General features: G+C 45.0%; 2 protein-coding genes across 2 annotated transcripts; both read right to left on the reverse strand.

The window, feature by feature from the left end:
• Positions 1-17,439: 17,439 nt before the first annotated feature.
• On the reverse strand, positions 17,440-69,680 carry LOC309550162 (von Willebrand factor A domain-containing protein 5A-like). Its single transcript, XM_082250594.1, has 20 exons — positions 69,513-69,680; positions 67,315-67,375; positions 60,428-60,630; positions 56,501-56,723; positions 53,807-53,976; positions 51,856-51,970; positions 51,496-51,665; positions 41,363-41,451; positions 36,353-36,497; positions 33,691-33,770; positions 33,173-33,287; positions 31,468-31,626; positions 30,220-30,320; positions 29,283-29,485; positions 29,080-29,160; positions 27,228-27,275; positions 25,250-25,333; positions 22,810-22,955; positions 22,005-22,131; positions 17,440-17,543 (listed from the first exon to the last, which is right to left on the reverse strand). The coding sequence occupies exons 2-20, from the start codon at positions 67,373-67,375 to the stop codon at positions 17,464-17,466; spliced, it is 2,400 nt and encodes a 799-aa protein (XP_082106720.1). The 5' UTR covers positions 69,513-69,680; the 3' UTR covers positions 17,440-17,463.
• Positions 69,681-92,383: 22,703 nt separating this feature from the next.
• On the reverse strand, positions 92,384-143,140 carry LOC309550172 (von Willebrand factor A domain-containing protein 5A-like; the record flags this gene model as incomplete). The annotated part of the gene is made up of 19 exons (XM_082250600.1): positions 92,384-92,506; positions 100,973-101,099; positions 106,979-107,124; positions 108,585-108,650; positions 110,208-110,564; positions 111,656-111,751; positions 111,868-112,070; positions 115,066-115,166; positions 117,066-117,224; positions 117,945-118,059; positions 118,240-118,319; positions 119,993-120,137; positions 124,921-125,009; positions 126,689-126,858; positions 127,744-127,858; positions 130,587-130,756; positions 134,066-134,285; positions 138,092-138,283; positions 143,069-143,140. The coding sequence occupies 19 exons, from the start codon at positions 143,138-143,140 to the stop codon at positions 92,427-92,429; spliced, it is 2,703 nt and encodes a 900-aa protein (XP_082106726.1). The 3' UTR covers positions 92,384-92,426.
• Between the last annotated feature and the right edge of the window lie 145,218 nt (positions 143,141-288,358).

Raw genomic sequence — 288,358 nt, forward strand, 5'->3', positions numbered from 1 at the left:
AGTATCAGAACTCCATAGAGGGGTGGGTGCTGTGTTCGTCAATGAGCTCAGAGAAATTGATTTTACAGCAAGTACAAAAATCCAATTTTCTCCTTCGTTCATCGACTAACACAGCGCTCCATTAATCATAACTACAGGGAGGTCCAAAAGCAGTGCCAAAACGAAAAATGAGGGGGTTGGGAAAGTAGCTCAAGGCTAAACATAAGAGCCCTTCACCAGGAAACAGGAGCCTTAACCGGCTCACCGGAGTCCTTATCTGGAAAATAAAAGTTTAAGGAAAAAACACCCCTCAAGAGGGAACAGCCCCTCTTACACAGCAGCCTGCAAAACTTTGCGGCCAAAAGAAACATCCAAAGTTGCATAAAAGATGCCAAAATATCTACCTTATAGAATTTTGTGAAGGTATGCACTGACAACCAAGTGGCCGCCTTGCAAATTGCGATATTGATGCCTGATGATGGAAGGCCCAAGAAGCACTCAGCACCTGAGTAGAATGTGCAGTGACAGGGAAAGGTGGAACCTGACCCTTAATGGAATAGGCCAGAGTCACCGTCTGTCTGATCCATATTCAGATGGTAGCCGAAGAAGCGGCCAGCCCTTTTCTTGGTCCGTCCGTAACCACAAAAAGCGAGTCTGACCTCCGAAAGGACTCAGTAACTGCCAGATACACCCACATCCCATGAGCCACATCCGAGGTATGCAAAGCAAATTCCTTGGGGATGAGCCAGCTTGGGACACAAGGAAGGCAACACAATGTCCTCATTTAAATAGAAGTCAGACAATATTGGGCAGGAACGATGGACAGGGATGAAGAACCACTTTATCCCTTTGGACTACCAAATAGGGACTGCGACATGATAATGCCACCAATTCCGATACCCTGCAGGCAAAGGTAATAGCCACCAAGAATGTCACCTTCTGGGATTATGTAGGCAAGGGAATGTCCCAAATATTCTCAAATGGAGGTTTCTGGAGAACTAAAAATACTAAATTTAAATCCCATGGCGGCAAAAGACAGTACAGGTGGAGCCACATGTTGAACCCCCTGAATGAAGGTACAAACTAAAAGTGCGTGGATAGGGGTTACTGAAAGAAGATTGCCAGGGCAGACACCTGGCCCTTGATGGTACTCAAAGCCAACTTCTGATCAACAGCCTTAAGAAAGGTTAGGATCCGAGCCACAGAAAAGAATCGAGGATGAGCACCAATCGACTCACACCAAGAAATGTAAGCTTTCCACGTACGATGGTATATCTTGCTTGAAGACTATTTCCTCACCTTCACTATAGTAGGGATCACTGATCCAGACAGACCTCTATCCCTCAGTACCTGACTTTCACCATGGACGCCATCCCTGTTCATATGTCCCGGGCGCAGAAAGAGGAAACTGAGGCAGAAGAGGCGGAGCTTCCCCATCCCCACAAGGCTTCAGTCGTCTCAAGTGCTTCCCGGACTAAGGGAAAATGGCCCCCGTGACATTGGGCTACACAAACATGGCCACCAGCTGGTAACTAGCCGGACTAAGGGAAAATGGCCACTATCAGCTACAAAAACTGAAGCATGCTGCCAGGATCTTCCCTGCGTCCTCTGCACTGTTGCACCCTCTGCAAGGGGACCCCCCCCGAAGGTAGAACAAGGACACACATTAAGGGGGAGACTCCGCTGCGCACTCTGCAATGAGACCCCTGTGCACTATACCCACACTGCAAACAGTAGGGATTCCAGACAGAATCCTCGCCACCTAAGTAGGGGAACTGTCGGCCAAGGGATCATTTTATTCTATAGGGCCTCCAAAAAAAAAAATTATAATATATATATATATATATATATATATATATATATACTCACACACACACACACACACATTATATATACATATACATATATATATATATATATATATATATATATATATACACACACACACACACACACACACATATACATACACACAGTATCTCACAAGAAAGAGTGCACCCCTCACATTTTTTGTAAATATTTTATAAATCCTTTCATGTGACAACACTGAAGAAATGACACTTTGCTACAATGTAAAGTAATGAGTGTACAGCTTATATAACAGTGTAAATTTACTGTCCCCTCAAAACACCACCACACAGCCATTCATGTCTAAACCGCTGGCAACAAAAGTGAGTACACCCCCCAAGTAAAAATGTGTGAATTGGGCCCAAAGGGTCAACATTTTGTATGGCCATCATTATTTCCAGCACTGCCTTAACCCTCTTGGGCATGGAGTTCATCAGAGCTTCACAGGTTGCCACTGAAGTCCTCTTCCACTCCTCCATGACGACATCACGGAGCTGGTGGATGTTTGAGACCTTTTGTATGAAGATGCTCAATAGGGTTTAGGTCTGGAGACATGCTTGGTCAGTCCATCACCTTTACCCTCAACTTCTTTAGCAAGGCAGTGGTAGTCTTGGAGGTGTTTGGAGCCGTTATGTTGGAATACTGCCCTGCAGCCCAGTCTCTGAAGGGAGGGGATCATGCTCTGCTTCAGTATGTCACAGTACATGGTGGCATTCATGGCTCCCTCAATGAACTGTAGCTCCCCAGTGCCGGCAGCACTCATGCAGCCCCAGATCATGACACTCCCACCACCATGCTTGACTGTAGGCAAGACACACTTGTCTTTGTACTCCTCACCTGGTTGCCACCACACACGCTTGACACAATCCAAACCAAAAAAGTTTCTTGGTCTCATCAGACCACAGGACATGGTTCCAGTAATCCATGTCCTTAGTCTGCTTGTCTTCAGCAAACTGTTTGCGGCTATCTTTGGAAGAGGCTTTCTTCTGGGACAACAGCCATGTAGACCATTTTAATGCAGTGTGCGTCGTGGGGCCTTAGCACTGACAGGCTGACCCCCCCCACCCCTTCAACCACTGCAGCAATGCTGGAAGTACTCCTACGTCTATTTCTCAAAGACAACCTCTGGCTAGGACGCCAAGCACATGTACTCAACTACTTTGGTCGACCATGACCAGGTCTGTTCTGATTGTAACCTGTCCTGTTAAACCGCTGTATGGTCTTGGCCACCGTGCTGCAGCTCAGTTGAAGGGTCTTGGCAATCTTCTTATAGCCTAGGCCATCTTTATGTACAGCAACAATTTTTTTCAGATCCTCAAGAGTTCTTTGCCATGAGGTGCCATAATAAGCTTCCAGTGACCAGTATGAGAGAGTGAGAGCGATATCAAAATTGAACACACCTGCTCCCCATTCACACCTGAGAACTTGTAACACTAACGAGTCAAAAGGGACCTGGGGAGGGAAAATGGCTAATTGGGCACAATTCTGACATTTTCACTTAGGGGTGTACTCATTTTGTTGCCAGCGGTTTAGACATTAATGGCTGTGTGTTGAGTTATTTTGTTATACAAGCTGTACACTCACTACTTTACATTGTGGCAAAGTGTAATTTCTTCACTGTTGTCACATGAAAATATATAATAAAATATTTACAAAAATATGAGGGGGTGTACTCATTTGTGAATATATACAGCTGCAAGAAAAAGTATGTGAACCCTTTGGAATGATATGGATTTCTGCACAAATTGGTCATGAAATGTGATCTGATCATCATCAGAGTCATAATAGACAATCACAGTCCGCTTAAACTAATAACACGCAAAGCCTGAAATGTTGCCATGTTTTTATTGAACACACCATGTAAACATTCACAGTGCAGGTGGAAAAAGTATGTGAACCCCTAGACTAATGACATCTCCAAGAGCTAATTGGAGTGAGATGTCAGCCAACTGGAGTCCAATCAATGAGATGAGATTGGAGGTGTTAGTTACAGCTGCCCTGCCCTATAAAAAACACACACCAGTTCTGGGTTTGCTTTTCACAAGAAGCATTGCCTGATGTGAATGATGCCTCGCACAAAAGAGCTCTCAGAAGACCTACGATTAAGAATTGTTGACTTGCATAAAGCTGGAAAGGGTTATAAAAGTATCTCCAAAAGCCTCGCTGTTCATCAGTCCACGGTAAGACAAATTGTCTATAAATGGAGAGAGTTCAGCACTGCTGCTACTCTCCCTAGGAGTGGCCGTCCTGTAAAGATGACTGCAAGAGCACAGCGCAGACTGCTCAATGAGGTGAAGAAGAATCCTAGAGTGTCAGCTAAAGACTTACAAAAGTCACTGGCAAATGCTAACATCCCTGTTAGCGAATCTACAATACGTAAAACACTAAACAAAAATGGATTTCATGGGAGGATACTACAGAGGAAGCCACTGCTGTCCAAACAAAACATTGCTGCACGTTTACAGTTTGCACAAGAGCACCTGGATGTTCCACAGCAGTATTGGCAAAATATTCTGTGGACAGATGAAACCAAAGTTGAGTTGTTTTGGAAGAAACACACAACACTATGTGTGGCAAAAAAGAGGCACAGCACACCAACATCAAAACCTCATCCCAACTGTGAAGTATGTTGGTGGGAGCATCATGATTTGGGGCTGCTTTGCTGCGTCAGTGCCTGGACGGATTGCTATTATTGAAGGAAAAATTAATTCCCAAGTTTATAAAGACATTTTGGAGGAGAACTTAAGGCCATCTGTCTACCAGCTGAAGCTCAGCAGAAGATGGGTGTTGCACAGGACAATGACCCAAAGCATAGAAGTAAATCAATAACAGAATGGCTTAAAGAGAAGAAAATACGCCTTCTGAAGTGGCCCAGTCAGAGTCCTGACCTCAACCCGATTGAGATGCTGTGGCATGACCTCAAGAAAGCGATTCACAACAGACATCCAAAGAATATTGCTGAACTGAAACAGTTCTGTAAAGAGGAATGGTCAAGAATCACTGCCGACTGTTGCGCACGTCTGATCTGCAATTACAGGAAACGTTTGGTTGAAGTTATTGCTGCCAAAGGAGGTTCAACGAGTTATTAAATCCAAGGGTTCACATACTTTTTCCACCTGCACTGTGAATGTTTACATAGTGTGTTCAATAAAAACATGGCAACATTCCATTCTTTGTATGTTATTAGTTTAAGCAGACTGTGAGCCCCTGTTCACACTGGGGCGACCCGTCAGGCAACCTGGTCGCCTGACAGGTCGCCGTAGGTCGCCTTCCATAGAGAAGCTGTGGACCCGTTCTAATAGGAGCGACACAAGTCGCTCCGACTTAGAAAAAGGGTCCGGAGCTTCTTTGGGGCGACCCGGAGCGACCTGCATAGACTTCAATGTTATGAAGTCCGTGCCGGCCGCTCCGAGGTCGCGGTGCGAGGAGCGCGCCGCGACCTATAAGGTCGCCTCGGCAAGTAGCGTCGCCCCAGTGTGAACGGGGCCTGATTGTCTATTGTTGTGACTTAGTTGATGATCAGATTACATTTTATGACCAATTTGTGCAGAAATCCATATCATTACAAAGGGTTCACATACTTTGTCTTGCTTTTCTTGCAGCTGTGCATATATATACATTTTATATATATATATATATATATATATATACATATACATATACACACACACACAGTGCCTTGCGGAAGTATTCCGCCCCCTTGAACATTCAACCTTTTGCCACATTTCAGGCTTCAAACAAAGATATAAAACTATTTTTTTGTGAAGAAACAACAAGTGGGACACAATCATGAAGTGGAACGAAATTTATTGGATATTTCAAACTTTTTTAACAAATAAACTGAAAAATTGGGTGTGCAAAATTATTCAGCCCCCTTAAGTTAATACTTTGTAGTGCCACCTTTTGCTGTGATTACAGCTGTAAGTCGCTTGGGGTATGTCTCTATCAGTTTTGCACATCGAGAGACTGAAGTTTTTGCCCATTCCTCCTTGCAAAACAGCTCGAGCTCAGTTGGATGGAGAGCGTTTGTGATCAGCAGTTTTCACTTCTTTTCACAGATTCTCGATTGGATTCAGGTCTGGACTTTGACTTGGCCATTCGAACACCTGGATATGTTTATTTGTGAACCATTCCATTGTAGATTTTGCTTTATGTTTTGGATTATTGTCTTGTTGGAAGACAAATCTCCGTCCCAGACTCAGGTCTTTTTGCAGACTCCATCAGGTTTTCTTCCAGAATGGTCCTGTATTTGGCTCCATCCATCTTCCTATCAATTTTAACCATCTTCCCTGTCCCTGCTGAAGAAAAGCAGGCCCAAACCATGATGCTGCCACCACCATGTGTGACAGTGGGGATGGTGTGTTCAGGGTGATGAGCTGTGTTGCTTTTACGCCAAACATAACGTTTTGCATTGTTGCCAAAAACTTTGATTTTGGTTTAATCTGACCAGAGCCCCTTCTTCCACATGTTTGGTGTCTCCCAGGTGGCTTGTGGCAAACTTTAAACAACACTTTTTATGGATATCTTTAAGAAATGGCTTTCTTCTTGCCACTCTTCCATAAAGGCCAGATTTGTGCAGTATACGACTGATTGTTGTCCTATGGACAGTCTCCCACCTCAGCTGTAGATCTCTGCAGTTCATCCAGAGTGATCATGGGCCTCTTGGCTGCATCTCTGATCAGTCTTCTCCTTGTATGAGCTGAAAGTTTAGAGGGACAGCCAGGTCTTCGTAGATTTGCAGTGGTCTGATACTCCTTCCATTTCAATATTATCGCTTGCACAGTGCTCCTTGGGATGTTTAAAGCTTGGGAAATCTTTTTCTATCCAAATCCGGCTTTAAACTTCTCCACAACAGTATCTCGGACCTGCCTGGTGTGTTCCTTGTTCTTCATTATGCTCTCTACGCTTTAAACAGACCTCTGTGACTATCACAGTGCAGGTGCATTTATACGGAGACTTGATTACACACAGGTGAATTCTATTTATCATCATTAGTCATTTAGGTCAACATTGGATCATTCAGAGATCCTCACTGAACTTCTGGAGAGAGTTTGCTGCACTGAAAGTAAAGGCGCTGAATAATTTTGCACAGCCAATTTTTCAGTTTTATTTGTTAAAGTTTGAAATATCCAATAAATTTCATTCCACTTCATGATTGTGTCGCACTTGTTGTTGATTCTTTTAAAAAAAAAAAAAAATATACAGTTTTATCTCTATGTTTGAAGCCTGAAATGTGGCAAAAGGTTGAAAAGTGCAAGGGGGCCAAATACTTTTGCAATGCACTGTAATATAATTTTTTTTTTTTTATTATAATATTTCTTCCCCTCCTACGGACCACAATGATAGAGCACTGTTCCTCCCACCAACACTGGGGCACTGTTCTTTCCACTGACACAAACGATGGGGCATTGTTCCTCCCACTGACACCTACGATGGGGCACTGTTCTTCCACCTAAAAACAACACTGGGGCACTATTCCTCCCACCGGCACCAAGAATGGGGTGCTATTCCTTCTCCTATGGACTAGAGGTACCATATTTTCTCTTACGTCCTCTGACAGACGCAGCCTCTTCCAAGTTTCATCACTATTGGGTAATGGCGCCCTCTACAGGAGCAGGCTAGGTAGTGAAACTTCATTAAAAAATGGATTTTTGTAAAATCTTACCGTAAAATCCTTTTCTCTTAGCTCATCGACAGACGTAGTCCTCGGTGATACACCACCTTCGGGTTATGTTACCTCCGCAGGAGCAGGACTAGACAGGAAATTAAAAAGCTCTGGCCACACCCTAGGGGCAGTCCCAGAGGGTATATCCTCTCTCTCTCTGCCTCAGCAAATCAGTTATGTGAAAAAGCAGTGCTTAGAGAATTTAACCCAACCCAACTCCAAAACAGAGGGGCGGGGACTACGTCTGTCGATGAGCTAAGAGAAAAGGATTTTACGGTAAGATTTTACAAAAATCCATTTTTCTCTAGCGCTCATCGACAGACGTAGTCCTCGGTGATACACCACCTTCGGGACGTCCCAGAGCAGTATCACAACTGAGGGGTGGGAAAATGGAAATCAAATCCAAATCTAGAAGGCCCAACCGGTGCCAACTAGAAGTTTACAATGCTCATCCTTAATGATGAGACTCAACCAAAAAAAAAGAGAAAACAATTTTTTTTTTTTTTTTTTCAAACAGAAAAAAACCCTCGAGGTAGACCACCGGTCTCCTCAAATTGCGGCCTGCAAAACCTTGCGGCCAAATGAGGCATCCGCCGATGCCGTCACATCAATTTTATAGAATTTTGTAAAGGTATGTACCGACGACCAGGTGGCCGCCTTACATACCTGGACCACCGACGCCTGATGGCGAAAGGCCCAGGAAGTACTGAGCGCTCGAGTGGAGTGCGCCCTAACAGGGAACGGAGGACTCTGACCCTTAATAGAATAAGCCTGTACCACCGTTTGTCTAATCCATTTGGCAATGGTCGCGGCAGATGCAGGCAAACCCTTTCTGGGGCCATCCGTGATCACAAAAAGTGAATCCGTCTTACGGAATGATTCCGTAGCTTTCAGGTATACCCTGATTGCCCGAACCACATCTAAGGAATGCAACGCATGTTCCCGATGATGCTTGGGCTGAGGACACAAGGAAGGTAGTACAATATCTTCATTCAGATGAAAATCTGAAACCACCTTGGGAAGAAAAGATGGCTTAGGATGAAGTACTACCTTATCCCTATGAATCACTAGGTATGGTGACTGGCATGATAATGCAGCCAGTTCTGACACCCTGCGAGCAGAAGTAATAGCCACCAAGAAGGCCACCTTCTGGGATAGAGTAAGCAAGGGAATCTCCCTGATGTTTTCAAAAGGAGGTTTCTGTAGAACCGACAAAACCAAATTAAGATCCCAGGGCGGTAAGGGCGCGCGGACTGGAGGAGCCAGGTGCCGCACCCCCTGGATGAAATTCCGCACCAAGGATTTGGTAGCTAAAGGCTTCTGAAAGAAGATTGCTAATGCTGAAACTTGACCCTTGATGGTGCTCAAGGCTAGCTTCTGCTCAACCCCTTGTTGCAAAAAAGCCAATATTCGAGTCACCGAATAGGTACGTGGAGGAAATCCTAAAGATTCGCACCACGCAATATAAGTCTTCCATGTGTGATAATAGACTTTGCTGGAAGTCGCTTTCCTTGCTTTAATAAGGGTAGGAATGACTGAAGTAGACAAACCTCTGTCCTTCAGTACTTGGGTCTCAATGGCCAGGCCATTAAAACCAGCGACTGTAAAGCACGAAGGTAAATTGGTCCTTGAGACCACAGACACTCCCTGAGACGAAGTTCCCACGGAACGTCTGCGACTAACATGTCCAAGTCGGCCAAGCCGGCTTGAGGAGGCCAGCCTAGAATTTCTAGGACCACTGGCGCTGATTGGATCTGAACCAGGCGTCCCTAGAGCTATCTGGCCCCGACCATCCGAGAAAGTCTGGTCGTTTTCTAAAAGGTAAAGGAAAAGATCTTTTCAGGGAACGGTAACTACCGCTTCCTGTGGTACTTAAATGTTGGAAGGGAAGAATCGCACCGGTAGTAGTGGTTGATGCTCGATCTAATGTCCTGAATACCGGTGAAAACGTCCCCCCACCCTGAAACCGGGTGGGGGCGCACCTTCAGGCTGTGTACTCCTTTGCTTCGGGTTTGGCTGGGTTGGTCCCCTTCTTGAACCCTCCTGGATGAGTCTTGCCTTTCCCGCTAGTACCAGCCGGGCGCCCTTTATGGGCGGTAAAGAAAGGTCCTCGCTTGTTGCGAGGTCCCTTAGCTTTTGCAGCCTGTGGCAAAAAAGTGCTCTTGCCCCCAGTGGCATCCTTAATGATTTCATCTAGGTTGGCTCCAAATAGACGATTCCCCTGAAAGGGGAGATTGGTCAAGGTCTTTTTGGAACCTAGGTCAGCTGACCAGCATTTTAACCACAGCACACGTCTGAGGATCACTGCTAACTTAGATGCATGACCTAATAGGGGAGTAGTGTCCAAGGCTGCGTCACAGATAAACCGTAGCCCTTGTATGATCTGTTCCATCAAATCAGATGTCTCCTGGGGAATATCTTTTCCCCTAAGATCTTGGCGTACCATCTTCGCCCATTCCGTAAGTGTCTGGGAAACTAGACCAATAACGATTACTGGTCTAAATGCTGACCCTATCAGAGAAAAGATAGTGCGGGACTCCGCTTCTATCTTTCGATCCACCGGATCCTTAAAGGACGAAGTGTCCTCCACTGGAATAACCGTGGCTTTATTCAGCCTGGAAATAGGCGGATCCACGACTGGTGGTACCGTCCATTTCTTAATGATGGATTCCTCAAACGGATAGCGTCTAGCAATACGCTTGGAAATAGTAAAGGTACGTTTAGAATGCTCCCATTCTCCTTTAATCTGATTACCAAAACATTTAGGTACAGGAAAAGCCTTCGCCGTCTTGATGGGCTTATTAGTCCCAAAAGGCCTCTCTGTTTCAGTTGCCTCTGCCGGTAAAGCCTCAAGTTTTAAGGTTTCTTGCACTGCCACAACTAGTGCGTCCACCAATGCTTCTTCCTGAATTATAGCAAGAGAAGAAGCGTCCTCCTCACTGTCTGAGGGGGCTTTACCTGGGATAACAGCCCTTGCAGAGGAACCTGCAACTGCCGTGACCATCTCTGAATCTGAGTCAGAGGTGTCAGATGGTATAGGGGTAGGCGGGGGTCGCTTCCTTGACCCCCGTCCCTGACAGGCCGCCTCCACCCGAGCCACCATAGACTCCAAAATTGCTGTAAATGACTCTATACTCTGTGCACCGGCGGGTCCCGAGGCCCCCTCGAGGGAAACAGGTGGGGGAATATGTGTGGCAGGGTCCATAATAACTCCAGTTACTTCCTGGATAATATAATTCAAAAGTAAAGAAAAAAACTTTTTTTTTTTTTTTTTTTCTTCTTTCTGACCCCCAGCGCCACAAAAAAGCCCCTTAGTGTTACCTGCTTAGGGATCCCTATCGATCGAGAGAGAGAGAGATAGACCCCCAGGCTCACAACTTGATGCTCAGAGTTAAACTGCAACAGCTTACAGCGCTGTCTTGACAAACAGGAAGTCTTTTGGCTGGCTGCCCAGGAAGAAAGGAGGCGGCTCCGCCCCTCTGCACGCCTTCCGGCGCCTCCCCCAAGCTCCACGAGGTGTAGGATCACCTCAAACATGGCCGCCCCCATGCTGGAGACACGAGGCTACGCCAAAATGGCGGCTCGTGCGATCCTGCAAGAAAAAATGGCGGCGGCCTGCTGAATGTCGGTGTGCTGCACACAACACTGTCTCTGCCTGGGGATATGGCGTGGTTGGCGGTATCGGCCCCTGGCGGACCGCATGGCCGTTCGGGAGGCCTGCTAATAGCTGGAGATCTGATTTGGAAGGCAGTCTACATGTCCGTGGCTTCTGACTGGTAGGTAGCTTATACTTACCCATAAGATTCCCAGAATGCCACAGATTACATCTTTTAAACATGTATACAATAGATTGTTAGCTCCCAAACCAAGCCTCCTGGCTTTTTGTACACAAAAAAATCACACTCAAAGTAGGAGGATCTGTGACATGTTATAGGATAGAAAGGACTCTTTCTTACCATACCGAGAGGGGCCCGCGTTCACCACAAAACCCGTCAGAGGGAAAGGGGGAACATACTACTCACCATACCGGAACCAGGCGGGCACCAACTCCTGACAGTACCCCTCTCCACCGGGGCGGGAGGGCTGTCGACCGATACGAACGCCGTGACTCATGGTCTTTGGCGTTTCAGCGAGACGTTTAACTCGCGGGTTCAGTCCTTTTAATGGGACTTTGTCGCGGCCGACCCAGCGCGGAGCTATGGCCTGCACGCGCTCGTAGGCTGAACTGGGGTGACCACCGGATCTCAACATCCAGCCCGTCGCCCAGTTCAGCTTTCTTGCTTGAAGATCTCACAGGAACACTGGAGAAAAAGCTGTCTAAAAAAAAATCCTTTAAGAAAAAATTCTTGCCAGGACCTAAGATCCCAGCAAGGTGTCTAGGTCCTTACTCCTAACTAGACAGAAAATAACTGATTTGCTGAGGCAGAGAGAGAGAGGATATACCCTCTGGGACTGCCCCTAGGGTGTGGCCAGAGCTTTTTAATTTCCTGTCTAGTCCTGCTCCTGCGGAGGTAACATAACCCGAAGGTGGTGTATCACCGAGGACTACGTCTGTCGATGAGCGCTAGAGAAAAAAGCTTTAACTCGACACACCTTTAGGGGCTGTCCTTCCAGACATTACATTTTAGACACTTAGAGCTTACTAATCAATCAGTTTCTTGCTGCCTAGCTCAGGAGTAGGACCTAGGATACCCTGCTGGGACTCCGGTCTCAGTTTTTTTTTTTTGAAAAATGTTTTATTCACTCTCCATCGCTAGACAGGGGGATCCTCCTGGAGAACTACAAGCGACAGCCGGGCTGGGCTTTGCACTGGATAATCTAGATCCTTATGGTACCGCAGCCTGGCCTACGAGCATACGTAGGTTGTGGTGCACCCAGTCCTCACCCCGACGGATGGGGACGAGCCTGCAGAGAACCTCTTCGCCAGGACGCATCAACTTGGAACGCCCTGAGTTGCAGCATCCCCTCTTGGCTGACAGCACCCCCACTCAGGGTGGGAGGCGAGCTGTATTGGAACAGTGCCCATGGTATGGTGAGTGATGCTACCCCCCCATGTCCCTGGGACAGTATTCTGGGAGGGGGGGTGATATGGGCCCACTCCTGGGGATGTCAGAGCTGTGGTCTCTGTGGCCCCCCTGGCCGGTCTGGACGGATCCTGCCTCCCTGCTCCTTGTCCGGACACTCAAGTGGCATCCACTGTGTGGGTGGGGGATCCTACCTTGTCCTGGGGGGCTTCCTGTAGTGGATTCCCACGGTGGCCAGGGTTCCTGGGCTCCTGACAGTCGGCGCCGTTTTCGGCCGCCATTTTGGGTGAGGGCAGGCCTGGCTGTATCAGTGCAAGGAGAGCAGCCATTTTTTGCATTGACATGTGCTTTTGGCACCATCTTGGATGTGGGCAGTCACATTGTGAGGGCGACAGCCATTTTTCCCTATACTTTCTATTGGCATCCATGTTTGTGCTGAGGGCGCTGTTCGGGCTCTAATGGTTTTGGTCACTTCCTCCAGTCATCTTTCCCTTGCTGCAGAAGAAGCGTGAAGGGCAGTTCTCTCTCTCTCATTGCTTTATCAGTTTATCTGGTTATATAGAAGGGGGACTCCCAGCAGCAGCGCAGGATCAGTGTGGACCGCAATCGTCAATTTAAAAGGGCCAGCGCTCCTTTTTTTGTATTTTGCCAAAATGGAGTCCCAGAGTGACAATTTCCCCACTGATCTCCTTTGTGCATCTGGGACTTCAGGATCACCTTCCCTAGCTTCTTTATCTGTAGCCATTGAAACTTTGGCATCCAAAGTTGATCTTATAATGTCACAAGGTAATGTTCAAAACACGGCCGATGCCCTCTCAGTCTTCTGATCAGATCCTGACCTGGTTGCCACGGACACTGCCCTTCCTGAGGGAACCCTGTCTGCACACTCAGACTCTGAGGAGTCGTCGTCCTCCACTGCAGCACGGGAATACGCTTTGGTTGAAGCACTTGTTCGCCACGTTAAGGTGAATTCGAACATTGATGAGGAGCCCACCCTGTCAGGTAAGCAGGTTTCCTTCAGGTCCCGCAAAAGCCCAGAAGTTGGGTCAGGTTTTCCCCTGCCCCAAGGAGTTTCACGCTATCGTGAACGAACAGTGGCATCGCGTTAAGCACATGCTGGCGGTGCCTAAGCATTTTCAACGCGGTTACCCCTTTGCGGACCCCGTTTCCAATCACTGGACAGTCACCTAAAGTGGACCACACTGTTTCCAGGTTGAATAAATCCACGGTGGTTCCCGTGGTGGATTCCCCAGGGTGTAAAGACCCGATGGATAGGCGCATGGAGTCACTTTCCCGCCACATGCACTTGGTGGCGGGCTCACTCCGCAAGCCGGTGTTCGCTTCCGTGCTGGTCTCTCAGACGGTTATGGCATGGATTAAGGTGCTTAGGCGCAACTTGGTGGCCAGGTCGGTTCCCCCGCATCTCGATGAGCTCACGGACCAAATGGCCCAGACCATGGTGTATCTGTGACGCGGCCCTGGACAAGGCTCCCCCGGTCGCAAGATTGTCTGCGGTGGGAATTGCACTCCGCCGCATGGTGTGGCCAATCCATGAAGGGTAAATCACCCCGCACGCAACGGGTCCTTCCTTCAAGGCTCATCATGGGCCCTTTCGTGCCTCAGGAAAAAAGGAAATCCTTCAAGGCCTCCAGGGGATTGCCCTTTAGTCTAGCTTCGGCTCCCAAGGTCTTCACCAAGGTTTTGGCCCTGGTGCTGGCTCTGCTGCACTAGAAGGGGATTGTGGTCCTCAAGTTCTCGACAATTTCGTGTTGAGGGCGAGCTTGTGCCACTGACGGGCGATTTGGCGGTTACGGTGCAGACGCTCCAGGAGTTCGTGTGAACTTTGAGAAGTCGGCACTGACTTCATCAGTACGTTTGTAATATCTGGGAATGGTCCTAGACTCCACTCCAGCGAAGGGGGCAGATCCAGGGACAACGATCTCTCCTCCCTGCGGACCTGCATGAGGTCCCCGAGGCTGATGGTTTCAGCTTTTGAGGCGATCCAGTTTCACACAAGGACTCTGCAAGCAGAGATCCTTGCCAAATGGAACAGGGATCCCCAGGCCTTGGACGGGATGGTGTGTTTGAGCAGTCTCACAAGGACGAAACTTTCATGTGGCTTCTGACACCCACTCTGGGCAAGTCCTTTCTGCCCTTCCTTTTCTGAAAAACTGGCAGGTGGACTGAGTCATCAGTCCTTGGATCAGGGGGGAATGGTCCCTGCATCCGGGAGGTGTTTCAGCTCTTATGTGCCCAGTGGGGGACTCCGGACGTGGATCTGTTGGCATCTCGTCTCAACAAAAAGGTGGAAAGGTTCGTGGCTCGTGGCCAGAGCTCAAGTTCCTCTAGCAGATGGTGGTGCCTTGGCGCCTGTATCAGCTGAGTTATGCCTTAACCCGATTCAACTGTTGTCCATCATCCTCCGCAGGTTAGCGTTGGAACAGGTACAAATGATCCTGGTGCCCCCAGACTGGCCTCATGGTCTTGGTACGCAGACCTCGTCAAGATGGTCGTCGAGCCTCCCTGGCAGCTACTTCAGAGAAGATCTGTGGTCTCAAGGGCTGATCTTCCACCCTGATTTACTGTCTCTGGCTTTAACGGCATGGCAGTTGAAGGCCAGGTGTTGAGAGACAGGTCTCTCTGATGCTGTTATTCCTACCTTGCTGAGGGCTCGGAAGGCTACCTCAAGAAGATTTATCATTGTACCTGGAAGGCTTACATTGCCTGGTGTGAGTCGCAAGGGTTGCATCCTCGCTCCTTTTCGGTGGACAGGGTCCTAGCTTTCTTGCAGAAAGGTGTGGAACCACATTTGGCGTTGGGCACAATTAAGGGTCAGGTGTCAGCCTTAGCCATTTTCTTCCAGCGTCCCTTGGCAACCAATTCCCCGAGTCGCACCTTTATTCAAGGGCTGCGTCATCTGGCTCCCCTGCGGAGGGCCCCTTTGCCTACGTGGGATGTAAATATGGTTTTGTCCGTTTTGCAATGACCTCCTTTTGAAAGGATCAGAGAATTATCTTTGCCTGTGTTGTCCCAGAAAGTTGCTTTTCTGGTGGCTGAATTGGCGGCATTGTCCTGCCGTTTGCCTTATCTGGTCGTTCGTAGGGATAAGGTTGTTCTGCGACCCAACCAGTCTTTTCTCCCTAGGGTGGTGTCTGCCTTCCACCTCAATGAAGATATTGTTTTGCCTTGTGCGAAGCCCAAGCATCCAAGGGAATTTGCCTTGCATTCGTTGAAAGTGGTTCGGGTAATCGGGGTTTCCCTGTCGGCCACGGAATCCTTTAGGAAGTCTGATACCCTATTTGGTCGAGGGACCACGGAAGGGTTCGGCTGCGTCCGCTGCAACCATTTCTAAATGGATCAGACAAGACTATTGTTAAGACCCATTCACTCAGGGGTCAGGTTCCTCCTTTCCCTGTGAGGGCACATTCTATTGAAGCCGTGAATGCCTCTTGGGCTTTTCACCATCAGGCTTCTGTGGCTCAGGTGTGTAAGGCGGCGACCTGTTGTCTGCACAATTTTACAAAATTCTACAAGATTGACGTGATGGCATCCTCGGATGCTTCTTTTGGCTGAAAAATTTTGAGCACTGCGGTTTGTTGAAGAGACATGTTTTCTCTTCTTGTGGCGAATTTGTTGTTCTGGGGTTTGCTCCTGTTGGCCACGTTTTGTTCTGGCCTTGTTGGCACATAACCGTTGTTTGCGTCTTTTCCCACCCCTCACACCTGCACTGCTTTGGGACATCCCAATAGTGATAAAACCTGGAAGAGGCTGCGTCTGTCAGAGGACGCAAGAGAAAATAGAAGAACTTACCGTAAAATTCTTTTCTCCGAGTCCTTTGAGAGACGCAGCCCCCACCCCTCTATTTTGGGGTTGTTTGTCTTCCTGTACCGCTTTCTACGAAACTGATTAGTAAGCTCTAAGTGTCTGAGGGTAATGTCTGGAAGGACAGCCCCTAAAGGTGTCTAGTTAAAGCTTTTTTAATGAAGTTTCACTACCTAGCCTGCTCCTGCAGAGGGTGCCATTACCCAATAGTGATGAAACTTGGAAGAGGCAGCGTCTGTCAGAGGACTCCGAAAATATTTTTACGGTAATTTCTTAAAAAAAATTATATTTTTTGCTCCCACCCACCAAAGTCAGACATGGTTTACAACCACTGATACTGGGACCATTTTCTACTCAACTAGATGCAGTCCAACGCTCCTAAAGTTTCAGGGAAACTGGCCCTTTAGTCCAGGAGTCTCCAAACTTTTTGAACAGAGTACAAGAATCAGGGACCCAGACTGGCCACCCAGGCAGAGGCACCTCTGCTTCCTGCATTTTTGGTCCCTTGGCCACAGTGTTGGGGCCAGAAGCAGCAGAAAAAGTGAGGTCTTGCTGGACTCACAGGTACTAGAGGCCACCCTTTTAACCCATTTGCCCCAGAAAAACTCAAAATTTCTAGGTTTTGGAAACCCTTGATAAAACCATTTTATTGGTGGTCAGTTGGAAAAACACTTTGCATTGGTGGGCAGTCGTAAAAAATGCCCCCACCCCACTTAGAGTAATGGTCAAAATGCCACCCTTACAGACAGCTAAAAAGATCACTGGCATCGTGCAACTGGCCCAGCCAAGTGGGTGTTTGACCCAGAATTAGAAGATACCATCCAATGGGAGGTTATTCAGTCACAGCTCAAGGGACGCCTAGCAACCTCTGAAGGATCCCTGGTTGAGAAGGATTGAGGTAGGCACTTTGTGCTTTTTTCCCCCCTTTAGGCAGTTTGGCTGCAGGGGGACCTCGAGTCATTGCTGGCTTGAAGCCAGCCGTGGAAAAACTAAAATCATGACAGATAACAATGACAGTCTTAAGACTAGGATTTCAGTCATAGAACATAAGTAAAAAGGAAGACACAGGCCAAAATCCTCAGTAACACTGCTTTTATTATTACACAAGACTTCGCCAGCTACAAATCAGAGACCAAAAACTGCAACATCCACTGATGACTTCAAAAACTCGTTTCCAGCTTTGACCATCTCTGCAAGGGAGGAACCTGAGAAGACAAAAAAAAAAAAAAAGTGACTTTCCCCCGTAGGATTACAAATGGTCTTTTTAGGAATTAACAGCGACATTCCATAAACCAAAAGCGGTGCCTTCTCCATGATGGAAGCAAGAACATGCTTTAAAGTACTGTATTTATCGGCGTATAACACGCACCTAAATTTTATCAGGAAAAAAAGCTGAAGTTTAAAACAAACAGCTTTGAACTCAGAACATTTTTTTTAATCAAATGCAGTCTCACCAGTGCCCACCAATGCAGCCTCGCCAGCGCAGTGCCCACCAATGCAGCCTCGCCAGCGACACTATCCAAATCCATTTTTAATAAAAAGGCTAGAAAGCAGCGCCGAAAAGGTAGAAGGGGGCGGGCAAGGCCGAGGAGAAGGGAGGACGAGCTATTGCAGTCATCGGAAGTCCCGGCACCTATGATAGACGTCACACCACACGGCTCGGCATAGGAGGTGGGACTTCCGATGAAAGCTCATCATTCCTTCTCCTCGGACCGGCCCACCACCTTCTACCTCTCGGCGCTGCTTCCTGGGCTTTTTTTCTTATATTGGCGTGTAACACGCACTGCTGCTTTTTCCTCCATTTTCAGGAGGAAAAAAGTGTGTGTTATACGCCGAAAAATACGGTACATCCAAGACCCATTTGGATGGCATTTTGATTGCTCTGTATACATTTTTCCCCCCACTGAATTCAGTTTTCTCCTTTTCCCCCAGGCACTTCCTGTCTACACCAAATCACTCCAGCATTTGATGCAAATGGGATTGATCGCCTAATAAAGCTGGCCATAGATGGAGCAATTTGGTTTCCTACAACCAGTGTTGATGGGAGAATACCTTTTACGGAGTTATTGTGGGAGGGAGGGGTGGGTGACACAGGAAGCTGCAAAAGTTAAGAACTTGCCTTTCATTTGCCCACCATTCCGGAAGCAAAAAAAAAAAAAAAGTATATGGTACAGTCATGTAAGGGCAACAAGGGACCTAGCTGGTGCTCGTTGATTGGCTCAATGCAGTCACATGGAGAACCTGCCTGTGTGTAAGCTGTGGCGCACACAGCTTCCTTTATCCCAACAACTTGTACAGGGCCACAACAGTCTTTGTTTAAAGGAACCTCTTCGTTTTTAGATAGTTGCACAATAAAAAAAAAAAAAAAAAAAGTGAACCATTGCTTTGCACTAGGGGTAGACCAATACCGATATTTTGGTCCCTACATATCCCTGATATGGGCCGATATGTACATTTAAAGTTTTGAAAAATAAGACAATTTGACACAAATCTGGTACTGAACATGTTAATTTTTGTTTAATGCTTAATGGCTGGCACCCTGTGGTGGCTGGCTGGCTGGTACAGGGTCTGGATGTGGCTGGCACAGGGCCTGTGGATGTGGCTGGCTGGCACAGGGCTGCTGTGGGTGGGTGTATGGCTGTAATACACTCCCGTGAGACTAGTCCGACTCCAGAAGAGGGAGGCGGCCTAAGAAGGCAGAATGAGGTCACAAAAATATCAGCCAGTTTCGGGGCCGATACATCAGGGAAAGTGCATATCGGCCTTGCCGAGTCGGTCTATCCCTAATTTGCACACCTAAATACATAATGGAAACATACATACTATTGTGAAAAGTATTGGGACATCGGCCTTTCCACGCACAGAAAAAGAAGATCCCCGCAGGTTTAAGTCATAATGTGCTAATATGCACTGCATACTAGCACATTATGACAGACTTACCTGTACACAGAGCTCTCCAGCTCAACTCTTTCATGGCTCCCCGACACCATCTTCACCTAGTCTCTCTGGGTTCATTCTGACACAGAGCTTTAAGGATATGGCACGGGTATGCTGTCCCATCAGAGCACATGGGCCAGTGACATCACTGGCTGCAGGCTGTGTGAATATCTTCTATACCGTGCAAGTTTAGGAGATTAACTATACCAACAGGTAAATCTTATTATAGGCTTACCTGTAGGTAAAGTTACAAAGTGGACTTTGCTTTCACTTTTAAAAAAAATGGTAATCAATGCACATTGGAGAAATTGGCAACTAGGGGGGCATGCGTGTTGGTGAGGTCCATACAATTATGTTCATGCTTGAGTTAGGTGTTCAGGTTGTGGGCCCATTGCTTCACTACCAGGGGTCAGTCAGTCAGTCTTCAGCCAACTCCCGGTCCCCACTCAATGCTGCCACTCTCCTTTGTCCACACCTGCCAGGGTTCCTACTGAGAAGAGTTCTTTCCCAAGACACAGGAAAGATCTCTAGTGTCCAAACTAGGATCAGCCGTTTCCAGAGACATGGACTACACCTCTCAGAATGGGCCAGACCACTGTCTTGTGAATGTACATCACAACATGCGCTGTAGGTGGTCTACCACCATTATGATGGAAAAGGTTGACCTTGCACCTCGGCTCGGACACCTGTGACTGCATGGCTGCTCTAGGACCAGAGTCATATCACCCCCTGCAACTCTGCTGAAAGTTCAGGACATGAGTGTAAGAGCCAGAGGTGGGGGACTCAAGTCACATGACTTGACTTAAGTCAGCAGTTTGAGGACTTGAGACTTGCTTGACTAAAATTAATAAAAGACTCTACTTGACTTTGACTTGGTATTCATGACTTGAGACTTGACTTTGACTTGAGACATTTGACTTGAAATTACTTTTTAAGTTATTAAATATTTGCATTTTCTCAAGATGTGTTAAAGCAAAATGAATGTGCCTGTTATGTTTCTGACACCACAGTCACTTAAAACACCTCAGTGTGTTTTGATTTTTAGAACACTGGCTGTTTAACAATGGAAATACTTAAAAGCGGAGTTACAGCCTCTGAAAGTATTTTTCAATAAAAATACCCCCGGGACAGTCAGGGCTAGTGCATTCCACAATAGATAGCCTCTGATCTGTCCCGGGTCGCACTTACCTTTTAGGAGAAATACTTACCTTGAAAATGTCTTTGTCCAGCGCTGCCATCTCAGGTGTAGGCAGTCCTCTTCGGTCCCACAATGCACTGCACCGGCCCCACTGTCACTTCTGGGGCAGGAGTGCCATCCCTGCACAGCTTCTGGGCATGCCCAGAAGCTGTTTAGCAGGGAATGAGGCGCCGCACCTGAAGTGACGAGCGGGGCCGGTGCAGGCGCATTGATTCCTGGAAGCGATGACGTTCAGCTCCCAGGAATCAATGCAAGGAGGAAGTGATGGCACGGGCCGCAGAGGGAGGAAGAGGAAGATAGACAAGTATATTTTCTTCAATAACATGCAAAAAAAAAAAAAAAAAAAAAAGAAAAAAACACTGAGACAACTTGACACTGAGCAAGCGGATGGCCCAAAGTGCATTTTGAGGCCGGAACTCCGCTTTAACATGTTTTTAGTGACTGTGGTGTTGAAACATTACCGGATGAAGGATTTTGAGCTGTTTGGGCATTCAAAGTGTTTCTTTAATATGCCACGAAAAAAAAGAACTAAGCAGTTTTGTTAATGTTGAAAATTAACAAAACCTTTCCTGACCATTGACTTAACTGATTTAAAAAGGTGAAAATTGGGGTAGATCAGAATTTTGACTTGATTTGTGACTTGACTTGCTTGACTTCTAGCAGGGACTCGACTTGCTTGCTTTTCGCTACAGTAACTTGGGACTTGCTTGAGACTTGAAGGTTAAGACTTGAGACTTGCACATGTGTGACTTACTCCAATGTCTGGTAAGAGCTATTACATTTACCTACTGACAGACCTCTAGAACAGGAGATTTCCTGAGCTAAAGGGCACAGTTTGCTTGTACTACCAACTGCATTGCATGGAGTGATTTAGATTAAAGGTAACATTTCAGTGACCGGTCTGGTGGGCTGAACCACAATTTGGCTGCAAGAGCTCTCTAGCACATGTTCTGGTCTTGTATTTGCCTACTGCATTATAATATTGCATTGGCAGTTTTCCAAATATATATTTGTGACCAAAGTATGTGACCACTGCTCTAAAGGAATACGATCAGGTGTTTGAGATTGATATATATATATATATATATATATATATATATATATATATATATATATATATATATATATATATATATATATATATATATATATATATATATATAAGTCATGTAAGGGCAACAAGTGACCAAGTTGGTGCTCGGTGATTGGCTCAATGCAGTCACAAGGAGAAATTGCCTGTGTGTAAGCTGTGGCGCTTCTATATTTATTATAAAAAAAATATTTTTTTTTAGATAATTACGCTTTTCAAAACTTTTGATATATTTGGAGAAGGTCCTTTTATATTCCAGTATGGCTGCGTCCCCATGTACGAGACATGATTTGACCAGTTTGGTGTGGAGGAACTGTAGTGGCCTACAAAGCCCCCAACTTCAACCCTACCAACGTATTTGGGATGAATTGGAAGGCAAAATTGTCTTCGATTGGGCTTCCCATTTAACATTCTGCTTGGTTCCCACTGTGGTAAGCTTACCCGCACTGTCCTTGACCCAGGAGACCGCTTTTCCCTCCAGAAGCTCCCATTCATCTCTCTGGTCAAAACAGGAAGCATGAAGCCAGATAACCGCTAGGACAGTTGCCCACACCGATCCCCCTACATTCTGCAAAAGGAAGAAGATAGTTTTCTTACAACACTGTAGATTGCAACCTATATGCCACCTAAATTATACGAGAACAGCATAAGAAAACAAATATCACTTCACTAGGACAACCATGTGTGGTTTGGTAAATACAACAACTAGCCATAAAACAGGGATCCTCAAACTACGGCCCTCCAGCTGTTGCAGAACTACACATCCCATGAGGCATTGTAAAACTCTGACATTCACAGACATGACCAGGCATGATGGGAATTGTAGTGCCTGAACAACTGGAGGGCCATAATTTGAAGACCCCTGCCATAAAAAAAAAAAAAAAAAAAAAAAAAAACTATCAGAGGTGCCTTTATATGAAGCCAACACGGCCTAGGTGGTATTTCAGTCTTGTTACTTCCACAGGCCCTCCACCCATCATGCCCATTTGCCCAAATGAGAACCAACAAAGCAAAAAACACTAAACAGATGCATACAATATGGATAAATGGCTCCATTTTTAGGGTATATCTGGTTTATAAACCAGAGGCTCTGGGTGGACAGTTGGATAAATGGCTCCATTTGGTTTATAGACCAGATACATCCTAACCGTTCACAACTTCTACAGTAGGAGTCAGCCAGAGAGCCTGAAGCATGAGGAAAATTTGCCCCCCCCCCCCCTATTCTTTTGCAGCATTTATACATTACCGAAACAGGAGAACTCTCTGCAAAATTTTCAGATATTCCTAGAATGGTGGCAAATTCAGAGCTTGCTTCCCAGGAGCCGTCTGCTTTCTGGAGAGCTATAAGTCTGTACAGGGCAGGAGTCTCCACTGTCACAGGAGTAACCAGTTCTGTGCGAAAAATGTAAAAAAAAAAAATAATAAAATATCAAAAATGGAGATAACCCCGATGCTTCTTCACCAAGCAAGATTATATAGCAGAATTTATAGCAGCTAAAAGAGCATTATGTAAGGGTATGGGCCAATAATTTCATAGCATTACCGCTTGGCAACAACAATTTTTCTTATAATTTTTGGAAGGATTGGGAACCCCCCCGGGAACCCCCCCCCCCCCCCGTATCAACTTTCCCACCAGTCCCAGAGACAGGAAATGAGAGCGTGGGCGTCTGCAAGTGCCCCCCCCCTCCCTGGAATCTCAACTTCCCTTTAAAGTGGTTCAGCCACTTTACTACCCTGTCTGGTCTGTTTAATAATCCAGAGTGCCCGTGCCCCTGTGTATGGGTTTTAAAAAAATAAAAAAAAAAAAAAAAACTGTTCTTTGCCAGTTTTTAGAGTGCCGATCCCTGTTAATGGAGCCGCCGGCTCTCTTCTCTCCCCATCTGACAGCTGCCTGCAGTGGGCGGGGCCAGGGATTCCCCACTGCCATCAGTCGGGAAAGGAGGAGGAGACACCGAGAGGAGGAGAGAGGTGGCAGGTCACATGAGCGGAGATTGGCACACTGAAAACTGGTAAAGAAATGCTTTTTATAAAAAAGACAGGGGCACACAGGATTATTAAACAGACTGTAGACAGGATATGAAACTTTAAGATGAAACTAAAGCAGCAGGAGGGGAGGGGGTGGGCACTGACACAGTAGCAGACAGGCAGGGAGGGGGTTAAAGAGGACAGGAGGGCTTCGGGTGACGGAGGCATGTAGACTGATCACGGTGTCGGGCTCAGCAGCCATGGTATACTGTGGTCAGTTTACAGAGGGGAGGGTATAGCCAGGTAGGATCAGCCAGGTATTTTTGGTGATAGAAGGGGCCAATTAACACAGCACAAGCACCGTGCTGTATAGCATGCTTTAGGGAAACAAGATCAATATTTGTTTTTATTAGGTTAAACGCACGCTTTAAAAATAAATTGTCGTTTCCCCTTAAGAAATAAATACTCCCGAGTCGCGGTGGCAGACGGCGTCTTGATGACATTGTTGAAAAGGGGCGGAGCATTGGGTGACCTTAAAATGCATTTCTTGCACATGATTGTTCCAGATTGCTGATGTAGCACCCTCCTAGGTAGGTGCTAGGTGGATAAAAGCTTAGCAGCTCCATCTGCTTATCAGGGGAGCCCGATTGTTAGTTTTGCCTGTTGCATGTGCGATTCATTTGGTCTGAAGGAGTGTCCTCACTGTATCCAATAGGGGAGCCTGTTGGACAGTGGAGTAAACCCATCCAGTGACGCACAGGCTTTGTAACTGTCCCAGTGGGTTGGCACCGAGAGTGGTGCATCCTGGGATAGATTATAAAAGCCAAGGGCACATGTGACAGAGGGTCTTTTGGCAGGAAGCCAGGTCCCAGAAGGAGGGTTGACAGTCTCTCCTTCTGTATGCTGAGGAAGGTGGTCACAGGCAGTCGGCCTAGTGAACCAGTGGTGTGGTGTGGCTGAACCCAGAGGTCCAGTGAAGCTGACTGTGGAGGTGAAGGCAGAGCAACTCTGGAAAAACAGTGTTCGCGAGTACAGGGGAGCTTGCCAAAGGGTCTGCCCAGGAAGGGGATCACTCCAGTGGCTAGAGTCAGCGGAAGGGTAGCAGAGAGGCAGTAATAAAGGTGGTGCCAAATTGAATATTCTCAGGGTTAAACAGCAACAGTCTAGTTATCTTCACTTCTGTGGCAAGGTGAAGCAGCGGCCTTGCCGCACACTACAGATCGTTGACCTTAAAGTTTGTGCATAGTTCATAGTTGGAGTATCCCCACTCATCCCTTCTCTTATCCCAGTTCTAAATAAAACACAAAAACCAAATCCCCTGGACTGATTATTGTCTGAGCCAAGAACTGTTATTACCATTTATCTACCGTCAGTTGCTAATTGTAACCCAGGGGGACCCAAGAAAGTGTAATTCTCAGCAGCTCTTTAGGTGGCAGTGCTACACTCCAGAACTTTGTAAATGAGCAAAAGCTCTGTTGGAAGTCAACAGATCTTTCGCTTATTTACTAAGCTCTGGAGCAACTGCCTTTAATAAACCTACCCCAAAGAATTCATAGAAGAATGTGCCATCACCCTTTGGCAGGTCAAGGCACTCTGTAGTAAATGTCACAGAACACAGGCACAGCTCCATTACAAACTGGTACATTATGGATACATAGAAGTAAAAAAAAAAACAAAAAAATAATACATTTGTCTTAAGTGTTGTGAATACTCTGCATTACCTTGTGGGATGCCATCTGGTAGCCGCCGGAAGGAGAGGTCTCCTGCCAGATTGGGCGCATTGTCCAAGTCACCCTGGCCAATGTCTGCACAGATACAATTAAGAGCTGTAATATTAAAATTGAGGACTGCCCCCACAGAGCCAACCACTTACTAAAGTCTCAAATTATATTTGCTCTGCCAAAGCCTGTTCCCCAAAAGACATCATACAGTATTGTTAAGTGTAAGGCACATTCATACATATCCATTCAGGAGCAGACTGTGCAGCTACACAAGTGTCCTCTAGAATGGTGGTAACCACCCAATACCCACCACAAGGACGACACAGACCTTTCTTGTGGGACCCAACTAAGGTCTGGACTGGTTTGCCTGGTCAGGCCAGGGGCTGGGAAGGTGGAAAGCTTGCAGGTTCTCTCCCTCCTAAAAACAATGACCCAATGGTGCCATAGAATTTACTTTGGGGTGATAAAATGAGTCACTGGCACACGGTCAGTGGGCCACATGGTTTTTCAAACTGCTGACTACCAGGGCAGACCTTCTGGCCAACTCAGAATTCATATCAAGCTGTACAAAAGGTCTCACACTTAGCACACTATATTATCCATTTTCCAAGAACCTTTAATTCCACAGAAAGATCAAATTACAGGTTCTTTGGTTCCCAACCAAGGCTCCCCCCCCCCATCCCAAACAAGGCTCCCCCCCCCACACACACACACACACACTTAAGACTCTTAGACAAGGGATCCCTAATCAAGTCACAGAACACACATGACTCAGGCAGGCCCAAAGGTAGCCATTATAAAGCACATGTTTGTTCTGTATACTCGCTTGCCAACCAGCGACTTACCCAAACGCTGGACTTCAAGTGGTAATGATGGGATGATGCCTGCCAGGTACCCCCTTTTTTTTTAGAGCCGGCTGTCCACTCTTAAGAAATCCTAGCAACTAACAAGCTGCTGGATTGCTTTTTCTAGCAACGGAAGGGGACGCCCCCCCCCCCCCCCCCCCGTTTCTCAGTGTGCATCTTCCTTGGGCTAACCCGTCCCACCAAGACCCAAGCAACTAGCTGGCCAATCTGCCAGCTGGTTGAAGAACTGAACAAAGCCTGGATTGCCTTTTGGCTATGGTAACCCAGAAGCGATGGCCTGACATCACTTCTGGTTTACCTGGATGTCAACTGCGACATGTAAAAAAGTAACACACACACACACACACACACACACACACACTATCTTGGCGTTTCAAATGCTTTTAAGGGCAGAGAAGGGATGGGGGGGGGGGGTCCTTAGAGACAGATTTCCCCATAAAGAGTACCGGTCACAACAATGTTTACATTTCTTGCGACCGTAAATAAAAAAAAAAAAAGATCAAAATAAAAAACTAATAGCAATATAAAGATAAAAAAGTAAAATAAAATTAGATAGGAAATAAAGTTTCTCCATGCTAGCGCACAAAGGCAAACACACGTGTTAGTCCCGAATGCAAGCAATTCGATCGTCCCACACATGTGAGGCATCACCACAAATGTCAGATCATGGGCAGTAACTCTAGCATTAGCCCTCCTGTGCAAATCTAAAGTGGTAACCTGTGAAGGCTTTAAAGCATCACCTAGGATAGTAAATTGTACATACTTTGTTGCTATTGCACGTGTGCAATTTTAAAGCGCAAGATATTTGGTATCCATTTACTCGGCATAACCTCTATATTTAAACAAAAAATTGTGTTATATTGTGTTTTTTTGCATTATAAATTCCAAAAAGTTAAATATTTCCCCCAAAAAATTGTGAAAATACCATGGGACAAAAAAATAAATAAATAAATAAAATAAAAAAAATTGTGAACCCCCACCAGCTTTTTCTCTAGGGCATCTGCTTTAAAAATATGTTTGGAGGTTCCAAGTTTTTTCTAGCAAAAAATACCATTACATGTAAACAAAAAGGTGCCAGAGTAGGCCTGGAGCACAAGTGGATCCTCTACTACCTTGTGGAACTCCATTTGATCGAGACTCAACGAGGTCTGCCCCAACAGCTGGAAGAAGATTAACACATTGTTAAAGTCTTCCCGCACCTGCGTTTAGCTGCTAAAAAAAAAAAAAAAAAAAAAAAAAAAAAAAAAGGTGCTACTGCACAGATATATCTATTCAAGGACAGCATTCAGATAAATATAATGATTAAATAAGTGAAATCACATTGCCTGATGTTGCAGGTTTATGATGAAATGCGTTGGGTGGGGCTTCCACAAAAACGTGGACTTCGGATAGCTTAGAAGTCAACACTTGATAAATGCAGTGCGTAGACTTAAAAATGCACAGAGGAGAGCAGATTTATTGTTGATCACCTTTGCACGAGTGTCCTTAGTGACATTTTAATGAGCACAAGAGCACTTTGTTCATGTGGATAATATTGTGAATTCACTAATGTTAATTTTTATATGCGCACTGCCCTTACCCTTTGTGATTCTGTTTGTCACTGTTCTCTATTCTACGCAGGGGAGAGAGTTGTGTGCATGCGTTTTGTAGGGAAAACCCTTTAATTTCCAATGGGCCCTCAACGCGCCCACCCATCTAAAAAGCACATTCCCCATAATGCAATGCATCCATCGACACCACCATAAAAACAGTCAACACATCCATTTAGGATGAATAAGCATTGCTATTTTTACAGCACATGAGCCCCTAAGGCACAGGTGTCAAACAAGGCCCGCGGGCAGAATCAGGCCCGCCAGGCTATTTCATGTGGCCCTTGTACCCAGGGCTTTTTTTCCAGCTGGAATGTGGTGGAACTCTGGCTTGTCACCTCCTGTTTTTGCAGATCCCGGCCTACCCTGCATGCAATCACGGCGGGGCACAGCAGTGCTTAGAGAATAGAGAGTAGAGAATAGAGAGAGAGAGAGCCACCTACGCTGCTGGGGAGGTACTAGAGCCAGGCCGATGAGATGCAAGGAGGCTTTTTGAGGGGTGAGGGGGGGGGGGGGGAACTCTGTACTCCGCATGCCCCGTACTTATCTCTGCATTCTGTACGTAGCGCGCCCATAAAACCTGCACTCTGTATGTAATACACTCCTCAACCCTGCAGTCTGTACACAGTGCACCACTGAACTCTGCAATGTGTATGTTGTGCACTTGTAAACTCTACTCTGTACACTGCGTACTCCTAGGTATCCAAGTAGATACATAGTCTTACAAATACAACCGGCCCTTGAGGACAACCCTAACGCGGATGTGGCCCACACTTAAAATTGGAGTTCGACACCCCTGCCCTAAGGTGTCAATGCACTGTTAAAGTGGTAATAGGGCCCCACTTTTATGGGTAAAGATTCCAATACTTTTGAGCCGCATGGGCTAATGCTACATATATTTTAGTGGCCCCGACACTAGTGATCAGTCACTAAACCGGTGACAGAGCGTTAGCTTCTCTGCTGCTGCAGAGACTGACTGGTAATGCCCCATACACACGTGCAGATTATCTGCAGACTTTTGTCTGCAGACTTACCTTTTCTATGTAGTGCAAGGGCCTGCCGGATTGCATACAAATTGAAAGTGTTTAGGTTTGACCTCATATTATATGGTTTTGGTAAGTTTGCAGAAAAAAGTCTGCAGATAATCTGCACGTGTGTACGGGGCATCAGTGATCCCTGTCCAGCACTATGGAATAGGTCAGAGCTATATAAAATCACCACACCCACGACAAAAACCAACCCCACCATCAGTGTGAGCTCCTCTGGTGAAGAGACTGATGTCACTGGCTCTGACCTCTACAGCAATTCTGAACATGTTGGAGATGCATGTTCCTAAGTCACCATTTGATATAGATTTTCTAGATTTTGAACTCACCGGCCAACTGAATGATGGGAAGCGGAGCCAACATCGGTGCTGGGCCAGCATAGCAATAAACCGGTTGAGGACAGGCCATGGCTGCAACAAAAAGTAAATTCATAATGCTATGAATTCTGGACAACACCATGGGCACACAACAGAGCTTTAAATCCAAAACACACAAAAAATCATGTACATTCACATTCGTTTTAAAAACATACCAACTGGAGGCAACAACCTCTGCACAGGAGGACCCTCCACACGTGTCTTGGTGTCCTTGTTGACAGCTACATAGGCTGTGAGAGAGGAGACAACACCAGACTGCAGACTGGTGTCCAAGATCTTCTTCTTCGCTTCTTCAGACTCTTCTTCAGATTCCAGGAAAGAAATCAGATTTTTGGCAGCCAGTCTGTGGATGGTTGGCCTGAGGACAGAGGGGACACACAGAAGGCTTAACCCCCTTACCACTCAGCCACACCCTAAACAGGGTCCTTCCACCCAGGGGAAGGGAAGTACCGCCTGATCTGCCCATGAGGTGCGAAAAGGGGTAGAACCACACTGACTGAAAATGCTCTCTGCTCTGTATTGTCATACTGGATGTCCCTGACCCAGTGACAACTGTCTTAGCAAAAATTATTGTCACTGGGACAGGATATAAATGTTACCTCCACATTCAGAAAGGCTTCTTCAGAGTCAGAGCTGTGAAAATGTAGAATAGACTCCCTCAAAATCTAGTTCTGGCTAGCTCCGTAGATTTTTTTTTTTATTTTTGTCTCAACAAAGAGCTGGATGCATTACTAAATATAACTGGATATGAGTATTTAGAGGTTACCACCACCAGGGAATATTCGATTGTCCCCCAGGGGATTAGGAAGGTTTCCAAGGTCCCCCCCCCCCTCCCGCCCATCTGGAGCAAATTGGACCACAGTTTTTTCCCTTACTCTGGATGCGCTGGGTGTGGTATTGTGTAAATGGAGGCTTTCAATCTCTTCCTAATTTTTTCTATTGGCTGAACTAGATGGATTTGTATTTTCAACCCGACTTGCTTCCTACACAAAAAGGGATTTTCAAATGAACCTAATAAAGGATTCCAGCCCTGTCACCTTTATCAATGTCTCTGGATTGACTACCTCTCTATGTTGCCCCTGGATTGATTACCTCTCTACATTGCTCATCTTCAGAGAAAACTGCAGTTCATTGGTTAAAATTTCATCTTTGTAATTGTATTGTAGAGAGACCTTGACTTCCTTCTCCTCCAGCTGAAAGAAAATAAATAGGACAATGGTACTTATGTAAAGTATTAGATATTTTCTACTCTATGCCAGTGGTTCTCAATTCCGGTCCTCGGGACCCACTAACAGGCCAGATTTTAAGTATTACCTTGGGGGATGCAGACTAGAATACTGCAATCACTGAGCAGCAAATTAGATCACCTGTGATGTAATTTAGTTATCTTGCAAACCTGGCCTGTTGGTGGGTCCCGAGGACCGGAGTTGGGAACCACTGCTCTATGCCACTGGATTTTCTGAACGTAAAGCTTCATTTCAGGTACAAACTACATTCCTCAATAGCCACAATGGAAATAAATTCACTGTGCCCCAAATGCTTTTGCAAACCCATGGCCATTATTTGATCCATGGCATTGCCTAATTATTGCCAGTGGCCATATTTGAGCAGAAATGCCACTGCAATCCTGTCACTTAAGTGGCATCACCAGTGACCTAAGTGGTTCCTAGGGACGTGGTGGGTTTAAACCCTCACAGCTGGGTTTGGGTTTTTGGCTCCAACAGGGGGAAAATGTTTGGGTATTCATCTCAATACCAGAACAGCAAAAGTGCAGTCTGAACCTTTGGCTCATCCTTACCCTTCAATCCTCAGGATTGGCTTCCTGATAGGATCAGCAGGGAGCATCGATAGTTTCAAAAAAAGGTGCCCATCTAAAAAAACTATTAGATGGGCACCTTAAAGACCACAACATACAGGGGTATACAATGTACGGTTAACAGCAAACACACACACATAGGTTGAACTGGATGAACTGATGTCTTTTTTCAAACCTCACTAACTATGTAACTATGACAGTGGTGGACCTTGCCTGGTCAATGTGTCACTCAGCATGGGTGCTTGCAGACTCCCAACATGACAGAATGTGACAGGAAAATGTAGAAGCAGTTAGGGAGACCGTTGCCTCCCCCCCATAATAGGAAGTGCCTCTTCAGAAACCTTTGGGCAGGGTCACCATGGATTTTTTTTTTATACAAATTTAAAATACTTAATTGGAAACCTTTTGAAAAAGTCAACATTTTGCAGCCCATAAAGGATTTTATATAGACTGGATTGATATATATTTTTTTAATTGAATTTGAAATCTTGAGAAAAAAAAAAAAAAAAAAGTACAACAGTCACCTTTCCCTTGAACTGGACGTAGACTATGGACCTCTGACCCTGAAAGATGACAGTGGGGGCCTGGGACACCAAATTCTGCTCCACATCAGGAGGAAGGGTCCAGTTTAGGGAAATTTCCTTTATGGTTGGTTGTAAGGCACATTTCAGAGCTTTCAGAACCTGAAGGAGAAAGGAAGCAGGAGGTAAACATACAAGGCATTCCTACACTGGAATTTAATAGTAGAGGTTAGGTTCAGAAATTTGGTTTGTATTATAAAGCAGACTAATGGTAGTCAGAGCAGGATTTCTCAACCAGGGTTCCATGGAACTCTAGGGTTCTTCCAAAGGTTTCCAGGGGTTTTCCCTGAGCAGTTTCTGCCTCTTAGATAGCTAAAAAGATCAATGTCAGTGGGAACTATCTGTAAGGGGTAATTCTCCCAATAAATCACAAGTGTAAGGAGCATTCTTCCCACTGACTATCACACTAATGTATTCTGACTTTTTAGATATAGCAAATTTTAGCAGGGATTTCCTGAGAACAGAAAGTTATTTCAAGAGTTTCTTGGTTGAAGGTTGTAAAAAGGTTGCATTGGAGGGTTGTTGGCCTCTGGCAACTGGTCTGACAATTGATCTATAAAAAATGCGTACTCTTGTTTCCAATTCTAGGCCTTCATAGACCATCATGCTGAGCTACCAAGAACAAGCATGTTTTGTTGGACCAGAGTCAATTTTAGTAATCTGTAAAACAAAATTATACCCAAATATGAATTGAACCAATAAAAGAATTTGTAGATTTATAACTATCCGAATCACAGCCTCTCAAACTTTAAGTCAGAGGAACTGTCAAGATATGTAAAGAGTCCCCTTTAATATACTAAAGAATATATTCTTAAATGTTTAGAACTCTAGTTGGTATTTATTAGCTGTGTCCCAGTTGTGTTCCAGATGGTATGAAATGTTCTGCCAAAGATATAAGATTCCCAGAAAGAAATGTTTATGAAAACAAGCCCCTTATTACCATAAAATGTTATTTTCCCTAACATATTCAATCTTTTTTAATTGTCAGACTAACCTGTCACTACGCCCTTGCTGGGTCAAAATGACCCGATGTGTAATTGGGATTTTCCACAAGGAATGTATTGTCATCCGCCTAGACTGTATTATGAAATCTTGTGAAACCTTGTGTAATCTGTAACTTGGGCTTGTGCCCGTTTATGTACTATAAAAGCTGTAACCAAAATGTAATCTGGGTCACATCTTTTGGAAGATGTGGACCCGCTGTATGGCGTATATTCTGAGTAAACCTATGGAGACTAAAGCAAACCTGATTGGCGTAGATGTCCGTTATTTCAACTTAACAGAACCCTTAAAATGTTTCAGTCTCAGGTAACCCTTGCTAAAAATGACTACAGGTACATTAGTGTGATGGTCAAGGAGAAGAATTGCATTACCATGTGGTCGATGGCAATAATCCTCAGTTAAAATGGTCATTGGTTTCAGTGGCAACAAGAAATTGCACCTTGCTCAAAGGAGCCCCTAGCTAAATCTAGATGAACTCTGGATGAGATGGGGGAAGATCTTTGACCCCATGAAATGCATTGGATGGTCAAGTTAAACATACATTCATTACAAAAGAAAGTAATTTGGACCCTTAGACCTTTTGTTTGTTGTGCTCAATCTTTGCACACATGAACATTTGAGTATCAAAGTTAAAAAAAAAACGCACTTTTGGCTGCAGACGATCTTTTCCGGTAATGAAGTCATAGTTGCCGCTTGCTACCCGGGCCATGCCTTTAATAAGAGCAGTGGAGGCTCCTTCACCAATCCCAAAGGTGAAACACCTGCAATTGTAAATAAAACAAACTGTGAAAGGAATGATTGCATTCATCGCAAGGATATTACCCATAGCATGTCATTTTAAATCAGGGGTCTCCAAATTGCAGCCAGAGGGCTGGATGTGACCCTTTGCTAGCCGATGGGGCACCCCTCCTCCCACTGACCACCAACTTCGAGGCCATGTTTATTCTCACTGATGCTTGTCTGGAGACATTTTCTACCCCCCTGCTGGCTACAATTCATCCCCCCTAAAGTCTGAAGGATAGCAAACCAGCCCTTTGTTTGAAAAGTGTTGAGACCCCCCATTTTAAACAGAATCAAACTGACTACTTCAAACAAAATTAAGTCTGCCAGTGGACTTTGAATAGGACACAGTATCCCTACATAGACAAGATGACAGAAAGTTACCGGTGATTGTGTGCATTTCTCTGGACCTCCGCTATCACTTGCTGCGTGTTCCCAACTTCTCCATCTGTGAAGACGAAGACCTGGAGAAAGACCACCCAATATTTAGGACAAATGCTACTGAAGTCATCTCATCAAAAACCTTCAGAACCACAAACTTCCAGAAATCTAGCCCTTGGAAAAAAAAAAAAAAAAAATACCCCGAAGGGTGAATGGATAAAATAATTGAAATAGGCATGATGTTGGATGGACAGTTGGATAAATGGTTCTAGATTTAGGATGTACCTGGTCTATAAAACCAGAGGCTCTGGATGGACAGTTGGATGAGTGACTATTTATGTAGCGGGTGCCCCCACTTCCTGCTGCCAGGAATCACACAGGAGAGACGCCTGTTGGCTCCAGGGGGGCCCATGTGCATCTCAAGGCTTTCCTGAGGACATAAGGTAGGTAAACTTAAGCTGAATACACACTACACAACTTTTGTTGCTAGATTTCCTTTAGATTTACCTTCAACTATGTAGTGCAAGGGCCTGCCTGATTGCATACAAATTGAAAGTGTTTAGATTTGACCTCATATTATATATTTTCGTAAATCTAAAGGAAAAAAGTCTAAAGACAATTATATAGTGTGTATGGCCCAATACACCCTGCTGCACAGTCACAGTATCCATCTGGCTTACCAGGATACTACCAGCACACTGTGCATCACTTTGTCTGCCGAAATACATTTGATTTTTTTTTTTTTCCTGATTTTTACTGTTCTAGAACTGAGTTTTGTTAGCTTTAACTACTGGGTCACCTGCTTCTTGTTTGATTATGAAAAGTCTCCCAGTAAAGATACTTGCTGGCTCACCATAGATGGTGTCCATTTATTGCTGTGTTTGCATTTACACAGTTTGCTAGGTGTGCCAGAGGTGCTGGTACTGTTCTTACGGTTGAGAGGCAGAGTACAGAACCAAACATACTGAAGCAGCTACTCAAGCAGCTCCTCTGGAGGTAGCGCTACATTTTGGAAGTGTCTAGGATACAAAAACCAGAGGCTCTGGGATTGAAAGGAGCGTGTATAAATGATATGTACAGTATCTCAAAAAAAAAAAAAAAAAAGTACACCCCACATTTTTAAAATTTATTATATCTTTTCATGTGACTACATTGTAGCAAAGTGTAATTTCTTCAGTGTTATGGAGTGTACAGCTTGTAAAACCGTGTAAATTTGCTGTCCCCTCAAACAAACACAGCCATTAATGTCTAAACCACTGAGTATACCCCTAAGTGAAAATACCCCTAAGTGAAAATATCCAAATTGGGCCCAGTTAGCCATTTTCCCATCCCAGTGTCATGTGACTCGTTAGGGTTACAAGGTCTCAAGTGTGAATGGGGAGCAGGTGTGTTATCGCTCTAACACTGGTCACTGGAAGTTCAACATGGCGAAGAACTGAGGCTATGAAAAAAAAAAAAAAAAAAAAAAAAAAAAAAAGAAGAACTGTTGCTCTAAATAAAGATGGCCTTGGCTATAAGAAGATTGCCAAGACCCTGAAACTGAGCTGCAGCGCAGTGGCCAAGACCATACATCGGTTTAACAGGACAGGTTCCACTTAAAACAGGCCTCGCTATGGTTGACCAAAAGTTGAGTGCACGTGCTCCACGTCATAGCCACAGGTTGTCTTTGGGAAATAGACGTATGAGTGCTGCCAGCATTGCTGCAGAGGTTGAACGGGTTGGGGGGGGGGGGGGTGGGGGTCAGCCTGTCAGTGCTCAGACCATACGCCACACACTGCATCAAATTGGTCTGCATGGCTGTCATCCCAGAAGGAAGCCTCTTCTAAAGATGGTGCAAAAGAAAGCCCGCAAACAGTGTGCTCAAGACAAGCAGACCAAGGACATGGATTACTGGAACCATGTCCTGTGGTCTAATGAGAGCTAGATGAACCTGTTTGGTTCAGATGGTGTCAAGCGTGTGTGGCGGTAACCAGGTGAGACGTACAAAGACCAAGTGTGTCTTGCCTACAGTCAAGCATGGTGGTGGGAGTGTCATGGTCTGGGGCTGCATGAGTGCTGCCGACACTAGGGAGCTACAGTTCATTGAGGGAACCATGAATGCCAACAAAGGAGACCTCTGCCTTGCTAAAAAAGTGGAGGGTAGAGAAGATTGACTAACCAAGCATACCTAAACCCTATTGAGCATCCTCAAATGGAAGGTGGAGGAGCGCAAGGTCTCCAACATCCACCAGCTCTGTGATGTTGTCATGGAGGAGTGGAAGAGGACTCCAGTGGCAACCTGTGAAGCTCTGGTGAACTCCATGCCCAAGAGGGTTAAGGCAGTGCTGGAAAAGAATGGTGGCCCCCCCACAAAATATTGACACTTGGGCCCAAATTGGACATTTTCATTTAGGGATGTACTCGCTTTTGTTTCCAGCGGTTTAGACATTAATAGCTGTGTGTTGAGTTATTTTGAGGGAACAGCAAATTTACACTGTTATACAAGCTGTACACTCACTACTTTACATTGTAGCAAAGTGTACAAAAGGGGTGTACTCACTTTTGTGAGATACTGTATTACTAATGTTAAACAAGAACAAAACCCTTAAAAAGTTTATTTGATGGACGTACACATGCAAAACCTAAATGCGATACCCGTTTTGTTTTCATTTCTGAATCATCTTACTTGTCTCGGGTGTTGGGGTCTTCCTGCTGTTTTGTAGATTTTCTGTAGGGGCTCCAGGATCTCCGTTCCTCCCAAGTCTGCTGACATCTGGTTCACCTTCTCAACTGCTGCCTCCAGAGTCTCCTGTGTGTACTCCATGCTTTCCCTGTAAAACATCTGGATTTTTTATACAAGTCTACAAATAGACTAACTTTCACAAATAATGGAAGAAAAAGTAACTTCTGTGGACTGGAAAAGAACAGCATATAGGGATACAATGGAGGAAGGTGGAAGATCTTACAATCTATTGGGGGTAAAAATCTATTGGAGAATACAGAAGGTAGAAGAGCTTACACTTTTGGGTAAAATGGAGAAAAAAAAAAAAAAAAAAGGAGGAAAAAAAAAAAAAAAAAAACAGGTGGAAGAGCCTACAATCCATTAGGATGTTAAAGAGGATGCAGAAGGCAAATAAGCTTACAATGTATTCAGATATATGGAGGATGCAGAAGGTGGAAGAGCTTACAGTTTATTAGGGCAGTAACCTCTAATCTGTGACCCTTTGCATTACTTTATCCAGCCCTTGGGGTATTGTTCCTCCCACTGATATGAGCAACTATTTCTCCCACTTACACCAATTGTGGGGCACTATTCCACCTACAACACCATCTATGGGGCACTGTTCCCTCACTGACATAAGGACATTTTCTAGTTCTACTGCCCACAGTCTATCCCCTAAAGTTGGAAAGACAGTAAAGAGGTCCTTCTTATAACGTTTGGAGACCCCTGTATTGGGGTAAAGGGGATAAAAAGAGGAAAAGCTTACCATATAAAATGGGGGTACAAGAGGATGTAGGGGAGCTTACAATTTATTAAGGAAGGCCCTACTGATCCGGTGGCTTTCATGACTTCAGTCACTGACTTAGAACAAGTAAGCTGGTAAGGATGCAGGTTTGCTTTTGGTTGTTTAATCATGGTGAGCAATTATTCCTTTTGTACTCCCTTGTTCTTCCATTCTTAGTAGAAAAGGATTCTACAGCCATAGTTTACCTAGATCATCCAAGTCTTGTGGTATTTTAGGGCACATGGTCACTGGAACAGAATTGGTATGCAATGAATACACTGGGCACTATATGGCTAATAGTTGACACTTGACCCATCACACCTACATATACAGTACGAGATGGTTGGACATCCCATTCCAAAACCATGGCTACTAATATGGAGTTGCCTCCCTTTGTAGCAATATTGGCCAGTGTTCATCTGGAAGGACATCCACAAAAAAAAAAAAAAAGTCTGGAAACGCGTGTCCATTTAGCCATACATGCATAGGTGTGCGCAGCCTATTGCATTAGGGTGTGCACCTCAAAGCTCAAACACATAATGTTGCATGTGTAAATATAATGACGGTGTCAGTAGGGCAGTGGATGGTGTCAGTAGTTTATTTTATATATTATTTTTACAAATTTTTAGGGTGTTTTGGTGAAATATCAGGGGTTTAATCAGGGGGAATATGTGCCACACAGGGTGATTAGGGTGTGCCCAGGCACAGCCCTATGCATACATGACCTAGGAGGTTAGATACTAATTTTGGATGAGAAGACCTGGCTTGCAATTAGTGTTTCAGTTTACTGCAAAGGTATTCAGTAGGGTTTAGGTCAGAGCTCTGAATACCACGTGAGCTCATCTACACCAGGAGTCTCCAATCTACAACCATCCAGGTGTTGCAAAACTACACGTCGCATGAAGCATTGTAAAACTCATACAGTCATGACTAGGAATTGTAGTTCCTGAACTGAGGAGCCATAGTTGAGACCCCTGCTCTACACCAAACTAGTGCAACCATGTCTTTATGGAGCAAAGGTGTTCAGTAGGGTTGAGGTAAGGGCCTTGTGCAGCACTCAAGTTCCTCAACCCCAAATTAGCTAAACCACATCTTCATTGTTTGAAGCTTATTGAGAGAATGATTTGTACAGAGGCACAACCATGCTGGGAAAAAAAAAAAAAAAAACGAGGGGGGGGGGGGGGGATCTTCCCACACTGTGGTCAAAGTTAATTTGACAAATTGGACATTTAATGTTACAGCATACAAAGACATTTTAGGTAAAGAGGTTGTGAAGACCACATACAATGCAAGCATTTAATAGAGCCCTCTTTGAATTTTATGAAAACTTGCATTGATCAGCTTTAAAAAGCTTCAGGTCACGTGAGGGCTCTTCCTTCCTGAGCAATTCATGGACCTGCAGATAGGCATATTTATATTGGGGGCTTCACAACATAACCGAAGAGACGCTTGCCAATGAGCACCCACATTTCCATAGTGATGCAACGCAATCGGACCCGGTGGCCTTATGGCAAGGGGCATGGTTTTGAATGGACCATGGAAGCTACAGGCATGCTATGTGCTTGCACAGCGTGCCTGCATCTCCAAACAGGACTACGTAAACTGCCCACGCTAGCATGGATCCACTTCCATGCTTCGCATGGTCAGTTTAATACTAGGAATAGGGGAACCGGCAGGATCAATCAGTAATACAAGGTCACTCTAAAGACAAATGCTATTAACTTTAAAAAAAAAAAAAAAAAGGGGGGACAGCTACATGCATTTTCATAACACATGCAATACGTGGAGAAGTACCATGCCAAGGCAACACACCAAGGCAAAAACGCATGCACGCCACAATGTATGGCAATGATCTTAGGTTGCGTTCTACAAAGCCTAAAATAGCAACTATGTTAAGGCACTGCAAAATAATATTTGGGCCTCCATTGTACCTTTCACTGGAAACCTCTCTAGGTGGAGGAGGGTCTACATACCTTTGGCTTTGTAGTATACATCTTTAGAAGCTTGTTGAGCCACCACTCCCTCTTTTGTGTTCTCTCCAGTTTTGCAAGTGCCAATGTATCCCCAGGTGTTATGCTTTGTTATTTTTCATGACGTGACAGATTCAAGAACACCATTTGGGTGACAGTGTCTGTATTATAAATAACATTGGCAAGTTTCCAGAGGGAGGGGAGCAATTTAAAAAACTCTGGCCGAGGCTCAATTTTTGGTTATATCTAGCACAGATTGTGTAGATAAGTAATTTCTCCCACATACACCCTTACACATACACATTGTACAATCAGAAATTAGTTCATCTCACAGTATTGCCAAAAACCACCCTAAATATGCAAACCCAACTTTTCATATTCCTGATATGTGGCTGCTGTACCATGTAAGTTTTTTTTTTTTTTTTTTTAATGGTCTCCTGTTTTGTATGGCTTCCTTTGTGTGAAATCCCTGGTGTTCCTGCCAGTCCCTCTGCTTTCCTATTACAAACCAACCACACTAGGCATGAGAGCACAGTGTGGTCAGTTCTATAGCTGTGCTGAGAATTCAGCCTGCCCTCCAATGAGACTTGTTCTGACCCCCCCCCCCCCGCACAGCCTATCACTGAAAAAAGACAGCGCGCGCGCAAAAGACCACGCAAGAGAGAAAGAGAAAGAGAAAGGAGAGAAGGGAGGATCTCTAATATTTTATTATCTATACACAAATGTTATGCCTTTCATTTCCATTTTTAACCACTTTACCTCCGCCCACAGTAATATTACTGCGGCAGAGTGGCTCGTTATCGTCTGACGACATAGTACTACGTCGTCAGACACTCCCTCTTCTGGGCGGCGCTTGCGCGCCGCCGGAGGCTCGCTCCCGCTGTTTTCATTCACAGCGGGAGTCGGGCCAGGGGAGGAGCAGCGGCGATCGCCGCTGCTCTGCCCCGATCGCCGGGGATCTAGTGTGGAGATCCGCCCGCCTGTGTAAACACAAGCGGGCGGATCTCCATAGTGACAGATCGGAGTGTTCAGCATAGCTGGACATCCGATCTGTCCATGACTCACTGACTCACTCAATCACCTCCCCCTACACATGTCAGTAAGCACCAGGCATACATTAACCCCTCCCTCCGCATCTTTCCCTTTGTTAGTAAACGCAATAACTTTTGCGCAAACCAATCAAAATACGTTTATTGCGATTTTTTTTTACCAAACATAGGTAGCAGAAAACAAATTGGCCAAAAATCTTTTTTGGGGGGGAATTTCATATAAAAAAAATGTTAAAAATATTATTTTTTCAAAATAAACGCTTTTTTTTTGTTTATAGCGCAAAAAGTAAAAAATCGCACAGGTGATCAAATACCACCAAAAGAAAGCTCTGTTTGTGGGAAAAAAAGGACGTAAATTTCGTTTGGGTACGGCGTCGCACGACCGCGCAATTGTCAGTTGAAGTCGCACAGCGCCGAATCGCAAAAAGTGGCCTGGACGGAAGACAGCAAAATCCTCCGGTGGTAAAGTGGTTAAACTGAATGGGTTGTTTTACAAGGTGATACATTTACATAAACGTTTAGGCTACGTTCACATGTGGGCGTAGCGGATCACGGGCAGAATCACCGCGATTCTGCACGCGATCTGGAATCATTGCAAATTGCGGGACGCCTGTGCGATGCCCGTGATTTGCAATGGCACCCCAAACGCGGTGCGATGTTGCAGCGATTTCCGCCTGTTGCGCGATGTTACCGCGATTCGGCAGGGCAGAAATCGTGGCAACATCGCACAGCGTTTGGGGTGCCATTGCAAACAAGGGCAACGCACAGGCGTCCCGCGATTTGCAATGATTCCAGATCGCGGGCAGAATCGGGGCCTGATCCGCTACGCCCAACGTAGCCTAAAGAAATGTGAACGTAGCCTAAAGAATTCCAGGTCTGCATATTTTTACATCGTTACCATGGTCCAGCTCTCCTGTGCTGCCCTAGAGCAGTGGTCCTCAACTCCGGTCCTCAGGGCCTACTAACAGGCCAGATTTTAAGTATTACCTTGGGGAGATGCAGACTAGAGTACTGCAATCACTGAGCAGCAAATGATATCACCTGGGATGTATTTCAGTTATCTTGCAAATCTGGCCTGTTAGTGGGCCCTGTAGGCCAGGGTTGAGAACCACTGCCCTAGAGGGCAATTTTGGAGGTTCCCTTTTACACCACAGGTTACGGTTATACTTACAGAAAGAAAGACTCGAACGTGGAGCCAAAGCCGTAGATGTTGAAGTAACATCCAAGGGGTAAACTCTTCAATAGAAGAACCAACGTCTCCTGGAGGGATGATAGTTAAAAAACAGAGCTTTAGGTTTATAAAATACCATACAACCATGGGGAAGGCCAAAAATGCTCTAGTGTTCGATGAGTTAGGTAGGAACCCAGTCCATTTCAATCCCTGCTATCTGGGGCTATATTAAAAAATATGTACCTGTCCTTTTAGTCCTGGTGACCGCTGATTTGTCATATTGCAAGTGAGGGAAAATCTGCAACAAATAAATGAACAGGGGGTCCTAGTCCTCCCAAGGAAAAAAAAAAACCCAAAGGCCCCTTTTACACAGGGCAGACTTAGTTTTTGATTGGTCCAAAGTTCTCCTGCCAATCAGAGCAGACATGGATAGAGTAGGCTCTGTGGGTGGCCAGGAGTAAAAATGACTTTGCTGCCAGTTTACATCCAGTTGCCAGTGCCTTCTGCTCTCAATTGCCTAGACGGAGAGGGGGAGGGAGGGGGAATGGAATAGATCCCTGGCTCACTGAGCCGATTTCTGACATTTGTTGTTTACAATCAGTAATCAGTATCTTTTTTTCTAGAAAATTACTTAGAACCCCCAAACTTTTTTTTTTTAGCAGAGACCCTAGAGAATAAAATGGAGATCGTTGCAATAATATGTCACCATATTAGCGCAGCGGTCTTACACAAATATTTGGGGGGGGGAACAAACACTTTAAAATTAAAATAAAAGTATAAGAAAACAGTAAAGTTGCTCAATTTTTTTGTAGAATGTGAAAGATGTTACGCCAAGTAAATTGATACCAAACATGTCCTGCTCCAAAATTGCGCACGCTCATGGAATAGCACCAAATTCAGGCATTTAAAAAATCTCCATAGGAGACACTTCATTTTTACAGGTTACCCGTTTGGAGTTACAGAGGACGTCTTGTGCAAGAATTATTGCTCTCGCTATAACTATCGCGGCAATACCTCACGTTTGGTTTGAACACCGTTTACATATACAACGGTGCTCTTTAAAAAAAAAATTTTCTTATTTTCCTTTCTATTTTTACACTGTCCCTTTATAAAAAAAAAAAGAAAAAAAAATGTTCGATCACTTATTTCTATTACAATTAAAATTGGCCATTGGGCGGAAGTGACGTTTAACGTCGCTCTGGTGCTCCAGGGGCATAGAGTAGAGTGATGACCATCTTGCCCTCACTCGGCTTCCTGCCCATCACTGCACAGGTGATCGGATCTTTTTTTTTGCTGCTACCGACTGCTCCAGTAAGCAGGAAAAACGACCGGGAAGCTGCAGAAGGGGGTGGGCAGCTCTCCCACCGCCCATAAAAAAAAAAAAAGTGATCCCATGACAAATCCACTGCCGGGACTACTTATTTGAAAGAGGATCGCCTGCTGAAAATAAATAAATGTAGCACTACTCCCATGGGAGCTGCTGAGTTTGGGTTCCCCTGGGTTACCATTAGCAACAGCAGAACATGGACATATTTCCAAGTGTTTTTACCTCAAGACAAGGACCAGTCCAGTTTCTTTGGTTTTTATGTTTTATTAGGAACTTGGATAGGAGAAGGGATGAGTGGGATACTCCAAATGAACTGAACTATGCACAATAGGCAGGGACGATCCGGAAAATTTCTGATTAACGCTGGTTATCGCCAAGTTGAGCTAGTCATGGCTAGGCCGCTGATTCACTTTGCCCTTGGCTGTGAAGAGTCCTTAAAGGTTTCTGAGGTAGCTAATCTTTAAGGTAGACTATTACTGCGACTTCAGGACCCTTCCTGGCACCCCCTTTACACCCTAATCTTCAGGACTTGACAACTTGGCACCCCTTACCATATCACTCTGGGTAACTGGCTCCTTGATCACGCTGGAGTGGTCCCCTGGGCAGATTGAGTACTCACGATACTGCTTTTCCACAAGTAGTCTGCCCAGCAGCTTCAATTGGTCAGCACATCTCAACCCCTGGTCCCTAGGCTGACTGCTTGGACCACCTTCCTCACTTCAGCAGGAGGAGAAACAACCGTCCACCTCCTCCTGGGACTTTGCTCCCGCCAAAAGACAGACACCGTCACAAGCCCTCCCCGGATTTATTCCCAATCCCAGGATGCATTGCAGCAATGCTCACCCACTGGGACAGTCAAACCCTGGTGTGGTATTGGCTAGGTTTCCTCCACTGTTCAACAAGGTCCCTCATTGGGGAGACTCCCCAGACTCAACAGGTCACACCTGAAAGCATGTGTGAAAGAAAAGTGCGCTGATCAGTGATATGCTGCTCCCAGAAAAAATGTAATTAAATGTGTAATGAAGTGGTGCGCTATATCTAGATAACTGTGCAATAATTTGCAACCAATAAATATACACCTTCAAAAATTATGGTGCAATGTGTACAATATACAATATTGTATAAAGAAAAAAGTCCCAAGACACCAACGTGTCGATATTAGACAATCTTCAGTGATGTGATAAGTGACAGATTGTGTTGAAAACAAATGGTGACTTGAATTCCCTCCACCTGTTGGAATTCCTCCTTACCGGACGGAATAAAGTAAGTGCTCTCCTTAGCAAAATTAAACGATCCCAGTGCTCTATAAACAAACAATGGTGATCCCCACCGTGCGTTCAAAGTGGCCCGCTGGGCTTCTTACCAGATGGATAGAGATAACATGCGTTGTTATACTCCTCTCAAACGAGTGTGTCTCTATATCCAGTTGGTATTGACGGCCTCTGATGGATATGGATACCAGATACTACTACGCTGCTCTCAGGCGAATCAGACCTTGTATGCAGATGGCACTGACAGCCGCTTATTCAAAGCGTTAGGAAAGATCGTTGCATTCCGGTATAACATGTAAAAAGAATACTACTATAGTGCATTACCCTTATAGGTGTACTTTATTAAAATATATTGCACTTACATGATATCAGAAAAAACTTCGCATTGGTATTGTGGAGCGATGAGGGATTCCTGTATAGCTTGGGTCCGGCTGCAGCCCGGGTCCCGAGCGACGTGGTGACGGCACGCCTCCTGTCTGACGCGTTTCCGCCTATTGGCTATCTTCAGAGAAAGGAGGTTCTCGCGCGCCGTCACTTCCGTCCTATTTATTCTAAAAGAAGCCGCGTCACTTCCGGTGTCAGCAGAGGAGGCGCCGGAAGTCGATCGCGGATCTTACGGCTTCAGTTTTCTAATGTATTGCACATAATAATGGTCCGATATCGGGGTGGCCTCCTATATCCAATTCAGATTAGGATAACCTATTTACGGCACTGCAATACTCTACAGCATCTCGTGCCCCTGCTATTTCCTGTGTTGGCTCCTCCCCGTCGGCCGCTCTCATTAATAAGTGTATTATCGAATAAAAACCTTAAAGGGGTATATTCCTAAATTAGGTTAAAATGTCCCTAAAATAAAAACTCTTAATTTAAAATTATTTTAAAATATAAAATTTATGTGCAATTCCGACAGTGCCACCAGAAGTATTCTGTGGATACTTTTATGGTGACGCTAATCGAATTCCCATTAGGATGTATTAAAAAACTGAAACCTTGATTCCAGCATATGTAACATCTTAAATACAATCAATCTTAAAATTAGATCATATGTTCATATTAAAATTATACATCTGTTAAAAACATGAACCTGCATATAAATGTGTATTCATTACACATTTAATTACATTTTTTCTGGGAGCAGCATATCACTGATCAGCGCACTTTTCTTTCACACATATTTCACTCACTTTTCAAGTAGCGGCAGATCATTATGGATATCTTTGAATATTACAGCACACGTAAACTTTTAGTAGAAGACATCTTTACTAAAACCACCCATGAAACCACAGACCTAAGAGGAATTTTTATGAGACTGAAAAATGTAATGATATCTGAATTACATGCCTCCTGGGACATAGCGTTTCTCGAGAAATATGTCCAGGAGAAAATGGTCCCTAGGAGTCTGAGGTGGAATCTATACCCAGACCAAGGAGATCCAGACCTCAAAGAGTGGTTCCATTTTTTTAATGGAGCAGGTATGGGCCTACTAAACTTCCTCATTGATAGGAAAAGAAAGAAGGTTTTAAAACTAAACAAAGAAATATTAGAAATAAAGGAGAAACTTATACCGTCCATGCAGGAGGAAGCATACAAGGTATACAACCAAGAACTTAGGGAGATACTAGCTATGGAAGACGAAGAACAAAAAGCCAAAAAAAGAAAAAAATACCTGAGGGACTTGGAAGATTACCAGGTTTCAAAGGTATTTAAATGGCAATTAAACCTCATAGTGGAAGAGGAAAATAACATGGAAATTCAAGACTCACCAGGAGAAGGGACCTCCCAGAAGAGTTCAGAACCGTTTGGTTTCAAAGAACCTAAGGATGTACCCAGAAAAGAGGTGAAAATACGAGAGCCCCCCAAGAGAGATGCCGAACAACAAGGGCAAAGAGGATTTGATAAATTCAAACCCTTGAGAGACATGAGTTCAGTTCAGAACGTAAGACAGCAGAATGGGGGAGATAGTAATAATAATAAGAAAGAAAGAGAGAGACCTCCTAGACGTGACTCCTATAGGAGTAAACAGGAATACCGAAGGAATTCGAGGGAGAGACAGCCCAGAAGATCGAGATCGCGATCACCAAGAAGAGTCTCAATGGACTATATGGGGAACTACAATGATTCTCCCCACACGCCTCGGGTCTATTCTCAATATACTCAAAATAGATTCGAACCCTTACAACATAATGGATATGAAGAAAGGGAAGAGGTTTTTGAACCTCCACAGACTAGAACACCCAAAACAACTAATAAGAAGAGTTTTTTAGGACAGGGCCAAAAGAAGGCCAAAAAAAGAAGAAAATAACCAGAGGATGTAGAGGGGGTTCAAAGAAAAGAACTAAGAGTTATGAAACCCAAGGGATTTTCAACCTCAGTAAGGTAGATCTCTCTGATTCGGAAAAACATACACTGAGCAAAGGGTTGAAATACGCCCCTAAGAAACCCTTAAATAAATTCGAAACATTTGTGGACATCCACAAATATGTGAGGAAGCTCAATGTAAAGAGACATTTTTTGTCAAAAGCTGGGGAGAGGAATTACGTCTCCTATCAAACCTCCACGATTATCCCTTCAGGCTTGAAGAATGCCTCACTATTCAACCCTCCAGGAGTCCCAAGTCATCATGTTACTGTATTCAGGGACCTTGTGCTTAAAGAACTGGAGGAGAAAGAGTTGGAATTCAAGCCTCAAGGAGATCTACAAAAGGGCATCAAATCCCTATGTGAGAAGAAGAATCTTGTGATTAGGCCAGCAGATAAAGGTGGGGGGATCGTGCTACTGAATAAGGATGATTACATCCAGGAAATGGATCGACTGGTAGCAGATACAACCACATATGAGATCTTGAGAAGTGATCCCACATTCACATATAAGAAGAAGCTGGAAAAACTTATACACAAGGGTTTTGATATGGGGATTTTAAATGAGAAGGAAAAAGAATACCTTGTCCCAGTTTCACCTAGAATTCCAACTATCTACTACCTCCCAAAGGTCCACAAAAGTCTGGAGAATCCACCTGGGAGGCCCATAGTTAGTGGAATTGAATCCATAACTTCGAGGATAGGAAAGTATGTTGACTACTTTTTGCAGCCGTTAGTGCAAGAGACACCTGCCTTCCTCAAAGACACGTCCCAATGCATCAAGGATATAACAGAAATTGAAGTTAAAGGCGATGCATTGCTGGTCACGGCTGACGTAACATCATTGTACACCATTATACCGCATGAAATGGGTTACGAAGCTGTATGTACATTCCTTGATGCTAACCAAGAAATTCCATTTAAACAAAAGCAGTTCATCTTGGATCTCCTAATTTTTGGGATGGATCACAACTACTTTTATTATAACCAGAATTTCTACCGCCAGAGAACAGGGGTGGCCATGGGGGCAAAATTTGCCCCCAGCTTGGCCAACCTGTTCATGGCCCTTTGGGAAGACCGAAATATTTTTACCAATCGTGTCAAAGAACTGGTTATTTGGAGGAGGTATATAGACGACACACTGCTTGTATGGCAAGGGGACGAAACATCATTGAAAAAAATTTTATGGATAACCTAAATTGTAATAATTGGGGTATCAGGTTCACCTACCAATACAGCAATACCTCTATCAACTTCCTAGACTTGGTGATCTATCGAAAAAATTCGGGCTTTGCTACCCGATCCTTCTTTAAACCAACCGATCGTAATGGCTTCATCGCCATAGACAGCTGCCATCACCCTAAATGGCTTAGCTCGGTGCCTAGAAGCCAGTTTAGGAGGATCAGAAGGAATTGTACTGCACAGGAAGACTTTCAGCAACAAGTAGGAACTCTGAGGCAGAGGTTCGTTGAAAAAGGGTATGACACCTCCGAATTGGACAGAGAGATTGTAAACGTTACCCCTATGGAACAGAAGAACCTTGTGGAACCAAAATGCAAAACCAAATCCACTTCCCCTCACTTTGAGTATGCATTTACTACAAAATTTTCCTGCAATTATAAATGGCTCAATTATGTTTTTAAGAAATACTGGGGTGTCCTGCAAGAGGATAAAGTCTTGGGACCCGTTATACCGACTCAACCCAAGATAATCTTCAGAAAAGCGACAAATCTGAAAGATCTGATAGCTAGGAACCCAGTAGAAAGGCCATTAACAACAGAGATATTTCCAAATATGAAGGGCTTCTATCCTTGCAAAAGGTGTCGCATATGTTTAGAAGCCACTACTGTGAGAACAAACAAATTCAGTTCCTCTGTAACAGGGAAGGAATACCCTATTAGAGAGTTCATTACATGTGACACTAAAGGGGTTATTTACCTACTCCAATGCGAGTGCAACCTACAGTATGTAGGGAGAACAATAAGAACAGCTGGCATTCGCGTTGGAGAACATCTAACCAATATCCATAATGGATTCCCAGGGCACAGTGTTTCTCAACACTATGCCACATGCCATAATAAGGATTCCAAGAAACTAAAAATTACAGTGATAGAGAAACATGTCCCGCACTGGAGAGGTAGCAACCTACAGAGGTCTATTTCGAGACGTGAGACCTTTTGGATTTATGAGCTGAAGTGTTACAGACCGAAAGGCCACAACATAGACTGGGATATTAATTCTCACATCAACAATAGTTAACATACATATTGCTAGTATATACTCCCTCATATCACCCATGGGCATGGTACATCTTCATATATGTTCAATACACATTTATATGCAGGTTCATGTTTTTAACAGATGTATAATTTTAATATGAACATATGATCTAATTTTAAGATTGATTGTATTTAAGATGTTACATATGCTGGAATCAAGGTTTCAGTTTTTTAATACATCCTAATGGGAATTCGATTAGCGTCACCATAAAAGTATCCACAGAATACTTCTGGTGGCACTGTCGGAATTGCACATAAATTTTATATTTTAAAATAATTTTAAATTAAGAGTTTTTATTTTAGGGACATTTTAACCTAATTTAGGAATATACCCCTTTAAGGTTTTTATTCGATAATACACTTATTAATGAGAGCGGCCGACGGGGAGGAGCCAACACAGGAAATAGCAGGGGCACGAGATGCTGTAGAGTATTGCAGTGCCGTAAATAGGTTATCCTAATCTGAATTGGATATAGGAGGCCACCCCGATATCGGACCATTATTATGTGCAATACATTAGAAAACTGAAGCCGTAAGATCCGCGATCGACTTCCGGCGCCTCCTCTGCTGACACCGGAAGCGACGCGGCTTCTTTTAGAATAAATAGGACGGAAGTGACGGCGCGCGAGAACCTCCTTTCTCTGAAGATAGCCAATAGGCGGAAACGCGTCAGACAGGAGGCGTGCCGTCACCACGTCGCTCGGGACCCGGGCTGCAGCCGGACCCAAGCTATACAGGAATCCCTCATCGCTCCACAATACCAATGCGAAGTTTTTTCTGATATCATGTAAGTGCAATATATTTTAATAAAGTACACCTATAAGGGTAATGCACTATAGCAGTATTCTTTTTACATGTTATACCGGAATGCAACGATCTTTCCTAACGCTTTGAATAAGCGGCTGTCAGTGCCATCTGCATACAAGGTCTGATTCGCCTGAGAGCAGCGTAGTAGTATCTGGTATCCATATCCATCAGAGGCCGTCAATACCAACTGGATATAGAGACACACTCGTTTGAGAGGAGTATAACAACGCATGTTATCTCTATCCATCTGGTAAGAAGCCCAGCGGGCCACTTTGAACGCACGGTGGGGATCACCATTGTTTGTTTATAGAGCACTGGGATCGTTTAATTTTGCTAAGGAGAGCACTTACTTTATTCCGTCCGGTAAGGAGGAATTCCAACAGGTGGAGGGAATTCAAGTCACCATTTGTTTTCAACACCATCTGTCACTTATCACATCACTGAAGATTGTCTAATATCGACACGTTGGTGTCTTGGGACTTTTTTCTTTATACAATATTGTATATTGTACACATTGCACCATAATTTTTGAAGGTGTATATTTATTGGTTGCAAATTATTGCACAGTTATCTAGATATAGCGCACCACTTCATTACACACACCTGAAAGCATGCAACAGGCTAACAAATCAGGACCTCATGATAAGCATAACAGGGCAACACACATGCCTAGCACCTACTTGGGAGGGTGCAACATAATTACCATGGTTCTGGCAGTTAACTTCTGCCATAAACCCAGTACAGAACAATCATATTACAGTGGGTGGTCCGGAAGTTCATTTTTTTGTGAACCGCAGGTAGGTCAGTTTACACCCACCTGTCCATAGGAGTAATGGACCTTTCAATCAGGTCTGCTTGAAAAACCCGACAGGCAGACCCGATCAGAACAAACACGTGAAAGTGGCCTAAGAGTTCCAGGATTCATCTCACTGATCCAAACAGCATTATGTATTGACAGACCTGGAGTCACCAGGCATTATACTTTTCCACACAGGTGGATCTTTAAGACAGGACTTAAAATGTCCACAACCAGGGTAGGGAGCAGTGGCATCACTAAGGTTGGTGTCATCTGGTGCAGTAAAGCATGGAGTCATCCCACATCCTGCTAGCCTGCCACATTGCTCTGTCCTGCTACTGTGGAATGACAGCAGGACAGGCAGTAGAGCACTGAGCAGGGACTACTATGGAGGAATCTTGCCTAGGGTCTAGTCAAGTTTGCCCTCCATCACTGTGAGCCCTCTCACCAGTCAACCCTCTGCCACCATCTTCTCCACTTTTTACTTTAGCCATTGGGCAGCAGTGTGGGGCTACAGCCACGTCTTTTATTGTGTGAATGAACTACAAGCCCCGACATCCTTTGCGGATGCCCACTTGTAGTTCTTAATCAGCTACCACTCAGCTGTGAAGCGCTGTGGTAGTTCATGGATTTATCCTGTCAGTATCTGCTTGCCCATACAGAATTTAAGGGCACCGAAACTGAATCGCAGGAGACCTGCATGGCACAAAAATTATTTACTGCAAAAAAACTTGGATTTTTTTGTTTTGGCAAAGTGAACTTCTCCTTCAAAATCAGCCAGGCACCACCACTTCAAAATCAGCCAGGCACCACCACTTCAAAAGATACCAGGACACCAAAAGAAAAAGAAAAAACACCCCACCAAAAAATAGAAAGGCAGTTTCCTTCAAAAAAAATAAAAAAATGGGACCAATCAAAAAAACCCCTAATCGTTTTTTTTTTTTTTTTTTTTTTTTTTTTTTTTAACACGTTAAGGAATGCTAAAAAGTGGTCTCTCAACCAATATTGGATCCCATCAAGGACACCCCCCCCCCCCATTACAAAATGCATGTGAATTTAACCTCAAAAAACGTAAACAATCCAAGAAAAAAATAAAAATCCTACGAAAAGCACAAAGATAAGAAAAGTAAGATGAATTTGAAGACAAGGTTGCATAATAAGGAATAGAACATGATCATGAAGCTGGAATTTAAAGAACAGTTCTGATTGGACAAGGATGGTTGACCCCGTCTACTTCCCTGCAGTGATTCCCAAGCCCATACTGCTTAAGTTACAAAAAAGGCGCTGTACACTGACCTTAGCACTCTGGATGCGCATTGGGGCGTTCGGCTCAGAGTTCATCGGACATTCCATACTGCCGGACCGGTCCACCACAAATATGAACTCTCCACACTTGGACTGTTCCTGGGTCTCGGGAAAGCTGGGGTAGAAATTCAACATGGCGATGGGATATGCCATGAAAGAGCCTTAACAGGAGAGAGAGTTATCAACACATCAGAAATACTTCCTGCACAACCAAAGAGCAAGTGAGAAGGACAAAGAAAAGCTTTTTAGATTTCCATTTAGCTCGCCCCCCCCCCCCTCTCCCCACATGGGAAGATCTTGCTCATTACCATGCTATAAAACCCCTGTCTGATTCAAAACTGATCAACTGACCTTCTGCAGCATCTGGAAGACCAGACTCCAGCATGACGCTGGGCTTGTTTACTTCATTGTAGTAGACCAGAATTTCTACATCTCGATCAAATTTATGGCCTTCAGCCAATGACACCTATAGGAATATGGAAAGATGCATTTTTACACACTTATGGATAGTCTCGCTAAACACAATCTGCAAACATACACACAAAAGGACAAAGTTGCGATGATTCCCAAAGGGGCCACTGAATAGAATGGGTTCTCCTACATATCCTGTGGCTACCTGTTCTACATCTGGATCCAACCGCTCACCAACAAACCTGACAATCAAGACCCCAGCCTCCAGGGTCTTTACCATTTAATGCAGGTTTGCAAACTTGAGTTATAGGGTGGAGGATTAAAAAAAAAAAAAAAAAAATATAGGGCATATAATGAATTAGCAGTGGGCGCTATGAGAAAGACCACTTGTTGGGTAGGTGCAGCGTGGTGTGGCATATGAGAAAGACCACTTGTTGGGTAGGTGCAGCGTGGTGTGGCAGCAGTATTCACACAGGAGGCCCTACATGCAGTAACTGGTGTATTGAAGAACTCACAAACAGTACAATAGTCCAGAGGGGAGCTCCCCTGACCAGGAACTTGCAGTCAATGCAGCAGAGAGTCAGCCGTAGGAGGCACCAAATGAAGACAGCACTTACCAAGGGAAGTGGAATGCAGCCCAGCCAGTCCAACCCAAGAAGGTGGCGGTGCAGACGTAGGCCCTGCCTCCCCCCCCCCCCCTACTCCTCTAGAATCTTTCCCTACCACTACCTGACAGGTGGGTGTGCTCTCCCTACACTAGCCACTTAAATGCATGCCAAAACCTGGGGGCAGGCACGTAAAAGACTCTGCATGACCCAAAATGGCCACCAAGTCACCTAAATGCAGCGTAGCCAACTGGAACGCTGCTCCAAGGAACCTCATCTTCAGCCTAGCTCCAAATTAGTTCCTAGGGCCCTTAGCACATGGCTCATGTTGAGCTAAGCCCCAGACAATTCTCCAGACAGATCCTCTTTCAGGGAGAAGTCCCAGGAGAGATAGATCCGTAAAGGCGTTCCCAAAGGTTTATTATCTCCCTAGACAAGGGATCTCCAAACTTTTGAGCATGGACACCTCTATTAAAACTGTTACAGGCGGAATTTATTTTTTTTATTTTTTTTAAGTCCATTCTAAAACAGAATCCTGATTACATGTTCCCAATCAGAGCCACCCCCCCCCATCAGAGCCCCCATTAGTGGGTCCCAATAACCCCCCCCCCCCCCCCATTTGGGTCTCCATCAGAGTCCTCCCTCCACCTTACATTGATGTCCCCATCAGAGGTCCCTCTAACACAGCAAGACTTACAGCTTGGCAGCACATGAGCTGGAACAGGTTTGAAAGGAGGAAATTACGTACTCCTGTGATTAATGGGGCAAGCATGGCATTGGTTTCTAGGGCACTGGCAGAAGCAGAAACCCATAAGCAGCGTCTGTTGACCTGAATCCTCAATCATTGTACATTAAGGATACCGCACTGACCCTAGCTGAGGGCCAGATGTTGCCCACAGGCAGTAGTTGAGACCCTTGCCCTAGAGAATTCCTCAGCAGCATCAGGAATTGTCAAATAAGAGTATAAGCTAGATAAATGGTTCATGACCCCACCTTTATGATAGCTTCAGGTTGTGATACAGAGTATCTGGGAGTATACGGCTACCTTCTAACTCAAGGCACATGCAGAGGGTTGAGGTCACATGAAGCCCCGTCTGGTCCCGGGCATTAGCAAATGCTTATACCGGAGAGTCCAGAGGAAGAAGTAGTAAAAGAAAAAAACCAGGTGAGTCAGCCCCACCCACAAAAGATAATGCACAGGATAGGGTTGCTAAAATGTAAAAAAAAAAAAAACTGAATAGTTAATAGGAATAATAAGTGCACATCAGAAATAACTGGTCGCTCACCTTGGCCTCAGTCTTGTCCTCATTGGTGTACTGGATTGGAGTGATGTTGCATGGACTCTCGATCTTGTTAATGCCGTAGGTAGATTGGAATTGGGCTGCCAGGCTTAGCGTGTACGGGAGATCACTTATCGGCACATTGGGGAGGGTAGCTGTAATGCTTTCCTTTTCACCTTAGGAGGAAATGTAATGAAACACAAGTAGTAATGGGTATATGGTCCCAAATAATTACTTACATCCTCCATTATGAATCATTGGCTTTGCTGACCAGACTTACGATATTCCCTTACTGTGATGTGTGAACCTAGTGCTGTCTAAATTGGAAAATTTAGGCAATCCTACTTGTTTTTCCACTTCATAAAGTAATCTCTACTACAAATGCAATTAGAAAAAAAAAAAAAAAAAAGAAATCGAGAATGAAAATAACGTTTTTTTTTTTTAAACTGCCACTGGTACATTGTGCCAACAAGATGAATTAAATTAGTCCTTTAAGGCACCATTCTTCTCTCATCTTGTGCCAGTAGTGACCTTCAAGTGCTGTGTTCCCCTCACCAACTCTCAGTGAATGCGTCGCCTGTGAGGGGATGGATAATCCTCAGAACTCTGGATGGATGGTTCGCTCTTTCCCATGCTCTACCAGTATAAACAGGTCTAAAGTGTGTTTTTCAACCAAGCGCTCACTTCAAAGGGGAAGACTGGCGTGCTGCTCTCCTCAGGCAGGGAACTCCAAAATCGGGTACATGAAAGAAAGGAAAGGAGGCGCAACCACCTAGTGCATTACCCGTGGTACTGTATAAAATATTTAATAAAAAAATGTGTGTTTTAATGGAAGCACAAGGAAAAATCCATAGTCTGATTCAGTTTTACCATAACCATATTTGTCTCCAAACACGGAAAGGTTTCTTCACCGTTAAGAGCTGTGAAAATGTGGAATAGACTCCCTCCAGAGGTGGTTCTGGCCAGCTTACTGAATTTTTTTATTTTTAAAAAAAAACAAGGTATGGATTCTTTCCCAAGTGAAAATATAAATGGGTACTAATATTTATAGGTAAGGTTGATCAAGGTAATATCCGATTGGCTCTCTGGGGATCAGGAAGGAATTTTTTTCCCCTGCTGTAACAAATCGGATCATGCTTTGCTGGGGTTTTTCGCCTTCCTCTGGATCAACTGCGGGTATAGGATTGTAGGGCTGAGTTTTCTTTACTGTTTTTTGTTTATTGGTTGAGCCAGATGGTCTTGTGCCTTTTTTCAACCAACTATACCTATGTATTTAACCATGTAAACCAGGGTGTCCAAACTATGGCCCTCCAGCTGTTCAGGAACTACAATTCCCATCATGCTTAGTTATGTCTGTGAATGTCAGATTTACAATGCCTCATGGGACGTTTAGTTTCGCAACAGCTGGAGGGCCGTTGTTTAGACACCTCTGATGTAAACCTATTGATACCAAACCATACAATAAAGAAAAAATGTTGAATGATGTAGCACCCTTCTTTCAGGTGCTAGGTAAAAACATTGGGTGTCTTTCCCACTTATCAGGGAGCAGGATTTCTAGTTAGGCCTGTTACATGTGTCCATGTGTGATTCACTTGGTCTGAGGGATTGTCCCCACTGTATCCAATAGGGGAGCCTGCTGGACAGTGGAGGAAATCCAGCCAGTGACAGGCTTTTGTGACAGTCCCAGTGGGATGGCACAGCCACAGTGCATCCTGGAATTGATCATAAAAGCCAAGGACACATGCAACAGGGTGTTTTGGGGTGGGAAGCAGAGTCCCAGGAGGAGGGCGACGGCTGTCTCTCCTCCTGTCAAAGAGTGGAAAGCGGTCACGGGCGGTCAGCCTAGTGGACCAGAGTGTGGAACTGAACTGTGAGGTCAAAGAGAAACTGACAGTGGAGCATTGGTAGAGGTCCCTGTGAAAAACAGTGTCCGTGAGTACCAGGGGTCTGCCCAGGAAGGGAACCACTCAGTGGACAAGGATCAACACACAGTGGGATAGAAAGGGAGTGCCAAGTTAGACCCTGAAGAGAAGCTAAAGTACAGTTCATCAGTTAAATCTTCACCTCACTGGCAAAGTGAAGCAGCGGCCTTGCCGCATCCTCTGCAGATAGTTGTCCTCAAGTTGCGCATCCCACAATAAAAAAAAAAAAAAAAAACACAAAACCAAATCCCCTGAACTGTTCATTGACTGAGCCAAGTGTAAAGTGAGGATTATTTTACCGACTGTTGCTATGGGTAACCCAGGGGAATCCACTCACAAGCTCCCATGGGGGCAGTGCTACAATAAGAATATATAGTCCCAAACAAATAGTCTACATCCAGTATGCGATTTCAAAATTTAAACAATCAAAAAAATTGTCCAAAGAAAAAAGGATTTATTAACGATCCAGCAATGCTTATAGGTTCCACAGGAACTTCTCTGTATGGGTATCAATAGGATTATACAAAATTTGAGGCAAGAGCACCATTTATATACAAATACGAAACAGGTCATCCTTTTCACATCTGAAAATCATGTAGCGTTTCTATTTTTTTTTTTGTCCATCCCCTGTACATCCGAACATACAAAGTATATCCGCTTAGAAGGGATTCAAGTCAATAATGCGAGACTTTACTGGATGCATTTCAAAACGCAATTGCCCCGTAAGAATCCTGGTAGACTCCTCTCACCTTTAAGCTTCACAGAAATAGGCACCTACCTTTAGGGCTGTATCGGGGGTTGAGCACAGCTGGTAAAACGAAACGCACAGCTCCATCTGCCTCCACTGACAACTCCCGCACGTAATTTAGGGTAACCTCAGCCTCCTGACCAGGTGGAAGATTCCCAACGCTGACACTGAATATGTCCCCGGAACTCTCATCTTCCTCCAGAAGGAAGGCCTGTTGACCCTGGCTGATGGCCTCATCGTAGGTTTCTTTAGCCTGAAGAGCAATAATGGCAAATGTTATGAGTGAAAGCCTCATGGATTCTGCTTATTTTCCCTTCTGCGTTGTAAAAACCAGAAAAGCCTTAAGTCCTGGATCTTATGCCAATATTAACCACTTGCCTACTGGACACTTCTCACCTCCCCCCCCCCCCCCCCAGCCAAATTTTCAGTCTTCATCACGGTCACACTTTTGAACAATTGCGTGGTTATGCAACACCGTGCCCATATTACATTTTTGTCATTTTCTTTTTTTTAGACCAATCCAGCTTCAAAAATAAAAAAAAAAAAAAAAAAAAAAAAAAGGACATTTCGAAAGTAATTTTTCCTTCTGCACTGATGATCATTAGGCATGATCAACGGTTCGGGTCAACCATCAGTTCGACCCGAACATTGGGTGTTGGAAATTCAGCCGAATTCCGAACTTTTTGCAGTAAAAGTTCGGAATTCGGCCACCAGAACCGCCCAAAATGCAATGGAACAGGAACTGGGCTTTAAAAGCCTGTGATTGGCCCAGAAACATCAGTAAAAGCCAATTGAGGGGGCAGTATATAACATAGCCCTGCCAAACCTCTAGCACTAATACAGAGGCTGTGGAATACAGTGGAAGCATTTGTTACTCCTGCTGCTTGTAAAGCTCCAGTGTCATTTTGCAATTATTAGTGTGAGGAAAGGGATATGCAGTGTAGTTAGGATACTATATACCACTATAGTTAGATTCAAAAATCTAGTTTTTGTAGGGATAGCTTTAAGTGTCAGGGTGACCGTAGTGTAGTTTAGGGTGACCCCACTATGCAGATTCTGGGTTAGGGACATACATACAGAAGTTAAAAAAAAAAAAAAAAACACCCAAAAAAATGCCTGAAACAAAAAACGCCCAGGTGTCAAAGGAGCGCAACACCATCCCTGTGCTACTGAAATTCTAAGAAAAATGATCTGTTTTTCTGGTTCTGGACATGCTACAGAGACGAAACTTCACAGGTACACTTTTTAGACCCCCCAGACACTAAATCCATAGGAAATCTTTTTTTTTCAATGATTTTTTCAATAATTGGCCCTCTATCAAAAACAATTTTTAAGAACTTTTTTTGTCCCGATTCATAGTTCCTGGGGCATGACCCAGAACCATAGGCACTTTTTTAGGGGCATTTATTGGGTTTTAGGGCTTCAAAATTGTGTTTTCTGATTACCGAAGTTCGGGTCCCATTGATTTCAATGGGGTTCTGGAATCCAAACTTTTCGGGAAATTCGGGTGTTCTGGTCGAACCAAACATGTCAAAAGTTCAATCATTCCTAATGATCATTGTAAATGTCCCCCGTCACAAGATAGCCAGTTATTGGCTTTCCTTACACTGACAGTGCTGAGGAAAGTAAACAAATGCTGGCTATCAGCATTTCCATGGGATGAGCTGTGATTGGACACAGCTGATCACATGGCAATTGGTCCTTTACCTCGATCTGTGATCAGCTGTTTCGATCCCAGAGCATGCATGATGTGCACCCCAAGAGCACACAGAGGGGTGGGGTTCTGGGAGGACGTCAATAGACGCCCTCTCAGAACTGGATGACCATGCTGTAGTTGTCTTGGCTATAGCGCAGTCGGCAAGTGGTTAATTGAAAAACAGACATCAGGCTAAGTACAGCAAAGATATGCTGAAAACGCCAAACGTTTATGGACACCGGACCATCACTACTATGACGTCTTAATGACTTCCTAATCCAAAATCATGGCCATTGCTCTGGAGCTGGTTCGCAATTTTCGGCTGTAATAGCTTTCCCTTTTCTGGGAAGTCTTTCTAAAAGATTTCGGAGGGCATCTGTAGGAATGTAAGGAAAATGGGCATCATTTATGCCCTTATTTTCCCCATGGGGTAGTTAACAGGGCAGTTTCTTTATTGAGTTAGTTTTAGGCCTATGGATTAATTTAAGTAGGTGCTAGGTATAGGCTGAGGTAGGCCTGGGTCATAGAGGGCTTTTGAACTTTTGACCTGGCCCTCCTGAGTCTATTTTCCCGCTCATTGTAGGTCTGTAGCTAGGGAGATTTTGAACTGAGGGGTTTTTCCCGCCCAATACCTAGCCCTGTATCTGGGGAGATTGTGGGTTAGTCAGCTTCCCGCTCAATTTTGAGGTCTTAGAGCCATAAACCGGCCGGTTCTGGTTCAGAACTGGGCTATTTAAGGGGGCTCATTGCCGCCTTTTTTTCAGTCATCGCTAAGAAGACCAAGAAGATTGAACCTCAACTTCCCCCCCCCCCCTCCCTTGGATGTCGCGGCTAAATTTATTATTTGAGAGTCACCTTTGTTTTTGCAAAGGGGGACAATATGTTTATATGATATGGATAAAGTTTTGATGATGTGTCATTTAATGGCACCCGGATCTTGGTGATCGGGTGGCTCACAGTGTTTCATATTTGTTATATTTTAAATATTTATTTATGTTTTATTACAAATAATAAATGGCCGCGACCTAAAAAAATTTTTTATTCCAACAAAAGAAAGGTGTGGTGTCAATTATTTGTTAGTATAAGTATAAGTTAAGGGTGATCCTGGATACTACCCCATGGCTCACAATTGGGTTCCAATTGATTCCAAAGGTGTTCAGTTGGATTTAGGTCAGGGCTCTGTGCAGGCCACCCAAGTTCCTCCACCACATCAAACCATGTCTTTATGGAACTTACTTTACACAGGGGCACAACAAGCTGGAGAAGAAAATTACTTCCCATAACTTAACCACAAGGTTAGAAGAGCACAACTGACTAAATAGTCTTTGGATACTGTAGTGTTAACAGTACCCTTCAATGGACTAGGGACTCAATTTGGACGTGAGGTCCATTTACTCTCAGCCCTATAGGTAGTTGTGATGGTCAGGTGACCACAAACATTTGAAACAAATAAAATTCCCATTTCAATTTGCTAACCATTTGGCCATACAGCGTATGGAGAGGTTCTGAAGGAAGGCAACGTAATTATAATTGTTAAGTAGAAGGAAGGTCACACACAACTAAAAGTTAAAAAACGTGCTTGTATGTCCACAAGTAGTATCTTAACACAATCCAACCTTAACAACCTTAACAGTGTGATGCCTGCCTAAGACAACAGCTTCAGCCATGTCCACTCTTCACTCAAGTATCATGACATGCTCTTCATCCTACAGGAAACTATTTTGTGCCATTAATGGACCAGATGGTAGTCTGACCTCAGTCAAATTGACCCCAAACCTCACCTGCCCAGAGGTTTAATTACTAAGACGTCATGGACATGTAGTCCTGAGAATTAATCAAATTGTTTTTGTGGTGCCCACAGTGCTGCCTCTTCTCTGGACCACAACTGCTGAAATGTGTGAGGGGTACAGTTAGGACCACGATCATTTTAATTGAGTACCTTGGATCAGTTTAATACCAGTTAGGTACCGTCACCTTCTTCCATACATATGCAAAAGGTTGACTTTTGCAAGGATAGTCAAAAGCCGTCTTGCCCCCTTCCTGCCTCCAGGAGCATTCTACTGATCATTGAGGCAGACCAAGTTTCTGGACCAATAGGGAACTGCAGGAAGGGACAGGCCATTCCTACAACTACTCTTGTAGAGGTCAAGATCTGCGACATTGGGATTGCATAAAATAGACTGAAGGTTAGGAGGTTGTTCGGCACTTTACTGATATTTCCTGGATAGCAGTTTTACACCCCTAGCAATGTGTCCCAGTACCTGCTTCTTCTCCTGGAGGTTGGCTACAATCTTCTTCCCCTCTATGGTGGCCTCAAAGCTGTAGACGGCCGAGTCTTCATCCATGGGGAAGACAAAGATGGCTTCCACTGCATTCTCCTCCTTGTTCTTATACTTGAGAGTTGCTGATACATCCGCCACAAAGCCTTTCACCTTGACGTCAACCCAGATCCCCTGCAGAGGAACTGAACACACACAGAAGCACATGCATTTACTTCAAATATACTGTGCTACCAAATCTTGACAGCATAGCAGCATCCAGTCTGTAGTTGCAACACTGTTGCAAGTCTAAATGTTGGCTAAAAAAATAAACAAAAAATAAAAAAAAAAAAAACACAACATTGAGACTCGGTCCACACTAGCGCGACTGTCGCGCCTGACAAGTTGCACTCCCTCGCGGTCCATTGACTGCTACAGGACCGGTTCTAATAGGAGCGGCACAAGTCGCTCTGACTTAGAAAAGGGGCCTGTACTACTTCGGGGCAACCTCGGAGCGACTTGCATAGACTTCCATTATGTGAAGTCCATGCAAGTCGCTCCGAAGTCGTGGTGCATGGGAATGCACAAGTCGCCCCCAAAGTAGTACAGAGTTGTGTGCCCCAGTGTGAATCGACTCATGGTTCAAAACAGCGAAGCCACTAACTTTTTTTTAACTCTCCCTCTCCAACAAGTGCATTACCCCCTTAAATCCTATATAGCAGTGGTCCTTAACTCCGGTCCTCGGGGCCCACTAACAGGCCAGGTTTGCAAGATAACTAAATTACATCACAGGTGATCACAATTTGCTGCTCAGTGATTGCAGTATTCTAGTCTGCATCTCCCCAAGGTAATACTTAAAATCTGGCCTGTTAGTGGGCCCCAAGGGCCGGAGTTGAGGACCACTGCTATATAGGACCTAGGACTCGAACCCCTGAGGCATTGACAGACCAACTCCATTATGCGAGGGGACAAGGGTATTCTTGACATACACCCATGCAAGGTTGCATGTTGGGTTACCACAACCTTGCCAAAAATGTGAGTTACCATGTTTATTTCTTAGATCTAAACCAGCACTCATAATTTATATGCACACTACACTTTAAGGGCTCTCCTGCATCGCCTTTTATCCAGTGGACACCTCAGGTTGTTCTATGGACCCCTTACTTTGCCCCTTCTTCACCTTGCAGTCTTTTGCTACCATAAGAAGAAGAATCCACCCAAGAATGATTTCAGGCATTCCTTAGATTACAAATCCTCTCCTAAGAGCACTAACTAGAGGATAAGGCCCCACCGCCGGCAAACATTATACCGGTCCTACTGGCCAGTGGTGTAGTTAGGGATTAGCACTATAAGATAGGCCACGTCGCTATTAGCGTTCACCTTAATGGTGGTGAGATTAAAGTGATTGTAAAATCTTTTTTCTATTCACATAACATGTTCTACTTCCCTCCTTGGTGCAGTGGTTTTGTACAGGGCAACATGGATCCTCCTCTAACTTTACAACCACTTTAACTTATTATTGCTACTGCATCAGCCAATAGCATTGCCCTCTATATTAGGCCTAGTGTTTTCTGGCCAAGTCCTTCAGACAATTTAAGGGAACCAATATTTTTGGTACTGGGCTGCTAATTACTTGGGTATTTTATACCAGTTAGCATTATGGTGATAAGATCAGTGTTACCATGGTTTCTTTTTGAAGTCTTGTCCCTGCCCCAACTGAACCCTTTGCATTGTTACTAGTGTGTTGGTGAATTAGCACGTCAGTTAAAGCGGTTGTAAACCCGTACATATACCCAGTGAAGGGACTAGGTTTAGGTGATATACAAGTTGCACCTGCTTATCTGCAGCCTTCTCTTCTCTACATCCATTCAAAGTGCTGAATGTTTAACGCTAGTCTTTTTTTTTTTTTTCTGTAAGCTAAAAGGGGGGGGGGGGGGCGCAGAGAGCTGAAGTTACTCTGCAGAGCTCAGTGAGGGGAGCACAAAGCTGATTGGAGGGGAGGGGAGGGAGGGAAGGGGCACCCCCCCCCACACCCTTTCACACAGCAGCAGAGCTGATGCTGTTAATTAGCTGGAGACCCCTCCAGTCACCATTTTTCTCTTGGTGTCAGGAACATTTGTCAGAAGTGACTCATGCTGATAGAAGGAAGCAGCAAATAGAAATTACACTTTGTGCTCTGGAATGAGACAAGTACACTATAGAGGGATATGCTTTAAATTTCATGGCTGAGGTTTACACCCACTTTAAAGGGCAGGTCACCATTAGGAAGCCCTGGAGAACCCAGAGAGTTGGTGCTACACATGTGGCAGGAGTAAGGGTAAATCTCCCTAATCCTTAAGCATTGTATCCAAACATAATTAAAACCAAAGAGGTTGAACATAGACTTTCTTTACATAAAAGATTAATATGGTGACATTCAGTACCAAGTTCCTTCATCTTGGAAGAACATTATAGAGAAGGGACTAATCTAGATAGTCCCTGTAACTGAACCACCGACCCACACTGTTTGGGTCTTCCATCAGTATACGGCCTCCTTGCAGTCATGAACATATATAGATGTTCCAGCCACCCTACATACAAGCTTAACTTGTCAGGCTAGTTTTGTATGTGTCTAAAAAAATCAACTCCTTTATTGAACAAGAAGCAGCCTTTTATACACTTAAGTACAGTAGTATGTCGGTCACTACATGAAGAATGACCTCCAATATTTACCCCAAACATCACACAATGGTTAGATAAAGAGGTACAGCTGACTCATAGCTAATCCCATCTACAGTGCCTTGCAAACGTATTCATTAACATGCTAATTAACTCAGCACACTTAAACCAGACTGACGGCAACAAGGCTAAAACTAAATACAATACACATTTATTGGAAGTGCAAACACATTAAATCAGCCTAATTACGAGGTGTGGAAGACAGGTGATTGAGCTGATATTCGCATCTGCTAGGAGTCTGACTGCGTGAAGCCTTATTGGCAATAGGCAGCTAGGCCTAGAGTCCCAGAGTCTTCATATATTCTTCGAGGTATATAGTTGACAAATATTGCTGTCCCACTTGAAGCAATCCAAACCATTAATATCTGTCTTTCACTCCCAGTGACAGTGGGTACTGTCACAGGCCCTAAAAAAAAGGGGGCTAGGTTTCTCCTAGAGGGAAAGATAAATTGGGCAAAGTCCAGAGCCAGGAAAAGGAGTGGGCAGGAGGGGAGGCTGCCCTCGGCACTGTGGTGTCATGTGAAGTGGGGAGGTGCAGTGAGAAGATTTTGGGGGGGGGGGGGGGGGATTTGTGTTGGAACTGGTAATTTGGGGAGAGGCAGGGGGTAAAAATTGCTGTAGGAGAGGACATTTGGGAGGGTGTGCTAGGTGTGGTGATTTAGGGGGATCTGTGTTAAGATTGTGCTAGGAGGGGGGAATTGGGGGCTTTGTGCTATAGGAGGTTATGTGGTGGGGGGGGGGGGGATTATGCTAGAATGGGACTTTTGGGGGGGGGGTAATTTGTGCTGGAAGGGGGTATTTGTACATGAAGGAGAAATTTTAGGGGTAGAGTATTTAGGGAGGGGATGTGTCATTTGTTCTGGGGGGGGGGGGGGGGGATTATTTTTTTTTGATAAAACATTTTATTGAGAATTAGCACAGAATACAGAAACTGTAACATTGTGGACATCGCCAGAAAAGGAGCAAACAAACCCTGTAAATAATGCATGGCCATGTAGAACACATGAACATTATTGAGGCACTCTTTATGTAAATAATGAGGTGAAGAATCAAATAAACAAGTAAATCATAAATAAACAAAAAAGGTTAACCCAGCATTATTTGAAGGCCAAGGCATTGAAAACATACTGAATGAGACGGTAACCCTAGTCTGGATCCCGACACCCCCAACGGGGAGGCAGTTGTGCCGGAAGCCAGAAAGAGGTCACCATTCAGTATGGGGAATCATAACAAAAAAATAGGAAAATGGCCGGGAACCATCACAAGTTACCTATAGAGAGGCAAGCTGAAATTTTGGGTTAAACAAAGAATGCCGGGGGCAAGAATAAAGAGGGGGGCGGGGGGGATTTCAACAGCAGGGTGGAATTTGTACTTGGGGGGGGGGGGGGGATTTATTTAGGGGAGTAATCATGCAGATTAGTGCTTTTTTTTGGGGGGGGATTTTTTCTGACAGAATGCTCATATACCTTGGGGGGAAGCAGTTTGGCATGTCCCCCCCCCCCCCCGGGGGTCTAGATTACACTGTTCCGAGACTGGGCAAGTGTTTTCCCAATCTCCCTGTCCCGAGACTGGGCAAGTGTTTTCCCAATCTCCCTGTCCCGAGACTGGGCAAGTGTTTTCCCAATCTCCCTGTCCCGAGACTGGGCAAGTGTTTTCCCAATCTCCCTGTCCCGAGACTGGGCAAGTGTTTTCCCAATCTCCCTGTCCCGAGACTGGGCAAGTGTTTTCCCAATCTCCCTGTCCCGAGACTGGGCAAGTGTTTTCCCAATCTCCCTGTCTCCAATCTCCCTGTCCCGAGACTGGGCAAGTGTTTTCCCAATCTCCCTGTCTCCAATCTCCCTGTCTCCAATCTCCCTGTCCCGAGACTGGGCAAGTGTTTTCCCAATCTCCCTGTCCCGAGACTGGGCAAGTGTTTTCCCAATCTCCCTGTCCCGAGACTGGGCAAGTGTTTTCCCAATCTCCCTGTCTCCAATCTCCCTGTCCCGAGACTGGGCAAGTGTTTTCCCAATCTCCCTGTCTCCAATCTCCCTGTCTCCAATCTCCCTGTCTCCAATCTCCCTGTCTCCAATCTCCCTGTCCCGAGACTGGGCAAGTGTTTTCCCAATCTCCCTGTCCCGAGACTGGGCAAGTGTTTTCCCAATCTCCCTGTCTCCAATCTCCCTGTCCCGAGACTGGGCAAGTGTTTTCCCAATCTCCCTGTCCCGAGACTGGGCAAGTGTTTTCCCAATCTCCCTGTCCCGAGACTGGGCAAGTGTTTTCTGATCTCCCTGACAGTTTTATTTCACATTAGTTGTGGGAATGCCAAAAAAAAATAAATAAAATAAATTCTGTTTCCTGCCCATCTAAAACAATGCATTTAGAATAGTTTTAATTTGCATTTCTCAGCATAGTAAAGAACATCCACAAAAGGCACACTACATTCCCAATAAATGGATTTGATCCTAAAACATATTTAGAATGAAGACTTATTTGTATAAGTCTTCATTCTAAATAAGTCTTCATTCTAAATAAGTCTTCATTCTAAATAAGTCTTCATTCTAAATAAGTCTTCATTCTAAATAAGTCTTCATTCTAAATAAGTCTTCATTCTAAATAAGTCTTCATTCTAAATAAGTCTTCATTCTAAATAAGTCTTCATTCTAAATAAGTCTTCATTCTAAATAAGTCTTCATTCTAAATAAGTCTTCATTCTAAATAAGTCTTCATTCTAAATAAGTCTTCATTCTAAATAAGTCTTCATTCTAAATAAGTCTTCATTCTAAATAAGTCTTCATTCTAAATAAGTCTTCATTCTAAATAAGTCTTCATTCTAAATAAGTCTTCATTCTAAATAAGTCTTCATTCTAAATAAGTCTTCATTCTAAATAAGTCTTCATTCTAAATAAGTCTTCATTCTAAATAAGTCTTCATTCTAAATAAGTCTTCATTCTAAATAAGTCTTCATTCTAAATAAGTCTTCATTCTAAATAAGTCTTCATTCTAAATAAGTCTTCATTCTAAATAAGTCTTCATTCTAAATAAGTCTTCATTCTAAATAAGTCTTCATTCTAAATAAGTCTTCATTCTAAATAAGTCTTCATTCTAAATAAGTCTGCATTCTAAATAAGTCTGCATTCTAAATAAGTCTGCATTCTAAATAAGTCTGCATTCTAAATAAGTCTGCATTCTAAATAAGTCTGCATTCTAAATAAGTCTGCATTCTAAATAAGTCTGCATTCTAAATAAGTCTGCATTCTAAATAAGTCTGCATTCTAAATAAGTCTGCATTCTAAATAAGTCTGCATTCTAAATAAGTCTGCATTCTAAATAAGTCTGCATTCTAAATAAGTCTGCATTCTAAATAAGTCTGCATTCTAAATAAGTCTGCATTCTAAATAAGTCTGCATTCTAAATAAGTCTGCATTCTAAATAAGTCTGCATTCTAAATAAGTCTGCATTCTAAATAAGTCTGCATTCTAAATAAGTCTGCATTCTAAATAAGTCTGCATTCTAAATAAGTCTGCATTCTAAATAAGTCTGCATTCTAAATAAGTCTGCATTCTAAATAAGTCTGCATTCTAAATAAGTCTGCATTCTAAATAAGTCTGCATTCTAAATAAGTCTGCATTCTAAATAAGTCTGCATTCTAAATAAGTCTTCATTCTAAATAAGTCTTCATTCTAAATAAGTCTTCATTCTAAATAAGTCTTCATTCTAAATAAGTCTTCATTCTAAATAAGTCTTCATTCTAAATAAGTCTTCATTCTAAATAAGTCTTCATTCTAAATAAGTCTTCATTCTAAATAAGTCTTCATTCTAAATAAGTCTTCATTCTAAATAAGTCTTCATTCTAAATAAGTCTTCATTCTAAATAAGTCTTCATTCTAAATAAGTCTTCATTCTAAATAAGTCTTCATTCTAAATAAGTCTTCATTCTAAATAAGTCTTCATTCTAAATAAGTCTTCATTCTAAATAAGTCTTCATTCTAAATAAGTCTTCATTCTAAATAAGTCTTCATTCCATTGCAGTGTCCTCCTCTGCCTACATAATTCACACCATACCAAAGTTCACATTTTGTCCCCTATAGACTGTTCGTTGCAGGTCATCACATGTATATGCAGAATGTGAGCTCATGGGTGCAGCCCGTCCTGAAGGAAAAGTTGGGAACAAGGAAGAGAGACAAAGGACTTACTAGGCAGCTTCTGGCTTGTTAGGAGTCCGCAGCATTGCGAGCATGGCAAGCTTTCAGACATCTGCAATAGAAAGAAAAAACATTTCTTAATCTACAATACTTTAAAGACTTTAAAGACTGAAACTTAATAAAAGTGTGTGTAAACGGGGGGGGGGGGGGGGGTTAGATCCTCAGTCAGGCTTTTATTGCCCCCACATTTGTACCGGCGACCAGTGGGACAAGGTCATCTAGAGCACAGGGCCCCCTCTATCCCTCAAATTTCCTCTCCAAAAGTACTCATCCTCTCCCCCCCAGCAACAATTCATCCCCAATCCCCTCCCCCCCAGCAACAATTCATCCCCAATCCCCTCCTCATATTGCAAATACCCCGCCAATCGTTCCTACTGCACAAATTCTCTCCATCCTCCCTCCCAGCACAAATCCCCCTAAAATCACTACTCCTACCACACCCCCCCCCCCCCCATTTCCCTACCTGAAAAAAAATAAAAAATTCTCCCCCAAACAAATTTCCCCTCCCAAGCTCCCTCCCCCCTCCCCGGATACCACAGTGCCCAGGGCAGTCGCTTCTCCTGCTCACCCCTTGTCCCAGCCTTACCGGTGATCATTGTCAATGAGATGGATGGAAAGGGATGAGAAAAGTCAATATATTACAGTTGTAATGAGAGCAAGGAGGGAGGAGAAAATTGATTTGGGGGAGGGGGGGGAAGACACCTGTTCTGGGGGCAAAGGTCTACAAACGAGTGGGGTGAAAAGTAACAGTCCATTGATTCTACCTCTAACCTTTTCGAGTATAGATTTAGTTTCTATTCCCCCGAAAACATGTGTAACCCTGCAATTTTGGGCCTGTAGAGAACAAAAAAACCATCATATTTTCTAAAAGGGAGTTACGAGCACTAGGATCATCGGTTTGAATTCCAACCATGGGACTATTGCCTGGAGTCTGCATGTTCTCCCTGTGTGGGTTTCCTCCGGGTTCTTCAGTTTCCTCCCACACTCCATAGACATGCTGGGAGATTAATTGGAGTCTGTCTAAATTGGCCCCAATATGTATGAATGTGAGTTAGGGTCCTTTCACACGGGCTGTTCGCCCGTTGGACTCCGTTTTGCTCAGCGGGGGATCGATCCACCGATCCCCGCTGAGCAGGTGGATGACAGCTCCGCCTCCAATTGCTTTGCAGAGACGAACCGGTCAGATCACCATTGTCCTCTATGGGAGATCGGATGAGAATGGACCGCCTGTCCATTTTCATCCGATCCTCCAGATGGATGGAAAATAGGGTTTCTATCTGTGAAATTCACAGACAGGATCGGATAGCAGCGGACATGTCACCTCTGACATCCGCTGCTCCATAGGGATGAATGGAGCATCCGATCAGGACCGCCTGAAAAAACGGACTGGGACCGGATCGGAAAGCCCGTGTGAAAGAGGCCTTAGGGCACATTAGACTGTAAGCTTGTTGACAGCAGGGACTGATGAGAATGTAGGAGATGTGCAAATTGATGGTGCTACAATATCGTGCTATATCTACCTGTAATTAATAAAATAAATAAGAGTTGAAGTGCCAGTTCACATTCTGCATAGTCGCAGCGTTCCTGCATCGCATCCCTGGCAGTTCACACTGCCATATGCGATACGCTGGGGGAGGGTAAATTAAAAAGTTGACACCCCCAGATCAGATCACATATCGCAGTGCGATTTGAAAGTCTGCACAGAAATCGGATCGCACCAGTGTGAACCACCATGCGATCCGATTCTGCTGCAGACCAAAATAAAAGGGTCCTGTGCGAGTTAGGTGCGAATTCAGCCATACAAACCGTATGGCTGGATTAGCACCGCATAGAGATCGCATGTGATTTTAGGTAGCAGCGCGCTCTGAATCATATGCGATCTCTGATCGCACAAATGCGAACAGGCACTCAGAGTTGTAGTGGGCAAGCAAATGGGGAAACATCACAAATGCATCGCAACTGCATGCAAGGAATGGGGCTGTGGAGTATTGGTGCATCGTCTGCAGGGTTAAAGCAGACATATCACCTCATTGTGCCTCTGAAAAGTGCTCAAAACACAGATCACTTTTCAGAGGCGCTTCTCCTTACTGGATGGGATTGAGCACAGCAAAGCCTGTGACCTCCATGCAATGCTCCCTGTCTGTTATGTGCAGCAGCTGTAACCCCAGACTCAGCCCCCCTGGACGTACCGTGTGTGCGGCAGATGGTGGTCAGGAGGGTCCCCTACAAGCGATGGCGGGTCTCTGAGATGTCTGCAGTGTACAGGAATGGAAAAGGAGACTCCAGCCTGCAGGAGATCTTATAGATCACTGGGTGTGTCCGGCATGCAGCAATCACACAGCATGGCTTAAAGGGACACACCATGACTTTCATGTGTATGGGAGGAGGGCAGTGCTGGAGTGTTCACAGCTGCAGCTTCACCCAGCACAGTCCAAGCACAGTCCCAGCACAGTCCCAGCACAGTCCCAGCACAAGAACAAGGGAATGATGTCCTATGGCTTCAATTCACCGCAAGTGCTGTAAAAAAAAAAAAATACAAAAAAAAAAATACAAAAAAAAAAAAAAAGGTAGGGCTTGTTGCATTTTTGTGCCTCATAGCGTGTTCTGATGTGCTATAACACCCCGCAATCTGCTGCAGCAAATACGACATAAATACACCGGAAACAAAAAAAAAAGAACAAGCACTGCTCTACGTTTTGACAATGCATTACAGTGCATGTTCACAATCCACACAAAGCATGCGCACATTATGAACACGTTAACCACTTAAGCCCCGGAAGATTTGGCTGCTCAAAGACCAGGGCCCTATTTTGCGATTCGGCAGTGGGGTGCTGGGGGGGCCAGCCGCACGGGCGCAAAATCTGGGGGGGGGGGGCGCATTCTAGACATCTCATGTCTCCCGCAAGTCGCGGGAGTCTCCCGATTTCCGCCCTGAGCTCACGGACACCCGCAAGTGGTCAGGTAGGTATGTGTAGTGGTCAGGTAGGTCAGTGTAGGTGTCTGTGTAGTGATCTAGTAGATTTGTGTAGGGGGCGCAAATTACTTACCTTGCCCCGGGCGCTGACAGCCCACGCTACGCCACTGCGATTCGGCACAGCGTGAATTTAACAGACAATTGCGCGGTCGTGCGACGCTGTACCCAAATGAAATTTACGTCCTTTTTTTCCCCCCACAAACAGAGCTTTCTTTTGGTGGCATTTGATCACCTGTGCGATTTTTATTTTTTGCGCTATAAACAATTTAAAAAAAAAATAACAATATTTTTCACATTTTTTTATATGAAATTCTCAAAAAAAAATGTAAAAATCAAAATTTTTTAACATTTTAGGCCAATTTGTTTTCTGCTACATATTTTTGGTAAAAAAAAAATCGCAATAAGCGGATTTTGATTGGTTTGCGCAAAAGTTATTGCGTTTACAAACTACGGGAAAGATTTATGTAATTTTTATTGTTTTTTTTATTAACTAGTAATGGCGGCAATCTGCGATTTTTTTTTGTTTTTTGCGGGACTGCGACATTGCGGCGGACAGATCCGACCCCTAACTGACATTTTTGACACTTTTGGGGGGACCAGTGACATTACTACAGTAATCAGTGCTATAAATATGCACTGTTACTGTAAAAATGACACTGGCAGGGAAGGGGTTAACAGTATGGGTGATCAAGGGGTTAATTGTGTCCCTAGGGGCGTGATTGTAACTGTCAAGGGGCGTGGCTTGTGATGTAACCACAGAGACATACGATCCTATATAGCAGGATCGTATGATCTCTGCATTTACATCAGGGAGGATGACAGGCGGCTTTGTTTACATCAGCCGCCTGCCTTTCTCCCTCTCCAGCGGGAGATCGCGAGTGGCCGGCGGACATTGGAGCCGCTGGTCACTAGCGCGGGGATGTCAGGGAAAGAGTGGGGGCGGGAGCACGCCTCCGGCGGCGCGCGCGCGCCCCCTATTGACTTGGAATTATAACGGAAGTGTGTAATGTTATACTTGCGGCGGTTACATAAAAACAGTACAGCTGCAACATCAATCATCTCCTCTCCTCTCCCTGTCACTTCCCTGATGTCGGCTAGTAAATGTAAAAGCGGCGGCGGGTGTATGAGATGTAAATGACGGAGATGTCGGCTCCGTGATCCGCTTTTATATTTATTAGCCGAGAGCAGGGAAGTGACAGGGGAAGGAGCGGAGATGATTTATGTTGCAGAGGAGCTGTTTTAATGTAATGGCAGCAAGTGTAACTACCGTGAGAAATCCATACCCTCCGTAGGTGCACCGGAAGTGACGAGGGTATGGTTTTCTCACGGGTATGATTTTTTTCACGGAACACCGGTTCACATTAGTGCGATCACAGAGATCGCATATGATTCGGAGCGCACTGCTCCTAAAATTACATGCGATCTCTGTGCGGTGCAAATTTAGCCATACAGTTTGTATGGCTGAATTCGCACCGCAATCGCACTAAACGCGCACATGGCCCTTTTTTTTATCCGCAGCAGAATCACTAGTGCGATCCCATTCTGTGCGCACTGTTAGATCGCACTGCAATATGCGATCTCAACTGGGAGTGTCGTTAACTTTTAATTGACACCCCCTGCGTATCGCATATGGCAGTGTGAACTGCCAGGGGTGCGGATGCGATGCGGGAACGCGCTGTATTTTCGCAGCGTTCCCGCATCGCAGAAGTGTGAACCAGGACTCAAGGCTACGTTTACATGCGGGCGTAGCGGATCACGGGCAGAATCACCGCGATTCTGCCCACGGTCCAGAAATCATTGCAAATCGCAGGGACGCCTGTGCGATGCCCGTGATTTTACAATGGCACCCCAAACGCTGCTGTGTGATGTTGCCGCGATTTCCGCCCGCCGAATCGCAGGTAACATCACGCAAACAGAATCGCGGGACGCATGACGCCCAAAAGAAGCTCTTGTACCTTTTTTTGGGGCGTCATGCATCCCGCGATTCTATTTGCGCGATGTTAACTGCGATTCGGCGGGCGGAAATCGCGGCAACATCGCACAGCGTTTGGGGTGCCATTGCAAAATCATGGACATCGCACAGGCGTCCCTGCTATTTGCAATGATATCCGGATCGCGGGCAGAATTGCGGTGATAATGTCCGTGATCCGCTGTGCCCACATGTGAACGTAGCCTTAAGGACAAGCGAAGCAAAGATATTTTCCTGCAACAATGATTCATTTTTTGTAATCCTTAGACAATAAAATGTAACAAAACTAAACAAAATTCATTTTTTTTTTTCTTTGAGCAGTGTTAGTTTAACCACTTCCCAGCCATATAACTTACATATGCAGCGGCAAGGTGGCTCTGCTGTGCCAGATCACTTACCTAGTACCTGATCCTTCATTTCTGGGTGGGGGGGGGGGGGGGGGGCGCATGATTATATACAGCGGGAGCCAGGGGCATGGCTATCATCACAGCCAGATACACAGAAGTTACATATTCCATTCTCATTATGTAGGCGATTGCAGTTCTACTAGTTATTTAACGGCTTCCAGTTATACTGCGGCAGGGCGGCCCCTCCTGCGTGAACCGACGTAGCTCTACTTTGGGGACGAGCACGCGCCACCGGAGGCGAGCTCCCGCCCCCGCCCCCCACTTATCAGTGGGAACTCCGATGCACGGGGCAGGTGGCTGCGATTGCTGCCTGACACCCGCGATCGTTCCCCGCTGAGAGAGAAGAACGGCCGGCTGTTGTAAACACAGCTGACCATTCTTCTCTCTGGAATGATCACAGAGCTCCTGTGATCCTTCTATATAGGAACACAGGTCTCTATGATCATTTCACAAGCCACGCCCCCATACAGTTAGAAAACACTCCCCTAGGTACACATTTAACCCCTTGATCGCCCACAGTGTTAACCCCTTCCCTGCCAGTGTCATTATTACAGTGACAGTACATATTTTTAGCACTGATTACTGTAGTAATGTCACTGCCCCCCCCCCCCCCCCAAAAGTGTCAAAAATGTTAGTCAGGGGTCTGATCTGTCCGCTGCAATTTCGCAGTCCCGCAAAAAAAATCGCTGGTCGCCACCATTACTAGTAAAAAAAAAACAATAAAAATGACATAAATCTTTCCCGTAGTTAATAGACGCGATAACTTTCGCGCAAACAACTCAAAATACGCTTATTGTGATTTTTTTTACCGCAAAATATGTAGCAAAATACAAACTGGCCTAAAATGTAAAAAAAAATAACGTTTTGTATTGTCAGATATTCATTTGACCGTTTGATGTTTATCATAGGCTTTGATTAACAAAATTCTACCCTCATATGTCATTTATATCTTTGTTACACTACTTTTTTTTTGTATTATTGTACAACGTTCTGTATGATTTTGTTCTGTGTATCCTCTTTAACCACTTGCCGACCGCCGCACGACTATTTACGTCAGCAGTCAGCCCCTCACAGGCAAAGTGACGTAGATCTAAGTCGCTAGCCTGTGAGGGTCTAGGAACGAAGCGCACGCCCCCGGAGGCACGCTCCCGCTCTCGCGTGGTCACGGACCCCCCCGCGTGTGACCGGCGGATGCAGAGGGAGAAAGGCAGGCGGCTGATGTAAACAAGCCGCCTGTCATTCTCCCCTGTGTAAGAATAGTGATCATACGGTTCTACTATGTAGGACCATTGATCATTGTTCCTACACCTCAAGCCACAGCCAATCACAGTTAGAATCACGCCCCTAGGGACACACACAGCCCCTCCCTCTCAAAAAAAGTTAACCCCTTCACTGCCAGTGTAATTTTACAGTAACAGTGCATATGTATAGCACTGATTACTGTAGAAATGTCACTGGTAACCCCAAAAGTGTCAAAAATGTCAGTCAAGGGTCCGATCTGTCCGCCGCAATTTCACAGTCACCCAAAAAAAAAATCGCAGATCGCCGCCATTACTCGTTAAAAAAAAAAACAACAAAAATGACAAAAATCTTTCCCTTTGTTAGTAAACGCGATAACTTTTGCGCAAACCAATCAAAATACCCTTTTTGCGATTTTTTTTTTACCAAACATATGTAGCATAAAACAAATTGGCCAAAAATGTTAACAAATTTTAATTTTTACATTTTTTGGGGGGAATTTCATATAAAAAAATGTGAAAATATTGTTATTTTTGCAAAATTGTCGCTTTTTTTTTTTTTTATTATAGCGCATGATCAAAAAATTGCACAGGTGATCAAATACCACCAAAAGAAAGCTCTCTTTGTGGGAAAAAAAGGACGGCAAATTCGTTTAGGTACAGCATCGCACAACCGCGCAATTGTCCGTTAAAGTCACGCAGTGCCGAATCGCAAAATAGGCCCTGGTCAGGAAGGGGGTAAAATCGTCCGGGGCTTAAGTGGTTAACTCATTAAAGCACTTTATTGTGAAAAAAAAAAATAGTTTTTTACATTAAAAAAAAATTATAATTTCATTTCAAAATGCTAAAAAGGTTTACAATGATCTTATTTTACATTTTTTTTAAATTATCTATTACAATGTTAATTAATTACTTTTTTTCTTTACAGGACAGGGAAGCCTGCAGCGCTCTGGGAGGGGGGGGGGGGCACAGTGAAAGGTGAGCACACAGGAAGAGGGGGGGGGCACAGTGAATGGTGAGCACACAGGAAGAAGGGGGGGGGGGTCAGGAGCAGGCAGAACAGGGAGGGTGATCGGTGTCGGAGAAGTAATTACAGGAATGATGCCCTGTGTCTTTGTCTCTCCCTGCAGTAGCTGAAAGCTGTCAGGAGGCGGAGAAACTGGCTTTCAGCTGCTGCAGAGAGCCACACAAATCTTCCTTCTGTAATTGCCCCTCCGCCTGACCGCACCGATTCCCCATGCTGTTGGGGCCCCCCTGTGTGCCCAGGCCCCCTACAGGAGGGCCCTGTCTCCCATCCTTGCCCCACTGAGGATGAGACAGAGGTTGCTAAGGGACAGGAGGGACATGAGTGCCTGTGGGTGTTGATTGCAGAACCTGCAGCAAGGAATGCAACTCCGAGGAGACTGTGGAACCAGAGAAGCAGGAACAGCAGGCATTTTCAGAGGATAGGTCCAGATTAAAGGGGCACTCCGCTTATGGTGATGCTTCTGGATAGGCAGCTTGTCAGGATTCCGGAGGCTGGAACATACAGCAGTGTATGGGGCTGGTGCAGCAGACAGCCAGGCAAGCACTAGAGTAGTACCCATAGCCGGGATCAGAGGCAGGAACAGAGTCTCAGGGGAAGCCGGGGCCATCAACAGGCGGGCAGCGAGGAAAAACAAAAAAAGGAGGTGTGGGACTTTAGAGGTGCTAACTTTTACCAAATAATAACTTTGACATGAAGCAAAAAGTAAAAATATCTCATATTTATTACATAAAAAAAAGTATGCAAAAACACACAAATCCATAAAATCAAGAATATATCATTGTATCCCCATACGACATTATGGAGCTGGAAAGAAAGTTTAGAAATTATATGCGCTCTTATTTCGACATGTTTCGCCAATATAGGCTTCTTCAGGAAATACGCAATATCTTCCAACTCTCTGAACTAGAAAAAGTATATGTACAGTATACGCAAGTAAATGAAACTTGTACATTGAAAAACAACAAAGAAGGAAAATAGAAGAAGAAAAAAACAAATGAAAGTAACCACCATGCATCCGAATCTCCCCCATCACCACAATGACATGGGTATATATGCAAATATATGTTTGAGCAAAATACCTGATGTTGAGGAAACCCCCCCCCCCCCCCCCCGATGTATATGATAGAGAGTCTGTTGGCATGAATTCAACCTGCCCAAATTAAGAAAGCCAAAGGCAGGTGCCGAATCCCCCGAATCTCCCGCAGAGAGGAGCACAAAGACCCAAAGCACAAAGGTGGGCAGCGAGGTACCAAGTCACGTGCAGAGCAAAAGTCAGGAACGGAGCCGGGTCAAAGGTTAACAGAAAGCCTGAAGCGGAATCCAAGGTCAGGTCAAGAACATGGAAAGGGGCTAAGTCGCGCTACTAAGTGCTGATTTGATAAGTAACCATCAAACAAGACACAATGATTGATAGACCAAAAAGTCCTCTATGATGTAAACGTGTTATCCAAATGACAGATACAGTCCAAATTCCAGATTTCAGGGTCAGATGATGATATCGAAATTCACATAATCTCCTTACCAGAAAAAGGAATAGAGTTCGCCCAAAAAACTCAAACGGAGTTGAATCAACCTCAGATGGATGTACTCAGATTCGCCTCTCATCAATCGATGGCAGTCATACATGGGAAAAGAAAATAGACTCCATAGCGTAATACTGTTAGGTGCTCATGAATCACCCTGGAAAGTGCACACCATCACCAGAGCCAAGTAACCAAGAGAGTGGAGCACAGACCCCCTGAGTACTAAATGCTTACCAGATGAATGATGTTTAGGGTGAGACAGAGAAAGGAGAAAGGTAGCACACTGAAGACCTTGTCCAACACCACTACCGCTTACCAGACTCCAATGGGTTAACAGCCAAACAGACCCATAAGCGATCCCTCAGGCAACCGGTGAAGATCACTCCAGACCAGAATCTCATGGGTTAACAGCCAAACAGTCCTAACCACGATCCTTTAGGCAACCGATGAAGCTCACTCCAGAACTCGCTCGAATGTTATCCCCCAAAGTAGTGATATGCAAGACAAAGGCACTACATAGTGCATTACCACCACACTTTATTAAATAACAAGTAGACAGCAACTTACAGACAAACAATGTATTCACAGCAAGGATTAGGCAAGCCGCCGGCCGGTCGGCTTCTCCGCCCGTCCTATCCAATAGCGTCCGCACAAGCAGGTGACGTCAGCACGCCGCGACCGACGCACGTTTCGTCAAATGTGACGTTGTCAAGGTCAAGAACATGTCAGGTCAGCAATGCAAATAAGAATGAGCTCCCTGTAAATAGCCCATCTAGCACCAAAAGTAATTGTGTGTGTGCACGTGCACATGCATGTGTGCGCCTGTTAGCAATTCTTCTGGAAATATCCTGCGCATGCGCATATCTATGCGCCAGACGTCTCACAGGGATTCCCTGACAGATACAGTATATATATACTGTTGGAAGAATGGGCTGAGTCAGGAATCTTTCACTAAATGTAGCCGTAGAGATATATATATATATATATATGTGTGAACCTAGAAATGTAGATAGAAGTTATACTTTATGTAAATCCCAGTAGTTAGAGTGATGCTTTATGATGAACCTATTTCTAGTGATAGAGGCCCCCATCCCCCTCGCATGCATGAAAGGAGAGTTGGTGTGTCTTTTGTTCCTACAGAAAAAACCTTGAGAGATAACGAAGCAGGATGCTACATTCCAAGACCAATATCCAGAACCCGCTAAAGGATGGGACAGTTGAAGTAACCGTTACTTTGCCAGATGAAGGAGTGGACATTGATTGGATGAAATATGCTATTACACTTTAGATCAGCCCAGAACACACCTATACCTCATAAATATTCATCACTATAAAAAGTGCAAAACCTATTGTCTGGGTAGATTTTTATGCATGAGACAGGCTGCTTTACATATAGTTACATAGTAGGTGAGGTTGAATAAAGACAATAGTCCATCCAGTTCAACCTGTGTAGGTGTGTGTGGCTGTAATCATCTCACATAACCCTGAATGTTCTGATCCTTGAGATGTAAGTCTAAGAGTCTTTTGAAAGCCACCATACTTCCCACAGAAACCACCACTTGTGGTAGAGAATTCCACAATCTTGTAGCCCTAACAGTAAAGAACCCCCCACGTTGCCTGAGGTTAAAACGCTTCTCCTCTAATTGCATTGTATGCCCCCGAGTCCTCATGCAATCCCTTCGACTGAACAGCTTTTTTTCTAAGTTGAGATCCCCATTGAGATATTTAAAAATTGCTATCATGTCCCCCCTCAGGCATCTCTTCTCCAGGGAGAACAAATCTAGCGATTGCAGACGCTCTTCATAATCAAGGTCCTCCAATCCCCTAATTAGTTTAGTTGCCCTTCTCTGGACTCTCTCCAGCTCCAACACATCCCTCCTGAGGACTGGCGACCAGAACTGGACAGAATACTCCAGATGTGGTCGGACCAGAGTTTTATAAAGTGGAAGGATTATAGTCTTATCTCTGGAATACATCCCTTTCTTTATGCATGCTAATATTCCGCTAGCTTTGGCAGCTGCCGCTTGACATTGCATGCTGTTGCCTAGTCTATCATCAACCAAGACTCCCAGATCCTTCTTCATTTTTGATTCCCCCAAGGGTTCCCCTCCCAACGTGTAATGTGCTTTTATGTTTTTAGTTCCCAAGTGCAAAACCTTACACTTCTCCACATTAAACCTCATTTGCCAAGTTGTTGCCCACTCTGTAATTTTGTCCAGGTCATTCTGTAGGATATCTGCTTCATGCTGTGCAGTTTTTGCCCTGCCCAATTTTGTGTCATCTGCAAAAACTGATAACGAACTACTGATCCCGTCCTCAATGCTTTTTATGAATAAATTGAACAAGGTTGGTCCCAGGACTGAGCCTTGGGGGACCCCGCTTACCACCTCAGACCAGTCTGAGTATGCGCTGTTTATTACCACCCTTTGGACACGCCCTTTTAGCCAGTTCCGTATCCAAGAGCAAACCCTGCTGTCGATACCTGCAGACCTTATTTTATAAATTAAGCGCTTATGGGGAACTGTATCAAACGCCTTAGCGAAATCTAGGTACACCACATCCACTGGTCTCCCCCTATCTAGCTCACAGCTCACCTCCTCGTAGAATGCTAATAGATTGGTTTGACAAGAACGCCCATTTGTAAACCCGTGCTGGTTATTACTGATGACTCTGTTGTCTTTAGCAAACTCTACGATATAGTCCCTTATCATCCCCTCCAGAAGTTTACATACTATCGATGTCAAACTGACAGGCCTATAATTTCCCGGTATATGCCTCTGACCCTTTTTGGTACATCTCCTGTCCTAATACTGTCCGCAAAGATCAGGAACAGTGGTCTGGATATAACCTTACTGAGTTCCTTGAGTACTCTCGGATGTACGCCATCTGGGCCTGGTGATTTGTTTGTGTTAAGTTTATCCAGCCTTTCCCTGATTTCACCCTCTGTTAGCCATAGTGGCAAGTCCTGTATATTACTACTAATCATACAGTCATGGTCAGTGTACCCCTCCGTTTCCTGTGTAAAGACTGACGAGAAAAAAGCATTCAGCACGGTTGCTTTGTCAGTGTCCTCTGTAACCATCCTCCCATCATCGTTAATTATGTGTGCAATATGCTCTGCCCTAGTTTTTTTGCTGTTGATATACTTAAAGAATTTCTTTGGGTTTTTTTTTACTATCCTCCGCTATTTGTCTCTCCAAGTCTATTTTAGCCATCTTGATTTCGTGTTTACACTTCTTATTTGCCTCCTTGTATTGGTCGAAAGCCAATATTGTGCCTTCCGATTTATATTTCCTGAAGGCCAATTTTTTTCCCCTAATAAGATTTTTAACGCTACAGTTTAGCCAGCCAGGTTTGGCCTTGTCTCTTCTAAATTTATTTCCCATAGGAATGCACTGCGAGATGCCTTTGCTTAATATGTTCCTAAAGCATTCCCATTTTTCCTCTGTGGTCAGGGATCCCAGGGTTTGGTCCCAGTTTACCCTTTCCATCAATGAGTACAATTTTGGAAAGTCTGCCCTTCTGAAGTTAAGGGTTCTTATGTTCCCCACTTGCCTTGTTATATTGTTATTTACACTAAATGTGATCATCCTGTGATCGCTAGAGCCCAGGTTGTCCTGGACTCCAACCTCCTTTGACTGAACTCTGTATATATCTCCATGCGCATGTAAATAAATGAATTCCTCTTGTTTTCCAAAATCACCGGATCTGAGTTTTTCCTACATATACCTTTTAAAATATAATGATTTTTCCCATGAAATATCCTTCAGCCCACTATGTGGAACGTCGCAATAAAGGTAGAAAATATATGGTGGATGTTAGAGACCTTGCGCTCCTCCACCTTCCGTTTGAGGATGCCCCACAAATGCTCAATAGGGTTCAGGTCTGGAGACATACTTGGCCAATCCATCACCTTTACCTTCAGCTTCTTTAGCAAGGCAGTGGTCATCTTGGAGGTGAGTCTGGGGTTATTATCTTGTTGGAATACTGCCCTGCGGCCCAGTCTCCGAAGGGGGGGGATCATACTCTGCTTCAGTATGTCACAGTACATGTTGGCATTCATGGTTCCCTCAATGAACTGTAGCTCCCCAGTGCTGGCAGCACTCATGCAGCCCCAGACCATGACACTCCCACCACCATGCTTGACTGTAGGCAAGACACACTTGTCTTTGTACTCCTCACCTGGTTGCCGCCACACACGCTTGACACCATCTGAACCAAATACGTTTATCTTAGTCTCATCAGACCACAGGACATGGTTCCAGTAATCGATGTCCTTAGTCTGCTTGTCTTCAGCAAACTGTTTGCAGACTTTCTTGTGCATCATCTTCAGAAGAGGCTTCCTTCTAAGACGGCAGCCATGCTGAGCAATTTGATGCAGTGTACGGCGTATGGTCTGAGCACTGACAGGCCGACCCCCCCCCCCCCCCCTTCAACCTCTGCAGCAATGCTGGCAGCACTCATACATCTATTTCCCAAAGACAACCTCTGGATATGACGCTGAGAACATGCACTCAACTCCTTTGGTCGACCATGGCGAGTCCTGTTCTGAGTGGAACCTGTCCTGTTAAACTGCTGTATGGTCTTGGCCACTGTGCTGATGCTCAATTTTAGCGTCTTGGCAAACTTCTTATAGCCTTGGCAATCTTTATTTAGAGCAACAATTTATTTTTTCAGATCCTCAGAGAGTTCTTTGCCATGAGGTGCCATGTTGAACTGCCAGTGACCAGTATGAGAGAGTGAGAGTGATAACACCACATTTAACACACCTGCTCCCCATTCACACCTGAGACCTTGTAAAACTAATGAGTCACATGGTACTGGGCAGGCAAAATTGGATGATTGGGTACAATTTGGATATTTTCACTTAGGGGTGTACTCACTTTTCTTGCCAGCGGTTTAGACATTAATGGCTGTGTGTTGAGTTATTTTGAGGGGACAGCAAATTTACACTGTTATACAAGCTGTACACTCACTACTTTACATTGTAGCAAAGTGTCATTTCTTCAGTGTTGTCACATGAAAAGATATAATCAAATATTTACAAAAATGTGAGGGGTGTACTCACTTTTGTGAGATACTGTAAATACCGTACTGGTGACCCAAGCATAGGGAAAAAACTTTTCAGTGAAATGGAATTTAAAAAGACATGTGGCCATTCACTAAAATTAGAAGAGAAGCGGTTGAATCTTAAACTGTATAAAGGGTTCTTTACTGTCAGAACGGTAAGGATGTGGAATTCTCTTCCACATGCAGTGGTATCAGCAGGGAGCATCGATAGTTAAAAAAAATTATGAGATGGGCACCTTAACGACCAAAACATACAGGGGTATACGATGTACTGTTAAGTGCAAGCGCACGCACACACACACAGATCATAGGTTGAACTGGATGGACTGGTGTCTTTTTTCAACCTCACTAACTATGTAACTATGACGTTTGCAGTGATACCGCACATGCATGGTGCAATTGCTGTTTACATACAAGAGACCGATGCTAGTGTTTGCCTTTGCACGCAAGCACGGGGGACAGGGGTGCTTTCATTTTTTTTTACACTCTTCCTTTCTTTTTCTCTTTTTTTTAAATCACTTTTATAGTGTAACTATCCCCTATGATAGCAATAGGCATTGAAAGGTACTCTTTTTTATATTTGGGGTCCATTAGACTCTAGATCTCTCCTCTTAAAGCATCTGACCACAACAAGATCCATGTGATAAGATGCTTTCCCAATTTAAAAATTGCTGTTTATATGCTCATAGCTTCTGGTTTTTTAGACTCTATGATCAGCTGACAGAACTACCGGCTGCATTCTCGGGTTACCCAGTGGTTGACCGCTGGCTGAAAAAAACAATACCAAGATGATGCCTAAATCTGTAGGCATCATCCCAGTATAACTACTCAAAGTCCAGCGACATACCAGTACATTGCTGGTCCTTGCTGGGCATATATTGTAATATTCTTTTTTTTCATGCAGCCTGTGGGTTGAACAAAAAAGAGAACCTAACAGATTCCTCCATTCACATTGTTCGATGTGGATGAAGAAATCTCTGCCAGAAACTGTGTGGTATGCCCACCATTAGACCTCCCAGCCTACACTCATTTCTGATGATGGGCATACATGCAATGTTCTTTTTTTTCCGTTCAGCTCATGAGCTGGTTGAAAAAAAAAAAGAACATAACAGATTCCTCGATTCCCATTGATCAATATGGATGAGAAAATCTCTGCCAAGAAAAATGTAAAAATATATATGGCGAAGCATAGGGGAGATCTGCCCTGTGTGTCCACCCCATCCCCTACGCTTGGCCATATATGCTCTTTTTTTTAACTTCTGTGGTGAAATCACCTCCTACAGCGCTGCAATCATTGATTTACGTATATGCTGAGAGCAAACTCTGTTGCTGTCAGAATAAACAGATCAGTGCTGCATCTGATGGGCATACCTGCAAAGCATAACAATGGTTAACAATAAAACACAGTAACAATAAAACATTACAATATAGCAGTATAGTATACAGTACAGTAAAACAGTAGAATGGCATACCTGCAAAGCAAACAATGGTTAACAATGGGAAACACAGTAACAATAAAACATTACAGTATAGCAGTATATTTTAAAGTACTGTAAAAAAGTAAGAACAGAAAGTTAACTCAATAAAATGACAACTAATTTTTTGCTTTTCTTATTTTTTTACACTTTTTTTGTAACTGTAAAAAAACTTTGAACGTTCCAGGTTAGGGTCTCTAAAAATGTAATAGCCATCTAATATCTTTCGAGACCCTGTGTGAATGTGTGCCCCAGACTGTGCCGTGCTGTACCCTATACTAATATTTCACTAGTGTGTGGTAGTGGTGGAAACAGTCCCCGATGCAGAGACTACGTTGGCCAGGACAGGAGGGACAAAAATAGCGGGTGTCACGCCTATATCCACGTTTGCTACAGACACGACATCTTCTTTTGGGTGCTCTTTGGGTCAGGGTACCAGGGAGGACATCCGGAAAATGCCTCTCATGCAGCTGCTCATTGCATCTGGATTGGCAAATTGGGCCACGGCACCTTCTGGAAACAAAAGGGATGTGATGATCTTGAATTTTAGGAAGGATCCTTTCTGATGCTTTGTATGGTACATAAACGTTCAGCAGAGCCAGTTGGAATAAGTATACAGACACTTTTTTGTACCAGCGTTTGGCCTTACGGGCAATTAAGTACTGCGCCATCATCTAGTTGTTGAATTCCACCCCTCCCATGTTAAGGTTGTAGTTGTGGACACAGAGGGCTTCTCAACATCACCAGTCACCATTGCAGTTTTGACTGTCCTATCTGCGTGCATGGAAGACAAAATGAAAAACGTTCCGTTTGTCCTTCCACCTCATTACAAGCAATCCATTACTTTTCAAGTAGGCTTACCCCCCTAAGTGGGGCATTTACAAAAATTGGGGGAAGCCTTGGCGATTATGTCGCACGGTGCCACATGCGCCAATTACAAATTCAAAGAGGTGTCTAAAAAGTGGCACGCTTGTGTAATAATTGTCCACGTATAAATGGTTCCCCTTTCCGAATAACGGTGACACCAAGTCCCAAACAACCTTTCCACTGCTCCCCATGTAGACTGGGCAGTTGGGGGGCTCCACATTGCTATCTTTTCCCTCGTAAATTCAGAAACTACATGTATAGCCTGTTGACCTGTCATAGAGCTTATACATTTTGACCCCATATCTGGCAAGCTTGCTGGGGAAAAACTCTTTGAAAGCCAGGTGGCCAGAAAAGTTATCAGGGACTCATCAACGCAGACAGCTTGTTGGGGCGTATACAAGGCTACAAACTTCTGGTTGAAGTGATATACGAGGGGCCAAATATTGTGGAGCCGGTCAGATCCAGGGTCACCACGAGGACGACAGAGTTCATTGTCGTTGAAGTGCATAAACCCCAAGATTTGCTCGTATCTAGTCCTGGCCATTTTTTATGTTAATTTTATTAACCATTAATATTTAAATATTTAAAAAAAAAAAAAAACATTTTATTTGTAAAGACCTTTGCAAAGTTTTGTACCAAAATCAGAATTTTGGTGTGATTGTTTCGGCCACATCTTGACTTTGCAATTCAGTTCTGGTCACCAGTCCTCAGGAAGGATATCCTTGAACTGGAGAGAAAGACAACAAAGCTAATAAGGAGCTGAAGGACCTCAGTTATTAGGAATGACTACAAACATTAAAGAGGATGAAAACCCAACATTTCATATTCCTGATATGTGACTGCTGTACCATGTACTTGTATGAAAAAAATCTCCCGTTCTCTTTGTATTTCTTCCTTTGTGTGAAATCCCTGGTGATCCTGGCAGTCCCTCTGCTTTTCTATTAAAAACTGACTAAACTAGGCATGAAAGAACAGCGTGGTCAGTTCTCTAGCTGTGTAGGAACTGTGCTGCTGTTTATCCTCTCACTGCAATCTGAGCTCCTTATGCAGCTGAGAATAGAGGGTATGTGACCACCTCTAAAAAAAAAAAAAAAAAAGGGTTCTTTACTATTAGAGTGTTAAGAATGTGTAACTCCTTTCCACAGTTGGTGGAGTCAGTGAGGAGTGTAAATAAATTCAGAAAACGTTCAGATGTTTTGCTAAGTGAGCGCATTGTATGGGGATTTTGAAAGCAGTAGTCACACACACAGGTTGAATTGGTATACCCTATACAGTTCTATTCTGCTGGTGTTGGGTTCCAGCCCACATGGCCAACACGGAAATTAAATCCATATCTTGCCTACAGTTAGTGGGATTCTGGTCCAGGATCTACGGCCTACTCTCAACACTTTTTCATGTACCCTTCCATAAGGACGCCTGGCATGCACTTCTCCACTGCCCCCTCCCAAGCCTCTTCTCAACAAAAACCGCCACTAAGAGTGCCATTGCCAGAGCATGGAGGAGGCCCTCAGTTGGGTTTGCGGAGGTGAAGAGCATTCTGACTGCCCTTATATTGCACGAGAAGATGACCAGTATACTTCATGACTCTCATGCTAAGTTCCTCAAGGTGTGGAATCCTTGTTGGTCTTTTACTTTCCCCACTCTGACCCCAGGCAGCTTGGGTATTCTGGACTTCGTTAGTATACCATCTAACCCACAGGCTTCACTCTTTCTTCCTGCCTAAGCCTACATCTTCTTTTTGTATTCTTGTCTTGACCATCTCTTTTTCTCCCCCTGCCTAGCTCTTTCCTGCTTCCTTTATTCTACTTGGTTCTCACCCTTGCTCCTCCTTCACGCTACCTCACCCTCTGCTTCCCTATCCCTCCCTATTCCACCCTCCCCACCCCTCTTTTTTTTCCCCTTCCCTCTTCCCCCTCTCCTCCACCGTGGTAGGACAATCCCTCCCATGCTGTCCCACCATGTCTTAGGCCCCTGTGTCCAGTTACTCGGTACCACCTCTGACACTTGTGGCGGATGCTTCTACTAATTGCTTTAAAACATTGGAAACATATGGAGCACTGCCCCCTAGAGGGCTGCTGGTTAGAAAACTTTCTGGATTCCCCTGGGTTACCCTTAGCAACTGATAGCAGAAAACTAGTACTTTAAGTCCTTGGCTCAGTCAATGATCAGGCCAGGGTATGTTGTTTTGTAGTTTTAGAAGGGATGATTGAGATACTCCAACTAGCAACTATTCACAGTATTGAGGACATCTGACTTGAGAATGCGGCAAGGCCGCTGCTCCACTCTGCCACTGAAGTGAAGGTAATAAAAGTGTTCCTGTGTGTAATTATCTTCAGGGTTCTAACTTGGCACCCCCTTTCTCTCTCACTGTGAAGCTGACACCTACACTCTGGAGTGGTCCCCTTCCTAGGCAGACCCCTGGGCAAGCTCCTCTGTACTCGCGGACACTGTTTTTCCAGATTCAGTTCAGCCCCAACTCATCTAGTCAGCTTCTCCTGGACCTCTGGGTTCAGTCCCACTCACTGGTTCACTAGGCCGACTGCCTGTGACCACCATCCACTACTACAGAAGAGGAGACAGCCGTCACCCTCCTTCTGGGACCTGGCTTCCCACCCAAAGACCCCCTGCCTCATGTGCCCTTGGCTTTTATACCCTATCCCATGACGCACCACTCTCTCTGCCAAACCCATGGGATAATATCAAAGCCTGTGTGTCATTGGCTGGGTATCATCCACTGTCCAATGTACCTCTCCATTGGATACAGTGGGGACACACCTTCAGCCCACATGAATCACACATTGGACACATGGAGCAGGCTTAACTAGTAGATCCAGCTCCCGGATAAGCAGGGAGCACAGATGCTTTACCTACTGCTTTTCTGTTAAGCAGAGAAAGCCAACAACTATACCTACTACCTAGCACCTGACTAGGAGGGTGCTACACATATTTTGTTTGTTTTCACAAGTAATTTGAGGTTTGTTCCCCTGCGCGGGATCATTTTGCCTTCTTTCTCCTCAAGCCTGTAATTTGGCTTTGTTTAACCCTATAAAAACTATTGTATCAGAATTTTGTGTAACACATCTATTTTATATAGATGTGTTAGACACAGAGTGATATATTTCAAGCATTTCTTTTTTTAATTTTGATGATTATGGCTTACAGCTAGTGACACCCCAAAATTCAGAATCTCAGAAAACTAGAATATTACATAAGACCAATAAAAAAAAAAAAAAAAGGATTTTTAATACAGAAATGTTGGCTTACTGAAAAGTCTGTCCATGTACAGAATAATATACACTCAATACTTGGTTGGGGCTCCTTTTGCATGAATTACTGCATCAATGTGGCACGGCATGGAGGTGATCAGCCTGTGGCACTGCTGAGGCGCTATGGAAGCCCAGGTTGCTTTGATAGCTGCCTTCAACCCATCTTCATTGTTGGGTCCGATATCTCATCTTCCTTTTGACAATACCCCACAGATTCTCACTGAGGTTTAGGTCAGGCCAATTTGCTGGTCAATCAAGCACAGTGATACCATGATCATGTGACCAGGTATTGGTAGTTTTGGCAGTGTGGGCGGTGCCAAGTCCTGATGAAAAATGAAATCAGCATCTCCATAAAGCTGGTCAGCAGAGGGAAGCATGAAGTTCTCTAGAATTTCCTGTTAGAGGGCTGTGTTGACTTTGGACTTGATAAAACACAGTGGACCAACACCAGCAGATGACATGGCTCCCCAAATCATCACTGAATGTGGAAACTTCACACTGAACCTCATGCAACTTGGATTCTGTGCCTCTCCACTCTTCCTCCAGACTCTGGGACTTTGATTTCCAAATTAAATGCTAAATTTTCCAGTCAGTGATGATTTGGGGAGCCATGTCATCTGCTGGTGTTTGTTCACTTTGTTTTATCAAGTCCAAAGTCAATTTGATTCATTTTTAAAAATGATAGCGCTGCATTTTGTTATTTTAATTAGAGATCTACTCAGCCAAATTATCTACGGTCCCTGCAAACAGCACTCTTTTCATTCCTAGAGCCGTGCGCTCAGCAAAGGGATTTAAATGCAAAAGAGTCCAACATGATGAAGTCCTCTAAATCCATTCATCATGTGTACCCTTCTTGAACCTTGGCGTGTTTTGTGCATTTCTTCCAGATGTGAGCAGTAATCCAGTGCGAGACTTCCTCTAACCTCTTTACAACCACCCGCCGCAAATATACTGCGACAGGCAGCCGCTCCCAGGCAAATCGCCATACATGTACGGCGCTCCCTCTCAGGAGACTAGGGTGCAAGCACGTGCCCTCAGCGGCACTCTTCCGCCCCCGCGGGTAAGCCATCAGCGGGTAAGCCGATGCAGCGGGCAGGCGGTTCCGATTGCCGCCTGACACCTGCGATCGTTCCCCGCCGAGAGAGAACGGTCAGTAGTGATGGACAAACATCGGCCGGGGCGGTTCGCGAACGTCAGCCGCAAATTTTCTCAAAAGTCTGTGAACCGCAAGTTCGCGGCAGGCCCCATTGACTTTAATGGGAGGCAAACTTTAAAAAGCTTTAGGTAATATTTGCAGCTACAAAAGATGTACTAGCTGTGCACAAACAGTCCCAACACATGGACAATGTCATAACAGAAGTATTGCAATTGGAAAAGTTGCCCTAAATTTTTTTTTTTTTTCATAAATCAGCCAGAACTGACAGCAGCCGGTAAATACATGTCTAATACATATAGGGTCCATGCACACGTCTGTAAAATGGGTCCGCATCCGTTCCACAATTTGGCGGAACCTTTACAGACCCATTGTTTTTCATTTCCAGCCTGAAAAATGAGGCATTCACAGGATAAAGAAGTAAAATGGCGCTGCCTGTAATAAATAAAATATGTGTGGAAGAGGATAAGTTTGTTTCACTGGATTAGGTAAAGTGCTATTGTGCGTATATAAATAAACACTATAAATAAATGCATAAATATGGTAAAATGGTGAAGTGCAAACGTGACAAAGATATTCTGGTTTAAAAGCAGAATAAAATAATGCTCAGTGAATCTAAAAGTGATAAGTGCAATAAATAGATAGATAAAATATCGATAAACTGTTCCAGCGAAAGAAGTATCAAGTAGTGATAATCTTAAATAATGGTGCCAGATAAAAATCTGAAAAAATTATTTAGCTATAAAAAAAAATGAATTAACTATAAAAAAAAAAAAAAAATACAGAAAACTTAAATTAAATATCAACAATCCAAAAATATGTGATAAACAGTCCGTAAAGTGCTACAAAATGAAAACAGTGCTTCGGTAACTTTGATGGGTGATATTCAAAGTGGTCCGAGTGCTAGGTGAAAGAGCGTTGCACCCCTCCAACAGCGGCGCACTGTTCTACTTGGAATTTCCTTTACTTGTTCTGTGTAAGTCTTGACACTCATTTGCAGCACACACATTCCTTGACTCAATATTGAAGGCAGGCAAAGAAAATTCACAGGAGTCCAGCAATGATAGTGCTAATATTTCTGACACTGGTCTGCCCCACACTACCTTCAAATTAACCAATATACTGTACTTGGGACTCAGAATAGTTCCCAATTCAGGCTTGACAGGTAAATGCACTGGAACTGCTCCAAACAAAATGTGGTGAATGAACCACCTTTCTCCTGCGCTCAGAAAACGAGGCTTCCAACGCTTTTTCCTACTGGACTTTATAAATGGCGTCTCGGATGGCTTAGGTCTTGCTGCCCTAAAGGACTGGGGCAGTCCCTACACAACCCCATGGACCTCTAGATCTTCATTGATACCCCTAGGTGCTAGAGATCCTAGGGTAAAAATCCAATAGGATTCCCTCCTGCATAGTTTCTGAAACCTCACCCGTCATCTAGGTCCCTGCTAATTTCTTCGATGCCAAAGACTTTCAGCCCAGTGGGATCCCCGTTATGAAACATACAGAGGAGACGTGGTACGGAATAGTTGTTTCGTTCTCTACGGCCTTCCTTGATTTTTTTTTATTTATTATGCTACACTTATGTTCCCCAAATCTCACTCCAAGAGCCCATTCAGACAGGGGCGACACGACTTGCTGGGGCGATCTGTGAAGTCATATAATTGAAGTCAATGCAAGTCGCCTCCAGGTCGCCCCAAAGTAGTACAGGACCCTTTTTCCAAGTCGGAGCGACTTGTGTCGCTCCTTTTAGAACGGTCCTGTGCTAATCAATGGCAGGCGACCGACCGCGACTTTTCAGGCTACCAAGTCACGCTAGTGTGAATGGACCCTTAGAGGGCGTATGGTGCGTCCAACATATAGTAAACCACACGGGCAGATCAGTCCATAGACTACATAGTTGGTTCCACAAATTATGAAACGCTTGATTGTGTAGCTATGACCATCGGAAACCTACTACTTTTTTCCGGTGCCACATGAAGGGGCAGGTGCTGCAATTCGATACCACATCTATAATTGGAGTGCTATGATCCAATACAGCAACTAGCCAATATATCCACTTTGGATTTGGGTATGGATCACCATTATACTGCCCAGGACCTAGAAAGGTAGGCAGTGGCTATTCGGCTTGCAAATGGCCATTCACGCTGAACAAAGGACACTGGTGTTTATATATCCCTTTACACCTGTATTCTTATTAAAGAATATTTGGTCTAGATTTATATCTACTATTGTATTATATTTACATCCAAAATTGTATTTGCAGTTGTATTTATGCTCTTGTTTTTATTTATATGTATTATTGGTTTGTATATGGAAAAAGGAATTATGTACTATATGGATTAGATGAACCCACCCTGCTAGAGGATGATTGGCAGTGGGACGAGTTCCAGCACCACTGCCACGCCCCAGAGGGAGGAGCTCTGTAGACCACATGGATGGTCTTTGGGCCCTTGCACTGGTATTTAAACCTGTGAGTAAATCATGCCACAGTGGCTCTGAGGAAGAGGCGTATGTCTCGAAACGCGTCAGCCGTCATCCTAATGAGACTATGGACACCTGTATGGACTACTTCTGATACTCAAGTGCATGAGTTTGTTGCGATTGATTTTCACCTGCGCTTGTGAGTAGCCATTTTTAGATTTCAACTAATAAAGCCTGCATTGAGGATAATGCGCTAGGTCGGTGCGCCCTTTTTTTGTGTTTTTGTTTGCAAAATTCACTGGAACCTCTTGCATAAAATGGCTGCCAAGGTACTAGAGCAGTGGTCGCCCTTTGCTTGCTTTTGTCCTGACCTTGGGTCACTGTTCCCAGCACAGGCACTACTCCCACTAACACCAACAAGAGGCACCTTTCCATCCACTGACAACAATGGGGCATAGTTCATCCTACAGATAAACAAAATGGACACCAGCCCTCCCACCTACACCAATGATGGGGCATTATTCCTCCTCTTACTTACCAGTCACAGTCACTCTTACTCCCAATGACCACCAAGCCCTAGACATTTTTAGTACCCATTGGCCACAGGCTGGCTCTAAAGTCTGAGGGACAGTAAACCTTTGTTTAGAAAGTTTTGGAGACCCTTGAACTAGAATACAAGAGTCAGGGGCACAGACTGGCCACCCAGTCAAAGGCATTTCTGCTTCTCATATTTGTGGTCCCTTAGCCAGTGTTGGGCCAGAAGTAGCAGAGAAACATAATTTAGGACAGGAATTCTTGAAATAGTTTTCAGATCTTGGGAATCTCTGCCTAAACCAATTAATTGGAAGTCAGTTGAAAAGCGCCTTACATTTAGTCACAAGAATGCCCAACTTGCAGTGATGATCAAAATGCCACTCTTACAGACAGCTATGAAGAGGACTGCTGCCATGCAGCTGGCTCTGCCAAGTGGTGTTGGACCTAGAACTAGGAAGATGACTGCTGCCATGCAGCTGGCTCTGCCAAGTGGTGTTGGACCCAGAACTAGGAAGAGGACTGCTGCCATGCAGCTGGCTCTGCCAAGTGGTGTTGGACCCAAAACTAGGAAGATGACTGCTACCATGCAGCTAGCTCTGCCAAGTGGTGTTGGACCCAGAACTAGGAAGAGGACTGCTGCCATGCAGCTGGCTCTGCCAAGTGGTGTTGGACCCAGAACTAGGAAGAGGACTGCTGCCATGCAGCTGGCTCTGCCAAGTGGTGTTGGACCCAGAACTAGGAAGAGGACTGCTGCCATGCAGCTGGCTCTGCCAAGTGGTGTTGGACCCAGAACTAGGAAGATGACTGCTACCATGCAGCTAGCTCTGCCAAGTGGTGTTGGACCCAGAACTAGGAAAGCACCATCAAATTGGAGGTTTATCAGCCACAACTCAAGGGACCCCTAGCAACCTTGGAAGGAACCCCAGTTGAGAATGGCTGATTTAGACACTTTGTTCTTTGTGATTTTTTTCTGAAGGCTGTTTGGTGGCAGGAGGAACTCAAGTCAGTTTCTGACTTGAATCCAGTCCTGGAAATAAAACAAAAATCATGACAGATAAGTGGTGACTTTTCTAAAACTAAAATTCCAGTTTAGCATAACCCTAACAAGAAATAGATGGAGACTTATATCCTCTGTACCACAGCTTTTATTATACACGAGACTTCTCCAGCTACAAATCAGAGACCAAATACTGCAACATCCACCGATGACTTTAGAAACTCGTTCCCGGCTTTGACCACCTCTGCCAGGGAGGAACCTGGGAAGGCAAAAATTTAAGGTTTTATTTTTCTCCCCACAGTTTTATCATTTAGAAATTAACCATATACATTCACTAAAAATCACATCTGCCTTCTCCATGCTGGGCACAGGAATATGCTCAGCTTTTTAAAAAAATACATCTAAATATAAATTGAATGGCATTTAGATGGCTCTGTGCCCTATAAACTTCAGTGCCCCAATTACTCATTGTTTTCAGAAAAGCTCACTTTTCACCTAGCCACGTCCTGAGATCCTACATGAGATCACACCAGCATTGGCTGCACATAGATTTACTTTGAGTGACAAAGGTGGACCATGCCTCAGCAACGTGACTGACAACACAGGATCACAATTGGGAAACCATTGTCACCCATAAACAGGAAGTCCTGTCTGAACAAGGATTTGTTAGGTTGGGATTTCAATGCAAAAATGTAACACATTTTGCCTATATGAGAGTTTAGGGATTGGGTTTAGATCTACCTTCATGCCATTTTTCCTAACAGCACATATTTTACTTTCTTTTGCTCCCTCACCATTACTAGAGATACTAGAGACTGAACATTCATTAAGGACAACAAGTGACCAAGCTGGTACTCGATTGGACCAATGCTGTTACATGGATAACTTTGCTGTGTGTAAACCTGACAGGAGCAGCTCTCACACTAGATTACCAAAAGTATTGGGACACCTGCCTTTACACACATCAATTTTAAATGGCATCCCAGTCTTAGTCCGTAGGGTTTAATATGGAGTTCAAACATTCCCATAGACACTCCTAAACCTTGTGGACAGCCTTCCCAGAAGAGTTGAAGCTGTTATAGCTGCAAAGGGTGGGCCAACTCAATATTGAACCCTACAGAGTAAGACTGGGATGCCATTAAAGTTCATGTGTGTAAAGGCAGGCATCCTAATACTTTTGGTAATATGATGGTTTACTTCATGGGGCAATTATTCAAAAAAATACCTAAACCCATTGTGAAAATATACAAGAATGGTTTCACACTAAAAGAATTGTAAAACAGTGCCCATGGTTGTACTGTATATTTTAGAATGGCAACACCAAGTCCTAGAAATTAGTACTAACAGCAAGTGAAGTGCACAATGGAGAAGGTGGTGATGAGCAGGGTCATGTTTGTTGTTGGGGGTCCACACAAATATCTTCAGGTTTGTGTTCTCTGGTCAGGTCACATGATGCTCTGATGCATTGCATTAGCGCTTCTGCCAAGTTCCACATCATACTATGCTGATGCTAGGTCCTAAAGCTGCATGGCCAAGGGCCCGTCAACCTTCAGTGCAATCCGTCCCCACTCAGTGCTGCCACTCCAACATTGTTCCCACAGCCAGGCTGTAATTGCCACCTATGAGGACCCTACTGGAAATGGTTTCAAAGACATAGAAGCTTCTCTAGAATTCAGAATGGGATAAGCGGTTCTCAGACATTGACTGTACTTCTCAGAAGGTTCCAAACTACTGTCTTTTGGACATGTGCATCCAAACATGCGCCTTAGAATGTCTGCTGAATGATGAGAAAAAAAAAAAAAAAAAGTCACAGCACACTGAACACCTTTGGCAGTCGGATGCTTTAGGACCACCGAGTCACAATGCCCCTTGCCATTCTGCTGAAGTCCAGGAGGAAGAGGTATACAACATTTGCATTAAAGGCCAAGTCCATCTTTTTTCCCCAGAACTCCAGCTTCCATATGTACCAATATACCATTAATGTACCTCTTGTTGCATTAAAAAATACACCTTTCTCTAGGTTCTAGGACAGGCATTACCTCAGCCTCCAGTGTCCTATTAAAAACCTACACTACCCATCCTGAATTTGGGATGGGAAAGGGATTAGTAGTTCACTAGCTGATGTCATTGCACACCCAGCACCAGCCCTTCCCCTACAAGAGATTGCTCCTACTTCTTTAGTTTAATAATTTTCCAATGCAAATCATTGTTCTCCCTAAATACACAGCCATCAATTTTTGTTTCTACCTTACCTCCATGCATAGATTGTTCATTTGGCAGAGTGTGCAGGAGCAGAGCAATCCCATAATATTCTTGGGGAACCTTGGTATTTGTTAGAGGAATGGGTTTGTCATGTCCATATTAAAAATTAACAGAACCAATTGTGAGCAAAAAGAAATTTCATCAAGCACCCCTCACGGACTAAAGACAAACCAGTAACGTAAAAAATAAAATTGTAATTTTATTGTTATACAAAAAAAAAAAAAACAACAAAACAAAAAAAAAAAAAACAAACAAACACATGCATTGGTGGTGATCCAATACAAAGTAAAGGCAGGTGCATATTGACAAAGGAAATGCGACCATCTAATTGTGCCATAGATTCTGTTATCGTGTGTGAAGACCCCTGACATGTTTTGACTTTTAGAGCCCATTCACACTAGCGCGACTTGTGAGGCAACTTGTGTTGCCCCAGGTCGCTTGACATAACAAAAGCAATGTTAATCAATCAGTGCCGTCTTAATTGGCACTACTGAAGTCGCTCCGACTTCAGAAAAGGGTCCTGTACTACTTTGAGGCGACCTGTCCTATACTTCAATGGGAGTCACCTCCTTATCTTAATTGAAGCGACTTGTTATCAGACTTTCCAGGAAGAAGAAAGAGATTAGCCAGGCATTCCCCACATTGCAGCCATGCCTATAACGGAATATATTTATATATATATATATATATATATATAAAATAAATAATGGTATATATATTCCATTATCTTTGCTTGGTCTTTGTGAGTGGCACTGGTGGACACTGATTCGTGGACACTGATTGGCAATGAGGAAATTAGTAAAAAAACAGAAGGGGAATTAGGTCACAACACATCATATTCTGATTGGCCAAACACAAAGTCCTCTGTCATATAAGTCCTGCAAAATAATTCACAAGTCGTGGTAAAGTCGCGGTAAATCGCAGGAAAATCACGGTAAAATCGCGGTAAAAAGTCGCTCCGACATGGGGCGAATTATGGTTGTGGCAGTGTGAACCGGCTCTCAATGTAGCGTCCTTCAGAGGAGATACATTAGATAATATCTACTAGGATATTAATATAGCCTATTCGTAACATATTTAAAATAATTGTGTTATATAAAAACAATTGTTACTAATAGGCTATATTTATATCCTAGTAGATATTATCTAATGTATCGCCTCTGAAGGACGCTACATTAAAGTCTGAAACAGGTCAGGCGTTTTTACACACACACACACACACAGAATCTATAGCACAATTAGAAGGTCGCATTTTCTCTGTCAATATGCACCTGCCCGTATTTTGTATTGGATCACCAATGCATGCTTTTATATATTCAATCTTTTCTACTTTAATATGGTTATATACCAATAAAATTAAAATTTTTACTTTACGGGTTTGTCTTTAGTCCATGAGGGGTGATTGATGCAATTTTTTGCTCACAATTGGAGCAATCACATAACAGCCTATATGGAGCAGAGCTGTAGTATTGAAAACAGAAATGTGCCCCTGGACATCTGTTCACCACACGCTATACAATCTGATTTGCACAATCTCCTTTAGATCTTCCATCAACTATGTAGTGCAAGGGCCTGCCTGACTGGATAGATGGGTGTATCCTCTGATTATAGTTTTGGTAAATCTAGTAAAGGGCAATCATACAGAGATTATATAGTGTATGGGCCGTGGAGCTAGTCCCAGAGCCAGTATGGAAGAGGTTAATTGCAAGTGTGTGGCAAGGAAGAGGAGTATCAACCGTGCAGTCGGTGGCGGGATGCTGCTCTTGCCGAGCAAGAAAGGGCAGCTGGCTTTAGGCAACAAAAGTGCAGTGGAGGCCTTAGTGCAATTAAGGTGGGCAGATGTATGTCTAGCAAGTAACATACTCCGCTTTGCAGCTACCTCCAAAATATTTGCAGCGCAGCAGCATGGCAGGGGAAGAGTTACAGCATTGCGTGGGAAAGCACGCCAAGAGCAGGACTGCTCAAGGGCAGGAGTGATCGCCCAACATGGTGAATGGAAGGAGGCAGCGGGACCGACTGGCCAATCCAGAGAGGCCCAGGGGACCCTATTAATATTCCCTCCTCCGGGCGTGGCTGTGCGGGAGACCCGTGTAAATGGAGACATGTCGTTCACCAGAGGAGCGAAGGGTGTTCCTACTATTGCTGCCACCATGGGCGAAAACCCTGCCGAGCAGAGCCGAGAGCAGATCTACTAGCCCAATCCCCTGCTAGTTTGGAATACCGGTATCCAGATGGTACTGGGCGGCGGACTGACGCTGTGCTCCGGAGGCCGGGAGTTCCTTGTAGTGGTATGTCCCCAATGTGCCACTGTTACTCTGAGGGTGCAGGCGTGGGTCCAATGTGGGCAATGTGGTGATTTGCTGCTCAGGGCAGAGAAGAGCGAGGGCCATCCCAAGAAGCTTACAGTGATGTGGGATACAGGCCTCACTCAGGAGGTGACGGGGAACGAGTCCAATTTCCTCTGTGGTGCAGGAAGAGGGGTATTCAGGCTGATGATGCAGATGGAGACCTTGCCAACAGTCGGTGGGCTCACACTCTGCGGGGAGGGAGTTCGGTTGCAGAGCTCCATAGGGAGAGGTTCCATGTCCACACAAACAGTTGGGACCTGGCCAGAAGTGCCGCTGGTCAGGGCCATAACGGATTCCGCCCCTATAAATATCCCCCAGCCTGTGCAGACAGAAATTACCCAATTGTCTTCTTACAACACCAGTAGTGAGGGCGAGAGTTGCCCGGTCAGAGTGACTTCCCTGTCTGTCATTGCAAAATATGGGTCCCTGGAGGAAGCTATTGAAGACTGAGGAAATAGAGTGGGAATGGGGATCAGAGACTGATCACAGCTCCCCAGGTCCTGAAATTGGTGTACCTTTTGATCAGGAGGCCATTGAAAAGAGGGGAATTGACCAAGAAGCTAGGATTCTGCGAGGCCTATGTTACCAGGGTCCTGGATCTCACCCCACCAGGGAATATTGCCAGGGCCTGGGATCAGAACATTGCCTATGAGGAGATGATCCAGAGGGTGCAGCACACCCCATTTTCTCCACCAGGGAGAGGTAACCAGAGAACCCTTCCTTGGTTATCCAGAATGCAGTGCTGGATGCAAAAAAAGGTTGCCTTGGAGTATGGCTATGACTACCCCTATGCTCCAAGGGAGGTCATGCTGCTAGTGGAGAAATTCAGGGACTGGGGGTGCGACAGGCTTATCTGGGACTATCTTTGTCCCCAAGCCATATCGGGACTCCCCAGCGGAAGGATTAAAAGAAAAGTTTAGCAAAGTGAAAGCTCGATGGCTGTACGGGCGCTCCATCTATATTGATAGGGAGGAGGTCCGCCGCCCAGATGGCTCAAGACATGCTTGGTCCATCCGGGTCAGGAATGAGAACGGAGAATATGTCCAAGTGCCTCATCCCGAGTACTACATTTAAAAGTAAGACTCTTCAGTACCTCACCAAAAGTGGGAGAAGTTCAGAAATACTTAAGACCAAGAAAATTTGTGTGGCCGGCCAGCTGGCCACCACAACTGACCAAGGAGATTTTGTTGAAAAATATAATGCTGACTTTGAATTGCATCTGTTGAATTGAAATAGACCCCTTTGGGCCAGCAGGCCAGGGTCTTTGGAAGAGAAAGTCAAATGTTGCATTGTTAGACCTTTTTGGGCCATCGGGTCCGGGTCTTTGGAGAAGTTAATTCTTGTGTGCTAGATCCTTTGGGAAATCGGGCCGGGATCTGTTGTGGATTACAAATGGCTGCGTGGGACTTCATCCCCAGTCCGTACAGAAGAAGAAATTGCTGCAAAGTTCGTGAGTGGTCAAGAACTTGGTGTGGAGTGCCCTGCTGGACCCCTGTGATGTTTCCCTGACTCAGTAGGACTGTGGGTCATGATAGACTGACCTGCCCTGTTTCCTCCTGAAGTGCTCAAAGAGACAGCAGAGGGCGCTGTGTTTCACTTCAAACAAGAAGGACTGTCTAGACAGTGTTAGGGGACAAGCTTCTTCAAGTTAAAGGAGGACCCCGGCGTGTCAAGACCCTGGATGGCCGAGGCAGTCAGAAGGAGTGGAAAGGTCGCCCTTGTATTTTTGAAGGGGGTCTTTCCATTCAACTGTTCAGCTAGTTAGATATGTGATGTGATTCTTATGTGATGAGACTGAGTAACTTTGCTTCCCTTTCTCTATACAGGTGGGATCACCTTAGAGTTAGACAGTCAGGAAGTTGCACTGTAAATTTCTTTGTTGCTCCCCAACGAGTTTATTTGATGGGGGGTGCATCCGTTTTCATGCACCTTAAACTATCATATGTACATCAGATTGTAAATATATATTTTTTCATGCCAATTTGTAAATTTGTTTTTCCCCTTTCCCCAGGTTAGTGGGATACTCCTGATTTTTGGCAGAGTTTTGATAGGAGGCAGCTGCCTCAGAGGGACCTGATTCATTTGGTGTGGGGTGAGTGTAGCACCCTACCGGTAGGTGCTAGGTAAAGGTATAGTGGGCACTGTCTGCCTAACAGCAGGGCTGTAATTTAATAGTCAGGGTGTCATGGTTTCCAGGTGTGCCTGCTGAAAGGGGGGGGGGGGGGGTTCTTCCCACTGGCTCCTGTGAGAGGCTTCTCATAGGGCGGTGGAGGAAACCCAATCAGGGGGCACAACCAGGCTTGTAACTACCCCAGGAGGCAGATTGTGCTGCAAAAGGATTCTGGGAGTGGGTATAAGTTTGGGGGGTGGCACATGACACAATGTCTTTGGCGGGAGCAGAGTCCCAGGAAGAGGGTGCAGCTTTCTCTCCTCCTGTTTGAGGAAGGTGGATGTCTCGGGATGTTGCCCGAGTGTCCATAGTGTGCTGAGTGAGCTGAGGGGATCCGGTGTACCGAGAGCCTGCGGAAAGAGAGGGGTCCAGTCCCAGGAAAGCGTACAAAAAGGTTGCGAGTACTGAGGATTGCCCCTGGGGGACTGCCTGAAGTTAGAGGGGACCACTTCGGAAGAGGTTCTGGGATCCATTGCCAGCTAGCGGTAAAGGGGGTACCTAGGTTGAGGACCCTAAATAGTTTAAGTTCAAAGGGGGCACCTGCAGTTTGGGCCCTGAATTGTATAGAGCGTGCCAGTTAAAGCGACAGCTATACAGAACTCTACTACATACTACCTCAAGCTTTGCCAGGCGGGGAAAAGTACAACAGTGTCAGGAGTTCTACAGTTCACAGTCCTGGATCTTCTGGACTATAAGTCGAGGATTCAGCACTTTTGTTCTACAGAGTGTTCTCAGTGTCAATGAGCGTTGGCTGGCATCGAGGAAGCGCCCATGGGCATTTTGGAAGTAAAGTCCAAATTGTAATTAATTAAGCCTCAAAGGAGTTTCCCACTCATTCCCTTCTCCTATCCCCAAATTCAAATAAAAACCACAAACCAAGATGCCGGAGTTGTTGCTGCTTCAGTTGTCACACCCAGGGTCTCAGCTCACATGGGCTGGAGAGGATTCCGGTTTCTAATGGTAGACCCACATCAGGCCACAGGCCTGGAAACCTTGCTACATAAAGCTGAATTTCATCGTCTACAGGAAATTATGGAATCAGAAAGTGTTTAAAATCTCAAATAGGTGAAAACTAAAACCCTTAATGTGCTTTATCTCTCGCTTGCCTTGTCCATTAAGGATGGCTTGAGCAGAAAAAGACATTACAAAAGGCTATTATGGAAAGTGAAAGTATGCCTGAAAAAAGGTGAACTTAGCCTTTAAATACCAGAAGGCTGTTCTAGAGCAGGAGATTCCAGAGCTAATGGGCACAATTTGCTTGGGTCTACCAACTGCATTGTATGGTACGATTTAAATTCGGGACAACATTTCAGTAACCAGCCTGGTGGGCTTAAACACAATCTAGCTTCAAGATCTTCTAGTGCATTTTCTGGCCATGTACTTGCCCCTGCAATCTATTATTGCCTTAGTAGTTTTCAAAGTATATAAATACACTTACAAAAAGTATTGTACAAAAAATACAATACACTACAAATTTGTGGCCACTGCCCCAAATTATTTTGTTCAGGTGTTTACAGTGAAGGATACATTTAAAAGATCCTACAAAGACATACTGAACAATTCTGCTCTTCCAGCCTTGTGGTAAGTTTGGAGAAGGCACTTTTTGGTTCCATCATGACTAACAGACCAGCACCGTAAAAAACATTGTTTGGACAGTTTGGTGTGGAGGAACTTGGAGTAGCTTTTACAGAACCAGACCTCAACCCTACTTAACACTTTTGGGATGAACTGGAAGGCCAACTGTTTTTGATTGGTAGTATCTCTGAATGTACAGTTGGATAAATGGCTATTTTGGATGTATCTGGTCTATAAACCAGGGGTTCTGATGTACAGTTGCCCTGACCTACACCCTACCAAACACCTTTGGGATGAATTGGAAGGCCAATTGCCTTCCATTGGTCTTCCTGTCTAACATCGTATTCTGTTCCCACAGTGGTTATCTTACCTGCACTGGTCCTGACCCAGGAGACAGCTTTCCCCTCTAGCAGCTCCCACTCGTCTCTCTGATCCAGACAGGAAGAATGAAGCCAGATCACCGCCAGGACCGTCACCCACAGTGAAACATCCACGTTCTGCAAAAGGAAGAACATTATGGTCTTACAAAACTCTGGATGGAAAAATGGATTTTTGTAAAATCTTACCGTAAAATCCTTTTCTCTTAAGCTCATTGACAGACGTAGTCCTCGTTGATTAATAACTCAGGTTATGCTGCCCTCTACAGGAGTAGGACTAGACAGGAAAGAAAACGTTCTGGCCACACCCTAGGGGCAGTCCCAGAGGGTATATCCTCTCACTTCCTGCTACAGCAAATCAGTTATGTCACAAAGCAGTGTTTAGAGAATTTAACCCAACCCAACTCCAAAAACAGAGGGGCGGGTACTACGTCTGTCAATGAGCTTAAGAGAAAAGGATTTTACAGTAAGATTTTACAAAAATCCATTTTTCTCTGTCGCCCATTGACAGACGTAGTCCTCGTTGATTAACAACAACTCGGGACGTCCCAAAGCAGTACCACAAATGAGGGGTGGGCTAACAGAAATCAAAATCCAGAAGGCCCAACCGGAGCCAACCAGAAGCATCAAGGACTCATCGAGCAAAAGAGGAGACCCAAGTGAAAAACCCAACAAACCCTTGAGATAGACCAACAGTCTCCTCCGATTGCGGCCTGCAGAACCTTGCAGCCAAAAGAGGCATCTGATGATGCCATCACATCAACTTTATAAAAAGATGTAAAGGTATGAACCGACGATCAAGTCATCGCCTTGAAAACCTGGATCGCTGACGCCTGATGGCGGAAGACCCAGGAAACACTAGGCGCCCGAGTAGAGTGCGCCTTAACAGGGAACGGAGGATTCCGACCTTTAATAGAATAAGCCTGTACCGTCTGACTGGTCCATCTAGATATGTTTGCGGCAGACACAGGCAACCCCCTTCTAGGACTATCCGTGATCACAAAAAGTGAGTTCGTCTTACGAACCAAGTTCGTAGTAGTCAAGTGTACCCTGATTGTCTGAACCCCATCCAAGGAGTGTAATCCCAAGGATGGCTAGTCTTAGGATGCGGGGAAGGTAACAATATCTTTATTCAGATGAAAACTCTGAAAACCACTTTAGGAAGGAAGGATGGATTCGGAAGAAGAACCACCTTATCCCCATGAACCACCAGATATGGGGAACGACAAGATAATGCGGCCAGTTCTGACACCCTGCGTGCAGAAGTAATGGCCACCAAGAAGGCCACCTTCTGGGATAATGTAAGCAAGGGAATCTCCCTAATATCTTCAAAGAGAAGTTTCTGAAGAACCGACCACACTAAATTAAGATCCCAGGCGGTAAGAGTGCATGCACTGGTGGAGCCAGATGTCGCACCCCCTGGATAAAATTCCGCACCAAGGAATGATTAGCCAAAAGTTTCTGAAAGATTGCTAACGCTGAAACCTGACCCTTGATGTGCTCAAGGACAGTTTCTGCTCAACACCTTGTTGCAGACAGACCAAGATTCGGGTCACCGAATAGGTATGTGGGGGAAACCCAAGAGATTCACACCACGCAATATAAGACTTCCATGTGCTGGAAGTCGCTTTCCTTGCTTTAACTAGAGGTAGGAATAACTGAAGCTGACACTCCCTTGTCCTTCAGTACCTGGGTCTCAATGGCCAGGCCATTAAGCCAGCGATAGTAAAACAAGATGGAAGATCGGTCCCCGAGACCGCAAATCCTCCCTGAGAGGAAGTCTCCAAGGAGCGTCCGCGACTAGCCTCACCAAGTCGGCGTACCAGGCTCAACGAAGTCAGTCCGGAATTTCCAGAATAACTGGAATTCCCTCCACCTCTATCCTGCGAAGAAGCTCCCGCAGTAACTTGAGAGGATGGAAGGCATGCCGTAGCTGATACTGCCCCCACGGGGCGATCAGCGTTTCTGCTGCATCCGCTAGAGGATCGCGGGTGCGAGCTACAAACCTCCGCACCTTCCTGTTGAGCCAAGGTGCCAACAGATCCACATCCGGGGTGCCCCAATGAAGGGACAGCTAGTGAAAAAAAACTCTGGATGAAGAGGCCATACCCCTTGATCCAGAATCTGATGGCTGAAATAATCTGCCTGCCGATTTCCCACCCCCGGAGTGAACACTGCGGGGAGATCCGGAACAACCCGTTCCGTCCAATGAAAGATGCTAGTCGTTTCAATGGCCACCAGGACACTCCAAGTGCCCCTTTCTTGACATAAGTCATGACCATGGCATAGTGCGATTGGATCCGAATCGGGCTGCTCTAGAGTTGCTCGGTCCAGTAAATCAGACAAAATCTGATCGCTCTTAGTTCCAATACCCTATTGGTAGCCTGGATGCTATCGGAAGGAATGACTTCCCCTGGTTGAGCATCGGAGACTTCCTGGTCCGCTCGCTCAACCGGATCCGATTGTCCAGGAAATCGGAATTCTGATTCCATTAGAAAAAAATCTCCTTCAGGAGAATTCGGGTACGAGACTGGGTATACGGTACTGCCTCTAAGAAGGCCACCATCAGTCCCAGCCAATTGATGGACAGCAACATCCGAATCGTTGACTGAACCTTCTGGAGTTTCTCCGCAAGGAGAAACTTTCTTGCCCAGGATGTATCCAACATTAGGCCCAGATAGTTCAGTCTCCTGGTGGGAACCAGGGATGATCTTTGGGAAAGCGAAGAAAACGCTGATGTCCTGCGATGATGGGGATATAAGGATAGGCATCCTAAATGTCTATGGACGCCAGGAAATCCCCCTGATGCAGGGAGGCCACCACTGTTCGGATGGACTCCATCTTTCCCCAAGTCCAGAAATTGGACGCACCTTGCCCTCTTTCCTGGACATTGTGAACAGGTTTGAATAGAACCCCTGAAACCGTTCAATGTTAGAAGGGAAGAATCGCACCGGTGAAAGTGATCGAGACTCGATCCTGTATCCTGACCGTATGACCTTCCTTTAAAGAGGGATTCCTCAAACGGATAGCGCCTAGCCATGCGTTTGGAAATAACAGGGGTTCGTTTCAAAACGACCCCATTTGGGTAAAGGAAAATCCTTCGCCGTTTTGGTAGGTTACCAAGTACCAAAAAGGAATCTCAGTCTCAGCTACCTCTGCCGGTGTAACCTCAAGACTAAAGGTTTCCCGGACGGACACAACTAGTGCATCCACCACTCGTGCTATGGCGGAGGCAGAAACGTTCTCTTCACTGCTGAGGAGACATTACCTGAGACAACAGCCCCATAAGAGGGACCTGCAGCTGCATTGACCAGCTCCGAATCCGTATCTGAAGTATCAGATAAAAAATGAGGGTAGGCGGGGGTCAATTCTTGACCCCCGTCCCTGACAGGCCACCTCCACCCGGGATACCAAAGACTCCAAAACTGCTGAAAATGCATTAAAAACAAGTGGGGTACTGGAGGGTCCTGCGGCCACCTTGAGGGGATCAGGTGGGGATACCTATGCGGCAGAGTCAATGATTATACAAGACATTTGCCAGCGACCCAAAAAAAAAAAAAAATGACAAAGTAAAAAAATTTTTTTTTTTTTTGTAATCCCCCAGCGTAACAGCGCCCCTCAGAGTTACCTGCCTTTTTGGACCCCACAGAGAGAGAGAGACCCCAAGGCTCATCCCTGATGCACAGAAGTTTTCTATCAGCTTGCTCAGTGCTGTCCTGTTACAGACAGGAAGTCTTTGGCCCTTTTTCCTGGCTAAAGGAGGCAGCTCCGCCCCTTAACACGCCTTCCGGCGCCTCCCCCTGGCTCCACGAGGTGTTGGTCACCTCAAACATGGCCGCCCCCATGCTGGAGACACGAGGCTACGCCAATATGGCGGCCTCGTGCGATCTGCCAGACAATGGCGGCGGCCTGTACAGGATTCAATGTTCGCCTGAGGGAGTATCTCGGCCCCACAACCTTCACCCTGATGGTGATAAGCCTGGCTGGGGGTACCGGACCCTGGCGGGCCGCATGCGGTCCGTGGGCCGTCGGAAGGCAGCTTTCTGCCCTTGCTGGAGGAATGGCGATCTGGACTACAGTGATTCAGGCATAGGCATCGCCCTGTGAACGCCTCTGACAGGCAAGATACCTCTTGCTTCATTAGTAATGCCCATTCTAGTACTGCCACTGACTTCAGTCACTTTTACAGTTTTAAAAAGACATTAGATAGTCAGCTCCAAACCAAGCCTCCTGGTTTCTGTTCACAAAAAAAATCACACTCAAATTGGGGGATCTGTGACCTGTTATAGGATAGAGGGGAGACCCATCCTACCATTCCAGAGAGGGGCCCGCATTCACCACAAACCCGTCAGGGGGAAAGGGGGAACATACTACTCACCATACCGGAACCAGGCGGGCGCCACTCCTGACAGAACCCCTCTCCACCGGGGTGGGGGGGCTGTCGACCAGTACGGACGCCGTGACTCTTGGTCATTGGCGTTCAAGCGAGACGTTTAACGCAGGGTCAGTCCCCGTCCAGTGGGACTATGTCGCGGACGACCCAGCGCGGAGCTATGGCCTGCACGCGCTCGTAGGCTGAACTGGGGTGACCACTGGATCTCAACATCCAGCCCGTCGCCCAGTTACAGCTTGCTTGAAGATCTCACAGGAACACTGGAGAAAAAAAGCTGTCTAAAAAAAAAAAAAAAAATCTTAAGAAAAAAATCCTGCCAGGACCGAAGATCCTAGCAAGGCATCTAGGTCCTTACTCCTAACTAGACAGAAAAAAAACTGATTTGCTGTAGCAGGAAGTGAGAGGATATACCCTCTGGGACTGCCCCTAGGGTGTGGCCAGAACGTTTTCTTTCCTGTCTAGTCCTACTCCTGTAGAGGGCAGCATAACCTGAGTTGTTAATCAACGAGGACTACGTCTGTCAATGAGCGACAGAGAAACCTCTATTCCCCATAAAAATATACAACCACTTAACAGGGTTGACTGTTCAAACCAGAACTTGCCATAAAAAGATCACATGTTCCTTTATAAGAACCCAAGCCAACTGGACTGATTTTTCAGTCTTGTTGCTTCTCCAGGCCCCCTCTACAGAAATGCCATTACAGTATGTCCAAATCCCAAAATGAGAGCCAATAAAGCAGAAACATCTGCATACAATTTTGCTAAGCTGCTCTATTTAGTCTACCTGTGTAGAAAGGCAGAAAGTGAAACTACACCAAAGGACGTCACACTACAGGGTTTGTTCAACGTAATAGGTTTCCAGACAATAGTCCCTGCTCTAGGCAATGTCCCTGTAATGCATTTTGCTCTGATTGGGCTTATTCATAAGAGAGTCTAATACGTCCATTCAGGGTGAAATGCATCAGAGGAGCATAGCTTAGAGCAGGGACTTTACCTGAAAGCCTGTTACATAAAACCTTTGATGTGACATCCCTTGGTGCAGCTTCATTTTCTGCCTTGCTATTCACGTTTAGTGGGACGAGCTCTCCGAAGCGGGCACCTGGGGAAGCAAAGGACAGAAGAATTCTGCACAGTGCTTGGAACAGTTCTGTTTTGCCTTCAACTTCTGGAAGTATAGTGTGATAAATGGCTCTATATTTAGGATGCATCTAGTCTATAAAGCTAGGCTCTAGATGGGCAGTTGGATAAATGGTTCTATATTTAGGATGTATCTGGTCTATAAAATCGAGGCTCTAGATGGGCAGTTGGGTAAATGGTTCTATATTTAGAATGTATCTGGTCTCTAAACCAAAAAACCCTGGATGGACAGTTGGATAAATGGTTCTATATTTAGGATGTATCTGGTCTATAAACCAGAGGCTCTTTATGTACAGGTAGACAAACAGCTCTATATTTAGGCTATATCTGGGCTCTAAACCAAAAGTACAAGCTCTACAGTAGGTATCAGCCAGAGACAGCCTGAGGCATAAGATAGATTTGGAAGCAACAGATAGAATCTAAGTCCTTTATAAAATTGCCACATTGGGTTGCATCATTTATACTTTACCGATACAGGACAGCTCTCTGTAAAATTTTCAGGTATTCCCAAAATAGTGGCAAATTCAGAGCTTGCTTCCCAGGAGCCGTCCGCTTTCTGGAGAGCGATTAGTCTGTACAGGGCAGGAGTTTCTATTAGTGCAACAGGAATGTTCTCTGTGGAAAAAGTAAAAATCAGAATTCAGAATGCAATATCCTCTGGTGCTTTCGGTCAAGAAGAGATTGTATAATAACCTAAAAAGCATTAAATAAGGATTTGGGACAAAAACTGCTAGTGTTCTTTCTAGACAATTTCCTTTACTTTTTGTATCAAGTCGTTAAGGGTTGGAATTTGATTCCACTCCATCTCTCCCATTTATGGTTTTAGCAGGAATCCACCAAGAGCTGGAAATTAAGGGTTTCCTTGGGGGTAAAAGGTTGAGAAAAGCTAGCTAGAGGTTCAGCAGATGCCCCTTTTCTGTAGGAGAATTTTAAATTGCTTTTCAGTAGAGGAATTCTGGGTTTCTTTTGGCCCACCTCTTCACCACCTTATACTAGCTCATTGGTCCTCAACTCTCCCCTGTAGAAGCCACTGATTCAATGCAAAACACTGATTGTGGCCAACAAACCGAAACAGCTGTATGCCGTTTTCAGTCCCTAGCCACTATACCAAAAATCAATGGAGTTCTAGACCCATGCGAATACCTTCTGTTCTAAAAAGAAAAAGCTTCAGCTGTTCTTAGCCATGTTCGGTGGAGGCCTTTGTTCTTTTGATCACACCATAACCGGTCAGGATTTGCAACCAACAAAGCCTAACTTTTCTCCATAGGGCATACCCAAAAACAGCTGTAATTCTGTTTGGAGGAAATGGCCAACATTAGGCTATATCTGTCCTGTAAACCAATTCTAAATGAAGACCATAATTTTTTAATAAAAAAAACCCAAACTAAAAACCTGGTTTTATAGCGTGCTCTTCCAGGAGGCGGCTTCTCATGTCGAGAAAGACCGGTATCCCCATTTTACAGTGGAGGTACTGGCTTGGGAGTATTCTGCCTGGTGTAAAGGGAGTTCTAATGCATTCCTCTCTATAATGGTGGGATTGACCTAGTGCCCACTACAATAAGGACACCAAGACCTTCCTTGGAATTCTGAGGGGACCAAGGACCTCCACATCCTGATAGAGGAAAGGTGTCATCAGGCCAGGGGCTAGGAAGGATAAAAGCTTGTGGTGCTTGTCCCTCCTGAAGATCTACCAAGTGATGCCAGAGAATTAACTTTGGGTTTGGATCCCCAGTGGGAGTCACTGGTGAAAGGTCGATTTACCACACCAAAGCTAACCATAAGGTCTACCCTAGGAGGAAATGGTTTGAAGAATTTATATCCAGCAGTAAGGCCTGCAATGTCTCACATTTGGCGTGTATTACCTATTTTGCAAGTAATTAACATCACAGAAAGATCAAGTGTAGGTTCTTTGGTCTCTGACCTTTGGGGGGGGTAATCTATAACTTTCAGCTTGATTTATCCATCCCCCTCATAGTTAGGGTTCTAACAGCCACAGAACACAGACATGGCTCTTGCAGACTAGTTCATAAGCAGCTACCATAAAAACACAGGAGGTGTTCCTTATAGTCCATTACCTTGTGGGACTGCAGTGAGGTCTTCTGGCAGATTAGGCACATTGTTGACATCTTCCTTGCTGAAGGCTGCACAGAGACAATTATGAACTGTCAAGTTGAAATAGATGACTATCCACACAGAGCCTGACACTTACTGAAACTCTCAGGCTGGGTTCACACTGAATTCAGAACGTCACGAAGCAGGGGGTCCGATGTGTCCGTGCGCATAATTTCAGGTCCGAATTGGGTCCAAATTTGGACTCGAAACGGACCAAAAGATGCACAGGACTTTTCTGAAAGCCAACATGGAGCTGTATGAATCGGCTCCATTGAGAGCCGGGCTGTCTGCTGTCATGCGATTTGGATGCAGAGAAACCCACATCCAATTCGCAACAGTGTGAACCCAGCCTTAAAGTATATGTTCTCTTCCAAAGCCTGTTCCACAGAACATACAGTATTGAAAATACAAAAAGGGAGCATGCACCATTTTTGCAGACACTGGAGCTGTATGAGGGCCCTTTGGGATTAAAAAGGGACCCATCCCCCCCCCTTTCAGATATATATATATATATATATATATATATATATATATATATATATATATATATATATATATATATATATATATATATATAAGATATAGAGATATAGAACTATCGATTTAAACATTTACATCAGTCCATGCCCTCAAGGAACTTGCAATCTAAGGTCCCCAACTCATATTTACACATATATTAGTGTCAATTTAGACAGGAGCCAATTAACCTACCAGCATGCATTTGGAGTGTGGGAGGAAACCCACAGGCACAGGGGGAACATGCAGACTCCAGGCAGGTAGTGCTGTGGTTGGGATTCAAACCAACAACCCTATTGCTGCCAGACAAGTGCACACCACTTAGCCACTGTGCTGCCAGGTTCATATGGGTGCTGGGAACCTTCCCACTGTCATGAAGACCTTGCCTTAGGCCCATGCCATCTAGCTGTCAAGTGACATACACATTACTGTGAAAATGTTTTGGGTAGGTGTGAAAAAAAAAAAAAATCTGTAAAATTAAGAATTCTTTCAGAAGTGCACTTGATTACGTTTTTTTTTTTTTTTTTAATTGATTTTTTTTTTTTTTTTTTTAAATGGATAGGAATGAACAGAAGGGAAATCCAAATCAAAATTTGGTGCGACCACCTTTGCCTTCAAAACACCATCAATTCTTCTAGGTAGACTTGCACACACTCAGCAGGTAGGTTGTTCCAAACATCCTTGAGAACTAAGCACAGATCTTCTGTGGATGTAGGCTGCCTCAAATTCTTTGATCTCGTCATGTATTCGGAGACAGACTCCATGAGATCAAGGCTCACTGGGGACCAAGCCATCACTTCTAGGACTCTTTTTTACACTGAAGATATTTCTGACACTGGCTGTGTGTTTGGGGTCAGTCACACGCCTCCCTGATGGTATGCAATTATGGATAACGATCTGTTAGTATTTCTCAGTATTTCTCAGCATTGAGGACTCCATTGATCCTGACCAAATCTCCAACACCATTTGCAGAAATGCAGTCCCAAACTTGCAAAGATCCTCCACCATGCTTCACTATTGCCTGCAGACACTCCTTGTACCACTCTCCAGCCCTTCGCTACTCATTGTACCACTCTCCAGCCCTTCGCTACTCATTGTAGCACTCTCCAGCCCTTCGCTACTCATTGTACCACTCTCCAGACCTTCGCTACTCATTGTACCACTCTCCAGACCTTCGCTACTCATTGTACCACTCTCCAGACCTTCGCTACTCATTGTACCACTCTCCAGACCTTCGCTACTCATTGTACCACTCTCCAGACCTTCGCTACTCATTGTACCACTCTCCACCCCTTCGCTACTCATTGTACCACTCTCCAGACCTTCGCTACTCATTGTACCCCTCTCCACCCCTTCGCTACTCATTGTACCACTCTCCACCCCTTCGCTACTCATTGTACCACTCTCCACCAACAATATACCTCCTGCTACAGCCAAAAATATCTAATTTTTACTCAGTCCGGAGCACCTGCTGCCATTTTTCTGCACCCCAGTTCCTGTGTTTTCATGCATAGTGGAGTCTATTCTCCTTGTTTTAATGTCAAAGGTATGGCTTTTTGGCCACAATTCTTCCATGAAGACCACTTCTAGCCAGACTTCTCCGGAGAGTAGATGGGTCCCACTAGTTTCCTCCAGTTGTGCTGATGGCACTGCTGGACATCTTACGAGGTCAAAGCAAATAAACCTGATACAAGTCTCATTCTGCATTAAGTTTCCTTGGCCAACTACTGCGTCTACGGTCCTCAACATTGCCCAGTTCTTTGGGCTGCTTCAAAAAAGCTTTATGAATGAAAGCTCGTTTGAAGCCAAAAAGAGTATTCCCATCAAATATTGATTTGATTTAGATTTCTTCCATTTGGTCACTTTGCAAGAGCACACAAACGCATACACCCATCGACACTAGATTATTCAATGCATCATTTAAGATCATTAGCGTGGCTCTTTTACAGCACATGAGTCCTTCAGATGTGAAGGGACCATTAAAGCGATAACAACCTCAACACTCAAGATATGATGGCACTTTGTGGGTTTCCCTGTTTGAGCCTCATAGGCAAACAACACATAATTTTAGTGTTCCTGACACTGGTGACTGATCACTTCACCAGATCACTAAACGGGTCACAATGTAAGCTTCTCTGATACAGAGACTGATATGACTGGCTCAGTGTTCTCTGTACAACACTATGGATGCCAGAAATAATGAAATAAAAACAAATGAATTATAATAAAATAAAAACTGCATGATTGTGGTGGCACAGAGTGCAAGCACTTCTGGTGTAGAGACGGAGGTGACTGGGTCAGTGATGTCTGTAGAGTAGTTCTAAACATATTTGGAGGTATATGTTCATGAAAGTCACAATTTGATGTGTATTTTCTAGATTTTTTTTTTTTTTTTTTTTTTTAAATCAAGAAAAGCTTTGAGAAAACTCACACCATAACAATAATACGTTCAGGAAACATCAACCGTATTAAAACATGAAGTAACCCACAACGTGCATTTTCTAGATGTTTAACTTACCAGCAGACTCAGCAGTGGGAACCATTGCTACCATGTCAGCCATTGGCATTGGGGCAGCATAGCAACGCACTGGTACAGGCATAAAACAGGCCATGGCTGCAAACACAAAGTACATTCATTATGCTGTGAGTGCTAAACACCATGGCACATGGCAGAGCTATAAATTAAATAGGAAAAACAATGTACACTCATAAAATTGGTTTAAAACATACCAACTGGAGGCATGAATCTCTGCACAGGAGGACCTTCTACACGTGTCTTGGTGTCCTTGTTGACGGCTACATAGGCTGTGAGAGAGGAGACAACACCAGACTGCAGACTGGTCTCCAAGATCTTCTTCTTCACTTCTTCAGACTCTTCTTCAGATTCCAGGAAAGAAATCAGATTTTTGGCGGCCAGTCTGTGGATGGTCAGCCTGAGAACAGAGGGGATACAAAGGAGAGCTAAGAATTCACCCCTTACCACCCAGCCATTTTTTGAACTGGTTATTTTCCCTGGTGGTGTGGGAAAGACTGCACATGACCACTGATTGGCTGTCATGCAATTGATGGTCCCGCTAGGTCACAGTCATTACTAGAGGCTGAAAGCTGCCCATGGCGGCTCAGTCACTGTGCTGGGGGATTAGGTGGGCCCTGAAACCCATCCAACATGTATTACATGGATGGCAAGAGGTTAAAGGAGATCTAAACCCAAGAACAAAAATAAAATACAGCTTACCAGATGTTTAGTTAAAATTTCAGGCCAAGTACATTGCTAGAAATTACAGAGTTTGGGTTTGAATAAAGTGGTGCAGCAGACTGCATAAAATATATATGTTGCATATACTAACAAAAATCGTTAAACATTTGCATGCATGTGCTATCCCTAAAATCAACTTTTTGTTTAAAATATTTAAGTGGGGAGTTTTTTTTTTATCTTAATGCATCAAGATAAAAAAAACCTTGTGTGCAGCAGACCCCCTAATATTTACCTGAGCCCCATCTAGATCCAGCAATGTTTCACAAGAGGTTTGGCTGTCTGAGACCCTCCCTCATCCCCTGACAGAAGCGGGAGCCAATGGTCAAACTCAAGCGAGCCAATGAGGAGAGAGGGGACAAGGTCAGGCCATGGCTCCGTGTCTTAATGGATACACAAACAGCTCAGCAGTACCCCAAAGCAAGCCGCTTGCTGTGGGGGCATGAAGCACCGGAGGGGGACCCGAGAAGAGGATCGGGGCTGCTCTGTGCTAAACCACTCCAGAGCAGGGAAGTAAACCATCCATAGATATTGCTGTATTCAATGGGAATACAAATATCATGCGTCTATAAAAAAAGTATATCAAACTGTTACAATACACCATAAATCGATGAATATATCTAAATCACAAATTCCAACCTGGCAGATGAGAGCATGGGTGTCACTGTCTATACAGCCCTGGCCAATTAGGAGAGCAGCCCCAAGTAGGGTTGCCACCTGTCCAGGATTAACCTAGACAGTCCAGGTTTTGAATCATGTGTCCAGTTTTCAGTCCACCTGAAACCTGGACACATTATTCAGACAGGAATGTGGCTCAGAGCAGGGCTTGGCAGGAGGAGGGCACTATGTGCACCGTATTACTATTCTCTTTGGAGAGCCCAAAGGTGTCCCAGGTCTGTTACAATCCTACAATGTAAACAGACTAAATGCACTGTATGCCACTAAAGTGTTAGGGTTTGGCTTTAAGAAAAAGTGGCAACCCCAGTCCCAAGGCATTCTTGATTAACTATATCTGAAAAGCACATGGGCTCTCTGTCAGTCTTCCTCTACAGAGGTCCAGGAGGGGAGAAGGCTGTGGCATCTCCCCAGCACGGGCTGCCATGTGGCCTCAGATGGGTGACCCGAGGGCCTGAAACAAGCTGAAACCCATGGTTCTCTTGCAAGCTGACTGAGGATGTCCACAGATCCTGTCTGGTATCACGGAGGAAGGTAGCATGCGGACAGGGCCTTGAGCACAGAGCCCCTAAAGGGATCCTAGAGACTGGTGTTGCTAAAATCCCCCTCTTTGTGCTAGAAGTGGGGTGTGCAGGGGTAAGCACAGAAGGAATTACAGTTTGGGGTGCACAGGTGAGGAGTACAAGGAGGGGGGGGTGTATAGAAGGAAGGTAGGTGCAAAGATTAGCAGAGGAGGCAGGTAGCGTTAGAGGACGGTGGGGTGCAGAGGTTAGCAGGGATTTTAGGATGCCAAGGGGTACTGACAGGGTAGATAAAGAATTAGGTCAGCGTGTAGGGCATCTCATTAACTTCAACAGGCTGCTCTATGCGCTAGAAATGCAGAAAAAAAACAGTCCCTAACCCGGTTTAAAAAAAAACACAATGCCACAGCACCATAAATTGTGGTGCACGTACACACGCACGAGCAGATGTGAGAGGGTGTCAGTGGCACTGCTGTGTATCTGCTACAGGGCAGCACATCTGTGGCCGAGTTCCCAAAACATGAAAGGAAGGTTAAATCTCCTCCCCCCTCCCCCCCACACACACACGTGGCCACTATAAACCCCCCCCCCCCCCCTCACACTGGTGGTCAGTGTAGAAGTGTCACCTTACATTGGTGGTCAGTACAAATCTCACCATTACATTGGTGTCAGTGCAGAAATCTTTCCATTCCTATATTTCTAATAAATCCCTTGTTATATGGGGGTCAGTGTAGAATCCCCCACTATATACTTGCCAAAGGTTTCCAGCTTTGCTCTACCCGATTCAGAAATTACCATGGTGTACTGCCTCCTAACTAATCGCATCCCCTCACCACTGATCCCATCAGCCCCCCAGCACTGCCACTGATCCCAGGATCCTTAGATGTTTTTCGTCTATTAATGGGTTCCCTCACCTCCCCAGTCCATGGTGTGCAGGCAGAGAAGGATGTACTGTAACCTCTAGAGACCAATCGGTGAGCGGTAAGGATGCGCAGTAGCCTCTAGCGACCAATTAGTGAGCAGTATTGATTTACAGTAATCTCTAACAACCAATCAAGCAGAAGTCATGTGCTGTAACCTCTAGCAACTAATCAGTGAGCCATGTCTGCTGTAACCCCTAGCAACCAGTCATTCAGAAGTAACAATACTATAACCTCTGGCAACCAATCACAATCGTTGCCTGATCTGAGTCAGTAAACTGAGTCTAGCTGCTATTTAATGTATATCTCAGCAGGTGGATAGCGAAATCGCATGAAAGAGGGGACGGTTTGTCCTGGGTCCAATCCATATCAAAGACGGCCCTGGCAGGGACCCAAATCCAGTCAGTATGTAACCCAGATTACTAATTCATGGGACTACAAAGCCCAGCACAACTTCTCCCACACGCAAGCCTTCTTTAAGTCATATGCAACCTTCAGGCTCAAAATAGAAATTACTTTAGAAAACTAAGTGGAAGGCATGGTTTCATATGCACATTACCTCTCTTCGTTACTCATTTTTAGAGGGAACTGCAGTTCATTGGTGAAAATTTCATCTTTGTAGTTGTATTGTAGAGAGACCCGGGCTTCCTTCTCCTCCAACTGAAAGAGAAAATAAAAAAAAAAAAAAAAAAAAAAAAAAAAACACCATAAATAAAAAGCACACACTATAAAGTCTTATAAATGAAAATAAAGATTGGGATATGCCATTCTGTGTCACTAGATTATCTGACTAAAGCTGAACTCCAGGTACAAAAAACACATTCCTCAATAGCTTAAGTGGTGGGGATTCCCATTGACATCAGTGGTTCCTAAGGACGTGGCAGGTGCAAGCACCTACTGCCTACTTAGGAACCAGTGACAGCAGAAAGCGGATCTATCTATCTATCTATATAAAAATAAATCGAAGCAGTAGAAATACCATATACATACATATGTAGCATGTTTTCCAGGCCTGTTACCTGATGTGGGTCTGCCATCGGTACCGGTTACATCTCCAGCCCATGTGGGCTGAGGCCCTGGGGAGACAGACCACTCCGGCATCTTTGTTTTGTAGTTTTATTGTAGAAAAGGGGATGGGAGAAGGGAATGAGTGGGATACTCCTTGTAGGCTTCAACTGTATACACTATTGACTTTCTCAGAAAATGTCTGTCAACGCTGTCCTGATGCCAGCCAGCGCTCACTGATGCTTAGTAACACACTAACTTAAAAGAAGTGCTGGATCCCCGACTTTAAGTCCAGAAGATCCAGGACAGCAGAATAGAGAGTTTGACACTGTTTGACTTGCAGAGTCCCTGACTTTACTCCCCAGCCTTGCACTGGCTTGTAGTAAACTGCTAAAGGTTCCTGCATGAATAACGTTCTCAACCAACACTCTGTACAATTCAGGGCCCCACCGTAGGCACCCCCTTTACACTTGTTACTCTTCAGGGTCCACTGACTATGTACCCCCTCTAACTTCAGGGTCCTCAACCTAGACACCCCCTTTACCGCTAGCTGGCACTGGATCCCAGAACCTTCTCCGGAGTGGTCTCCTCTAACACTTCAGGCAGACCCCCAGGGGCAATCCTCAGTACTCACGACCTGTGTAGGCTTTCCTGGGACTGAACCCCTCGCTGTCCACTGGTTTTCGGCAAACCGGATCCCCTCAGCACTCTGGATTCTCAGGCGACACCCCGAGACATCCGCTCCCTCAGACAGGAGGGGAGACAGCCGTCCTCTCCCTCCTGGGACTCTGCTCCCACCAAAGACACCTGCGTCACATGCTCCCCCAAACTTATACCCCCTCCCAGAATTCCTTGCAGCATAATCTGCCTTCTGGAGTAGCTACAAGCCTGGATGTGTCCCCTGATTGGGCTTCCTCCACTGCCCTATGAGAAGTCTCTCACAGGAGCCAGTGGGGAGACTCCCCCTTCAGCTTAACACCTCTACAACTCATGGCCCCTTACTACAGAAATCATGGCCCTGCTGTAAGGCAGACAAGGCCCACTATACATTTACCTAGCACCTACCTGTATGTACACATACATATTTGTATGTACACATACATATTTTTAGCTCCCAAAAAACAGGGGACCTGTCAGACAAAGGCATGGGCATATTCGTCTGAACACCAGAACAGCCAAAGTTCAGTCTGACCCAAAACGTTAGCTCATCCCTACCCTTTCATTGCTCAGAATTGGCTTCCCGATAGGTGATAGCGGTGGACCATGCGCCTGGTATTGGTGTCAGCATCGTCATTTGTAGTCCAACAGAAGACCATGTGACAGGAACATGCAAAAGCACAAATTGAGAGACCACCGTCACCCCCTAATAGGAAGTGCCTTACCAAGAACCTTCATGGCATGATCACGGATTATTTACAGTATTTATTTTTTTATTTATTTATTTTTTTTTAGGTTGGAAACCTTTTAAAAAATTGCAGCCCTTTTGGTTTTTTTGGACTGGGTTTAGACATGCATACATACTGGATGTAAAGAAGTACAAAAATACATAGTTACCTTTCCTTTGAACTGGACGTAGACTATAGACCTTTGACCCGGGAAGAGGACAGTGGGGGCCTGAGACACCAAATTCTGCTCCACATCAGGAGGAAGGGTCCAGTTTAGGGAAATTTCCTTTATGGTGGGTTGTAAGGCACATTTCAGAGCTTTCAGAACCTGGAGGGGGAAAGGAGGCAGCAGAGGTAAGCAGACAAGGCATTCCTACACTGAAATCTATGGAATTTGTTAGAGGTAACATTTGTTAATTTGGTTTGAATTCTAAAATAAGCCAATGGTGATCACCATGCAGAGTAACCAAGAATGTAAATTTTGTACCAGAATCATAATTTTGGTATCATTTAAAAACAAAAAATTATACCCCCAATAGGAGTTGAACCAATATAGGAATTCATAAGTTTACAACCATCTCTGTATCGCAGTCTAAGCTTTTTATTCCAGAGAAACAATTGGCATAAAGTTCCTCAGGCAACTCCTGCTATGATGACTGCATCTACAGTTCACTGCACATTGGAATTATTCTCTTTGACCATCATACTAGTTACATTTGTGATCAATGGCAATCAATCCCCCCCCCCTTAGAGATTGCTAAAAAAAAGTCCATTGGTTTTAGTAGCAACAAGAAATTGCTTCTTGATCCAAGAAACTCCTAGGAAATGCTAGAGGAACCCTAAGGTTCCAAGATTCCCTGGATGAGAATGGCAGCTATATAGCAGTTTCATAGCTCTAAAGTGAGATCTTTTACCCCATTCAAGGCGTTGCATGTTTAGGTTTTGCAATGAATATCCATACAAAGAACTTGGACCCTTAGATCTTTTGTTTGTTGTGCTCAATCTGCACACATGAATATTTGAATATCAATCCACTTTAAAAACTCACTTTCGGCTGCAGACGATCTTTACCAGTGATGAAGTCATAGTCGCCGCTTGCTGCCCGGGCCATGCCTTTAATGAGAGCGGTAGAAGCGCCTTCACCAATCCCAAAGGTGAAACACCTATAAATTTGTAAATCAAACAGTGTTCAGGGAATGATTTTATTTAACACAAGGATAATATCTATAGTGTGTTATTTTAAACTGAAGCCAACATCTCACTACTTCAAACTTGTGAGGTCTGCAGGTAGACCTTGGGTATGACGACAATTTCTCTACATAGACAAGAGGACAGAAAATTACCGGTGATTGTGTGCATTTCTCTGGACCTCTGCTATCACTTGCTGTGTATTCCCCACTTCTCCATCTGTGAATATGAAGACCTGGAAAAAGATCACCCAACATTTAGGACAAATGCTACTGAAGTCATCTCTGCATCAGAAACCATAAGCCTCCAGAAAAAAGAAAAAAGCTTTCGCAAATACCAACCTGAAGGGTGAACTGCTAAAGGGGTCCTTTAGAACACAGGTCTCTCCCCAGAGACCTACTGACCAGTCAGAGCATAGACCAGGGATCCTCAAATTACGACCCTCCAGCTGCTGCAGAACTACACGTCCCATGAGGCATTGTAAAACTGACATTCACAGACAAGGCTAGGCATGATGGGAATTGTAGTTCCTGAACAACTGGAGGGCCATAGTTTGAAGACCCCTGGGATAGACTAATGGGTGTTTAACAATACACACAATGGCATGGTGTAACCATGTGGTCATCTAACAGACTATTTGTAAATTCATTCAGGCCAGGAATCAAGGGTAGGAGTGTCCTGGGTGATCAGCCCAATCCAGGGATAGTCTCAAATGGGGTCAAAACTAGTGATCGACCAATATCGGATTTTTGTTGCCGATACTGCTATTTTGGCCATTGAATATCGGTATTGGCCGATATTTTCGTACATTTAAAATTTATTTTTACAATTGACGGGTACTGTTGTGGAGGGATCTGGGGGTCTAAAAAGACCCCAACCCCTCCTCTGCACTTAAAGCATTCAAAACAGCCAAGCTGTTTTAAATGCTGTCATTTTTTTTAATTTGGCGCCGAGTCCCCGGAAGTGATGTCATTGACATCACTTACGTTTTTTTACAGCGAGACCTGATCAGAGCCGAATGCGGCTTTGAATGGGTCTTCGGCAGTGTGCTGCCGAGGACAGCGGCCCTGAGGGCTGGTTGCCTGGTGTTGTCCCAAAACCAGGCACTCTGCTCTGAAGGGAACTCCGCCTCAGTCTAGCCATCTGCAATCCAGCTCCGCCTCACCAGCTGAACTGAGTTCTGCCCCTCCAGCCTTCTGCACTCCAGCTCCTCCCATGCTCCCTCAGCTCCATGTAATCTATGGTAGGTTTAGAAAAGACTACACTACGAGTGCCTGGGGAAACTGGTCTAGTGGGACGGGAGACCAGGAGAGCCACTGAGGCACGTCCCCTCCCGCTCCTTGTAATAGCAGTCGAGCGGCTTTTCAGCCGCATCAGTTGTCATTACAAGACAGCCGACCGTCGGCTATGGATGCCGGTACTGGGGTGATGCATCTAGCTGCAGGCATCACTCGGTACAAGAACTTTCCCGAAATATCGGTAACCTCAGGGGCCAATTTCGATATATCGGGGAAAGTGCATATCAGCCCCGCCGATAATCAGTCGATCCCTAGTCAAAACAGTCCACTTCACACTGGTGCTGAACACAATCCTAATAGGAACTTTAATAGGCATAACTTAATTACTGGCAACAAAAATTCATTGTTGTACAATGGTTCTATATTTAGACTGTACATGATCTATAAACCAGAGGCCTTCTGTGTACAGTTGTATAAATGGCTCTATATTTAGCATGTTTCTGGTCTATAAACCAGAGGCCCTGGTTGGTCAGGAGCATCCATAAATGCTCTGCATTTATCTGTCCACTAATATCAAATGAGAAAAAAACCCTAAGAGCTTTATTTGTGATGGAGGTACATGTGCTAAGCCTTGGTCTTTCAGAGATACCCAATTTCTAAATTATCTTACTTGTCTTGGGTGTTGGGGTCTTCCAGCTGTTTTGTAGATTTTCTGTAGGGGCTCCAGGATCTCCGTTCCTCCCAAGTCTGCCGACATCTGGTTTACCTTCTCAATAGCTGCCTCCAGAGTCTCCTGTGTGTACTCCATGCTTTCCCTGTCAAACATCTGCATTTTATATTCAAGTCTATAGATTTTACCTTTTACAAAATGGCAGAGGGAAAAAATAACTTATGTAGACTGGAAAAGAACAGCGTATAAGGGTATAATTTTTTTTTTTGGGGGGGGGGTGATGGTGGAAGAGCTTACAATCGATGGTATAAGGGAGGATACAAAAGGTGGAAGAGATTACAATTAGGGCAGGGGTCTCTAAATTTCAGCCCTTGAGGTATTATTCCTCCCACCTGATACCAAGGATGGGTCACTGCCCTCACTGGAGGACAGGGACATTTTCTAACTCTACTGCCCACAGTCCACCCCCCTTAAGGACAGTAAATTGGCTGTTTATAAAGTTTGGTCTTACTGATCAAGTGACTTTAGGGCCTTAACAGAACAAATAAGCAGGTAAGGATTTCTGACTTTCAGTACTTGATGCATGTTTACTTTAGGTCACTGAATCATTGCAAGTAACTACTCCTTTTGTACATATGGTTTAAGTCTTCGTATAGAGGATTCTACAGCCATTTACGTTATCCAAGTCTTGTGGCATTTGTAGGGTTGAAGTCAGGGCTTGTGCATGACGCTTGAGTTTCTCCACACCAAACTGGCCAAACCATGTATTTATGGAGCTGGCCTTTTACACAGGCAGAGTCATGCTGAAACAAAAATACCTTCCCCAAATTGCTGTCACAAAAGGTCTTTGTATGCATTTTGGCAACACATGTAACATGCATTGCAGTACGAGTCAATTTGAAAAGGCACTGTAACACACCAAGGCAAAGCATATGCACTGTAGCACTCCACAATGTGGTAACGCCATGGGAAAACAAAACCAAAACCAAGGAGGTCATGTGCCATTTTGGGCAGGTTTGGTGGTGTTCCAACAACTAATGTTTCAAGTAAGGTATTTTACAATGCAAATCAGTAATTGGGCCCCCGACAGGACAGTAACCTTCACTGGAAACATCTGAACTTGACGTTTCTGGAGGTAGGTCTACATACTTTACAGAGTACTTCTTTAGAAAGAAGCCTGTGGAGCAATCACTCCCTCTACTTTCTAAGCACTCAAGTGTTAGCATATCCCCAGGCGTTTGCTACTTTTCATGAGATAACAGGTTCAAGAATACCATTTGGGTGACAGTATCTGAAATATTATACATTACATGGGCAAGTTTCCAAAGGGAAGGGTTGCAATAAAAATAATGCACCCTCATCCTAGGACACTGCACATCAGAAATTTATTCTCACAGTATTGCCAAAAGCCCCCGTTTAAGAATTCCAGGTATAGATATTTACATAGTTACGTTAGCCCAACTTAGCAATATAACTACTACATTTATAACAAACCTGGTCATTCCCACTGAAAGCTGTAAATCACTCTAGTGAGCACAACTGCTACGATTGATGCTAGCTTCCTAGTTGCATGCTGAGAGGCAGTCCTGCTGCATTGTGAACACAGAAGTTGCTCAGTCATCATGGGTGCTCTTTAGAGAACGAAAGCTTTTGAAGAGTTCTACGATTGGATAAGGTGAAGAAGCAGGATGGCGACTTCACAATATCCACCTTGTCAAATCAGAATGTTTTGCATTCAATTAAAAAGTGCAATTTTTTTTAATTGTTTCCATGCTTGATGACATTCTGAGTTAGGAATGCAGCATGGCAGCCAATCATGGGACCCAGAGTGGAGATCACTGGAGCAGCGGTGCCTGCTACAGTGATTTTCAGTGTAACACTGCATTGTTACTGCAATGCAGATCTTTATTTTGACCACAAGATGGCAGTTTAACAACTGTTCAACAAAAGTTCCAATACTGGAGTACCTGGTCGCAGAAACTTTGTATGAAAGCAGAACTTTCCCTACAGTTTAGCTGAGATCAAACTACACAATCCAGGAGGAGTACTTGCCAGGGGCAGGAGCATAAAAAGAAAAAGCCCATAAATACAAGAGGAGAGACAGAGACTTGACTGCAGGCAGGACGTGTGGAGGAAAGCTGTGTGAAACCATGTGGGCCCGGACCAGATTGGACAGATAAGGTCCAGGAAGCCACAAGTGCCATCAGAAAGCTGGGTGACCTGGAGGCGGCAGACTAGTAAAGACTCACTTGCTGTCAGATGGGGAGGCCTAGAGCAGACGGGGCCCCCCCACCAGCCAGACAGTCATCATTGTTTCTTTGCATAGGGATCGGATGACAGGGTTTCTAACCCATCTAACCCTACCCTTGTTGCAAGTGTTTGCTGGTCAAGTGACAGGACTCTGTACAGTACAGGCCTCTGCAATTCACAGATTCCGTAGCCCATCTATTGCTACAGTCTGCAATGCCTATACAACCTACACATGTGCGAGAGCTCACCCATTGCAGTCTACCACTCCTAGCCACTTATACTAATACTGTCTGCAAGTTGACCGCATTAACCCTGCTATCCCCCGCTAGGCAGAACTTGCCTTTACCAGCAATTGAAATGCCTGAGGGACTCCTGCTTATGTATCATTCTTGAAGTGATCTTTCCTACCTGTTCTAAGAGAAATTAAAGCAAACTCGCAAATGTATTTATTTTTTGTAGTAAAGCAAAGGGGGATGAATCGGTTTCTGTAACATCTTATGAGGGACTACACCCTTCACTGCGTGCCAACTAAGGGCCCCAACTCAGCCGGCAGAATACAAATGCATAGTTTTAGTGGGTGGACGTTTTGACAAACTTTCTGAAGCTTAAACTTAGTCTCTTCCGATTGAGAGTCTACAAGTGTGCTAGCTTTGCATTTGTTACTCCATTTTGCTCACTTGAGGAAAATATCTGTCCTAGAGCTATTGTTTACATCTACAGTCCTGCAGGAAAGGTGGACAGGTCTTAAAAAGGGCACCAGACTGTTGCATTATTCCTTTATCAATAGGTTCAGTTAACTATTTGCATACCATACACGCCTTTGATCGTAAAGTGATACTAAAGTCTTGGGTTTTTTTGTTTAAACACAACATGTTCTACTTACCTGCACTGTGTAGTGGTTTTGCAGAGCAGCCCAGATCCTCCTTCTCGGGTCATTTTTCAGCTCTCCTGGCCCCTCTCTCCTGCTGAGCAAGCAGCTTGCTCTGAGGGCAGCCGAGCCAGGACTCCGTGTGTATTCAGACACAGAGCCGCAGTTCAGCCCTGTCCCCTCTACCCATTGGCTCCTCACTGACTTTAAATGACAGCAGCCAATCAGGAAGGAGAGTCTAGGACAGCTGAGACTCTCGTGCAATATCGCTGGATCGAGATAGGGCTCAGGTAAGAATTAGGGGGGCTGAGGCAGCTGCTGAACACAGGCTTTTAATCTTAATGCAGAACATGCATTAGGATAAAATGCTTCTGCATTTAGAACCATTTTAACACAACTTCATGTGTTTTTCAAGAGTGTTTGTATTTTTGTGTGTAGCTCAGCTGCACATTTTTTCTGCCCCCCAAATGCAAGAGTTAAGTAGGATCTTACGGTGCCTTACAGTCTTTAGCATTAGGATAACAGCACAGAGGGTGCTCTATGGTTGTCACCGTGTCACATGGCTGTTGGGTACCGACTTTGTAAAAGTCAGTACCCAACAGTCATGTGACACCAAAAGCCATGGAGCACCTGCTGTGCTGTTCTTTTCCTAAGGCTAAAGATCATAGTAAACCCTGAGGATTCTGCAGTACTTAACATATTAGAATGTGTAACCGCTCCCTGTCAGCCACCTCATGCAGGTCACAGCATCTGAGAGCAGGTACATTACATCAGATCAGATCACTCTGCCGCCAGGGAAGGCAGTGGCACCCATCTGGTAACTGCTGAGAATGTGGTGCAGGATTATCTACATCTGCCTGAAAATTAAGAAAGTCCTTGCAATGCTGTCACCACCTGGGCCCACCTGTTGAGCTGATGGGGCCCAGAATCAGTACAAAAAAAAGGACCTGTTGTACTGCCTTAGCAGCCCTATATAGCATCTTGGCCAGTTCACCAGATCCATTGAATGACTTTAGTACAACCAGCCGGTCATATTTTTTTGCATGCGATCACATGCAATGTTCTGCCAGCAGGAAAAGCTCCCCGCCAGCAGAATACATTCATGCTGCAGGATTCCCCCCCCCCCCGCCCATCCCAAAACCTATGGTTGCAGGAAAGAAAGTTACATCTTCTATGGCTTGCCTAAGTTTTTCACATTTGCACAGAACAAATTTACATGCATTTTCACTGCAAGAATTACCATGCAAATGGTCTTATATTTTATAAATTCCAACCTCTTTCTAAGTGAAATTTGTATGTTACATAGAAAATAATTGGAAGACATTACAATAACTCAGATGTACTGCAGTATTACCCTCACCCAGACCTGAAATGAATTCAGCCTGGCCCATTCCCAGGAGGGGCATTCTTGTTGCCAGAAGCAAACCACATGATCCCAGGCCGGTCAACCAACCCACTTCCAAGTCAAGGCTTTCCTCAGGCAGTGAAAAGTAGTAGGTCCAGACTTTTGACCAACTAGGAAGGGATTGGAGGGCATGGATTGATGACCACCCCATCATCGCAGAGGATGAGGCATAGGAGGGTGTGGTGGAGGACCGCCAACAAGAACCCCAAGCTGAATCTCTTAAATGCTTCCTCTCCAGAGGAAACCCAATATCCAATTTTCAAAACCATTTTTGGTGACGAGTTTCCTGCTTGAGTTGAGATTTACAATTACTAAAATTTGGAGGTGGTTTCCATTGCTTCTGTGTCACCCCCAGGAGACAATTTGAAAGTTCCCTTCCAACAAACATGTTACGGTTATACTTACGGAAATAAATACTCGAATGTGGAGCCAAAACCATAGATGTTGAAGTAACATCCCAGGGGTAAACTCTTCAATAGAAGAACCAACGTCTCCTGGAGGGAAGATAGTTAAACAGAGCTTTGTGTTTAAAATATACCAAAAATGAGGAGAGTGCGATAGGTTCTATTTTGATCACCGCTATCTGGGGCCACTATATTGCCATATGGCAAGTGAGGGAAAAATCATTCAACGGGAAAACAAATGGGTTTTAAGCCTTTCCCTGCTCCAATAAAACAAATGGCAACTTTCAACAAATAAAATAAAAATGGCAACTTTCAACAGTTACAGGGTATATCAGTCATCCTGTCTTCATTACCTATTGAGATACTGTTTTGAGGTCATAAGGTCTTTTAAAAACTCCAAGAGGAGTGTGGTAGTGGAAACGTGCACAAAGTTATTGCAAACCTACAAGTTTCTCTTCAATAATGAAAGCTCTAACTGCTTTATCTGCTGGCCCCTTCCTACTTCAGTGTTCCCAGGGACCCTCTTTTTCCCAAGACTATCGCAGCAAGTGCAGGACTAGCCAACATTAGGTCCACCAATGCCCTCTAAAGCAATGTAGCTAGCAGAAGATTAAGGACTCAATATGATTCCCTAGCCATTGAGCATAGTTCTCAGTATGTTGGCGACCTTAATTTACAGCGGCCTATGCTTAGCTCTCATTCTAAAAGAGCATTGGCAATTTAGCTGATAAATTGGTTGCATCTTTTCTGCTCATCTGGTGAGAAGAGCTACAGTTTACGCTGGTCTTCAAGTTTTACCGCAGTACTCCACAGTGAAACCTTTGTGTATTGTGCATACTGCTAAACGTTATATACGGTTATTGTAACGAAATAATTACATGACAATATATTCTGTCATTTGCCACAAGGTCGTGAGTCAGGTTTCTGGGTGACCCAAGGAGACAGTTGTGCCGAGACACTTGCCAAAGTCGTGTTAAAGAACAGATGACCAGATTTAACTGCCAGCACCCGCAGGGGTGGTGCTAAAGGGGGCAGCGGATAGAATGTCTGCATGTTCACTGTATTTAAACTCAGCCAGACACCATGACTACCATGTAAGATTCTGAGTGTAGTGTACACTGCATATGTGCATAGTTTTTTTGGGTCTCCATAAAAAAAAAAAAAAAAAACACCCACAAACCACCTAGTGTGACGGTACTTAATGCCACTAGGAGTGAAAGATAGATAGATACTTAATGGACACGGATAATAGGGTTTGATTACTTCAAATGGGAAAGCAATATTCACCACCACGATCTCTCAAGAAATATGAAGATTTAATCCCACTTTACACTGTGAGACCTATAGCCTGTTGCCATGAAGTCTGTGACTCCTAAATAAGCAATGCTTTTGATGTGTTTTCCATGTGCTTCAATGTAGGAGACGGACAGACAGTCACTGGCAGGCTCTCCCCATTTATCTCTTGAGGTGTGATGTGTCTGTTCCATTGTTAAATGTTAATGACCTCACATTGTAATTTTTAACTGTAGGTCCACATTAATGCAAAAGTGCCATCTCAACCAACACTATTGGGAACTGTTAATCCTACCCACAGTCCTACCTAGAGCATGAGATAATCAGCAATGCAAGATGAATTGGAAGGCCATGTTGCATAATACAGGGAGTATAATGGCTGGGAAATGAAGAGCCGTTCTGATTGGATGTGGTTGGTTGCCCTTGTGTATCCCCCCCACAATGACTTCAACCACAAAAAGGTGTGGTGCACTGACCTTGGCGCTCTGAATGCGCATTGGGGCGTTCGGCTCCGAATTCATCGGAAACTCCATACTGCCAGACCGATCCACAACAAATATGAACTCTCCAAACTTTGACTGTTCCTGGGTCTCAGGAAAGCTGGGGTAGAAATTCAGCATGGCGACTGGATATGCCATGAAAGAACCTTAATAGGAGAGAGTAATTAAACATCAGGAACACCAAAAAAAGACTCCATTGTGGAGATACTACCCATCCCTTTGACAACTTTACAGGAGTACAAGAGGAAATAGCCATGAAGGACTTAGTCATCACAGGCACTTCCCAAAAATACTTTATTCTAGTCTGCGTCTATATTTAAGGATTTCCCATCACTTCCTGTCCTAACAGGAAATGATGGAATCTCCCCAGTAAGGACACAGATGGGAAAAAACCATTGGCTCTATAAAACAAAAAAAAAAGTTTAGTTGAAGTTTTGACTTTAATCAGAAATGAAGTTTCAAACTCCCAGATTAAAATTTTCTTTAGAAAGCAGCCACAGGCTGAGTAAGCCTGTCTGGTACCAGCATACTACAAAGAAAACCCTTGCTCTTTATTTGAAGCAGTGGTCTCTCTGCAGAATGCCAACATGACCCCTGAGGATTCAGAGCTAGAGCTCTCCAGTCAAAAAAGTGTATGCCCCTGCTGATTGGAGAGCTTTGGTGCTGAATCAGCAAAGGGCAGTTTGGACCTTTGTAGAAAGACCACTGTTTCCACAGAGAAATACGTTTGCAGCATGCTGGCAGGGGACAGCCTTCTCTGTTTAGCATGGGACTGCTTTTCAAAGAAAAGGAAATGCAAGACTATCTACTGTGTAAAAGTACCAATGAAAAAAAAAAAAAAAATAATATATATATATATATATATATATATATATATATATATATATATATATATATATATATATATATATATATATATAATAATTAAACATTGACATACGTTATTTATCATTATTTATCAGCATGCTGAAATATACCTGCATAAACTTAGTAATTTCATAACTAAAATTTAGTCCTTCTGAGCAACTGACCTTCTTCAGCATCTGGAAGACCAGACTCCAGAATTGCACTGGGCTTGTTCACTTCATTGTAGTAGGCCAAAAGCTCTATATCTCGGTCAAATTTATGACCCTCTGCTAGCGCCACCTATGAGGAAAATGGAAAATGAAGGTTCATAAAAAACAATTCCCAAGAACTTTAAGGAGAGGATCTCTGGAAGACAAATTAAACCATATTAAGCAAAACCTTTTGGGTTTCTAAGCCAAGCACAGAGTGACCGCACTGGATAAGTAGGTTGAGGCCCTTCCTCATAGGAGTAGCACCCTCCCAGATAGGTTGCTAGTTAAGGTAGGCAAATTTATTTGTGGCTTCCCTGTAATCAGAGCAGCTTTTGATTACTTGAGGCTGCAAGTTTGATTGCTTCCAATCCATCTTGGAGGCTGCCAGAATATAGAGAGTGGGAGAGTCATGAGCAGCCTACTTATTAGGCAGTGCCAGCCAATCCCCTAGGGGAGGGAGGATTCCCAGATGGTGGCTGGGTTAGTGCATATAGTGGAGTAGCGTTTGTCCCCAGGTGGAAAGGTTCCCCAGTCAGAAGGGCTCCTCAGCTGAAGATTCTAGTCTCATTGAGGTGCCAGCTGGGCATAGCTGGGCGGCCTCTCCTGCTGCAAATTCTTTTTAAAGCCAAGAGGGGTTTCACTGGGCATCCAGTCTGGAAGAGAATGTCCGAGCTCTGGAGTCATTCATAGTACCTAGAGACAGTACAGACCTGTAAAAAGTATCCTAGTGACTATGGCTGATATGAACCCCTGGTGCACTAGTACCAAGGCTGCCTGGCGCATTACTTAGATGTTCCAATTTTCCCTACTGCTGAAAGTACTGTAAGAAGCTACAAAGAAGAGTGTCCTCTTAATGTTGTTCAGTGATTTGGAGTATTCCTTAGCTTCCCTGAGCCTCCTCCCAGTTATTCTGCAATAAGCTTTAAAAAGGCAATCCCCTAGAACACGTGTCAAACACAAGGCCCGCGTGCCATATCCAGCCCCTGTAGGTCACGTGGCCCTCGCACCTCTCCTGCAGCTACAGTAACCCCCTTGTTTCTGCCCCATCTTATCTTAGCAGTTGGCAGCAGAAAGGAGGCCAGAACTCTTCCCACTCCCACCTCCCCTGGTCTCAGCATTCAGTAGACTCCAGCAGTCCTCGACCTCTTCCAGACCCTGAACTTTCCATTTCCCAGCTCTGCTCCCAGCAGCAGCACAAGGTAAAAGGTGTGCATTGTGATGTTAGGGAGGGGGGCTGTTGGTATCTAACGGGGAGGGGGGGGGGTGGGAGTGCTCTGCACATCTAGTCTTAAGATACAACTAACCCTTAAAAAAAAAAAAAAAAAAAAAAAAAGATAAACAATGCTGATGCAGCCTGTGATGGAATTAAGTTTGACACCCCCTACTCTAGATGGTTTATTGAGCCAAAGGAGTGAATGTTGCTGCTTGCCAGTACACTAGTGGTAGCGCTACACAGGGAGGACTCCTAGCGAGCCCCTCAAACCAATTGTATTCTCCTACCTGTCCCGCTGTCACCTGCCCTGGATTAGTATCCAACAGCTCACTAATATAGTCAGGCTCCAGCCTCTTTTTATTAATTGTTTATTGTAATTTGAAATAAAGCTGATGCTTTTGGAGCAGTCAGTGTTTCCATGCTCCTGAATCTTACTCTATCCCTCCAAGCAGACAAAGTCATAAGCCTTTGGGCAAAGAATTCTTACCATGTCCAGGCGGCAGCTCACACCGCAGCTAGTACAACAGTCTTTAACAAGAACATTCCATCTTTGGCCTAGCTCCCTTCAGATTATCTACTCCAGCCAGGGGAGGGCTGGCAGCCTTAGGTCTGGGGGGCAAGTCTAGTCAAGTGGCCCATTGAACCATCGAATCAGCTTACCATCCATGCCCACCTGGTTTTGGACTTGCAGCTGTATACAGTGTCTGGCATTACATTAATCCAGCCCTGAGTGAGGCCTTTTTACCAGTTTTTACCACTTTTCAGAGTGGCCCGGGGGGCAATTGCCACCCTGCCCCCCTTGCCAGTCCTCCCCTGACTCCAGCTCCAACTGTTCCTAGGGCCCTCAGCACATGGCTCATGCCAAGACCAAGCCCAGACAACAATTCTCCACACAGGCCCTCTTTCAGGGAGCATTGCCAGAGGAGAGAGTTCTGCAAAGGTGTTCTCAAACACCTTTCTCTCCCTGGACAAGGGGTCTCAAGCTTTTTTAGTACAATGGACATTTATTCTTCAAATGTTATCAGGAGAGAATATAAGTGAAGTCCACCCATACATCAGTTCTGCTTACATCACGGTCCCCAGAGTCCATTAGACTACCTCTTTACATTAGTGCCCTCAGAGTTCCACACACCACCAATACCTTCAGCTTGGCTTTAGCAGCAGGGCAAGGCCCTGGAGGTTGAACAGGTTTGAAAATAGGAACTTCTGTCCTGTGAATGCTGTGGCAAGCATGTCATTGATTTCTAGAACATTGGCAGGAGAAACAGACCATAGGCAGCCTCTGCTGACCTAAACCCCCCCCCCCCCCAAAAAAAAAAAAAAAAAGAAAAAACGTACACCCCACTGACCCTAGCCGGGGGAAAAAAAAAAAAACCTCACTTAAACAGGGCAGATGTGGCCCGTTGTTTTTGAAAGTCAACCATCAGGGATTGGCCAAGTCAGATAAGGTTCAAGGGTTGGATGATGAGGCTGAAGCATTCAAACCATTCGAGCTTTCAAACCACCAGTTTTAGAGAAGCTACTGAACCCAAAAATGTAAATACCAAACAAACACAAACCTTTGAATACCACAAGTCAAGTCAGAAATGATTAGTTTCCTCACCTTGGCCTCAGTTCTCTCCTCATTGGTGTACTGGACTGGAGTGATGTTACATGGACTCTCAATCTTGTTAATGCCATAGGCAGATCTGAATCGGGCCTTCAGACTCAGCGTGTATGGGAGATCACTTATCGGCACGTTGGGTAGAGTGGCTGTAATGCTCTCCTTCTCACCTTATGGAAGAAATGTAACGAAATGCAGTAAGTAGGCATTGGTATATTCCAAATAATCACTTACATCCTGAAGTATGAGTCACTGGCTCTTCTGACCAGACTTCACTGGACTATTACAATATCCCCTAACTTTCACCACTACATGGCTACACCATATACACATTTAAAAGGGTGGGTGGCGAGAAACCCAACACCTTATAGCTTTTCATTGTTTTATGACTGAGGCACAAGGCTTCTTTAGAGGCTCACACTGATCTGAATGGTCTCTCTTCAGACACATACCCACCTGAAAAGCCAACATACAGGTATGCCACAGCCTTCTTTAGAGGACACTGAACCATTCACATTGGAAGAGCTTACGCTTTAATGCATCTAGTCACACACAAGTATACAATATAGCTGACATTTTGCAGCACTGTAAAAGATCAAAGTGACCCAGTAATATCAGTCTCTGCACCAGAGGAGCTTACACTTCAATGTTTCCTCATATCAGGCCCAAGCCACGGAAGAATACTACATTCTAAAATTCCAACCAGTGTAACGCATGAATTAAGGCCATTCTGGCTCCATGTATAGAAGTCCTTGCATGACCTTGGCACTGCGGTTTGGCATAAGGCCATCATGCTAACCAATGATCCAAATGCAAATAATATCAGCAAATACATTGCAATAGACTTTGAAAGACTTCAGGGAGTGTTTGGTCTTTGTTTCATTTCAAGCAAATATACCCAACCCAAAGCTCCAAACAAACCACTAACACCCCGTTCACACTGGGGCGACCTTTCAGGCGACCTTGTCGCTTGACAGGTCGCCTGCCATAGAGAAGCTGTGGACCCATTCTAATAGGAGCGACACAAGTCGCTCCGACTTAGAAAAAGGGTCCGGAGCTTCTTTGGGGCGACCTGCATTGACTTCAATGTTATGAAGTCCGTGCCGGCCGCTCCGAGGTCACGGTGCGAGCCACGACCTGTGAGGTCGCCCCGGCAAGTCGGATCGCCCAGTGTGAACGTGGCCTAAATAGAGGATACATACAGAAAGGATGCTGTTACATCTAAAAATAAATAAAAAACCGCAGCATGTCTGGCAAGGCAGAGGCCTTACTCTTTTCTGTTGTAGTGCAGTAACCCTTCTAGGACTTGTCCCTCCCCAACCTGTGACTAGATAGTGAAGGAGAAGCAGTAGAAAAGATGACCTCATCTCTGCCAATCTGCTCTCTCCTATCAGCATGTCCCTTGTGCACGTGAGCAGTGCATGACAGCCATTGGCTCCTTATGCAACTTCCCTTTTAATCTGAGCTCTGCTGTACAGATGTAACAAGAGGCTGATGCCAAGTCAGATTCAGGTAAACTGCTTGAAGTAACCTTTCCCACCCGGCATCCCTTCAACAGGGTCTTTATGCCAGGGGGGGGTGGGAAGACTCCGCAGTCACATAATCAGGAGTCCGTCCCACAGTCTACTGATCATTGGCATAGACCAAGAGCTGTCTTCAACAGCTCAGCGAATGTGCTGGAGCAGGCAGTGAGCACACTCGCAGCACAGGAAGGTCTATGGTCCATGGAAGTATGTGTGGGGTCTGTTGGTGGTAAAGGCCACCTGTCTTGCTGCTGCACTATGTGTTACATGTGTGGCAAGATGTTAAACACATTTAATAATGCATTAATGAACACAAGACTGAACCAACTTATCTTTTTAGAACTGCCTGAGCTCAGATTTAGAGTGGTTGTAAACCTCAGACATGAAATATGAACAAAGCATATCCCTCTATAGTGTGTACGGGTCTCACTCCAGAGCACCAAGTGTAATTTCTTTCTGCTGCTTCCTTCCTCTATCAGCATGAGGTCACTTCTGACAAGTTTTCCTGACTGAGAAAAGGTGACGGGAGGGTACAGTCTCAAATCTGTGGCTGTGTGAGAGGGGGTGGGGGTGTCCCTTCCCTCCAATCTCAGAGCTCTCCTCATCGAGTAATTTCATCTCTGCCCCCTGCTTTTCAGAGCAGAGAGATCCTGTGTACATTCTGCACTTTAAAAAAGGATGTAGGTTTTGACTTCTCCTCCCTGCCTTCCAGGACTCACAGGAGCCTAAAACAGCAGGGTCCTTTGCCCTGGTAAATAGACCTAGCCTGGAAGGGCTGGCTGCCCTCCTGGGATATCCAGTTGGAGGCTACAAGTGATTTAATGTGGTCCCAGCTGCTGAGGTTAAGAGAACAATCTAGAGCAAAGTCTGCTGAGGCTCACGGTACAGGGTATGGCTGATAGAAAGACACCAAGTTAAAGCCCGAGAGAGATCCTGGAGAGACTGTTGCGGTTTGACCTCTTTGTGAGGGACTTTAAGAATTTTTTAGGTTTAGTGCCATTTCCAGCGTGGAATCCCACATCCTCTATAGTAGCCTGCTTTGAAGAAGTTGCACTAGTTCTGGAGTATCCAAAGGCTTACTCCTTTCCCCCATCCCAGTTCTTCAACCAACAAACCCAATAAAGAAGCATCTGCTTGGCTTGGTTATTGCAAAGGGACTGGAAACTGCTGTGTTCCTGGCTGCTGTGCACCCAATAGGGAATAGAACCTGGGACAAACAGCAGGATCAGCTTGGGGTCTGCATTACAGGCATACCCCGCTTTTAAGTACACAATGGGACCAGAGCATGTATGTAAAATGAAAATGCACTAAAGTGAAGCAATACCTTTTTTCATTTTCTAGGCTGGCCACAAATAGGATATGTTGTAGTCCTGGGTCCCCTCTCGGTGCTCCCTAAGTTTGGTATCCCTGTCACTTATGGTTTGGGAGTAGTGCCATGTCAAGCTGACCAAGATTTCCCATAGACGCCAATGTTAAAAACTGGAAGTAATGCCATGCCAAGCTGACCAGGCTGTGTCCGTACTCGCAAGTACGTAAAGTGAGTGTACTTAAAACGGGGTATGCCTGTAAAGAAGACTGGAAATAAACTAAACAGGTACAACTTACAGTATGTTGGAGATAGTTTAATCTCTGTGCATCTCTGTGCATCACCTAAAGGCCAGTCACGTCACTGCGTATATGTAAAAGGTTTACAACCACTTTTAATGTAACTTCAATAAAGTACCTGGTCTTTGGACAGTTTTAGTCCACATCCCTTAGGCCATAAATTGCCTATACTTGCCGTGCACAAAAAACAGTTCTCAATTTACATGTGAACATATAAAGAAAATCCACTTACAAGACAAGTTTCACAAGTCAATAATAATTCAAGGCTTTACTGGATGTATTCCAAACCCCAAGGTTAAAATCATTGCAGACTCATCTCACCTTCAAACTTTCAAAGAGATAGGTTCATACCTTTAGGGGTGTATCGGGGGTTGAGCACAGCGGGCAAAACAAAGCGCACAGCTCCGTCTGCCTCCAGCGACAGCTCCCGAACATATTTCAGGGTGACCTCGGCCTCCTGACCAGGAGGAAGATTCCCAACGCTGACAGAAAATATGTCTCCGGAACTCTCTTCCTCCAGAAGGAAGGCTTGTTGACCCTGGCTGATGGCCTCATCGTAGGTCTCTTTAGCCTGAAGAATAATGGCAAAGGTTAACCATAAATGCAAGACTTAGATGCTTGTTATCCTGTATGCTTTGTAAAAAACCAGGAGAGCTTCCAAAAGGTCCTGAAAATTACATCATTAATAAAAAACATTGGCATTGTACTGTAGGAGAAAGACAAAGACACTATATGGCCAACATTTATGGACACCCAATCATTACAACTGTAGCACCCCCCTAGGAGTAGATCAATTCAGTTTTGGCTCACTGTATCCAGTGGAGCTGCATGCGATTGCTTGCTCTCTCACAAGCTGCAGATTTGCGCTCATTATCCATCTCCAAAGACACATCGATAATTCTGGAACATAGTGTGGAGGAATGTAAATGGGCAGCATCAGGGCTTTTTTTCTGTGGGAACGCGGGGGAACGCAGTTCCGGCACCTCCAGCACTGAATGTATGCCATGGCAAGGGGTGCTGGAGGGTCTACTGATGCTGGCTGCTGGGGGGGGGGGGGGATCCATTGTTGCTGGAGAGGATCTATTTTTGCATGCCAATCTAATGTTGCTGGTGGAGGATCTTTTGTTACTGGGGGTTAATTGTTGCTGGAAGGGATCTACTGTTTAGGGAGGAGATCTATTTTATTGCTTGTCTTGTTATTACCAAATTCCAAACATTACACTACAAAATAATACTTGGCCCTATATTCTCCAAAATGGGCTGTATTGGGAGCTGGGTAGAGGGTGGAACCAAGGGTCAGTGGTCAGAGGTGGGTAGGGGGCGGAGACACAAAGCGACTTAGGAACAGGGGAGTTCCTGCACCTATTCTGAGAAAAAAAAAAGCCCTGGGCAGCATGAATATTTATAGTCCCAGCTATTTTTTGTGGGCCCTGCACAAGTGGCTGCTGGGAAATTGGTATAAAATCCTCTGAGATCTAGAGTCTTATGTCCTGGAGAGGAGAAGTCCAGCCTAGAGGGCCTGCTGCCCTCTGGGCAGTCCTATGTGCTTGTAGTTCGTGAGACTTCATCTTGAAGGCCTGGAAGCTGACTAAGGGACTGTCTAGTTAGATCAGGTCTGGGATCACTGGTAAAAAGGTGTCTGGAGGACATTGGAAGGAGGCACCCATTTGTCTGAAGACAAAGTAATTACATACGGCGTGAGATCCTAGAGACTGGGCTGCAGCTACCCAGAGAGTCAGCTGAGAATGCAGAAGGGGATACTAGCTGGAATCCTGAATTGCTCAGTCCTGTTTTGTGTTAAAGGGACTCTGCTCACGGTTCCTAAAGAAAGAAGTTGGTGTCTTCCATCTGCTTCAACCAAGCCAAATCTATTACTGACCCCTACAAGGACTGTACTTAAGGTGCGGCAGAAGGTTAGGGTCTTCATCTTGTACAGTGCTCTTTTTGGAGCCTCCCACTCACTTCTAAAAAAGGTCTCCCTAAAAATAAAAAAAATAAAAAAAAAAAACACCCCTGGGCTGTTTACTGAGCCAAAAAAGGGAGGCTGCGTGTGCCTGCCTGTGGGGCAAAGCCACTGGAAAATCTCAAGTACCCAACTGCTGGCACCTATAGGGGTACTGCAACACTGCTATAACAACTTTTGACATCTTAATCCAAAACCATGACAATTGCCAAGGAGCTGGCCCATCCTTTGTGGCAGAAATGGCCTTCTAATTTTTGGGAATTTAGAGAATGTCAGCCAAAAGTTTATTTGTGAGCTCAGGTACTAATGCTGGATGGAAGATCCGGCTCACAATTGGGGTTCCAACTGATCCCAAAAAGGTGTTTAGCAGGGTTGACAATAGCACTCTGTGCAGGCCACTTAAGTTCCTCCACACCAAACTGGTCCAACCAGGCCTTTAGCAGGCTTTGTACACAGGGGCACAGTCATGGTGAACAGAAAAGGGTCTTCCCCGAAATGTATCACAAAGTTGGAAGAGCATAAAAGGTCTTTGTATGCAGTATTCATAGGACCTTTCTCTGAAAAGGTTTGAGAGTCAAATGTGCAGGATCACATACTTTGTGGTATTAGGTAGGCTTGATGGTCAGGTGACCACAAAAATGTGGCCATATAGTGTATAGTAAATGGCCTGGTTTGATGTGAACTGAGTTTGTTTCTAAGATACTTAAGAGTCTCCTTTTTATAATACATGCGACTTGACTACTTTGACTACAAAAGCGGTCTTTATGGTGACTTACTCACATTGGAAAGTTGGTACTTCCATTTTATTATTATATACAAGACTATTGGCAGTTTGCTGATTGTACCTGAACTTCTCACTAGAGAGGCAGTGGCTTTACCTTGGCTTACTCATTGTGCACCTCTGGGCACCATACACATGCTATGAATTCCAGTCTACCCTCCTGGCTGATATTACTCTAAGATTAGGATTGGGCTCCAGTGTACCGATTCTGTCACATGTGCACCTGAAGGAGGATTCCTGAAACGTGTCAAGTTGCATAGATTCTGATTGCAGTTCACATGGTATGTTGTGAACTGCTGGGGCACTATTCTTCCCACTGACACAAACTGGGGGGGGGGGGGGGTATTCTTTCCAAAGACACCAATGATGTCCAGCCCTACAATGTCTGAAGGTCAGTAAACTGGCCGTTTGTTCAGAAAGTTTGGAGACCCCTGGTTTAGAGGAAGCCAATTGTTATTAAGGGGGGTGGAAGGTCTGGCATACAACAATAGTTAAAAAGACGCCTGCAGCTCCGCAAAGCAGCAAATATATATCTCAACACAATCCAACCTTGCGGATCCTCTTCGCACCAGCTATCCCCAGACCCTTCTCTGGCTGCTTCCAGATTTCTATCTGCCATCCCCTCTTTCACTTTCTATCCTGACCCATTACATCTTTTTCTTTCACAATCAGATCTCAATCCTGCACCATACACTCCACTAACTGACCCCATGTCCTTTGAGGCTAGTCTCACCGTGGCAATGTGCATGAAAATGCGGAAATGCATACTCGTGTGTGGTGGTGACACTCTTTCTAATGGTACCACGACACCTGGTCATTCCTATTTATTGTGGCAGGCAGAGCAGTGGCAAGGTACATGCACCTTGTGGCATTACGGGCAACCCATTCAAAACAATGTGCTGCCTTACGCAACACATTAAAGGTTTGGCATAACATGCATCAGAACTCGACCGTGTGATGTCAGCCTAAAACACCTATAACCATGTTCACTGTTCCACTTCACAGTGCTATGCTACACTTTTAGCCCATATTACCATGACTGGAACAGATGTTTGTCTGACCAATGTGTCCAAATCCACCCATCCATTGGTTTAAGGACTAATGGACATCTAGTGCCGAGAGGTATTCAGTTTGCCTTTGTGGGGTCAAGAAAGAAAATATGGTCTTGAAAGAGAACAATTGCACAGTTTTGCCTTTTCTCCAGGACCACAACTGCCAAAGCTTGCAACAGCTACAGTTGAGACCATGGTTATTTTAAACTCCCTATACTTTGATTCAGTTTATTATATTCATGGTGGGAACTAATTAATGCAGGAACCATTAGGCATCTGCATCTATTTTCATGCATTTAAAGTGCCTGAAATCTAGTGTGCGCCAATATGGAAATCTCAACTTATGCAAGTAAAATCAGAAAGCTTTTCTGCCCCTTCCTGCCTCCATGAGCTTCCTAGTGATCACTGAGACAGACCAAGTTTATGGACCAGCTTTAGGAGGGATCAGGCATTAGGCTATTCCTTTGACTTTCAAGAGCTTCAACTGCAAACAATGCTAGGGAGTGCATAAGACAGACTGAATATTAAAAAGGCCATTCGGCACTGTATTAATGTTATCTGGATAGCAATGCATCCACTACCTGCTTCTTCTCCTGGAGGTCGGCTACGATATTCTTCCCCTCTATTGTGGCCTCAAAGCTGTAGACAGCAGAGTCCTCATCCATGGGGAAGACAAAGATGGCTTCCACTGCATTCTCCTCCTTGTTCTTATATTTGAGAGTCGCCGATACATCCGCCACAAAGCCTTTCACCTGGACATCAACCCAGATCCCCTGCAGAGACACAGAAGCACATGCATTTACTTTTAGTTGCTGTACGGTCACCAAAACATGGCAGCAGAACGTCATACAGTTTGTAGTTGCAACACAGTTGCAAGCCTTTTAAATGTTGGAGGGGGAACACCACCACCACCTTTGATACCACCAACAGGTTTTTTTTTTTTTAACTCTATCCTCACGTATATCATCTCCTTGAATCCCATATGAAGATCCAGGACCCCCAAGACCAACTCTATCCTGTGTGGAGACAGGGGTATTAGTCACACCCATGGAAGGCTGTGTTCTCCACCCGGTGGGTTGGTGAAACCTTGCTGAATGCAAGTTACCATGTTCATTTCTTTAGATCTAAACCACACTCTTGGAAGCTTATACATATATATATATATATATATATATATATATATATATATATATATATATATATATATAGTAAATGTAGCACTTACTCCTGTAGGAGCCGCTGGAAATTTGCCCAGGTGGATTGCTTTCTCAGCCACACTTTTCTTTAAACAGTAATTTTAATTTTGGAGAGCTTGGATAGAGGTTGAGGGAATGGAGTGGGGTACTCCAAAAACAAGCTATATGCACAGATTGAGGACCGTGAACTAATTTCTGTAAAGATGAAACATACATACCAGCTTGCAGCTTTATAACTGCTTAATCCAGTGCCACACAAAAAGTAAATATAATATATATATATATATATATATATATATATATATATATATATATATATATATATATATATATATATATATATATATATATATATATATATATATATATATATATATATATATATATATATATATCTTATACAAGGATTGGACAGAACTGTATAAAGTACACAAACATGTTTGGCATATCAAGCCAACTGATTTCACACTATACTGTACATCAAGCTGGTATATTTTCAAATGCATGCTTTACATAACCAAGAGGATTGCAATATGAGAGATGAATGCATCTTGTAACTTGACGCATTTCGTGAAGAATTTCACGTCAGTAGATGCCTCCAGCAACAGAACTCTATAAAACCAGCTTAGTTCTTTGTTCAAAACGTAGCATCTCCAAATTTTTACCCCTGCTCAGTGTCTAACATGGGAGTAGTGGAAGGGGGGGGATCAATAAACCTAATGGGAAAAATCAATGAGGCGACACACAAGAGAGATCATGGCTGTGATAAAAGTATACCAAAGTATCAAAAACCAAACAACCTAGTGTTTGCAGAGGTAAGATCATGATCAGTTTGGTTGAAGAAGCATCACTCGCCTCTGCAAACACTTGGTTTTTGGTATTTTTTTTTACTGCAGCCAAGATCTCTCGTGCCACCTCATTGGTTTTCCCATTGGGTGTCTTGATCCCCTTCCACTACTCCTGTGTCAGACACTGAGCAGCAGTCACTATTTGGAGATGCTACGTTTTATCAAGTTCCAAGCTGGTTTTATATAGGGTTCTGTTGGAGGCATCTACTGCTGAAGAAGGGAAAGTATTTCCGAAACGTGTCCAGTTGCATTCCCCTCATGTTGCAATCATCTTGGCTATGTAAAGCATGCATTTGATAATATACCAGCTTGGTTGTAATTGGTTGGGGGATATTTAGAACCATCACTAGGGACTTGGAATAATGATTGATTTTATAATAGTATATCGCACTGAATTCAGTTAAGAATGTCATGAGTTTGTGGGAGTGAAGTTAGGGGGTTTGTTAGCATTAGGGATGAGCTTCGAGTTAGAACATCAGTCGTTCGATCGTTCGCCAAATGACGAACAAATGTGCTTCTTCGCGGGAAATGAGAGTTTCCCATAATGCACTGCACGCGCGCCGCGCATTGCGATTGGCCAAAGCACGCACCCTGACCTCATGCTTTGGCCAATCAAATGATCTCTGCCATGATTTGGCCATTCAAATGATCTCTGCCATGATTGGACTAAAGGCAGGCTGCCTTTAGCCAATCATGGCTCAAGGGCAAAGTACACGCCCCACACTACATAAAGGCTGCTCGCCCAGCCGCAGCGTGTAGTGTCATTGTGCAGGCGATGAGACAGGGACAGGCACGCGATTGAGGCAGGGAGAGAGTATTTTTTTTTTTTTTTTTGGAGTCTAACAATGCAGAGAGACATTCCTAGCAGTGTAGGGAGGTCCAGGTTCCTGTGTGAGGTAGGGAGAGGTTCATTTCTTTACATCAGATACCAGTCAGAATATTGTTCATCGAGCAGTTTCTGCTACATTGTATAATATTCACAGACCTATAGGAATTCATTGCTCAGTTGTGGAACATTCTATAGGCATCACAGAGCTCTAGGAATAGAGATCGAAAAGAGATTGAAATGTCGTATGTAATTTTTAACAGCAGGCCCTGTCCCTGTGCCCTGCTAACTGAGGGGTTATGGTATTCAGGCACCACCAACACCAAACGCCCAATTTTGGGCACCTGTGTAGTACATGCAATTTCAAATTTGCATGGAATTATTACCAGCAAGTCCCATTCCTGCATCCAGCAAGAGTAACTGCGAGGCCTTGGTTACGGTGTTCAGGCACCACCTACAGCAAAGGCCCAATTTTTGGCACTTATATAGCACATGCAATTTCAAATTTGTATGGAATTCTTACCAGCAGATCTTATTCCTGCATGCAGCAAGAGTAACTGCGAAGCCTTGGTTATGATGTTCAGGCACCACCTACCACAAAGGCCCAATTTTTGGCACTTGTATGACAAGTACATCCGATATCAAATTTGTATGGATTTTTTAACAGCAGGGCCCGTTCCTGTGCCCAGCAAGAGTAACTGCAAGGGATTACAGTGTTCAGGCACCGTCAACAACCAAGGCCCAATTTTTCTGCACCTGTATGACAAGTACATGTGATTTGAAATTTGTACATAACATTTGTTGCTTTTGAAATTTCATTGCTGCAGCAGGCTACATACATTGTAGAGATGCACTTATTTACAGGCACATTCAGGGGACCCCCCAGGCACGATATTTGAAGGAATTTTTCATTTTTATAGTTTCACTTTAAGCCTCATTAAAATCAGTAAATCACTGCTCCTTTAAAAATGATTGGTTTTTAAAAAACTCTCATTGCAACATGTTCCCCAGGTCAGTACCCAGACCCCCATACACTTTTTTTGGGCAATAACTTGCATTGCATTTAAGCCTTTAAAATGAGGCCATTTGATTTTTTGAGGTTCGAGTCCCATAGACTTCAATGGGGTTCGTTGTACGAACAAACGTATCCCCTGTTCACAATGTTCTGATGCGAATACAACCGGGGGGGGGGGGGGGGTGGGGGTGTTCAGCTAATCACTAGTTAGCATCAGTATAATGTCACCTGCAAAAAGATGAATAAGGTGCAGTCTTTCCCTAAATAGGAAACCTGTTTCTGAAGGGCGAGATCCAATTCTCTCCACCAAAGGTTCAATCATCAAGGAGAGTGGGCATCCCTGCCTTGTGCTGTTGGATATGGCAAATAGTTTAGATAGTAAACTTGCTGTGTACACCTGGGCCGAAGGGGAAGAGTATATAGCAGGAAGAAATTTTTCCCCTGAAAACCAAAATTTATGAAGTACTTGCAACATATATCTGCAATGAACTCAAATGCCTATTCTGCTTCAATAGAGAGCAGCAGGGAAGGAGTTTGGCTACGTTCAGCAAAATGAACAACATTAATCACCCATTTGGTGGCATCGGATGTGTCTGCCGGGAACGAACCTGCTCTGATCCATCTGCATTTAGGATGGTAAAACCAATTTCATTCTCTGTGCTATAATTTTAGCGTATAGTTCGATATCTGTGTTAAGCAAGGAGATTGGGCGATTTTGCCAGACAGTCAGGGGGCTCTTTCCTGGCTTGAGAATGTTGAAGATATGAGCTCAACATCTCCGGTGGGAAGGAGGTTTCAGTTGCATTAAATAATTTGGTCAGGTAAAGACTTGGGGTAGAAGAGAAGGTGTGGTAATATTCATTAATAAACCCATCAGGGCTGGGGTTTACTGCATGGCATTGATTGGATTGCTTTTTGTATTTCTAAGGAGGTAGAGAAGGGGCAATTTTTTTCCTTATGGTCAGAGGGAGTTAGGGAAGGAAAATGGAGTTTGGCTAAGGAGGAAGAGATTGCAGCAGCAGAGGGTTGGGTGGTCAATGGGTCTTCTATTAGATTATATAGGGAGCCATAATAGTCTGAATGCATCTGCTATGTGTTGGGGGTTAGACAAATTTCTGTTGAGTAAAAGGGTGGAAACCGGAAAGGATGTGGAATTTTTGATTTAAGTCTATGGGAGGCAAGGCATTTCCTCCCTTTGTGGTGTAGGGAGTAGAAATGCAACTTTAGTTGGTGGAGCATGTGTTCCCGTTTATCTCGCAGTAGGGAGCAGTGTTCCAAGCGAAGCTTGGCAAGAGTGGATAAAATATACCAGCTTGATGTACAGTATGAATGGTGTGAAACCCATTGGCTTGATATGCCAAACATTTTTATGTGTACTTCCATTTGTGTGTCCAGTTGATATTTTATTACTTTTGCATTATGCCTCATAGGCAAATATTGGTTGCATGTATGTTACATATGGGGTTGGATTCATGGACGCTAGGCTGTGTCCTCTGCCTACATAATTCCCACCATGTAACATCTTCTGGCATGCCAGACCTCACATTTTTTGGTCCCCTATAGACCACATATAGCAGGTTATGGTAGAAGTCCAGTTGTGGACTTATGTGCAGAATTTTATCTCATGGGTGCGGTTCCTCCCAAAGGATAAGCTGGAAACAAAGAAGATAGACAAAGGACTTACTAGGCAGCTTCTGGTTTGTTAGGAGTCCGCAGCATTGCGAGCATGGCAAGCTTTCAGACATCTGCAACAGAAAAAACACATTTCTTACACTACAATACTTCAGTGACTGATTACCCTATTAGGCTCCATTCACACTTGTGGGACTCCAAAATTGAGCGACTTTGGAGTGCAACTGTGGATAGGCGCAACTCGGATGCTACTTTGGCTTTAACCAAAGACAATTGGCAACTGTCACATGTAAGTGCAACTTTCATGCAACTTGAGGGTTCAGGCTTCATCCACACTTTTAGGACTCCAAAAAAAAAAAAAAAAAAAAAATTACACGACTTGAGTGCAACTTTGGATGGGTGCCGACTTGGATGTGACTTTTTGTCCCTCTGCAAAGTCAGACTCACTGTTGCATGTAATACATTCTTCCATGCAACCTTGAGTGTGAACATTGAAGTCTATGGCTTCAAAGTTGCAAGAAAGTCAAACCGCAGTAGTGCATAAGCTACTGAGTCCTACGAAGTGTAAATGGAGCATTAAAATTGTAGAGACTAAAGTCTCGCAACTTTGTTGTCCCTCTGCAAAGTCAGACCCACTGTTGCATGTAAGACATTCAGGTACGATATGCATGCAATTTTTGAGTGGTAAAATTAACATTCACTTGTGCGACATGGTCATGCCATGTTGGACCACATGTTTTTCAAGCAAACATTTAAATATGTTGCAAGAAACTTTAGAAAGGTTCCTGCACTACTTGGTCCGACTTTCATGTGACTTGAGTGCCATAGACTGCAATGTAAACCCTAAAAGTTTCATGAAAGTTGCACCTGAACGTTATGCATGCGACAGTTGTCCATATTTGTAAAACTATTTATCTTCCACTTCACAATTATGTGCCACTTTGTGTTGATTATTTTAACCCTTTTGCTGGAGTATAGAGCCAAGTCTCCTCCACCCCCCCCCCCCCCCCCCAAACAGGTGTAACCCTGACATTTTAGGTCTGAAGATAACAAATTGCCAAATATTTTCAGAAAGCAAACCCTGGAGGATAAAATAGTAGCAGTCCCAGGTTTTTTTTTTTTTTTGGTCACGGTTTGTACCGATGATGTGAACAGGGGGCATGAATGGGAGTTAGGGACCTTAGATTGTAAGCTCCTTGAGGGCAGGGACTGATGTAAATGTATAATAATAATAATAATAATAATAATAATAATAATAATAATAATAATAATAATAATAATAATATTATAAAATAATAAAATAATAAAATATTATAAAGATAAATTATAATAAATGATAAGATAAAATAGAAGATAAAATATAAAATAATCAGAATTGACTGGTATTGAAGCAGGCAAGCACTTGGGGACACACAATGGGGGACACATCAATCGCATTGTAACTGCATGCAAGGAATGGGGCTGTGGAGTGTTGGTGCAGCATTCATAGGGTTAAAGCAGACATCATATCACCTCCTCATTGTCTGGCAAGCACCTCTGAAAAGTGCACTGAACACAGATCACTTTTCAGAGGGACTTATCCTAACTGGATGTGATTGAGCACAGCAAAGCCTGTGACCTCCCTGCATGCTCCCTGTGTGTTATGTGCAGCAGCTGTAACCCCAGACTCAGCCCCCCCCTCCGGACGTACCGTGTGCAGCAGATGGTGGTCAGGAGGGTCCCCTGCAAGCGATGGCGGGTCTCTGAGATGTCTGCAGTGTAGAGGAATGGAAAAGGAGACTCCAGCCTGCAGGAGATCTTATAGATCACTGGGTGTGTCGGCATGCAGCAATCACACAGCATGGCTTAAAGGGACACACCATGACTTTCATGTGTATGGGAGGAGGGCAGTACTGGAGTGTTCACAGCTGCAGCTTCACCCAGCACAGCCCCAGCACAGCCCCAGCACAGTCCCAACACAGTCCCAGCACAGTCCCAGCACAGCCCCAGCACAGCCCCAGCACAGCCCCAGCACAGCCCCAACACAAGAACAAGGCAATGATGTCCTATGACTTCAATTCACAGCAAGCGCTGAAAAAAAAAAAAAAAAAAGGGCGTGTTGCATTACATCATGTTCTGATTTACTGTAATGCACTGCAATGTGCTGCAGCATAAAATAAATAATTACATTAAAAAAAAAAAAAAGCACTTTTATAAGTTTTAACAACGCAATCCACAGAAAACATGCGTACATTATGGACACATTAACCCCTTCCCCTCTCACCTGTTCACCCCCTATGGAGCAAAACAATTTATACATTTCTGCTACTGATCTGTTTATTCATCAGTAACTTAAGATAAGATGACAGGGTAATACTTATTATTATTATTATTTTTTTTTTTTTGAGGACAAACAAGACTTTTTTTATTTTATTTTTTATTATGATATTGTCTTGAAACAATTATTTTTTTTTTTTTGTTAACCACTTGCAACTTTTTATGTCACGCGGTATTTGCACAGCAATTTTTCAAACGTGTATTTTTTTTTTTTTTTTTTTTGGAAATGTGTTTTTTTTTTGGAAAAAAAAAACTTTCATAAATTAAAAAAAAAAAATTACTAAAGTTAGCATGATTTTTTGCATGTAAAAGATGACATTTCACCGAGTAAATAGATACCTAACATGTCACGCTTGTGGAAGGCGCCACACTTCGGTACTTAAAGGGTAACTCCACTTTCGTGGGGATAAAAAATAGCAAATAAAGAAAAAAACAATACAGCGTATACAATTGCAACACAAATCATATTGTTATTGAATGTTATTAAAAACTACCTTTTCTTTTCCATCTGCAGCTGTTGTGATTTTCTGAAAATGCAATAAGGCCGCCTGGAGCTGTTCTGTACACAGAATGTATACTGACCACACCCCCAGAAACATAATTTCCTGCTTGTGTGATTGGCTCACCAATTTTCCCAGAAGCCTGCACTAAGATACAAGTCAGATTTCTGGCATCCCCTGCAGCAACAATGTCATTTTTGGTGAGATATTCCCAATAGGAACACATCTAAAGGGATGCAGGCCCAGCAGATTTCCTCATTAGAGCTCTGCAGCTGTCACAGCTGATAGATAATTATGAAACCACTCCCATTAGACCCGCTCTGCACAGAGGAACAAACAATGATTTCTTCAGAATAACAAAAGGTAGGAATCTGCAACAAAGTTCATTAAAATCCGTGTAATGTACAGAGATCACCCGGGGGTTGGGTTTTCAGCAAAAGTGAAGTTACGCTTTAAAAAACTCCATAGGCATCGCTTTTTTCGGCTTTGGTTGGACACATCGCCATTTTTGCCAATAGGTCCCAACCAATGATTTATGGCTGAGACCAGCTGATCGTCTGTGTCCAATCACAGCACAGAGTCCTGTATGTGCAAACACAAAGGTCACTGTACACAGAACATCGATCTGGCTGGGAGAAAAAAACAGCCAGATCTGTTCGGCTTGAGCTGTGTCCAATCACAGCACAGCGGCGGCTCACGTGCCCCCTTCCCACAAGTGCTGGATCATGTACTAGGTATGGGATCCGGCACAGGAGAGCCGTTCTGCCACCTTCTAACCAAGTTATGTGGTTAGCAAGCGATTAATCAAGGCTGACAATTATTGTTTCATGGGGGGGGGCTTGCTATGGGGGCACCTGAGCCGAGTTCCAGCTCCGTGTGTCCATTCAGACACGGAGCTGCAGCCCAGCCCCACCCCCTTTCTATTCTCATTGGCTGACGGACTTTGATTGACCGCAGCAGGAGCCAATGGCGCCACACTTCTGTCTCAGCCAATGAGGTGGGGAGTCCCAGATGACCGAGACATTCTTACAACATCACTGGAACTAGAGGGACCTCAGGTAAGTATTGGGGGGGAGGGCTGAGGGGGGCTGCTGCACACAGAAGGTGTTTTATCTTAATGCAAAGAATGCATTAAGATAAAAATAAACCTTCTGAATTTACAACTCCTTTAACCACTTTCAGCCCCGGAGGATTTGGCCCTATTTTGCGATTCGGCACTGCGTGACTTTAACTGACAATTGCGAGGTCATGCAACGCTGTACTCAAATTTGACGTCCTTTTTTTACCACTAACAGAGCTTTCTTTTGGTGGTATTTGATCACCTGTGCGAATTTTATTTGTTGCGCTATAAACAAAAAAGTGCAACAATTTTGAAAAAATAACAATATTTTTCACATTATTTATATGAAATTCTCAAAAAAAAAATTGTAAAAATCGAATTTTTTTTAACATTTTAGGCCAATTTGTTTTCTGATGCATATTTATGGTAAAAAAAAATTGCAATAAGCGTATTTTGATTGGTTTGCACAAAAGTTATTGCGTTTACTAACTACGGGAAAGATTTATGTCATTTTTATTGTTTTTTTTTTTAGTAATGGCGGCGATCTGCCATTTTTTTTTTAGTGAGACTGCGACATTGCGGCGGACAGATCGGACCCCTAACTGACATTTTTGACACTTTTGGGGTTACAAGTGACATTACTACAGTAATGAGTGCTAAAAATATGCACTGTTACTGTAATAATGACACTGGCAGGGAATGGGGTTAATTTTACTGGTGATCAAGGGGTTAAGTGTCTCCCTAGGGGTGTGATTTTAACTGTGGAGGGGCGTGGCTTGTGAAGTAATCACAGAGACATACGATCCTACATAGCAGGATCGCATAGCCTCTGTGCTTACATCAGGGAGAATGACAGATGGCTGTGTTTACATCAGCCGTCCGTCTTTCTCCCTCTGCAGCGGGAGATCGTGAGTGACTGGCGGCCATTGGAGCTGCCAGTCACTCGCTCTAGCTCCCCAGGGAACGAGCGGGGCCGGGAGCACGCCGCCCCCCACAGGCGGCTGAGCAATTGACGTACCCCTACGTTACGTTGCCCAGCAGCGGCTGCCTGCCGCAGTATATCTGCGGTGGGCGGTCGTTATGTGGTTAAGCCCAATCGAGAGACACTAGCTAAAATTTAGTCCACAAGGTTGGCGCTCAGTTTGGCTCTGACTACCAGGGCCGAGAAGAGTTTGCGCTGGAGTGGTGCTCGCTTTTACTTTCAGCGCCATAGGATTGGGCTTATGTTGGCAGCCAAACTGACCCCCAAGGTTCGCTCCCATGCACTGCCAAAGCTGCGTTCCATTAAGGGGGGATACACCCAAAATCCACAAAAGATTATGGAGGGATTCCGGGACTTCTACTCTCGGCTCTACCAGTCGGATTCCTCAGGGTCCCGGGGGGGGGGGGGGGCTGTAGACCAGACGGCTTCGGGACCAGACGGCTTTCCTGCTGTTTATTATAAGAAATTTGCGAATACTTTATCCCCATACTAGGCTAGTTTTTTTAATTCTCTTCGGGAGGGGGGCTTCCTGGATTTGGACTTGAACACGGCATATATTACCATTATCCCTAAGCCAGATCAGGACCCTGGTGAAGTTAGCAAGTACGGGCCCATCTCTGTGATCAATAACGATCTAAAGCTCCTCCTGACCAAACTTTTAGCTAACCAATTGCTTCTTATGTTCATAAGGACCAGGTGGGGGTTCATCGCCGGGCGGCAGGGTCCTCACCAGATCCGTCTGGCTATCTATGTCCTATCGATGTCATATCCCTGCTTAGGTCCAAATGGGATGGGGGTCCCTCTCAGGGAGGGTTTTTATTGCCCATAGACTTCCAGAAGGCCTTCGACACAGACTATTGGCCCTATATGTTTAGGGTCTTGGATGTCTGGGGGTTTGGTCCCTGGTTTCTTATGACCCTGCATGCTCTCCTCTGTATTCCTCTCCACAGGCCCAAGTGCGCCTGCAGGGGGAATTCTCTTCCCCTATCTCCATAGCACGGGGTACAAGACAGGGCTGCCCACTGTCCCCTTTAATTATTGCGATCGCTATTGAGACCCTGGCAGTGGCAATTCGGACCAAACCAAACATTCAGGGGGGTGCGTTGTGGGGATCGGGAACATAGAGGCACATTGTCCACGGATGATCTGTTATTTTTCCAGACTTCCCCTACGACTGCGACCCCTAAGGTGTTCAAATTGCTCCAAGACTTTGACAGGATATCGGGGCTGGAAGGTAATATGGCTAAGTCTGTGGCGCTGAATGTTTCTGTGTCTGTGAATGTGGTTGCTCACCTTAGGGACCACTTTCCTTTTACTTACAATCCTTCTCATATCCCGTATTTGGGGATACAGTTGACGGCTTCTATGGACTCGTTATACAAACACAATTACCCTCCCCTGATCCATAAATTGGAAGCGGACCTCCAATGGTGGTCTCTTCATCATCCTGGCTGGGTAGACTCCATACACTTAAAATGACGCTAAAACCAAGAATTCTTTATTTTTTAGGTCCCTGCCTATACCTTCCTATGCATATTCCCCGTTCGGTACTTGATCGATTTAAGGCAAGATATATTTGGGGCAATAAGGGACATCGATTTTCAAAAAAAATTTTACTCTACCCAAAGACTCAGGGTGGGCTGGGGTTGGCTGACTTGTTTAGATACTACCAGGCGGCTCATCTCACACAACTATCAGTAGTATATACTTGATATTCCAAACCAGACTGGGTGTATATGGAGAGAATGGCGACTCCAGGCTTTATGCTAGATTACCTTTTGTGGTGCGCTCCAAAACGTAGACCTCCTCTCTCTCACTCGGGGAGGCTGTGGGATAAGCTCCGCTTTAACAGTACCTTAGTGTCCCCTTTCAATCTGTTCGCTCATTTGTTTAATAACCCGGATTACCCTCCAGGGCAAGATATTGAGGCATTTAAGTGGTGGCATGACAAGAGATTATACAGAATTGGACAGTTTATTACCCATACAGGACCTTTTACACTCTGTTGTTGTACAGAAGTCCTTAAAATGCCTCAGTTGGAACGTTTTTGTTTTTTCAAATCTCACATTTTCTAAAATCCCTCCAGCCGGTTAAGCCGGATCACTATCAAGTGACCCCATATGAAAAATGGTGCACGGAGGATGTGCATCAGCGGGGGGGGGGGGGGGGTATCTCTCTTATTTATGGGCTGCTACTGGGCTCCCCTTTTAAATTCTCTTACACAATGGACTGGGTTACTGATCTGGGTGAGGACAGAGACACTGAACCATGGCACACTTGTTTCCTGAGGTCATATTAGGGCATACTGAATATTGTCTTGATAGAGCCAAATTTAAAGATGCTCACCCATTGGTACTTAGTGCCGACCCGGCTAGCCAAAATGTACCCCTCTGCGTCGCCTCTGTGTATTTGAGGCTTTCAGATGTCGGGGACAATGTGCCATATTTGGTGGGAATGCCCTAGGATCCATAGCTTCTGGAATGGCATTTTTGTCCTGATCCCTGGAGTAACGGGACAGTCAGTGCCCCAGACTCCACGTATAGCACTCCTTAAAGTGATTGTAATGTCTTGTTTTTAAAAATAAAAAACATAACAAACATGTTATACTTACCTCCTTTGTGCAGTTGGTTTTGCACAGAGCAGCATGGATCCTCCTCTTCTCGGGTCCTTTGTTGCTGCTCCTGGCCCCTCCCTCCTGTTGAGTGCCCCCACAGCAAGCAGCTTGATATGGGGGCACCCGAGCCGAGCTGCAGCTCCGTATGTCCATTCAGACACAGAGCTGCTGTTCAGCCCCACCCCTCTCACTCCTGATTGGCTAACTGACTTTGATTGACAGCCACAGAAGCCAATGGCGCTGTGGCTGTGTCTTAGCCAATCAGGAGAGAGAGTCCTGGATGGCCGAGGGTCACGTGGACATCTCTTTAGAGAGATGGGGTTCGGGTAAGTATTAGGGGGTTCTGGGGAGGCTGCTACACACATTAAGATAACTGAAGAGTACAAAATCTGGTGCAGTTCTGCATAGAAACCAATCAGCTCCAGGTTTTTTTTTGTCAAAGCTTAAAGTGTTACTAAAGCCAGGACTCTGCATTCACTATATCTGGTCTCCCCAGGAGCCTGCATTCACTATATCTGCTCTCCCCAGGAGCCTGCATTCACTATATCTGGTCTCCCCAGGAGCCTGCATTCACTATATCTGCTCTCCCCAGGAGCCTGCATTCACTATATCTGGTCTCCCCAGGAGCCTGCATTCACTATATCTGGTCTCCCCAGGGGCCTGCATTCACTATATCTGGTCTCCCCAGGGGCCTGCATTCACTATATCTGGTCTCCCCAGGGGCCTGCATTCACTATATCTGGTCTCCCCAGGGGCCTGCATTCACTATATCTGGTCTCCCCAGGGTCCTGCATTCACTATATCTGGTATCCCCAGGGACCTGCATTCACTATATCTGGTCTCCCCAGGGTCCTGCATTCATTATATCTGGTCTCCCCAGGAGCCTGCATTCATTATATCTGGTCTCCCCAGGAGCCTGCATTCATTATATCTGGTCTCCCCAGGAGCCTGCATTCACTATATCTGGCCTCCCCAGGAGCCTGCATTCACTACAGTATATCCGGTCTCCCCAGGGGCCTGCATTCACTATATCTGGTCTCCCCAGGGGCCTGCATTCACTATATCTGGTCTCCCCAGGGTCCTGCATTCACTATATCTGGTCTCCCCAGGACCCTGCAGTCACTATATCTGATCTCCCCAGGAGCCTGCATTCACTATATCTGGTCTCCCCAGGGGCCTGCATTCACTATATCTGGTATCCCCAGGGACCTGCATTCACTATATCTGCTCTCCCCAGGAGCCTGCATTTACTATATCTGGTCTTCCCAGGACTCTGCATTCACTATATCTGATCTCCCCTGGAGCCTGCAGTCACTATATCTGGTCTCCCCAGGACCCTGCAGTCACTATATCTGATCTCCCCAGGAGCCTGCAGTCACTATATCTGGTCTCCCCAGGACCCTGCATTCACTATATCTGATCTCCCCAGGAGCATGCATTCACTATATCTGGTCTCGCCAGGAACCTGCATTCACTATATTTTGTCTCCCTGGGACTCTGCATCCACTATATCTGGTCTCCCCAGGAGACAGCAGTCACTATATCTGATCTCCCCAGTAGCCTGCATTTACTATATTTGGTGTCCCCAGGAGCCTGCAGTCACTATATCTGGTCTCCCCAGGAGCCTGCATTCACTATATCTGGTCTCCCCAGGAGCCTGCATTCACTATATCTGCTCTCCCCAGGAGCCTACATTCACTATATCTGGTCTCCCCAGGAGCCTGCATTCACTATATCTGGTCTCCCCAGGAGCCTGCATTCACTATATCTGGTCTCCCCAGGAGCCTGCATTCACTATATCTGGTCTCCCCAGGGGCCTGCATTCACTATATCTGGTCTCCCCAGGGGCCTGCATTCACTATATCTGGTCTCCCCAGGGGCCTGCATTCACTATATCTGGTCTCCCCAGGGGCCTGCATTCACTATATCTGGTCTCCCCAGGGTCCTGCATTCACTATATCTGGTATCCCCAGGGACCTGCATTCACTATATCTGGTCTCCCCAGGGTCCTGCATTCATTATATCTGGTCTCCCCAGGAGCCTGCATTCATTATATCTGGTCTCCCCAGGAGCCTGCATTCATTATATCTGGTCTCCCCAGGAGCCTGCATTCACTATATCTGGCCTCCCCAGGAGCCTGCATTCACTACAGTATATCCGGTCTCCCCAGGGGCCTGCATTCACTATATCTGGTCTCCCCAGGGGCCTGCATTCACTATATCTGGTCTCCCCAGGGTCCTGCATTCACTATATCTGGTCTCCCCAGGACCCTGCAGTCACTATATCTGATCTCCCCAGGAGCCTGCATTCACTATATCTGGTCTCCCCAGGGGCCTGCATTCACTATATCTGGTATCCCCAGGGACCTGCATTCACTATATCTGCTCTCCCCAGGAGCCTGCATTTACTATATCTGGTCTTCCCAGGACTCTGCATTCACTATATCTGATCTCCCCTGGAGCCTGCAGTCACTATATCTGGTCTCCCCAGGACCCTGCAGTCACTATATCTGATCTCCCCAGGAGCCTGCAGTCACTATATCTGGTCTCCCCAGGACCCTGCATTCACTATATCTGATCTCCCCAGGAGCATGCATTCACTATATCTGGTCTCGCCAGGAACCTGCATTCACTATATTTTGTCTCCCTGGGACTCTGCATCCACTATATCTGGTCTCCCCAGGAGACAGCAGTCACTATATCTGATCTCCCCAGTAGCCTGCATTTACTATATTTGGTGTCCCCAGGAGCCTGCAGTCACTATATCTGGTCTCCCCAGGACTCTGCATTCACTATATCTGGTCTCCCCAGGAGCCTGCATTTACTATATGTGGTCTCCCAAGAACTCTGTATTCACTGTATCTGGTCTCCCCAGGAACCTGCAATTACTATATTTGGTCTCCCCAGGACTCTGCATTTACTGTATCTGGTCTCGCGCAGGACACAGAACATGGAACTGCAATTATTTTAGTAAATATAAATTGCTAAATACCTTTTCTCATCAGCAGTATATAGCAGTCTTGTGACTTCTATCAGTTCCTGGTGAAGCTTGTAGGAGGAGCTTTCATTCTCCTTTGACTGTCCTATGAGACTGCAGGACCCCTGACCCTCTGTCTGGACAGTGCTGATTGGCCCTGTGCTAATCACATGCACCCTCCCAAGAAAAAAAAAAAAACTTTCCAGCAATACACACCAAACTGAGATTGCCCCCAAGGCTCTGTTCTATCAGGAGATGGATTGGGGACAGTGGAAGAAAGGGAGGATCAGAGAAGACAGGATCAAACAGCCTTTTTACACAATGCGGAGGATTAACCCCTTAGGTTCCACAGTGAATATAACAAGCATGCTTTACTGCATATACAGACTGATTTTACTTTTGTGGGTTTAGTAACACTTTAATTGAACAAGATGAAGTTAGAAGCTGATTGCTTTCCGTGCAGAGCTGCACCAGATTTTGCACTCTCCAGTTTTAGTAAATCATTCCCACAGAGCTTTGAAGCTCTCACTCTGCCTCCATGGGGATGATTTACTAAAACTGGAGAGTGCAAAATCTGGTGCAGCTCTGCATGGAAATCAGTCAGCTTCCAGTTTTTTGTCAAAGCTTAAAGTGATTGTAAAGGTATTTATTTATTTATTTTTTTTAAATACCAAACATGTCTATACTTACCTGTTCTGTGCAATTGAATTGCACAGATCAGCCGCAAACCTCCTATTCTCAGATCCCCCACTGGCGCTCCTGGCCCCTCCCCTTTGTCCAGTGCCCCCATGAGAAGCCGCTTCCCATAGGGTGCACTCATGCGTGCTCGCACCTGAGCACCGCTGCTGCATCCATTGACACAGACAACGGGGACTCGGCCCCGCCCCCTGTGGGGAGAGAAGAGCTGCAGATGTGTATGGCGCTGGATCGAATGTAGGCTCATGTAAGTAAATGGGGGGGGGGGGGTGAGGGGGTGATGCTGACACCTAAACATTTTTTACATTAATGCAAAACAAATAATGAAAGGGATTGTAAAGGCAGAAGGTGCATTCTGTGCATTAAGATTAAAAAGCCTTCTGTATGTCTCAGCCTCCCCAGCCCCCCTAATACTTACCTGAGCCCCAACTCTATCCAGGGATGTTGCAGGAGTTTCTCAGCTGCCCGGGAGTCCCCTCCTCATTGGCTGAGACAACAGCGTGGCGGGATTGGCTCCCGCTGCTGTCAATCAAAATCAGTCAGCCAATCAGGAGAGAGAGGGGGCAGGACCAGGTCATGGCTCTGTGTCTGAATGGATACACGGAGTTGTGACTCGGCTTGGGTGTCCCCATAGCAAGCTGCTTGCTGTGGGGGCACTCAGCAGGAGGGAGGGGCCAGGAGCAGAGAAGAGGGACCCGGAAAGAGGAGGATCCGGGCTGCTCTGTGCAAAACCAACTGCACAGAGGAGGTAAGTATAACATGCTTGTTATTCAAAAAAAAAAAATAGACTTTACAATCACTTTAACCATTTCAGCTCCAGAAGGTTTAACCCCCTTCATGACCAGGCTATTTTTTTGCGATTCGGCACTGCAATGCTTTAACTGACAATTGCGCTGTCGTGCGACTCTGTACCAAAATAAAATTTATGTTTTTTTTTTCTCACAAATAGAGCTTTCTTTTGGTGGTATTTGATCACCTCTGCGGTTTATATTTTTGCGCTATAAACAAAAAAAAGTACCACAATTTTGAAAAAAAAAAAAAAAAAAAACAATATTTTTTACTTTCTGCTATAAAACACAGCCAATAAAAAGAAAAATAAAAAATCTGATTTTTTCAGCAATTTAGGCCACTTTGTATTCTGTTACATATTTTTGGTAACAAAAAAAAAATCTTAGTAAGTGTGTATTGATTGGTTTGCGCAAAGTTTATCATATCTACAAACTATGGGATACATTTATGGACTTTTTATTTATTTTTTATTGTTTTTACTAGTAATTTAGTCCTGCTAAAAATCGCTTGCGCTGCCTAGACCGCGTGCTCGTAATCACGTAGATCTATGTGATTATGGGCAGCCGAGCCGCCCTGCCGCAGTAAATCTGCATGGGGTGGTCAGCAAGTGGTTAATCAAAATTAATTAAAATCCACATCAAATGACAATACATATAAAAACATGTTTCAACTACTCTGCTCCCTAGTGGACCTGTCACCTGTATATATATATATATATATATATATATATATATATATATATATATATATATATATATGTATATATATGTATGTATATATATATATATATATATATATATATATATATATGTATGTATGTGTGTGTATATATATATATATATATATATATATATATATATATATATACTGTATATAAATATATATCCACACATGGTGGTGTATACAACGTTCCAACTAATATTACCAACTGTATAAGAGACAGATACATGTCCAAAGGCCAAAAAAAAGGAAGTGAAATGAAATGGAAGTTTATCCCTTGTGACAGCACTGATTGTTCACCCAAAGACAGCAAATTTCTCCTATTTAGATTTGTCTGCTTATAGTAAATATCACCAATTTTAACTATTGAGGTCACACTTCAGCTGAAAACAGTGAGAGTCCAAAAAACCGGTCTGACCGCATTTGTTTAATATTCAGAAATGTTTACGTTCGACCTCAGGCAATCAAATCATTTTGATCCTCTTTGTAGAATTCTGGTGAAACCGAGAAGTATAGCCAGAGGCCATCCTTGGGACAAATACCAGCATGTTCTCATGAGGAAGCAGCTGACTGCGTGAGATTCTACAATTACACAGACTAAAGACAGATGTAGACAGGAAATAGAGTTGTGTTGTAAACGTGAGTGTGACAGACCCCCTCACTGAAGAAGAGTATGTCCACCGTATAAGCTTCCCTTGCCTGGTACTAGCACGATCCAAGATCCCTTAGCTCACCCAGTCACTTGTCGAGACATCAGTGTAGGGTGGTAAGAAGTAGGGATGTTCGAACGGTTCAGGTCGACCATCGGTTCGACCCGAACATTGGGTGTTCGAAATTCGGCCGAATTCCGAACTTTGTGCTGAAAAAGTTCGGAATTCGGCAACCAGAACCGACCAAAATGCAATGGGACAGGAACTGGGCTTTAAAAGCCCGTGATTGGGCCAGAAACATCAGTAAAAGCCAATTGAGGGGGCAGTAGAATGCTAGGAATGTGATTGGAGTGACTAGGGGGTCCAGAGGCCAATCATTAGTGAATACGCCCCCAGTATATAAGATAGCCCCGCCAAATTCCTAGCATTGTAATACAGGGGCTGTGGAAGAGAGTGGAAGCAGTTCTGTTACTTCTGCTTCAAAGTGTCATTTAGCAATTATTAGTGTGCGGAAAGGGATATCTAGTGTAGTTAGGGTACTATTTTCCACTTTAGTTAGCTTTAATAATCTAGTTTCTGTAGGGAAAGAGTTAAGTGCCAGGGTGACCGTAGTGTAGTGTAGGGTGAACTGACTCTGACTGCTATGGCAGGGTGACCAAACCCTTCCATGTCAGGGTGACCGCCATAGAGAAAAGATCCTTTCTCTTAGGTCACTTTTGGAACAGCGATATGGCTTTTCGCCGGTTAGCCTGCTTTTTGCTGCAGGCGTTTATAGGGCTTTTTTGAGGACATGTTTGGAGTCAGGCATGACATCTGAACTTCTGTGTATGGGTATATATACACAAACATGTATGTATATATACACCTACACACATATACTGTATAGGTGTGAAAGTAGCAGAACACTATGCTTGTGCTAATAAAATAATTAACAGGCATATGTCTCCGCTCCTATCACACCTATATAAATGCCCAGGTGTGTTATTGCAGGTGTTTTTTTTGGGCATTTTTTTTGGGTCTTTGGAGGCAGGCATGACATCTGAACTTCTGTATAGAGGTATATATACACACACATGTATGTATATATACACCTACACACATATAGGTGTGAAAATAGCAGAACACTATGCTTGCGCTAATGAAATAATTAACAGGCATATGTCTCCGCTCCTATAACACCTATATATGTGTATGTGTATAAATACATATAAGTGTGTGTGTATATATACCCCTATACAGAAGTTCAGATGTCATGCCTGCCTCCAAACACCCCAAAAAAATGCCCAAAAAAAAAGCCTGCAATATCACACCTGGGTTTTTTTGGGCATTTTTTTGGGGTCTTTGGAGGCAGGAAAAACATCTGAACTTCTGTATAGGTGGATATATACACACACACTTATATGTATTATACACATACACATATATAGGTGTTATAGGTGCGGAGCCCTATGCCTGTTAATTATTTCATTAGCGCAAGTATAGTGTTCTGCTACTTTCACACCTATATATGTGTATGTGTATATATACATATAAGTGTGTGTGTATATATACCCCTACACAGAAGTTCTGATGTTATGCCTGCCTCCAATAACCCCCAAAAAATGCCCAAAAAAACGCTTGCTACAAAACCGGCAAGGTGTGAAAATAGCGGAGCCATATCCCTGTTCTATATTAATTCTAATACAAACAACCTTTTTTTTCTGGTTCTGGACATGCTACAGAGCTGAAACTTCACAGGTACACTTTTTAGACCCCCCAGACACTAAATCCAAAGAAATCTCATTTTTTTTTCAATAATTTTTTCAATAATTGTCTCTCTATCAAAAATGACAATTTTTAAGAACTTTTCTTGTGTGATTAATAGTCCCTGGGGCATGACCCAGAACCCTAGGCACTTTTTAGGGGCATTTATTGGGTTTTAGGGCTTCAAAATGGTGTTTTTTGATTACAGAAGTTCGGGTCCCATTGATTTCAATGGGGTTGTGGAATCCGAACCGAACTTTCAGGAAATTCGTGTGTTCTGGTCGAACCGAACTTTTCAAAAGTTCGATCATCCCTAGTAAGAAGTATAAGACTGTTTAGTTAAACACAGGCACAAAGAGATATACACTCTGGGTAGTGATCGACCAATTATGAGCTAAGCCGATATATCGAGGGCCGATATGCACTTTCCCTGATATATCGGAATTGGCCACCAAGGTGACAGATATTGCCGATATTTTGGGAAAGTGCTTGTACCGGAGTGATGCCTGCAACTAGAGGCATCACCCCGGTACCGGCGTCCATAGCCGGCGGTCGGCTGTCTTGTAATGACAACCGATGCGGCTGAGAAGCCGCTCGGCTGTCATTACAAGGAACGGGAGGGGACGTCCCCCCCTCGCCCGGGTCTCCCGTGCCATCGGGAGGTCCGGGCAAACAGCCTGCACGGCCGCCGAAGACCCAATCAAAGCCGCATTCGGCTCTGATCGCGTCTCCATGTAAAAACTCAGAAGTGATATCATGACATCACTTTCGGGTACTGGCGCCAGATTAAAAAAATGACAGCATTTAAAACAGCCAAACTTGGAGTTTTGAATGCTTTTAAGTGCAGAGGAGGGGTTTGGGGTCTTTTAGACCCCCAGATCCCTCCACAAGAGTACCTGTCAAGTAAAAAAAAAAAAAAAAATTTAAATGTACGAAAATATCGGCCAATATTGGCCGATACCAATATGCATTGTCCAAAATATCAGTATCGGCAACGAAAAACTGATATCGGTCGATCACTAACTCTGGGACAACCCCCCCTCCTGTTAAGCAGCTAATCCACATACACATATACATCCCATAATATGTTGATCCCAAGGCAGACAATAGAAACAATAGAACAATGGGATACAGGCATTTACAATAACAAAAAAGTGTAGTGCCAGATAAAATATTAAAATAAATAATAAAGATAATAGATGTAAATCAATAAAATGAAGTAAAATATGAAACATCCCACTGTGTAAACCACTCAGTGAATGTGAAAAACTAAAGTGATAAGTGCATCTGCTAAAAAATCACAAATAAATACATAAAAACAAGTTTTTTAGAGATTAGATTAGATAAATGCACCACATCCCTATATAAAGATCAAAAACAAATGGGTGTGGAAATGGGACTTTTAAGGTGCAAATGAATATATATGATGGAGAAAAACCTCATTTTCATAAAATACAAATATGCTTTATTCAAACGAAAATTTACAAGGACAATACTTTTAAAATAAATAAAAGCATAAGGAAGCACTTGAATATGTCTGCTCTACATGTTTCACCATCTTCAAAATGGCTTCTTCAGGAGTCTGACGGACATCTTTCACAAGTTAACATTATATATATGAAAAAATATTATGAAAGTATCAAGGAAGCATATACAAATAAATTCTATACATAGAAATCATTACTGAAAAAGTATCATGGTTTGATTCATGATGAAGTCTAAGATCAGTAAGACAATAAGGAAACAAAATCTATGTTACATATACAGTGGGTACGGAAAGTATTCAGACCCCCTTAAATTTTTCACTCTTTGTTATATTGCAGCCATTTGCTAAAATCATTTAAGTTCATTCTTCTTCCTCATGAATGTACACATAGCACCCCATACTGACAGAAAAACACAGAATTGTTGACATTGTTGCAGATTTATTAAAAAAGAAAAGCTGAAATATCACATGGTCCTAAGTATTCAGACCCTTTGCTGTGACACTCATATATTTAACTCAGGTGCTTTCCATTTCTTCTGATCATCCTTGAGATGGTTCTACACCTTCATGTGAGTCCAGCTGTGTTTGATTATACTGATTGGACTTGATTAGGAAAGCCACACACCTGTCTATATAAGACCTTCCAGATCACAATGCATGTCAGAGCAAATGAGAATCATGAGGTCAAAGGAACTGCCTGTAGAGCTCAGAGACAGAATTGTGGCAAGGCACAGATCTGGCCAAGGTTACAAAAAGATTTCTGCTGCACTTAAGGTTCCTAAGAGCACAGTGGCCTCCATAATCCTCAAATGGAAGACGTTTGGGACGACCAGAACCCTTCCTAGAGCTGGCCATCTGGCCAAACTGAGCTATCGGGGGAGAAGAGCCTTGGTGAGAGAGGTAAAGAAGAACCCAAAGATCACTGTGGCTGAGCTCCAGAGATGCAGTCGGGAGATAGGAGAAAGTTGTAGAAAGTCAACCATCACTGCAGCCCTCCACCAGTCGGGGCTTTATGGCAGAGTGGCCCGACGCAGTGCTGTATCTTGGCCTAGGCCAACAAGGCCCAGGCCTAGGGCGGCACTTTGCAGGGGGGCAGCAAAAAGCTACCCCCATAAAGTGGTCACACTGCTACCTACCAGTATGATAATACCAGCCGGTCAGGACATTCGGACAGACCGCAGGCTGACGACCACACTTAATACAACAACAGGGTGGGTCATAAACAGGAAGGGGTGGGTCATATTTAAATTGGTAGTGCACAAGTTTGGTCAGGCCTAGGGCAGCAGAAAACCTAAATACGCCACTGGCCCGACGGAAGCCTCTCCTCAGCGTAAGACACATGAAAGCCCTCATGGAGTTTGCTAAAAAACAATGTCAACAATTCTGTGTTTTTCTGTCAGTATGGGGTGCTATGTGTACATTCATGAGGAAGAAGAATGAACTTAAATGATTTTAGCAAATGGCTGCAATATAACAAAGAGTGAAAAATTTAAGGGGGTCTGAATACTTTCCGTACCCACTGTATATACCTTCAAGAGGACTTGAACCCCTAAGTGCTGAGGAGAGCTGTAGATGGATTGGACCACACAGGAGGGAGAATAAGTGGAGTCCCCCGCTAACCTGCGTCACACCATAGAAGGGATACGAACCAAGCCAGAGGAATATAAGGAGACTACAAAACGAGGAAATTTGAATGGTTTACTACCCTGGGAAATTTAATGTTAGAATATTGAATCCATCCTTAATAAAATGAATATAATTTTAATTTCAATTACCCCTCAATTTCAAGAGATGAATTTGATAATCAGGAAAATCTTCAAAAGGATTTGAAATGGATACCGGGACCTACACTAAAGATGAAGTCATCCTCTCTTATGCACCGTGGGTGGGAGCTGCGGAAAAGGTGTTAACTTTTTTCCCCCTACAGTTTTTTTATGTTTATGCTGATTTTCTGCAAGGGGGAGGGGAGGCCACTTAAAAGGTGCAATGACATCAGTATAAATCAAGGGTGGGGGATACTGCGCTTCTGGGATATTGGTGATAAATTATGCTCAATTAAAAGTGTATAAAACTGAGGATAGGGCAAATAAATACGTGTATAAGCGGTTAAGAAATAATTAGTAAATAAATCAAGTGTGAGAATGTGCGTCCTTCAATTACATATGTGCAAACAGTTTAACACATTAAAAATCAATCCGGGTGCTTTTATTCATATATAGTTAAAAACTCACATTTGCCAAGAGAGTATTGCGCATAGGGCAACCCCTGAAGAAGCCACGTGATGCGGAAGTGGCGTAACGCGTAGGGACGCTAGACCGGAAGTGACGCACACACGCGGAAGTGAGGACCGCGATCCCATTTGAAATATACTCTATGCGCAATACTCTCTTGGCAAATGTGAGTTTTTAACTATATACAAATAAAAGCACCTTTATTACTGTGACAATACTTGCACTATCTCGAGCCTCTTTACTTTGAGATCCGCTGGGGACCTGGAGAGGGATAGGGAGCCGACCCACCCATAGCAGCCCTTACTACAGGCCCTATTGGAAAGCAGAGCAGGATTGGAGAGGAGCCCCCTTGATATCGGTTAATTTTAAACCTTGAGGTGAGCAGTTAGCACACTTAGAGGGGTTTTAGGAGAAGCACCCCACCACCTTGAGCACGGTGTTAGGTGAAGGAGTATCACCTTTGGAATCCCCTCATCTGGACACAAAAAATTTTTGGACTTTTTTCACCCGAATTCCCCCACTGTTTTGGAGCACAGAGGACACTTTGTGTGAAAGGTCCGCTGCGGGACTTTTTTTTTTTTTTTTTCCACGGAGCGGATGACATTTGTGTCATCCGCTCCATGTGTCCGCATATCATCCCATCCGTTTGCGGATGATATGCGGACCTAATGTAAGTATATGGCACTGCGGATGTCAGCGGATGACACCGCTGACATCCGATTTTCCTTCCTTTCTGTTTTTTACACGGAAGAAAAAATAGGGTTCTGTTCCGTTCCAAAAAACGGAACAGAACTGAAAGGAGGAAAATCGGATGTCAGCGGATGGTATTCCGCTGACATCCTCAGTGCCATTCACTTACATTATGTCCGCAAATCATCCGCAAAAAAATAGGATGATTTGCGGACACACGGAGCGCCCGTGTGAAAGGACCCTTAGTTTATTTTTTGAGATATTTATACACCAGTGTATGCACTCAGCACTTTATCTGTCACGTATTGTATTTAGGCACTTTAAGCGGTGTTGCATATATTTATTTATATTTATATTTATCTTTCTACTTTGTCTTAATTGTGTGAAAGCACCCTATTTTTTAGCACCCGGATTGATTTTTAATGTGTTAAACTGTTTGCAAATATGTAATTGAAGGACGCACATTCTCACACTTGATTTATTTACTAATTATTTCTTAACCGCTTATACACGTATTTATTTGCCCTATCCTCAGTTTTATACACTTTTAATTGAGCATAATTTATCACCAATATCCCAGAAGCGCAGTATCCCCCACCCTTGATTTAATCTGACACTGCATGGTTACCAGTCTCGGTACTTGCAGCATCTGGGATTAGCCTCCGTGATTGCTTGAGCAATATCTTCCCCAGACAGCGCAGGACTCAATACACATATCCCAATGACATCAGTATGCTCCATCTCAGGCAGGGTAGGCTGGATCTTCTAGGACGGTGGGTGAGGCAGAACACAGGAGTGACAGAAAGACTGAGGACAGACAGTGGGTGTTTGGTGGAAATAATGGATGTGGGGGCCTTTTGTTGATTTTTTTTTTTTGGGGGGGCAGCATTTCATTCTTGGACCCAGGCAGCACAATGTTTATGGCCAGACCTGGGTGTAACATGTTACAAAAGGTGAATGTTTCCTTAATGTAATGGCAGTATTACTGTAGGTTAGAGCTATGACTAGGTTAAGAATAGAGTTGGGCGAACAGTTCGAGCCAAGCCCGTTCGGCGAACACCCGAATTTTCAGGGCACTCGGCGAGACGTTCTAAGCCCTTATTGGGCAAAGCTTTGCCCAGTCAGATCACAGTGAATAGCTAGTTGTTAATGAGCGGGCTGGGAAGCCGCCTTAACAACGGATGAGTCATCAGCTGTCAACCGGCAATATATATATATATATATATATATATATATATATATATATATATATATATATAATAAAAATGTTTAAAAAATGGCATGGGGTTCCTTCCCCAATCCATACCAGACTCAAAGGGCCTGGTATGGATTGGGGGGACCCCCACAGCATTTTTTTAAAAAATTGCATAGGGTCTCCCCCAAAATCTATACCAGACCCTAAGGTCTGGTATGGATTTTGAGGGGAACCCCCATACCAAAATGTTTTTAAAAAATGGCGGGGGTCCCCCCCAAAATCAATACCAGACTCTTATCTGAGCATGCAGCCTGGCAGGCCAGGAAAGGGGGGTGGGCTAGCAAGCACTTCTCCCCCTCCTGAACCATACCAGACCACATGCCCTCAACATGAAAGGGGGGTGCTTTGGGGCGGGAGACTCTGCCTTGGTATGTGACTTTGTATGGTTTAGGATGGGGCCTGGTATAATTCAGGAGAGGGGTTCTCATCTTCCTGCTGATAAGATCCCAGGGAATGGGGAGTACTCTGAATCTCACAGGAAGGCATTCGAGAAGGGAGCTTCTTCAAGTGAGTTTTGGAGAATGAACCAAACATTCCCCATACCTCACCAGAAGAAAGATGGAGTCAGCCTCTCTTATGCACCGTGGAGCTGCGGAAAAGGTGTTAACTTTTCCCCCCTACAGCTTTTTTTATGTTTATGCTGCTTTTCTGCAGGGGAGGCCACATAAAAGGTGGACCTTCTATGTTAGTTGCAATGTCTGCTTTAAATTCTATTCTCATTGTTTGTTGTAGAACAAGAAGAGTAAAGGAGATGGTGGAATATCCAACATAACCCAGAACTCCCACAGCTCCCCTTGTTAGCAGCACCTAGGGAATTAAAACTAAACTACCATTGGAGCAATGCAGCCACAAAACAAGAAATTATTTTCTTGCTCCATTCTGTCTCTTTAACTCTAGTATAGGATCATTTCTTCAAGCACATGACCTCCGGGCAAGAGGATCAAACTAACCCTCCAGGCCTTGGTGGAGCCCCACAACTGATGCTCAGCCTGCACATAGGGGAGACTTAAAGAACCCTTGTATAACAGGGCTGTGCATTTATATTAGACATTGGTCAAACTCAATTATGACAAACTCACCAGAAGTTGGCCAGCTAACAGATAGAACTCTCCCCATCCCATCCCTGTGTTGCAAAGCTCTGGAGCACACTCAAACAAATCTGGCAGATAAGATAATAGATCACTGAGCAACATAATCTAAGTAGGCCTTAAAAGAAATCAAAACACTTAGTTCGGTATATTCACAGTCAGTTCCTTACAGGCCCGGACTGGGACAAAAAATAGGCCCGGGCATTTTGGACTGAGCAGCCCGCGAGGGGGGGGGGGGCGTGGTGGGGCGTGGCGTGGCGTTCGTCGGGATGGTTGATGACAGGATTTAATGTTCCAGGATGTGTGGATTTGATTACGGTACCTTTTTTAGTTTAATCTTCAATTTAGATCAGAGCTGCCATATGATGCTGTTTATTTTGTCTTACTTTAAATCCTGTTTTGATGGTTGAGTCCTAAAAATAGTATGAAGCAGATCAGTCCCAATTCCTGCACCTTCACACATCAAATCACCCCAATTCCTGCACTATCATACCTTAGATCACCCCAATTCCTGCACCTTCACACCTCAGATCAGCCCCTGGTAGGCTGGCACTGGCAGCAACAATTTTATTCAAATCGGGATTTATTCTGCAAATAGGCTGACCTGGCACTGGCAGGCATAGTACTAGACTAGTACTATGCCTGGCTGCCAGTGCCAGACAATTTGCAGAAGAAATCCTGATTTATTTGAATAAAATTGTTGCTGCCAGTGCCAGTCCAGCCTATCTGCAAAAGAAATCCCTAAGTAGAAGTCACTCCTCTCTCCAGTCCTCCACTTACCTTAGGTGTGCTGTGCGGTGTGGCTGCAGAGTGTTCCCGCTGGACATAGTACAGGAGATGGTCAGAGACTGCAAACATGATACAAGAGATGGTCAGAGACTGAGGACATGATACAGGAGATGGCCAGAGACTGAGGACATGATACAGGAGATGGCCAGAGACTGAGGACATGATACAGGAGATGGCCAGAGACTGAGGACATGATACATGAGATGGTCAGAGACTGAGGACATGATACATGAGATGGTCAGAGACTGAGGACATGATACATGAGATGGTCAGAGACTGAGGACATGATACATGAGATGGTCAGAGACTGAGGACATGATACATGAGATGGTCAGAGACTGAGGACATGATACATGAGATGGTCAGAGACTGAGGACATGATACATGAGATGGTCAGAGACTGAGGACATGATACATGAGATGGTCAGAGACTGAGGACATGATACATGAGATGGTCAGAGACTGAGGACATGATAGAGGAGATGGTCAGAGACTGAGGACATGATAGAGGAGATGGTCAGAGACTGAGGACATGATAGAGGAGATGGTCAGAGACTGAGGACATGATAGAGGAGATGGTCAGAGACTGAGGACATGATAGAGGAGATGGTCAGAGACTGAGGACATGATAGAGGAGATGGTCAGAGACTGAGGACATGATAGAGGAGATGGTCAGAGACTGAGGACATGATAGAGGAGATGGTCAGAGACTGAGGACATGATAGAGGAGATGGTCAGAGACTGAGGACATGATAGAGGAGATGGTCAGAGACTGAGGACATGATAGAGGAGATGGTCAGAGACTGAGGACATGATAGAGGAGATGGTCAGAGACTGAGGACATGATAGAGGAGATGGTCAGAGACTGAGGACATGATAGAGGAGATGGTCAGAGACTGAGGACATGATAGAGGAGATGGTCAGAGACTGGGGACATGATACAGGAGATGGTCAGAGACTGCGGACATGATACAGGAGATGGTCAGAGACTGCGGACATGATACAGGAGATGGTCAGAGACTGCGGACATGATACAGGAGATGGTCAGAGACTGCGGACATGATACAGGAGATGGTCAGAGACTGCGGACATGATACCTGAGAGACTGCAGATGTGATACAAGAGAAGGTCAGAGACTGCAGACATGATAGAAGATAGGACACTAGGGGGGCCGGAGAGCACAGGGAAAGCAGATAGCACTGGAGGAGCTGAAGGGCAAGGGGGGGGGGGGGACTGGAGAGAAGTAAGGAAGGCGCAGGGTGTGGATAGCACTGGGGGGGGCAGGGAAAACCAGGGGGATGGAGAGCACAGGGTAGGGGGACTGGAGAGCACTGAGGGGGGGGGGGGAACTGGAAATCACTTGGCCAGGGAGCACAGGGGGGTGGAGAGCACTAGGGGAGCCAGAAAGCATAGGGGGAGATGAAAAGCACTGTGGGGACTTGAAGAGCAGGGGGGGGGCTGAAGAGCAGGGGGGGGGCTGAAGAGCAGGGGGGGGGCTGAAGAGCAGGGGGGGGGCTGAAGAGCAGGGGGGGGGGGCTGAAGAGCAGGGGGGGGGCTGAAGAGCAGGGGGGGGGCTGAAGAGCAGGGGGGGGGGGCTGAAGAGCAGGGGGGGGGGGCTGAAGAGCAGGGGGGGGGGGGCTGAAGAGCAGGGGGGGGGGGCTGAAGAGCAGGGGGGGGGGGCTGAAGAGCAGGGGGGGGGGTCTGAAGAGCACAAGGGGGGGCTAAGAGCAGGAGGGGAGGGTTAAGATCACTGGGGGGGGGCAGTAAAATAAGTTGAATAGGAGGGGGATGGGACAGCTCAGCTGCATATAGAGAAATTGATATTTCTCCTGCAGCCGCAGAATGCCTGCAGAAGGGAGGAGGAGAATCAGGCATCCATCCAGCGGCAGCAGGAGGAGGAAGAGGGAAACATCAAATCCTCTATATGAAGCCGCCCCATCCCCCTCCTATTCAGTAGCAGACAGTACACACGGCCGGTGACACCAGGGCTGCACAGCACTGAAGACACTGGCGTCGTGAGGAGCCGCACTTACCTTCTCTCTCCGGCCCGTCGCCGCCCCCGCGAGCAGCCCGGAGTCAGAGTGAAGGAGCTGCCATCTGCAGCTGATTGCTTCCATGGCCGATCCTGCGAGTGCGGACTGTGCTGCTGGCCGCGCCGGGCAGGACACCGGCTGCGGCGGGAAGGAACACACATACGAACTTCTCTTCACTTCCGGCTCCCTAGCCAATCAGCCTCCTGCTCAGGGGGTGTGACTAACAGCAGAAGGCTGATTGGCCGCGGAGCCGGTGTAGCTGGCAAGAACACCGGCCGCGGCCGCCGCAGTGAGGGAAAATGACAGTCTGGCTTCTTTACATTCTACTGTGAGGAGTCGGACTAAGTGAGAGCGGGCGCCGCGGCCCACCGGGATTATGCCCGGTCCGCCCGATGGTCAGTCCGGCCCTGGTTCCTTACATGATCTTTAGAATCCCTGGCAGGACTTACAGTGGTATTCACCGAATCCCTCCCAGGACTTCCTGAGTTTCAAGTAATGACAATGCGCGTGTCCTCTGACTAGAGAGGTATCCAGTCTTTGAAGTGGCTGGTGTTGCGTCTTGTCACCAGCTACCCCATACCTAAAGAGGTATAACACCTGCCTGCCATTTGCCTATTTGCTGATGACCCTGATTGACTTGACTACCCTCTTGCTTGCTGCAAGCCTATTCCTCTGCTCAAACCTGAATAAATTCTTGCTAGCTGCCTACCTTGTTCTCTGCTCAGACCTGTCTACTCTCTCATCTGCCCTGACCTCTTCCTGGACCTGACTATTCTCTCATCTACAGTCCTTTGAATAGTCTCTACACTATAGCCTCTTCATAACAACCTCCACCTAAGTGGGGTGGCCCTGAGGGCTGCAACTTGGTGTCAGTTTGCAGCAAAGTAAGCAAGACCCACTAGATTCTCTGGCCCATCTACACCATCTGCAGCCCTGAAGAAGACCAACTGCCACTTAGTCGCCATGTTGGAGCCTGCTCCACCTGCCAGAAGACATCATAACACACTAAGCAGTAATGTCATTAGGAAATACATCTCTACACTAGGAGTTGACTTCAAGCTCCTGCAAGAGATGCCCTGGAAGGTCACAGGATGGCAGAATTGGAAGGTGTGCTTTTTTTCTTTTGTGTACAGCACCCTTCCAAATAGGTTGCTAGGTTTAATTACTTTTTGGAAACTTCTGTAATCAGGGGAGCAGTGATTGTTCTGTTTGCTCTGGTCTTTTCAGGGCTTCATAGGCTGGGAGTTTGATTGTCTCCCCCCGCCACATTCAAATAACCAGCTTAAATATTGAGCAGGGCCTAGCCAATCCCTGGGGAGGTGTGCCCAGATGGTAGCTGGGAAGCTGTTAAATAGTCTGAAGCCCTGGGGAGATTGCCTTTTTCCCTCCTGAGGGATTGGATCTGTGAGCTGAGAGGAAGGGGGCTGCTTGTCCCTGGAACCCCTTTGGACTGGATGCTGGACTACTCTATATATAAAAGGCTGCATCTATGGACTGATTTTGTTCTAGTGAGTAGAGCCTCTTACCTGTGCTAAAGTTACTTCAAGGTCCCCAGCCGTTTACCTGTAGACTGTTCCAGTATGACTTTACCTGTGCTAAAGCTACTTCATGGTCCTCAGCCATGAATCTATAGACTGTTCCAGTTTACCTTAACCTGACCTTCAACCTACATCATGATCCCCAGCCGTGAACCTTTAGACTGTGCCAGTCTACCTTTACTTGTGCTAAAGCTACTTTATGGTCCTCAGCTGTAAACCTGTAGACTGTTCCAGTCTACCTTTACCTTTGCAAAGCTACTTCATGATCCCCAACAGTGAACCTATAGATTGTTCCAGTCTACCTTTACCTGACCTTCAACCTATTTCATGGTCCCCAATTGTAAAACCGTAGACTGTTGCAGTCTACCTTTACTTGTGTTAAAGCTACTTCATGGTCTTGGCCGTGAACCTATAGATTGTTCCAGTCTAGCTTTACCCGACCTTCAACCTACTTCATGGTCCCCAGTTGTGCAAATGTATGTGAAACTATAGACTGTTCCAGTCTACCTCTACTTGTGCTTAAGCTACTTCATGGTCCCCAGCCGCAAACCTATACACTGTTCCAGTCTACCTTTGCCTGACCTTTAACCTACTTCATGGTCCCCAGCTGTTAACCTGTAGACTGTTTACTGAGCGAGAAGTGTCCTCTGCTAACAATATCTGACATTTTGGAGGGTCCTACATCACCGCAAACCCCTCCTGTTACAAGTGTCTACAAGCAAATAAACTTTAAATGACAACCCCTAGACAGTTTAATGATCCAGAGTGAGTGGACTGTATCTGTGTGCCTGGCTGCCTCTGCACTGTTTTGGGAAAGAACCAATAAAATCTACAGTGGCCCATCCTGGGGTAGTGCTAGGTGTGAATGGGTGGAGGGTTCAAAATTTGCCTGGACATGAGCATTAAGTAAAAACTAATGTTGGAATGGGCTATTGGGGAAAGGCTGTATCCTCCTGTTTAGTGTCCAAAATGTTTTAAAGCTGAACTCCAGGTATGCCCAGAGATTGGCTTTCACTTTGAAGATCAACAAACGAGAGAAAGAAGAGGTAGTTTCATGTTTGTTGAACTATCGTAAGTGTCCATACTGAATATCTTCTGAAAACATTTCTTGCTATAGTATATATACTTTGGTTTGCTGATCGCGGGCTGCTGATGTGGATGGTGAAATTTATCTAGCTGCAATACGAGCGCCTTTGTGGTGCTATAGTGTAGGCTTATCCTTCCTATGGGGACTACTTATTTCTACTGCTGCCTGTATGGGAGAGGCTCACTTGGGACTTATCTGGACCCAATCTAAATTAGTTGATTGATCACTTTGGAAGCTATATTATTTTCTCTTTACTGGCTTTTCTATATTTTCCTTTCTAGGAAACATATCACTAACTTTTTGCAATTACAAGCTGTTTGCTGTATTGATTTTATAAACTATCCCTGGTGGATCTGATTTTGGACAATTACATCTGATGGTGACTTCACCCTCCAGGTCGTGTCTACTCATGCTGACTATTGAAGTGGTGTTAATTCAACTATGTGGATCCTGAAGAAGCCCTTGCGTTTGGGTGAAACGCGTTGATCCTGAATTACCCACACTTTTTGTACCTGATTGTGCTATATCAGATACACCAGCCCTCAAATTTTCTACTCGCCTGCTCGCATTTTGTGAGTGGCGAGGCGAGGGCGAGAGAGGAGAGGAAGAGGAAAGGCGGTCAGATAATCAGAGCAGGGATCGCTGCACTGTAACCTCTTTCATTTGAATTGCCGGGCGCTCAGCTTCACACACAGTCATGCCTCCTGGCTTGGCTCCTTTGATAGACAGAACACCGCCGGTACGTGTGACGTCTATCATAGGAGCCGAGCCAGGAGGCGTGACTGTGTGTGAAGCTGAGCGCCCGGCAATTCAAATGAAAGAGGTTACAGTGCAGCGATCCCTGCTCTGATTATCCGGCTGCCTTTCCTCTTCCTCTCTCTTCCCCTGCACAGGCGAGGCTGCGATGACAGGCACAGACGAGGCTGAGATGACAGGCACAGGCGAGGCTGCGATGACGGGCACAGGCGAGGCTGCGATGACGGGCACAGGCGAGGCTGCGATGACGGGCACAGGTGAGGCTGGGATGACGGGCACAGGTGAGACTGCATTGAGGGGCACAGTTGAGGTTGCATTTAGGGGCACAGGTGAGACTGCATTGAGGGGCACAGGTGAGGTTGCATTGAGGGGCACAAATGAGGTTGCATTGATGGGCACAGGTGAGGTTTCATTGACAGGCACAGGTGAGTCTGCATTGAGGGGCACACATTAGGCGCATTGAGGGGCACAGGTGAGGCTGCATTGATGGACACAGGTGAGGCTGCATTGATGGACACAGGTGAGGCTGCATTGATGGACACAGGTGAGGCTGCATTGATGGATACAGGTGAGGCTGCATTGATGGACACAGGCGAGATGACATTGATGGGCACTGATCAGGCTGCATTGAGGGGCACACTTTGGGCTGCATTGAGGGGCACACGTTAGGCTGCATTGAGGGGCACTGATCAGGCTGCATTGATGGGCACAGGTGAGGTTGCATTGATGGGCACAGGTGTGGCTGCATTCATGAGCACTTGTGAGGTGGCATTGTTTGGCATTGATGAGGCTCCATTGATGGGCACAGTTGAGGCTGCATTCATGGGCACTAGTGAGGTTGCACTGCTGGACACTGATGAGGCTGCACTGATGGCACTGATAACGTTGTTATTAATATTTATTTGTGCAACTTCTGCATTCATGCAAAAACATTTAACAGTGTCATTTTATAAAATAATTTTTTGAGGACGCATTTAGGGGCGGGGCAAGGTAGGTGTTAGGTGGGGCAACTGGTGGCAAGTAACCCTTAAGGCCTGGCTAGTAGCTTAGGACTTGAAATTTTGAGCCCTGAGATACACCATCTGGATTAAGGTACTGTTAAGGACCGCCCACCGCAGTTATACTATGGCAGGCAGCCCCTCCTGTGCAAACCGACGTTGGTATACCTCGGTCGCGCACCTGCAGTTAGGGGGCGCGCGCCTGCAGCTAGGGGGCACGCGCCCGCTCCCACTCGGCAGTGGGGACTCCGATGCACGGGGCAGGCGGCTCCGATTGCCGCCTGACACCCACGATTGTTCCCTGCTGTTGTAAACACAGCTGACCGTTCTTCTCTCTGGAATGATCACAGAGTTCCTGTGATCCTTATATATAGGAACACAGGTCTCTATGGTCATTCCACAAGCCCTGCCCCCTTACAGTTAGAATCACTCCCCTAGGCTCACATTTAACCCCTTGATCACCCACAGTGTTAACCCTTTCCCTGCCAGTGTCATTATTACAGTAGCAGTGCATATTATTTAGCACTGATTACTGTAGTAATGTCACTGGTCCCCACAAAAGTGTCAAAAATGTCAGTTAGGGGTCCGATCTGTCCGCCACAATGTCGCAGCCCCGCTAAAAATCGCAGATCGCCAAAACAATAAAAATGACATAAATCTTCCCCGTAGTTAGTAGATGCGATAACTTTAGCCCAAGCCAATCAAAATACACTTATTGCAATTTTTTTTTTACCAAAAAATGCTTATAGCGCAAAAAATAAAAATCGCAGAGGTGATCAAATACCAGCAAAAGAAAGCTCTATTTGTGGGGAAAAAAAAGGACATCAATTTTATTTGGGAACAACGTTGCATGACCGTGCAATTGTCTGTGAAATAAGGCAGGGCCGAATCGCAAAAAATGGCCTGGTCATTAAGGGGGGAAATCCTTCCGGTCCAGAAATGGTTAAGTGTCGGTTCACACTATGGCGATCCGACTTCGGGGGCGACCTGTGAAGTTGTGTGCACCGCGACTTTGGCGCGACTTGCACGGACTTCACATAATGGAAGTCAATGCAAGTCTCTCCGATGTCGCCCCGAAGTAGTACAGGAACTATTTTCTAAGTCGGAGTGACTTGAGTCGCTCTGATTAGAACAGTTCCTGTAGCACAGAATGGACTGCGACTTGTCAGACTGACAAGTGGCCTGACAAGTCGCGGTTGTGTGAACCGGGACTAAATGTAGTGTTGTTTTTTATTATTTGGTATACTCAGGGCTTTTTTTTCTCAGAGAATAGGTGCAGGAACTCCCCTCTTCTGAGTCACCCCTTGTCTCCACCCCCTACCCACCTCTGAGCACTGTGCCTTGGTTCCACCCCCTACCCACCTCTGAGCACTGTCCCTTGGTTCCACCCCCTACCCACCTCTGAGAACTGTGCCTTGGTTCCACCTCCTACCCACCTCTGAGAACTGTGCCTTGGTTCCACCCCCTACCCACCTCTGAGCACTGTCCCTTGGTTCCACCCCCTACCCACCTCTGAGCACTGTCCCTTGGTTCCACCCCCTACCCACCTCTGAGCACTGTCCCTTGGTTCCACCCCCTACCCACCTCTGAGCACTGTCCCTTGGTTCCACCCCCTACCGACCTCTGAGAACTGTGCCTTGGTTCCACCTCCTACCCACCTCTGAGAACTGTGCCTTGGTTCCACCCCCTACCCACCTCTGAGCACTGTCCCTTGGTTCCACCCCCTACCCACCTCTGAGCACTGTCCCTTGGTTCCACCCCCTACCCACCTCTGAGCACTGTCCCTTGGTTCCACCCCCTACCCACCTCTGAGCACTGTCCCTTGGTTCCACCCCCTACCGACCTCTGAGCACTGTCCCTTGGTTCCACCCCCTACCCACCTCTGAGCACTGTTCCTTGGTTCCACCCCCTACCCACCTCTGAGAACTGTGTCTTGGTTCCACCCCCTACCCACCTCTGAGCACTGTCCCTTGGTTCTACCCCCTACCCACCTCTGAGAACTGTGCCTTGGTTCCACCCCCTACCCACCTCTGAGCACTGTCCCTTGGTTCCACCCCCTACCCACCTCTGGGAACTGTGCATTGGTTCCACCCCCTACCCACCTCTGAGCACTGTCCCTTGGTTCTACCCCCTACCCACCTCTGAGCACTGTCCCTTGGTTCTACCCCCTACCCACCTCTGAGCACTGTCCCTTGGTTCCACCCCCTACCCACCTCTGAGCACAGTCCCTTGGTTTCACCCCCTACCCATCTCCCACACACACCAAAATACCTCACCCAGCAACAAAAGATCCACCCCAGCAACATTAGACTCCCTCCAGTAGCAACAACGGCTCTCCCAGCAACCAGTATCAATAGATCAGCCAACAATAGACCTCTACCTCAACAGGAGATCCCTGCCAACAACATAAAACCCCCCCATCAACAATTGATCCCCCAGCAGCGACAATAGACCCTCACACAATAACAGATCCCTACCAGTGACAATAGATCCCCAAGCAACCAGCATCAAGAGACCCTCCAACACACCCTACACCCCTTGCTATTACATACATTCAGTGCTGGAGGTGCCGGAACTGTGTTCCCCCCATGTTCCTGCTGTATCAGTGGTGTATTTAGGTTTTGTGCTGCCCTAGGCCTGACTAAACTTGGGCACCCCCTAATTTGAATATGAACCACCCCTTCCTGTAAAGGCCACGCCCTTTCCTGTTTATGACCCGCCCTGTCATCTGTAAACCACAGACCACAACCACAGTCTATGAGTGTCCATCAGTGCAGCCTCATCAGTTCCCATAAGTTTAGCCTCATCAGTGCCCATCAGTTCAGCCTCATCAGTGCCCATCAGTTCAGCCTCATCAGTGCCCATCAGTTCAGCCTCATCAGTTCCCATAAGTTCAGCCTCATCAGTTCCCATAAGTTCAGCCTCATCAGTGCCCATAAGTTCAGCCTCATCAGTGCCCATCAGTTCAGCCTCATCAGTGCCCATCAGTTCAGCCTCATCAGTTCCCATAAGTTCAGCCTCATCAGTTCCCATAAGTTCAGCCTCATCAGTGCCCATCAGTTCAGCCTAATCAGTTCCCATAAGTTCAGCCTCATCAGTGCCAATCAGTTCAGCCTCATCAGTTCCCATAAGTTCAGCCTCATCAGTTCCCATAAGTTCAGCCTCATCAGTGCCCATCAGTTCAGCCTCATCAGTTCCCATAAGTTCAGCCTCATCAGTGCCCACCAGTTCAGCCTCATCAGTTCCCATAAGTTCAGCCTCAAAAGTGCCCATCAGTGCAGCCTCATTACTGTCCATCAGTGCGGCTTCATCAGTGCAGCATATCAGTGCAGCCTCATCAGTGGCTATCAGGGGGCAGCTTTTTTGCTGCCCCCCTGCAAAGTGCCGCCCTAGGCCTGGGCCTTGTCAGCCTAGGCCAAGATACAGCACTGCTTTGTATGGCTGAATTTGCAGCGCATCCGCAGCAAACACGCACATGAGGCTTTTTTTGAGCCGCATCAGAATCGGATCGCACAGTGGTTCACACTTGTGCGATCCGATTCTGTGCGAACTGTCAGATCGCACTGCGATATGCGATCGCAACTGGGGGTGTCGTTATCTTTTAATTGACACCCCCTGCATATCGCATATGGCAGTGTGAACTGCCAGAGGTGCGGATGCGATGCGGGAACACGCTGCATATTCACAGCGTTCCCGCATCGCACAAGTGTGAACCGGCACTAAGTCGCATCAAAGTCGGACCAAAGTAGTTCAAGGATCAACTTTGAAGTCGCTGTGACCTGAAGTCGCACAGATATGAATGGCACTCATTGGAAATCATGGGGTACAACTTGTCATGCGACTTTGAAGTCCCACGTCGCTTGACAAGTAGCACAAGTGTGGAAGGGGCCTAAATAGGCAAATGTTCTGCTGACTTCCATCATCCAATCATGTACAAGCAAAAAATGCATTTCCTTTTATTTTCCTTGCACGTGATTGGGTGCTTTTTTGCAAAGTGAAGCTTTACCTCATCTACTAAGCTCTGGAGCAGCTGCACTTGCAGAGTGCACCATCTTTTCGCCTTTAGTAAATCAACCCTAGTATGTCTTGGGAAAGACTGGAGGACTGAGGACATCTTGTGGTGGAAAAGATTACTGCGGAGTACAGTCTGAGCAATTCTGTTCATAGTGGTGTTGCTAAAAATAGTGCGGCGCTTTTTCTACCCTTACCCTTTTTTTTTTTAATGTATTGCCTTAAGTTGGGCTTTAACCACTTCAGCTCTGGAAGATTTACCCCCCTTCATGACCAGGCCATTATTTTGCTATACGGCACTGCGTTACTTTAACTGACAATTGAGCGGTCGTGCAACGCTGTACCCAGATAAAATTATTGTCCTTTTTTTCTCCATAAATAGAGCTTTCTTTTGGTGGCATTTGATCACCTCTGCTTTTTTTTTTGGGCTATCAGCCAAAAAAAAAAAAAAAACAATATTTTTTACTTTCTGCTATAAAACATCCAATAAAAAAAATGTACAAAAACAAATTTCTTCATCAATTTAGGCCAATATGCATTCTGCTATACATTTTTGGTGAAAAATAAAAACCCAATAAGCGTATATTGATCAGTCTGTGCCAAAGTTAAAGTGCCTACAAACTATGGGATATTTTTATGGAAATTTTATTTATTTTATTTTTTTTACTAGTTATGGTGGCAATCAGCGACTTATAGCGGGACTGCGACATTGCGGCGGCAATGCAATACTGTACTGTGTTACTTTAACTGACAATTGCACGCTCATGCAGCGCTGTACCCATAACAAATTGATTGTTTTTTCTTTTTTTTCCCACAAGTAGAGATTTCTTTTATTCAATCCCCTCTGCGTATTTTATTTATTGCTCTATAAACAAAAAAAGACCAAAAATTAAAAAAAACAATATTTTTTACCATCTGCTATAAAACATAGCCAATAAAAAAATGTAATATATGTAAATGCTAATATGTATTCTGCTACATATTTTTTTGTGAAAAAATCCCAATAAGTGTATATTGATCGGTTTGTGCAAAAGTTATCGCGTCTACAAACTTTGGGATATTTTGATGTAATTTTTTTTTTCCAAAATATTTTTTAATGGAATTTTTATTTTTTTATTTATTTATTTATATATTTACTAGTAATGGCCGCAATCAACAACTTATAGCGGGACTGCGACATTGCGGCAGACAAATCGGACACCTAACTGACACTTTTGACACTTTTTTAGGGACCAGTGACACTAATACAGTGATCAGTGCTAAAAAAAAATGCACTGTCACTGTACCAATGACGCCGGCAGGGAAGGGGTTAACATCAGGGACAATCAAAGGGTTAACTGTGTGCCTAAAATGTGCTTTACTACTGTGGGGGAGGTGCTTTATTATGGGAGGGCATTGATCCATGTTGCTGCTTTGCAGAAACACAGGATCCATGCCTTCCCTGCTGGTAGAGCGGCGATCTAGCTTATTTACATACATAGGCAGACCGCAGTTCTGCTTGTGTCCCGAACAATCAGTGGGTCCCTGCGGACATCATGTTTGCACTGATTGGCTCTCGCTGTGTCCAATCACAGCGGGAGCGAGTTGCCGGTGGCACACGTGCACGCCCCAGACCTGGAAGTGCAAAAATCACATATAGGTATGTAATCCTTCACAGGAGAGCCGCATATGTACTGTAGAGGGAGAGCTGGATGACTCACAGGCAGCCTCACAGACCTCCCCCCTACTTCTCAAATGCCCTGATACCTTCTGGAAGAATGGGAGGGGAGGTAAGGTGGAGTTGCCTGGAGTATTCTGAGGGCCCTGACTAATCCCCAACTTCTGTTGGCAGGGGGCAGGCCTCCTCAAATACTCTGGGTCAGCCTAGCTGGGGAGGAGTTGTGTTTGGGTGGAAGATGTGGATGGAGTGTTAGGCTGTCGGTGGCCTTTGAGGGAGCTTCCTAGTCTGGGGGGGTGACCTTGGGCCTCGCCGGGATGTGGCAGTCTGGGATGGGTGCAGAGCCAGTCAGGAGTGTAGCACTGCCCCCTTGAGGACTGCTGTATAATACACTCTTGGCACCCCCTGGGTTACCGATAGCAACTGCGGCATGCACAATTTAACTCTTTACACTCAGTCAATGAACAGTCTAGGGGTTGTAGTTGTTTTTCTGTTTTTTATTTAATTTAGGGATGGGAGAAGGGAAGAGTGGGATACTCCAACTTGAACTATTCACAATAGATGAGGACTCCTGTCTGAAGATGCAGCCAGACTACTGATTCGCCTTGCCAGTTAGATGAATTTAATATTAAGTCTCTGTTTAGATGACTTGTTAGGATGAATTATCTTCGGGATACACACCTAGTACCCCGTTTCACTCCACCCGCTGACACCCATCCTCTGACTATCCTACACCGGGGTGGCCCCCCTCAGGTCAGGCCCCTAGACATGATCCTCTTTACTCACTATACTGTTATTCGAGGGACTCCAGTGTCTCTACCCCTCCAGTCAGTTCTTCTGGACCTCTGGGTTCAGCTCCTTTCCTACTGGTCCCCAGGCCGACTGCCTGTGACCACGTGCCACCAATGCTGAGGAGGAGACAGCCATCACCCTCCCTCCGGGACTCTGGTCACCAGCCAAAGACCCCGCAGTGCACTTGGTCCTGGCTTTTATACCACACCCCAGAATGCACCGAGACCACCAATCTGTGCCAATCACTGAAGCTATATCAAAGCCTGTGTACCCATTGGTCAGGTTTCCTCCACTTTCCAATGTGCCCCCCCATTGGACCAGCGCAGAACACTCCCAAGACCAGATAAATCACACACTGAGCATCCCGAGCAGACCTAACTCACAGATCCTGCTCGCTCTTAAGCAGAAAGCAATATAGAATTTGCCTGCTGCTCCTCTGATAGGCAGACAGAGCCAAAACTATACTTTCTCTCTAGAACCTACCTAAAAGGGTGCTACAGGAGGATTGGGAGGCACACCTGAGAGGACTGAGATGGACCAGTCTGGGATGGGTGCAGAGCCAGTCAGGAGGACTGTGGTGGCACAGGCAGTGGAAAGAGGAAGCTGCAGCTAGGAGGGCTGGCAGGGCCTTAAGAGGTGGTACTGGGAGCAGTAGCCACAGTTGAGATAGCTAGCACTAAGAACTACTACCACTTTTTTGCTACACCATAGGAGCCCGCGGTCCCTGCCTGCAAAAGGAATTTGATTTGGGCTTGGCTGAGCCAGTGTCAGGCCCCAATCATAGTGCTAGTTGGTCTCGGGAGTAATAGTCTGCAAGCAAGTGTATGTGCTGGAGGAGAAGAGGTTGTATATACCGGTGGTGTATATAGTTCAGGCCCTAAGTTTGATTCTTCAAGCAAGTGGGCATCCCATAGGTACCCCATCCCCATCCAAGTTCTATTCCCCTAATAAAACAAAACAAAGTACAAGGACGGTTTCTTGACTGAAGTGTGTCTGGAAATTCATTTGCCTGGCTGTGCAGGGTGGGAGATGGATCACAATCAACTGCGGCCACTATGGGGGTAGCTCTAAATCTTGGTCATCGCTGCAGCAATGATCAAGATATAATTTTTTTAGTGCTGGCCAATTCCCTACAGCACAGTAAAAGCGATTAGAGTGGCTAAGGAGCCACTAAATCACTTTCATCAATTGTACAGGCGGTGGAAGGAGGTCCCCCCTTGACCCTATCGCTGCTGCCACCTCTAACGGACTCTCCCATCCCATTGAGTAACCTGGTACCGATGCCACCACCTTGGTCGCATTCACTGAATGGCAGGAATGGAAGCTCCCGCCCCTCTTATGTGACATCAGCAACCGGAAGCAATGAGGATTTCGTCCTTTTCGGTTTTGGTTTTTGTTTACTGGCCAGTGAAGCAGCCAATCAGACCGATCTGTGTCTAATTGGCTGCTTTGAAGGTCACAGGAGAGATCTGGGGGTCTAAATTGACCCCAGATCTCTCCATATAAAAAGGAGCTATCACAGCCCATGCTATCACACGTTTCTCATCCCTAAAGTTGATAAAAAAATACAAGTAAAGTTATAATGTTAAAAAAATGTAATTAAAATAAATAATGAAATAAAACTAATAAAGTTATGATATAAATAAAATAAAATAATGAGTGTTGCTTATTTTTATGTCACATGATGATTTTTCATCAAATGCACATTTAAAAAAAAAAAAAAAATACACTTTAGCTGTCACAGCCAGTACTATCACATGTTGCTCATCCCTAGCAATAATTAAAAAAAAATAAATAAATAAATAAAAAATAAATACAAACCCAATTCCAAAAAAAGTTGGGACACTGTACAAATTGTGAATAAAAACAGAATGCAATGATGTGGAAGTTTCAAATTTCAATATTTTATTCAGAATACAACACAGATGACATATCAAATGTTTAAACTGAGAAAATGTATCATTTTAAGGGAAAAATAAGTTGATTTTAAATTTCATTGCATCAACACATCTCAAAAAAGTTGGCACAAGGCCATGTTTACCACTGTGTGGCATCCCCTCTTCTTTTTATAACAGTCTGCAAATGTCTGGGGACTGAGGAGACAAGGTGCTCAAGTTTAGGAATAGGAATTTTGTCCCATTCTTGTCTAATACAGGCTTCTAGTTGCTCAACTGTCTTAGGTCTTCTTTGTCACATCTTCCTCTTTATGATGCGCCAAATGTTTTCTATGGGTGAAAGATCTGGACTGCAGGCTGGCCATTTCAGTACCCGGATCCTTCTTCTAGGCAGCCATGATGTTGTAATTGATGCAGTATGTGGTCTGGCATTGTCATGTTGGAAAATGAAAGGTCTTCCCTGAAAGAGACGACGTCTGGATGGGAGCATATGTTGTTCTAGAACTTGGATATACCTTTCAGCATTGATGGTGCCTTTCCAGATGTGTAAGCTGCCCATGCCACACGCACTCATGGAACCCCATACCATCAGAGATGCCGGCTTCTGAACTGAGCGCTGATAACAACTTGGGTTGTCCTTTAGTCCGGATAACATGGCATCCCAGTTTTCCAAAAAGAACTTCAAATTTTGATTCGTCTGACCACAGAACAGTTTTCCACTTTGCCACAGACCATTTTTAATGAGCCTTGGCCCAGAGAAAATGCCTGCACTTCTGGATCATGTTTAGATATGGCTTCTTTTTTGGCCTATAGAGTTTTAGCTGGCAGCGGTGAATGGCACGGTGGATTGTGTTCACCGACAAGGTTTTCTGGAAGTATTCCTGAGCCCATGTTGTTATTTCCATTACAGTAGCATTCCTGTATGTGATGCAGTGCCGTCTAAGGGCCCGAAGATCACCGCCATCCAGTATGGTTTTCCGGCCTTGACCCTTAGACACAGAGATTGTTCCAGATTCTCTGAATCTTTGGATGATATTATGCACTGTAGATGATGAGAACTTCAAACTCTTTGTAGTTTTGCTCTGAGAAACTCCTTTCTGATATTGCTCCACTATTTTTCATTGGGGGGATTGGTGATCCTCTGCACATCTTGACTTCTGAGAGACACTGCCACCCTGAGAGACTCTTTTTATACCCAATCATGTTGCCAATTGAGCAAATAATTTGCAAATTGGTCCTCCAGCTGTTCCTTATATGTACATTTAACTTTTCCGGCCTCTTATTGCTACCTGTCCCAACTTTTTTGTAATGTGTAGCTCTCATGAAATCCAAAATGAGCCAATATTTGGCATGACATTTCAAAAAGTCTCACTTTCAACATTTGATATGTTACCTATATTATATTGTGAATAAAATATAAGTTTATGAGATTTGTAAATTAGTCCATTCCTTTTTTACTCACAATTTGTACAGTGTCCCAACTTTTTTGGAATTGGGTTTGTAAATAAAGGTACATCGTTAAAAAAATGTAATTAAAATACGTAATGAAATAATAATAGTTAAAAAAATGAAAACACCCCTGTTCTGTTTTGTCTATTACAGGTGTACAGCAGAGTGATGAGTCAAGCGTGCCCTTAGGGGGCCAGCGGTGTTGGAGATCTCTATGTTAGAGCTAGAGATGATGCTGGTGAGAAGGTTTCCTCTACGGACAGGGCAGTCTCACCGTGAGTATATAGGTTGTACAAATTGCTGTATACTCCCCTTTTGCTTTGCAGGCATGCAGAGGACTTTTGGGCCTTGAAGAGGTCATTCACTGTGCTCATTGTAGATACTGTATGTAAAGTCGTCATTTGTAGTTTAGTCAGTTAGGATATTTACCTGTCAAGCAGATTTTTGTTTGGCATTGGTCCAAATGCACCCAGTACCTTTCTATGTGTAAATATTGTACAGCAGAGAAAAATATTTTTTCACATAATTTATTGCATTCACTGGCCACATATGGGGTATGCCCCATGGCCATGTGCATATGGTATTTCCCTTTTCCCCCTTTCCAAGTTTGTGGGATACTCCTTGTAAATTTTTGTACAGGTATTTTTGTAGGGGCGGATGCCCAGAGCCAATGAGGACATGGCTCAATTTAGCGGGGGGTGAATGTAGCACCCTCCTAGGTAGGTGCTAGAGACAAAGTATAGTTTTGAGTCCTGTCTGCTTACTAGAAGGACTGCAGGTAAATCTATATTGTTCTCTGCCTACCAGAGAGCAGGATCTTTTAGTGAGGTCTGCTCATTGTGCTCAGAGTGCAACTCATTCTGTCTGCAGAGTGTTTCACACTGGTCCAATAGGGAGGCATGTTGGACAGTGGCAGGAAACCTGACAAATGTGTTCACAGGTGTTTGATACAGCTCTGGTGATTTGGCAGAGGAGAAGTGCCTTGGTGCATGCTGGGATACTGTATAAAAGCCAGGAGCACATGTACTCAGGGACTTTCGGGTGGATAGTGGAGTCCCGGAGGGAGGAGGCGGCTGTTTTCTCCTCTGTAGAGGTGCCATGCGGCCTCAGGTAGTCGACCTGAGGGCCTGAAGAGTGCTAGTGCGGAACTGAACCCAGAGGTGAGACACTGGAGGATCTGATTCTGCAGTACAGAGAGTACAGATCCTTGTCAAGGGGCCAGACCTGAGGGGGGCCACCCCTGCAGCTAGAAGAGTCAGTGGACGGGTGCCAGTAAAGGGGATGCTAGAGAGTGTCCTGAAGAGAATGCAGATTCACTAAGTCTATTGTTGGAGAGAAAAGAGCAAGGAGACTTAACCCTTTCAATACACGTGGAAGTATGGATTAAGCAGTGCAGCTGCTTCCACAAGCAACCTGGTAAACCCAAGTGAGAGTTGTCCTTATCCAATGTGAATAGTTCCAGTTGGAGTATCCCACTACTCCCTTCTCCCATCCAAGTTCCAAAATAAACACTAAAAACCAACACCCCTGGACTGTTTATTGTGTGACGAGCCATCGGGAGTAGGGAGAGATGTGTGAACTGTTCCCTAAGGGACTGTGTGCTGGTAATCAGAGGAGGCCCAACAAGTCATCATACAGCAAGCCCTACGGGGACATTGCTACACCTGTGATCAGGGACACTGTACTGGTGTGGTGGTGATCAGGGACACTTTAACTGGTGTGCCTGTGATCAAGGACACTGTAACTGGTGTGGTGGTGATCAGGGACACTGTACTGGTGTGGTGGTGATCAGGGACACTGTAACTGGTGTGGTGGTGATCAGGGACACTGTACTGGTGTGGTGATGATCAGGGACACTGTACTGGTGTGGTGGTGATCAGGGACACTTTGATCAAGGACACTATAACTGGTGTGGTGATGATCAGGGACACTGTACTGGTGTGGTGGTGATGAGGGACACTTTAACTGGTGTGCCTGTGATCAAGGACACTGTAACTGGTGTGGTGGTGATCAGGGACACTGTACTGGTGTGGTGGTGATCAGGGACACTGTAACTGGTCTGCCTGTGATCAGGGACACTGTAAGGCCCCCTTTCACAAAGCCGTATTGGTGTGACCTCCGTATTCTTGTGGCAAGAATCTGCAGGTTCTTGTTGTTGGAATGATCAGGTTATGCGATCAGCAGCAACCACTCAGTCCATTTAAACTAATGGCAGGCTGACAGCTGCCGCTGCTGTTCACATGTAGCCACACATACAGCGGTACAGATCCTGGACACAGCTGACTGCATCCTGGCTCTGACATCTGTCCCTATCTGCAGCTAGCCACAATGTACTGCAAAGTCATAGACAGTGGGGCTGGATGCTGCACCTCTTGGGGGCCCTAAAACACCAGGAGGGACACACTGCTCCTAGACAGCTCCATGTGTAAGGGGCCCTTCAGTGCCTGGTTTAAAAGTTTGGTGTCTTCAAGAACCTTTAATCTTTTAAATGTATGTAACTGTGGCAAAAGTCCCACATAGGTGTGGTCTGTACAAGATTGGGGTAGAAAAAGGCAGGGTGGGTTTTTTGGTGTAACGCACCTGCTAAGGAGCCACAAGTAAACTGGAATCCCCCACCCTGCACAGCCAGGCACACCACATTTTCACAGGCACTCTAGAGACAGAAAACTTCGTTTTTTGTGGTTTATTGATGGTTAATAACTTGGATAGGGATGGGAAGTTATGGGATGTCCACTTAACATTAGCAACGAACTTGGCAACAACTTTGCCTATATACCGTCTATATACAGCCCCACAAGATTCCTCTAGCACTTCACTTGCTTGCAGCTCCAGCTAAAACACTGTTTGTGGATCTGACAGGCACAGTCATATTTATAGTGATTTGCCCTTTGCAGGCAGGAACTCAAAGCCCCCTTGTTGTATAGCAATTTACAGCAATCAGCTTGCATTACTTCTCTTATGGCTACTGATTCAAGCACCACCTCTTTAGGCACTGCCTACCCACCTTGCTTCAGCTGCCCTTTTTCACTAGCTCTCCAGGCAAACTTTCCTCCACACCGGTCCTCCAGACTGTCTCAAACCAGTCCACCCAGCTGACTCTTCACCAGCCCATCCAGCTGACTCTCAGGAGATCTGAGTTACTGACTACATGTGGCAGTCTCCCCCCTTGTAAGTCCTTAGTAGTGCTGCTACACTTTTACTGTGCCTCCATGAAGGGCTTCCTCTGTGTGTTATGGCAGGATCCTTCCAGCACCCAAGCCTTGGCCCAAGGTCACCCCCCAGACTAGGGGGTACCCCAGAGGGCCACCAACAGCCTCCTCAACACTGTATCTCTATCTTTAACCTGAATTCCCCTGCTGGCATGGCTCATGCCTATTTATGAGGTGAACTTGCCCCCAGGGCCGTCTTTTCCATTGGGCACGCCCGGCGGTTGCCCGGGGGCCCCACTTGCCAAGGGGCCCCACACACAGGGTGGCAATTACACTGCCCCCCCAGACCAGTCTCCAGATTAGTTTACCTGGTGGTCTAGGGCCCCCTCCCCGTTGTCCGCCGGGCCCCTCCCTGCTGTCTTCCAGTGGCTCTGAGTCTCCCTGCACACTTGTTGCTAGAAAGGCCAGCCGATTGGCATCTAGCAACCAGTGATGTTCTGAGAGGACCCATCAGGCACAGCGGAGGAGGATCCTCCTCGTCGGCTCGTCCTCCTCTCTCCGCGCCTAGAAGATGGGCTCCACCCACCTCCTCCCTTCATGTGCTGTGCAGCCCTTGTGGAAGGTGATTTCTTTTTTCTCACTCTCTCTCTCCATTGACTGTCTGTGCCATCCTTTTCCTGCCCTATATACTCTCTCTCTATCTCTCTCTCTCTCCCCCCCCCCCCCCAGTGTACTGCATTGCCCGGGGGCCTATAAGGCTCTTAAGATGGCACTGCTTTCCCCTGCTAGCCCTTTAGACTTGGGATTTGCTGAGGCCCTCATAAATATTGCTAACAGCCCCTCCTCACCTCAACCCACCAGCTCTAGAAGTTTCTACAACCTTCTAGACCAGGGAGGAGGCACCAGAGGAGCTGTCAGAATAAGTCATCCAGCCCTGACTCACTGAACCCTGACCCAGATTTATAGCTCAGGCTTAGTCCTGAACTGAACTAAATTTCCCTACATTAAAAAGCCTATATTACAAAAAAACTATCTTACACTAGAGGGTGCTATATAGGTGTTTGGTGAACTTTCTCCGTCTGTTAGTCCTGATCTTGTGCAATGCTTTCCCTAGAGACTTCCACCGGCCGGATATTCTTACACTCCCCTGATATTGAGTCATTTATTATGCCATACAGTGGGAAGAATAAGAAAGGTGACATAGCTGGAAATGAAATCACTCCGTCTAATTGAGCCCGCCAATTATTCACATTTCTGGTCCATCAGCGACTTTTTATGTCCTGCTTGGCGGCGATCTTTCTCCAGGATGAGTCGGAAGACTCTCATTTGTATGTATTTCACTAATTACAGTTACAGAGTCGAGCGAGTTTCTCTTTGAAGCGTGGTACATAGAAGAATTCCTGGCTCCGGGCAGAAATGACAGACGAAGTGTGATAATGAGTCACCGCCGTCTCCAGAACAGAGCCCGCACTTTTCAGGCTCATCATTAACTGTCTCTCGCTGCTGCCGTGCTGGGGATTTTTAGAACAGAATGAAATAAAAATGTTGTCAGGAATAGAAGAGGTGATGAATGATGGAAAGCCATTGCTTCTTGACCTGTACGTCATGGCTGGATAGACCAGGACTTGTGTGCTTCCTCCGCCGTCACTGAACTGCTCATAATAATGAACCTTCATTTTTTTATGGACTATGTCCTCATTTCTAAAATGAATAAGCAACAAAGGTGTCATCTGCCAGAGCTTTACCTACCAGACCAGTCTTTATCAACCTTTTCAACACAGAGGAATACTTGAAATAACTTTCTGATCTCAGGGAACCCCTGCTAAAAATGACTATATCTACAATCCATAAGTAGCACCCCCCTAGGTAGGTGCTAGAGAGAGAGAGTATAGTTTTTGATCCTTTCTGCTTACCAGAAGGATTGCCAGGTAACTCTATATTGTTCTCTGTCTACTAGAGAGCAGGATCGGCTAGTGAGGTCTGCTTATTGTCAGTGGCGGCCGGTTTATAGGGGGCGTAGGGGCGCCGCCCCCCCCCCCCAATATTACCAATTACCATTTGCAGCCCACTAGGGGTGCTGGACCTACTACTGGCTATGGGGGGGTTTGCACCCCACGTGCGCCACGCAGAAGCGCCGATTGGCGGCCTTCTGGGGGTCATCGGGGCGCAGAGCAATGCCCCGACACTCCCCACTGTAGTGCTGTCCTGGCTGTGATTGGTCCAGACTCCAGCCTGGATCAATCATACAGGACATCCCGGGTGACGTCGCGTGGGAGCGGTGCATGCGTCAGTCACTCACCGTCCCGGCGTCGCGTCACCTTCCCGTCCCGTCCGCCGTCAGACGGTCAGAGAGGAGGAGAAGCAGGCCGGTGCGTGTGATCGAGGAGGAAGAAGAGGACGTCTCGTCTCCAGAGTCCCGACTCCGAGTCCCGTCAGCATCAGCAGCAGCACGCCAGGCACCAGGCAGTGTGAGTCGGTCCGGTCCGGTGAGAGTCAGAGAGCCAGCCCAAGAGCAGGAGGTAAGTGAAGTGATTCAATGCTGCCTCAGACTCAGTGCCTCCCTCCTCTCTCTCCTGTATGCGGGACTGCGGAGAGAAGACAAAAACGCATAAAATGCATAGCTGGAGATAAATAGATCATTAATAATCATGTCACGGGAAGAGTCTGGAATGACATCAAAGAAGAAAGTGCCTCTGTGAATTTAAACATCCTTTAACGGCAACCTCTCCTCTTGCCCTGTTTGTAACATAAAGTTCTTGTTTAGGAGATTTTCCTACCTACTGTGCCATGCCTGTACATACTGTGCCATGCCTTTACTTACTGTGCCATGTCTTTACTTACTGTGCCATGCCTGTACATACTGTGCCATGCCTATACCTACTGTGCCATGCCTGTACATACTGTGCCATGCATATACCTACTGTGCCATGCCTGTACCATCACCTGTGCCATGCCTATACCATCTCCTGTACCATGACCTGTGACATGCCTGTACCATGACCTGTGCCATGCCTATACCATCACCTGTGCCATGCCTATACCATCATCTGTGCCATGCCTGTACCATCACCTGTGCCATGACCTGTGCCATACCCTTACCATGACCTGTGCCATGCCTATACCATCTCCTGTACCATGACCTGTGACATGCCTGTACCATGACCTGTGGCATGCCTGTACCATGACCTGTGCCATGCCTGTACCATCACCTGTGCCATGCCTATACCATCATCTGTGCCATGCCTGTGCCATGCCTGTACCATCACCTGTTCCATGACCTGTGCCATGCCTATACCATCTCCTGTACCATGACCTGTGACATGCCTGTACCATGACCTGTGGCATGCCTGTACCATGACCTGTGCCATGCACTTACCATGACCTGTGCCATGCCTATACCATCTCCTGTACCGTGACCTGTGACATGCCTGTATCATGACCTCAAAGTCACGCAATTATTTCCCGCTTTTTTTGCCACAAAGCAATACCTATTACATTTTTCTTATTGCGCCCCCCCAAAAAATGTTGAGCACCAGCTGCCACTGCTCATTGTGCTTAGGTGAAGCTCAGTTTGTCTCAAGTGTTTCACACTGGTCCACTAGGGAGGCATATTGGACAGTGGGAGGAAACCTGACAAATGAGTGCACAGGCATTTAGTACAGCCCTGGTGATTGGCAGAGGATAATTCATCGGTGCATGCTGGGATACTGTATAAATACCAAGAGAACATGTCTTTCAGCTGTCCCGGAGGGAGGGGGTGGCTGCCTCCCCCTCTGTAGAAGTTGCTATGTGGCCTCAGATGGTCAACCTGAGGGTCTAAAGAGTTAGAGAGGAACTGAACCTGGAGGTCCTGCAGAGCTGACAGGAAGAGAGACACTGGAGTACAGATCTGTGTCAAGGGGCCTGATCTAAGGGGGGCCATCCCAGCTGCTAGAAGAATCAGTGGATGGGTGTCAGTAAAGGGGATGCTAGAGAGTATCCTGAAGATAATGTAGTACATCAAGTCTGTTGCTGGAGAGAGAGAGCAAGGAGATTTAGCACTTCCCATACACATGGCAGTATGGTCAAAGCAGTGTGACTATTACTTATTAACTGTAAATAGCTCCAGTTGGAGTATCGCACTATTCCCTTCTCCCATCCAAGTTCCACAATAAATACTAAAAACCAAAACCCCTGGACTGTTTATTGAGTAACGAGCCATTAGTTGTAAGGATGAATGTGTGAACTGTCCCTAAGTGACTGTCTGCAGGTAATCAGTGGAGGCCCAACAAGTCATCATCATACACACGGGGCAAATGTCGACTGGTTTTATTGAACCGGCCAATCTCTCTGACATTCGGCCCGTGTGTACTAAGCATTAGACTAGATGTCCCCAAACTGCAGCCCAGAGGCCAGATGCAGCCTTTGTTTGTTTTTATTTGGTCCTTGGGGCAATATTTAATCTTCTGACACCAACAATGGGGCATAATTCCCCCCACTGACACCAACAAAGGGGCACAATTTCTCTCAGTGACGTCAATAATGGAGCATGATTCTTCCCACTCAATTACACCAACAGTGTGGCACAGCTCCTCTCACTGACACCAAAGATGGGGCACTGTTTACTCCCACTGATGTCGGGCCACAGTCAAACCCCCTAAAGTCTTAAGGACAGAAAACTGGCCCTTGTTTTAGAAAGTTTGACCCCATCCTAGACAATCGATTTTAGTCTGTGAAGTAGATGGTGACCCACATGATTGTATCAACTCAGAGCTGGCATTTTAGTGCAGGACATAGATGGTGACCCTGGAGGATGCCTGAATAAAGATAATGATGTTGTTCTGGAGACAAAGGCAGATAAAGGCATTGTCAGGGGGAGGACTGTGATCTGTGAGCTGTAATAAATATTACACACACTTTAAGGGTTGGTCATCACAGGTCATACCACTAGCTTTGCAAGAGATACCTATCATGTGTACTTTATGGGTTGGTCATCCCAGACCATACCTCTAGTTATGTGGGCGTTACTCATAATGCCTACTTTACGGATTGGTCATCCCAGACCATGCCTCTAGTTATATTGGAGATGCCTATCATGACTAGTTTACGGATTGGTCATCCCAGACTATACTGCTAGGTATGTTGGAGATACCCATCATGCCTAATTTACAGGCTAGTCATCCAGATCATACCTTTAGTTATGTTAGCGATACCTATCTTGTCTACTTTACGGATTTGTCATCCCAGGCCATACCTCTAGGTATGTTGGAGAAACCCATCATGCCTACTTTACGAGTTGGTCATCCCAGACCCCAAGACCTGAAAAATATTTCAAGGGTCCCTCTTGGGTAAAAAGGTTGAGAAAAACTGTCCTAGAAATTGGATTTTAGTCTGGGAAGTAGATGGTGACCCACATGATTGTGTCAACTGAGAGCTAGCATTTCAATACAAGAAGTAGATGGTGACCCTGGACGAGACCTGAATAAAGATGATGTTGTTGTTCTGGAGAGAAAAGCAGATAAAGGCATTGTCAGGGGGAGGACTGTGATCTGTGAGCGGAAATAAATACCACACCCACTTTGAGGTTTGGTCATCCCAGGTCATACCTCTAGTTATTTTGGAGAAACCCGACATGCCTACTTTATGGGTTGGTCATTTCAGACCAAACCTCTAATTATGCGGGAGATACACATAATGCCTACTATATGGGTTGGTCATGCCGGACCATTCCTCTAGTTATGCGGAGATGCCCATCATGCCTTCTTTACAGGTTGGTCATCCCAGGACAAACCTTAAGTTAATGGGAGATACCCATCATGCCTACTTTACAGTCTGGTAATCCCAGCACATAACTCTAGTTATTTTGCCTACTTTATGGGTTGGTCATCCCAGACCATACCTCTAGTTATGTTGTAGAAACACATTATGCATACTTTATGGGTTGGTCATTCCAGACCAAACCTCTAATTATGCGGGAGATACCCATAATGCCTACTATATGGGTTGGTCATCCCGGACCATTCCTCTAGTTATGCGGGAGATGCCCATCATGCCTTCTTTACAGGTTGGTCACCCCAGGACAAACCTTCAGTTAATGGGAGATACCCATCATGCCTACTTTACAGTTTGGTAATCCCAGAGCATAACTCGAGTTATGTTGGAGATACCCATCATGCCTACTTTATGGGTTGGTCATCCCAGACTATACCTCTAGTTATGCAGGGAACACCCATGGGTTTGTCCCGCCTCTAAATATGGAAGGGCTGCCCAATCATGAGCCTAATCCTAACAATAAATTGCCTTTTGACCCACTATGCATGTGCAATAACTAAAAAAAGGGTGATGCTAGGACATTGCCTTGAACAGACCATCAGTGAGACAGGGGGCTAAGATGATGGACTGTCTTGGCAAAAACAAAACTGTTGGCATGCATGCTACAGGGCCACCAACCCTTTTCATGACCAACTTAATCTTGGTGTACTCTTTTTAGAGGCTTTTTAATTGTTGTATAAATTGGACCCATCAGTAACTATTCAAGTCTGCAAGAATAAATTCCTAGCATGTAGCAACATATACTGTAACAACAGTATCATTTTTATCAATAACTGTTCATCATTAACCACTTGCCGACCGCCGCACGACTATCTACGTCGGCGGTCAGCCCCTCACAGGCAAACTAACGTAGGGCTACGTTGCTTGCTTGTGAGGGTCTAGGGAGCGAGCGCGCGCCGCCGGAGGCGCGCTCCCGCTCCCGCGTGGTCACGGACCCCCCTGCGCGTGTGACCAGCGGACCCGATGTCCGCCGGCCACTCGGCGATCGGCGGGGGAGAGGGAGAATGTCAGGCAGCTTGTGTAAACAAGCCACCTGTCATTCTCCTCGCTGTAAGGCCCCATGCACACGGGGCGTTAGAAAAAACGTACGTCAAAGTTAGTTCTGACGCCGGAAAAAGCAGCTGTAAAAACGTGCTTTCAGTAGCTTTTTCCATTGGCGTTATTGCACGTTTTGCCACGTTGCTTTTAGCAGCGTTTTTTTTTTCTTCCATTCAAAATCAATGGTTCCCTATGGGAGCCTATTGATTTGAATGGAGGTCGCACCGCGACTTGCGTGGGGCGACTTGCGCTGTGAGAATCTTGAGGGGGAACTCCACGCCAAAATGGGAAAAAAACGGCGTGGGGGTCCCCCCCAGGGTTCCAAACCAGGCCCTTCGGGTATGTTATGGAATTTGAGGGTAGCCCCATGCCGAAAAGACGGCGTGGGGTCCCCCCCAAAATCCATACCAAACCCTTATCCGAGCATGCAGCCCGGCAGGCCAGGAAAGGGGAGGGGACGAGCGAGCGGCCCCACCCCCCCTGGACCACACCAGGCCACATGCCCTCAACATGGGGGGGTGTTGGTGCTTTGGGGCAGGGGGAGCTCTGCACCCCCCACCTCAAAGCACCTTGCCCCCATGTTGATGAGGACAAGGGCCTCATCCCCACAACCCTGGCCGGTGGTTGTGGGGGTCTGCGGGCAGGGGGCTCATCGGAATCTGGAAGCACCCTTTAACAAGGGGGCCCCCCAGATCCCGGACCCCCTCCCTATGTGAATGGGTATGGGGTACACTGTACCCCTACCCATTCACCCCATAAAAGGCAGTGTATGGAAATAACGACAAGAGACGTTTTGGAAAGTTTATTAAAAATCTTCATCCGACTCTTCTTGTCTTCTCCTCTCCAGGGTCTTCTGCTCTTTTGCTGTCCGCCCTTCTTGTCTTCTCCTCTCCGGGGTCTTCTGCTCTTTTGCTGTCCCCCTCTTCTTGTGTTCTTCTCTCCGGGGTCTTCTGCTGTCCCCTCTTCTGCTGTCCTCTCTTCTTTTCTTCTCCTCTCCGGTCTTCTGCTCTTTTGCTGTCGGCTGTCGGCTGTCGGCTGTCTTCTTCCTCCGGTCCTCCTCCTCCGACGTCTCCGCTGATTATGCCTATCTCCGGTCTCTGCAGCTTATTATATAGCCATTAGGGGTGTGGCCCAGATGACGTCATCGGGAGGCCCCGCCCCCTCGTGTCACATATGACGTCATCGGGGCCACACCCCTAATGGCTATATAATAAGCTGAAGAGACCGGAGATAGGCATAATCAGCGGAGACGTCGTCGGAGGAGGACCGGAGGAAGAAGACAGCCGACAGCCGACAGCAAAAGAGCAGAAGACCGGAGAGGAGAAGAAAAGAAGGGAGGACAGCAGAAGAGGGGACAGCAGAAGACCCCGGAGAGAAGAACACAAGAAGAGGGGGACAGCAAAAGAGCAGAAGACCCCGGAGAAGACCCCGGAGAGGAGAAGACAAGAAGAGTCGGATGAAGATTTTTAATAAACTTTCCAAAACGTCTCTTGTCGTTATTTCCATACACTGCCTTTTATGGGGTGAATGGGTAGGGGTACAGTGTACCCCATACCCATTCACATAGGGAGGGGGTCCGGGATCTGGGGGGCCCCCTTGTTAAAGGGTGCTTCCAGATTCCGATGAGCCCCCTGCCCGCAGACCCCCACAACCACCGGCCAGGGTTGTGGGGATGAGGCCCTTGTCCTCATCAACATGGGGGCAAGGTGCTTTGAGGTGGGGGGTGCAGAGCTCCCCCTGCCCCAAAGCACCAACACCCCCCCATGTTGAGGGCATGTGGCCTGGTGTGGTCCAGGGGGGGTGGGGCCGCTCGCTCGTCCCCTCCCCTTTCCTGGCCTGCCGGGCTGCATGCTCGGATAAGGGTCTGGTATGGATTTTGGGGGGGACCCCACGCCGTTTTTCCGGCATGGGGCTACCCTCAAATTCCATAACAGACCCGAAGGGCCTGGTTTGGAACCTTGGGGGGGACCCCACGCCGTTTTTTTCCCATTTTGGCGTGGAGTTCCCCCTCAAGATTCCCACAGCGCAAGTCACCCCGCAAGTCGGATCCGACTTGCGGTGCGACCTCCATTCAAATCAATAGGCTCCCATAGGGAACCATTGATTTTGAATGGAAGAAAAAAAAACGTATAACGTGGCTTAACGCACGTTAAGCAACGTTATAGCAAAGTTATTCAGCTTTTAGCAGCGTCAGGCGTTTTTAACGCTGTAACGCTGGTCCTCAGAACGCGCAGGTGGTGGGTTCTTGTTGCAGCCTAAAAACGCCTAAGCCACTTACAGCTCAAAAACGTCTGAGTGTGCATGAGGCCATAGAATAACATGGAGGGGCGTTTTTAGGCTGCAAAAAGAAAACGCCTGACGCTGCTTACAGCAGCGTTAAAAACATCCCGTGTGCATGGGGCCTAAAGACACTGATCACATGGATCTACTATGTAGATCCGTTGATCAGTGTCCTTACAGCTCAAGCCACAGCCAATCACAGTAGAAAGCACGCCCCTAGGGACACACACAGCCCCTCCCTCCCAAATAAAGTTAACCCCTTCACTACCAGTGTATTTTTACAGTAACAGTGCATATATATAGCACTGATTACTGTAGAAATGTCACTGGTAACCCCAAAAGTGTTAAAAATGTCAGCCAAGGGTCCGATCTGTCCGCCGCAATGTCGCAGTACCGCAAAAAAAATCGCAGATCGCCGCCATTACGCGTTAAAAAAAAAACAACAAAAATGACAAAAATCTTTCCCTTTGTTAGTAAACGCGATAACTTTTGCGCAAACCAATCAAAATACGCTTTTTGCGATTTTTTTTACCAAACATAGGTAGCATAAAACAAATTGGCCGAAAATGTTAAAAAATTTTGGCTTTTACATTTTTTTGGGGGGGAATTTCATATAAAAAAATGTGAAAAATATTGCTATTTTTGCAAAATTGACGCTATTTTTTTGTTTATAGCGCGTGATCAAAAAATCGCACAGGTGATCAAATACCACCAAAAGAAAGCTCTGTTTGTGGGAAAAAAAGGACGCCAAATTCGTTTAGGTACAGCGTCGCACGACCGCGCAATTGTCCGTTAAATTCACGCAGTGCCGAATCGCAAAATACCCCCTGGTCGGAATGGGGGTAAAATCTTCCGGGGCTTAAGTGGTTAAAAAGCCAACGTCAGTGCAGCCTATCAGTGCCCATCAGTGCAGCCCCATCAGCGCACATCAATGAGGGAGAAAATGTACCTGTTTGCAAACTTTTATTACAAACTATGAAAACAGTTTTTTTTTTCAAACTTTTTCTGTATTTTTTTGTTTGTTCAGCAAAAAATAAAAATCCCAGTACTGATTAAATACCACCAAAGGAAAGCTCTATTTGTGTGAAAAAAAATGATAAAAATTTCATGTGGGTACAGTGTTGCATGACCACGCAATTGTCCTTCAAAGTGCGACAGCGCTGAAAGCTGAAAATTGGCCTGGGCAGGAAGGGGGTTTCAGTACCACATAGGCAAGTGGATAAACATTTAATCTTTTAGCCAGTATCTCAGTCCAAGAAGTAGATGGCGACCCTGGTGCCGTCCTTCTGGAGAGAAAAGCAGAGGAAGGCATTGTCAGAGGGAGTAAACTTGAATAAATTCATGGAAGTTTTATACTGAATTAATACTTTGCATGCTGCATAGCTGAATAAATTGGTCTATGTATAAAATGTTGACTATACAGATGTGACAAACAAAACAAACTAAAAAATTCCCGCATTTTCTCTAATACATGCAGTTCCTTTGGCGTCAATAGACATCTAGTGACCATGCATTTTTGTTTTTTACCAGAAATACCTAAAGCAGGAAAAAAAAAACACATTATAGCCACTAGATGGCGCTGATGATATAGGAACTAATCGAAGGTAAGCAAATGCAGCAATTTTTCATTTTCATCGTGCATAAATTTGTAAAGAATGTGCGAATGTTTTAGACCCCATTAAGCAGGCCTACCGTCAGATAGAGTAGTGACAAATGCAGCATTCTAAGCAATGTAAGTAAACCATAAAAGTGTCACGCTACTAATAATTGGCACCAAGCCAAAAAGAACTTTGCCCATGGGACTTTTATGAGTGGTGCTAAAAAGAGTCCAACAACATATTTAAAATGTAAAAAAATGTATTACAAAACTTTAAAAAAATCAATTTCAATTGGATGCTGTTGAGCAGCTGCCACTTTGGTTGGCTTTGTTCATGCAGGGGATTTTTAAAGTTTTGATCCTCCCTTTGTGCCTGGCCCCGGGTCCATCCTACACCATCAGCTGTGGTACCGTTTCTATGTATTCCTTTCAATAGTATGGAGATCCTGGTGGTAACACATATATGATCTACTGTACATTAATTCAGTGTTTCCCAAGCTGTGTGCCGCGGCACACAGGTGTGCCGTGAGGAGTCCCCAGGTGTGCCGCGACAAAATGACCCAAATGTGCATTAATCCTAAAAAAATGTTTTCCTTGCAGTAATATTAGCAGACAAACCGTTCTACATTCTGATTGTGGCAGAAGGGACGGCTAAATTCCGTTACGCTGCCACTTGCGATCCGGAAGCTGCGCCGGCCTCCCGACAGCGTCTATGCCAACTGATGACGTCATCGGTTGCTATGCGAGGATCGGCAAGTGCTTGCTGGGTGGTGAGAGCCGCGGTCCCGGGAGCTGCTGCTGGCGCGCTTTTCAAGACAAGTTCCAGCAGATAAGAAGAACAGGAGTGGCTTCAGTGGCTCTGTGAGTTAATAACATCAGAATATTATAATGGATGGACTGTCACTATCTTAACTTTACCTGTTCTTGCTTTCACCATTTCACCAAGTAATATAAATATACATGGGTTTTAAATGCTGTATTATTGTTAATAGAAACTGCATTTTTTTTTTATGTTGTATTCCGCTTGCACATGTGCTTCTGTTTGCAACAACATTAAAAAAGAAGTGCAGTTTCCATTAACAATAATACAACATTTAAACCCCCATATCTTATCTATGTATATTTATTTTACATAAAAAGAGTAAAAAATTGGTAATTACATTTAAAAGAAAAAAAAAAAAAAAGCAATCCTCTGTATTATTGTTAATGGAAACTGCACGTCTTTTTTTTTTATGTTGTATTCCGCTTGCACATCTGCTTCAGTTTGGCCGCAGCGCAGGTGTAGCGCAGAATACCCGCTGTGCGTTACCTGTGGCTTCTCATAAACTTCTACTATGTCCTACATTTTTGGTGCATTTTCTGAAAGCACACCAAAAATGAGGGACATAATAGAAGTAGGAAACCACAGGAAACGCACATGAAAACTGCGGGTATCCTGCACTGCGGCCAAACAGAAGCAGATGTGCAAGCGGAATACAACATTAAAAAAGAAGTGCAGTTTCCATTAACAATAATAGAGCATTTAAAACCCCCACATCTTATCTATGTATATTTATTTTACATAAAAAAGAGTAAAAAGTTGGTAATTACATTTAACCACTTGCCGACCGCCGCATGACTATCTATGTCGGCGGTCAGCCCCTCACAGGCAAACTGACATAGGTCTACGTCGCTTGCTTGTGAGGGTCTAGGGAGCGAGCGCGCGCCGCCGGAGGCGCGCTCCCGCGTGGTCACGGGCCCCCCCGCGCGTGTGACCGGCGGACCCGATGTCCGCCGGCCACTCTGCGATCGGCGGGGGAGAGGGAGAAAGTCAGGCGGCTTGTGTAAACAAGCTGCCTGTCATTCTCCCCTGTGTATGAGAGATGATCATACGGTTCTACTATGTAGAACCGTTGATCACTCTGCATACAGCTGAAGCCACAGCCAATCACAGTAGAAAGCACGCCCCTAGGGACACACACAGCCCCTCCCTCTCAAATAAAGTTAACCCCTTCACTGCCAGTGTATTTTTACAGTAACAGTGCATATATATAGCACTGATTACTGTAGAAATGTCACTGGTAACCCCAAAAGTGTCAAAAATGTCAGTCAAGGGTCCGATCTGTCCGCCGCAATGTCGCAGTACCGCGAAAAAAATCGCAGATCGCCGCCATTACGCGTTAAAAAAAAAACAACAAAAATGACAAAAATCTTTCCCTTTGTTAGTAAACGCGATAACTTTTGCGCAAACCAATCAAAATACGCTTTTTGCGATTATTTTTTACCAAACATAGGTAGCATAAAACAAATTGGCCGAAAATGTTAAAAAATTTTGATTTTTACATTTTTTTTGGGGGGGGGGGGGAATTTCATATAAAAAATGTGAAAAATATTGTTATTTTTGCAAAATTTACGCTCTTTTTTTGTTTATAGCGCATGATCAAAAAATTGCACAGGTGATCAAATACCACCAAAAGAAAGCTCTGTTTGTGGGAAAAAAAAGGACGTCAAATTCGTTTAGGTACAGCGTCGCACGACCGCGCAATTGTCCGTTAAAGTCACGCAGTGCCGAATCGCAAAATACCCCCTGGTTGTTTAGCAGCCAAATCCTCCGGGGCTTAAGTGGTTAAAAGCAAAAAAAAAAAAAAGCAATCATCTGTATTATTGTTAATGGAAACTGCATGTCTTTTTTTTATGTTGTATTCTGCTTGCACGTCTGCTTCAGCCGCAGCGCAGGTGTAGCGCAGAATACCCGCTGTTTTCATGTGCGTTACCTGTGGCTTCTCATAAATATAATTTTATCAACATTTTTGGTTGGTGTGCCTCGGGATTCTGCCAGATTGTAAAGGGTGCCTTGGTTGAAAAAAGGTTGAAAAACACTGCATTAATCTGTTCACCTTTGACTTTGTCAACATTGATACATACAAATAAAGAGTCATATCTGGGCTGTGTCTCCTGAAGAATTAGGCAGTGTCCCATAAAATGCGTAGAGAGCTTTACGCCTTCATGAATTGTAAATTATACGCTTCAAAAAAACATGGATGCGATGCTATATTGACATGTTTGATATGTTGACATTGATGATACTATCTATTCTGAGCTACATTATTGTTTTTTTTATTAGCCTTTTTTTTTTAACATTTTTAATTAGCACTATTTATAAAAATCTCATGGGCAAAGTTATTATTTTTTTTTTCTCCATAAGTGGGGACTGAGTGTTGCTATTGTTTAAGTTTAGGAGGCCTTTCCTTTTTTACATGTAGCACCCTCCTAGGTAGGTTCTAGTGAGAAAGTATAGTTTGAGCTCTGTCTGCTTACCAGAGGGGCTGCAGGTAAATCTATATTGTTCTCTGCCTACCAGAGAGTAGGATCTGTTAGTGAGGTCTGCTCATTGTGCTCAGAGTGCAACTCATTCTGTCTGCAGAGTGTTTCACACTGGTCCAATAGGGAGGCATGTTGGACAGTGGGAGGAATGGGCGCACAGGCTTTTGATACAGTCCTGATGATTGGCAGAGGGAAAGTGCCTCTGTGCATGTTGGGATACTGTATAAAAGCAGGAGAACATGTGCTTGAGGTCTTTTGTCTGGGTAGCAAAGTCTCGGAGGGAGGGGGCCACTGCCTCCTCCTCTGTAGAGGTGTCATTCGGCCTCAGGTGGTCATCCTGAGGGCCTGGAGAGTAGCAGTGAGGAACTGAACCCAGAGGTCCAGGGAAGCTGACTGAGAGGGGAGACACTGGAGGATCTGTCTCTGCAGTACAGTGAGTACAGAATCTTGTGTCAAGGGGCCTGACCTGAGGGGGGCCACCCCTGATCCTAGGATAGTCAGTGGACGAGTGTCGGTTGAAAGGGGGTGCTAGTGAGAGTGTCCTGAAGATAAGTTATCATCCACTAAGTCATTTTGCTAGGTAGTGAAGAGCAAGAGAGTTAACCCTTAACACTTGTGGCAGTGTGGATTAAGCAGCCTAGCTGTTTCCAATCAACCTAGACAGCCTAAAGAAGTCCTTAACTAATGTGAATAGTTCAAACTGGAGTATCCCACTATTCCCTTCTTAAATTTCAGTTCCAAATAAACATAAAAAAAAAAACACCCGAGACTGTTTGTGTGACGAGCAATCAGGAGCAAGTAGGGATTAACAAACTTATGGCCATGTTTTATGATTCTACAACAATAAAGTTTTTGTAATTTTTTAATATACTTTTGTTATACCTCTTCACTACTCCTTTAGCCTGCCCTTAAAGTCCCAATCGAGGTATAATTGTTCTCTATTTACTACCGCACAATTGTCAGTTAAAGTAAATCAGTGCTGTATCGCAAAAAATGGCGTGGTCATGAAGGGGGATAAATCTTCCGCAGGTCAAGTGTTAGAAGGTCCTGCTAAGCTGGTAATTGGGTGGTGATTAGGGATGATCGAACGGTTCGGGTCGACCATCGGTTCGACCCGAACATTGGATGTTCGATATTCGGCCGAATACCGAACTTTTTGCGGCAAAAGTTCGGTATTCGGCCACCAGAACCGCCCAAAATGCACTGGGACAGGAACTGGGCTTTAAAAGCCTGTGATTGGCCCAGAAACGTCTGCAAAAGCCAATGAGGGGGCAGGAGTCTCCTAGGAACGTGATTGGAGTGACTACGGGGACCAGAGGCCAATCAGGAGTGAATACGCCCCACACTATATAAGATGGCCCCGCCTAACCCCTAGCACAGTTATCCAGAGCCTGTTGAAGAGAGTTGAAGCAGTTCTGTCTGACTCCTGCTTGCTACACTACATTTCCTACATATCGAGTGGTTCTAAAGCTCCATATAGCAGAATTGTATTTAGCTTACAGCCAGTGTAGTTAGATACAGCGATTGTGCTGGTTCTTAGAGTTACAAAAAAAAAAAAAAAACTTAAGGGACAGTGTCAGTCTTCTGCTGTATGGAGCTTTCTATTTAGTGGAAAGGGATATCTAGTGTAGTTAGGGAACTTTGTACTACATTAGTTAGATTTGAAAATTTAGTTTCTGTAGGGAAAGTGTGAGGGTTCTGTTTAGTGAGCACGTGGCACAGTGCTGCTGTATCACAGCAGGTATACGTGCTTGCTAGGCAGCAAAATTCAGTGACAACTTAACGCCTGTTGTTCAAAGCGTTAGGTCCACTGTACAAAAGCCTTTGCAACTGTGCGTGACACGCAACTGCTGTGCTGTATCCAGCGACAACTGTGGGTCGCATAGCAGTGTGCGTTTTTCACCGCACACAGTTGCCAACGCATCAGTGACAACTTAACGCCTGTTGTTCAAAGCGTTAGGTGCACTGTACAAAAGCCTTTGCAACTGTGCGTGACACGCAACTGCTGTGCTGTATCCAGCGACAACTGTGGGTCGCATAGCAGTGTGCGTTTTTCACCGCACACAGTTGCCAACGCATCAGTGACAACCTAACGCCTGTTGTTCAAAGCGTTAGGTCCACTGTGCAAAAGGCTTTGCTACTGTGCGTGACACATCTGCTGTGCTGTATCCAGCGACAACTGTGGGTCGCATAGCAGTGTGCGTTTTTCACCGCACACAGTTGCCAACGCATCAGTGACAACTTAACGCCTGTTGTTCAAAGCGTTAGGTGCACTGTACAAAAGCCTTTGCAACTGTGCGTGACACGGAACTGCTGTGCTGTATCCAGCGACAACTGTGGGTCGCATAGCAGTGTGCGTTTTTCACCGCACACAGTTGCCAACGCATCAGTGACAACCTAACGCCTGTTGTTCAAAGCGTTAGGTCCACTGTGCAAAAGGCTTTGCTACTGTGCGTGAACCGCAACTGCTGTGCTGTATCCAGCGACAACTGTGGGTCGCATAGCAGTGTGCGTTTTTCACCGCACACAGTTGCCAACGCATCAGTGACAACCTAACGCCTGTTGTTCAAAGCGTTAGGTCCACTGTGCAAAAGGCTTTGCTACTGTGCGTGAACCGCAACTGCTGTGCTGTATCCAGCGACAACTGTGGGTCGCATAGCAGTGTGCGTTTTTCACCGCACACAGTTGCCAACGCATCAGTGACAACTTAACGCCTGTTGTTCAAAGCGTTAGGTGCACTGTACAAAAGCCTTTGCAACTGTGCGTGACACGCAACTGCTGTGCTGTATCCAGCGACAACTGTGGGTCGCATAGCAGTGTGCGTTTTTCACCGCACACAGTTGCCAACGCATCAGTGACAACCTAACGCCTGTTGTTCAAAGCGTTAGGTCCACTGTGCAAAAGGCTTTGCTACTGTGCGTGAACCGCAACTGCTGTGCTGTATCCAGCGACAACTGTGGGTCGCATAGCAGTGTGCGTTTTTCACCGCACACAGTTGCCAACGCATCAGTGACAACCTAACGCCTGTTGTTCAAAGCGTTAGGTCCACTGTGCAAAAGGCTTTGCTACTGTGCGTGAACCGCAACTGCTGTGCTGTATCCAGCGACAACTGTGGGTCGCATAGCAGTGTGCGTTTTTCACCGCACACAGTTGCCAACGCATCAGTGACAACTTAACGCCTGTTGTTCAAAGCGTTAGGTGCACTGTACAAAAGCCTTTGCAACTGTGCGTGACACGCAACTGCTGTGCTGTATCCAGCGACAACTGTGGGTCGCATAGCAGTGTGCGTTTTTCACCGCACACAGTTGCCAACGCATCAGTGACAACCTAACGCCTGTTGTTCAAAGCGTTAGGTCCACTGTGCAAAAGGCTTTGCTACTGTGCGTGAACCGCAACTGCTGTGCTGTATCCAGCGACAACTGTGGGTCGCATAGCAGTGTGCGTTTTTCACCGCACACAGTTGCCAACGCATCAGTGACAAATATGCCTGGTAGACCAAGAAAAGGCATACGTGGCCCTGCTGCGGAAAGGGGCACAGCTTCTAGGGTGTCTAGAGGCAGGGGTGGACGTGGTGGTCAGTCCTCAGCCAGGCCACCATTTGGATTGTTCTCCGGCAGTGGCCAAGCTATACGTCCACAGTATGTACAGGAGGTGGTGGACTATATGAACAAACCCTCATCATCGGCATCATCTGCAACTACAGTGACCCAGGCAGAGAAAAGTGGTCAGTCTTCTGCAGTTGTCAGAACAAATACAGATGAGTCCATGTCCACCTCATGTCCTCCCTTAGACCCAATTTCAGACATGGCAGAGGAGTCAGCTGAGCTGTTTGACCACAGTGTCGGCCATCTACTCCAGCCTGATGCTCAGTCCTTTATGGAGTCTGATGTTGGGTCTAAGTTTGAGGAGGAGGCAGAGCAAACAAGAGGGGAGAGCAGACGGCCCGCTCCATCTAAGGCCGCACCTGTTGTCTCCCAGGCCAGGCCTGATGCTCAGTCTTTGATAGAATCAGATGTTGGGTCTGAGGTTGAGGAGGAGGCAGAGCAAACAAGAGGGGAGAGCAGACGGCCCGCTCCATCTAAGGCCGCACCTGTTGTCTCCCAGGCCAGGCCTGATGCTCAGTCTTTGATGGAGTCAGATGTTGGGTCTGAGGTTGAGGAGGAGGCAGAGCAAGCAAGAGGGGAGAGCAGACGGCCTACTCCATCTAAGGCCGCACCTGTTGTCTCCCGGGCCACTATACACACCTCATCTTGCTGGGCCTTTTTTGAGACATCCCATGCAGATAAAACAGTTGCGATCTGCAAGATTTGTAAGAAGGGTATAAAACGTGGCAAAAATGTCAACCACCTGGGTACAAGCTGCCTAAACAGGCATTTGACAACCCACCACTCGGCCCGTTGGCAGGAGCATTTAAAGAACCCACAAAAGGGCCAAAGATCGGTCAGTCGGCCTCCTAGTTCTCCTCGTGCTCCTCCTCATGCTCCATCTGCTCCACCTGCTCCACCTGCACATCAGTCTGTTCCTGGCCCTGCTATAGTCACTCGTCACCTGTTGGCAGCCTCCACTGGCAGGGATGATGATATAGCAGGCAGTGTCGCATCTACCTCCAGCACACCACCAGCTGTATCATCTAGACGCCAAATTTCGATTCCACACATGCTGGAACGAAAAAAAAATGTATACTCCCCGCCACCCACATGCCCAGCGTCTAAACAGTAGTTTGGCTAAACTACTGGCTCTGCAACTATTACCATTTAACCTGGTAGAGTCTGCTCCCTTCCGTGACTTCGCAAAATGTGCAGTTCCACAGTGGCAGGTGCCAAGTCGGCATTACTTTTCCCGTAAGGCCCTGCCATCCCTATACCAACATGTGGAAGGCAATGTAGTGTCATCCCTGGCCAAGTCAGTCAGCCGTAAGATACACTTGACGGCTGACACTTGGTCAAGCAAACATGGGCAGGGACGGTACATTTCTGTCACTGCTCACTGGGTGACACTGCTTGCCAGTGGAAGGGATTGTAGCCAGGGCTCGGTGCTGCAGCCAGTGTTGCCCCCACGTCTGCAAACAGCTGGTGGTGTCGCTGATCCGGGTAGATCGATCACTTCTACCCCCTCCTGCTCCTCCTCCTCTACCTCCTCCATGCCCTCCTCTGCAGAATGGTCCTTTGAATATGATGAGATACCACGTAAACGTTCAAAGGGCTATTCTATGTCTCAGGCCAAAAGGTGTCACCCAGTGCTGCAGCTTGTGTGTCTAGGGGACAGGCAGCACACTGCCCCTCAGATTCTTGGGGCTCTGCAGGCACAGGCCCAGAGGTGGTTGACACCACGCCAGCTGCAGCCAGGGATGGTGGTTACTGATAATGGGTCAAACCTCCTGGCCGCCCTTCGTCAGGGAAAGTTAACCCATGTGCCATGCCTGGCGCATGTCCTGAATCTCGTGGTACAGCGGTTTTTGAACTCGTACCCGGGAATGCAGGATGTGCTAAGGATGGCAAGAAGGGTGTGCAGTCACTTCAGGCGGTCGTACAGTGCCACTGCACGTTTGGCCGAAGTGCAGCGCGAGTTTCACCTGCCGGTACACCGCCTCATCTGTGACATGCCCACCCGCTGGAACTCCACCTTGGCTATGCTGCAGCGCCTGTACACGCAGCAGAGGGCCCTCAATGAATACCTATGCGAGTACGGCACCAGCACTGGCTCTGCGCGCCTGGGCTTCTTTTCACCACGGCAGTGGCTTTTGATTAAGGATGCATGCGCTGTCCTCTCGCCATTTGAGGAGGCCACAAGGATGGTCAGCCGGGACAGCGCATGCATCAGTGACACCCTACCGGTACTGTTTTTGTTGGAGCACACTCTGCGTGGCATTATGGACAGGGCACTGGAGGCAGAGCAGCAGGAGGAAGAGGAGGACTTCCTTGCCTCTCAAGGCCCCCTTTATCCTGAGAATCCTGACCCCATTATGCCTAGCTCCCAGAGGCCCGAGCAGGATCCAGGGGTGGAAGAGGAGGAGGAGGACGATTCTGCGGGAACTTTTGCAGGGTTTGAGGAGGAGGAGGAGGAAGACATGCGGCAATCTGCAAGGCCTAGTTTGACTCCCTCGGGACACTTTGGAGTAGTACGTGGCTGGGAGGAGGAGGAGCCCGTTGAAGATAATGTCGTTATGAGTGACCCCGAGGAGTCAGCTTCTCAGGCCTTCGCTAATTTGCGACGCATGGGAAACATCATGCTCCAGAGCCTGCGAAAGGACCCCAGAATCAAGGCCATTAAAGAGACTAACCACTATTGGTTGGCCACCCTACTTGACCCCCGGTACAAGTGTAAAGTCTCGGAGCTTTTCCCATCCACCCATAGAGTCCACAGGATCAAATCCCTTGAGGACAGTCTCAAGAGGAATCTGGTGAACATGTTCCCCGACTCCCGTAGGGTGCAGGGGCGGGGACAACCTACCATGGATTCTACTGGTGGTCACGAGAGGAGCGTTGGAGAAGGCGTGCGGTTGACGGATGCCTTTCGGTCTTTTTTTAGTCCTCACCGCCCAGGCCTCTCAGCTGCCACATCGCATCGACAGCGTCTGCATCACATGGTGGACGATTACGTGAGGGCACAAAGTGACACAGAGGGCTTTTCATGTGACGAATCCGATCCACTGGCATACTGGGTCTTAAGATTAGACCACTGGCCAGAACTGGCCCAGTATGCCATGGAGTTGTTGGCCTGCCCTGCTTCCAGTGTCCTATCGGAACGGGCATTCAGCGCAGCAGGAGGATTCGTCACAGACCATCGAACTAGACTCTCCACCGACTCAGTCGACCGTTTGACATTCATTAAGATGAATCAGTCGTGGATATCAAGCTTTGATGCACCTGATGCAGACCTTGTAGACTAGGCTATCGTTGTGATGTGGCAGTTGAGCCTCAGTTTAAGCCTGGACCATGGTGCCACCCTCAAACCCTCCTCTCATTCTCTTTACGTTCACAGAACCTCATTTTGGTTATGACAAAAACGACAATGTTTGCGCACCTGTTCCACAGGTGCACACCTTTACAATTTTTGGGCCTCCTTCAACACCAGCTCTTTGGGGTTAAGGTGGGGAGGCTATGCTAAAACAAAAACGACAATGTTTGCGCACCTGTTCCACAGGTGCACACCTTTACAATTTTTGGGCCTCCTTCAACACCAGCTCTTTGGGGTTAAGGTGGGGAGGCTATGCTAAAACAAAAACGACAATGTTTGCGCACCTGTTCCACAGGTGCACACCTTTACAATTTTTGGGCCTCCTTCAACACCAGCTCTTTGGGGTTAAGGTGGGGAGGCTATGCTAAACAAAAACTACCATGTTTGCGAACCTGTTCCACAGGTGCACACCTTTACAATTTTTGGGCCTCCTTCAACACCAGCTCTTTGGGGTTAAGGTGGGGAGGCTATGCTAACACAAAAACGACAATGTTTGCGCACCTGTTCCACAGGTGCACACCTTTACAATTTTTGGGCCTCCTTCAACACCAGCTCTTTGGGGTTAAGGTGGGGAGGCTATGCTAAACAAAAACTACCATGTTTGCGAACCTGTTCCACAGGTGCACACCTTTACAATTTTTGGGCCTCCTTCAACACCAGCTCTTTGGGGTTAAGGTGGGGAGGCTATGCTAAACAAAAACTACCATGTTTGCGAACCTGTTCCACAGGTGCACACCTTTACAATTTTTGGGCCTCCTTCAACACCAGCTCTTTGGGGTTAAGGTGGGGAGGCTATGCTAAACAAAAACTACCATGTTTGCGAACCTGTTCCACAGGTGCACACCTTTACAATTTTTGGGCCTCCTTCAACACCAGCTCTTTGGGGTTAAGGTGGGGAGGCTATGCTAACACAAAAACGACAATGTTTGCGCACCTGTTCCACAGGTGCACACCTTTACAATTTTTGGGCCTCCTTCAACACCAGCTCTTTGGGGTTAAGGTGGGGAGGCTATGCTAAACAAAAACTACCATGTTTGCGAACCTGTTCCACAGGTGCACACCTTTACAATTTTTGGGCCTCCTTCAACACCAGCTCTTTGGGGTTAAGGTGGGGAGGCTATGCTAAAACAAAAACGACAATGTTTGCGCACCTGTTCCACAGGTGCACACCTTTACAATTTTTGGGCCTCCTTCAACACCAGCTCTTTGGGGTTAAGGTGGGGAGGCTATGCTAAACAAAAACTACCATGTTTGCGAACCTGTTCCACAGGTGCACACCTTTACAATTTTTGGGCCTCCTTCAACACCAGCTCTTTGGGGTTAAGGTGGGGAGGCTATGCTAAAACAAAAACGACAATGTTTGCGCACCTGTTCCACAGGTGCACACCTTTACAATTTTTGGGCCTCCTTCAACACCAGCTCTTTGGGGTTAAGGTGGGGAGGCTATGCTAAACAAAAACTACCATGTTTGCGAACCTGTTCCACAGGTGCACACCTTTACAATTTTTGGGCCTCCTTCAACACCAGCTCTTTGGGGTTAAGGTGGGGAGGCTATGCTAACACAAAAACGACAATGTTTGCGCACCTGTTCCACAGGTGCACACCTTTACAATTTTTGGGCCTCCTTCAACACCAGCTCTTTGGGGTTAAGGTGGGGAGGCTATGCTAAACAAAAACTACCATGTTTGCGAACCTGTTCCACAGGTGCACACCTTTACAATTTTTGGGCCTCCTTCAACACCAGCTCTTTGGGGTTAAGGTGGGGAGGCTATGCTAAACAAAAACTACCATGTTTGCGAACCTGTTCCACAGGTGCACACCTTTACAATTTTTGGGCCTCCTTCAACACCAGCTCTTTGGGGTTAAGGTGGGGAGGCTATGCTAAACAAAAACTACCATGTTTGCGAACCTGTTCCACAGGTGCACACCTTTACAATTTTTGGGCCTCCTTCAAAGCCAGCTCTTTGGGGTTATGGTGGGGAGGCTCCGCCAACACCAAAACTACCATGTTTGCGCACCTGTTCCACAGGTGCACACCTTCATAATTTTTACGCCTTCTTCAACACCAGCTCTTTGGGCTTACAGTGGTATGGCTCCGCCAACACCCAAACAACAATTTTTGCGCACCTGTCACACAGATGCATATCATTGTAATTTTTTTCCTTACAAAGGCAATTATTGCTTTCATTACCAGCACTTTCATAGGGATATGGTGTCAAGGCATCGTCCGCACCACCAAATGCCCAATTTTTAAGCATCCTTTACTTCTATTCAAAGTCAAGAGACAACAGTATTCATCCAAAACATCTCTAATCTTGTTCACTCTGCACTACATTGTGGCCCCTACCCCTAACCCTCAATGTATCCGTGCATATATGTCTGTTTCTTGTGAGATTTCAAGTTAAAGTGCACCAAACACCATTTTACATGAAATAAAGTGCAATTACATACATCTTTGGACTTCTTGAAACATTTGGTAATAAAAGCCCCATTGTGGAAATACACCCGTTAATTATATGCACATTTAAAGAGACAGCACCTTTTTCCAAAAAAACCTCTAATCTTGTTCCCAGTGCACTGCATTATGTCCCCATCATACACATTGGCTGAGCCGTTGATTAGGAGCAAAAGAAAGGTGCGGTTAAGCAAAAAAGTCATTTTTGAAGGTTTGGTATGCTGTAATTCTGGTTCTGGACATGCTACAGAGCTGAAACTTCACAGGTACAACTTTTAGACCCCCCAGACACTAAATCCAAAGAAATCTCTTTTTTTTTTTTTTTTTTTTAATTTTTTCAATAATTGGCTATCTATCAAAAACGACAATTTTTAAGAACTTTTTTTTGTGTGATTAATAGTCCCTGGGGCATGACCCAGAACCCTAGGCACTTTTTAGGGGCATTTATTGGGTTTTAGGGCTTAAAAATGGTGTTTTTTGATTACAGAAGTTCGGGTCCCATTGATTTCAATGGGGTTCTGAAATCCGAACCGAACTTTCGTGAAGTTCGGGTGTTCTGGTCGAACCGAACTTTTCAAAAGTTCGATCATCCCTAGTGGTGATGTCACGGCTTGGATTTCAGTGGTGATGGATGATCATTATATACATGGATACTGTTGATATTTATGAAGTGGACTACGTTTTATTTCTCACCTACTTACAGTATCTCACGTAAATGAGTACACCCTCACATTTTTGTAAATATTTTATAATATCTTTTCATGTGACAACACTGCATTTGCTGTCCCCTCAAAATAACTCAACACACAGCCATTAATGTCTAAACCACTGGCAACAAAAGTGAGTACACTTACTTGGGCCAAATTAGCCATTTTCCCTCCCCGGTGTCATGTGACTCGTTAGTGTTACAAGGTCTCAGGTGTAAATGGGGAGCAGGTGTGTTAAATTTGGTGTTATCGCTCTCACTCTCTCATACTGGTCACTGGAAGTTCAATATAGCACCTCATGCAAAGAACTCTGTGAAGATTTGAAAAAAATAAATATTGCTCTACATAAAGATGGCCTAGGCTATAAGAAGATTGCCAAGACCCTGAAACTGAGCTGCAGCACAGTGGCCAAGACCATACAGCGGTTTAACAGGACAGGTTCCACACAGAACAGGCCTTGCTATGGTCGACCAAAGAAGTTGAGTGCACGTGCTCAGCTTCATATCCAGAGGTTGTCTTCGGGTAATAGACATATGAGTGCTGCCAGCATTGCTGCAGAGGTTGAAGGGGGGGTGGGGGGTCAGCCTGTCAGTGCTCAGACCATACGCCGCACACTGCATCAATTTGGTCTGCATGACCGTCATCCCAGAAGGAAGCCTCTTCTAAAGATGATGCACAAGAAAGCCCGAAAACAGTTTGCTGAAGACAAGCAGACTAAGGACATGGATTACTGGAACCATGTCCTGTGGTCTGATGAGACTAAAATTAACTTATTTGGTTCAGATGGTGTCAAGCGTGTTTGGCGGCAACCAGGTGAGGAGTACAAAGACAAGTGTGTCTTGCCTATAGTCAAGCATGGTGGTGGGAGTGTCATGGTCTGGGGCTGCATGAGTGCTGCCGGCACTGGGGAGCTACAGTTCATTTAGGGAACCATGAATGCCAACATGCACTGTGACATACTGAAGCAGAGCATGATCCCCTCCCTTCGGATAACGACCCCAAACACACCTCCAAGACGACCACAGCCTTGCTAAAGAAGCTGAGGGTAAAGGTGATGGACTGGCCAAGCATGTCTCCAGACCTAAACTCTATTGAGCATCTGTGGGGGATCCTCAAACGGAAGGTGGAGGAGCGCAAGGTCTCTAAGATCCACCAGCTCCGTGATGTCGTCATGGAGGAGTGGAAGAGGACTCCATTGTCAACCTGTGAAGCTCTGGTGAACTCCATGCCCAAGAGGGTTAAAGCAGTGCTGGAAAATAATGGTGGCCACACAAAATATTAACACTTTGTGCCCAATTTGGACATTTTCACTTAGGGGTGTACTCACTTTTGTTGCCAGCGGTTTAGACATTAATGGCTGTGTGTTGAGTTATTTTGAGGGGACAGCAAATTTACACTGTTATACAAGCTGTACACTCACTACTTTACATTGTAGCAAAGTGTCATTTCTTCAGTGTTGTCACATGAAAAGATAGAATAAAATATTTACAAAAATGTGAGGGGCGTACTCACTTTTGTGAGGTACTGTATATTTGCACCTTGACTATTTGTTTCAAATATTTTTTTCACTTCCTGTATATTTATTGCACTAGGTATATGATTATTGTTTGCCATCTATACTTAGTAGCGCGGCACTTTTATGGTTTACTTGAATGGCGCTATGCCATTATCTCACAGTACTGCTTCCGTCACTATAGGTCACATTTTATCTCTTATTCATTATATTCCTTATTCTATTTTTGACACATTTTTTCTTTTTTAATTTTGATGCTAAGCAATGTGGCAGGTATTTACACTCTCCCACAGAGAACACAGTACTCCCGACAACAATCCCCTTATCTGCTTTTCTCTCCAGAAGGATTTCGCCATCTTTGGTTCAGGTATCATCTAGGGCACATGTGTCAAACACAAGGCCCGCAGGCCGAATGCGACCCTCCAGGCCATTTTATGTGGGCCCTCACACCCAGGGCTTGTTTTCAGCTGAAACATGGTGGAAAAGCTCATAGATCACTGCCTGCCCTGCAATCGGGGCAGGGACAAGGAAGATTCAGATGGCAGGTGCAGTGAGGTATGAGGCATGGGGCACATGTGGTAAGCTGCACTGTGATGCCCATCTGTACCCAGTTGCACAGATTCCAACCAATGATCTTCCTGCAAGTGAGGGAGATGAGCGGAGCTGCCTGCACTGCCAGGAAGTACTAGAGCCAGGAGATTAATGCAGAGGTCAGAGGCGAGGAGGAGTGGAAGTGAGATGTGAACAGTCAAGCGAGGGATTGCATAGCACACCCCCTAGACCCTGCACTCTATATGTAGCACACTCCTCAACTCTGCACACTGTACATAGCGCACCCCTAAACCCTGCACTCTGTACATAGTGCACCCCTAAACCCTGCGCTGTATAAACAGTGCACCCCTGAACCCTGCACTCTGTACATAGCGCCCCCCTAAACCCTGCACTCTGTACATAGCGCACCCCTAAACCCTGCACTCTGTACATAGCGCACCCCTGAACACTGCACTTTGTACATAGCTCACCCCTAAACCCTGCATGTTTTGCATAACGCACCCCTGAACCCTGCACTCTTTACATAATGTACCCCTGAACCCTGCACTCTGGACACAGTGCACCCCTGAACTCTGCACTCTGTACCCAACGCACCCTTGAACCCCGCACTCTGTATATAGTGCACCCCTAAAGCCTGCACTCTGTACATATCATACCTCTGAACCCTGCATTCTGTACACAGCAAACCCCTGAACTCTGCACTCTGTACATAGCCCACCCCTAAACCTTGCACTCTGTACATAGCATACCCCTGAATTCTGCACTCTGTGCACAGCCCACGCCTGAACTCTGCACTCTGTACATAGCACAACCCTAAATCCTGCACTCTGTACATAGCGCACCCCTGAACACTGCACTCTGTTCATAACATACTCCTGAACTCTGCACTCTGTACATAGGGCACCCCTGAACCCTGCACTTTGTACACAGGGCACCCTTGAACCCTGCACTCTGTACACAATGCACCACTGAACTCTGCACTCTGTACACAGCGCTCCCCTGAACCCTGCACTCTCTACACAGCGCACACCCCTGAACTCTGCACTCTGTACACAGCGCATCCCTGAACTCTGCACTCTGTACACAGTGCATCCCTGAACTCTGCACTCTGTACACAGCCCACGCCTGAACTCTGCACTCTGTACATAGCACAACCCTAAATCCTGCACTCTGTACATAGTGCACCCCTGAACACTGCGCTGTATAAACAGTGCACCCCTGAACCCTGCACTCTGTACATAGCGCCCCCCTAAACCCTGCACTCTGTACATAGCGCACCCCTAAACCCTGCACTCTGTACATAGCGCACCCCTGAACACTGCACTTTGTACATAGCTCACCCCTAAACCCTGCATGTTTTGCATAACGCACCCCTGAACCCTGCACTCTTTACATAATGTACCCCTGAACCCTGCACTCTGGACACAGTGCACCCCTGAACTCTGCACTCTGTACCCAACGCACCCTTGAACCCCGCACTCTGTATATAGTGCACCCCTAAAGCCTGCACTCTGTACATATCATACCTCTGAACCCTGCATTCTGTACACAGCAAACCCCTGAACTCTGCACTCTGTACATAGCCCACCCCTAAACCTTGCACTCTGTACATAGCATACCCCTGAATTCTGCACTCTGTGCACAGCCCACGCCTGAACTCTGCACTCTGTACATAGCACAACCCTAAATCCTGCACTCTGTACATAGCGCACCCCTGAACACTGCACTCTGTTCATAACATACTCCTGAACTCTGCACTCTGTACATAGGGCACCCCTGAACCCTGCACTTTGTACACAGGGGACCCTTGAACCCTGCACTCTGTACACAATGCACCACTGAACTCTGCACTCTGTACACAGCGCTCCCCTGAACCCTGCACTCTCTACACAGCGCACACCCCTGAACTCTGCACTCTGTACACAGCGCATCCCTGAACTCTGCACTCTGTACACAGCCCACGCCTGAACTCTGCACTCTGTACATAGCACAACCCTAAATCCTGCACTCTGTACATAGTGCACCCCTGAACACTGCACTCTGTTCATAACATACCCCTGAACTCTGCACTCTGTACATAGGGCACCCCTGAACCCTGCACTTTGTACACAGGGCACCCTTGAACCCTGCACTCTGTACAGAATGCACCACTGAACTCTGCACTCTGTACACAGCGCTCCCCTGAACCCTGCACTCTCTACACAGCGCACACCCCTGAACTCTGCACTCTGTACACAGCACATCCCTGAACTCTACACTCTGTACACAGCGCACCCCTGAACTCTGCCCTCGGTACACAGCGCACCCCTGAACCCTGCACTCTGTACACAGCGCACTCCAGAACTCTGAACACTGTACACAGTGCACGCCTGAACCCTGCACTCTGTACCTAATGCACCCCTGAACTCTGCACTCTGTACACAGCGCACTCCTTAATTCTACACTCTGTAGACAGCACACTCCTGAAACCCGCACTCCGTACACAGCTCACCCCTGAACTCTGCACTCTGTACACAGCGCAGGCCTGAAACCCGCACTCTGTACACAGCGCACCCCTGAACTCTGCACTCTGAACACAGCACACCCATGAATTCTGCACTCTGTATACAGCACACCCCTGAACTCTGCACTTTGTACACAGCGCACCCCTGAACTCTGCACTCTGTACATAGTGCACCCCTGAACTCCGCACATAATGCACTCCTGGTATTTATTGCCCCTTTAAGATCCTTCCACTGCAATTTGATCACACCCACCACTCGATGCGGTTCATTAGATTTGAGTTCCTGCACCTACGACCATAATGCTGATGTGGATCTCAATGAAATTGAGTTTGACACCCCTAATCTTGGGTCATTATCTATTTCCTGGACTGAGATCAGCCACTGTTGCAGCCTCTCGCCTTGTGATTTGCTACAAAGTTACAATGTTGCAGTCTGATCACTGGGGGGGGGGGGGGAAGACTGAGGAAAGGCTTCCTCCTACCTGCAGGAGACTGATGACATCATCTCACCTGAAACCGCCCATTTGACATTTCCACTATTGGGAAATAATTGCCTTCATTGCCTTACACAGTAATATTCATATTTACACAGCCTTCATATGTAAAGCTGAACCCCTGGGATCAGTAACTATCATCTACATAAATGAATCATGTGTATACTTTTTGAATCTCTGTGTGCTTTGCGTGTTTCTTCTAGGTCTGTGCTGTAATCTAGTGTGAGACTTTTCCTTCCTGTAATGAAGTCCAATTGTTAGATATAACCTTTTTGGGGCTAAACAAAGCACAGGCAGAAAGTCTGTTGATTCACTGTACGCTGCTTTCTCTTTCAGAGCAGGAACTAAACTTTTTATTACTCTTTTGAGGCATAGACAAAACATGAACTCACAAATGTAACACTGCCATCTAGTGGTCATACAATGTAATAGGCACACAGCAATGACATACAGTGGTTTTTGCTGATTAAATACAAACCTTGTATGCTAACAAACCCACTCAACAACTGCTATCTATGTCAATCCCATTTCTGATCTAAGATCCACAAATCTGGTTCTAGCTAGTGGCTTTGTCAAAGCATCAGCAATCATTTTTTCCGACTCAAAATACACAAGTACAATCACTTTCTGATCAACTAAGTCATGAATGTAATGATGTCTGACATCGATGTGCTTGGTTCTTCCATTAATTTTCTCACTTGTTGCAAGCTTAATGCAACCCTGATTATCCTCAAATAAGACGGTAGGTTCTGATGTTGCTTCTCCGAGATCCTTGAGTAATTGCTGTAACCACACAACTTCTTGACTGGCATAAGCTGCAGATATGTATTCAGCTTCTGTAGAGGACAATGCCACTGACATCTGTTTCTTGCTGGACCATGATATAGGACTGTCTCCCAATTTTAATAAGTAACCACTTGTGGATTTGCGTGTGCTGTGATCACCTGCCCAATCTGAGTCCACATATCCCACGAGGTTTAAACCACCACTTGCTGATAGTTTCAAATTTAAGTCTTTTGTCTGTTTCAGATATCTCATAACTCTTTTGATCGCATTCCAGTCTCTTTGACGTGGTTTGTAAACTCGCCTGCAAAGAAGAGACATGCTGGCTGCAATGTCTGGACGTGTAGTGGTTGCAATGTAGAGAAGTGCCCCCACTGCTTGTCTGTATTGTTCATTGGATGTGAGAAGATCATCTTCTCCTTCTAACTTTGGATAGACTGTATCCATAGGTGTGCTTGCTCCTTTCGCCTCTGTCATATTGAATTGCTGAAGAATTGATTCAATTTTTGCACTCTGATTCAACAGGAAACTTCCATCTTTCTCACGCTGGATGTCAATTCCAAGATAATATGTCACTTCACCTAGGTCTTTAGTTTCAAAGTGCTTGTTGAGTACTCCTGTTAACTTTGCAATTTCATTGTCGTTTTTCTGAGCAATGATCAGGTCATCTACATAAATTAGCAGATACATCCACTCAGTGTCTACTTGTTTAGCATATAGGCACAGATCAGCTTTACTTCTTGTAAATCCTTCATTTAGTAGAACTTGATTAATCTTCAGGTTCCATGCTCGAGCTGATTGTTTAAGGCCATAAAGAGATTTATTCAACTTGCAGACAAGATGCTCTTGTCCCTTTTTCAAATATCCTTCTGGCTGTGACATGTAAATTTCTTCTTCAATATCACCATTAAGAAAAGCTGTCTTAATATCGTGATGTTTCACAATCATTGTACGCATGACAGCCACTGTCATTAGTGTTCTGAAAGTACTTTGTTTAGCAACTGGAGCAAAAGTAGCATCATAGTCCTCACCGAACTTCTGTGAGTAACCTTTAGCAACCAGCCTTGCCTTGTACCGACAAACTTTCCCTTCAGAGTTACATTTGGTTTTAAAAACCCATTTGCATCCTATGGCATGTTTACCTTGAGGTAGCTCTGAAAGTGTCCATGTCTGGAGATCTTTGAGTGATGTCATTTCTTCATCAGCGGCTTTATACCATACTTGTTTCTCATGCATTGGCAGTTTCTGCATCTCTTTCCATGAGCCTGGTTCAGTTTGAACAGCTCTGCGAGCTATGTAAGATAAACGTTCAGCTGGAACACCTTTATTGATTCTGGTTGATTTTCTGACTGAAGGTATTTCTGGTTCAGTTTCAGTTTTTGATTCTTCTGCAGTTATTTCTATTTCTGTATCACTTTCCTTATTTTCTTGAGTGACTGATGTTGATTCTTTCTCAGTTTGAAAAGTTTGAGTCTGTTGTTCAAACTTTGAGCACACAGAACTTTCATCAATAATCACACTTCTGCTGACTGTTACTTTGTTCTTGTCTTGATGTAAAATCCTGTATCCTTTTTGAGATTCACTGTACCCCACAAGCACACCTTCTTTTGCACATGCATCCCATTTTGTACGTTTTTCTTTTGGAATGTGTACATAGGCTTTACTTCCAAAAATTCTGATGTGTCTTAAATCTGGTTTCCTTTTGTTCCACAGTTCATATGGAGTTTTTGTTGTTGCTTTTCCCGGCAAACGATTTTGAAGATAACATGCAGTTGTGATAGCTTCTCCCCAGTATGTAGTTGGCATATCAGCATCAAATAGCATGCTCCTCCCACTTTCACACAGTGTGCGGTTCATTCTCTCTGCAACTCCATTTTGCTCTGGGTTATATGGAACTGTTGTCTGGAACATAATTCCATGCTTCTTGAGAATGGCTTGTGTTTTACCACTTGTATATTCTGAGCCATTATCTGTTCGTAGTACTCTGGGCATTCCGCCAAAAATATTATTTACTTGAGCGAGATACTCTTCTAATTTCTCTGGCACTTCATCTTTATTGTGAAGTAGAAATACTGTGGTATACCTGGAGTAATCATCAATGAAGGTCAGGAAGTATTTTTTCTTTCCTGGAGTCATAGTTTTCATTGGACCACAAAGATCTGAATGTATTAAGTCCAGAGGTTTTTGGGATTTGCTGTTGGTCTGCTTGGGAAAAGCTGTCCTTGCCATTTTTCCTTTAATACAGCTGGTATAAATCATTATGTGATCACATGGATTAATCTTAATACCACTTGCATAGTTATTCTCAACTATTTTCTTTATTGTATCAGAATTTCTGTGCCCCAATCGTCTGTGCCAAGTGTGGATGCAGTTTGAATGTTTATCCTCTTTGGCTATTTTAACTATTTCACTGCAGTTCAGCTGATACAGTTCATCTATGATTTTAGCCTTTGCAAGCAAGCAATCCCCTTTTGTTATGATACAACTGTCACCCTGAAATGTGACTACATTGCCTTGGTTAGTGAGTTTCTTTACTGACAAAAGGTTGCTTTCAAGATCTGGCACATACAGAACATTCCTCATATGGATCTTTTTAGTGATATCTGAAGAGATAGGACAGTATAGAAAGCCATCTCCTATTCCCACTGATTTCATAAATTGTCCATTAGCTGTAGTTATCCCTTCTGTTTTGCTTTCATCAAGCTGAGTGAAGAAACTTTGGTCATTTGTCATGTGACTTGTAGCACCTGAGTCCACACACCATGCTTGCACAGAGGTGACACCATTTTTGGATCCAAATGCATACTCCTTTGTTTCTATGACATTCTTAGCTTGTTGTAATGCACTTTGTTTTTGCATTCTAGCTTTCCAGATTCTACAATCTGCTTTTAGGTGTCCTGGTTTCTTGCACACAAAGCATTCCCGCTTTTCTGGCTGCACGTTACTGTGTTTATTTTTGAATTTTGTCTTTAAAGCTGTCTCTGAACACACACTCACATTACTCATGCTTTCAGTTTTGCGCTTGTATTCATCCACAAGCTTGCCTTTAACATATTCCAGTGTCAGATCATCATCTGGACGTGCATCTAGTGCTGTGACAAGTGTCTCATAACTTTCAGGAAGTCCACTTAATAACAGTGCTGCAACATGGAAATCTTTTATCTCTTCTCCAATCCCTCTCAGTCTCTCCACCATCTCTAAGGTCTGTCTTATATAGTCCTGCATGTCCTGGTCTTTCTGTAGCTTAGTTTGATAGAGCTTTCTGATTAAATACAGTTTATTGCTGAGATTAACTCTTTCATGTGCTTTCTGTAACTCTTCCCACATGTCTTTAGCAGTCTGACAGTTACATATATGTATGATTTGATCATCATCTATGCACAGGGAGATCGTGCTCTGTGCTTTCTGATCTCTGTCTAACCACTCCTCTGTGGGCTGTGCAGGTCTTGATTCATTTATACATTTCCATGTACCTTCTCTTATAAGCAGCATTTTCATCTTGAATTTCCAAGATTGGTAGTTCTGATTTGTCAGATTTGCAATGGAGAACTTTGCTGAGGGGATGGCAGCAGCCATTTCTGCTGTTTGTCTTTCTGTTGCTGTCTCCTGTACTCACTTGCTTTAGCTCACTGCTTCTGGCTATATCCAGCGGTAATCTGTATTATATCCTGGGCTTCTGTAACATGTCCTGGGCCCATAACCTGTTAGATATAACCTTTTTGGGGCTAAACAAAGCACAGGCAGAAAGTCTGTTGATTCACTGTACGCTGCTTTCTCTTTCGGAGCAGGAACTAAACTTTTTATTACTCTTTTGAGGCATAGACAAAACATGAACTCACAAATGTAACACTGCCATCTAGTGGTCATACAATGTAATAGGCACACAGCAATGACATACAGTGGTTGTTGCTGATTAAATACAAACCTTGTATGCTAACACCAATCACTGGTGCTCTCCCTCCTTGTGCAGGGTGATCGGTCTTGTCTCTGCCCCCTTCTGTAGTTTTCAGTAGTAGGTGCAGCCTGATGGGCTCCTCCCACAGCTCTTCTCTCTGTACAAGCTATGTGCAGCACAGTGATGGTGCCACTGCTACTTTTACAAGGTAATATCTGGATTTGCAAACACCTTTAGTGCACAAAGTGAATTGATAACTTTTGTGGCTATTGAGGAATATATGTAAAGTTTTGTGTCTGTAGTTCCCCTTTAAAAGCTAACATAGTATAAAGTAAATTGAGTATTCAAGCACATTCCTACTACAGATGCAGTTCCTACATGTTGCCATGAGGAGGCAGCACAGGCCCACAGGACATCCATTGGAATTGTAGTTGGTAGCACAGATTGGCGCACTTGTTCTCCACCCATTGTGTGATTTATTCATGTATCATGAGATGTATGGCAGAGATCAGGTAAAAGAACAATTCACAGCGGTTATAATATCTGTACAAGAGATTAAATATGTGGAAAAAAACGTGTTCTGATCAGCAAATATTGGGTGACTGCTCAGTGCTGATTAATAAATAACGGAAAGAAATCCAATTTATGATCGGCCATACATGGCTTGAATCTCAGCCGGTTCAGCAGGAACTGGCCGAGATTCAAACCATTATTGGGCCGGCTGAATGTATCAAGGTGATTGATTGTTCAACTTGGGTACAACCAGCCTGCCAGGTTCTCTTACGATTATCACTAGCGGCTGCTATAGTCACTAGCGATAATCACTGTCTTCTCTCACTGTCTTCTCCCTTCCTTTCATCCTTCCATCCCTCGCTCCCTCCCTCCTTCCCTCCCTCCCTTTCTCCCTCCCTTCCCTCCCTCCCTTCCTTCCTTCCTTCTCCCTCCCTTCCTTCCTTCCTCCCTCCCTTCCTTCCTTCCTTCCTTCCTTCCTCCCTCCCTTTAATTCTTTCCTTCCTTCATTCCTTTCTTCCTTCCTTCTTTTCTCCCTTCCTTCCTCCCTCCCTTCCTTTCTTCCTCCCTTTAATTCTTTCCTTCCTTCATTCCTTTCTACCTTCCTTCTTTTCTCCCTTCCTTCCTCCCTCCATCCCTCCCTCCCTTCCTTCCTTCCTTCTCCCTTCTCCCTCCCTCCCTCCCTCCCTTCCTTCCTTCCTTCCTTCCTTCCTTCCTTCCTTCCTTCCTTCCTTCCTTCCTTCCTTCCTTCCTTCCTTCCTTTCTTCCTTCTCCCTTTCTCCCTCCCTCCCTCCCTCCCTCCCTCCCTCCCTCCCTCCCTCCCTCCCTTCCTTCCTCCATTTAATTATTTCCTTCCATTATTCCTTCATTTCTTCCTTCCTTCCTTTCTCCCTTCCTTCCTTCCTTCCTTCTCCCTTTCTCCCTCCCTCCCTTCCTTCCTCCCTTCCTTCCTTCTCCCTTTCACCCTCCCTTCCTTCCTTCCTTCCTTCCTTCCTTCCTTCCTTCCTTCCTTCCTTCCTTCCTTCCTTCCTTCCTTCCTTCCTTCCTTCCTTCCTTCCCTCCCTTCCTTCCCTCCCTCCCTTCCTTCCTTCCTTCCCTCCCTCCCTTCCTTCCTTCCTTCCCTCCCTACCTCCCTTTAATTCCTTCCTTCCTTCCCTCATTTCGTCCTCCCTACCTCCCTCCTTTCCTTCCTTCTTCTTTTTCTTCTTCCTATGCTTTCCTACCTTTTCCTTTCTCCCTATCTTTCATTTCTCTTCCATTCTTCCTTTCTTTTAACTTTTTACCTTCCTTCCTTCCTTCCTGCCTTCCTCTATTTCTCCCTTCCATACTTTTTCTCCTTCCATCCTTCCGTCATGTTGTTCTATCTCTCTTCCACCTTCCTTTCCATTCCTCGGAGTGCAGATTGTCCACATTCAGGATGTGTTGTCATTATTTCTCAGTACTCAGTATAAGAGATTCCTCTGCAGTCCAGGAATTGATTATTGATCACATTAGAACTCTCTTGCTGCTTTGAAGACTCATCTATCATCTTTTATATCATATACAGATGACACAGCTCTTCTATAATGATAATTGGCAGTCATCTCATAGACTTTATGACTTGTATGGAATTCTGTTTTACTTACTTCAAAGTTAAAGTGGATCCAACATCAGCTACATAGCTTCATGTTTAATGATGAGTTTGAGGTTCACTCTGGACACCGTGACCTGAACATTTACCGATTCTGTGGGGGCCAAACATCGTGTATAATAGTGCTATTACCACTGCTTTCTGCTCAGTGATGTATTTTGATTTTGTGCTGCCCTAGGCAAGACTAAAATTGGGTGCCCCCTCCTAAGTAAATTTGCCCCACTCCTTCCTTTTTAACGGATATGACTCCCTCCAAAATTGAAGGACTACAAGTCCCAGTATGAACTCCTGAGATCTCACGAGAGGGGGGGGGGGGGGGTGAGAGGGGGTGGGAGAGAGAGAGAGGGGGTGGGTGAGGGAGGGAGAGAGAGAGGGGGGTGAGAGTAAGAGAGAGGGGATGAGAGAGGAGGGAGAGAGAGAGGGGGGGATGAGAGAGAGGGGGTGAGAGAGAGAGAGGGGGGTGAGTGAGTGAGAGAGAGAAAGAGAAGGGGGGTGAGAGAGAGGGGGGTGAGAGAGAGAGGGGGGTGAGAGAGAGCGAGAGATAGAGGGGGTGAGAGTGAGAGAGAGGGGGTGAGTGAGAGAGAGAGGAGGGGGTGAGAGTGAGAGAGAGGGGAGTGAGTGAGATAGAGAGAGTGGGGGGGGGTGAGTGAGAGAGAGAGGAGGGGGTGAGAGCGAGAGAGAGGGGAGTGAGTGAGAGAGAGAGAGAGGAGGGGGTGAGAGAGAGACAGAGGGGAGTGAGTGAGAGAGAGAGAAGAGGTGGTGAGAGAGAGAGAGAGAGAGAGAGAGAGAGAGAGAGAGAGAGAGAGAGAGAGAGAGAGAGGGGGTGAGAGAGGCGGTTCGGTTCTAGCACCCAGTGGCCAATAGAGTCTCAGGTGGAGAGGGGCGGATTTTTTGCTGCCCCCCTTGCAAAGTGCCACCCTAGGCCTGGGCCTTGTTGGCCTAGGCCAAAATACAGAACTGTTTCTGCTATCAATGGTTGGCAAGGATGCTGATGGTTGCAGGCACCCCCAAATCCTTAACCACCTTCCTCTGGGCCTCTCGGCAGGTGAGCTTTAACGACGAGCGGTCACATTTATGCATCCCTAGGTACACTTTACTGCACTCCCCAGCACAGTAACAATCGGGTACTGGATGCCCCCCAATGCATATTTGCAATCGGAAACATTCAAATCATGTGACGGCTGCGACTGCCAATTACAGTGGTCACATGATTGCAGGGCCCGCCTCCACCTCCAGGTATTTGTAGCTTGTTAAAGGGTTGGGAGGCGGTAGCAGGAAGGGAATAAAAACCTGTGATGTCACTGGCCCAGTTCACTTATCCCTGGCCATATAAGTGTAGCGCTACCCTCATAGGGGCCGCTGGTAACAGCTGGATCTTCCCTAATAGTACAGTGACTGCCAATCAGCAGTCCATACACTCCAGCTCCAATGAATCAGTCTGGAATGTCTTTTTGTAATTTATTGCTTGAAGAACTTTAACAGGAGAAGGGGTTAGGGCATGGGATACTCCCAAAAGCTTAGCACTTAGTGAATAGAGAGCAATGTTCTCCTTGAGTAATTGGGAGTGTTAGACAGTCTAAGGTCTCACACCTGGGGACCATGAGGAAAGAGAGAGAGGACTTGAGATGGTGGGGATCATCTCAGCCAGCCTGGGGACCATGAGGCAAGCTGTGAGTCCTTAACCAGGCTAAGGACTCACAGCTGAAGACCAAGAGGCAAGTCTCTTTGGCCACCTTGCACCAGTGCCAGAACAAGGCCATCTAGGGTCCAGGGCGAACATGCCAAACTGTGCCCCCCACCCTCCCCAGAAAAAATAATTGAGAACTAATCTGCATTACACCCTAAGCATAAATTCCCCCTCTTTCCAGGACAAATCCGCCCCCCCCCCCACTGCTGAAATCCCCCTCCCTGCACAAATATTTGCCCGGTGTAAGCATGCAGATTAATTCACAGTTTGGCATGTTCGCCCTGGGCCCTAGATGGCCTTGTTCCGGCACTGGTGCAAGGTAACCAGATGCCAAAGAGACTTGCCTCTTGGTCTTCAGCTGCGAGTCCTTAGCTTGTTCAGAGATTTGCCCCATGGTCCCCAGGCTGGCTGAGATGCTCCCCACCATCTCAAGTCCTCTCTCTCCCCAAGCCCCCCCCCCCCCCCCCACACACACACACACACATACACACAAATCCTCCACTCCTCAAATTTTCCCCCCTGAGTACACATCCTCTTTCTCTGCCCCAAATCCAAATCCTCCCTCCTAGCACAAATCTTACCCCAAAAAATGCCCCCTCCAAGCACAAATACCCCCCCAATCATTCCTACTGGCACAAATCCCCTCCCCCTCTGCCATATCACCTCTTCCAGCACAAACACCCCAAATCCCCTTTCCTAGTACAAATCCCCTTCCCCCAACCCCCCCAAAACAAATCTGCAAAATTACCTTTCCTAGCATCCCCCCCCAAATTTCCCCTCATAGAACAAGTCTTACCCCCTGCTGCAACCCCAAATTCCCCCTCCCAACACAAATCCCATTCCTCTATTCTCCTTGTGGTGCCCCCCCTCATCTCACATGATACCACAGTGCCCAGGGCAGCCGCCCCTCCTGCTGACCCCTTGTCCTGGCCCTGCCTTGTGCTGATGCACAACTGCTGGTACCCATTGCAATCTCCAGAACACTGCACAGTCACAGAGATCAGTTTAGGGTCATTACTCGCAAGTCGCCTGGAGAGCTGCCACCTTTCAGCTCCCTCCGGGCATGGTCCAGTGAGTGAGACAGGGCCTCTCCAGACAAGATTCACTTGTGGCGAGGTTGTGCAGTCAGCTTCTAGCAAAATCCATCCAGGCCTTTGACACCACTGAGGCCTCAAGAACAGCTACAAAATTCATGGGCTGCCTGATGGTTGCAGCCCCTCCAGCTCTGGAACCCTCCTGGGGAGAAGGAACCCGGCTCTCCAGTGCTCCAGGCTATTTATCACCTTTCCAGTCCCCTTCTGGACACTTCTCTCAAGGGATTGACTGAGACCTGATAAATATTTATGGATGATGGCCCTGAGTGTCACAATGAAATATTTATTTATTTGGTAAATATGCTGGAGGCTCCAGTGAAATTGATGATTTTGACTTTGTGTGATGTCTCCCTCTTCCACTGGAGCCCATTTTATAGAAAGACCAGGGCATCAGCCCCTCCCCCTCCAACAAGGTGAAACCTCGGTTTTTACATAAATGTAAGAAATTCCATTGGATCCCATTTGCTGGCTTTTAGGGCTGAGGAGCACTTTTGTATTGATTACCATTTTGAATTCCTCCTAAATGCACCGTCCTTTGCTGATCAAGCGGCTGCCATCAACTCACTGAGCGTCTCAAACCCCAACGATTGTTGTCAATAAGTTTGCACAATGGTCGGAGAAGAGACACAGGTAAGTGGGTTACGATCTTTCTTCCTCGTTCTGATGGCTCATCAGGCTCGCTAATGGAGATAAATTAATTAATGATCCTGTCCAATACTTCACAGCGGGAAGGAGCAGGCGGTCAATGAGACCCAGCGTGGAGCGCTCAAGTCAATGATACGTTCCTGGCTGTGCGTTTTCCAGGTGTAGAGTGATCTGTTATTTCGCCAAGAAATCTATTGATTGCCGATGGCACGCCGCATGACCACATCTGTGTACCTATTGTGAAAATCTGTCACTCACTGACTTCAGTCAAACTGCATAAAGAATTTGAGTTTAACCTCTTGCTGATCATGGAACGCTTCAAGGTGGGTTGGCATCAAGCAAAAGAGGACGCCGCCATCTAAGTGTAAGCTACTAAATTCAATGTTAAATGTCACCACAGAGTGGCACTGTGGACAATGATGTATAAACTGGTGCCTCGTCCTTAATCACATTGTATGGAATGGAAGGATAAGGAGAAAATGGACTTTAGTGGTACTACACAACCTCACCAAAGGCTAATTTTGACTAAAAATTATACATTTTATTACAATCATTTTTCCATTTGTAGACAATCTCCTCTTAGAGCGAGATTTTCTGGGCAATTAAACAGCCACATATAATAAAAGAATTTCATTTAATTTTCCATCTTTAAAATGCATATATATAGAGCTAAAAAACATTCCATAGAACTCATTGCGTATGAAATAACAAATGGTGACATATTGGAGTACATGAAATAAGTATGAAATAGTGGTATTTCCCAGGGTCTGTGGGTGGGGGGCTTATCAGAATCTGGAAGCCCCCCTAACAACGGGGCCCCAGATCCCAGCCCCCCCATGTGAATGGATATCGGGTACACCCCACCCCTACCCATTCATCAAAAAAGTGTGCAAAATAAATAAATAAACACGAAAGCCAGTTTTTGATGAATCCTTTATTAAAAAATAGAAATAAAAAAATTGTGTCCCCTGATGTAAATCCATTGTCAATCATGTTGCCCGCTGCATCTGCATCCGAAAAAGAGAAACAGAAAAAAAAAGATGCTACCGCCTCTTCACACGCCTCCCGGCTAATGAGCTGTTTGAGCCATGACAGCTCTTTTATAGGAAAGGGGCGGGGACAACCGGCTATAAGTGTGTGGTTATGAATAAGCGATTTTTATCGTGAAACACGTCAACCCGACACGTCTGTTCCTGTATTGCACTGTCTGTCTGCTGTCTGTTGGATTTATGGAGAATAAAGGAGTCCTAAGGATTTTTATTTAACATCTCTGAGTGCGGTCTCTCTCTTTTTGGATGTCTACAACCGGCTATATCACCCAGTGACACTGCCCCTTCTGACGACACCTCAGTAATTTATTCACTACACCAGCGCAATGCATTATCGGGAGCTCATGACGTAAGAAGGGGACAGGTGTCCCCGTCCCTTTTCTATAAAAGAGTTGGGCTTATACAGCTCATCCTGGGCAGCCAGGCTGCTTGCTCGGATAAGGGTCTGGTATGGATTTTGGGGGGGACCCCACGCCATTGTTTTTTTCAATTTTGGTGTGGAGTTCCCCTTAAAATCTGTACCAGATCTGAAGGGCCTGGTATAGATTTTGGAGGGGACTCCACACTGCTTTTTTTTTTTTGAATTCTGTGATAGGGTTCCCCTTAACCACTTAAAAACAGGGCACTTTCACCCCCTTCCTGCCCAGACCAATTTTCAGCTTTAAGCGCTCATTGGCATCTATGGGAAATCTTGGTCAGCTTGGCATGGCACTGCTCCCTGTCTATAACATTGGCATCTATGGGAAATTTTGGTCAGCTTGGCATGGCACTTCTCCCTGTATATAACATTGGTGTCAATGGGAAATCTCAGTCAGCTTGGCATGGCACTGCTCCCGAATTATAAGTGACAGGGACACCAAACTTGGAGAGCACTGAGAGAGGACCCAGGACTACAACATATCTACACATTATAAAAGTGGGGTATGCCTGTACACTACACTGACTGCACTAACCTAACTGAACTCACTATCCATGAACTACCTGCCTAACCTCTATTATCATACACTATACACGACTGCCGTGTAAACAGCAACCTTATATAGTGTGGGGCATGGACTTAACCCCTGAGCCATGATTGGTTAAAGGCAGCCTGCCTTTGGCCAATCATGGCTCTGACAGGACACTGTGCTGTGATTGACCAAAGCATACAGGTCATGTGCATGCTTTGGCCCATCATCAGTAATTTATTCACTGCACCAGTGCAGTGCATTATGGGGCACTCATCGGCGGGCGAACACACGAACAGCTGATGTTCGAGTTGAACTTAAGTTTGACTCGAACATCAAGCCCATCCCTAATAAAAGCCCTTAACAAGGATTCTTCCTAGAAAGTGGTAATATAGTATTACATTGGTTTATCAGGTTTGTCTGCTGTGGCACTGAGATAATATTTTTACCTAAGCTAGTTGTGCTTACCGCAGGTTGATGTTAATAACAGGTATGGTCCTTCTTGGATCTCTCCAAGTGTGTGTCTCCGCAAGGATCGTCGTTGCGGCTTTCCTGTCTGGCTTGCCGCCTGCTCTTCTTAATAGTGCCCCAACCAAGGCGTCCCCGCCTGCAGTGGTGCAGGCCTGTGACGTCACTCGGTCCAGCAGGATCCACACCCACCAGCTGCCGTCCGCGGCGCATGTGCACCCTGCAACCAAGTCGCACTTGCGCAATGGATCGCTGCACCTGACAGAGAGAGGGGCGCAGTCTCGGATCACCAACACTAAAGTCCTTTTTTCTCAGTATCCTTCCATTCCATCTAAGTTTAAGCTGTTCATTAAAAAAATGAAGGTAAAATAAAAAAAAGCACTAACTGCATAAAAGAGAAGGTCAGCTCATTATAAGGGCCAGATGGAGTCCTCTGTGGAGTGAATGTGATATGCAGAGGTTGGCAGGAAGGCGGCTGGTAGTTGCAGATCTGCTCCGGGAAGCTGCTGGTATGAAGTGGAGAACCGCTGTCAGGCTGGAACGCAAGCTCTCCCGGGTCTAATTGGCAGCTTCTGGGTAGCTTCAGCCCTCTTGGCCAGCTCCACTTGGAGGTCTTCGGCGATGATGTCACTAAACTAGTGTGGGGGGGGTGGCTACGCGTTTCAGGGTGGGGACCACCCCTTTCTTAAGCGTGATACATTAAGACTGATACATTTCAAGCATTTCTTTCTTTTAATTTTGATGATTATGGCTTACAGCTAGTGACACCCCAAAATTCAGTATCTCAGAAAATTAGAATATTATATAAGACCAATAAAAGAAAAGGATTTTAAATACAGAATTGGCTTACTGAAAAGTATGTCCATGTACAGTATAGTATGCACTATACCAGTGATGGCAACCAGCTGGATCTTCCCTAATAGTACAGTGACTGCCAATCACCGAATCACCAGTCCATACACTCCAGCTCTGGTTAATCAGTCTAGGGCAGTCATGGTGAACATGGGCGTCCACAGGTAAAGCCCCCCCCCCCCCCCTGGAATCTCAACTTCCCTCTTCAAGTGATTGTTAAGCCACTTTATACTATCCTGTCTGATCTGTTTAAAAATATTGTGTGTCTGTGTTTTTAAATAAATAAGCCGTTCTTTACCAGTTTTCAGAGGACCGAGCGCCACTCACGTGACCCGTTGGCTCTCTCTCCTCTCCCCATCTGACAGCTGCCTGTAGTGGGTAGGTCCAAAGATTGCTCACAGATGTCAGTCAGGAGGGGAGGAGGAGAGGAGGGAGGAGAGGAGGAGAGAGGCGGGGGGTCACGTGAGCGGCGAGTGGCGCTCTGAAAACTTGTAAAGAATTACTTATTTTTATAAAACACAGACACAGGGGCACACAGGATTATTAAACAGACTGCAGACAAGATATAAAACTTTAAATGAAATTACAGCAGCAGGAGGGGAGGGGGGGGGGGCACTGACACAGGACCAGACAGGCAGGGAGAGAGGGGGGAGAGAGGATAGAGGAGGACAGGAGGGCTGTGGGTGATAGAGGCACATAAACTGACCACAGTGTCAGGGCTCAGCAGCCATGGTATACCGTGGTCAGTTTACAGAGGGGAGGGGAGGACATAGCCAGGCAGGATCAGCCAGGTATTTTGGGTGACAGAAGGGGCCAAATTACACAACAAAGCACTGTGCTGTATAACATGCTTTAAGGGAACATGATCAATTTTTTTTTAGTTTTTTTTTAGGTTAACAAACTCTTTAAAAATAAATGCTTCTGTTTGCTCTTTAAAAATAAATAATCAAAATAAGTATAATGACTAAGCCCCTCCCCTTCATTACATTGTTGAAAAGGGGCAGAGCAGGGGTGACCTTAAAATGATCCCCCCCCCCCTGAAAAAAGTTCTGCGGACGCCCATGATGGTAAACCTTAGTACCACAGATGTTTTGGAACTATATTTCCCATGATGCTCATCTACACTGCAGAGTGCATGAGCATCATGGAAAATGTGGTTCAAAAACATCTGGGGTGTCAAGATTCACTATCACTGCACTATACCAATACTTGGTCGGGGCTCCTTTTGCATGAATTACTGCATCAATGCGGGATAGCATGGAGGAGATCAGCCTGTGGCACTGCTGAGGTGTTATGGAAGTCCAGGTTACTTTGATAGCGGCCTTCAGCTCATCTGCATTGTTGGGTCTGGTGTCTCTCATCTTCCTCTTGACAATACCCCACAGATTCTCTATGGGGTTTAGGTCAGGTGAGTTTGCTGGCCAATCAAGCACAGTGATACCATGGTCATGTGACCAGGTATTGGTACTTTTGAAAAGCAAGGGGGATTAACCACTTAAGCCCCGGAAGATTTTACCCCCTTCCTGACGAGGGGGTATTTTGCGATTCGGCACTGCGTGACTTTAACGGACAATTGCGCGGTCGTGCGACGCTGTACCTAAACGAATTTGGCGTCCTTTTTTTCCCACAAACAGAGCTTTCTTTTGGTGGTATTTGATCACCTGTGCGATTTTTTGATCACGCGCTATAAACAAAAAAAGAGCGTCAATTTTGCAAAAATAGCAATATTTTTCACATTTTTTTATATGAAATTCCCCCCCAAAAAAATGTAAAAATCAAAATTTTTTAACATTTTCGGCCAATTTGTTTTATGCTACCCATGTTTGGTAAAAAAAATCGCAAAAAGCGTATTTTGATTGGTTTGCGCAAAAGTTATCGCGTTTACTAACAAAAGGAAAGATTTTTGTCCTTTTTTGTTGTTTGTTTTTTTAACGCGTAATGGCGGCGATCTGCGATTTTTTTTGCGGTACTGCGACATTGTGACAGATCGGACCCTTGACTGACATTTTTGACACTTTTGGGGTTACCAGTGACATTTCTACAGTAATCAGTGCTATACATATGCACTGTTACTGTAAAAATACACTGGTAGTGAAGGGGTTAACTTTATTTGGGAGGGAGGGGCTGTGTGTGTCCCTAGGGGCGTGGTTTCTACTGTGATTGGCTGTGGCTTGAGCTGTAAGGACACTGATTAACGGATCTACATAGTAGATCCGTGTGATCAGTGTCTTTACACCGAGGAGAATGACAAGTGGCTTGTTTACACAAGCTGCCTGACTTTCTCCCTCTCCCCCGCCGATCGCAGAGTGGCCGGCGGACATCGAGTCCGCCGGTCACACGCGGGGGGGGTCCGTGACCACGCGGGAGCGGGAGCGCGCCTCCGGGGGCGCGCGCTCGCTCCCTAAACCCTCACCAGCAAGCGACGTAGACCTACGTCAGTTTGCCTGTGAGGGGCTGACCGCCGCCATAGATAGTCGTGCGGCGGTCGGCAAGTGGTTAAAGAAGGTGTGTGTGGAAAGTTACCAGTCATGGATTGGAGCAGGTTGGGGGAGGATTGGGCGATCTCCAAGCCCACCTGTTTCTCATCTATCCATCAACATTCATGTACTTCCCTTGAGACACTCAGACACTCAGGTTGAGTAGTGTTAGGAAGTTTTAGGACTGCAAGATACACAGGGTGCCTTGTTGTTGGCCTTGCAGCTTATACATGCGTTTGCAAATGTGTGTTAACCAAACCCCTGTTTTTAACCTATTTTATTAGACAGGTTTATTTGGTTTGCTAGCAGACTGGTGGGTAAGTATATCAAACTAGGGACCGGCTGGTTTCCACACACCTTCTTTAATCCCCCTTGCTTTTCAATTTTGTTATATACAGGGATGGAGACGCTGAGCAGTGCTCGCCGGTGTCTCATCTAAAGTCCCAAAACTGCCCATTTTTAGGTATTGGTACTTTTGGCAATGTGGGCAGGTGCCAAGTCCTGATGGAAAATAAAAATCAGCATCTCCAAAAGGCTGGTCAGCAGAGGGAAGCATGAAGTGCTCTAATTCCTGGTAGAGGGCTGCACTGACTTTGGACTTGATAAAACACAGTGGACCAACACCAGCAGATAACACGGCTCCTCAAATCATCACTGACTGGAAATTTTTGCATTTCATTTGGAAATCAAGGTCCCCGAGTCTGGAGGAAGAGTGGAGAGCCACAGAATCCAAGTTGCATGAGGTCCAGTGTGAAGTTTCCTCAGTCAGTGATGATTTGGGGAGCCATGTCATCTACTGGTGTTGGTCCACTGTGTTTTATCAAGTCCAAAGTCAGTGCAGCCCTCTAGCAGGAAATTCTAGAGCACTTCATGCTTCCCTCTGCTGACCAGCTTCATGGAGATGCTGATTTCATTTTCCAGCAGGACTTGGCACCGCCCACACTGCCAAAAGTACCTATAACGCATCTATATAAATATGAGTTTCAGTTTTTATGGTGAATTACTGAAATAAATTAACTTTTTGATGATATTCTAATTTTCTGAGATGCACCTTTATATTTTCTGAAAGCAGAGACCCGGGAGAATAAAAGAGTGAAAGCTCAAATTCTTTTATGTCACAATGACATTAATGCAATGGTTTATGAAGCGCACATTTGCCTTATAATGCAAATAAACACAATAGATTATCTAATTTCTTGGTAAAATATAAGGTTAAAAGATGAGGTTATGAATATGATGTGTAACTAGATATCGCTCATACCAAGCCTTAAAATTGCGCCTGCCTGTGAAATTCAACTTCAGTACTCGAAATTTTCCAGAGGCAACGTTTCAAAAGCCCTTACAGGTCATTTGTTTAGAGTTAACCGTGAATAATACCCTTAGAATTATTCCTGTTAGTCTGCCGCGCACACTGATATGAAACATACATAGCATAATTAATGTTTTAGGTGCTTCTGTTGTGTGTGTACATACACTATATTACTAAAAGTATAGAGAGGCATGCATTTACACGCACATGAACTTTAATGGCACCCCAGTCTTAGTCTGTAGGTTTAGGAGTGTGTCTATGGGAATGTTTGACTATTCTTCCAGAAGCACATTTGTGAGGTCAGGCACTGATGTTGGACGAGAAGGCCTGGCTCACAGTCTCCGCTCTAATTTATTCCAAAGGTGTTCTATCAGGCTGAGGTCAGAACTCTCAGGATTCTGAAACGAGCATGAAGTTCTGGAAGAATGGAAAGAGTACTTTTCATAACTGCTGGTAAAAAAGTGAAAACCAGGAAAAACTGGAAAAAAAAAATGTTGTGGCTGCAGCAGAAAATAGAATTGGAAAAATTCTAGGAAGAAATCGGAGTTTGAAGTGGCAGCTAGTACATGATGAGGTCTCTACAGAGATGTAGAAAATCATAGGGCAGCAAGAAAACATTATCGCAAGTATTGAGTGTGCCCAACAAGATAAATACACAAAGACCAGAAAGGAGTTAGTAGAGATTGTCAGAATCCTTGTAGCATCTCACTTCTTAGTGTTCTGAGTAGGGATGATCGAACGGTTCGGGTCGACCATCGGTTCGACACAAACATTGGGTGTTCGAAATTCGGCCAAATTCCAAACTTTTGCGGTAAAAGTTCGGAATTCGGTCACCAGAACCGCCCAAAATGCAATGGGACAGGAAGTGGGCTTTAAAAGCCTGTGATTGGCCCAGAAATGTCAGTAAAAGCCAATGAGGGGGCAGGAGTCTGCTAGGAACGTGATTGGAGTGACTACGGGGACCAGAGGCCAATCAGGAGTGAATACATCCCCCAGTATATAACATAGCCCCGCCTAACCTCTAGCACTGTAATACAGAGGCTTTGGAAGAGAGTGGAAGCATTTGTGTTTCTCCTGCTGTGTTAAACAATGTTGCCGCATAGCCGATTGCTTGTAAAGCTCCATATCAGCAGAAGAGCAGTCAGCTTACAGAAAGATTGTCAGTGTAGTTAGAAATACAGCGATTGTTCTGTTTGAGTTAGAAAAAAAAATAAAAATTTAAAGGGACAGTGTCAGTTAGAAATTATCTTCTGCTGTATGGAGCTGTTCTTTTAGTGTGAGGAAAGGGATATGCAGTGTAGTTAGGGTACTATATACCACTATAGTTAGATTCAATAATCTTGTTTTTGTAGGGATACTTTTAAGTGTCAGGGTTCTGTCTAGTAAGCACGTTGCACTGCTGATATATCTACAGCAGGTATACGTACTTGCTAGTCAGCTATTGTGCAAAATACATTTCAGCGATACACACATCTGCTGTATTTAGCGACAACTTTGGGTCGCATAGCAGTGTGCGTTTTGCAGGTGAATTTCACCGCACAGAGTTGCCAAAGCCTCAGTGACAACTTAACGGCTGTTCTTGTTGTAAGCGTTAAGTCCACTGCAAAAGGCTTTGCTACTCTGCGTCACACACATCTGCTGTATTTAGCGACAACTTTGGGTCGCATAGCAGTGTGCGTTTTGCAGGTGAATTTCACCGCACAGAGTTGCCAAAGCCTCAGTGACAACTTAACGGCTGTTCTTGTTGTAAGCGTTAAGTCCACTGCAAAAGGCTTTGCTACTCTGCGTCACACACATCTGCTTTATTTAGCGACAACTTGGGGTCGCATAGCAGTGTGCGTCTTGCAGGTGATTTTCACATTGCACAGTTGATAAAGCCTCAGTGACAACTATACATAAATTAAAATTCATCACAAAAAAAAATGATTATTTTTCTTAGAATTTCAGTAGCGCAGGGATGGTGTTACCCTCCTTTCATAAAGTGCGAATAAATAAAGTGCATAAATTGCATAAATAATCCAAAACATCCAACTAAGCAAGAACAGTCCTTCAAAAGTCTTTGTTTATGCAAACCAGGTGAGTGATGATATGATCGGGGTCCCCCCCCCCTCTCTCTACGCTCTCCATAAGGTCTTTCTGGTAAGCAGCCATTTCCTCTGGGGAAGGTGTCCTACAACCTTTTTGCTATCTCTCATACAGCATTCGGTAAGGGGTACCTACGGAGTCTGTTGGTGTTGGTGTTCACCTATCTACACTGACTCACTTTTGCACTAGACCTGTTGTGTTCACATCACTTTGGGTGTTGTTTTCTGTGATTTTTGTTTGTGGTTTTACGCTATGGCGTTTGCCCTTTACTATTCCATATAACCTAACACATCACACTGCTGGAGATCTATATCGGAACCGCGAGGCCCCCTGATCCCCAATTCTGAGGCGGGTTGGAGTCACCCTTGATTATCTGGCCATTCTTTTTCATAATTCTGGTAAGCGGTACCTGCACAAGGCTTATTTTTAATTTTGGGTGCTATTCCCCACTTATTTTTCGGATTTACACCATGGTGTTTGCTTTCTTTTATTTTTAATGTCCTATTGAGGAGATCTACACTGGAATCAGGAGAACCATTGTGTCACAACCTTTGAGGACAATTGGAACCACTCTCCATTTGGCTTTCCTTTATTCAGCTTTTGGTAAGCGGTACCTGCACAAGTCTCCACATTCATCTTTGTTTATTGGACATTTATGGACTATTTCATTTGAGGGTTCAACTCACAGCGCAACTTATTTCTATATATTCTGTTTTGGGGTGTCGGTCGCACTTGAAGTTGCTGCTCTTTTGTTTTTATTTTTTGAATTAGCGCAGTTGTTTCCCTTTTTTTCCTATATTTATACAGTACTCAGGTACACCAAGGAACTTATGCACTAGATAATCTGATTTTAGCAAGGATACTATTCCTCAGGATTGGTGAGTTAGGAAATGCGGAGTAAGCAAGGTGAAGGGCCAAACATTAGACACACTGGAGGATGTATTAAGCTAGGTGGAGTCATTGCCAAAGGATGGGACAGAAGTATTGTCAAGGAGTATTGCCAAATGCTGTTTCCATAGGTGACGAGAGCCAAGCATCAAAACCAGAAAAAGAGATAAACATGTATTCAGAAACATAGCTGTGGTCTGGGCAAGCAAAGTACAAGGGAAGTAGGAGCAAGCAAGGTCACCAACTGAAGCCAATTCAAAATGTTAAATAAAGTCAGATTCACAAGGTAGCACACACTATATTGGGCAACTACTGAGAGTAGGTGAGGTCCCTATAAGGCATATGTGTCAAACACAAGGCCCGCAGGCCAAATCCAGTCTGACAGGCCATTTTGTGTGGCCCTTGCACCCAGTGCTTTTTTTTAGCTGGAAGTGGAAGAACTCCATTCTGCCACCTCCAACTCTTGCCCTCCTCTACCGACTCCCCACTGTCACCTGTAAACACAGAAGCTTTATGTGTTTACAAGGAAAGCTTTTCTCTTGGTGGCTTTCACAGATCCCTGCCTGCCCTGCAGTCTTGGCGAGGACAAGGGAGATGCAGATGCAGGTGCAGTGTGAGATGGGGCAATACATGATAAGCTACACTACGATCCCCATCTGTGGCCGGGTGCACAGATGCCGATCAATGATCTCAATGCAAGTGAGAGAGAGGCACAGCAGCCTAAACTGGTGGAAGGTACTAGAGCCGGGCGAGGTAGTTGAAGCGAGGAGGCGTTTTTTTTTTTGGGGGGGGGGTGGAGATTAAGGCTGTGGAGGCAGATATGTGCAAAGTGGGGGATGAGGGAGATGTGTGCAGAGCTCAGAGCCGAGTTGGAAGTAAGATGTAGACAGCCTGTGAAAGAGAGCTGAACCCTGCACACTGTGCATAGCCCATCCCTGAACCCTGCACTCTGTATGTAGAGCACTCCTCAACCCTGCACTTTTTACAGATTTCCCCCCTGAATTCTGCACTCTGTACGTAGCACACCCCTGAACTCTGCACTTTGTACATAAGGCACCACTGAAACTGAACTCTGTACATAGCGCACCCCTAAACTCTGCACTCGGTACATAGCACACCCCTGAACCCTGAACTCTGTATGTAGAGCACTCCTCAAACCTGCACTCTGTACAGATTTCCCCCCTGAATTCTTCACTCTGTACGTAGCACACCCCTGAACTCTGCACTTTGTACATAAGACACCACTGAAACTGAACTCTGTACATAGCGCACCCCTAAACTCTGCACTCGGTACATAGCACACCCCTGAACCCTGAACTCTGTATGTAGAGCACTCCTCAAACCTGCACTCTGTACAGATTTTACCCTTGAATTCTTCACTCTGTACGTAGCACACCCCTGAACTCTGCACTCTGTACATAGGGCACCACTGAAACTGCACTCTGTACATAGTGTATCCCTGAGCTCTGCACATAATGCACTCCTGGTATGTATTGCCCCTTTAAGATCCTCCCACTGCAGTTTGGCCATGCACTCTGTTTGATCGGTTCGACTGGGGGGGGGGGGGGGGTTGGTTTCTGCACTTATTCTATGAGAAAAGAAAGCCCTGGATACATTTATATAGTCTTACAGATACAACTGGCCCTTGGAGGCCAACCATAATGCTGATGTGGCCCGCAATGTAATTGATCTTGATACCCCTGCTCTAATTGGTGGCAACCAATCAGCCAATCAGGGGTACACAAGCAGAACTCAATGTCCTGGGTTGCTGTTGCACAGGTGTACATGATTGTGTATGTACTGAGAGGCAGGCAGTGATAGCCCACCTGAGTGCATGAAAAGGGCAGGGTCAGGAACAAGCTCTCATACAGTAATGATGTGACTGAAAGGAAGTAGGTAAGCAAAAATCATACCTGGCACTACCACTTTGCACTGCACTTGGAGTGGCACGGGAAACAAGCTATTGCCTTATTGTTCATAGTGCTGAGGAAGACATAAACAAGAGTTTTTAGAATAGAAGAAGACCCTTGGGCAACTGAGGTCATAACTGTGCTGGCCCTCATTGAAGACATTGCATGGAAATACATATTGTATTTAGCACTGTCCTTGCAGGGCCTGCTGAACAATGACTTGATGGGCTCTCCTGATTACCAGCACACGGTTACCTTGAGATATAGTTAGTTGATCCCTCCTTGCTCCTGATGGCTTGTTACACAAATAAACATTATAGGGGTGTTTTTTTTTTATGTTTATTTGGAACTTGGATAGGAGAAGGGAATAGTGGGATACTCCAGTTTGAACTATTCACATCAGCTTAGGACTTCTATCTCTAAGCCTTCTAGGTTGATTGAAAGCAGATAAGCTGCCTAATCCACACTGCCACAAGTGTAGAAAGGGTTAAGTCTCTTGCTCTTCACTTCCTGGCAAAACGACTTAGTGGATGATAACTTATCTTCAGGACACTCTCACTAGCATCCTCTTTCAACCGACACCAGTCCACTGACTATCTTAGGAGCAGGGGTGGCCCCCGTCAGGTCAGGCCCCTTGACACGAGATTCTGTACTTACTCTACTGCAGAGACAGATCCTCCAGTGTCTCCCCTCTCAGTCAGCTCCTCTGGGTTCAGTTCCTCACTGCTACTATCCAAGCCCTCAGGATGACCCTCCTGAGGCTGCATGACCCTCTCCCTCTGGGACTCCGCTATCCAGACAAAATACCTCGAGCACATGTGCTCCTGGCTTTTATACAGTATCCCAACATGCACCGAGGCACTTTCCATCTGCCAATCATCAGGACTGTATCAAAAGCCTATTCACCCATTTTTCAGGTTTCCTACCACTGTCCAACATGCCAGACAGAGCTCAAAACTATACTTTCTCACAAGCACCTACCTAGAAGGGTGCTACTTGTGTTATGTAATAGTAAATGATCAGACCAGTGGTGATGTGCAATTTCTACTTTACTTAACAATGAATATCAACTTAGATTACACAGGAGATCTTGTGAACAGGGGTTTGCAGTACAAAATTGCAATATGAGGAGTAGGGAAACAGGCATAAAACATATGAAAACAATTCTACTGCAGTTCTACTAATGGCCACTGGATGGCAGCAGAGTACTCTGAGTTTACTGATAGGATAGAGAGCTGAAGTATCCAACGTTGTCCATGATATTGTTCCACGTGTCCATGAAATTGTTCATTCAACAGACTGTGAGCTGAGGGGGATTTTCTGCTGGCACAGACTTCACACTGGCACTACTGATGCTGACTTCGGTCAGGAGGCTCTGGGGGCTGTAGATAGGACCACCCCACTGCTTGGACAGCTTCTCCACATGGACTGTAACAGAGTCCTCTCCAGTGACTGGGCTTGGATGGATGCTGCATGCTCTTGTGCTCACTGCTGGTGGCCTGCACACCAGACTTATCAGGTGAGGACCCAGCACCTGGGGACAGCTCACTTGCCCAGTCACTGCTGTCCCATCAGGCAGAATCTCTCTGAGCACTGGAAGCTGGGAGGAGCTGGCATTTTTACTCCATGGGTGTGTCCAGGAGCTCAGGGGATGCTGGGAGCCTAGAGGATTGTGGGGAGTTGAGTTAAAGGGACGTGCACCTGAATCTGGATAAAGGGGCACACCACTACACATGTATAAACCATGCACTCATGCTCAACACATATTCCTATTGTAGCACCCTCCTAGGTAGGTGCTAGAGAGTAAGTAGAGTTTTGGCTCTGCCTGCCTATCAGAGGAGCAGCAGGCAAATTCTGTATTGCTTTCTGCTTAACATAGAGCAGGATCTGTGAGTTAGGTCTGCTCATGGTGCTCGGTGTGTGATTCATCTGGTCTGAGGAGTGTTCCGTGCTGCTCCAATGGGGAGGCAGGTTGGACAGTGGAGGAAACCTGACCATAGGGTACACAGGCTTTGATACAGCTTCAGTAATTGGCACAGACTGGTGGTCTTGGTGTATTCTGGGGTGTGGTATAAAAGCCAGGAGCACGTGGCTGGTGAGCAGAGTCCGCAGAGGGATGGTGATGGCTGTCTCCTCCTCTGCATTGGTGGCACATGGCCACAGGTAGTCAGCCTTGGGACCAGTAGGAAAGGAGCTGAGCCCAGAGGTCCAGAAGAGCAAACTGGAAGGAGTTGAGACACTGGAGACCCTCGAAAAACAGTATCGGGAGTAAAGAAGATCATGTCTAAGGGCCTGACCTGAGAGGGGGCCACCCCAGTGTAGGATAGTCAGAGGATGGGTGTCAGTCTGTGGAGTGAAAGTGGATTACTAGGCGGGTATCCCGAAGAAAGGCTTCCTTACGTGATCTTACAGAAACTTAATCCTGATTCATCTAGTTGCAAGGTGGATCTGCAGCCTGGCTGCATCTTCAGACAGGAGTCTTTATCCATTGTGAATAGTTTAATTTGGAGTATCCCACTCTTCCCTTCTCCCATCCCTAAATTAAATAAAAACCACAAAAACAACTACAACCCCTAGACTGTTTATTGAGCCAAGGAGTAGAGAGTTAAATGTGCATGCTGCAGTTGCTAACGGTAACCCAGGGGGATCCCAAGGTGAATAATCCAGCAGTCCTCAAGGGGGCAGTGCTACACTATCATCAATACATGCTAAGAAGAACTTTAAAAGACGAACACCTCCATAAGTGAAGAAGACCCAAACTACTTTATCATAATAGGTATAGATGAGCAAAGGTATTCTTTGTACCTTCAAAGCAAAATATAGGGGGCGAGAAAATAGTTTTCAATTATCTGGTCAACCACCAGCCATAATGGAAGGTTAGAGGAATAAATCAATAGCTAGGCCCTGAGTAATGGTTTTATAGAACATAGAAGGAAGTAAACAACAGAGGAGGGCATCAATCATTCTGTCCATGACTCAATGCTTACCTACAGCTGTGAATTATGGACATTGGCGAGTATGCTGAGAAGCAAAATTCAGTGAATGGAGATGTACTATTGTGATGTGTGAAACAAAAGACTTTGTGAGATTTAGTTGCTAGACCAGTGGTGGTACATGATATAGGGTACCTCAAGTGAGACCCCAGACATCATTAAAGACCACACATAATGTTTAGTGACTGTAATGGTACAGAGGCTGGACATACTGCAGTAAATAGTTGGGACTTGGGGGTTGCTACAGGGGATGATCAAAGACTGTAGACATGCCCCAGATGTGATTAACCACTTGCCGACTCGCTAGCCTGTGAGGCTCTGGGGAGCAAGCGCGCACCGCCGGAGGCGCGCTCCAGCTCCTGCGCGGTCACGGACCCCCCCACGCGTGTGACCGGCGGACCCAATGTCCGCCGGTCACTCGGCGATCGTCGGTGGAGAGGGAGAAAGGCAGGCGGCTAATGTAAACAAGCCACCTGTCATTCTCCCCTGTGTAGGAATAGTGATCATATGGTTCTACTATGTAGGACCGTTGATCACTGTTTCTACACCTCAAGCCACAGCCAATCACAGTTAGAATCACGCCCCTAGGGACACACACAGCCCCATCCCTCTCAAATAAAGTTAACCCCTTCACTGCCAGTGTAATTTTACAGTAACAGTGCATATTTATAGCACTGATTACTGTAGAAATGTCACTGGTAACCCCAAAAGTGTCAAAAATGTCAGTCAAGGGTCCGATCTGTCCGCCGCAATGTCGCAGTACCGCAAAAAAAATCGCAGATCGCCGCCATTACGCATTAAAAAAAAAAACAACAAAAATAACAAAAATCTTTCCCTTTGTTATTAAACGCGATAACTTTTGCGTAAACCAATCAAAATACGCTTTTTGTGATTTTTTTTACCAAACATATGTAGCATGAAACAAATTGGCCGAAAATGTTAAAAAATTTTGATTTTTACATTTTTTTGGGGGGAATTTCATATAAAAAAATGTGAAAAATATTGTTATTTTTGCAAAATTGACGCTCTTTTTTTGTTTATAGCGCATGATCAAAAAATCGCACAGGTGATCAAATACCACCAAAAGAAAGCTCTGTTTGTGGGAAAAAAAGGACGTCAAATTTGTTTAGGTACAGCGTCGCACGACCGCGCAAATGTCCGTTAAAGTCACGCAGTGCCGAATCGCAAAATACTCCCTGGTCAGGAAGGGGGTAAAATCTTCTGGGGCTTAAGTGGTTAAAGACTGGGGGCATGCTACCAGAGACTGTGAGAAATTAGGGACATGCTACAAGAGACTGCTAGTGCTCACTATCATTAAATTGCATTTGCATTGTACATTTTTAGCAGGGTCTACTATAAAAGGTCAGAGAAAAAATATACAAAAAGAGAAAATATAATGGACAGCACAGAAATAATACAACAATCTGAAATAAAGAATTCAGCTAGTAGAAAGCAGGTTAATTCATACAGTTCTTCACTGTGCCTGAGAAAGCACCTTGGCAAGGATGACAATGACTACTAGGTAGAAAAGTAAAATTATGGGGAAAAACTTCCCATAAGGATGGAGGGTGTAAAAGCCACAAAGAAAGGGGCAACTCAATGTTGATGGTCATGGAGATTTGGCCATATAACCTAATTATAATGGCACAACTCTAAAGATTTTGCCCAATAAACAGAAGGATTTAAAGCAGGCTAGCTTTGGAGGTAAGGTGTGAGAAAATCTAAGCAAGAATTGGTGCAGAACTTTAAAGATACAGTAAGCTACGGTGGTCATGCAGAGATATTGTCTAGATCAGGGGTCTCCAAACCTTGTGAACAAAGGGCCGACTTGATCATTCAGACTATTGGGTGGCCAGCCTTTGATCAGTGGGAGTAGGAAATGTCCCAGCATCATTGAGAGTGAACAATGTCTCAGTCTTGGTAGTCAGTACAAAAAAAAAAAAATGGTGCCTGTGGTCAGTGGGAGGAGGAATAGTGTCTCATCATTGGTATTAGTAGGAGGAAAAGTAACTAATCGTTGGCATCAGTGGAAGAAATAGTGCCATAACATTGGTGTCAGTGGGAGGAATAGTGCCCCATCATTGGTGTCAGTGGGAGGAATAGTGCCCCATCATTGGTGTCAGTTAGAGGAATAGGGCCCCATTATTGGTGTCAGTTAGAGGAATAGGGCCCCATTATTGGTGTCAGTGGGAGGAATAGTGCCCCATCATTGGTGTCAGTGGGAGGAATAGTGCCTCATCATTGGTGTCAGTTAGAGGAATAGGGCCCCATTATTGGTGTCAGTGAGAGGAATAGTGCCCCATCATTAGTGTCAGTGGAAGGAACAGTGTCCTAACATTGATGTTAGTGGGAGGAATAGTGCCCCATCATTGGTGTCAGTGAGAGGAATTGTGCCCAATCATTGGAAGGAATAGTGTTCCATTGTTGGTGTCAGTGGGAGGAATAGTGCCCCATCATTGGTGTCAGTGGGGGAAATAGTGTCCTACCATTAGTATCAACAGGATGAAATGGGCCCAATTGTTGGTGTCAGTGGAAGGAATAATGCCCCATTGTTGGTATTAATGGGAGGGATAGTGCCCCATCTTTGGTGTCAGTGGGAGGAATAGTGCCCGAAAACTGGTGTCAGTGGATGGACAAGTGCCCCTGTCACGGCTCTCGCCATGCCTTACAGACAGCCAGGCGTGGCCGCCGTTAAGTACCTAACATGGTATTTGAACCTGGGTACTTTGATGTTCTGTCCTGTTAAGCCCCGTACACACGTACCGATTGTCGGCCGTAAATATTCGGCCGACGACCGATCGGCCGATTGTAGGCTTGTAAGTATGATGCTTCCGACAGCTGACAGCTCATTTTCGGCCGAACAGAATCTGTCGTGCAGGCATTAAAATTTTTGTTGGCCGTCACCAGAACGGCCGATTGTTCGCCAGTCAGTACAGAATTCGGCCGACAAACAGCAGATTAGCAAGACTGGGCATGCTCAGAAAAGAAAAAAGATAATGAAAGTTAACCATCACATGACATCACTTCTGCAGTCGGCTGTTGTTGGCCGGCAAAATTCGCGTGCAGTCTTTTGCACTTTTCAGCCGACAGGACAGCACCGGACAAAAGACGGCCGAATGTTCGGCCGACATTCGGTACGTGTGTACGGGGCTTTATCCTGCCTCTGAGCCACACTTCAGCTCATATGGATCCAGTCTTGTTATTCTGGTATTGCCTGCAGCACTAGGGGGCTGGACTTCACTAATTGCTCAATTAAGCAAGCTATAAAACACTGCCTCTCGCTTAGAGCAGTGTCAGTTCATTGCTGATCTTTGTTCCAGATTATTCCTGTTTGACAGACTTTGTCCCTGTTTCCTGAGTGTGTGTTCCAGACTGACTCTGGCTTCCATCCTTATCTTCACTCCATGTTGTTCCTGCGATCCTATCTTCCTCCCATCTCCTGATCGTTATCCGGACTCGTGTCATCCAGTGACTACAGTTATTCCTGGACTTCCTTTCCCATTGTATTCCTGCCGTTCCTTCTTATTGGAGCATCTTCTCTGCCAAGCCCCCATGCACAGATTCACAGCCCAGGTGGCTTTCTTACCTGGTCACCTTGGACTGTAGATATCTGCAAGGGTGAGCGTACATCTCTGCGTTACAGACTCCAACAAGGTAAGCCCCATGACAGCCCCATTGTTGGTGTCAGTGAGAGGAATAGTGCCCCATCATTAGTGTCAGTGCAAGTAATGGTGCCCCATTGTTGGTGTCAGAGGGAGGAATAGAGCCCCATCGTTGGTGTCAGTGGGAGGAATAGTGCCCCATCATTGGTTTCAGTGCAAGGAATAGTGCCCCATTTTTGGTGTCAGTGGGAGGAATAGTACCGCATCATTTATATAATTAGAGAAGAATAGTACCCAATCACTGGTGTCAGTGAAAGGAATAGTGCCCCATCATTGGTGTCAGTGAAAGGAATAGTGCCCCATCATTGGTGTCAGTGAGAAGAATACAAACAATGGGGCACTATATCTCCCACTAATACCAATGATGGGGCACTATTCCTCCCACTGAAACCAATGATGGGACACTATTCCTTCCCTTATACCAACAATGGGGCACTCTATCTCCCACTAATACCAATGATGGGACATTATTCTTCCCACTGACACCAATGATGGGACACTATTCCTTCCCAGATACCAACAATGGTGCACTATATCTTCCACTAATACCAAGGATGGGGAATTGTTTACTCCCATTGACACCTGGGCATTTTCCACTCTAACTAGCCACAGTCTAGCCCCATCAAAGTGTGAAGAGGACAGTAAACTGGCCCTTTGTTTAGAAAGTTTGAAGACCCCTGCTCTAGAGAATATATACAGCATTTTAACCACTAGATGGAGCTGATGATACAGGAATTAATATAATAGAAAAAGTAAGGAAACATTTCCTTCAGCTTGCACAGGTGCATCTGACATTCGGCAAACAAATGTTTTATAACTACACCTCTAAGCATCAATTTAAGTAATGACAAAGATATTGCCAAATAAACAGGTTCATAGCAGAAGTGTAAAAATTGGTGGTGTATGGGTGTGATTAACCACTTCTGGACCGGAAGGTTTTACCCCCTAAATGACCAGGCCTATTTTTGTGATTCGGCACTGTGTTATTTTAACAGACAATTGCGCGATGCGATCGTGTGACACTGTACCCAAATAAAATTGATGTCTTTTTCCCCCACAAATAGAGCTTTCTTTTGGTGGTATTTTATCACCTGCGCGATTTTTGTTTGGTTTTTTTTTTTTTTTTTTTTTTTGCGCTATAAACAAAAAAAGAGCTACAATTCTGTAAAAAAAAAAAAAAAAAACAATATTTTTCACATTCTGCTATATAACATTCCCAATAAAAAAAAATTTAAAAATCGATTTTTTTTTCATCATTTTAGGCCAATTTGTATTCTGCTTCATATTTTTGGTAAAAAAAAAAATCCCAATAAGCGTATTTTGATTGGTTTGCGCAAAAGTTATAGCGTTTACAAACTAGGGGAAAGGTCTATGTCATTTTTATTTTTTTACTAGTAATGGCAGCGCTCAGCAGTTTTTAGAGGGACTGCGACATTGTAGCGGACAGATCGGGCCCCTAACTGACATTTTTGACACTTTTGGGGGGGGACCAGTGACATTACTACAGTAATCAGTGCTAAAAATATGCACTGTCACTGTAATAATGACACTGGCAGAGAAGGTGTTAACCTAGTAGTGATCAAAGGGTTAAGTGTGAGCCTAGGGGGTGTTTTCTAACTGTACGGGGGATGGACTTGTGGAATCAACACAGAGACCTGTGATCCTAAATCGGAGGATCACAGGGGCTCCGTGTTTATTCCACAGAGAACAATGGTCTGCTGTGTGTACAACAGCAGACCGTCGTTCTTTCTCAGCGGGGAGCGATCGTGGGTTCCCGGCACTGCAGTCGCAGTGTCAAAAATGTCAGTTAGGGGTCCGATCTGTCCGCCGCAATGTCACAGTCCTGCTACAAATCGCAGATCGCCGCCATTACTAGTAAAAAAAAAAAAAAAAACAATAAAAACGACATAAATCTTTCCCGTAGTTAGTAGACGTGATAACTTTTGCACAAACCATTTAAAAAAAACGCTTATTGCGATGTTTTTTTTTTTTTTTTTTTTTTTTTAACCAAAAATATGTAGCAGAAAACAAATTGGCCTAAAATGTTAAATTTAGATTTTTTCTTTTTTTTTTTTAGAATGTTATATAGCAGAATGTGAAAAAAAAAAAAAAAAATTATATATATATATATATTTTTTTTTTTTTTTTTTTTTCTTTCATAATTGTCGCTCTTTTTTTTTTTGTTTATAGCGCAAAAAATAAAAATCACACATGTGATTAAATACCACCAAAATTTTGTTTGGGTACAGCGTTGCACGACCGCGCAACTGTCCATTAAAGTAATGCAGTGCCGAATCGCACAAAATGGCCTGGTCATTAAGGGGGTAAATCTTCCGCTCCAGAAGTGGTTAATTACACCGGTTCTGTGGCTGATTAAGGTGGTAATTAAACTCACTTGGTGCCTTATGTGCATTATATCAGCCTCAGAACCTGTGTAATTAATATGTGTCCTGGATTAAAGGGATGAGGTGGCAACCCTTTCCATGGGTGATGCTTTAAAAGCCTTTAGAAGTTATCGGTTTAGAGTTACAATGCTTTTCACTCCAACACTTAATATTCCTGATATGTGGCTGCTGTACCTTGTACAGTGCATCCGGAAAGTATTCACAACGCTTCACTTTTTCCACATTATGTTATGTTACAGCTTTATTCCAAAATGGATTAAATTCATTATTTTCCTCAAAATTCTACAAAAAATCCCCCATAATGACAACGTAAAAGAAGTTTGTTTGAAATCTTTGCCAATTTATTAAAAATGAAAAAATCCCATGTACATAAGTATTCACACCCTTTGCCATGACACTCAAAATTGAGCTCAGGGGCATCCTGTTTCCACTGATCATCATTGAGAGGTTTTTACAACTTAATTGGAGTCCACCTGTGGTAAATTCAGTTGATTGGACATGATTTGGAAAGGCACACACCTGTCTATATAATGTCCCACAGTTACCAGTGCATGTCAGAGCACAAACCAAGCCATGAAGTCCAAGGAGTTCTCTGTAGACCTCAGAGACAGGATTGTATGGAGGCACAGATCTGGGGAAGGGTACAGAAAAATTTCTGCAGCATTGAAGGTCCCAATGAGCACAGTGGCCTCCATCATCCGTAAGTGGAAGAAGTTTGGAACTACCAGGACCCTTCCTAGAGCGGGCAGCCTGACCAAACTGAGCAATCTGGGGAAAAGGGCCTTAGTCAGGGAGGTGACCAAGAACCCTATGGTCACTCTGACAGAGCTGCAGCATTTCTCTGTGGAGAGAGGAGAACCTTCTATTAGAACAACCATCTCTGCAGCACTCCACCAATCAGGCCTGTATTGTAGAGTGGTCAGATGGAAGCCACTCCTCAGTAAAAGGCACATGACAGCCCACCCGGTGTTTGACAAAAGACTTCTGAAGGACTCTCAGACCATGAGAAACAAAATTCTCTGGTCTGATGAAACAGATTGAACTCTTTGGCCTGAATGGCAAGTATCATGTTTGGAGGAAACCAGGCACCGCTCATCACCTGGCCAATACCATCCCTACAGTGAAGCATGGTAGTGGCAGCATCATTCTGTGGAGATGTTTTTCAGTAACAGGAACTGGGAGACTAGTCAGGATTGAGGGAAAGATGAATGCAGCAATGTAGAGAGACATCGTTGATAAAAACCTGCCCCAGAGAGCTCTGGATCTCAAACTGGGGAGAAGATTAATCTTCCAACAGGACAATGACCCTAAGCACACAGCCAAGATAACAAAGGAGTGGCTACAGGACATGTTTACATTTTTTATTTTATCTCAGGCTTTCCAGCCTAGAGGAGAGATGTAGGGACTTATAGATCCCAAATGTCTCCATAAAGAGGACCTGTCACGCCCTATTCCTATTAGAAGGGATGTTTACATTCCTTGTAATAGGAATAAAAGTGATAAAAAAAATGTAAAGGGAAAATGTCAAGATAAAAATAAAAGTAAAATAAACAATAATTAAAAAAAAAGTAAAGCGCCTCTGTCCCCGCAGAAGCAAACGCATACATACTTCGTGCCTGCATATAAACAGCATTTAAACCACACATGTGAGGTATGGCCGCGAACGTTAGAGTAATTGCAATAATTCTAGCCAAAGACCTCCTCTGTAACTCTAAACAGGTAACCTGTAAAAAATTTTAAAGCGTTGCCTATGGAGATTTTTAGGTACCGAAGTTTGGCGCCATTCCACGAGTGTGCGCAATATTAAATCGTGACGTGTTAGGTATCTATTTACTCAACGTAACATCATCTTTCACATTATACAAAAAAATATTTCACTTCTAGGCTGGAAAGCTTGAGATAAAAATAAATAAATAAATAAACATCCCTTGTAATAGGAATAGGGCTTGGCAGGTCCTCTTTATGGAAAGCCTGAGATACAGAAAAAAAAAAAAAAAAAATAACCATCCCTTGTAATAGAATAGGGCATGACAGGTCCTCTTTATGGAGACATCTGGGATCTAAAGGTCCCCACATCTCCCCTCTAGGCTGGAAAGCCTGGGATAAAAAAAAAAAAATAAAAAACAAAACATCCCTTGTAATAGGAATAGGGCATGACAGGTCCTCTTTATGGAGACATCTGGGATCTGTAATTCCCCACATCTCTCCTCTAGGCTGGAAAGCCTGGGATAAAAAAAAAAAAAACCTCCCTTGTAATAGGAATAGGGCATGACAGGTCCTCTTTATGGAGACTTCTGGGATCTAAAGGTCCCCACATCTCTCCTCTAGGCTGGAAACCCTGGGATAAAAAACAAATAAAAAAACAAAACATCCCTTTTAATAGAAATAGGGCCTGACAGGTCCTTTTTATGGAGACATCTGGGATCTATAAGTCTCCACATCTCTCCTCTAGGCTTGAAAGCCTGAAAGAAAATACAAAAAACCCCCCGAAAAAACGGGAGTGTTTAGATCTGCCAAGGCCGGACGTGACGTCATAATGGTGCGCTGAGCCTCCAAAGGTCATAGAGATGACCAGGGACCCCCTCCCGCTGCCTGTAAAAACAATCAAGCAGCCTAACAACCCCTAAGATTGTTTTTACATGACTGGGAATCGCTGGCAGAAAAAGATGATATCTGAACGATGTCTGCAGCTGCACCCATCATTCAGATTTCCCCACTCAAATTCTACGACGTCATATGATGTTGTTGGGCGGGAAGTGGTTAAAGATATCCAGACTGATTCCGCCATGACCCCTCTGCCATTAGATACTGTTAAAATGTATAAACACGCAGAGATTATGATTCACCGCTCCGATGTATGTGTTGCAGGTTTACGTAGCATTGTGTAATTTTCCGATGCCGAGAACAAGAAGTCCCCATTCAATACCTCCCACTGCTTCTGGAATAATAGGCCGTATTGAAAGCTCAGCCTGCCGCCTTTATTTCCCGAGACACATCACATCCAGACCAGTCCCTGCAAACACCGTGTTCCCGATGAAAGGGAGGCGCCGCTTTCTGATCATTCTCGTCGGAGGAGATCAAATGACCTCTTACGGTGGAGACACTCGGCCACACAAAGAGGCCTTTGTAGAAAACTAGGAGTTTGTCGGAGATTAGAGGGAAAACGAGGCTTGCAAACACCTCCGAACATCGGTAATGGAAGATAATGAGGCTTCGGGAGAACAGGTGGAAAGGATTAAATAAGAACTGCCGGCAAAAAAGAAGTTTTTGTTTTTTTTAAGCAGTTATAATAGTTAATGTGATCATAAAGAATTTCTTTTATTTTTGTCTTTTTTTTTTTTTTTGCTTCTGTTGGTGTCCTGGGTGTTATCTTTCTGCTTTAGCTTGAAGGTTGAGACCATTATTTAAGTCCAATTATTACAAACTACAAGCTTTAAAATTGTATTGAATCCCAAAACCAAAATGTAATAAATTGAGGCCCCGTTCACATTGCCGCAATCCGACTTGGGGGGCGACCTCCGAGGTCGCGGTGCGAGCAGCGCGCCGCGACCTCGGAGCGGCCGCCACGGACTTCATAACATTGAAGTCTATGGCGGTCGCCTCAGGGTCGCCCCAAAGAAGCTCCGGACCCTTTTTCTAAGTCGGAGCGACTTGTGTCGCTCCTATTAGAACGGGTCCGCAGCTTCCCTATGGAAGGCGACCTACGGCGACCTGTGAGGCGACCAGGTCGCCTCACAGGTCGCCTTAGTGTGAACGGGGACTGAGGCTTATATTTGTTATTATTATTATTTATTGTTATTATTATTATTATTATTATTATTTGTTATTTGTTATGTTTATATTTTCTTATGTAAAACTGAATAAAAATGTATTGAATGGGAAAAAAAATTGAGGCTTATAGACATGTCCGGTTCCTTTAGTTGCGAATAAATATTCAAATTTTTTGTTATTCGTAGATTCTGATATATCCGAATTGCAGTCTAAACTAAGTTTACCGAATGCTCCGAATAAAGAAACAAAATTCATCTGAATTTCAGAAATTCGAATCAAATTTTAGTCGAATTTGAACTGTGAACATATTTCTGAAATCAAAGACTGTGTGTGTTATTAGAGTACCATTTTGAAATAAATCTGTTTTTGTTAAGCCAAAGATGATTTAAACCATGGGGCCTTCAAACTATGGCCCTCCAGTTGTTCAGGAACTACAATTCCCATCATGCCTAGTCATGTCTGTGAATCTCAGAGTTTTACAATGCCTCATTGGATGTGTGGTTTTGCTGCAACAGCTGGAGGGCCGTAGTTTGAGGATCCTTGCTTTAAAGAGTAATTGTAATCATTTTGATGGAGATTTTTCTTTTGTTTGCCCACTTTGCCACATTCGAATCAAAGACAAAAAAATATCAAAAGTTTTTGATTCCACCGATTTAAAATTGATCAATTCGAACGGTTCGAATCAAAAAAAAAAATCAGTAAATTTGAATAAAATTAGAAAAAGACAAAACAAATTCCGAATACGAATTCTTAATACGAATTTAACTAATTAATAAAATTTAACTAAACGAAATAACTAGATTAATGAATCTAAACAAAACAAAAGGAAACACATTGTGTTTCCTTTTGTTTCGTTTAGATTCGGTAATCTAAAAAAATCTGTAAATTTGAAGAAAATTTAGAAAAAGACATAAAACGAGTTCCGAATATGAATTCTGAATTCAAATTCCGACACAAATTGAACGAATCAATCTAATTTAACGAAACAAAATAACTAGATTAACAAATCTAAACAAAACAAATCAAATTTTTTTGTCATGTACATGTCTAGCAGCTTATCAGTCCTTAGATGTGTGGCTGCATTAAGCTTCTGTTTTCATGGTTTTCTTTTATGTAGCACTTACCCCCAAAGGGGCTGTTGTTTTTTTTGGGTCCCCATAGAAGGAGAAAAGAGAAAAAATGTCTGTCACCCTAGTAGTTGGTGAGAGGCCGCTGGCCAAACCCAGTTCCACCCTGTTAACCACTTAAGGACCGCCCACCGTAGTTTTACTGCGGCAGGCAGCCCCTCCTGCACAAACCGATGTAGGACTACGCAGATCGCGAGCTTCCGCCCCCCACTCGGCAGCGGGGACTCCGATGCACGGGGCTGGCGGCTCTGATTGCGACCTGCGATCGCTCCCCACTGAGAGAGGATGGGCAGTTGTTGTAAACAAAGCCGACCGTTCTTCTCTCTGGAATGATCACAGAGCGCCTGTGATCCTTCTATATAGGCTCACAGGTCTCTATGATCATTTCACAAGCCCCTCCCCCCATACAGTTAGAAACACACCCCTAGGCTTACATTTAACCCCTTGATCACCTACTGTGTTAACCCCTTCCCTGCCAATGTCATTATTTGTAACGCTCCTGCGTTTTACGTATGATGTGGATTTTCAGCTGCAGAAATATTCCACTTCAGTAGTCATGTAGAGAAACGCTGAGACACCAATCCCAACTCTCAATGACTCATCATGTGTGGATGATCTCAATTCAGCAAGTAAATACACACACTCAATAAGATGTTTCCTAGAGTGACTTATGTATATAGTAACACAGTGATGATAGGCTGAAGAGACAGGTTGGGTAGAGATGGTAGATGACAGACACTTGAAAGGAAATGTTCTTGAAGGTAAGATAGTAGCAGATGGGATGCAGATAGGTTTAGCAATCATGTATGGTAGCAGATGACAGAGTAGCAGGTGGACATACAAGAGAGATCAACCCAGTGCAAGAACAGGGGGTAGTTGGCTCAAGAGCTAGCAATCTTAGATAATGCAGATGTAGTAATAGTCCTTAGTATGCAGAGCTAGATAGTGTAAGCTTTAGTATAAAGGTTATAGAGGTTTCCCCTGTGGGGTACTTATCACTAATAGCAATGTAGCAGAGGAGAGGTTCGGCAAGAGCGGATGATCCGGTAGCGGGATACAGGGATCAGCGCAGCGTGGTTCCGACAGCGAGGTATGCTTGCAAGCATGAGAGCTTCAAGACAGGTTAGCATCAAGGCACAAAGCAGTTTGAACGAACACATGTGAGTGAGAGCCGGCGATCTAAATAGCCATCCAGTCCGGCGCTCAGTGATGACAGCATCAGTCTTAAAGGTGTATGCGCACCTTACCAAAAGAGAATGGTGGGGCGCATACACTTATGAAAGAGTAATTAGGGTACCCAAAGGTACCAGAACATTACATTATTACAGTAACAGTGCATATTTTTAGCACTGATTACTGTAGTAATGTCACTGGCCCCTACACCAATACAGCGGTACTATTCCAGTCATTAAAGAGTCGCTAAAAATTTGAATCAATGGCTTTGAAATGACAAACCTCAATTTTTTTTTAGGATCCATGGGTGGGTGCTATCTGGTAGAGGTGCTTTATCCATCTTTATTCTGTCTAAATATATCTGGACCATGTCGCTTTTGAGCCATTGTTGATAATTTGGGGCTGTGTCGATACCATCCCCATTATGGACATGAGCTCCACCATGCTCCTTTATATACACAGAGCTGAAGAAAGTATTTAAATAAAATAGTTCCTCAACGTCGCTTCAGCTTGTTCCCAACCTACAACCACACGTTACTGGCCTTTGGCTTGTTCCTCAACTATGAGAGTGGGGAGGATTTGGGCACTTCTGTGGGACAGAAAACTTGGTCCAAATAGGTGGTTCTTGTCCGCACGCACTCGGGCAGCACTTAGGAGGAGAAGCAGCTCCGTAGAAATGTGAGAAATACAGAAGGTGCCTCTCAGTGCAGCAATGACAGTTTAATGTGACAGATGTAGCACCCTCCTTGGTAGGTGCTAGGAAAGAGCATATGGGTGGCCCTGTCTGCATATCAGGGGAGCCTGACCATTTAGTTAGGCTTTCACATGCTTCCAGGTGTGACTTGTTGAGCCTGGGGTGTCCCCCCACTGTTTCCAATGAGGGCTCTTATCGGACAGTGGAGGAAACCTAGCCAATAGCACACCAGGGCTTATGGCTATCTCAGTGGGCAGAGTTTGCCGCAATGCACCCTGGGATGGGCTATAAGTCTGAGAGAAGCATGTGACAGGGCATCTTTGGCGGGAAACAGAGTCCCAGGAGGAGGGTGACGGCTGTCTCTCCTCCTGTCAACGCAAGTGAGGGTGTCCTGGGCAGTCGGCCTAGAGGACGAAGGTTGAGCTGAGCTGCAGAGAGGGATCCAGAGTGCTGTGGACCGAGTGGAGCTGCTGGGCAGAGGTTCCCAGGAAAACAGTATCGTGAGTACTCAAAACTGCCCAGGGGCCTGCCTAGGAGAAGGGGCCACTCCAGAAGGTCAGAGGGATCCGGGAGCCAACTAACCTGTGGAGAAGGCTTAGAGAAAGGGGTTGCCAGTGTCTAAGCCCTGAAGATAAGTGAGAGAAAGGGGGTGCCAGTGTGGGCCCTGAAGTGTCTAGCAGCGCAGCAGTAGTACAAGTAGCTACAGTACCTCAGCAAGGAGTGATTAAGGGAGCTCAAGAGGACTTCTTTATGTGAGAAAGTGGTCCAAAGTCAGTTTGGAGTCAAGAGGCGGCAAGCCAGCGTTAACAAAGCGTCAACTGGCATTGACCGACATTTAGCCAGTGTCAAGTCAGCGCCAAACGGCATTTTCAGTTGTCCCTAACAAATTGTGCATAGTTGAGCCAAAGGAGTATCCCACTTATTCCCTTCTCCCATCCAAGTTCTCAATAAATACAAAAAACCCAAAGATACTGGACTGGTCATTGTCTCAGTGCTCACACTTGGAGAAACATGCACAAATGTACTTTTGTACCACCTGGTGACCCAGGGGGACCCATATCCAGCAAAATGACTGGGAATCCTGCTACACACAAGGGTTAAAATACTTACAGAAGTTTCCATTTTGATAAAGCCTGTAAAATGATTATTCCTCTGCGTTCAGAATTGTCCTCTGTGGATGGGACAAGGAGAGAGAAGGAGCCGATTCGTGGCTGTCTGGTATCCAGGAGGATGCAGGCGTGTGCGGGAGCAGAGAAACAGCAGTGCGGCCGGGCTTCTGTAACCACGCTGGAACGCACACAGGTGTCAGGTGGTGGTGGGCGGTAACGCATTTCGGAGCATGAGTGAATCCTTCGTCAACGGTCCAGCGTGGTTCTGGAAGCCCGGCCATGCCGCTGACTCTTTGCGTCTACACACGCCAGCATCCTCCTGGATACCAGACAGCCACGAATCCTCTCTCTCTCTCTCCTTATCCAATCCACAGAGGACAATGTTGAACATTGAGGATTATTCATGTTACAGGCTTTATCAGAGTGGAAATTTCTGTAAGTGTTTTTAACCCTTGTGTGTCACATTAAACTGTCAATGCTGCACATCTTGTCAGGGCTTTTTTTCTCAGAGAATAGGTTCAGAAACTCTTCTCTTTTAAGTCACCCTTCGCCTCTGCCCCTTACCCACCTCCAAGAACCGTTCCTTGGTTCCACCCCTTACCCACCTCCCCAATACCGCCCCTTTTAGAGAATACAAACCCAAGTATTATTTTGTGGTGCTAAGTAGTTTGTATAGAATTTGTTAATGATAACAAGAAAGACAGTAAAATAGATCTAGCAACAATGGACACTCCGACGACAATATATCCACCCCAGCAACAATAGACTCCCAACAGCCAACATTAATAGACCCTCCAGCAGCCAGCAACAAAGACCCCACCCTCAACAGTACATCCCTCTCCGATCACAAATTTCCCTCTGCAACATAAGATTCACCCCCAGCAACAATGGATCCCTATCAGCAACAATAGACCACCCCCCCTGCAAAAATAGATCCCTTCCAGCAACAAAAGTTTCCTCAGTATCCAGCATCAATAGACCCCTTCCTCTAAAGTAGCTCCCTCCCAGCAAAAACTGACCCCCAGCAACATACATTACATATATACATTCAGTTCTGGAGGTGCCGGAACCGCTGAAAAAAAGCCCTGCGTCTTGTGTTCCTCATCTATGCTTCCACTTGATCCCAACTTGCAACCACTTGTTACTGACCTTTGGCTTTTTTTTCAACTACACTTCCACTTGATCCCAATATGCAACAACTTGTTACAGATCTTTGGCTTTTTTACTGACTATGCTTCTGCTTGATCCCTACCTGCTATATCTGCCACTGGACCCTGGTTTACTCACCTCCTTGTGGGGCAATCCTGAGGACAGTGGCCTGGTACTAGCAACAGCAAAGCCCATCTCTACCATCAGGAACTCTGGTACAAACCAGTAAGTGTTTAGACCCCGCACCTCCGGTGATCCTCCAGGTTAACCTGCTTGTGTACTTATGGCCTTTGAAAGCCTCTACTACTATAGCTACTGGTCTCCAAGCCTGACCACTGACTGTGGCAACCCCATTCAAACCAAATTCTACTTGATTCTGAACCCAAACCTCATTTCTACCAGAGACACAGCAGGAAGTTGGAAGATTTTTATCTAAAGTGAGGGGATATCCCCTCTTAGACAGTTCTTTTCCTATACCCCGCGAGCTGCGGATGAGCATTAACAGAGTTTTAAATGTAAGTTATTATGTTTTTTAAGAAATAAATGTGTTGATATACTACACCATGAGCCCACTTCTTCTCATTTACATCTATATGAGGGAAAGTGAACAAAGTTTGGGCTTGTCTACAATCCACTTCTCCTGGGCATTTGCTAAAGGCTTAGCTGGAGACTCAGCATTAAACCACACTTATCATGCCCCTGGATCATCCGATTAAGGCTTGTCAGGAGACATAGCTGTTATACTACGCTTATTATTATTCACTTTAAGGTGAGCGGCCATTTTTACCAGTGTTTGGATTCACTGTGGATATCGGTCACATCGGTGAAAATTAGAGGATTTGAGTGCACACCACGCCAACTCACATCACGATCACAAGTCATATTTGCATTGTTTTGCACCTCATGCTTTAAGCTGGACTTTTTAAGCACCTTTATTGATTGCATTTTGCTTATATTATATTATCAGCACCTTACTGTTGTTATTCACTTTTTTGCCATTATGCACTTTAATATATAGACATCATTATATTTATACGCATTGTTTTGCACATATATGGTTACATCGGATTCATCACCAGCACTTTGATTTTAATATTAATTTTATGTTATTTATGTGCAAATTATATGATGCCTATTTTTCTTATTTATGTATTTATTTTACAAGTTATTCATGGAATTTAGCGCTGATTTTATTTATATATACATTGTATTCAGTATGTGGTGACACTCAGTGGTGTATTTTGGTTTTGTGCTGTCCTAGGCAAGACTAAAATTGGGCGCAGCCATGTAAATTTTCCCCACTTCTTTTTTAACGGATGTGACCCCCTCCAAAATCGAAGGACTACAAATCCTGGCATGAACCCCTGAGATCTTACGAGGGGGGGGGGGGGGATGAGAGGGTGTGGGAGAGAGAGAGGGGGGTGGGTGAGGGAGAGAGAGAGAGAGAGGGGGGGGTGGGTGAGGGAGGGAGAGAGAGAGAGGGGGTGGGTGAGGGAGGGGGAGAGAGAGGGGGGATGAAAGAGAGGGGAGAGAGAGGGAGGGCGGGGATGAGAGACAGAGAGGGTGGATAAGAGAGAGAGGGGGGATGAGAGAGAGAGGGGGGTGAGAAAGAGAGAGGGGGTGAGAGAGAGAGAGGTGTGTGAGAGAGAGAGGGGGTGAGAGAAAGAGAGAGAGAGGGGGTGAGAGAGTGGGGCTATGAGAGAGGGGGATGAGAGAGTGAGAGAGGGGGGTTGAGAGAGATAGAGGGGGCATGAGAGAGAGGGGGCATGAGAGAGAGGGGGATGAGAGAGAGGGGGATGAGAGAGAGGGGGATGAGAGAGAGAGAGAGGGGGGGTTGAGAGAGGGGGGATGAGAGAGAGAGAGTGAGAGAGAGGGGGATGAGAGAGAGAGGGGGGTGAGAGAGGGGGATGAGAGCGAGAGAGAGAGGGGGATGAGAGAGAGATGGGGATGATAGAAAAAGAGAGAGAGAGTTAGTGAGAGAGAGAGGGAGGGAGAGGTGTGTGAGAGAGAGAGGGGGTGAGAGAAAGAAAGAGAGAGGGGGCATGAGAGAGAGGGGGATGAGAGAGAGGGGGGATGAAAGAGAGAGAGGGGGGATGAGAGAGAGGGAGTGAGAGAGAGGGCGGTGAGAGAGGGGGATAAGAGAGAGAGTGAGAGAGAGAGGGGGTGAGAGAGAGAGGGGGGTGAGAGAGGGGGATGAGAGCGAGAGAGAGAGAGGGGGATGAGAGAGAGAGGGGGATGATAGAAAAAGAGAGAGAGGGTTAGAGAGAGAGAGGAGGGGTGAGAGGGGGGGTGAGTGAGAGAGAGAGAGAGAGAGAGAGGGGTTAGAGAGGCGGTTCAAGACACCAGTGGCCAATAGAGTCTCAGGTGGAGGGGGTGTTTTTTTTGCTGCCCCCCCCTGCAAAGTGCCGCCCTAGGCCTGGGCCTTGTTGGCCTAGGCCAAAATACAGCACTGGTGACACTACTATAATTAGCAGCTTTACTTCACATTTCACTCTACGTTACCCCCTTTTTTTGAACATTTGTATTTCCCCATTATCATTACTTCAGTGGCAGCACATCAGGCTTTCTCTTCTTCATTTCTACCAGAGACACAGCAGGAAGTTGGAAAATTTCTATCTAAAGTGAAGGGATATCCCCTCTTAGACAGTTGTCTCAAGAACAGTTTTACCCATTGCAGGAGTTCCTTTTGCTCTGTTATTCGAAAATTGTGGATTTTCTTCACTTTCTGTACTGGAGACGTTTTCAGAAAAGGCTTTTTCAATGTAGATGTTGATGCAGTGTCTTCTTCAATAAGTAATAAATGGTCAGAAGAGATGAGACGCATGGGTTTGATCCGTCTGTAATTTACATTTAGTGTTTCTGTTGATAGGAGGTGAGAATCTCTAATGCCATCTGGTATTGTTCCTGGCAGACATCACAGTGTTACATGTCAGAACTGGACTCTTCTGCCTGTCTGCCCATCTGTAAATGTGAAAAAAGCAGAAGGTGAAATGGAAATGTCATTGTTTTCAGAGATAGGAGAGGCCAGAAGATTCACTGACTAGAGCATACAATGAAAGACTGCAACATTAGAAGGATTCAGAATACGAACATACTTTATAATCTGACCTCCAGCCTTCTCTTTAGTCTTGCACATGTACTACTGCCCCTAATGGGCTGCTGGATTTTGGGTCCCCCTATTCTTGCACAGCCAGGCAACACGTTTTCCAACTTCCATACTGAATCAGCAACCAGTCCATGAGCTTGTTTTTTTTGTTGTTTTATTGAGCAAAATCAACTTGGATAGGGCTGATGGGATGCCCAGCTTGAACACGAGGACAACCTCATCCCTATGTACATAAACAGATCCTAGACTGTACTCCCTTCTGAATATCAGTCTTTAATGGATCAGTACCAAATGTCCTCCTTCAGGAGCTCTATGTCCCCTTAATAAAACTCACAAAGTCCCAACTTCTTGCAGGAGCTCTATATCCCCTCTGCAGAAAATACCAGCCCACCTGGCTGCCTTGAAAAGTGCCCCAGAGCAAGGGATTTAGGTTAGCTGTCACACTGTCCTAGTGAAAGATTTCTAAATGTTGCATCTGCCAGCTTTCTCCATTATGGGCCCTGGGGTTCTAGGTAGAGGTACTCACACCGTCCCTTTGGTTCCTGCTGCCTTGGTTAAAAATTCTGTTAAGGCCTCCTGCTGTAGAGATCTTCCCATGCTAGACAGGGTGTTTCCTGAATGGATCTGAAGGATGGTGTAGATCCCTCTAATCAGATTCCTCTCCTTCCATTCTCAGCTCCAGCTTGGAGGCAGTGCCCCCCAGCCCCAGGGTCACAGGCCTTACGATCCTCCACTCAGCATTCCATCCTTCAGCTAGCAACAACCCCCTGGTCAGGCCCTTCAACAGTTAAGGGCCATCTCCCCAGCTTATGGGCTATCCTTGCCCAGAGGTTGGCAGAGATCTCTTAAATATTCAGGCTTCTTTTTTCATTCTCCTCCCACTAAGTTCTGGAATTTTCCAGAAGCTTCCAGAAGCCGGGGGGGGGGAGGGTACTAGAAGCCATGCCTGCTGAGCCTGCTAAGCCTGCCAACTGACCTGAATCTGAACCCACAGCATCTACCCAGAGTCACTTAAACTACTGTGAGTCAGCTAAATGTTCCTACCAACCTATAAGCACTAGAGGGTGCTACACACAGTCCTACAGGCTCCTCTCCTGGACTGAAATAGCTTACTCTGATTTCAGTGCACACAGTGAGCTTCTTACAACATGCATTAGACACTGCAGCAAATCAGATAGAGCCCACCTCATTTCCTGACTGGAGGACATCCAACATCATCTAACCCCTTCCTCACCTCACATTGCACATCATTTTCTGTCACAGGTCATCTAGACAGACAGATAGGATGAATGTCCACAACAGGAACATAGACAGCAATGAAAAAAACTGACATTTTTTTTAAAGTAGAACTATAGGCAAAATGTTTTTCATTTTGGATAGAGTAAGGGAGAGTTATAACCCCTGTCAGATTTTTGTTTCGCCATCTGTGTCCTATTGTGCAGATTTCCCTTCACTTCCTGTCCCATAGTCAAACAGGAAGTGAGAAGAAATCCCTGCAAATTAAGGGAACTCCTTGGGGACCCCTAGGTCACCAGAACTAGTGCCCCCGTTGGAAGACTTCTCTATTACTTTTCTGGGGAAAACCCAAAATGTGGTATTTTCTTTTTCTTACAATGATAATGGTAAACAGGACAAATAGGGTGAATCTCCGTAATGGGCCACAGAAAGCAATAAAAAGTTTTCTATTCCCTCTCTATCAAAAACTTAAAAAAAAAAAATTGGATTTTTGTAAGATCTTACCGTAAAATCCTTTTCTCTTAGCTCATTGACAGACGTAGTCCTCTTTGATTCACATCAATAGGGTTATCCTGCCCTCTACAGGAGTAGGACTAGGCAGAAAGAAAAACGTTCTGGCTCCACCTTAGGGGCAGTCCCAGAGGGTATATCCTCTCTCTCTCTGCTACAGGATGTTAGTTATGTCACAAAGCAGTGTCAGAGAATTTAACCCAACCCAACTCAATGATAGAGGGGCGGGTACTACGTCTGTCAATTAGCTAAGAGAAAAGGATTTTACGGTAAGATCTTACAAAAATCCAATTTTCTCTGTCGCTCATTGACAGACGTAGTCCTCTTTGATTCACATCAATAGGGACGTCCTAAAGCAGTGCCACAAATGAGGGGTGGGATTGACAGAAATCAAAATCCAATCTAGAAGGCCCAACCGGAGCCAACCAGAAGTATCAAGGGACTCATCGAGCAAACAGATGAGACCTACCCAACAAACCCTCGAGGTAGACCAACAGTCTCCTCAAACAGCGGCCTGCAGGAACCTTGCGGCCAAAAGAGGCATCTGACGATGTCCTCACATAAACCTTATACAATTTTGTAAAGGTATGAACCGACGACTAAGTAGTCGCCTTGAAAACCTGAACCACTAACGCCTGATGGCAGAAGGCCCAGGAAGCACTAAGCGCCCAAGTAGAGTGCGCCTTAACAGGGAACGGGGGATCCCGACCCTTAGATAGAATAAGCCTATACCACCGTCTGTCTGATCCATCTAAAGATGGTCACGGCAGAAACAGGCAACCCCTTCTTAGGGCCATCCGTGATCACAAACAGTGAATCCGTCTTACAAATTGAATCCGTAGTATTCAAATATATCCTGATCGCCCGAACTACATCCAAGGAATGCAACGCAAATTCTCGAGGATGATTGGGCTTAGGACAAAGGAAGGACAATACAATGTCCTTATTCAAAAGAAACCTTGAAACCACCTTAGGAAGGAAGGATAGATTCGGATGAAGAACAACCTTATCCCTATGAACCACCAGATATGGGGACCAACAGGATAATGCAGCCAGTTCTGACACCCTGCGTGCAGAAGTGATAGCCACCAAGAAGGCCACCTTCTGGGATAAAGTAAGCAAGGGAATCTCCCTGATATTTTTAAAGAGAGGTTTCTGAAGAACCGACAGCACCAAATTAAGATCCCAGGGTGGTAACGGCGCGCGCACTGGCGGAGCCAGGTGTCGCACCCCCTGGATGAAATTCCGCACCAAGGAATGAGTAGCCGAAAACTTCTGAAAGAAGATAGCTAATGCTGAAAACAGACCCTTGATAACACTCAAGGCCAGCTTCTGCTCAACTCCCTGTTGCAGAAAAACTAATATTCGGGCCACCGAATAAGAACGTGGAGGGAACCCAAGGGATTCACACCACGCAATATAAGACTTCCATGTGCGATGATAAATCTTTCTGGAAGTCGCTTTCCTTGCTTTAACTAGAGTAGGAATAACTGAAGCTGACAAACCCTTGTCCTTCAGCACCTGGGTCTCAATAGCCAGGCAGTTAAAACCAGCGATCGTAAAGCAGGATGGAAGATCGGTCCCTGCGACAGCAGATCCTCCCTAAGAAGAAGTCGCCAAGGAACGTCTGCGACCAGCCTGACCAGGTCGGCGTACCAGGCCCGACTAGGTCAGTCCTGATCTACCAGGATAACTGGGATTCCCTCCATCTCTATCCTGCGAAGAAGCTTTGGCAGTAACTTGAGAGGAGGGAAGTAGCTGATACTGCCCCCACGGGGCGATCAGCATGTCTGCGGTGTCTGCTAGAGGATCGTGGGAGCGAGCCACAAACCTCTGCACTTTCCTGTTGAGCTGAGATGCCAACAGCTCCCATTCGGGGTGCCCCAACGGAGGCACAGTTGGTGGAATATCCCTGGATGAAGAGATCATTCCCCTTGATCCAGAATCTGATGGCTGAGATAATCTGCCTGCCAATTCACCCCCGGAATGAATACCGCAGAGAAAGCTGGAACAATCGTTCCGCCCAACGAAGAATGCTGGCCACTTCCATGGCCGCCAGGACACTCCTGGTGCCCCTTTGATGATTGACATAAGCCACTGCTGTGGCATTGTCTGACTGGATCCGAACCAGGCTGCCCTGGAGCTGCTCGGTCCAGTGAATCAGACAAAGTCTGATCGCTCTCAATTTCAATACATTTATCGGTAACCTGGACTCTTCCAGGGACCAAAGCCCCTGAGCCGAGAATTTCTCCTCACCCGAATAGACTGGCATCCATGGTGATAAGCGTCCAAATATTGGTAGGAATGACTTCCCCTGGCTGAGCATCGGAGACCGAAGCCACCAGACCAGGGACTCCCTGGTCCGCTTGCTCAGCCGGATCCGATTGTTCAGGGAATCTGGATTCCGGTTACACTTGAGAAGAATCTCTCCTTGAAGGATTCGGGTATGGGACTGGGCAAATGGTACTGCTTCAAAGGAAGCCACCCTCAAACCCAGGACCCTCATGCAAGCCTGGATGTGTCTAAAATTAGACCCAAATATTCCAGCCTCCTGGTGGGAACCAAAGATGACTTCTGCAGGTTCACCAGCCACCCGAACTCTTGCAAAAGAGGTCATGGTGATCTCTAAGTTTAGTAATAGAGCCGCACAGAGCAGAAGATCGTCTAGGTGACCTAGAATCGATATGTCCCGTTGTCGTAACAACGCCAAGACTGGGGCCAACACCTTTGTGAAGACCCGGAGAGTCGAGGCGAGACCAAAGAGTAACGCCACAAACTGATAACGGTACCCTTCTACGGAAAAACGCAGGAAACGCTGATGTCCTGCATAAATAAGAAAGTGAAGATAGGCATCCTAGATGTCTATGGACGCCAGAAAATCCCCCTGACGCAGGGAGGCCGCTACTGTGCGAATGGACTCCATCTTGAATTTTTGTACCCTGACAAAAAAGTTTGAATGCTCTTAAGTCCAGAATTGGACGCACCTTGTCCTCTTTTCTGGGTATTGTGAAAAGGTTTGAATAGAACCCTTGAAATGCTCTGTCCAAGGAACGTGGACCACCACTCCCTGTTGCATTAAATCCGTGACTGCCTCCCGTAAGCTCTTAAGCGATCCGGGGATAGTCGAATATTGAAAAGGAAGAATCGCACTGGGAGAGATTGACCGTATGACCTCGCGAACTATTTGTCCGAGGTTCTGGAAAGCCATGGATCCGGAAACCGGCGAAGACGTCCCCTTACCCCAGCTATGGGCGGGGGCGCACCTTCCGGCTTTAGTAGTCTTATCTTCAGGTCTGGAAGAGCCGGGCTTTTGCTTGCCCGACCAACGCCCCTTAAAAGACCTCCCGAAGGAGTTTTAGAGGACTTTGCTTTTTTCGCCCGTGGGGCGAAAAAACTTTTTATGAGCGGAAAAAGAAGGCGCCCGTCTCTGACGGGATCCTTTACCCTTAGTACTTTGTGGCAAGAAAGTGCTCTTTCCTCTAGTGAGATCCTTAATAATCTCATCTAAATTGGCCCCAAGATAGGCGCACACCCTGAAAAGGAAGATTTAACCAAAGCTTCCTTGGAGCCTTGGTCTGCCGACCAATATCTTAGTCACAGTGTACGCCTGAGGACCACTGCTGAAACTGATGCTCGCCCCAATAGTGGAGTGGCGTCTAGTGCAACGTCGCAGACAAACTGTAACTCTTGTATCATCTGTTCCACCAGATCTGATACCGCCTGGGGGATATCTCTCCCCTCTAAGCCACTTGGTCTATTCTAGACCAATAGCAATTACTGGTCTGAAAGTTGACCCAATTAGGGAAAAGATGGCGCGAGACACAGCTTCCACCTTACGATCATCTTTAAAGGATGGAGCATCCTCCAATAGGATAACTGTAGCTTTGTTCAATCTGGAGATTGGAAAATCCACCAAAGATGGTACTGTCCATCTCTTGAGGAATGATTCCTCGAACGGATAACGCCTCTTAATGCGTTTAGGAAATAGTAGGGGCTCGTCTTGGATGACCCCATTCCTCTTTAGTTACATTACCGAAACACTTGGGTAAGGGAAATACTTCTACCATTTTGGTGCGTTTATTAGTACCAAATGGGATCTCAGTATCAGCTACTTCTGATGGTGTAACCTCCGAACATATACAATTAATGCGTTACTAACGCTTCCTCTCGGGCTATGGTAGATGCCGAAACATCTTCCTCACTGTCTGAAGAGACAGTACCCAATGCACAAACCACAGATGAGGTACCTGCAACTGCAGGAATAGGCTCAGACTCTGAATCTGAAGTTTCAGATGAAAATGGGGATAGGCGGGGGTCGCTTCCTTGCGCCCTGTCCCTGACAAGCCAATTCCACCCGGGATAGACAAAAAATTTCCAAAAACTGCTGACAATGACTCACTATTAAGTGGGGAACTGGAGGGTCCTGCAGCCACTTCGAGGGGATCAGGTGGAGATACATGTGTGGCAGGGTCCATGTTAATCCAGGACACTTTGCCAGTAAAAAAGAAAAAATCTTTTTTTTTTTTTTTTTAAATAAATAAAAAAATACCTTTTTTTTTTAAAATAAAAAAATACCTTTTTTAATTCACCAGCGCAATAGCGCCCCTCAGCGTACCTGCTTTGGACCCCCACAGAGAGAGAGAGACCCCAAGGGCTCACCACCAGATGCAAAGAAGTTTCTTATTAAAACTGCTGTCAGCGTTGTCTTTTGCAGACTGGGAAGTCTTGCACTAGGTTTCCCGGGTGAAAAGAAGTGGCTCTGCCCCCTGTGTACGCCTTCCGGCGTTCCCAGCTGCTCCTCGAGGTTTGCTGGGCACATCAAACATGACCACCCCCATGCAGGAGACAAGAGGCTACGAAAAAATGGCGGCCTGCGTGACCTGCGGGCGGCTTGTGTAGACAATGCAGACATGCGGTCTACAACAAAATGGCAGCGGACTGCCGATCTAGCGTGGCTCCTCCAGTACAGCGGCCTGCATGCTTTGAAAACAGCTGATGGCGGCCTGTCGGCCTGCGGGAGTATGGCGATCTAAGGTAGGCTATACCTCCTATGTGTTTTACTATAGCAAATCAAACTCGGCTTCCTTGCTAGAGAACCCAAGGCTTGCTGAAGTATCAGCTCCCAAACCAAGCCTGCTGGAGTGTCAGCTCCTAAACCAAGGTTGCTAGAGTGTCAGCTCCCAAACCGAGCTTTGTTTAAAGTGTTAGCTCCCAAACCAAGCCTGCTGGAGTGTCAGCTCCCAAACCAGATCACACTATCACAGGGGATATGTGAACATGTCATAGGCTACAAGGGGGAACGTTAATGTCAGAAAGGATCCGACTATACACAGAGGGGCCCGTATCCCAAAGACCCCACAGGGGGGAAGGGGGAACATTTACTCACCATACCGGCTGACGGCACCCTCTCTTCACAGTACCCTCTCCACCGGGGTGGGGGGCTGTCGACCAATACGGACGCCTTGACTCTCTGGTTCCTGGCGTCCAAGCGAGACGTTTAACTCGCAGGGTCAGTCCCCGTCCAATGGGACTATGTCGCGGCCGACCCAGCGCGGGGCTATGGTCTGCACGCGCTTGTAGGCTGAACCGGGGTGACCACTGGATCTCAACATCCAGCCCGTCGCCCGGCCCCGCATACTTACTTGAATGTGTCGCGGCCGACCCAGCGCGGAGCTATGGTCTGCGCGCGCTCGTAGGCCGGCTGGGGTGACCACTGGATCTCAACATCCAGCCCGTCGCCCAGATCCGGCGTAATTTGCTTGAAGATCTCACAGGAAAACTGGAGACAAAATACTACCTAAAAGGAAAAAAAATTTCTAAAAAATCTTGCCAGGACCAGAGATCCCAGCAAGGAACTTAGGTCCTTACTCCTGACTAGACAGAAAAAAACTAACATCCTGTAGCAGAGAGAGAGAGGATATACCCTCTGGGACTGCCCCTAAGGTGGAGCCAGAACGTTTTTCTTTCTGCCTAGTCCTACTCCTGTAGAGGGCAGCATAACCCTATTGATGTGAATCAAAGAGGACTACGTCTGTCAATGAGCGACAGAGAAAAAAAAGATTGTCTTGAGTTATACTGTAACCCTTTCCCACTCTAACATCACCCCCCCCCCCAAAAAAAATAAATAAATAAATAAATAAATGTGCCCATGGATACACTTTAAGAGGTATTATTAAAAAGTGGTGAACATACCATTCACCAAACATTCACCGCAGATGAATCTTCCCTTTTTTAAATTGCAGTGATTGTTTGGTTTCAAAAGTGAACCACACATGATTCCACCCCTCACATGTATGCCAACATCCCTATACATACTGGAACAAAGGACGGGTCTGTATGGGACTTTTTAGGCATTCCACATATTTACACATAGAACTGAAAAAAATAAAGTTTAATTAAAACACATCTTAGGACCATAAAAATAGTAAAGAAAGCTGCCAAAAAAACTGCGTAATGAAAACATATTGGGTACAATCCTCTTTAATGCCAACACGTTTCAAAATTGCTTTCTTCAACAGAGGAGAGTTTTTGAACACTGAAAAAAATGCAAATGATCTAACGAACGATCGATATTCATGATAACATATCAATAAGTACAAGTAGTTTTTACAAAACTCAAACAATCACAGATACTGTATATGCAGCCATTAAAATCACTGCCATGTTAAAAGATCATGAAGTAACCCCCCCCCCCCCCAGGGTGAGCTCCAGAACTGCCTCCCTCAGCAAAACCTATAGGCGCTAACTCTAATGAGAAAACAACTAGTTAAAGAATATTCAAAAATAAAGGGGTGCATAGTAGTTCAGTATCATGATAAAAAAACTGTAATATCCAAGAACAAATATTCTGTATTTCAAAGGAAAAGTGCAAAACATCCACTGAAAAGGTCAATGTGTTTTGGAACGACCACTATTTTATTCTATGGGGTCTCTGCTTTCAATATATTATGTTGTGTGGGGTTTATGTAATCTTTAGACTTCAGGGATGCATTGTATCTTTTCCACTAGAGGACATGTCTTAAAAAAAAAAAAAAATCTGTCTTGTTGAAGAAAAATGATTAACAAAGTTTAACTAGTTCTGGGCTTGATCCAGTGTAGTGAGTGGTTTAGTGTCAGCGGCAGGTGCAAATGTTAGTGTCAGTTAACCACTTGCCGACCAGTCACGTTGACTGTACTGCGGCAAAGTGGTTCGTTATCGTCTAGCGACGTAGACCTACGTCACCAGACATTCCCCTCTCTCGGCGGCGCGCGCGGCGCCGGAGGCTCGCTCCCGCTGTATTCAGTCACAGCGGGAGTCGGGCCAGGGGAGGAGAGGCGGTGATCACCGCTGCTCTTCCCCGATCGTCGGGGATCGAGTGTGGAGATCCGCCCGCTTGTGTAAACAAAGCGGGCGGATCTCCTAAGTGACAGGCAGGGTCAGATTGCAGGGTTCAGCATAGCTGAACATGCGATCTGTCCCTGTGTCACTCAGTCACCTCCCCCCACACACGTCAGTAAGCACCAGGCATACATTAACCCCTTGATCACCAATAAAAATTAACCCCTTCCCTGCCAGTGTCATTTTTACAGTAACAGTGCATATATATAGCACTGATTACTGTAGTAATGTCACTGGTACCCCCAAAAGTGTCAAAAATGTCAGTCAAGGGTCCGATCTGTCCGCTGCAATGTCGCAGTCCCGCAAAAAAAAAAAAATCGCAGGTCGCCGCCATTACTCGTTAAAAAAAAAAAAACACCAAAAATGACAGAAATCTTAGTTAGTAAACGCAATAACTTTTGCGCAAACCAATCAAAATAGGCTTATTGCGATTTTTTTTACCAAAAATATGTAGCAGAAAACAAATTGGCCTAAAATGATAAAAAATTTTGATTTTTACATTTTTTGGGGGGGAATTTCATATAAAAAAATGTGAAAAATATTGTTATTTTTTCAAAATGTTCTCTCTTTTTTTGTTTATAGCGCAAAAAGTAAAAATCGCACAGATGATCAAATACCACCAAAATAAAGCTCTGTTTGTGGGAAAAAAAGGACATAAATTTTGTTTGGGTATGGCGTAGCACGACCGCGCAATTGTCAGTTACACAGTCGCAGTCACAAGTCGCACAGTGCCGAATCGCAAAAAGTGGCCTGGACGTAAGACAGCAAAATCCTCCGGTGGTAAAGTGGTTAATAGCAGTGTACATGTCAGTTAGGGGCATAGGGGTTGAGTAACTAAGACTGAAGAGTGCAAAATGTGTTGCAGCTCTGCATAGAAACCAATCAGCTTCCAGGTTTCATTATCATTATCAAAGTTTAATTGAACAAGCTGAAGTTAGAAGCTGATTGGCTAGCATGCACAGCTGCAGCAGATTTTGCACAGTTTTAGGCTGGGTTCACACTTAAAACGGATGCGGCTGACAGCAGGGGGTCCGGTGCATCCCTTTTCTCTGTTTTAGCTGAATTTTTGGCTGAATTTGGACCTGAAATGGAGCCAAAGAGGCACAGGACCTCTGTACAATTCGATCCGCAGCCACCCTGAAGATGTATGAACCCGCTCTTTTGAGAGACGGTCACAATCTCCTGTCATGCAAATGCCAGGAAACCCACATCCAATTCGCATAAGTGTGAACCCAGTCTTAGTAAATCAGTCCTAATGTGTCAGTTGGTGTCTTTGTCAATTAGTGGAAGTAGAAGTGTAAATGTCAGTTAGAGTCAGTGTAATGCTGGCCATACACTATACGAAAAATCATTCAAACTCATTTTCGAAAAAACGAACACTCAACTGTGAGAGTAAACGATCGTGCCATCATGTAATGACCGATAAATCGTTCGATGGACATACATGAATCAGTTTTTTGTTTGTTGTTTCACAAAAACCTAGTGCAAACAGTTTTGTCCTTAATTTTTTCGGCTCAAAAACATCACAACTGATTACCAATTCATGCCCATTAACTGGCAGAAAAACTAAAGAACTGTCAAAATGACCGAATTTCGGAGGATTTTTGGAATAGTGTATGGCCGGAATTAGTGTCTGTGTGGCAGTTAGTGTATTTTAGGTAAGAAAAAAAAAAAAACTAAATAGGTTCTATTGTTTCTTGGCCCTACTATGGATACAAAGAACAAATCGTGCACACATATGTGGTATTACTGCGATTGTCAGGAGTAGGAGAATTTATTTTACTGTGTTTTTTTTTTTTGAAAGGTGGTACATGGTAATAGCATACAAATATATAACCAAATTTAAAAACATATATTTTTTTTACTATTTTGGGCAAGTTTTTCTTACATAATAAAACAAATGAAAGCCCAATTTGTCCTGAAAAAATAAATAAATAAATAAATAAATAAATAAAAAAGGTATCATTCACCTGAATACACAAAGTAGTTGGGATGATATGTACAGTTTTACTAACGGAGGTCAAAGTTGCAATAATGGGTTTGGGCATTCAGGTTTAATTTGACCCTGGTTATGAAAGGGTAAATATGCGTGCCAAAGACACGCCCAAAAAAAATAAAACAATTTTTGCAAAACGGATCTGTCATTGAAAGGGTTAAATATCTTATTCCAGTACTAAAGCTTCTATCTTCAGCACCATGGAGAGATCCCAATCAGAAAAACCTCCTCCAGTAACAAAGCTTCCATCTTTAGCACCATGGACAGCTCCCAATCAGGAAAACCTTCTCCAGTAACAAAGCTTCTACTTTCACCATCATGGAAAACTCCAAATCAGGAAAACTTACTCCAGTAACAAAGCTTCTATCTTCAGCATCATGGACAACTCCCAACCAGAAAAACTTCCTCCAGTAACAAAGCTTCAATTTTCAGCATCATGGACAACTCCCAACCAGAAAAACTTCCTCCAGTAACAAAGCTTCTATCTTCAGCATCATGGACAGCTCCCAATCAGGAAAAGTTCCTCCAGTAACAAAGCTTCTGTTTTCAGCTCCATGGACAGCTCCGAACCAGAAAAACTTCCTCCAGTAACAAAGCTTCAATTTTTAGACTCATGGACAGCTCACAATCAGGAAAACTTACTCCAGTAACAAAGCTTCTATGTTCAACATCATGGACAAATCCCAATCAGGAAAAATTCCTCCAGTAACAAAGCACCATGGACAGATCTTAATCAGGAAAACTTCCTCAAGTAACAAAGCACCATGGACACCTCACAATCAGGGAAAAGTTCCTCCAGTAACAAAGCACCATGGACAGCTCCCAATCAGGAAAACTTCCTCAAGTAACAAAGCACCATGGACACCTCACAATCAGGGAAAAGTTCCTCCAGTAACAAAGCACCATGGACAGCTCACAATCAGGAAAACTTTCTCCAGTAACAAAGCTTCTATGTTCAGCACCATGGACAACTCCCAATCAGGAAAACTTTCTCTAGTAACAACGCATCAATCTTCAGCATCATGGACAATTCCCAATCAGGAAAAGTTCCTCCAGTGTCAAAGCTTATATTGTCAGCATTATGGACAACTCCCAATCAAGAAAAGTTCCTTCAGTAACAAAGCTTCTATTTTCAGCATTATGGACAACTCCAAATCAGGAAAACTTCCTCCAGTAACAAAGCTTCCATATTTAGCACCATGGACAACTCACAATCAGGAAAAGTTCATTCAGTAACAAAGCACCATGGGCAGCTCCCAATAAGGAAAACCTCCTCCAGTAACAAAGCTTCTATCTTCAGCACAATGGAAAACTCCAAATCAGGAAAAATTCCTCCAGTAACAAAGCTTCCATCTTTAGCACCATGGACAGCTCCCAATGAGGAAAACTTCCTCCAGTAACAAAGCACCATGGACAACTCACAATCAGGAAAACTTCCTCCAGTAACAAAGCTTCAATCTTCAGCATCATGGACAACTCCCAATAAGGAAAAGTTCCTCCAGTAACAAAGCACCATTGACAGCTCCCAATCAGGAAAACTTTCTCTAGTAACAACGCATCAATCTTCAGCATCATGGACAATTCCCAATCAGGAAAACTTCCTCCGGTATCAAAGCTTATATCGTCAGCATTATAGACAACTCCCAATCAAGAAAAGTTCCTTCAGTAACAAAGCACCATGGACAGCTCCCTAACAGGAAAACTTCCTCCAGTAACGAAGCTTCAATCTTTAGCACCATGGACAACTCCCAGTCAGAAAAACTTCCTCCAGTAACAAAGCTTCTATCTTTAGCATCATGGACAACTCCCAATCAGAAAAACTTCCTCCAGTAAATAACAAAGCTTCTATCTTCAGCATCATGACCAATTCCCAATCAGGAAAAGTTCCTCCAGTATCAAAGCTTATATCGTCAGCATTATGGGCAACTCCCAATCAAGAAAAGTTACTTCAGTAACAAAGCACCATGGACAGCTCCCTAACAGGAAAACTTCCTCCAGTAACAAAGCATCTATCGTCAGCATCATGGACAACTCCCAATCAGGAAAAGTTCATTCAGTATCAAAGCCTTTATCTTCAGCATCCTTGACATCTCCCAATCCTGAAAACTTCCTCCAGTAAAAAAAAAACGTGTTAGATATGCAAAACGATTTACGTCTGCTGGCCAAATTTGAGGTGCCATTAAAAATGAACACCTTGCGCATCATTGATCTTCACAAGGCCATAAGGCAGGTGAATATTTTTGATTTACAAATTCATTTAAGGTTTTACTCCACTTTTGTTGAGAAAAAACACTCCTCTCTGGGTGATCTATGTACATTGAAGGGATTTTGTTATTCTGAAGACATAGCTGTTTGTCTGTGTCCGTGTACAAAGTCAATGCGTATGGGAATGATTTTTTAATTATCAGTCAGCTGCTGTACTTGCAGGGTCCTAATGAGGAAAATGGCAAGGTTTGCATTAATTTATATGTGATATTCCCTTTGGGAGTATCTAACCAAAAAAACATTTTTGTTGCAGGGGATGCCCAAAATCTGACATCTAGGAAAATCAGTGAGCCAATCACACAAGCAGGAAATTACATTTCGGGGGGGGGGGGGGAGTTCTGTATACCATCTTTGTACAGAACACCCCCAGGTTGCCATATTGCATTTTGCAGAAAATTACAACAGCTGCAGATTGAAAAGGAAAGGTCATTTTTAATAACATTCAATTACAATATGACTTGTGTTGCAATTGTATATGCTATATTATTTGTTATTTGTTCCTGAAAGAAGTGGAGTTATCCTTTGAGCAATTAATCCTTTCATTTATATACATTTGGATCAAATACATGTATATGGTGAATATTACCGAATACATAAAAACCAAAAAGAATCCTGCGCTAAAAAAATTGTGATAATAATAATGATTGTGAGAGCAGCTGATACACTTGATCTATAGAAATCCAAAAAACATAAAATACAAATAGTGCAGCGCTAACGTGTTATGATGTGAACAATATAATGCAAAAAAATTAGACCATGAATCGTGCAATAGAGTAAATCCAACAATAATGCACAAATATATATTATAAATAGTGCAACACTAACATGATATAGTGTGAACCATATAAGATTATAATCATTAAACGTGCATTAGAGTGAACAAAAGTCCATATTAGAATCCAACAAAAATGCACAGGTCCAAGGATGGACAATGATAGAGAGGAGGCTTGAATCCCAAGCAGGTCATGTAGCAGGAATACACCCGTTACAGATATATAGATAGGCTGCTTACCAGAAGCACGTATGACGAAACCGGCTGGGCGGTACCGGACGCACAGCTACCACGCCCCCTAGACGCCTGACTTCCTTACTACACACGGGACACTGCTGTTTGTAATGATTTTACTGATGCGATCATTCTATCTACAATATGTAAGTGCAATATGGAATAAATTTCTCTTTGTTTTACTTAAACTGGATTACGCTATGGGTTCTTTTATTTCTTCTCCATACACATGGTGGTTTGTTTGCCCGAAGCTTTGATACAAAAGGTTTGGTGGAGAAACATCCCTTTGCCCTGGTTTCCATAAGAAGGAATATATCTATATTCACATCTTAGCGTGTGTGGCCTGTCCATTAATTTGGAGGCCGTGGCTTCTGGTAAGCAGCCTATCTATATATCTGTCACGGGTGTATTCCTGCTACATCACCTCCTTGGGATTCAAGCCTCCTCTCTTGTCCATCCTGGGACCTGTGCATTTTTGTTGGATTCTAATATGGACTTTTGTTCACTCTAATGCACGTTTAATGATTATAATCTTATATGGTTCACATTATATCACTATATTAGTGTTGCACTATTTATAATATATATTTGTGCATTATTATTGGATTTACTCTATTGCACGATTCACGGTCTAATTTTATGCATTATACTGTTCACATCATAACACGTTAGCGCTGCACTATTTGTATTTTATAATATTACTGAATAAGCTCATTCACAGTGGATAAAACAACTTGCTTCCCGTTTTCCTGACTGCTCTTTCTTAAAAGTTGTTTCCAAAGTTTCCTGGCGCCCAATGACAGAGCGGACATTAGCGTCTCACCTTGAAATGAAAGCCTCACATGGCTGCGGCGCCTCAGCAAGTAAAAAGATATCTTTAGAAAAAAAAAAAGAACAAAAGTAAAATGCATAAATCTGATTATAAGAGGGAGAAGAGTCACCATAGTTGTGTTACCTTCATCCGGAGAGATAAGTGGATTAAACACTTGGCATTCATTACTGTATAACAGCGATATGTCATTGCCCAATCACCGTATGGCTGGAAATAGGACATAGAGGAGGCTGAGTATTAATGATAGCAAAAGATCAAAAGGAGCAATGGCATATATATGGCCAAAAGAAGGATTGTTAAAGCTGAACTCCAGATGCAGAAGAAAAAGCTGAGCAAATCACCATGATTTAGACTCACAAGGCTGCATGAGTGCTGCCGACACTGGGGAGCTACAGTTTATTTAGGGAACCATGAATGCCAACATGTACTGTGACATACTGAAGCAGAGCATGATCCCCTCCCTTCAGAGACTGGGCCACAGGGCAGTATTCCAACATGATAACGGCCCCAAACACACCTCCAAGACGACCACTGCCTTGCTAAAGAAGCTGAGGGTAAAGGTGAATGGCCAAGCATTTCTCCAGACCTAAACCCTATTGAGCCTCTGTGGGGCATCCTGAAACAGAAGGTGGAGGAGCATAAGTTTTCTAACATCCACCAGCTCTGTGATGTCGTCATGGAGGAGTGGAAGAGGACTTCAGTGGCAACCTGTGAAGCTCTGGTGACCTCCATGCCCAAGAGGGTTAAGGCAGTGCTGGAAAATAATGGTGGCCACACAAATAATTGACACTTTGGGCCCAATTTGGACATATTTACTTAGGGGTGTACTCACTTTTGTTGCCAGCGGTTTGGACATTAATGGCTGTGTGTTGAGTTATTTTGAGGGGACAGCAAATTTGCACTGTTATACAAGCTGTACACTCACTACTTTACATTGTAGCAAAGTGTCATTTCTTCAGTGTTGTCACATGAAAAAATATAATAAAATAGTTACAAAAATGTGAGGGGTGTACTCACTTTTGTGAGATACTGTATATAAAACAAAAATTGCATAGGTATTGTCTAGCGAATCTGCTTGTATAGTTGTTTTGTGCACAATCGCATGTTTACAGGCTATTACCTCTACAGATGTGTTGCCATGGCTATTTGTAGTGATTTTGTAGCACTAATATGGAGTAAATTTAAGACCATGTGTTGTTTTAGAAGTTGGGCTCCACCTATTGATATGCAAATGTATCTGTCGGACTGGTTTATGAGCTCAGCACAAGAAGTCAGGCTTTTTACAGGAAGTATGGCGGACGGGATTAGGAAATTTGAACAAGCATGTGGGCAGGCAAAGGACAGAGTTGTTCTTGCAGACAAGGAGGGAAGACTTGTTCCTGAGACTTCGGAGGAAATAGATGTTTTGTGTTAGACTCTTGAGTGAGCAAACTTTCAGAAAATTCCATCACTAGAAAGTCAAGCAGCTGACTAGTATACGTATGCCTATCCCATATGATGTACATGCTTATTAGGAAGGGTAGATTGTTTGTATATTGTAAGTATATTTTTGCTATACTTTGCATGCTATAAATTGTGTATCCTGTAGTTGCATGTGCAGTTTTCTGTTTAGTAAAAGCATTAATACACTACAGAGTTTTTAAATCTTCCTTGGCTTTTACCGCAAGAACCAACCAAAACAATTGGGGGCTCGTCCGGGATTAGTCATGTTGCCGCACTTGACGCTGCTAGGCACTCCGGGTTCAGGGATCTAAACCTGACTAACTTTGCAAAACAACAGGTCAAATCTTATTCATTCATAAAAAGAGTGGCTAAGGAAAATACTGTAATATGGCCACTAGTTGGAGCTGATGACTATAGTAAATCAGTATTTATTAGAATCCTCAAGAATCCTAGAATCATCTCGTGGCCATGGGTGCAGTATTTTCCCAAACCATTATATATATATATATATATATATATATATATATATATATATATATATTTTTTTTTTTCCATAAATGATGACATAAACTCTTGGATTTACACAAACACCTTTGCAGTGGTACCCCAATGCACAGCAGTGGGTAAATGTTTGCTAAGTCTAGGCAAAGCTATTATTCTTACCCTACTTCTCACTTCTGCAGGTCTCCACCATTCTGTGTGACCGGTCCCCCAAAGCCTCTTTTCTCAGGTGCTCATGATGGGGGTCATACTCTAATGTCACCAAACTTTGCTCTGGAGGGAAAACACAACCAAGTGGGCCTTTCATGGTGAGGACAGATTTTGATGGGCCAAAGAGTATGCACAATGCAATGTGGAATATGGAGCTGCAGTGGATAATGCAAATAGTAAATGTTGGGTGTTCCTTTACCCGTACTTTACAATGTGTCTTTGGACACTTTCTTGGTGCTTTAAATCATCTCCAAAGCCTTCATAGAAGTATATGACAAAACTCACTAACAGCACCTGCAACTTTCGAGAGGCTTTTATTCAGCCTTAGCTTTGCTTTGTTTTGTAGGTATTGCAGGTGTGAGATATCCCAGGATGCACTGGGAAACCAAAAAGCAATTTGGAAAGAGGTCATTAGCAGCCACTTCTGGTTCATGTCATATTCTATGAGTGTCTGTGGCAGACGTCACATCTGGTGTGCAGCGTGGAGTAGCAGGAAGGTGAGTGGTGTCCAGGTTGGAGTGGAGCAACTATCAGACGGCACATGTGCTGTGCAACATGGGAACGCTAACGGGCAAGGTGAATGGGACTGGAGAGTGAAGACTGAGGAGGATCAGCAGACCTGGGGTACCAGAGCAGGAGAAACTAGCAATGTCACACATAGTGTGCATCATTGGAGCAATGTAGCAGTCGATGTGTGGGGACTGGAGATAGAGGATCAGAAAACCTGGAAATAGGCAGAACTGTGGTTTACTACTGAGTGGGGCATCAGCAGAGCTGGGGGTATTACTGAGCAGGGGATCTGCTAAATGAGAGTACTAACAAGTTGGGGATCTGCTGAACGAGGGTATTAATAAGCTGGGTATCTGCTGAATGAGGGTACTAATAAGCTGGGGTTCTGCTGAGTGAGGGTACTAATAAGCTTGGGATCTGCTGAATGAGGGTACTAATAAGCTGGGGATCTGCTGAACGAGGGTACTAATAAGCTGAGAATCTGCTGAATGAGGATACTAATAAGCTGGGGATCTGCTGAATGAGGATACTTATAAGCTGAGAATCTGCTGAACGAGGATACTAATAAGCTGGGGATCTGCTGAATGAGGTTACTAATAAGCTGGGGATCTGCTGAATAAGGGTACAATCAAGCTGAGGATCTGCTAAACGAGGGTGCTAAAAACCAGGGGATCTGCTGAACGAGGGTACTAATAAGCTGGGGATCTGCTGAACGAGGGTACTAATAAGCTAGGGATCTGCTGAACGAGGGTACTAATAAGCTAGGGATCTGCTGAATGAGGGTACTAATAAGCTGGGGATCTGCTAAACGAGAGTACTAATAAGCTTGGGATCTGCTGAACGAGGGTACTAATAAGCTTGGGATCTGCTGAACGAGGGTACTAATAAGCTGGGGATCTGCTGAAGGAGGGTACTAAAAAGCTGGGGATTTGCTGAACGAGGGTACTAATAAGCTGGGGATCTGCTGAAGGAGGGTACTAACAAGCTGGGGATCTGCTGAATTGGGGTACTAAATAGCTGGGGATCTGCTGAATGGAGATTCTATTGAGATGGGGATCTGCTGAACAGGGGTAGTAATGAGCAGGAGTTCTACTCTGCCCCTCTAAAACAAATAAAAAATCAACACACACAGAGTATTTGCCAAGCTTTACTAACTCTTTCGCTGCCAGGTCCATACGTTGTACGGACCTGACAGCAGGGGGAGGGGGGAGGGGGGGGAGGTTTCACACACAATCCGGGGGTTGCAGCCAACCGGATTGTGTGTAAAACTGACAGGCACACTGGAAGCATTCAGGCAGCTGCGCTGCGACTGGATTGCTTTCAAACAACTACGGGACCGGCGCCCCATTGCCACTGGTCCCCCCAAACGCGTTAAAAATGTCAGTTAGGGGTCTGTCCGCCGCAATGTCGCATTCCCGCTAAAAATCGCTGATCGCCGCCATTACTAGTAAAAAAAAAAACAATGACATATATCTTTCCCCTTTCCCAAAAAATTTTGTTTGAAAGACAGCTGCGCAAATACAGTGTGACATAAAATATTGAAAAAATCGCCATTTTATTATCTAGGGTATCTGCTAAAAAATATATATACAGTATCTCACATATGTAAGTACACCCCTCAAATTTTTGTGAATATTTTATTCTATCTTTTCATGTGACAACACTGAAGAAATGACACTTTGTTACAATGTAAAGTAGTGAGTGTACAGCTTGTATAACAGTGTAACTCTCTCTGGGAAGGTCGGACCCTCACACTCTAGGGTTCCCTCCGTCCTGATGTGACCCTACCCCCACCTACCCTCCCCCCACCCGCCCCCCTACATGGGGGACTGTTCGGGCCTACCTGAGTCTGGGGCCTAGTGTGCAGGGGGGCTGGGGGGTGCACCATTTGCAGCGCTCGGTCGATAGGCGGAGAGGGCCTTGATCGGGCCTTTCAGGCCTGGATGGTGTAGTAGGGTTGGCGGGGGGTCCTGTTGCCGCGCGGGGCTGCCATTTTGTTGTAGCCTTGTCTGCATTTGTGGCAGCGGCCATCTTGGGGGGGGGGTTTCGAACATTTTACGGTGGATTTTTTGCTGGGAAGACCCGTGGGTGTGCCTGGAGGCGTTTTTTCTGGGGAGATTTCCTTTCATGAGTCACCGCTGACACGTGCAGACCTCCTCGAAGTTTGCTGCATTCCATGGACAGTGAGTTGCTGGTGGCTTATTCTCTCTCTCTCTCTGCAGGGGGGAGGGGGGGGGGTGGTCTGTAGCGTGAGCCTGACCTCCAGGGGGCGCTGTTCCCTTTTCACAAAAAAAAAGAAGATGGTTTATTGCAGCATGAATTTTCACCCTTTCTAGTCTCAGCTTCCTTTGTCAGCCCCAGCATTACGTCCCATTACATCTCAAAAAGAAAGAAAACTGTCTCTTTAACCACTTGCCGACTGCTGCAAGTACATATACTGCGGCGGTCAGCCCCCTCACAGGCAAAGTGACGTAGGGGTACGCCACTAGCCTGTGAGGCTCTGGGGAGCGAGCGCGCGCCGCCGGATGCACGCTCCCGCTCGGTCACGGACCCCGCCGTGCGTGTGCCCGGCGGACTCGATGTCCGCCGGGCACTCGCGATCGTCCGTTACACCGGGAGAAAGGCAGGCGGCTAATGTAAACAAAGCCGCCTGTCATTCTCCCCTGTGTAAGAATAGTGATCATACGGTTCTACTATGTAGGATCGTTGATCACTGTTCTTACTCCTGAAGCCACAACAAATCACAGTTAGAATCACGCCCCTAGGGACACACTTAACCCCTCGCTCTCAAAAAAAGTTAACCCCTTCACTGCTAGTGTCATTTTTACAGTAACAGTGCATATGTATAGCACTGATTACTGTAGAAATGTCACTGGTAACCCCAAAAGTGTCAAAAATGTCAGTCAAGGGTCCGATCTGTCCGCCGCAATGTTGCAGTACCGCAAAAAAAATCGCAGATCGCTGCCATTACGCGTTAAAAAAAAAAAACAACAAAAATGACAAAAATCTTTCCCTTAGTTAGTAAACGCAATAACTTTTGCGCAAACCAATCAAAATACGCTTTTTGCGACTTTTTTTAACAAAAATATGTAGCATAAAACAAATTGGCCAAAAATGTTAAAAAAAAAAAATTAGATTTTTACATTTTTTGGGGGGGAAATTTCATATGAAAAAATGTGAAAAACGTTATTTTTGCAAAATTGACGCTCTTTTTTTGTTTATAGCGCATGATCAAAAAAATCGCACAGGTGATCAAATACCACCAAAAGAAAGCTCTGTTTGAAGGAAAAAAAGGACGTCAAATTTGTTTAGGTACAGCGTCACACGACCGCGCAATTGTCCGTTAAATTCACGCAGTGCCGAATTGCAAAATAGGCCCTGGTCAGGAAGGGGGGAAAATCTTCCGGGGCTTAAGTGGTTAAGACTTCCTCTTTCCAGATGCTGTGATCATACGTCTGAATAGAGAGTAGGCAGAGCATGTGCCGCTGACTGTAAGCCCCGCTCTGATCAATGTATGAGAGGTAAGGTGTCTCCAGTCGGAGACAACATAATATCTAATTGTTACTGGCCCAGCGGGTCAAATGCCCTTCTGTCCCCCAGCCCTGTCCCCTGCCAGGGCATCTCAGTCACTCTGTCATACTTGATTTGAGTACCGGAATTCTAGGAAGAGAACACACGCCTATTCCATAAATGGTTCCCAATTCTACGAAAGATCACATATGGTCATTTGAATATGTGCATAATTTATTTCCACCATATGCGGCAGGCTCTGCTCACATCCAATGAAAGGGACATATGTGCAATTATAACCCATAATTATAGCGCACACGGGTATAGTGCTTGGAATGAAGTCAGGCAATGTATGAATGGATTTAGCATATCAAAGGAAGGGTGAAGGATTTATTTTATCGCTCATTATGTAAAGATGTGGCTCTTGGCTACACACTGATTATTGAGGTCAGGAGATGCTTAACTGCAAGTCAACTGCACCTATTAACGTATGGCAAAAAGGGTAAGTAGTAGGATTTTAACCACTTCTGGACCGGAAGATTTTCCCCCTTAATGACCAGGCCATATTTTGCGATTCGGCACTGTGTTATTTTAATGGACAATTGCGCGGTCGTGCGACGCTGTACCCAAATAAAATTAATGTCTTCCCCCCCCCCCACACACACAAATAGAGCTTTCTTTTGGTGGGATTTGATCACCTCTGCGATTTTTATTTTTTGTGCTATAAACAAAAAAAAGAGCGACAATTCTGAAAAAAAAAAAAAAACAATATTTTTCACATTCTGCTATATAACATTCCCCAAAAAAGAAAAATTAAAAAATTAACATTTAACATTTTAGGCCAATTTGTTTTCTGCTACATATTTTTGGTAAAAAAAAAATAAAAAGAAAATTGCAATAAGCGTACTGTATTTTAATTGGTTTGCGCAAAAGTTATCACATCTACTAGCTACTGTACAGGAAAGATTTATGTAATTTTTATTGTTTTTTTTTTTTTTTTACTAGTAACGGCGGAGATCTGCGATTTTTTTGGGCCGGACAGATCGGACCCCTGACTGACATTTTTTACACTATTGGGGGGACCAGTGACATTACTACAGTAATCAGTGCTAAAAATATGCATTGTTTCTGTAATAATGACACTGGTAGGGAAGGGGTTAACACTGGGGGTGATCAAGGGGTTAAATGTGAGCCTAGGGAAGTGATTCTAACTGTATGGGGGCGTGGCTTGTGAAATGATCACAGAGACCTGTGATCCTATATAGAAGGATCACAGGCGCTCTGTGATCATTCCAGAGAGAAGAACGGTCAGCTGTGTTTACAACAGCTGACCGTTCTTCTCTCTCACAGTGTCAGGTGTCAGGTGGCAATCGGAGTCCCCACTGCCGGTGCGTGACTGACGTAGGTCTACACACAGTAAAAAGGCAGCGGGCGGTGATCAAACAAGTACACTTTTGTAAGAATTTTTTATTTTTTTTTATTTCTAACAATAAAATATTTAAAAACACATATCAAATGTCATAGCTTGCATAGTGATACCAACAATCATTGTCCGCTACAAACGTGTACGGCTGTTGGTCGAGATAAAGAGCTATGGTCGACGTGTTTTGCGGAAGTGACCGCTTCTTCAGGACCTTTTATCTCTCACTTAAATGCACTTGATCAAAGAATGGATTCTGATATATACAGTATATATATATACACACACACACACAGTGTGATATATATATATATATATATATATATACAGTATATATATGTGTAAGATTAACAAGACATAAAGAAACATAGCTGCATTAATTTATAATATCTTTGTAAGTAATGAGCTTGGGAATAGTTTTGTTTACATGTCTCTGGTTTATAAAAATTAAATACATATATGAATGCTTATATGAGTGTTTCTGTACATATACCTAATGGATGGTTATTATGTCCAGTAGAGTGTGAGTTCCTCCTCATTTTTTGAGTCCTGAAGAAGCCATGCATACGGCAAAACACGTTGACCTATGGAGGTTACCCTTCTTTATAGACATCCCCGGCTGGGTCTTCCCATGGTATTATCCCCACCTGGGATTACGTGTCCAAATCGGCCCTTCGAGGTCATATCTCTTTAATGCTTCTTTGCACTGTTTTTCATGTTGTTTTAATATGTACTGATGTTGATTTAATGTCATGTGATACCTTTTTAATGTGTTTAAATAAATACTCTTTGATATTTCAATATGTTTGATATAGTCTCAAATCTATGCCAGTAAAGTCCTCCTGTTACAAGACGGGATTCTGTTTTCCTTTTTTTGTTTATTTATAATATTCATTACCCACTTGTAATGTACATTTACTGCAGCAAAGTGGCTCTATTGCATGAAATCACGTACCTGTATGTCAATTCCGGCAATAGCCACTAGGTGGCGTCGGCGCGCCACCGGTGTAGCGGGCACGCTGCCAGAGGCGCAATTGTGTGATGATTGGACATAGGGCGAGCAAAATAGCGGGTCCAGTGGACCTGATGTCTGCCGGCCACCCGCGATTGTTCCAGACAGAGTCAGAATGGTGGTCTGCCTATGTCAGTGGTTCTCAAATCCAGTCCTCAGGACCCATTAACAGGCCAGATTTTAAGTATTACCTTGGGGAGATGCAGACTAGAGTACTGCAATAACTGAGCAGTAAATTATATCACCTATGATGTACAGTATTTCAGTTATCTTGCAAACCTGGGCTGTTAGTGGGTCCTGAGGACCAGAGTTGAGAACCACTGGCCTAAGGCACATTGCCATTCTGAAACAGGAGAAGATAGAGATCTTGTGTTCCTGCTAAGTAAGAACATGGATGTCTGTCTTCCCCCAGTCAGAGCGCCTCCCCCACACAGTTAGCGAGCACCCCTAGGGACACATTTAACCCTTTGATCACCTCTGATGTTAACCCCTTCCCTGCCAGTGTCATTATTACAGTAACAGTGCATATTTTTTTTAGCACTGATAACTTCAGTAATGTCACTGGTCTCTAATAGAAGTGTCAGTTAGGTGTCCGAATTGTCAACCGCAATGTCACAGTCCCACTAAAAATCGCTGCCATTAACTAGTAAAAAAAAACAAATAAATAATAAAAATGCCCTAAAAATATCTCATAGTTTGTAGATGCAATAACTTTGCGCGAACCAATTAAAATACGCTTATTGGATTTTTTTATTTTTTTTTTACCAAAAATATGTAGCAGAATACATATTGGCCTAAATGAATTTGGGAATAATCTCAGAAGAATTTCAATCTAATGTCAAAAGCAACCAGCCTTTGCCCATTGACAAAAGCTGAAAGCCCATTGACACAGGCCTTTAAAGGACTATGATTTGGGGATTAGGAACATTTTAACCCACATGGAACTCCACCAGTTATAACTATATGGGACACTGTTGTGCTGAGCATGCTGTGGTTATGTACTCATCCCCAAAACATTGATTTTAGTCCCCAGACTCAAGATCTGTAGGCCATAGGGCCTGGTCAGTTTTGTCTAATGTCAAAAGCGACCAGCATTTGCCCAATGACAAAAGCCCAAAGGTCATTGATGCTGGCCTTTATGAGACCATGCTTTGTTGATTAGGAACATTTTAACTGAGGGAGTTAGGCTCACCAGGGGATCCCACCTAAGATGTAAACGGTGGTATAGGCAGAAGCTGTCAACTCACGCGCTATCCGGCATATGAGGAGACCCGCCAATCCCTGGAACAGAGGTGAAGAGTCCAGAAGGAGAGCGGAGGGAAGAGGCAGTGTGGGAGAGACACCGTGAGGAAGCACGCACATGGCAATCGGATCAGATCAGTTTGAACCCGCTTGGACTGGCTCGGTTTTTGCCACTTGGGTACTCGGGTACTCGGCCACAAAGCTCTGCCCCCCACTGTCTGTTTCCAGTCACGTAGTTCGGACTGTGAAGACCGCGGAAGTGGGGAGACCCGGGCCTGGGACGGACGAACCGGAGAGGCTAGAGGGTCTAGAGGGGCTCCACAGAGACAAAATGTAAAGTCTTACGTGGAAGCTGGAGGCACGCAGATACTAGATCCCATTACCGGGCACAGGAGAAAGAGGAGAAGCCCCTGTAGTATGAAGCTAGAGCGTCCATCAGAGTGGTGAGTCTCTCCTCTCCTTTTCTTGACCTCACTTACAAGTCTTACATATCACATATGATATAAAAACATTGTAAGAAATAAACAACTGAAAGAACTGTGAGCAAAACAAAAAAGAGTGAGCGGGGACATATTAAATAAGGAAAACAGTGAAAGGGAGAAAAAGGAACAAGACCCTAAAAGGGAGCTCCCTAACTGGAAGCAACCTGGACAGGTGTGTGGAGGGAAAGGAATATGCTATGAGGACTGGAAACTGTTAGGAAAGGACCAAAGCCCATTAAGGAAGCCTGGGAAAAGTTACTCATCTGAAGTACCTAGAAGTGGCCTATATATAGAGAAGAAAAGTAGAGGGGAAAACAAAAAACAAAGAAAAACAAACAAAGGAAAACCTCACAATGAGGGGCAAACCAGCAAAGGATAGGGGTGGAAGAAACGGAAGGAAAAGTAGATAATCATGCCCAAGAAATAAAAGAGCTTAAAGAACATATGAAAAACTTACAAATTGAAAAAAGGAATATGAGGTATAAAAATGAAAACCAGGAAAATCGTAATAGAAGGAAAAATTTGAGAATCAGAGATTTACCAGAAACATCACGAGAGGAGAAATTAAAGGACATAATGGAAAAAGTGTTTTAACCCCTTATTAGGAAGAGCAATAACAGAGACTTTGAAGAATGAAAGGGCCCATAGGATCAGGAAACCTCAAAATTTGACACGCGGAAATACCAAGAGATGTAATAATGAGATTTCACTATTACGAGGACAAAGCACAAATATGAAAAAAAACTCAGAAGAGCACCGCCGTTAAGGTTTGAAGGAACAAACCTCCAGATATTTGCAGATTTAGCACCAGAAACCTTAGGCTTCCTAAACCACTACTAGAACAAATGTGATTGCAGAACATTCAATATTCTTGGGGTTTCCCGGCCTGTTTGGTTGAATGAAAAGACAGCAAGATTAAAATTCTCTGAAGAGACACAAGAGTTTTGTAAGCAACTGGACTTATCTATCCCCGACATACCTGGCTGGACAGATATAACGAGAAATGGTATAGTGTCAGAAGAAGACCAATGGCAACTTGTGCCTAAGAACATCCCGATGTCTAAAAGAAAGTAAAAGAGAAGAACGACAGATTTGAAATGGGGGGGGGGAGAAGGAACTTGCGACATCTGTGGCATTGTGCTGTGTGATAAAACTGCACATTTTAGAGTGGCCTTTTATTGTGGCCAGCCTAAGGCACACCTGTGCAATAATCATGCTGTCCAATCAGCATCTTGATATGCCACACCTGTGAGGTGGATGGATTATCTCGGCAAAAGAGTAGTGAATAATATTTGAGAGAAATAGGCCTTTGTGTGCATAGAAAGACTTAGATCTTTGAGTTCAGCTCATGAAAAATGGGGGCAAAAGCAAAAGTGTTGCATTTTATAATTTTTTTCAGTGTAATTTGGAATATATTCAATGCAGTGGGGAAGAGGAGATGGAAAAATGTATAAACATTTGGGACAGCTGGATAGAATTAAACAAAACTAATAGATATACCAAAAATGGTGGGAGGGTAGGAAGGGGGGCAGGAGAGGTGAAGCAGGAGGAATGGAATTATGAGAGAAGGGGAAATTGGAGAAGGGGGAGGGGGCAGGTGGCGAGGGGGTGGGGGTTCGAGGAATGGTAATAATATATTTTCTGTTTGTGTTCTGTGTTTCCACATTCTGTATTTTAACATTTGGAAATTGATAAAGAAATAATAATAATAAAAAAAAAAAAAGGAACATTTTAACTCACATGGAACTACTCCATTTATAATCATATGGGACTCTGCTGGGCCGAGCATGCTGCGGTTATGTACCCATCCCAATGCTCTTAGTCCCCAGACTCAAGACCTGTAAGCGATAGGGCCTGGGAAAACAATCCTTACTTACACCTGCCACCTGTCCTTGCAATTAGGGTTGCACCGATGCTGATACCAGTATTGATTACTTGTGCAAATGCTCTGATACCTGAATCCAATACCATGCTCTCTACATGCTGTCGGGATTCGAACCTGTGACCAGCCACATCCCAGGCGGTAGCCCTGCTTACTTGGCTACCGTTCTCTCTGGAAATTCCTCCCTGAAGCCTATTATTTCAACCTTAGTCTTGCCATGCCTTGCTCATCAACCTTGATTACCCACACCTGGTACTTCCCTATATAAGTCCAGCCCCTTGCACTCAAGCTTGCTGATTATTGAGCTCCTGAGCCTTGATCAAGCTTCTCCTCACCTGCTGCTCTTATCTATTACCACAAATCCACTGTTGACCAGGAATTGACTACCGACTTCTCTTCTGCTTGTCCCTACCTACTGAACTGCTACCTCAGTTGCCGATCCAGATTGTCTGACCACGCTTACTGCTGCCCGCCCGACCTTTGGCTCATCTGACTTCTCTCTGGTTGTCCCTTGTCTGCTTCTGCACCTCCCGACCGAACCTGCACTCTGCCTGGCTGGGTGATCCTGGGGACCGCGACCTGGTGTTAGCTTGCAGTGCAGTCTATCCCCACCATCAGGGGCTCTGGTGAAAACCAGCTAGCACTTAGTTTCCGCACCTCAGGTGAACCCGTGTCCTCATCCGAGTACTACCTGGTGTCCATCCGGTATCCAGCACTGCTACCACCATAGCCAACCCGGATTGTCTGACCACGCCTCTGCCAGACTTCCTGCACCTACTACCGGCATACGGTCCTTGCCACTGGGCTCCACTCCTACCTCTGGCCAGCAGTCCTCTGACTCAGGTGAGCCTGTAGGATTGTTAAACACTCCCATTTGGGCACCCAGGTTGCTTGTCTGGAAAAAAATCAAACCTTTGGCCATAAAGTGTTTGTCTGACTCCAAAATTTAGCAGACTCTTCCCCAACGTTCCTGTCACACAGAGAGCCAGATATCTGGGAGCCCCAATATTCTAAAAGGGGCTTCCAGATTTCTATAAGCCTCTCCCACACAACCCATGCCCTTCTTTGGTATCAGATGTGGGGAAGAAGCGCCCTCAACATGGTAACAAGCAAGCAGGGACACTTTGCTGTCCATCCCACTTGCAAGGCACCATCCCAGTGTTGTGAGCCTGTGACCTTGTATGGTTCAGAAGGTGAAAGGGATGGGGGGGGGTGTTGAGTGCTCCCTACCCTCCCTTTATTGGCCACCCAGATTGCATGCCTAGATAAGGGTCAGACCTTTGGCCATATAATGTCTGACTCCAGGACTTGGCAGTCTTTTCTCCAGCCTGCATGCCACACAAAGAGAAGGTCCAAAGAAGACCTCAAGGAGAAGGACTTCTCATACACATGGCTTAAAAATATCTTCAGCTTTATTCAGATCTAATTTCTCTCTGGGTCCTATAAAAAGTTCTATTGAAGTCGATTTGTTTTCCTGCTTTTTGTGTTGCGGAATTCATTGTTCAAAAACAACATTGTAAAAATCAGCTTTGTTATGATTTCCGATCCTTTGCCGCATCTGCTTTGCATGGTGATTCAATAGATGTTTAATTGCGGCATTGATTGTTCCTTCATCTCTCGTCACAAACATTCAGAACAACGGTATTGCAATGACGTCCGGCAGTCCGATCGTCTATTATCGAAATCAGTCATATGAACATGATAATTGTTTAATGCGCTGCACGCTGGGCTTTTCCTATTGTTCTGACAGTAAGCGGCTTGAGCTTCGTATCCGGAGGGGGCCAGCAGCCTTTAGATGTAATTATATGTATTTCCAGCTCCAGGCAATTAGTCTAAAATATATGCAATAATACGGCAATATGACCGTGTGACCTTTGTCTATAACTGCGCCGTAACCCCAGCGACAGTATTGTTGCGTTATTGCTAGATGACGCACTACTGCAACAATAGACACAATTATGAGGTTTTCTCTGTCCCTCTCTTCCTTTCCTATGCGTGCCACAAGTTTATTTATAAACACATGGAAAATGTATTGACGGAGAACATTTTTTTACTGACAACCTGAAATATGATAGAAATATTCTAATATATCATTAAATTCTAAAAGAACAGGGGGAGTGGCTTAACAGTCGCCTACCAGTGGGAGTGGCCTAAAGAGAGATGATTAACCACTTTAAGACCAGGTCCATTTTTGACACCCCGTGTTTACAAGCTAAAATAATTTTCTTTTTTGCCAGAAAACTACTTAGAACCCCCAAACATTATATATTTTTTTTCAGCAGAGACCCTAGAGAATAAAATGGAGATCATTGCAATATTTCTTATCACACCGTATTTGCGCAGCGGTCTTCCAAACACAATTTTTTTGGAAAAAATTCACTTTTTTTAATTAAAAAATAAGAAAACAGTAAAGTTAGCCAAATTTTTTTCCATAATGTAAAAGATAATGTTACGCCGAGTAAATAGATACCCAACATGAAATGCTTCAAAATAGATACCCAACATGATACCCAACATAAAATGCTTCAAAATTGCGCACACTCGCGGAATGGCGATAAACTTTGGTACTTAAAATCCCCATAGGCGACATTTTAATTTTTTTTACAGGTTACCAGCTTAGAGTTACAGAGGAGGTCTAGGGCTCATATTATTGCTCTCGCTCTAATGATCGCGGCGATACCTCACATGTGTTGTTTGAACACCGTTTACATATGTGGGCGGGACTTCCGTATGCGTTGGCTACGGGGACAGGGCGCTTTAATTTTTTTTCCTAATTATTTTATTTATTCATTCACTATTGTCACACAACTGGGTGGGCTCGGGGCGCAGTACTCACCCTTTTTTGAAGCCTATTAGAGCCTCTGGCTCTAATCACGTGCTTAAAAAAACAAACAAACATTGGAATCCATGTGTCCGGCGCCCTGCATGTAGATTAAGGGGCTGGACGCATAGATGGGGGGGGGGGCGGCGCCCCTGTGCCCCCAATGAATGGGCCGCCACTGGCATCAACATACAGCATCAACTCCACCTAGTTACTATAATGCAATATTTTCCTGAAATACCTAAATTGGGAAAATACTGCCTTATGGCCATTTGATGGCGCTGAGGAACCTAGGAAATAAACATATTAAATGGGGATAATTTGTGATAATTTGTGATATGTGAATGCTTGTGATACTATTTTTATAAATAGACCCCATAATATGAATGGATCTTTAGGGTTTGGATTCACCTTCATTTTATTTTATTGTATTTATCTAAAAACATATTTAGTTTGGCTGGTTTGCATCTATAAAACCCTGCAGATTCCTCTTACAT

Source organism: Pelophylax lessonae, assembly GCF_965119305.1.
Source record: "Pelophylax lessonae genome assembly, chromosome: 1".
NCBI lineage: Eukaryota > Metazoa > Chordata > Amphibia > Anura > Ranidae > Pelophylax > Pelophylax lessonae.

Bases quoted from the DNA above. Each gene is read 5' to 3' on its own strand.
- LOC309550162 (XM_082250594.1), bottom strand. From the start codon at position 67,375: ATGTCTGAAAGCTTGCCATGCTCGCAATGCTGCGGACTCCTAACAAGC. The intron at 60,631-67,314 runs GTAAGTCCTTTG...GTGTGTGTTCAG, and splicing joins AACAAGCCAGAAGCTGCCTA to TTCCTCTGCAGGGGATCTGG. The intron at 29,161-29,282 runs GTATGTTTTTAA...TTTTTGTTGCAG, and splicing joins GAGGTTGTTGCCTCCAGTTG to CCATGGCCTGTCCTCAACCG.